Source organism: Magnolia sinica, chromosome 4 (genome assembly GCF_029962835.1).
Source record: "Magnolia sinica isolate HGM2019 chromosome 4, MsV1, whole genome shotgun sequence".
In the NCBI taxonomy this organism is placed as follows: domain Eukaryota; kingdom Viridiplantae; phylum Streptophyta; class Magnoliopsida; order Magnoliales; family Magnoliaceae; genus Magnolia; species Magnolia sinica.
The window spans coordinates 108,613,846-108,887,975 of record NC_080576.1 but is presented as its reverse complement, the minus strand read 5'-3'; the positions used below and the strand labels follow the sequence as shown (position 1 = coordinate 108,887,975).

At 40.7% G+C, this 274,130-nt stretch overlaps 9 protein-coding genes and 2 long non-coding RNA genes across 23 annotated transcripts in view; 4 read left to right on the top strand and 7 right to left on the bottom strand.

Moving 5' to 3' along the window:
- The first annotated feature begins 8,301 nt into the window (after positions 1 to 8,301).
- On the top strand, positions 8,302 to 27,232 carry LOC131243750 (oxysterol-binding protein-related protein 3C-like). Its single transcript, XM_058243300.1, has 10 exons — positions 8,302 to 8,677; positions 9,970 to 10,063; positions 10,904 to 11,020; positions 11,125 to 11,197; positions 11,281 to 11,399; positions 11,647 to 11,768; positions 17,662 to 17,838; positions 18,054 to 18,198; positions 25,377 to 25,555; positions 26,807 to 27,232. Exons 1-10 carry the CDS (start codon positions 8,580 to 8,582, stop codon positions 27,051 to 27,053), a joined length of 1,371 nt encoding a protein of 456 aa, XP_058099283.1. The 5' UTR covers positions 8,302 to 8,579; the 3' UTR covers positions 27,054 to 27,232.
- Positions 27,233 to 42,435: 15,203 nt separating this feature from the next.
- On the top strand, positions 42,436 to 61,811 carry LOC131243749 (uncharacterized). The gene is made up of 4 exons (XM_058243299.1): positions 42,436 to 42,588; positions 44,323 to 45,458; positions 60,102 to 60,218; positions 60,709 to 61,811. Exons 2-4 carry the CDS (start codon positions 44,334 to 44,336, stop codon positions 61,285 to 61,287), a joined length of 1,821 nt encoding a protein of 606 aa, XP_058099282.1. The 5' UTR covers positions 42,436 to 42,588; positions 44,323 to 44,333; the 3' UTR covers positions 61,288 to 61,811.
- A 47,952-nt stretch (positions 61,812 to 109,763) lies between these two features.
- Positions 109,764 to 113,607, top strand: LOC131243748 (expansin-A4). Its single transcript, XM_058243298.1, has 3 exons — positions 109,764 to 109,959; positions 110,729 to 111,047; positions 112,828 to 113,607. The coding sequence occupies exons 1-3, from the start codon at positions 109,812 to 109,814 to the stop codon at positions 113,135 to 113,137; spliced, it is 777 nt and encodes a 258-aa protein (XP_058099281.1). The 5' UTR covers positions 109,764 to 109,811; the 3' UTR covers positions 113,138 to 113,607.
- A 7,658-nt stretch (positions 113,608 to 121,265) lies between these two features.
- LOC131243741 (factor of DNA methylation 5-like) lies at positions 121,266 to 164,308 on the bottom strand. The gene is made up of 9 exons (XM_058243285.1): positions 164,297 to 164,308; positions 151,983 to 152,002; positions 147,639 to 148,549; positions 145,566 to 145,747; positions 144,819 to 144,908; positions 143,392 to 143,661; positions 136,880 to 137,086; positions 135,702 to 135,939; positions 121,266 to 121,602 (listed from the first exon to the last, which is right to left on the bottom strand). Exons 3-8 carry the CDS (start codon positions 148,528 to 148,530, stop codon positions 135,712 to 135,714), a joined length of 1,869 nt encoding a protein of 622 aa, XP_058099268.1. The 5' UTR covers positions 148,531 to 148,549; positions 151,983 to 152,002; positions 164,297 to 164,308; the 3' UTR covers positions 121,266 to 121,602; positions 135,702 to 135,711.
- Positions 158,355 to 232,535, bottom strand: LOC131243743 (factor of DNA methylation 1-like). Of its 5 annotated transcripts, XM_058243289.1 has the most exons (8): positions 232,125 to 232,341; positions 229,615 to 229,922; positions 229,261 to 229,485; positions 223,373 to 223,462; positions 222,989 to 223,273; positions 222,523 to 222,735; positions 220,428 to 220,665; positions 220,125 to 220,385 (listed from the first exon to the last, which is right to left on the bottom strand). In XM_058243289.1, exons 2-8 carry the CDS (start codon positions 229,903 to 229,905, stop codon positions 220,381 to 220,383), a joined length of 1,347 nt encoding a protein of 448 aa, XP_058099272.1. In that variant the 5' UTR covers positions 229,906 to 229,922; positions 232,125 to 232,341; the 3' UTR covers positions 220,125 to 220,380. The 5 variants fall into 5 exon arrangements, with proteins under 5 accessions (XP_058099274.1, XP_058099272.1, XP_058099276.1 ...); XM_058243293.1 differs by lacking the exon at positions 229,261 to 229,485 and having other exon boundaries at positions 232,125 to 232,351; XM_058243290.1 differs by lacking the exon at positions 223,373 to 223,462 and having other exon boundaries at positions 232,125 to 232,345.
- LOC131243745 (factor of DNA methylation 2-like) lies at positions 183,896 to 191,661 on the bottom strand. 4 transcript variants are annotated; one of them, XM_058243297.1, is made up of 9 exons: positions 191,497 to 191,661; positions 188,821 to 188,910; positions 188,619 to 188,723; positions 188,411 to 188,512; positions 188,050 to 188,313; positions 187,701 to 187,790; positions 187,352 to 187,606; positions 186,929 to 187,141; positions 183,896 to 184,339 (listed from the first exon to the last, which is right to left on the bottom strand). In XM_058243297.1, the coding sequence occupies exons 2-9, from the start codon at positions 188,902 to 188,904 to the stop codon at positions 184,112 to 184,114; spliced, it is 1,341 nt and encodes a 446-aa protein (XP_058099280.1). In that variant the 5' UTR covers positions 188,905 to 188,910; positions 191,497 to 191,661; the 3' UTR covers positions 183,896 to 184,111. The 4 variants fall into 4 exon arrangements, with proteins under 4 accessions (XP_058099280.1, XP_058099278.1, XP_058099277.1 ...); XM_058243295.1 differs by having other exon boundaries at positions 191,551 to 191,633; XM_058243294.1 differs by lacking the exon at positions 191,497 to 191,661 and adding an exon at positions 190,742 to 190,887.
- LOC131243742 (factor of DNA methylation 1-like) lies at positions 196,397 to 214,523 on the bottom strand. Of its 3 annotated transcripts, XM_058243287.1 has the most exons (9): positions 214,361 to 214,470; positions 213,814 to 213,945; positions 211,980 to 212,299; positions 211,639 to 211,851; positions 211,425 to 211,493; positions 200,640 to 200,729; positions 200,256 to 200,540; positions 199,870 to 200,082; positions 196,397 to 196,903 (listed from the first exon to the last, which is right to left on the bottom strand). In XM_058243287.1, exons 3-9 carry the CDS (start codon positions 212,280 to 212,282, stop codon positions 196,655 to 196,657), a joined length of 1,422 nt encoding a protein of 473 aa, XP_058099270.1. In that variant the 5' UTR covers positions 212,283 to 212,299; positions 213,814 to 213,945; positions 214,361 to 214,470; the 3' UTR covers positions 196,397 to 196,654. The 3 variants fall into 3 exon arrangements, with proteins under 3 accessions (XP_058099270.1, XP_058099269.1, XP_058099271.1); XM_058243286.1 differs by lacking the exon at positions 213,814 to 213,945 and having other exon boundaries at positions 214,361 to 214,523; XM_058243288.1 differs by lacking the exons at positions 211,425 to 211,493; positions 211,639 to 211,851; positions 213,814 to 213,945 and having other exon boundaries at positions 214,361 to 214,522.
- Positions 209,203 to 225,233, top strand: LOC131243747 (uncharacterized). The gene is made up of 2 exons (XR_009170183.1): positions 209,203 to 209,322; positions 225,068 to 225,233. It is a non-coding gene; the product is annotated as an uncharacterized LOC131243747 (long non-coding RNA).
- Positions 220,775 to 222,061, bottom strand: LOC131243746 (uncharacterized). Its single transcript, XR_009170182.1, has 2 exons — positions 221,581 to 222,061; positions 220,775 to 221,331 (listed from the first exon to the last, which is right to left on the bottom strand). It is a non-coding gene; the product is annotated as an uncharacterized LOC131243746 (long non-coding RNA).
- A 13,364-nt stretch (positions 232,536 to 245,899) lies between the features above and the next one.
- On the bottom strand, positions 245,900 to 264,484 carry LOC131243740 (factor of DNA methylation 5-like). Its single transcript, XM_058243284.1, has 8 exons — positions 264,143 to 264,484; positions 252,260 to 253,164; positions 251,837 to 252,018; positions 251,504 to 251,593; positions 251,120 to 251,404; positions 250,715 to 250,927; positions 247,441 to 247,678; positions 245,900 to 246,196 (listed from the first exon to the last, which is right to left on the bottom strand). Exons 2-7 carry the CDS (start codon positions 253,146 to 253,148, stop codon positions 247,451 to 247,453), a joined length of 1,887 nt encoding a protein of 628 aa, XP_058099267.1. The 5' UTR covers positions 253,149 to 253,164; positions 264,143 to 264,484; the 3' UTR covers positions 245,900 to 246,196; positions 247,441 to 247,450.
- Positions 264,485 to 271,443: 6,959 nt separating this feature from the next.
- Positions 271,444 to 274,130, bottom strand: part of LOC131243739 (uncharacterized) — a 13,459-nt gene continuing 10,772 nt past the window's right edge. For all 4 annotated transcript variants that reach the window (XM_058243283.1, XM_058243280.1, XM_058243282.1 and 1 more), the window contains one exon: positions 271,444 to 272,325. In XM_058243283.1, the coding sequence (XP_058099266.1) occupies positions 272,017 to 272,325 (309 nt within the window). In that variant the 3' untranslated portion in view covers positions 271,444 to 272,016. The remainder of the gene's footprint in view (positions 272,326 to 274,130) is intronic.

Genomic DNA, 274,130 nt, shown 5'->3' with positions numbered 1-274,130 from the left:
AATGACATCAATCCAAAGCTCGAGGGAACACAAAACATGATGCATTGGACCGTGACTCCACTGTTGAGACCTTTTGAGGGGGCCATCATGATGTTTGGTTTCCATCCAACCCGGCCATAAGGCCAGTTCTTTTTTAGGGTGGCTTGGATTTTTATTTTTATTTTAATAGCTCTGCGGTCTGAAGCTCTGCCCAGGTGTATGATTTAGATGCAGTTGCTAAGACATTGTACACCTGACATGTGTGTGGTTAATCTACTCGGTCCATCCATCCCACTACTGCATGTTCACCGGATATTGCAAGATTCAACTCAATCCAAATTTCTTGTAGGTAGGTGGGACGTAGATTCACAACCAAAACAAATGCACTCAGCGTGACACACCCAACCCTTGGATCAGGAACATTCCTGTCCAGATTTAGAAAACACTTGGACAGGAATCAATGTGAGACGAGTGAGGCGAATCAAGTTCATATTCTTATAATTTTATTGTATATAGTTGTACTTTATACAAAAGTTTAGAGATTTTAAATCACTTTAATTGTAGTATATTCGTGGATAGGAATGGATAACTACTCTAGCTACTTGTCCATAATTTTATGATCAACTCAACAAGATTGACTTTGACTAGGAAGGGAGACTATCGTCCACTTGCTTAGCAAGATACAGTCCTACTATCCATTCAAACAATCAATTCAATAGCACGGGATAAGGATCTGGCTTACAGAGTTGTCTCTATCCATTAAGCGAGGAGATTAAGACTCTTCCCTTGCTTGTGAGACTGTTGCCTGTCATGCTTCCCTCTTGCTTTGAACTTACTGCTCTCTCTCTTCGCTTTTGTTTTAGAGAAAAATGGGCTAACTTAGATAGGTAAATTAGGTCGAAACCTGCACCCCCTGATGCACAATAGAGAGTTAGAAACCTGACTGCCGGATTAGAAAAAGGTCGGCACAATCAAGGTTAGTACAAAGGTTGACACGACATAGGTCGATATAACCAAGGTCAGCCTAAAGGTCGGCAAGATCAAAAGTGGATTCTTTGAGAAACAATCCGAAGAGGCTATTATAACTCATGAAGAAGTTAAAGGATACAGAAATTAGACATCACAAAGATGCTCTGCAAAGATGTTTTTCCTAATTTAAATGACAGGTCAATAGCTGTGGATGAATTCATCCAACCTTATGCGTTGTTACTTCTGCAGTTTGACCTTATATGAAGGATGGACGAATCCACTTCAATTCTTGATTGACATCCGACCTTACTTGCATCCGCAATTTGACCTTAAATAGGGAATGGTCCGAAGTTTCTTAAAGGATTGTAGAGTGTAATCCGCGATTACTCGGGATTTGAGATATCCATTGAGTATCTCGAGAGATTCCCAAGCATTACGAATTCTAATTCGTCCACAACACGTGCCCTCTAAACTGGGCGGATCCTTCTACGTTATTATCCTTTCTCAACTATAAATAAGGGGATTCCCAATGATGAAAGGTAGATACACATACTATCTCCACCCTTGAACTACTTCTAATAGATTCAAATTCCTGACTTTGGCATCAAAGAGTCCCTACTCTAGCTAGGGTCTCCTTCATCTTCTTCCTATGTAGGCACTCGAAGTGCTAAAAAGGGTGGACCAAATTTTTGTATCAACAACTTCAAAGATGAAAGATTCATGAACTGAATTCCAAAACATTTTAAGTAAAAAACCACATAACAAAGCCTCAAGTGGAAGACCTGAAATCTAATAAAAAGTTCATATTGCACATGTTGGTCGGCTGATGTTAACTCACGTTAACTCACCCCATGACTCACGATGGACCTGAAATCTAATAAAAAGTTCATATTGCACATATTGGTCGGCTGATGTTAACTCACGTTAACTCACCCCATGACTCACGATGGTTTCAATGTTCGGCTGATGTTAACTCACGTTTACTCACCCCATGACTCACGATGGTTTCAATGTTGGGCGTCTTTATCTCCAAAAATGCATGTGACGTGGTCTACCTGAGTTTTTAAATTGCCTATTTTATTTTCACTTATTTCCTAACATAATCGGACTCGAAAATGGATGAATGGCAAGGTTCTGATGTTCACCCAATTTTATAACTTTCATCATTTAACCCATGCCATGTGAAAGGATATATAAAAGGAGCACTTGCAAGGCCCAAGTTTATTAGGGGCCTGATATCGAATGGCTGGGATCATCTAAATCACATGATAATTAGATCCTGGACATCGACGATCAGCCACACCAGAGAAACGGTTTTGAATCATGGAAATGATGCGCCTAATGCTCCAATCCGGGGAGGTCATGAGGGTGGGATGGTGCACCTGCAGCGTATGTAACTAAATTACAGAATTTTGTAGTTGGGGGCCTTTTTTTATCTTGACTTTAAAAGTGGAATAGATGCGCTTGATCGGAAGCCTGCATGCTAACTCACATGCAGCCCCGTCCCCCCACCAATACATGTCATGTATTGGACATCTGAACCGTGCAAAAGACAGTTCCGAATCCGAAGGTCACCCCAAATCAACAACCGCTATATATATATATTAACACTCACTGCTTTCAGCACTCATCTTATGATTTTAATATTGAAACGGAGCTCGCCCTTTATATATTAAGGGATTATTTTTTGACAAGCTTTTATTTGATTTCATTAAACCATGGACATTTACGTGTCAGAGTAAGGCTATCAAATTGAACTCTTTATGCAATCAAGCTGCTCCTTAAAACGACGTGGGCCGTCTATTTTTTGTTCCCCTCTAAAATATACTGATCTTGTGACAATATATTTTCATACTACATTTAAACCATCAATAGAATGCTTAGGATTGCAGGATTATGGTGTTTTCCAGGCATGTTCCATGACGGTATAGATAGCCCTGTTTATGTGCCGCACATCAGGAATCTGAGTTATAAACTGTAAAGAGAATGGCATGAGAAAAAGGCAGATGACAGGTTGTGGCGCAACTCGGACAGGACAGGTTGAGTTGAGGGTCAGCCCAAATCTTCCCTAGCTTTAAGCTGAGCTGGCCTGAGCTTCAACCCACCTTGGATTCAATCCAAACCCAAACTAAGGTACAGAATACTCAATCCTAAAACAATGAAAGTCAAGCTAAAACAAGAGACAAAAAAAAAAAAAACACATGTGAGCCTTGGGTTAATTCCACTCGTAAATCCCATTTCCATGCATGTATGGCTCCAATCATGGACAGTACATACCATAGAGTCCACGGAATGAACGGTTCCAATCATGACACCGGGCCCCTGATTTTATGCCTATATGATCACGGTTGCGTCTGGGTGGGTTGATTTCCCCATACCTCAACCCAAGTCCAACCCAATATGGGTCAGGTTGAAAATTTTCAGCCCAAACTCAACCCAACCTAACCTTCGGGTGGGCCAGGAAAATACACACCAATCAAACTCTCCCAGCCGTTGAACACGACGAATTCATTAAATGGGCAGGATGTGTGTACCGTGGGACATGCATGTTAATCCGCCGAGATGAACGGTAATGATGACGAAGCGTGGCCCACGGACTACGGGTGTGGAGAAGTATATGGTCTGGACTCCACCAAGGGAATGATTTCCAACTGGGAAGCTGGCGTTGCCACGTGCAGTTTATCTTCAAGCTGGGCATCATCTTCGCTGGCAAGCCAGCCGGCATGTGACTACGCTGCTCTGGAATATAATCTAATCGAAGAAAGGATTCTCCACTTTTAAGGTTTGCTAGCCGTCCACGCACCTTTGCGGGTGGGACGGGAGACCTAAGCGGCCCAATCACGTGGCCCACCGTGGAGATTGGTGTGTACAATAAAAGTTAGGCTGGTCTACTATCTTATGAGCTAAGTAAACTTGCCATCCGTCCATATTTTCAGTACAGATGTGAGGCCACCGCGTGGATAAGGGTGGAAAGGTGGTGTGCCACACACCACCAACCTCTGTGGTGTGTTGACGTGGCAAAGTTCTGTGGTCCCACCAGGATATATGTGTGATATCTGCACCATTTATCTAATTTTTTTTATATCATTTTAAGGTACGATCACAACAATGAAGCATATCCAAATATCCAGTGACCATACCAAAGAAAGCAACGAAGACAAAGGCGCTTACCTTTGAAAGCCTTGTAAGGTCCACCGTAATGTTTATTTGCATGTATCATGTTATACAGACGTGGATGAATATAAAACATAAAAATCAATTTGATCCAAAACTCCAAAGCTCCTAAGAAGTTTTCAAGGGTGGGCGTTTAATCCTCGTCGTGCAGTACACTCAAGGACTGGATATGCCTCGTTGTTAAGCTTATGACCTCATTTTTTGGCTCATGCCTTAAAATTATCTCACAGAATGAATGGACGGTGTGGATATAAAACATACATTATTGTTGAGCCTAAATAACTTTGCCACGTCAACACACCATGGAGGTCAGTGGTGTGTGGCACACCACGCAATCCGCCCGAGGAGGGTGCTAATGCCCGCTCGGCTAAAAACGCATCACAACAAGTGAGAATGCCGCGTACGTGTTCTCTGCAGTATTACACTGTTTCCGGTTCTTACAAGCGGGACCCTGGTTCAATGATCCAGACCGTTGGTCTGCTGCATATTACAGTGGTTGACAGATTGGAAGATTCTTACCACCAAACGTGGAGATTTGCTGCATTCCCCTTTTTATTCGTCTATTTGCAGGCCACTTATAGGTATTCTCACTGGGACCGACCAGAAACCAAAAATCTCTGCGATTGGACAAGTGGACCCTTGCTGCATTTCTCTATTCTCTATTTGTAGACCATAAATTGAAAAGTTACAATTTTCCGAGGCATGGTCCATTGATAGTGGGAAACAACATATCAATGGCCTAGATTACGAAACTACGGGCCCCATTTTTCAGAGATCTGAACACGCGTGCAGACCGTGTAATGACTCGGATTGCGTACCGTATAATTCCACCGTGGAACAGATGGACGCGGATTGCGTCCTACCCCCGCCCGGACGGTAATCCGTCCGAGCAGGGCTCTGTGGGGCCCACCGTGATGTAAGTATATTATCCACACCGTTAATAATTTTTATATGGTCATTTTAAGCTATAATATAAACATAGAGGTATTTTCAGAGCTTGAGTAGACCACAAAGTTGGGATTAAACGTCCACCATTAAAAGCTTCTTGGGAGCTGGAGAAGTGTCAGATCAAGCTGAAATTTGTGTTTTTCACTTCATCCAAAGTCTGCATGATCTTATTAATAAGTTGGGTGGTAAAAAAATATCACGGTGGCCCTTAGAAAGGTTTCAACGGTGGGTTTCGCTATCACTGAATCTTCCTTTGATGTGATCCACTGGAGCTGGATAACTGCTTAAGTGTTTGTATGATATCTTAAAATGATAGTATAAAAACGATTAACGGTGTGGATAAAATATTTACTTCACTGTGGGCTCCACAGAGCCCTGCCCGGACGGATTACCGTCCGGGCGGGGGTAGAACGCAATCCGCGTCCGGAACAGATGCATCCGAGTCCGAACGACTCATTGTCAAAGCGCGTGGCTTACCGTTCTTTACATGCGCGTGTAAGACAAGCAGTGTCAACGGAAACGAGGTTCGTTTTACCCAGTACGCGCGCGCGGGGCTGCCCATCCACACACAAGCACACGTGTCAAGAAGACATCTGAGCTTTTTATCATGACGCGTTTTATATCTTTTGTCTGAAAATCGGATCGCCTTGCTCTTTGGGTGGGCCACAATATGCATAGCAGTGGATGGTTAGAAAAGATGGTTTTAGCTATCTCCTTGATTTAGTAGATTGTGGCCCACCTGAAGAGTGAAACCGCCTCGTTTTTAGCCACAGTATCAAATTGGTTGGTCTAATCGGTCGCACGTATGCTTGTATGACCGGTGGGGAGTGCTATCCACGCGCGCGTGTGTCTGTGCTTCGACAATCCTCAGCGCTGATGTGATGATATACACAAGTTGAGGTTGCCTCGAAAGTCGTTGACACTGGAAGATCACAGCCCTCGGCGTGGCAGTAGAACCGTTAATCTAACGGTCTATGTTAGAGGAAAACAGTTCAATGATCAAAGAGTTTGAATATTCCACTGTTTTGCGAGGCCAAGCCAGGTGGGACCCACCACAATATTTGTGTGAAATCCACCACATTCATCCGTTTTCTCATATTATTTTAAAATAGGGATAAAAATTAAAGCCTATCAAAAACTCAAGTGGGACACGTCAAAGGAAACTGTGATCAGGTGAATGACTGGACACGGATTGCGTCCTACCCCCGCCAGTCTCTAGCCCCGAAGTGGCAGTTCTGTGGGTGGGCCCACCATGATGTATCTGTTTATCTAAGCCGTCCATCCTTTTTTTATGATTATTTAAAGTTATGATCACAAAAATGAGGCAGATCCAACGCTCAAGTGGACCACACCAAATGATAAGATGGGTTGCATTAAATGCATAGAGCATTAAATGCCAGTTGCGTTGAATGCTAAAGTCACACGTGGTTTTGTCTATTCGAGCATCCGAGCTACCTCATTTTTGTGATCATGCCTTAAAATGATCTGAAAGTAGGAATGGATGACTTGGATAAATAGATATATAACGGCGGGCCCACCCATGTAACTGACTATTCGGGGCTAGAGACGGCTGAGGGTAGGACGCAATCTGCATTGAAATGGCTATAGTTTAAACCTCCTTGTTCCAATATTTATATGTCATTTACATCATCTATGGGTCATTCCTATTAGGACGAACTCAATAAAATTATGAGCTTGGGACATGTTTCAACGGCATAAGTTCAATTCCTACTGTCTCCTCTATTTCAGCCCACTCGAATTTTGGACATGCCTCGTTTTAGGTCTTAAGTTCTAAAAAAAAAAAAAATGAACGAACGCGTTGCCCCACATCGCTTCTCGTCTCAGCAACTATCGCCGTCCCCTTGACTGAACTAGGCCGCCATGGTCACTTGGAAAAGTCCATAGACTCTCACCGGGTTGGGTCTTGCGAAGCAACATTCGGTACGTACAAGTGGGGCCTACAGACGCATAATCCGAGGCGTTCACAGTCCCAACGGCCATTTCATTTTCTGTTGTGGAATCTTATCACCGACGATACTGGGCTTGGTGAAACATGTGGCCCACCAGAAGGAAGGCTTCCATCGTCCACAATAAATCCCTCCGCCGAGTCCGTACACCCATGGCTCAAGGTCTGTGATCTGGAATGTTGAATTGGTGGGCCCGGGTTGGCGATTTTGAAAATTCTCCGAATTGGAAGATATTTTTGAGCAGCTTTGAATTACGCGGATTGTTGGAAAGGCGCCTTTGTTTTTGTTTTTTCAGTTGAACGTGGGTCGTCGCTATCATCGGTTCATGGTAAGAGATCCAATCCCTCCGGAGCACGGAAATTTGTGCCTCCACTTCATTGAACACGCACTTGCTACCTGTGTGTGATGATCCTAACTGTGCATCACGCAGTCTCGGAAATTGATTGGCCATTGGCAGATTACTTACTCGATCGGACAATCCCAACCATCCAAGTAATAAACCATTTGTCACGGAAGCCCTAATGAACTGGTTTTATTGCATGGCGGGATCGTTGTTCTGACCAACGGAATGAACGGTTGTGATATGATTCATGTATGGTACGTTTACGGGCCAGATATGAAATAGACATCTCAGGTGGGCCACACCACGTTTTGAAGGCATATTTTTTTTATTGTTTCCATCAGATTTATATGGCTTATCTTTATATATACGGTTAATATTAGGTTTGTCACCTGATGGACGGACTGGATTTCAGACATAAGATATGGTGGGCCCAATAGAACTTGGGTGTGTTTATGCGCTGCTGGACATTTCCGGTCCCCTTCAACCTAGCCTTATTTAACTCTATGTAATTATTCGTTCCACAAACTGGGATCGTGGGTATCCACACCGTACACGAACCTTTCTCGAGGAATGGTCCACGAAAGGGAGTCTCTCCTCATGAACCGTGTGTGATCATGGCCATTCAACGGTGGATGTTCCCATATCTACTGTTGCCTATGGTGTAGCCCACTTGAGCTTTGGATCTCCCGCTCGTTTGGGCTCATGTCCCAAAATGAGCTTACGAAATCGGATGGACAGAGTGGATATAACAAAAAAATAAAGGTGGGCCCACAGTGCTTGCGGTTGCAGGAATCCTCAGGCCACCCGCGTCCTAGATGAATGGCCAGGATCACTGTTCCATGGCCCCACTAGTACGAAACAAGACTCGTGTATGTTCTGTAATCATCCTAGGGTCGAGGTTCATGACAGTCTTCCGCTTATATTGAATTTTGATAAAAGATCGCCGCCCTTCAAACGCCAGAAGCGCCAAAGGCTTTCACCTCCTATCCTCGCTGTTTTTTCTAGATTTCCCCGTTTCTCCTCTTCTCCCTCTCTTGATCGATTTCTCTTACTGATCGATTCGATTCATCGGTCGGTATAGGTTTTTTCCTCTGTCTGAGATCCAATCGTGGAATTGCTGCTAAACGACCCGTCTTCTAAATTCCGTTTTCTTCTTCTGAGAGCTAGAGATAGAGAGAGATTGAATTAGGGTTTTTGAGATGGGTTCAAAAGATCAAAAGCAAGGCGGTGGATTCTTGTCCTCAATCGCATCCAGCATCTCGAATTTCGGCACTGCCATGCACAAATCCGTCAACGGGTATGGAAAAATCTTCTAAGCTCCGATCTCTCTTCTTTCTCTCTTTCTATGCACATGTTGTATGCATGTCTGTGAAAATTCAATGGATATCGAATCCTAGGGTTTTAATTTTTTTCGGAATCGGTTATGGTGGAAGGAAATATTGATTTTGGAGTGGGAATTCTCATTTGGTCCTTGCAGCAATTGGTAAAAGACAGTGGTGAGAAGTTATGTGATTGAGTTTTTTTACTTCTTCAGGGAAGTTCATGGCAAATACTGCGAGGAGAGACTGAAGAGGCGATTCGTGGCACACCTACTGCCATGACACACATGTGTGAGATCTGGGTTACCCACCCATCAGGTGATGGGCATTGCGAACATGCCCTCTCCCAAAATCAGGCCAGTCCACTCATCAGGTGGGCAACTGATTAGTGGTCTATATTCAAGGTACACATGGTGAACCTGATGAGTGTACCAACTTGATTTTTTGCCTGGACATGTTCACAGTAGCTGCCGACTGCTGAGTTGCCCGGATACCACACGTGCTGTGAGTGGCCTCTTCTATATTTCACAAAGAGTGGCTCAGGACTCATGAGAGGGTGATTGCTTTTTCTTTTCTTTTCTTTCTCCTCCTCCTTCTTCTTCTTCTTCTTCTTCTTCTTTTTACAAGTACTAGATGGGGAATTATTACAGGGGATGTTTTCCGTGTCAGATTTTTTTTTTCCAAAAAAGTGGCACGTTAGGATAGTACCCAGACCTTCACGTGGGGCTTACTACTGAACATCCATAGCTCAAAAATCACACCAGTTGGATGATGACCTTAATTATCTGATCGGAGGGTCTTTTCCTAGTGAACCACTATCCTTATTTTGTGACTTACAGTGTCCACCTGTCAGTTGCCTTTGATTTTTTGGCTATGGTCCTCCATGCAAAGGCCCACCTGATTAGAGTTCAGGATTCCATCTTATTGTACCCTATGCGTGACTTTAGTTCAAGCATTAATTTCGTTCAAATCTTTTCATCAAATTTAAATTGATGTTCTTTGCCTACTTTACTTTTTATTATTATTAATTTACTACTACTATTTCTATTATCATGATCATTGTGATTATTATTATCATCATTATTTAAAATTTTGCCCATAAAACTTAATGGTATGGTTTTCTGGAAGGAAATGAACGACATTTAATGATCTACTTTTGGGCTTGTATAGCATTGTTGGGTTTCTTGATAATGTTGTCTTAACCGAATCATTACTGTTTTCTGTACAGTCTACTCTAAACCATTGCGTGGCCTTCTCTTTTCTCCTGTAGGTTGATTGGTTATGAAGGGCTAGAAGTTATAAACCCCGAAGGAGGCACAGAAGATGCAGAGGAAGAAGCTCAAAGAGGAAGATGGAAGCAGGAGGTGCTCACTTCTTTTTCTTTTCATACCAGTCTATTGAACCCATTGATGCAAGCTGGTTCTACTCTCTAGTATATAAACGCAGGACCAATATGGGCCCCACATGATCAGACTTGTGTGTTCCGCATGGCCATATGAGTGGGCTGTATGATATTCAAGTAGTTGCCTTTATTATTATTATTATTATTTATTTTTATAAGAGTAAAAGATCAAAATACCCTCACCTAAAGCTATGCGTGCAAAGTAGCACATAAGTGAGGGCATCTTGGGTAATTCCAATAGCACTAGTTTCTTCTTCTTTCTTCTTTTGTGACCCTATATAGATGTGTGAGGGTATTTTCTTGGTTGTTGAAATTAGAGAAAAAATGATTCTTTTTTTCTTTGGAGAAGTTCTCTTGTGTGCTTGGTGGAAGAGAAACAGAGGGGGTTTACAGGTGATATCTGGTAATCAACTAGAGGGGTCATAGGTTCATCTCATATCAATGAACAATCCTCTACATCTGGTTGCACTACCCATGTTTATCATGCCCTGTCCTAGCTATTTGGATTTATTGTAACAATGTTCTTTAGCCAGGCCAAATAGTTGATACAAGGCTATGATGTTGATGGCATTAGGAATATTATTTGTGTGCGTGTGTGTGTGTGTTTTATTATTATTATAAATTTTAAATATACTTGTTGTGGAACACAAGTTTGATGCACATTTCTTTTTATAATTGCTGCTCATAATCTTCATGACCATGACATTGATCTGTTTGCTCTTTCATTTTTCTCTTTCTGTTTCGATGAATGTCTTTTTGCTTTTTGTTTTTTTGTTTCAAATCTTCTTTGCGTCTCTTGCAGGATCGAGATAGTTATTGGAAGATGATGCAGACATATATAGGTTCAGATGTTACATCAATGGTGACGCTTCCAGTTCTTATATTTGAGCCCATGACAATGATTCAGAGAGTGGCAGAGGTCTGTGCTATTTGTACTTTAAACCTGATGCTTGTCAATTTTGTGCAATGTCTTCAACCTTGCTTATCACATATTGAGCATTATAAATTGCATTATCCTCACAGATACTGGAGTACTCCCACTTGTTAGACCTGGCTGATGAATGTGAGGATCCCTACATGCGGTTGGTCTATGCTAGTAAGTGGTCTTCTCTACTGTGGTGCTTATGAGTTGCATGCATGTATTATCTGGTTTAATGGAATATTGGTTATTGTCTGCAGCATCATGGGCAATATCTGTTTACTATGCCTATCAACGAACCTGGAAGCCCTTCAATCCCATCCTTGGTGAGACTTATGAAATGGTTAATCATGGTGGCATTACATTCCTTGCGGAGCAGGTGACCTGTTTATAAGTTTACTTTGATTTTGATTTCTCATCTTTTGGGTGCTGATATTTCACAAGAATACTGTCAGCTGATTTTTTTAACACATTCATGCATACATCCACCTCCCCTCCCACTGACCCACCTGTTAATTGCTAAACCATGTTAACATTATGTGTTGTGGTTGTTTTTTCATTGTCATTTCCATGGTGTTGTTCTGCGATGCTCAGTTCCTTTCTTTTATCATGCTTCCAAATGTCAGGTGAGTCATCATCCTCCAACAAGTGCGGGGCATGCAGAAAATGATCATTTTACCTATGACGTGACATCCAAGTTAAAGACCAAATTTCTGGGAAACTCTGTTGATGTTTATCCGGTTGGAAGGTAATCTTGATGTGTCCATTTTTACTGTTCATGGCTTAATTATGTGGAATGCAACCTTATTGAAATTCTAGCAGTGCATTTCTTATGCTGATAATCCAAGCAGGACTTAATCTCTATTCAAGAATAGAAACATGCTGTATATCTCCTCAGATTGTTTTTGTCTCAATCAACCCTATTGATCTTCAACTTCTATTTCGATTCTAAATACTTTTGATTTGGTTTGGACATTGGGGCAGTGTTTGTATCGAATGTATTACCGGTATTTTCAGTATTGCAGGCTAGTGATACCAAAACATCAGTAGTACAAAAAAATCCCACGTATGTGCATGCTAATATATAGGGATTTCACAAATATATGTTGCTGATACATTGTCAATATCTGGGTGATATTGCAATATAGTTTTTTTTACTGAAATAGTGAAACCAAGAAAAAAAATGGAAATTAAAAAAATTCATCCAATGTTTTTTTGGGGTTCTCTTTGTAGTTATTTTTTTTAACAACTCCACTTGAGTTGCTTCACATCAAAACACTAATTTGGGGGATAAATTGTGATCGGGGAGGGATTTCAAAGCATAGTTTTGTCTGAAAGTGCATTGTTAATCACACACACACACACACAGAGTAATGTTTTGAGTTCTAAGTGTGTAATCATGTGTCTTTTAAAGCCTTTGAAAAATATCACGTGTCTTTTAAAATATGAAGTTTCATCATGTTCTTGAATATTTCTAATGTTTCCCTCAAACTACGATCAAGGTTTGCTGAAACGGTTACGTCAGCTATTACATAATGGTATCGGCCGACCCCATTATGCGATATGAGGTCGAATCGGTGAGCACTGAAAACCCGCACCGTAACAGCCGTTACCATGTAGCGGTCCGTTATAGACCCGTAAAGGTGCCATTTAAAAAAGAAATACTTACCTCTCTTCTCTGCTCTGCTACAACTTGCAAGTAAGTCTCTCTCCCCCCCCCCCCCCCTATCCATGTGTTTAAAAAGTAGAAATCAATCCAATCGATTGGTCTATAAGTTATGGTCCAATGGCGAATAACTTGCAATCTTTTTGTGAGTGTGGGAAATCCACTCCATCCATTTGGTTTGCCCCATCACAAGGATCACCTTTTGCAAAATTTAGGCATATCCATTTATCAGGTGGACCACACTTGTATTTTTTGTTATTTATCTATGGTATCACCCACCTAATGAGTAGATATGAATTATTTTTGCACCAGGTGGCCCTCTTTTTGGGGCAAATCTATTGGAATTGTTGGATTTCACATGCACTTAACCAGTTGGACGTTAGTTGGAAGTTATTTGTTGGGTGGACCGTAGCTTGCGGTCCAACTAGTTTGACTTGAGAACTCTTTTTAACTTATAAAATGCTCTGGTGGTGCATGAAACTTGATACATGTACAGTCGTACACTTAAAAAAAAATCTGTACATGTGGCACATATTAAATCAAACTAAACCCCCATTAAAATGTGGGGTCAAAGCAACGCCGTTGCTTTGAGGACACTTGTTTATTGAAATGGGACTACTGGGTTTTTTAATTCTTCGCTGTTCAATAAGTTTCTATTAATTTGATGGTCAAATGGTGAAGCATAATTTGGAGCCCATTGTATTAGTGATATGAGTGCCATAAATTGCATCAATTTTGTGCCAAGAATATGTATTAGTGGGATGAGTGCCATAGATTGCAAGGGGGTTGATTTAGAGTCATTCGAGTGGTCCTCTAAATCGGCAGCATTATTCATTCGAATTTAAATTTAAATTTTCTTAAAATTACTTGGGTGAATGATGTTAAATGCTTAGGGCTGTGCATTAGTGGGATGAGTGCCAAAGCTTGCATGAATTTTGGTTCAATTTGGGGGCATTCGAGTGGTTCCCCAAATTGGCGATATTGTTCATTCAAAATTTGATTTTAATTTTTTCTTAAAATTACTTGGGGGGAATGATGTTAAATGCTGGAGATGTGCATCAATGGGATGAGTGCTAGAGCTTGTATGAAATTCGGGCCAATCTGCGGTCAGTTTTAAGCCGGTTAAGTTCACGAAATCAATAGACAACCCAAGACAACATTCTCAAGAGTGGACCATTACACCTTCCTAAACATGGTCAAAACAAAATAAAAGAACTACACATTTAGAATCCTCTAATTATTTGGAAACTTCATTCGATTTTTTTAGGAAAAAGGCCGTTATGGGATGCGTAATAATCATTAAACCCCCGTATTAGCTGATACATGTATCAGTTTTGGTAGGCACTGATATGCCCACCAAAAAGTGATATGGCATACCTTGACTGCGATACATAATACACGCGATATATCTTGATCTTTCCAGTGATCCACATCCAAGGGTTCAATACATAGTGCAACCGATATTTCGAACACTTCGGAATTGAAATCACTCTCAACCAATGTTACCTAAAACAAACATGAAAGCCCCCATGTTTTCCATTCTGAATTGACTGTTCTAGATTATGGGTCATTTGCGATCCAGATTGCTATTTTTAGCGACCTGAAGTTATGGCTCTTTATTCTTACTATTGATTAAGTTAATGCAAATTTGTATTTACAATGCAGAGATGTGTACCTTTTTTTGTAGTTATTAGTTATAATATAACACTAAGCATGCTAGGTTTATAATAATTACACTCACCATTTCAAACTGCAATATGTGTTCATATGTAAAACTATATTGCATGCACATTGTATATATTGTAGTGACACGCCTACCCCTAGCATACTATGTATTGGAGGAATTAGTGTACCATGTACCTGTTCCCGTTGCTCTCCACAACATCTCAATCAAACTCTCTAAATATAGTGTAGACACCCCACCTAATATAGGCATTCCATATTAGTATTCTAGTTGAACTAACGCAAGAAGGTCTTGTCCATGACTTCAAATTATGTGGGAAGCTGGCTGGGAACTTGGGAGTGAACCGAGGTATTCCGTAACGGTAATGGTGGTCGTAATGACCACCACTGTACGGGCTGTAATGGTCATTGCGGGGGGCCGTAACGGTTGTTATAGTCTCTTTTTTATTGAAAAACCCCCCAGAAAAACCTGTATAGGCCGCGTAATGGACCGTTACGGTGTTATAGGGGTCGTAACAACCATTACGGCTCATTTTTTCCGTAACGGTTGTCACGGCCATTATGACCCTGTAATGTGTAGCAGTTGCCACCGTTACCTTCACGTAATAGCCTTTATGGCTCTTACGGCACACCATGGAGTAAACCCCTCACCTTGAACCCAATTTATAGCTAAATCCCTTGGAACCCTCAAAGAACTATCCTAAAACTTATTTGCAAGATCCTCCTAACCAAGTGATGCTCCCACTTCAAATCACACTTTGGACTCAAACTCATGCTCTTGCTTCCTTAATATTTATACTTGCTAACATTTTGAAAGAGAGGCTTCCCCACTTGTGCACCCAAATTTGCTGGCTCTTTGCTTCACTCATGCAACTATATCTTAGAAGAACCAAGAGGTGTGGGACCCAACCTTACCCAAGTATGGACCCACAGCCATTTTATTTTTTAAGCCTCTCAAGGAATTTCTGTGCCTCAATGGATCTCATTTTTTAAATAAGGTGTTTTGGAGCTGTGGAAATTCGATTTCCATGACTCTCGATGGTCCTCGATTTTTGGCTTTTCCGCCTTTTGAACCCAAATAACCCCTGATCTGATCCCTCCCTAAAATACATTTTTGACCCTTGATGACCTCTTATTTGATGCCTTGTGTTTTACGCAATCGATCAGATCATATAGATATCCTTTCATCACAACGTAGGTCGTCAAAAGGATCTTGGTCCCCACTGAAACTATCCATTCCATTCTCACAAATGACCAAGACAGTTATCCCCAATCTCAATAAATAGAAGGCAGTTTTTCTCTAAGAAAGGAGTCTTTATATCAAAGTCCCTCAAGCCTAATTGTTGGAACTTCTTCCACCTCTGGAATCTCGCTACCATCTAGAAATATCTCTGAGAGGAGAAAGAATAGAAAATGAAGGAACAAGGAAGAATGTTATTAGGATTGGAGATTTGAGAATTCTCCAAGTAGTGAGAGTGGTTAAGGGGACCACCTTAACCTCTTGGGTTTTGAGCAACAACTTCAGTAACTGTCTTGATAGGTGGATTCTCATGATCTCCTTTCCAGCCAAAACTCGTATGTCAACTCTCTAGGTCTCCTCAGCCAAACATTGCCTGCTGGTTCTAGGAGTGGCAACTTGCGTCCTTATGTTTTTCGTCTACAATTGGGAACATTTGGAAGGAGCTCAATGCTAGAATGCTTCAACATTTGAAATTTCCAAATCAAATGTGCCCAGAACAACTTCTTTCATGTTCTTTGCAGACTTATCTTCATCAATGACCTTGGGCCTTTAGTTCCTCTTCCTTCTTCTCTCAAGGATATCTAGAATCCATCTGAGCACACTCCATTCCCCTGCCTGTTGTGTGTCAACGCACATCAAGCATATCACTTTCTTTGGAAAATCGTTCAAATTGGCAATTGATGAGGAATTTGCCCAGCTGCAAGTTTCATCTATTTTCATTCAAATTGCAATGAAGATGTTTCCTACACTGCCTACCAACATTGTCACAAATGTTCATTGCACCATTGCTATGGACTGCAATCCTCATTCATCTCACTGAAATTCAGAATGTGAGCTAAATATTGCTTCCTTCAGAGTTTCCTTCAGCTCGACCTTCAGGCTGATTGAGTGATTAATGCAGGGGCATTTTCACACTGGGCTTGAGTGAGGTTGCCTGTGGGGTGCAGGGGCACACTCGGGGTAGGTGACCTATGTGATTTGGGGCCCACGGGGGAGGTCTCGTGTTTGAGACTCCTCACCAGGGGTGATTAATGTGCATTTCACATCGGGCTCGAGTGGGGTAGCCCGTGGGATGCGGGGACACTCGGGGTGGGCGGCCCATGTGATTTGGGACCCATGAAGGAGGTTTAGCCGAGGTCCTAAACCCATGAGATGCGGGGCCTGGCCTGTGAGATAAAGGGATTTATTCGCCATATTCTAACAGTTCGAGCTTTTAGAGCAAGTGGTTAATTGACAATTGCATCAGTGATTGTAGTCAATGACTCCGTGATGTGAATTCTATTTCTGGAACTGGAATTTCCCTAGTCCTTGTCTGAGATGGAATTATGCCAATTTGATGACTAGCATGCCCCTTGCTAGTTTGGATTGTCTTTTTGCTGTTGCTTCCTCGCATTCTTTGTGTGGAGCAGGTTGTGGGTTTGTTTTAGCTCTCTTAGGGGGTGTTTGTTTTTTTATTTACACATGTAATTACAGGTAAATAGGTAATGATTATTTACCCATGTAATTACAACATCAATTTCGAGGTTGACATTGACAGCAAGCTTGTTTGAAAGCTTCCTATTTCACAGCACCGAATACGTACAATTTCCTCATGGTGCCAAACGACCCCTAGTGATGCAATTGATAATCTAATTGTTTTGGGATATCGTTAGTGGGCCATGTGCCCAATAGAGTAATAGTCTAGTGACACACATGTTACACATGCAACTCTTGGAAGGATTTTAGATGTAATCCAAGCTTTCACCGTGGATTTCAAACCCCCTCTTTGAGGGGATTTGAAACCCCAGTTACTTTATGGTGCCAAACAACAAGGGGATTTGAAATCCCCCCAAATCCATGGTGCCAAACAACCCCTAAAATGTAAATAACCTTTTATTGCTCAGATTCCTCTATTGTTCCCATGTTAACCTTTCTTTAAGGATAACCTCAGTCAGTATCGTTATGTGCTGTGTAAGTTTCCTATTTAAAGTGCTCCAATTTCGTTCCCTTGTATGGTTCTTCAATAAAATAGTTCCTGATGCAGTTTATTGTCATTATTATTCTGATATGCAGAACACGGGTGACCCTTAAAAAGGATGGTGTAGTTTTAGATTTGGTGCCCCCTCTTACAAAAGTTAACAACCTTATATTTGGAAGAACCTGGGTTGATTCTACAGGGGAGATGATCATGACAAACTTGACCACTGGGGACAAAGCTGTGCTATATTTTCAACCGTGTGGCTGGTTTGGGTATGGATGCCTTTCTTTCCTTCGTTTTATATATATCCTTTTGTTCATTTGTTGGTCTTTTCACTTGGTCACATCATTTGCCTGCGGGCTCATTATGACTGCGGAATAAAACTTAGATTAAATTGTTGGCTTTGATATTCCGTTGCAAACTTGCTTTGCTGTTCCTCTTTCCACTGCATTGCTTGGTGTTTACGACAAGTTGACATCGATTGCAGGAATGGCCGCTATGAAGTGGATGGATATGTTTATAATGGGGCAGAGGAACCTAAGATATTGATGACTGGTAAATGGAATGAGGTAATGAGTTACCAACCATGTGACATGGAAGGGGAGCCCCTCGCAGGCACAGAACTTAAAGAGGTCAATTTCATAAAACCTTGGTTCCCTCAAATTATTACTTTCATATCCGTTCGCTTTGGACTCTAAACAATTTAAACGATCAATTTTTTTATTATATTTTTTATTTTAATGCTAGCATTTACATAAACAACTGCAACATATGATTTCAATATGGCGATGCTTTATGGAGTTTCTAAGCATAAGCGTCTCACATGCTGATTAATTATTGTAGTCTAATGATTGTGTTCTTTATTTCTCAGTCATGATGGACCTAGGTATTGGGATGTTAAAATGAACATCTCTTCTTTTTTGCCAAGTACAAGTATGCTTTCGTTAGTAATTTTTGCCAAGGGCCTGTTTGATTTTCCATGATACAGGTAAATTCCTAGTAAATAAGTAATTATTACTTTTTCACTTGTTTGAAAATGGGTGAGTAATTCCACCTAGAAAATAGGTCCAAAAATATTGACTTAAATCCGTCGGCCCCACCGTAATGTGTATGATATATCCATGTCGTCCATCTGTTTTATTAAAATATTTTAGGGCATGAACCGAAAAATGAGGCAGATCCAATGCTCAATTGGTCCACATGAAAGGAAACAATGGACTTAATTTGTCCACCGTTGAAAGTTGGTTCTTTTACTGCGCCCATATTGAGGTTTATTCACCATCTAACCTGTTCATAGGGTCACATAGACATGGATAAGTGAAAAACATAAATATAAGCTTGATCTAAAACTTCTAAGGGCCCCAAAAAGTTTTTTTAGGTAGTTATTCAATTCTCACAATTTCGTGTGGTGTGGTCCACTTGAGCTTTGGAGCTGCCTAATTTTTGGGCTCATGCCCTAAATTCAGTTGGCATAATGAATGGGCGGTGTGGATAAGCCACACACATTATGGTGGCCCCCATATTTATTTTACAAATTTCTCGATTTAAGTGTTTAAAAAGTAACCGGTCAAGTCAGCATTGGGAAAGATGCAGTAATTACCTTGGTAAATAATGATTACTTATTTACAAGGTAATTACAGTTGAGTCAGAAAATCAAACAAGCCCTAATAAACGGTGTGGCATGTGCATGGAATTGGTTATAGGTGCCCATACATTGTTGGAGTGGAACTTAGCTTAAAATGGCAGATTAACCACTCGTCATGTTATGCTTTCATTCATACAGCTATATACATGCATGCAATGCTATATAATATATTATGGTACTTTTTTTCTTTTTTTTTGAACGATAACAACAATTTATTAAAAGCTTGCGAGAGGCGAGACCAGAAACAACCAAAGAAGAGAACCAAAACAACTTAGAAAAAAGGACCAGCTGGAGCTTCTTTAACATACATCGCCCAATCCAACACCATACCCTTGACCCTAGCAATAACCATAGCTAGTACATAATAGTACAAGCTATTGTGTGTCTGCATTGTTGCCTTTTCTGCCGAAAATTATTATTGTATAAGCATGTATACATATATTGTTGCCGGACCAATCATGAACTCAAATAATGTGAGAGATCAATCAACAAATTTAAATTAATTAATAAAAAGTACAAATCTTGCTACCATCATCACAAATATCAAGATTCTAAGAGGAAAACATGCATAGTGTAAGCCTAAGTTGCCAAGCATCATCCTACAAGACCATTAAACATGAGAAACTAAGATATAATGGATGTAGAAACATCCAAATAGCATAGGGTTAGGCCCATTGTAAAGGGGAAGGTCTAATACTACTTAGGATTTACTAGATTTGGGTGTGGGTGAAGCTAGGGTTAGGAAAGTTTAGGGGTAAAGGTGAAATTAAGGTTAAAGTGGGGAATCGAATAAAGGAATTAAATGATTTAGTTATTAGGAGGTAGGAATTAGGGTTTTGGATGTAGGAAAATTAAGGATTTTAGGTTAATTGAAGGATTTGAAGATCTAGGGTTTAGGAGTTTAGGGAAATTGAGATATTGGTGATTGTAGGGTTAAGGTTAGGGTTTTGGACAAGGGAAGATGGGGTTTTGGAGGAAGGGTTCAAAGAGGCAAGGGGGAATAAAGGTATGGCCTTAAGGACCAGCCCGTGGGCTCGCACATGTGGCCATATGGTCATACGTGTGGGGTCCAGTTGGCTAGGGTTTGGTCTGTAGCCTTGGGGTTTTGAAGGAAAGGATAATGAAGAAGAAAGGAAGGTGTTGGGATAGGTTTTGGATGAAGAACCAAGGATATTTCAACAAAATATCTTGCACGAAGAAGAAAAACTCAAAGATAGATAATTGGAAGCCTCGCACTCCCGTGATTGAAGATAGGCATCACACTAATCTTCGTTTCAAATCGCATGGAACAAGTCTTCACATCGCATGAAGAAGAAGAAACAAAGGAATTTTTAAAAAAGAGAAATCCACCATTGACTTTTGACCAAAATAACCCTAGTCTAATGAAAAAATAAATAAAAACACTCATAAGGTGTCCAAAGCATAAATCAATAATAAACTAAATCTTAAAACATAAATATGTCCTATGATGACAAGAATTGCCCACGATCAACGGCTCGATTATGTCATTCATGCAATCTAATGGCCTGATCGTCACGTCCTTCAAATCCAACGATCCAAATCGTTCCTTAAAGCAACCCATGTGCACTTTCCCAGTGTGGGATTTTCCAAGGTCTTCAACATGGATACTTGCCTAGCCACAGAGAAACCGGGGCCCGCCTATTCTAATACGTATGCAAAGGTGTACGTGATGTGATGTCCTCATCATATATTATGCCCTTTATCTTCCTACTTGTTTGCTTATGTCCTCGCCTCATGTCGTCGTATTCCATTTGGATGAGGAGTAGACTTAATGAAAGATGGTCTTAGTGCAAGCAAGTTGAGCATGGAATATTGGAAGACCCCCTCTCCCTATTGATGATTCACCAACTACGAAAGTTTAGTGTCTTTCGTGTGGTTTGCTAGGCTGGAAGGCTTAACTATCAACATGTCTGCTTAAGCTAGAGTTTGTCAACAGTTAATCGTGTACTTAATTGAACCTGATGGATGTGCTCTTTGAGAAATTGACACAGATGTATCGAGGTGCTTATTGATCAATGGAGCCATGTGGAAGGGTTTTTCTTTTCTTTTCTTTTTTAACAATCTTTGTTCGTTAATTCGGCCTTTCTTTTAGTTGCACAAAAGAAGCTGAGATGGGGCACATTCATATAGTTTTAAGGCAAGTCTTTTTTACAAGTTTCAGGAAAGCATGGAAGCAGTTAAGAGATTCAAGAAGTGGGAATACTGCAGCTTTGAAACATATTCAGTGAGCAGGAACATCAAGGAAGCATCTATATTTTAAAAAAATAAATCTAAATACTTAAAATATAGACATTAGCTTTTTTTTATTGATTGTGTTTACAGACAGATACCTAAGGCACAATATATTTAGTGGTTTCTATGGTCCCGTTGTAGTGGTAGTAAGTGGTAGGAGTGAAAGGAGCTCCATGCGTGAGAGGAAAATGTTGTAGCAAGTGGTATCTTTGGATAAAGTTTGCTCCAGCAAGCAGCAGCTCGGACTAGGTTTGCAAATGGCCCAGGCAGGATGGTCTGAATCATGTTCATGTCCAACCCATGAGCTAAGGACCTATGTCGAGGCCAAGCCCAGCCTGTGAGCTAAGCAATCAGACTTGGGACAGGCTGGTCCCCCCAGCCAAATACTTGGTCATCAATGTTAAATAGTCCAGGCTTTAGCTAGATGCATGCCAGGTCTAATTAGCATTCGAAGTATTGGTATCGCTACGAGTTTCGTTGGCCAGGGATATGGAAACAATATCGATATCGCTGGTAATATCACTGGTAACCGGAAAAATAGGGAAAATGGTGGAATTTTTCAGTGAAACTTCAAGAGATGTTTAAATACACATGTTTGCATATTTAGGAAAAAAAAATTTCCAAAAAAGAAAAGAAAAAAGCATTCATAATAAGATTCCATTTAATGGGGGTTTAAAAGCTTGTTATTGTAAGAAATTGGTCCAACCATCCCAGCTATCACATCACACATGCATATGACCATCCATCCAAACATCCATCACTATTTCAGAATATCGACAACACAATATTTCGCCGAGAAATCGTCGACAACAAGAAAGGAAATGAAAGATTATGGTCTCGATATTGCCCATGCTGCGATAACGATAATATTGATATTATCGCCGACAAATTGAACATTGCATACAATCCTGTGCTCATTTAAATAAATAAATAAATTTTGAAATGAAATTTTTTAATGAACATATTTTTATTATTATGATTTTGATATATTGGTGATATTAATACATTAGTGATATTATTGAAATTTTGCCGATGCATTAATGATACAAGTGACACCTAGAATTTATATGGTCTAAAAGATTGGCAATACATTGGCGATATTGATACGTTTGCAGTAATAACGATAATATCGATATTATCGCCAACAAATTGAACATTGCATACAACCCTGTGCTCATTAAAAATAAAAAATAATAAAAATAAAAATTGAAATGAAATTTTTTAATGAACTTATTTTTTTATGATATCAATATATTGGTGATATTAATACATTAGCGATATTATTGAAATTTCGCCGATACATTAATGATACAAGTGACACCTGGAATTTATATGGTCTAAAAGATTGGCAATACATTGGCGATATTGATACATTGGCAGTAAAAGCGACGCCATAAATTTACACAATCAAAAATATTGGCGATACTTAGCGATACATCGCCGATACTTGGAATTTCTGATGCTACCAGTGTTATCGGTATTGCCGAACTGGGGATATGGATAATATCGATGATATTTTGATAATATTGGTGATACTTCAAACAATGCCCAACCCAATTAATTATTCATCCTAAAACTCAAGAACATTCTCAACCATGGCACTTGGAGCTCAACCCAGACCCAAGCCAAAGTGAACTTAACTTGGAGCACAAGCCATTCCAGCCTAGTTGCCGCCTCCCTAGCTCGGAAGTCCTTTTATGCAGTTCTGAGTCTTTTAACCCTCGGTGACTATGCTTTTCATTGTAGCTTATATTGGACAGAACACAATCCCATTTTGTGGAGCATCCTCCACTGGTTTTCAGATCTCTCCTTGTCCTTAATGTACTCAGACAACAAATAAGATGTTTGGTAACAGTCTCGACTCTCAAAGGCCCAACTTCTGTGTATGTAGCTTATCTTCAGCTAGAAGGCCACCTTCCTTTAAGATGACAAGTGTCTGTCTTCTTTCCACGGATAGGCGTTGAAAAATATTGGTGTTGATTGTATAGGCTTCCAGGGGATGCAAATGGTGACAAGGGCTGGTAATATTGATTACTAGGTGACACTGAAGAGTGAATATTGCAGAGTAATATGAAGAATTAACTCTTTTTCTCTTCTTCTTCTTCTTCTTCTTTTTTTTTTTTCTCTTTTCCTTTCTATAAACACCATTCCATTGCATGAGTGGCTATGTCTGGCTATCAAGATACTTTTTCTTCAATGGCTTCTTCAGCGTGTGCACGTGTCATTTAAGCCTTACTGCAATTAATTGGGTTCGGTTACGCAAATCCTCTTCTTTTCCACTCTACCCCAGGTGAACCACTGGTCATCAAATCTTTTATTCCTAGGCCAACCAGGTCCTTGTGGGCCTTCCCCTTGCTGTTTATATAACCTTCCGCTTGAACCAACTCACTCCTAACCAGTCACCAGTGCAATTCTCGGTCTTCAATGCACACGCTCCTTTAAAAGGAATTATGCATAAAAAAAATTTCCTGGTGATGTTTTGAGTTCTAAGTGTGTGATCATGTGTGTTTTAACATCTCCTAAAGTTTTGCAGAAAGATTCCACAATTTTCATAAATTTACCCCAACATTTCCCTCATACAGCAATACATTACACAATATGTTGTGATATTTCCCAATGCCTCCCATGATATTTCCATATCCGAAGGGTGTGGAACCATAGTGCGAAACCATAGTTTGAACATTGGTACCACAGAGATGCTCTTTTTGTCCACAATAAATTTTAAAACATTTAAATTCTAAAGCTTCCCTCCATAGTTCTAGCTTTATAGTTACCCCCATCTTGTTGATCAAAATTGTGCCATCTGCAAACAACATACACCACAGTATCGTTGTTGTAAATGCCCAGTTAACTCATCCATAACAAATGCAAAATGACACCGACTCAATGCAGACCCTTGATGTTGAATAACTGTAATTGTAAACTCTCGTCTCTCCACTAGGTCCTCACGGCAGTTATAGTCCCCCCATACATTTCCTTAATCATGTCAATTTATCCTCTTGAGACTCTTTTCTTTCCCAACACCAACCAGATTATCTCTCTATGGACCCATTATATGCTTTCTTTATGTCAATAAATATCACGTGGAGATCCTTAGGCTTGACAATGGGTGGGCATGGGGTTGGTTCTGGCCAGATGTTGAACTCGTTGGGATGGACCAACTGGGCCAGGCCTATTCAAACAATGATTTTGTGTGGCCTAGACCCAAACCCAGCACGTTGCTTGCCCTAGAGATACTTTCTCCTCTCGCTGAACTTCTCCATCAACTGGCATAAATCGAAATTGATTTTCTGATACATTCATTTCAACCTTGGCCTCCGCTCAATCACTCTCTTACAAAGTTTTTCATGGTATGAATTGTAATTTTAATTCCATGATATTGAATGCAGCTATTCATGTTTCTTCTTTTCTTGTAGATAGGTAGGACTTCTCTTACATTCATTTGGCATTTTATGGAATGCAGCTATGTGTGTTTCTTCTTTTCTTGTAGATAGGTAGGACTTCTCTTACATTCATTTGGCATTTTATGGAATGCAGCTATGCATGTTTCTTCTTTTCTTGTAGATAGGTAGGACTTCTCTTACATTCATTTGGCATTTTCTTCATTCTTACAATCTTGTTAAACAACTTAGGACGTGTTTGGGTGCCACTTAAAATGAATTTCAGGGCATTTTTCTCTCAACATGCGCTGCCATGTTTGTTGGAAACATATTGATGGCTGGATATAAACGTAATATTATGGCCCACTCAGGCACTCAATAGACCTGAAATTGTACTAGAATTGGTTTGGTTTTCATGATAGCGAGCCCGATGAATGGTTCAGATTTTTTAAGGCATGGGACACATGAGCACTTATAGTCGAAAGCCACTTTGGTGAATTGTCCTCACTGGCTACTCTTTTCTGTTTTGCAGGTATGGAGAGTTGCCCCTACCCCGCAACATGACAAATTTCAGTACACACACTTTGCACACAAAATAAACAGCTTTGAAACAGCCCCCAAGAAGCTTTTAGCATCGGATTCCCGCCTGCGGCCCGATCGGTATGCACTTGAGAAGGGTGATTTAACCAAAGCCGGTGCTGAAAAGAGCAGGTAACTTATTCTTTGCAGTCTTGTTATAGTGACTAGAAAATGATACATGTTGGGCTCCATTTTCAGATAAGTCATGAGCCATTCCTCACTCTTCCTATCAGATGAGTGTAGCCATCAAAATTTATTGAGGGGACAATTGGATGGTTATGATATATTTTGAAATTTTTGTAACACTCAAGCCAGCTTTCTGAGTTAACTCAACTCAGTTGATTTTGTTATAAGTCTGAAAAATCTCAATTTAGTCATAACTTGGTCAATACTCATTCAAGACTTGTTAACTGTGTTAACTCCACCCAACTTGAATTGACTTGCCAGGACTACAATATCTAGTCTTGGAGTTTAAGAGTCGGAAGAACTCGACTGAGTTAAGTTCTAAAACTATGGTTAGGGTCATCTGACAGGGGAGACTTTCTGTGCGGTCTCCCATCCACCATATGGATGATATGTAACACCAAAACATAAGTACTGTCTGTACAGTTTCTGGATCAAGAAAATACTTAGTCTAGGGCCCTTTTGGTATCGAAGGGCTAGATATTATCATGTTGGGAAAATACCCAAACAGTGGGTATTATTACTTGCCATTTTTGGAGTACTTTTCATGTATTAGACTTGACATTTTGGAGTAGAAGAAGAAGAAGAAGAAGCAGAGTTGAATTCAGAAAACAACTCAAATCATAGTAATACCTGCTGTGATGTGGCTTTGTAATCATTTGATTCATACGTGCTGTCAGGTTATGTCCCTCCATAATAATATCTCTTCCTTCTGATCCAACATAGCATTCACCCACAATAATTTACTTCTATGAGCCGTGAAATGCTAGAATACATCCTGATTCCTGACATATTACCATTAGATTTGGGATCATGTTTGGTGATCCAAACTGTTGATCTTACAAGATACCCAAAGGAAAATGGTTGCCTCCAAAATCTTTAATATGGACAGCCAAAGGCCAAAAAAAAGAAGAAGCAATGTTTAAGAAGGCAGTCCATGTATAAAGGAAAAGAGTCAAATGATCGAAGTGTGAAAATAATTCCAATCTGAGAGTTTCATAATTGAGCAACCCCCATACATGGCCAGGCCCATCGTGTAAATGGTTTGGATCATCAATCATGACCCCAGATCCAACGGTTATAGCCCAGTATCCTATGGCACTATAGCCTACATTGGGATGTATTCCTGGAAGCCTCTACTTCTATACCCATGTTTGTAATTTAGCTTGCATTTAGTTGTAATTGTGCATGATTTTTCAGCCTAGAGGAGAGACAGAGAGCTGAAAGGCGAGACAGAGAGGCACAGGGCCATCAATTCACTCCAAGATGGTTCGACATAACTGATGAAGTTACACCCACGCCTTGGGGTGATTTGGAAGTATACCAATACAATGGTAAATACAGTCAGCACCGGGCTGCGATCGACAGCTCAGACACCGTAGATGAGGTCGATGTTGAATCCATCGAGTTCAACCCATGGCAGTATGGTAATGTGTCTGCGAAATGATGTGTCTTGTTTGTATGCATGTTTCAGTTGTTTCTTCTTCTTCTTTATTGTTGTCATTTCTTTTTCCTTTTTTCCTTTTCTCAAATTCGTGATTGGGTTAGTTTGTATTGGCTTGTTGGAATCTCAGAGAAGTAACAGCAAACTTCTTAGGTGTGATTAATAGGAATTATTTATTTTCAGGGAATGTGTAGATTGCATTTGGTTTCATATAGTAAATTGTCCCTATACAGGAATTAGGATGTCTACTTATTATTTCAGGTTTACAACAGTTTTTCTACTTTTAGGCAGAATGGTGTTAGGATGTCTACTTATTATTTCAGGTTTACAACAGTTTTTCTACTTTTAGGCAGAATGGTGGTGATTCATCTGCCACCGTTGGTAGTGGCAAAGGTTGGATGCAACTGGCCTGGGGTCTAGTATGATATCCATGTAGGTCCCCATTATTTCGACCAAAGACAATTGTTGGGATCCCATGCTCTGAATCGCCTTTCAAGAATTAATGAAGGAAAAAAGAAAGCATATGGCTCCCATTTCCGTCAACCTGAGTTGCAATGTAATTCCATGGAAGTAATGATGTGCATTTTCATTGCTTGACCATCGAAAGCGGTCCCTAGTACAGGTGGGCCATGCAAAGTGAGGAATCACACTAATTCCTTGTTCCCAACCGTCTGATTGATGGACAATTGCCCTTGGGCAATGGTCCATTGCCTCACGACTGTTTGATTGGTGCAATAAACCATTCGTCCAGTAGTTGCATGTACTCATCTAATCGAAGGAGTCATCTCTGGAGGAGGCGCGGCCTGAAAGCCACGCCAAGCAAATGATAACAACCGTCTAATCAGTGGGCCTTCTGTGGTTAATACATCTTTAGACTGATCGAATACATTCGTGTCTCCACGGTGCTGCAAACCGATCAGTGCGTTTTTTGGGCCTTGATGAGTTCACCTTGGGGCTTATGATTCAGACAGTTTGCAATTGACTCGTATACATGGCACTCGCCAGGTATGGGATGGCCAGTGCTGAGTGATGTTTGGTCCGATATCAGGACCTAACTCTAGCTTGTCTTGCAATGGATCCTTTATTTTCTTATCCAAGTTCTTGATAGCCGTCCATGCTGTCGGTCACTGATCGGGCGTCTGACATATCTAATGCTGTTCTCAACTTGTAGCCATCTATATGGTGACGTATTGCATCAACTGTCCCTGAGATGGCAAGGAATCCCGACAGCTATTGTGGGCTGCGCTGTCAACAGGCTCAGCTACGGGTTGGCTTTGGCCAGATTCTGAACTGTTTATGCTGGGCCTGTCAAACTTTTGTTGGCCGGACTCGGACCCGGCCCTGGCCCATTGACACCCCAACTTGTGGAGCACGGGTGGCTAGCAGTGCGTTTGGGCTTACCAGTGCTCGGGTCACATACGTGCTAGATCCAAGGTGCTCGCTCTGACCCACCATTCAATGTAAACCCGCGGTCCACCTGATGTGAATTCGTCTACTCTTTGCGCTTACGGCATCTATCTTGTCGGGAAATTTGGATGAGTGGTCCAGACCCCGTGTGCGATTGAAAAGGCGATTTGTAGCACACGTGGCAAAACATCGATCAAATCGTTGATATATAGACCATTCATTAGGTAGGGCCCAACGCGGACAAGCCATTGACAGCTGTAGATCCAATAACTAGAGGGGCTACCTTAGGAGAAAATGGACGGTAGGGGTAAGTTGGATTTCTGGACTGGGTATCTCTAATCCACTCTGTAGGGACAGGGAGATCTCTGATGGGTTGGATCTTTGTCGTATGGCGCATCTATGGTGAGACCTTGTTCATTAACCAGTCTCGATCATCACGTGTTAAGAGGTGAATGGCTGCTGCTGCTTGCGGGCCTGATAATTAAGCAATCCACACCTTTGATCTGTTGGTCCTAGCCATGGAAAAACACCTTTGGTCAGGTGGCCCTAACCATGGAGAATTGATACCTTGGAAATAGATTATACAATCCTAAGTCCTCGATCTTCTGTTTGTTTTCTCAATGACTATGACCATGGCTGTACCTTTTATCTTGTCCATCGATTTGTTGGCCACCGTTATAGAGCACTGAGACTGCCCCATCTTCCGGGCCATCAGGTAAGCGGTTTGGATTAATGGAACCACGTGCTACGTATATGGGGATGCTACAGCAAAATGATTCATGCGAGGAGAAACTGAAGATTCTACCCCTAATATTTTTGACTTTTCCCTGTTATTTAGGGGGCCATTTATTTCATTTTTCTTCCCAACCATCTATTATCGGCCCTGCGTAGAGAAATTGATTCAATTATTAAAGGTACAATATGGAATATGGATTATAAGTAGATGTCTCAGGACAACCATAAATTTTACGTATTGTTCCGTAGAAGCCCTAATTATAGAAATGCAGTGGTTATTTACTATCTATATATATAGAGTAATGCTCGCACACAACTAGTTGGACCGATTAAATTGGTCCAACTAGTTGTGCATTAAATGATAAGAATATCTTTTTTATCCACATGTAATGTCCACTTATCAAAGTTTATGTGACACCAAGTTTTATATCCATATGATAGAAATACATATCATAGATCTAGCTGGTTTATCAAATTAGGCTTACTAATTTAATTTTATCTATCAAAAATTAGTAAATGATCTTTATTATTAGAGACACATATACAAGCTGAATCTAACTTGTTGGAATAGATTTCTAACAACCCACTTTTTTTGTAAAAGAATAATTAGCTATTAATTACAAAAAGATAATATTTTATATCCTTCACATGCTTATAAGGAACGGTACCTAATTAACTGACCGAATTTGTTACATATGTTGTGTATCTCATGAATGTATCACACACGTCCAACTTCTCTTGTTATACCATTTTCTTTCGAAGCAATCCTCTTCTTTCTGCTTCCTATCATCATTTAATGTACTCTCTTTTATTATCAAGCTCTCTCTTCCTCTACCCTATGTGATTGGAAACCAACGGGCAATGTCTACACAAGCTTAACACCGATGGACTACTAACCCCGCTCATCCATGTTAGGGGCCTTGCACAAAACCTTAGGATCTAGCTTCCCAAAACAAACCAGAATCATGGGATAATAAAGCAGTGAAATAAATCAAAGCACAAACCATACAACACAAGAGATTTTTACGTGGAAAACCCTCAAAGAAGTAAAAACCACGGGACCTCGTCCAGATCAACAATCCACTATGAAGTACAACGTTACAACCTTCTTCACTCATGCACGAATGAATAAACAATAAAAGAATAAAAGAAAAATGGAGAGATCTCACCGATCACGAGGACATAAAAGCGCTGAGATGTTTATTGCATAGTAGATCACTTCCACGAGCATAACCTTCATTCTAAAAGCTTCCTCATTCTCTTTCTCTCTCACACACACCTTTGATAGCCCAAAACTCTTTAGTAAACCCTTACAAAGCTTTAGGAAACCCTCTTGCATTACCTAGAAAAGTCCTAGGCACCCCTATTTATAGTTTAGAAAACTCCCTTTCCCACCTCTTACGAATGGGCATCGGATTTCCACAGTCTGCACAAGATCCGGACTCAAATCTGCGTAAGCTCGACTGGTCGAGCCGAGTCCTTGACCGGTCGAGCGGCCCACTCGACCGGTCGAGCACCTCGAAGAAAATACATCAATTGGTCGCTGGGCTTTGAGTCGAGCCCCACTCGACTGGTCGAACGGCACCCACGACCGATCAAGCAGTACGGTGAAACACTCCGAATTTTCAACTTGCTGCACTGTCTCTCCCCTGAACTGAGGAGGAAAACCTCATCAAATCTCCCTCTTTCCGACTCAGGAGGGATTCACATTCTTCAAGTCAGTCTGGTTTCTACAAACCTCAAACTTGCCCTTGAGCAAAACCTTGGTCATCATGTATGTCCTATTATCGTCCGTGTGGACCTTCTCAAGCTGTAACACCTTCTATTCCAAAGTATCTCTGATCTAGTGATACCAAATCTCTATGTGCTTCGACTTGGAGTGTTGACTTAGATTTTTGCTCAAGTGTATAACACTTTGACTATCACAATAGACCATGTGTTGCTCCTGCTTCAGGCTAAGTTCCTATAAGCCTTTTCATCCAAAGCATCTTTTTACATGCCTCTTTGACTGCAATGTACTCGGCCTCTGTCGTCGACAATGCCACGACCTTCTGTAGATTGATCCACTAAGAAACCGCTCCCCCTGCAAACGTGAACATGAATCCCGATGTAGATTTCCTGGAGTCTATGTCGTCTGTCATATCTGCATCTGTGTAGCCCTCTAATACAGGTTTTCCGTCACCATAGCATAAGCTCAACCTGGATGAGCCTCTGAGATACCGTAGTATCCATTTCATCGCTGCCCAATGTTCTTTGCCAGGATTGATAAGATACCAACTAACAACATCAACCGCATATGCTATGTCTGGGCATGTACACACCATAGCATACATCAAACTTCCTACAGCTGACGCGTAGGGTGTCTTCTGCATCTCTTTCATCTCTGTCTTTATCTTGGGACACTGTTTGTCGCTCAATCTGAAGTGACCATCCAGTGGAGTACTGACCGGCTTCGTTGCATTCATATTGAACCGCTCTATGACTTTCTCAATATACCGCTCTTGTGACAGCCAAAGCTTCCCGCTGCTTCTGTCATGGGTTATTTCCATTCCTAGGATCTGTTTAGCCGGGCCCAAATCTTTCATCGCAAATAATTTGCCCAACTCTTGTTTCAGTCTGTTGATCTTCTTGATGTCTTTTTCCATGATGACCATGTCATCAACGTATAAGAGCAGAACTAAGAAATCACCATCTAAGAACTTGCACATAAACACAGAGTGGTCCGACTTCGTTCTGTCATATCCATGCTTAATTATGAACGAGTTGAACTTCTTGAACTATTGTCGTAGAGCTTATTTCAGCCCATACAAGCTCTTCCTCAGTCTACACACCATGTGCTCTTTGCCTTTGACTTCGAACCCCTCTGGTTGTTATATGTAGATCTCTTCTTCCAGGTCACCATGGAGGAAGATAGTTTTAACATCTAACTGCTCTATCTCCAGATCCATGCTAGCCGCCAACCCAAGCAACACTCGTATGGATGTCATCTTCACCATTGGTGAGAATATCTCCTCGAAGTCTATGCCTTTCCTCTGACTAAACCCTTTCACCACAAGTCTGACCTTGAACCTCGTCTGTGAATTTTTCCGCTCAACCTTCTTTCTGAACACTCACTTGTTACTCAAAGCTTTCTTGCCTTCAGGCAATTTCACTATATCATAGGTGTGGTTCTTATGTAAGGATTTCATTTCCTCTTATATAACTTTTAACCACTTTCCATTATACTCGTCGGTTATGGCTTTAAAATAATCTTCTGGCACTCCCCCATCAGTGATTATAATGTACTCATGCGGCGAGTACCTCTTATACGGTTGTCTATCTCTATATAACCTCCTCACCTATGGCTCAACAGGTGGATCAAGTGGGGGTTGCTCCCCTGATCCAACTTCTGAAGGAACTCTCTCGTCCTCTGCACATTGTTGTACTCCCCCGTCATCAGGCACCACGAGAGAAATAATCAGATCCATGACCTCTAGCTCACCTGAACTAAGCTGGTTCTTCTCTGGCTTACCACTGTCTTCTATACACTGATCTTCAAAGAAAACCACATCTCTACTCCTGACGAACTTCCTTTCGGTTAGATCCCACAATCTGTAACTGAATTTTTCATCACCGTACTCCAAGAACACACACTACCTGATCTTCATATCGAGCTTGGACCTCTCGTCCTTTAGTATGTGAACAGATGCCCTGCATCCAAACACCTTGGGATGACTGTACGATGGATCATCCAGTCCACACCTCCTCAGGCACTTCTCCATTCAACAGGGCTGATGGAGACCTGTTTATCAGATACACTGTTGTGTGTATTGCTTCTCCCCAAAACGTCTTGGGCAATTTCGCATGGGATAACATGCATTTGATTCTCTCTACAATGGTGCGATTCATTCGCTCAGCCACACCATTATGTTGGGGGGTCTTGGGAACCGTCTATTCATGCCGTATACCCAAGGACTTACAATACTCATGAATGTCGCCAATGTATTCACCACTATTGTCAGTGCGGATGTACTTCAATGATCTACTTGTCTCTCTCTCGACCATAGCATGAAACAATTTAAACACACCAAAGACCTCGTCCTTGGATTTCAAAGCATAAACTCAAACTCTCTTAGATGCATCATCTTTAAAAGTAACAAAATACAATGCCCCACCAAAGGTTTTTGTCCTCATAAGACCGCAAACATTAGAATAAGTCAGATATAATGCATACACTTTATTAACATGAGAAGCAGATTTGACAAATGAAACTCTAAACTGTTTTCCTGATAAACAATCAATACAGGTTTTGAGAGGTATACCTGTCACGTCTGGAAGGAGCCGCTTATTTGTTAGTACTTGAAACCCTTTTTCACTCATGTGGCCTAGACGCCTGTGCCACATGTTAATAGATGAATCTTTCGCTGCATTCAACCCACCTTTGCACACACTGACACTTGACTTGTAAAGGGTGCAACACTTCTTTCTTCTGGCTGCGATCAACGAACCCTTGATGAGCTTCTAGCGCCCACTAGCAAACCGGCTTTTATAACCATCATCATGTAACCTTCTCGTTGACATCAAGTTGAGGCGAATGTCTGGAATATGCCCACATCCCTGAGAACAAATGTGCAGCCCACATCGATCTTCGCAGAAATATTACTGACCCCTACGATCTTTGATATGCCAGAATTTCTTATCTTCACGGTCCCATATTCACCTGACTTGTAGCTTATGAAGAAGTCCTTGCGTGGAGTCGCATAAAAAGAGGCTCCAGAGTCAATCACCTAGTTGGTGTCCTGACTCATAGTCGTGAGACATACATCGTGATCTGCTGAAAGAATAACTACAATGTCACCATTTAAAGTGACCGTAGTGGAATCTGATTCATTTTCTTTCTCATTTCCATTTCATTTCTTGTCGTTCTTATTCTTACGACATTCATGCTTATAGTGACCATTCTTGCCACAATTTCAGCATTCAACATCTTTCCTGGCACTTGACTTGCCTCTTGATTTATCTCGGACCTTCTCGCCCTTTCTGTTCTTTCCTCTCCCCCGTTCTCGTGTCACAAGGGCCTCTTGCTGAGTAGACCCCTGAGACTTCCTCATTGTCTCCTCATTGAAGAGACAACTGGTTACATGTTTCATAGATATCTTTCCGTCTGGCACGGAGTTACTTAGAGACACCACTAATGTCTCCCAACTATCAGATAATAAACTAAGCAATGGCAAAGCCTATAATTCATAATCCAGGACCATCTTCATAGCGGAGAGTTGGTTCACTATATTGCTGACCTCATTCATGTGTTCGGCCGCAGAACCACCATATTTGAACTTGAGATTCACTAGTCATTTTATCATGAAGATTTTATTACTGGTGGTCTTCCTCTCATACAGCATTTCCAATTTCAACCATATACTAGTGGCTGAGGTCTCCGTAAACACATAGTGGAATATAGAATCATACAACCATTGTCTAATAAACCCCACTACCTTCCGGTCCATCTTTTTCCAATCATCATCAGACGTATCCTTAGATTTTGCTGATATGCCTAAAATTGGAGAATATAGGTCATTGCAATAAAGCAAGTCCTCCATCTTAATTTTCCATATAGTTCAGTTAGAACCATTGAGGCTGATCATCCTTGATGAGCCATCTTCCATAATTCAGAACCGATCCTACTCCATTCAATGAACTTAGCTTTGATACCACTTTGCTGGGAGCCTTGCACAAAACCTTAGGATCTAGCCTCCCAAAACAAACCAAAATTATGAGATAATAATACAACGAAATAAATCAAAGCACAAACCACACCACACAAGAGATTTTTACGTAAAAAACTCTAAAAGAGGTAAAAACCACGAGACCTCATCTAGATCAACAATCCACTATGAAGTAGAACGTTACAACCTTCTTCACTCTTGCAAGAGTGGATAAATAATAAGAGAATAAAAGAAAAACGGAGAGATCTCACCGATCACGAGGACGTAGAATCACTGAGATGTTGATTGCAGTGTAGATCACCTCCACGAGCATAACCTCCCTTCTACAAGCTTCATCTCTCTCTCTCTCTCTCTCTTTCTCTCTCTCTCTCTTTCTCTCACTCTCTCTCTCACACACACACTTTTAATAGCCCTAAACCCTTTTAGCAAACTCTTATAAAGTTATAGGAAACCCTCTTGCATTACTTAGAAAAGCCCTAAGCACCCCTATTTATAGTTTAGGAAACTCCCTTTCACACCCCTTGCGAAAGGGCCTCAAATCTCCGCAGTCCGCACAAGATCCGGACTTAAATCTGCGTAAGCTCGACTGGTCGATCCGAGTCCTCGACTAGTCGAGCGGCCCACTCGATCAGTCGAGCACCTTCCTCAACTGGTCGAGCACCTTGGAGAAAATACATTACTTGGTCGCTGGACTTTGAGTCGAGCGCCACCCACGACCGGTCGAGTAGCGCGGTGAAACACTCCGAATTTTCAACCTGATACACTGTCTCTCCCCTGAACTGAGGAGGAAAACCCCATCAATCCACAGCTAGGAATGTGCAAGGGCTCAGAGGGGCCATCGTGGTGTATGAGTTTTATCCACACTATCTATTTATTTTTTCATATTATTTTTGGGTACAAGCCCAAAAATTAGGAAAATACGAAGCTTAAGTGGACCACATCACAGTAAGCAGAGATGATAATAACACATGCTAGTGAAACTCTAATGGACCACTATGAGATTTTTCTCAACTTGGTTTTGGGATTCATGCCCCAAAGTATCTGTTAAAATGGATGGACTACATGGATATACAATACATGCATCTAGGTGGTCCCCACCGTTAAGGACTCACCATGTTGGGTGAGGTCTCAAAGACACTTAATCTGCTCTCAAAATAATTCATAAAGTCTCTCTGGTGTTGATCAAGTCCGTAGTGTATCAACGTTGCAAAAATTTTGCAAGCCCCACGAAGATATCATATACAAACCGTCCGTCCATTTTTTTAATATCATTATTTTTTAGATCATTTTGAGCATGGGCCCAAAAATGAAGCAAATCAAACGCTCGAGTAGACAGTGGGGATTAAATGCTTACCATCCAAAACTTCCTGGAGGCCGTGGTAGTTTTGGATCAAGCTGATATAGGTTGAGTAGGGGACAGGCTACTGAAGTGAAATCACGAAGTTCCGTGGGCCCCACCATGATATATGTTTTGTATCCACACCTTCCATCCAATTGGAGAGATCATTTTAGGTCAATATCCAAAGAATGAGTTAAATCCGAAGCTCCAGTGGACCTCAGCACAAAAAACAGTGTGACAGTAACGCCCTCTATTAAAACTTCTAAAGGCCACAAAAGTTTTAGATCAAGCTGATATTTTTTTTCCTCCCTTATTTCATGTCTTTTTTAACTTTTGAACAGGTTGGATTTCAAATAGACATTATGGTGGACCTTAGGATAGTTTCAACTGTGGGAATCACTCTCCCTGCTATTTTCTGTGGTGGGGTTCATTGCAGATTTTTATCTGCCTTATCCTTTGGCTCATGCCCTAAAATGATATTTCAAAATGGATAGACGGTGTGGATACAATACATACATCATAGTGGGGCCCACAGAACTTGCTGAGGTCACTACAGTGACTGGCTACTTAACCTGCCACTGCCAGTATCTAATCCGCGTCCTGATATTTGTGCTTTCCCTTCATCCATTCAGGTCCACGTGACATTATGAACAAGTTGGATGGTAAATAAACATCATGGTGGGCCCTAGGAATGTTTTAATGGTGGGTGTTCAATGTTTACTGTTTTTTTGTGGCGTGTTCCACCTTGAGATTTAGATCTGCCTCATTTTTAGGATCTTGCACTAAAATGATCTTTAAAAACTGAGGGACTGCACAGATATGTGACACATACATCATGGTGCGCCCACGTTCATAGAAACGTACACTTGGCCGTAGGTGTTACTACCTAATCCACTTTCTGTTAATATGGGAAACGTAAGATTTTTCTCGGAACCAACGATAGTTTGAGATACGCCCACCCTTCAAATTTTAAGGGCCCCACCGTGACATTTTTTAGAAATCCACTTGGATCATTAGCTATGTAATCCCATGTTAGGCTAGGACAAAAAAAAATCAGGCTATCAATGATTTAAGTGGGCCATGCCAATTGAAACAATTGAGAGAGACTTCCACCCTTGATTTTTACAGGCCCTGTCATGATGAGAATATAAAATCCACTCCAACCATTAGTTCCCACACCAAAAATTAAGCTTCAAACCTAAAAATTTGGCACATAAGTGATTAAAGTGAATCACACCAAGGGAAAGAGATTGGTGGATGAGCTTTCTTCATACACATTTTTCAATTATGTGGTTCATGTGAGTCAGGGATGGGGCTGATTGTTTTGCACTAGGTCTAACTTGAGGTGGCTCACCTATTGATCGGGTGGATTTTACATAATACTACAGTGGGGCCCACTTAAGTAAGCAACTCTTTTTCATCAATTGAAATAACTTTTATATGGGAATTTTTACTGGCATTAACTGTTCATTAAATGCCCAGCTAGTTGGACGAAAATGAAGCGTCCAACTAGTTGTGTGTGAGCATTTCTCATATATATATATATATATATATATATATATATATATCTTAATTCCTACATTTGGCCGCCTCTTTTCTTCGGCTGGATTGAAATTTAAACTGCTTTTGCTTTCTTTCGAAAAGCTAGTTTGCAAAATCAAGGATTCCTAATCCATTTCAGCGCTTAAAATATTTAAAATTTTGCTCTAATGTGGGACGCTTTGCCTTTGAAATGGTCTTACTTTTGGGTGTCCATGCACCCTTGTAAGATGCATATTCTGAATAGACAGAATGGTGTATAAAAAGAAGTGGGCGGGGAATGTAATATGAAAGTATGGGTGGCAATGGGCCGGGTACTCCACACGACCTGTTGAGCCTAACCTAACCTTGGATTGGGCTTGAATTATTGTTATACATATTCAATCTATTTGAAATAGGGTATGTCGGTGGTATCCACTGGCCACTAAATCCGATCCAGCATATGTCGATTCCATCGAGAATCCACTGTATCTTATCGATAAATTTTGGAAAATTCCTAGTTGCTTGCTCGACAGCTTTTAGAGTGGTACTTGATCCCATCGAAGGTGGCTTTGATCCTATTGACAAACTCTCGACGGTTGTCAATCCCGTCAAAGGTCCTGTTGACAAATGCATGCGATTTTATGAAAATGCATATTTTGTTTCCTAATTCAGTTGTAACTTTATATGAGGCGTTGTAAACGGTGGAATTATGGTTAATCATGTACAATGGGCCTCTAGAGCAAGAGAGAGAGAGAGAGAGAGAGAGAGAGCAAAGCTAGGGTTTTATGGATGTTTTTGGAATTGTTTGGATCGATGAGCCCATCCATCCATGTAATTTTGTTTTTCATAGTGGATTCATTGTTATTTTAAGTCATGGTTTTTTTCTCATAAGGATTTTTTCACATAAAATCATGTGATCTCTATGTGTTTGTGTTGCGTTTGAGAAGATATTGATAAAGTTCGGTATGGACAAGATAAGACTAGTTAGTACACCTCATGATGCTCACTTTTAGGCTTTTTCCTTAACAATATTTTATTACAGATGAAGAAAAGCAAGTAATGTTTTGTGTGCCCTATTCGATTGTTGTCGGTGATCTGATGTGTGTTGTAGTCTTTACAAGAGAGAATATTTCACGTGCAATGGGTGTTCTGAGCGGATACATAATGACTAACCCCGTAAAGCAACACTAGGAAACAACGAAATAGTTACTTCGGTATATACGATGTACAGTAGACTACGTCTTGACATTTGAAAAGTCGGAGGATGAATTAGTAGGCTATGTGGATGTCGATTATGCAGGAAATGTGGACAATAGAATGTTGTCTTTCGGCTACTCGTTTGTATTAGTGGGTGGGGCGATTAGTTGAATGTCAAAGCTTTCTCTTTTCACAAGCGAAGCTGAGTATATGGTGGTGACAGATGCATTAAAAGAATGTATTTAGTTTATGATAAATCAACTGGGGATTCAACAAGAGGCCGTGCTGGTTAATTGCGATAGTGAAAGCGTGATTAAATTGGTGAAAAACTATATTTATCATCCACGTACTAAACATATTGATATTCGTCATGTGTTTGAGAAATGCAGTGTGACTTTAGAGAAGATTTGTACAAGTGTGAACCTGACCGACATATTGACGAAGGTATTTCTTACATAAAAGTTCAAGTTCTATGCAACTTTTCTTGACTTAGTTAAGGCTTAATGAAGATGAAGTCACTCGATCCTATTGAGAAATTCAGAAAAAAATTTAGCTGCTCGCTGGACATTTTTTGAGTGTTACTTGATCCCATCAAAGGTGGCTTCAATCCCATCGACAAACCTTCGATGGTTGTCGATCTTATCGATGGTCTTATCGAAAGACGCGCACAATTTTACAAAAGTGCGTATTTTATTTCATGATTTAGTTGTAGCTCTATATAAGGAGTTGTAAATGTGGGAATTAGGGTTAATCACGTACAATGCACTTATATAGCAAGAGGGAGAGCAAAATTTAACAAGCAAGGCATTGCAGAGGGCAATTTGTTTTCTGTGATGTCCTTGCAACGTATATGTGGCAAAATTCTATGAACCCCACCACAATGTGTGTTAATCCATTTATCCCTTTCATTTTAGAACATGAGCCAAAAAATGGGATCCAAAGGTCAAATGGACCACACGAAACCAAGCAGTAGGAATAATGATGCCACCATTGAACCCATTGTTTTTTGTGGTGTGGTTCACTTGCGCTTTGGATTTACCTTTTTTCTAGGCTTGTGTCTCAAAATAATGTGAGTAAATCATTGGACAATATAAGATATAACACATACATCATTGCAGGGCCCACAGAATTCTCACCTATATGAGATAGAGCTCTCCACAAGAGCGAGGCAGCCAATTTTTTAAACAATCGAGCTTATTTATTATTATGCTTTTACCGTCATTTACTTGTATTTTCATCAAAATAAATATTCATCATTTGAGAACATGTATTTGGTGGCAAATGATGTGCTTTGAAAAATGCATTGGATGTAAATTGAAATCCAATACATATTAAATATTACTAAGAGCTTATTTTTTCAAATTGCAATAAAAATCAAATGATTCCATTTCATACATGCTATGGTTACCATCGATTCACAAGTTATAATCTTCTCTCTTAGTTTCTTTATTAATGCATTACAAAATCAAACTGTTGAACATGATTAAATAGATCCCATCAAATACTCATTATAAACTGCCAAACATGATTGGCGAGTCTAATTCATATGAATTTCATACTATCTACCTGTGCATATCAAGTCTGTGCTCCTAAATAAAACGTTAGAACTTATTTAGATTGAAGTTTACTAAAGTATTGTAATGAAAAAGTGTAGTGATTATGAATTATAATGATGACACTTTTTTATTACTTTAATATTAAATCATCAAGTATATTCAAGATTTATGTAATAATGCAATTAACAAATGCATTGATTAAATCCATTTACAAGTCTCTTCAAAATACCCGCATTTACTAACAATTGATGTGTTTAAATCCACGTTGGTAAATTCATAATAATGTACTTTCACTACATTGATGTGGTAATTTCTAATCCAAGTTGATACTTTGGATTTGTTTGAATTGCAAATTACATCAATAATTTAACGCACAAACAATATTATTACGATTTTATAATATTTGTTTAAACACATAATTTTGCATATAATTAAGGCCAAATGCAAATGCAATAGTCATAAATAAAGGCCCGTTTAGGAGCTTGGATTTGGAATGCATAAGAATCCAAATTATAATTACATTAGAATCAAGGTGATTCTGAATTCTCATTTATGTTTAGTTGAAATGCATTTGAATTCAAGTATTTTGTTTGAAGCTTATATTTGGAGGGCATTGGAATTTTTCAATGCATTTATAAGACTTAGATTTAATTAACTAAATTAGCTTCTATATCTTAAATTAATATATGCATGTGATATTTGATAGAATGATGGTAATAAGTACTTGAAAACATATACTTTGGCTAAAAAAGAGAAAATTCTAAGCCTTGGGTGCGTCACAGATGCAACAGTTACAAACAAACGACTTACCAACATTTTGTTTTATTGTTCATTTTCATGTCCAACATTTTGATGATTTAGATTATTCTATTTAAGTAATTTTAGTGTTGTGACTGATAATTAGATTGTTCTGGATATTATTAGTTGTGCACAATAAATTAGTAACCAAGAGACACCTTTGTTACATGTGTAATTTTCCCATCCTTAAAAATAAGACAAAAAGAGACATTCACTTTGAATTATTATAGAATCCCAACATTTCTAAACACAAAAAATGTAGATTTGAATTAACTCATATTTCATTACCTTCAAATCCAAAGATGGGAAATATGAAAAACAACCATTTGAATTTGAAATACACCCATTTACTGACAAATCTAAGATACAAGATGAGATGTAAACGAATTTATAATTATTACAGTTTTTTACTATACTGTAATGAATGTATTTTATCCATTCTTTAGTCAATTTACTAATATAAAAGTATTTTAAAATTTCACCATTTAAGTTAAATTACTTATTTGTCAAGAAAGTAATTTATAATAATACACTTCTACAATGCATTAATGATGTAATTCACAAGAATGAAACTGACCAATAATTCAAATCCTGATTTGTATTTGGACGGTTAAGCATACTGCTAAAGTGATCGTTTCAACTGCATGGATTTTGGGCAATTTGGAAATTAAGGACCCACTTGGATACCACTAAATAAGTTACTTTTTGTACTTACAAGAGTGATAAATGACTACTTTGAGATGAATAAATTAGTTTAAGATAAATTATAAATAATTTTAAGCCATTAAGTAGAAACCAAGATGAGCTACTCAAGGCGTAAGCAGCTTAAGTAACTTAGCATCCAAACGCCCCTAGATACGAACAATCGATCCTAAAATTGAGTTGCAAAGGGGTTCATTTCGGCAGATCCCCACCGTTCTTGTACCAAACAGAATCCTTTTTTCAAGGGTTTTGATGGAAATGACCATCAGATAATCATTGTCTTTTCTTTTTTTAAAAATTTAAAAATCTTTTCATATTCACGTGTGGTCTGGATTTCCAATCACTGGTCCCACTTGTCAGACATGAAAACCCGTGTACAAAGTACAAAGCTCGCGTATACTATAAAGTCCCGTCCCCATCTTTTCATTTCTTCCGTTTTAGGGTTCCCGAAGAGGCAAGCATTGGATATTTCATATCTCTCGGCCTCAGCTCCCGCCTGCATGAGAGCTTCTTCATCTTCCATTTTCTAGGGCTTCTCTTCCAATCACTGCATTTTTCTAGGGAATTTCTTCGACAAGGTACGTTTCTCTCACCTTCTTGCATGGATTCGTATGAATTAGGGTTTTCTGAAATAGGCGATGGAGAATGACGAAGGATCTTGGTCAAAATTCGAATCTTTTTCTTGTAGGAATTGAATTAGGGTTTTGTTTCCAACGGCTCGACCGAATTGATCTTTCTTGACTAGGAAAATGCACAGTGGGGCCCGCCATTTAGTGATCCTGTCCGTTTCTTGGGTTGGACAAGTTGTCCATTAGATGGTCTTTTGGGGGTCGTTTGGATGCCTGTAAGTTTTTAGGTTGTAAACGACTTTCAGCTGTAAGTCACTTACGGGGAAGTGACTTCTCACCTGCAGCCCATGAAGCTTCTTGAAGTTTTGCTTGTAAGTGACTTACAGATGAATTTCCTCCCACAAACACCACCTGTAAGTCACTTCCCACTTACAGAACTTACAGGCATCCAAACGACCCCTTAGTTCTGCATTTTGATTGGTGGCTTGAAAATGGACTGCCAGACAGCATTGGAATTCGATGGTCCCTCAGATGAACTGTCTTGATTGTGGAAGAGTTGCTGGGGTGGATGAAAGCAGCATTGTCCATTTGGCGGACCCCACAGTGTGTATGATGTGGCCCAAGAGTTGGTCCAGTCTGGTCATCAGGTGGGCGAATTATGTTTAAAAGAGGGCGGTTGCTAAAACATTGGCCGTTGGTGTGGACATGTGTTGGCCCTCTAGGTGATGGCGCTGGCTTGCTTTTGGGACAAAATAACATATGGTATATACCGTATATTATGCGGCTTGAGTAGGATTAGGATGGATACTTCCAGAAGCAGTCATGTAACTACAGGTTGAAATGTGGAGCATTTCTAGTACTGTTTGAGTGTAGTTCTTTTATTGGTCCTAGTAATAACAATATCCTTGTTGCTGCTGGCAGTGGTGTTGTTGATATTGCCAGTAGTTCTTTTATTGGTCCTAGTAATAACAATATCCTTGCCGTTGCTGGCAGCGGTGTTGTTGTTATCGCCATTTTACTTCATTTGTCTGATCAGATTTTATACTGTTTCAATAAATTAGATATTGTTACATCATTACGTTTCCTTTGCAAACCCTTGTTCTGGGGTGGACCAGTTTTATCAAGATCTCTTCCTTTTTGATGGTGGGCCAGTTTTATCAAGATTTTTTTTTGCTCTCTCTCTATCTCACTCTCACTATTCATATGATAGAAGAGAGAAGATACTTGCAGAGTAACCTCTAATTGTAGTTCATGGGATCTTTGCCGTACATCAACTTTGGTGATTGGAATCTGTTGTCCATCAGGCCCCACCTTGAATGGATCATGTGGAAATCTCCTCCCATTCCATGATGTAGTTGGCCCCAGCATGACCTGCAAATGAATGGTTGAAATTAGAATGGCTCATGATTCATTTTCAATCAGCTACTAGTTGGGCCGCTGTAATTGTTTGAATGGGGCACTATTTTGCACCTGGGCAACCCAATATGGAGCCCACAGAATGAGTTTTGTTCAGCAGTGGTGAGTCCCCCTTTTTGTTGTGGGGTTATGTGTGCTACAAATTTGCATGCTAATGATAACTGCTAACTCATTTTCTTTTCTTTTTCTTCTTCTCATCGTAAACAATCAAGCTGGTTTGTGCTAATTAGGATGAACTATTTTTGCAGCTAAGGTTCTTCCTCACTTTTTTCCTGGTTATAAGGAATTTCCTGATATTTATTCTTTTTTGCCCTTGTTTATGATTAGCTTGAAAAGGCATGGCAACATCAGAAGGCGAGGGGACACCTTCTCCTACCACTGCCTCTTGTGAAACAGAGGCTGCAGAGACCAATGCCAATGGTGAACCAGCTCCATCTGAACCTGCAAATGATGCCGATGGTGAACCAGATGCATCCGAACCGATGAATGATGCTGATGCTGAACCAGTGTCATCTGAACTGGTGAATGGTGCTAATGCTGAACCAGCTGCATCTGAACTGGTGAATGGTGCTAATGCTGAACCACCTGCATCTGAAGCGGTGGAGATTGCTAAGGAAGCATCTCTTATTGTTTCTGGTGGTGAGGAAAAAGTGGAGGAGAAGATTGAAGAGGTGCAAAATGAATTGAAAGTACGGAGTACTCCGGTTGGGAGGGAAAACAAGAAAAAGAGGATACAGAAGAACAAAACACCTAGTGATGCTGGGAAGGAAACGGTTTCTGGTGGTGAGGAGAAATTAGAGAATATTTCGAATGAGAAGGCCAACAAGAAGAGGAAGAGAATAAAGAAGGTTGCAAGTACAAAGCCTGGTAATGCTGGTAAGGAAAAGGCTCAAGAGCAGAAGAAGGAAGATAAGAAAGTGGTACAAAATGATGTGAAAGTAGTGACTACCCCGAGCGAGAAGGTTGACAGGAAGAGAAAGAGGGGAAGGGTAAACAAGAATAAAACCCCAGGTGATGCCAGCAAGGAAAAGGTATTGGGTGATGATGAACAGACGAAGAAGGACAAGGTGCAAAATGATGCGAAAATAATTACTACTCCAAATGAGAAGGCCAACAAGAAGCGGAAGAAGAGGAAGAAGAATACAGGGCTGGGAGATTCTGGTGATGCAGCTGCTAAGGATGCTGATAAGCCAGAATCCTCAGCAGCTGGGAAGGATTCTAAGAGGGCCGAGAGTATGGGGTTGATATTCATGTGCAGTTCAAAAACTAAGCAGGATTGCTACCGCTACAAGGTTCTTGGGCTTCCTGCAAGTAAGAAGGATATAGTTGCAAAGGCTTATGAAGGTATGAGGCTCTTTTTGTTTGACATCGATTTGAAGCTGTTATATGGGATCTACAAAGCTGCAGGACCAGGGGGTTATAATATTGAACCCAAGGCTTTCAAGTCGGCTTTCCCCTCTCAGGTTAGGGTTCTTCCCTTAAATCCTCATTCTGTTTCATATTTTGGTTTCTGATGGCTTGATACTTCCCAGGGGATAATAAGCTTATTGTAGTTTCTCTTCTGTTATTCATGATACGCTCAATGTTGATATGTTGGAAATTAGAGGCTGAAGGAATGTCCATTTTCCACTTATGATCATCAACATCATTATTGATGCTGACAAAGTTAATGTGAAAAAAAATTTATACTAGTAACAAAGTGGCCGAGTTTGCCTAATACACAGAACCCAACTTAAAACTTTTTTTTTAATTTTATAAAGAGCATCAGCTACCTCGTTGCCTCAGATTAGAAACATCTGCGGTTCTGAACTAAATCTTATGGGCTGGATGAACTGTGCATTTTTTGAAAGCTTATTCTCAATGCTGCATGACGTAATATTTGCCCTCATTGAGAGGATGATCCTTCAAGGATGATTTAGAAGGAATAAATTTGCTCCTTTCAGCAGCACCTGGGAATTAATTTGTTCCCTTCTTGTTGGCTCATATGGCCATATGGTTGAATAGATGAGTTCTTTCCTATTTCGTTCATTTAATTGGGTAGTTAATTAGGCAGCACTTAGGAATTAATTTGTTCCCTTCTTGTTTCGAACTTTGCAAGAGTCCTAATTTGTTTTGGATTCCTCTATACTGTTGTATAGGCTCTATAAAGAAAGCCATTTGTATGGGGTGATTATGAGTGAATAAAAGAGTTCTTTTTTTTAGTTCCTGAGATTGGAATGCTTCTCTAGAAGTGTGCTATGCTAGGATATAGTGGTGAGGCTCCTCTATTTTGTTCTTATGGTGTGAGACTCCACAGTCTACAAATCTATCACCAAGGCACACAGGGACCCCAACTTCCTGCAAGATCCAAGAACTGAAATTTGAGACTGCAGGTGCATATTTTCTGCTTATCCTAATGTGAATTTCCTATTTAGGTTCAGATATTCTGTCAAGGAGGACAAGTGGCAAGGTTAGAATAGGCCTCTTTTTTTTTTTTTTTTCTGTTTGTTGGTGGGTGGATGTTTATTTGTATTTTGACCTTGCCCTCTACCCTAAGGGTGTGAAGGGCTGGAAATGCCTAGGAGTTGAAGTGCATATCTGTCACTAAAATGGTTGATGACTGATGTTTTACCCAAGGATTAGAAATTTAGAACACTGTGGTACATTCGCTTTCCTAATATCTTTCGTCTGGTTCCAAACAAGTCAGCTTCAATCGCTGAATGCTTGTCTCTATCATCCGGCAAGGTCGAATGGTCTGTTGAGTGCTGAAGAAATCTTCAGGACTGGGAAATCGACGAGTATGCAGACCTTATTCTCTGCATTTATCAGGCAATGCCTAATCAGCATGTCCATGACAAACTCATTTGGAGACTGGATAAATTCAGCAGATTTACAGTCAGATCTTTCTATCCTCATCTTCACAGCAATACGGTAGCTACAAACAGTATTCCAACCCCTTTCATTTGGAAATATTCCACCCCCCCCCCCCCCCCCCCTAAAAAAAAGTTTGCTTTGGCTGGCTGGTAGCAAAGAAAAAGATTCTTATGGTGAATAATCTGAAAAAAAAAAAAAAAAAGAGGAACGCAAATAGTCAATATCTGCTGGTGTTTTGCTGTCTCTGTAGATTCTCTCCTTCTTGCTTGGCATGGGGTCAATCTAGGTAAGAAAAGAAAGCGCTTATGGAGAATGACGATTCTAGCTATCTGGTGGTCCATTTGGGAAGAAAGAAATAGCTAATGTTTTAGGAATATCTCAAATGCAGCGGAATTGGTTTCCTCCAAGGCTAAGGGTCTTATTATTGAATAGACTGTTAATGTTTCTTTTTTGAAGGACTTTGACCTTCGTTTTTTAGGAGATTAGATGGGTCTGCATTCTCAGCAGCCTATCTCTCCTCTTTTGTTCTTGTTCTCCTTTTTAATTCAATCATTACCTTTAAAAAAAAGAGGAGGGCTCTATTAAGAAACATTGGAGGAATGTTGCTTGTGGTGACTGATGAGGATATAAGGCATGGTTCTGAATATCGGCCTCGCCCTCTACCCCAAGGCTGTGAAGGGCCGGAAATACTTAAGAGTTGAAGTGCATATCTGCCACTATAAGTGTTTATGACTGATGTTTTACACAAGGATTAGAAATTTAGAACACGGTGGTACATTGTAACAAAATAAATGAGAAGGGCTCTAATAAGAAACATTGGAGGAATGTCGCTTGTGGTAACTAATGACGATACAAGGCATGGTTCTAAATATCAGTGATGGTGGGTGTAACAGCCTGGCCAAAAACATCGATGATACGGTGTTGCAAATCAATATCGACCTTTTTTGGACTAGAACTATAGCATTTTTTTTCTCGAAATCAGATACTCAAGAATCTTGCCTTTTTTTTTTTTATGTGTTTTGAACATGTATCCAATGGTGCATTAGACTAGTCGACAATGGATGGATGGGGTGGATTGTTAACTCAAACATACATGGTGGGTCCCACTATCCCATGTGGTGGGGCCCACCCCTTGCCTAATCTGAAAAAATGAATGAACAGTGTTGATAAAACATATGCATCATGTTGGACCCCATGCGAGTTTCAATGGTGGACATTATAGGGATCAGAGGTGGGGTCCATTTGAGTTTTAAGTCTGCTCCAATCTAGGGGTATACGACCTTGCACGATCCGAAAAAACAGAGGGCTAGTTGGACGTCAAATTGTCCAGAAAGGTGGGGCCCATTGCACTATTTTAACAGTGCATAATCTCACCATTTTCAATGGTGGGGCCCACTTAAGTTTTGGATCATGTCGATATTTGTTTGTCCCCTTCATCTAGGTTTGAGTGACCCCATTAATAGGTTTGGAAGCAAATAAACGTCATAGTAGGCCACAAATCAAACGATGGACCCCACAACCTGGGGACACGCCGTGTGGACAACGCGGCCCATGCTGTGGTGGGTTTTGCCTTCCACATTCCAGGGGGAAAGTGGGAGAGATGGAGATGTGTGTGAGGCAGTGTATTCACAAGGGGCTTTGGGTTTGGGTTTCGTTGGTGAAGGGGTGCACGCATGGGCCCGGTGTCCAGATCTGGTCATTTCTTCTTCCTTCTCCTCTCCTCTCTTCTTTTCTCTCTTTCTTCTCTCTTTTTCTTTATTTTATTCTTTATTTTTCTTCTTTCTTTCTTTTTTCCTTTCTCTTTTTCAATTTTTTGCTAGAACTCTCTAGCAACTAACCGTAGGTGTAGAGAACTAAGATAGAATTGAGGTTAACTAAACTAACTAGGATTAGTTTAAGTAGAGTACATGCATTTGTTGAAAGAGATGTGTGTGGTAAGATGACTAGATAAGGAGTGAGGTGACATGCATGCATGTTGTATATGAGGTGAGGTGGAATAAGAGATAGTGAGTGAAGGAGGTAGTGGAAGATGATGTAAGGGTGAGGTGAAGGTTAATAGAGAGAAAGTAGAAGGGCATCACCCATGGGTTTGGCTAGGCCCAAGCCCACCTTTGTTGAAAGGGATCTGTGTGTGGTAAAATGGCTACTAGGGAGTGAGGTGACGTATGCATGTTGCCTAGGAGGTGAGGTAGAATAAGAGAGAGTGAGTGGAGGAGGTAGTGGAAGATGATGTAAGGGTGAGGTGGAGGTTAAGAGAGAGAAAGTGGAAGGGCATGGCCCATGGGTTTGGCTAGGCCCAAGCCCATCTTATGGTGGGTGGGGTGAGGCCCAAGGTCTCCTTGTTTGTTGCAGAGATCGTGAGGTTGCATGGAGTGCCGATATTGATTATATCTGAACGAAATTTGAGATTCACAAAGCAATTTTGGAGAAGCTTTCAGAAGGCTATGGGAATTACCTTGAATTTCAGCATTGCCTACTATCCACAGGCTGACTAAGAGGGTCAATCAGAATCTTGAAGATATGCTCCGAGCCTGTATGTTGGATTTCAAGGGAAGTTGGGACAACCCCCTGCCCTTGGTTGAGTTCGCTTATAACAACAGTTACCAGGCGAGCATTGATATGACCCATTATGAGGTGCTGTACAAAAGAACTTGTAGGTCCCAGAACTGTTGGACAAAGATTGGAGAGAGTAGCTTGCTTGGACTTGAGGATGTGCAGAGACAATGAAGAAGATAGACATTAGGGTTGTCGATGGGTCAACGGACCCAATGGGGTACCCAGGCCCGACCCATTTAGACTCGACCCGTTTGTTAAATGGTGCGGGTCTGGGTACAAGAACAGACCTAGTTGCAAAATGGGTATGGATCTTGTTTCCTTTATATTAGGCCCGAACTGACCGGGCTTGACCCAATTTAGTAAATGGGCAGGTCTGGTCTATGTTGCAAGGGACCCGTCTTGACTTGGATCAGTCCAGACCTAGTTTTAAACTGAGTAAAAATGCTTGCATACGTTGACAAGTAACATGGGAAAATGAGAAATCCACCCCATGTCCGGTTGAGAATATGGGACACCACGGAATCTGAATCGAAGTGTCGAAGATGGTGGGATTAGTGAATTAGGATGTACGCGGATTGCATGTGAAAGGCTTTTGCAAGAAGTTCCTGTGTTAGGATGCTAAGTGGGGCCCACCGTGATGTTTGTGAGAAATCTGCCCCATCCATCCATTTTGCCAGCTTAGTTTAGGACATGAGACAAAAAATGAGGCGGATAAAAAACTCAAGTGGGCCACGCGAGAGGAAAACAGTAGATATTGAACGACCACCGTTGAAACATTCGTATGGCCACAGAAGTTTTATATCAGGAAGGTTTCAACAATAGGCATTTCTTTCCACACTTTTTCCTCGTGTGGCCCACTTGAGTTTTCGATCAGCCTCATTTTTTGTCTCTTGTCCTAAATTGAGTTGGTAAATGGATGGATTACTTTTGATATAAAATGAAGGTGACCTAGACCCGTTAGACCCAACCAGAGGTTCATGGTGTGGATATCCCTTAACCAGACTTGTTAGACCTGACCCATTTATAAATGGGTTTGGGTGGATCTCCCTCTACCAGACCCAGATCTGCCCATTTAGTAAAAGGGTATGGGTCTAAAATTTGGACCTAGACCCATTTAGTAAATGGGTGGGTTTGGTTTTGGCTAAACCCGCTCCAACCCTGACCATTTACAGTCTTAATAGACATCATTAGGCAAAGGATGTGCACAACTTAAAGCAGGCAGAAGAGCTATGCAGATCATCGTACGAGACCTAGAGTTCTCAGTGGGCGACCATATTTTCTTGAGGGTCACATCAACGAAAGGTGTTGTGCGATTTCGCAAGGAGAAGCTAGCCCTGAGGTATGTTGGACCCTTTGAGATTTTGGAGAGGATTGACACCATGGTTTATAGACTTGCCCTATCTCCTCAGTTATCCAACACTCATACTGTATTTCATGTATTGATGCCGAGGTAATATGAGCATATTATAGACTAGCAGTCAATCGAGTTTCATGAGGATGCATCATATATTGATCAACCGGTTCATATTCTAGACCGAAAGGAGTGGGTCCTCAGGACCAAGGTGATACCATTAGTGAAAGTTCAATGGGGGCATCATTATAGTGAGGACGAGGCATCCTGGGAATGTCAGGTGGAGATCAGAGAAACATACCCTCACTTGTTTGTTTGATTGTACCCTTGTTCGCCTGTTTGACTATATCTATAGTTTTGAAATTTCGAGGACGAAATTTTTGTAAGGGGGGGTGGAATGAAATACCCTGATTTCCAAAAAATCCCCCAAGCTGTGTTCGTGTGTCTGTACCTTTGCGTACATGTGTCCGCACCCTCGTAGGTGTGTGAGTGATCCCCCCCCTCAAGCGTACGCGTGTTACTGAACCTTTGTACCTGAATGCTCCTATGCACGTGCAAACCCGTGTGAAGGAGCACATATATACCATGTACATGAGAAGCACCAGAAGGGGAGACCTTTGGGCCTCAACCCCACCCTCCTTTAAGTAGGCTTGGACCAAACCCATGGGCCCCATTCCTTTTCCCCTCCACTTACTTTCGCTTACCTCACATCCCATTCACCCCACCTCACTTTCCACTACCTCATCCACTCACTCTCTCTTCGTCTATCTCATCTCACATGCAACATGCATGCATGACACCTCATGCTCTAGCTAGCCACCTTACCACACATCTTATTTTCAACCAATGCATGCATTCCACTTAAACTAATTCTAGTTAATTTAGCTAACTTGAATCACACCTTAGTTTCCTACATCTAAAGGTTAGTTGCTAGAGAGTTTTGGTAAAAGAAAATGAAAAAGAGAAGGACATAAAGAAAGAAAGAAGAAAAGAGAGAAAGGAAATGAGAAAAGAAAAGAGAAAAGGAAGGAGGAGAGGAGAAGAGAAAGGACAAGACATGGATCCATGCTTGTACTTCGCAAAACTGAATCCGAACCCAACAACCCCTTCTAAGTACACTCCCTCACACACCTCTCTCCCGTTTTTTCCCATTGAAATGTCGAAGGCAGGACCCACCGCTGGTGTTGTCTACAACGTGTGTGATGCAAGACAATTAATCACTTGCTTTAAAAGCTTAAACTGATAGAGCATGGCGAATTAATCCCTTTATCTCATAGCCCAGGCCCCACATCCCATGGGTTAGGACCTCGGCTGAACCCCCCTCGTGGGCCCCACATCACACAAGTACTGCCTTACGCGAGCCACCCACCTCACACAGGCCGCCCACCCTGAGTGTCCCTGCATCCTACATGCCATCCCACTCGAGTCCTATGTGAAAATGCCCTTGCATTAATCACCTCCGATGAGGAGTCTCGAACACGAGACCTTTCGCTCTAATGCCAAATTGATGCAGGACAATTAACCACCCACTCTAAAAGCTCGATCTGGTAGAGCATGACGAATTAATCTATTTATCTTATAGCCCAGGCCTCACATCCCATGGGTTAGGACCTCGGCCGACCCCCCCTCGTGGGCCCCACATCACATGGGTACCGCCTCACATGGGCTGCCTACCCCGAGTGTACCCTTGCATCCCATCGACCACCCCGCTCGAGCCTGGTGTGAAAATGCCCATGCATTAGTGTCCCCACTGGCTGATCTGTGGCCCACTGTGATGTTTATTTGCTTGGATGATAGAGAAAAACAAATATTAGCATGATCCCGAACTTGAGTGGGCCCCACCATTGAAAACAACGGGAATTATCCACCGTTGAAATTGTTCAGGGGGCGCCATGTCCTTTTTGGACAGTTTGACATCCACCCAACCCTCCATTTTTCCAGATCATGTGGGATCGTGTACCCCTGGATTGGAGCAGACTTGAAGCTCAAATGAACCCCACCTTTGATCCCTATGATGTCCCCCACTGAAACTCACTTGGGGTCTAGCGTGATGCATATATTTTATCAACATTGTTCATATGTTTTTTTTCTATATTAGGTAGGGGGTGGCACTGTGTGGGACAGTGGGGCCCATCATGTATGTTTGAGAGAAATCCACCCCATCCATCCATTGTTTCAGATCATTTAGGGCTGGGCCTAAAACTGACGCATATCCAAATCTCAAGTGGACCACACATAGGAAACAGACAGTGGACATGCGCCCATTATTGGAACCACCCTACTGCCCACATTGTGGGGCATGCTGTGGGCCCCACTATGATGTTTATATGCCATTTGAACTGTTATCATTTTGATTCAAACTTTTTTGGCTCATTGCAAGGGGGGCACTGTGCTGAGGTTGACGCTATCCATTGGATAACGAGGCCACTCTGATGTGCGCATCTGATCCACTGGACAACGGGACTTATCTAATGCATGTGTGTGATACACATTGTCCGCTGGAGAACGGGACTTATCTAATGCATATTTGTGATACACGTTGTCCACTGGACATTCGATCACCTGATATGAAGTATGTGGTTTAATCCAAGTCATCCGTCTGCTGGTCAATGGGCCCCGGTAAACTGAAAGATTGAGATTTGAATTTGACCATTGAATCATGTGTTGTGTGATGTATTGCTGGCAATTGAAACACGTGATCACGTGATGAGTGGCTGGCCATCAAACTCCATGAAATTGAAATGCAAATCTAGCCACTAAATCAGGTGATCATGTTATGAGTGGCTGACCATTAAACTGTACGAAACAGTTGTAAATCTGGCCACTGAGTTAAGTGATTATGAGATGTATCATTGGTCACTGAACCATATGGAAACTAAGGTGTAGATCTGCCCATTCAATTAGGTGATATTGTGATGTATGTGCAGCCCCTAGAACATGTGGTAGTGGGCCAATTTGTGGCCCATTGATCATGCGATCAAGCGATGCATGTATGGCCACTTGATTAAGTGTGATTGTGATTTATGATTTGACACTTGATTGTGTATATGGTTGGACACAAATCATGCGATCATGTGATGTGTAACGTACCGCTAAATTGTGTCGGAATTGAGATGCAAATCTGGCTGCTAAATCATGTGATCATGTGGTATGTGTACAACCACTAGATCACGTGAATTGTGACATATGTTAGACCATATAACTTGGTGATTTTGTGGCACTTGAATTTATGAAATGTGATGTATGTGAGAACCCCTGGCCACACATTGTCACATAGTTAGGGGGGCATACTTTATCATACTTTATCACACTTTAGTTGTAGTTTTTTTTTTTTCCTAGTTTTTGCAGGTTTTTTCTTCCTTTCTCTGTTTTTTCCGTTGTTCTCTGTTCCTGGCTTCCTTTCTTGTGTTTACTAAAATTTTCACCTTTCAAAAAAATATTTATCACGTAGTTAGGTGGCCACATTTCATCACATTTTCCTGTAGTTAGGCCACATTATCACATAGTTAGGTGGCCACACTTTATCATATTTATCACATAGTTTGTTGGCCGCAAAACCACCAAGTTACATGGTTTAACATATATCACAATTCATATGATATAGCTGTTGACTTGTACATATACCACTCGATCACATGATTTAGCGGATAGATTTGCATCTCAGTTCCAACACAATTTAATGGTCCATTACACATCATATGATCACATGATTTGTGTCCACTCATATACACAATCAATGGTCAATCATACATTAGAATCACACTTAATCAAGTGGCCATACATGCATCGCTTGATTGTGTGATCAATGGACCACAAATATGCCAATTTCCACATGTTCTAGGGACTGCACATACATCACACGATCACCTGATTGAATGGCCAGATCTGCACCGTAGTTTCCACACAGTTCAATGGCCAATGACACATCACAGGATCACTTAACTCGGTGGCCAGATTTACACCTGTTTTGTACAATTTAATGGTCAAACATTCATCACATGATTGCCTGATTTTGTGGCCAGATTGACATTTCAATTTCGTTGAGTTTGATGGCCCACAATGCATCACACGATCATGTGTTTCAATGGACATCAATACGTCACACACCACATGATTCAGTGGTCAGTTCAATTCTCAGTTTTGCAGTTTACTGGGGCCCGCTGACCAGCGGGTGGCTTAGATTAAAACACATACTTCAGGGGTTTCCTGTTGTCCCTTGGACAACGTGGAGTGTACACACATATTAGGTGGATCCTGGCTGTCCAGTGGACAACATTTATCACGCACATGCATCAGATGGGTCCTGCTATCCAGTGGATCAAACATGCATATCAGAGTGGCCCTGCTGTCCAGTGGACATCAGCATGGTGGGCCACAGAAGTTTGAATCAAACTGATATTTGTATTTTCTGTTCACCCGACAGGGGTGAACCCATGGACGGTTCAGATGGCATATAAACATCACAGTGGGGCCCACAGCAGGCCCCACAACGTGGGCAGTTCCACTGTTTCCTGTGTTTGGTCCACTTGAGATTTGGATCTATGTCAGTTTTGGGCCCAGCCCTAAATGATCTGAAACAATGGATGGATGGGGTGGATTTCTCTCAAACATACATGGTGGGTCCCACTGGCCTTGCTACTGCTGGCCTCTTTATGATGCTCAATTGTCCACTTGCTGCCGCCTTCCTCTTCCCCTTCACATCCCTCCTGTTCTCGGCTCTTCCAATGGTCTTCATTATCTGCCTTGGCCATAAGAGCTTGATCTACAATATCCTTGGAGCCCAAAAGTTCGAGAGGGGACTGGGGTAGTATCCGCAACAAGTTGGTTGTGCTGAGGCTCTTGCATACATTGTCTATTGGGTTACCTGTTGTAAGCTGTAATGTTGAGTCTTTTGGCTATAAATTTTTAGTGCATATGACATAAGTTTATATGATATATTAATATTACTAATTTGATTATACATACATGATGTATAATGTATAACACCAAATATAAAAATCATAATAATTAAACAAATTAAAATTTTGAAAAAATGGCCCAAGAATGGCAAAAAATGGCCTGAAAATACACACGTAATTAGATTCAGTAGATAGACAATATATCTATATTTAGAAAACATAGATTCACCTATTCTATCATTCCCCTAAATAAATTTGTTTATAAAATTGCCTGTAAAAGGCTGGAAATTGCCTGAAAACACACTTATAATTGAAACACAGCACATAGATGGTATATCCATGTTCAAGAAACATAGATTTACCTACCTGTCATTCCCCTAATCTAATTTTGGAAAAAAATAAGAAATTTTCAGAAATTGCCCAAAATTGGCTGAAAGTGACCTTAAAATACTCACATAATTGAGATCCAGCACATAGATGGTAGATCTATGTTTACAAAAACATAGATCTACCTAGATCTATCATTCTCCTAAATAAGTTAGCAAAAAAAAAAACTTTTAGGAAATGTACAAAAAAATGGCCCAAAATTACATTTGTAATTAAAAGCTAGCAGCGAAATGATAGATATATGCTCAAAAACATAGATTAACCTAGATCTATCATTCCCTAAACTAATTTTGGAAAATAAAATAAAATTTCCAGAAAATGCTGCCAAAATGGCCCTAAACTATAAAAGAACAAAGGTGGTAAAAAACTTATTTAAGCTAAGCACATGTAGATTTGACAAAAGTACGAAAATTACTGGGAAAAAAAAAAAAAAAACCAGCCAAATAAAATTTGTGCAAATATCTCCAAATCGAACACAAGTCAAGAATGATTTCATCGACTTTGGGTTATCATGTTGATTCAACATGATTTCAACAATATCAAACAAACAATATAGGCAAAAAGCAGCCTTTTGAAACCTTTTTAAAATTTCCCCAAATTGGCCACTGGTTTGATCGTTCGATTTGAGCCCAAATCCCTCTTGTGATCTTTGAAACAAGCATAGATGTGGTCAAAATTTGGCACAGAAGAATCCCTAAGCAAGAAAAATAAAAAGGAAAAGGAAGAGGAGAAAAAAATAATTGAAAAGCATAACTGCTGTATGACATTTATACATGTATTGGCTGTGACTGATACACTGTCCAAGTATACAGGACCTTTAAAAAAAAAAAAAAACATGCTCTGATATGGACCTGTATCCGTATCGTATTGTGCTGATACAGAACTGTATCGTGTATTGTACCATGCCGATACGGCCGTGTTGGCTGATAGGATACTGATATCGTGAACCATGGGATAAGGACATTGATTCTTCTCCCTGATTGATAGTCATTTCTGGTTTAGAGATGTTCGATTTTGTTGTTATGGAGGTCTCATGAGTCCTGACCCAAAGGAGTTAGAGAACTGGTGCACCATTTTTTATGGTTGTTGAGGATTGGTTACTCATTGCTTATTAGTTGTGGTTTGACTGCCCCTATTTGGTGTTCTATGTTTCCTTTTTGGGGTTGGGTTGGATGGCACCGACATCAAATTGGGAGTTTGCTGCTAGTTGGAATGCTCGTTTCTACTTTTTTTCCCTAACGAATAATCAGAAAATATTATTGAAGAAAGGATCTACAATAGCAAGCAGGTAGTGAAACTAAGACAACAGTGACATCATAACAAAGAAAAAGGGGAGCAGCTGCATGCTGCTACAGACAACTAAACAGAGTAACAACTATCCAATCCCTGTGCGCATCTGACTCAGCTAGAGAGTCCGCCGCGGAGTCTTGCTAGAAATTTGACAAAAGGAGATGATCCAACCATTACATGGGTCTCTTGCTTCCTCATTGAGATCTGCCACTCTCCATGGGTATGATTTGGCCCTAGTCCAGGAGATACCGTTGCTTGAGTCACCTAAAAAACAATAGGACATGCTACCACCTCCATGGCAATCTTACAGATTTGGGTGGGTGCTGCTTCAGAAAATTGGAGTCCTTGATACCAACAACCCGAGAATTCCACAATAGTACTGACATTGCAATGACAAATGATGCCTCCGACATTGGACGACCTGTGGTTTCCCCATGAACATCCATTGAATTTTTCCTGTACATACCCTATGGGAGGAGCTCTCGAAGCAACTAGAAGCCCTGGTTTTGTGCCCTCCACAATGAATGACCTCTCTCCAGCAGGCTTTCACCATCTGAGAAGAAATCGCTCCAAATTTTGATGCACCGTGGCCCATGAAGATATTATATAGAAAATAATTTTGAGTCTTTGACAATCAAATGCATGGGCCATACCTTACCTATGAATAGTCTGTTACTTCAGCAAAAGTGACCACAGACCAGCAAACATGGCTGTAAACCCTAGAATTCAATCTAGGGGGCCTCATGTTGTAGTTGACCAGCCTTCAAACACCTCCCTGATCAAATGAAGTTCTTAATCCATCGTCTATTTCATTTTTTAAAAGTTCCCTCCCTTTCCTAATTGCATTTTCTTTTAATAACTTTCTCCATTAGTGCACTCAGCTCTTCACCAAACTTCTACCACCATTCACTCAAGGGGTCCAATTCCTTTTCCAATTCTGTCTATTACCAACCTTTTTGATTTGATTTCTGAATGACCTGCCAATTGATTAGAGGGTATCAAGAACACAAGCTCAAACCTGAGACCTCAATGTTGTTGCAAAGGCTGCCTATTGTTGTGTTACCTTCTCTAGCTTAGTGTTTCTACTTTTTCCAAACTTCTCTGAGCATACATGCACCATTTATTTTTCTGAAAGGTAATGATAATTTTATTAGAAAAGTACCTAGATGGGCACCCAAAACAAACTACCCAATCAAGCAAAAGGAAGATTACAATCCTTTGAAATAACAAACAAAGAGGCCCATTCAGCCACATAAGAATTTGTCCTTAGAATAACATGAGAAATGGAATTGCTTATATTGTTAAAACATTTCCCATTCCTTTTCCCCCCACACGGTCCAAATAACCGCCATCAACGCCAATCTCCACTCAGCCCTTGCTTCCTGAAGTTCATCCCATGCCATGCCATAAGCAAACTCGCGACCTAATTAGGCTGGCCCAAACCCCATGCGTAAAGGAGCAGTGAATAAACAAATGGTCCACCAATTAGGCATTTTCCATACACATTGCCTATATATTGGAAATAAGCATCTATGCAACATACGCAGACCTCGGAGTTTTAAATCATTAGAATTCCACCTGAAGCACCTTTGTTTGGTAACAAGGATCAATGCCAATTTCTTTGTCCATACTCCCAATGTCATTCCTATCCTATCTAGCTTTGGGCCCATTTGGTAATCAGCAAAGTTATCTCTGAGCAGGCTATTCTGGACACATTTTTCCAGCTAAGGCCTGTCTAGATAGGCGTGCATGGATAGGGACCTGAATGTTACTGGTCAAACACTGTGGAAGAGGTGATGGATGGTTTGCACATTGGGCATGTGGACATGTGGGGTGTGTGTAAATTGATAGTGGCATTTGTGGGTTCCTTGAAGATGCACAATTGTACGTTCTGCACGTGGGGTCCTTGAGGGTGCATTGCGCACGTGGGGTGCTTGAAGATTGGTCGTGACATGCTGGATGCTTTAAAGTTGTATGATCTCACTTGTGGCACATGTGCTAGATCAGATGTATGACCAAAAATAGATATTCCTTCATTTACCTTTTAAAACAACTTCTTTTCCAGATTTGCTTATACAAGGTATTGGTCAATTTTTTGTATACCCTATACCCTATCTTCAATTTTGTTGGAATTGGTGCCCAAGGTTGCTTTAGAAACCATGGATATTGCTACTGTCCGGACGTGGCTATCTGGACAGAACTTTTTGGGTAATCTCTTCTATTAGCACATCAATTTTTGTTTCTTTTACAATATCTTTTGATCCAATATCTTTCTTCTCATAGCACTATTTCTCCCCTTTCCCTTTTGTCACTCTCTGAGATATCTTTCACGTCCCTCCACATGCAGTTCACAGAAACATGTAACTAGCTACTCATGTTGAATCTGAACCTTTTCAATAATGGGTGTTCATCCAATCCGACAGGCCTAGCCCTTCAATCAGTGGATGTGAGTGCTGGCCACATTTTAACTGTCCGTTTGCAGTGCTCTGGTCAAATGGTTAGGATTTGCTCAAGTGGGATGGTCTGTGACTTTGGCCTATCCAAAGTGTCCTGTTGGAAGAACAGGTCTGATGCCCTTGTACAGAGGGTGATAGACTGACAGTGTGGGTACTGATTGCCAGTGCCCTCTCTGTCACCTTTAAATTTCGCTATTGTCAGGAAAAAAATGAAGGAAAAAAAGTACATACATTCTTATTAATACCAACTGTTTTATTCTATCTTTGTAGATAGCAGATTTAGCAAAGTTTTCTAATGGGAAAATATGTTGGCAGGTTCGATTCAGCATATTGGAGGATTGCTTGCCTTTGCCCGAGGAGAAGTTCAAAGCTGCAATCAAAGACAACTACTATGGGAAGAACAAGTTCAATTGTAAACTGACTCCTGAGCAGGTCACTTCTTTTTAACCCTATGCTATTCTTCTTCTTCTTCTTCTTCTTTTGTCCACAGAGGAATTGCTGGGGTTTTCAAGCTCAGGATCAGGGGGTGCTTCAAAATATCCGAGCCTGGAAGATCCTAACCAGCGATCAGTGGGCCCTACAAATAGACGGTTTGGAAAAATAAATACCACAACAGTCATTCAACAGTTTTGTTTTTTGAAAGATCCTCATTCAGCAGTATTAGGCCAAAATATTGGAAGGGTTAGGATCCTCCAGTCTGGGAGATCTTTGGGACATACCCCATTTGTGGTGGGTCCATAAGAACTGGATGATGACCCCAGCAACTATGTTGGTTTCTATCAACTCAATTGTCTTGGTCAAGTGATGGGCCCCTGGGCCCCATGTTTATATAATGAGACCCAGCAAATCATACATTTGCTGAGAATCCCTTTCCTCTCCAATTGCATAACATTGCATGTCTTGGTCATATGCTGGTTGATAGGTGAAGGCATTGTGTAAGCTGTTCCGGGCTACGATCAAGACCCCCTCAAAGTCGAAGCGAAGTGGCAGAGTTGCAAAGCCTGAGTCCCCCATCCTTGCAGATCGGGACAGAAAGAGGAGTCGGATTGGTGGCAAAACAAGGCGCCCCTTGTTGGGTGGGGACCGCAGATACCTCAGGCGCCCTGATGTGTACGAAAGAGATGAGTATGCATCATATGCATCATCTCGGCACCCTCCATATGCACCAGCAGCGCTCCCACCACCTTCCTTGCCTCCACTGTCATATGCACCAGCACCGCATCCGCCACCTTCAGTGCATCAACCATCGTATGCATCGATGCTTCCTCCTCCCTTCCCCCCTCCATCATATGCCTATGAACGGCCATTGGATGCAGATTATTACAGGAGGGACCCACTACCAGAGCTTCATGACCGCCGGCCTCTGTACCCGGAGCTGAGGCCACGACCTGAGCCTGAATACCCTGATCCCTATAGCCTGTACCGGGAACCTCCACCCTCCCGCGATCCTCTCTTTCATGCAGGCCTACCACCCGGCTATCATCCTTCGTACCGCTATTGAAACATAAGATTGTGTCCCAGAAACTTGGAGCTCTGTTATTTACCAGACATTTGAATCCAGTTAAAATCATTTCTCATGCTGAGCCTCAGTCCATGCTGTCCATTTATCAGAGGACCACACATGTATGAAAGAAATGGATGATAATCAGGCGGTTGTTATTCAGCATACTTGTGTTGATCCACCAGATGACTGGACCGGCGTCATTTTCGGTATAGGACATCCATTGGGGGGGAACATTCCACCGATATCCTTGATTCTGCACATGCGCGATGTTTGGCACCTTGTTTAGAGCTTTGAAGATGGGTCTCGCTAGCATTCTCCCTACTGAAATCTGATACTGATATCTGAGTTTTTGTAGTAATATGAAACGTTGCATGTTCAGCACACTAGTTGTTGGGGCCGTAGCGTTGTTTTAGCTGTTATTTGACACTTGAATTCTAGTTTTAAACCTGTATCTCTCATCAGGTATGTGAGTTATTACATCCCCAAATATTGGTTGCAAGTTTCTGCATCCTTTGCTGTTATACTGGTTGAGGGGCGCTGCACATTTTGGTATTAATGCAATTCCTTGCATGTGAACTTTCCTTGTATGTGCATGTGGGACCCGCCTAATCGTGTGCCTGCTCCGGCTGAAAAGGCAGGGTGGGATGCTTATCAGTTGCGCGGCCCTAGTGCAAAGGAGGGTGCTAAAGATGGCTGAGAGACTATTGAACAATGTGGCCTGCCCAACAATGGCTTTTCCCAACATTTGGGTGGAATGCATTAGGGGTGGGGCCCCCCTAGCTAGCAGCCTGGATTGGGCTGTGTTTGTATGTGCGCCGTTTATCATACGGCTTCATATTCATGTCCATTGTTAAGGTGCCCAGAGGTTGAATATATCAGTATTCCCACTACATCTAATTAGGTATTTGTACTAGCGGTGGACCGTTTTTGTATGGTGGGCATGTCCTGACCCTGATTCTTAGCTCATGGGATGGACCGGGCCAGTGCTTAGATCTGAGCTTGTGTGGCTGGGACTTTGTGCGGGTAAAATTTACGGTTGTAGGGTAGATCTGACATAGGTTGCCATGCTCTCCTAACTTGCAAAATACACTTATCCTTAATTCAATCGGCTGTGGTCATTTGTTGGACAGTTAAAAAGGAAAAATATCCTGTGGACCTGTTTCAACAGATGAGTGTCTACAAAACAGAGGTTAGGATTGTTCCACCAATCAGATTTTGTGGTTGTGATTGGGACTTGGAAACAGTGGGTTCCATGCCGGTATTACGTTTGAAATGAGAGTAGCATTGGATTTTTTTTTTTTTTGGGGAGTGGGGCTATATCAGTGGTTATTTTATGTTGTGTTGTGGCCCAACTGATGTGGATCTGATCTCTTCAATAGGCACTCTCCATGGTGAGCCAACCTACTGGATGTAGTGGATGGAAGGGCGATGACTGGACTTGGACCTATTATATTGGTCCATGGGCTGGGCTTAGGGTAGGATGCATAGCCCAAATCAAAACTTGGGCTGGCTTTGGCTGCAGTCATTTTAGCCCCACCTTGCTGGGCTGGAGCCAGCTTCGTACGTATGTGTGATAGCGATATGCATTTCCAATCCGTGATTAGGTAACCCCATGCACAAGACCGTTTGTTCGATTCCTCTTACTGTCAATTTCATAGTGCATGTGTGGTCCACTTGATCAACGCATAGATTAGGATCATTCAAGTGTGAAATAAGGAATTATCAGGCGTGGCCCCACCATTTTTTCTTAGGTCAGTCTTAAACCTAATGTTGGGCCATAGATAGCAAAACTCTGTTTTAAACTATATACTTTTGGAAAAAAGAAGAAGTATAATTTAGAGAATTTTACAAATATGAAATTTACATTTGAATAATACTTTTTAAAAAGGTTTTAAAAAAGCTACCTTATTAATGGATACCTTCCACTTCGGGAGCCCTAGGAGCAAATGGGGTCAGCCTGATTTTGCTCAGGGTCTGATATTAGAATACATATATAATGATAGGAGTGGATCTTACATAAACATTAAATTAGCCCCTCAAAATTAGTAGCAGCTTACATTTTTCTCTCAATAATCTCTTCGAAAAGATGCAGGACTTATTTTTGACTAGGCACATTGTCATGTGTATGTAAAATCCACTCACACAGTTAGATGCCTAATCCCAGTTTAGGTAATTTAAGCTTTGACTTATGATTCATGTGGGCGGCACCAAAAAAACTAGTTAGGAGAGGAATGTCCACCCTTGATTTTTATCACAAGTGGGCCACACAAAAGCAAACAGTTGGGAGAGGAATGTCCACACTTGATTTTTTACATCCATCTTGATGATTATATGAAAATCCGCTAAGTCCATCAAAAGGCGAAAGTTACCTTGTACATTGTTTACAATCATGTGGTCCACTTGAATTAGGGGTGCACACTGAGTCGAGTTGGCCTCAACTCGTCTCGGCTCAGTAGTAAGCACACCCGACTCATGTTTGGCTCGGCTCGGTGACCGAGCCATCATCTCTGGCTCAACTCAACTCGTTCAGTAGATTGGACCAGTTTGAGCCGAGTTCAAGCCAAGTTCGAGCTTGAGCTTTTGAGTAAGTTCGAGCTTGAGCTTTCGAGCCGAATTCGAGTTTGAGTGTTTATTGCTTGCTTGTCTTCAAGTGCAGATGTTCGTAAGTAATATCCCGTGAATATAGGTCGATCTCACAGGGAGATGAATTACAAGAAGGGAAAAATCAAATGCAAAACAAACTAAGTAATAAAAATTAAATTAATGATTTGATTTTAGGAGTTTTGAATTGATGTAATTCAACTGAATTAAAACAACAACCAAACTTCAAAGTTCCACACATAGGTTAATGTTCCAAAATCATGATGACTTGGATAACACAACTAGTATCCGAACACTATGGTCGGCCTAATCAGAAAATAAAACAATTTAAACATTTTAAATAAATGATATAAAAGATTAGAAAATCATGAATTTGCACCATTGATATATATTCTTAAGCGCCAGTGATTTTAAGAATTTATATCTATAAGATAATGAATATCAAAGAAATGTAGCAGGTTGAGAACCTCTCCATATAGGAAATCTAATTGATTCAGGGTAAGCCTATTCATCAATGTGGATCTTATATGATGGAAACATATAGATCTCACATTAGGATCAAGAACTAAACCTAAACAATAGATAACATGCATACACCATTCTTCTCATCATTAAAATAATCAATTATCATAACTATGAAAATATTAAACCAATGTGTTTTCTTTCTAGCTTGGGCTAGATGGAACTTAGAAAAACATAACTAGAATAGAGAAAGAAAGCAACAAGAAAGAATAAATATCTAAAACCTTATAAAAAAACAAATTAAAACTATAAAACTCTCTAAAAATCCTAGATCTTACTTTGAAATGGCTTAAATAATGCTTAGGAATGCCCAGAGAAACCCTATTTATAAGTGGGGAACTCCAACTTTTGCATCAAATTAGAAAACTTTAGAAACCGCCTCAAATTTACGCAATTTGCTAAAATAGACTTCACTCTATATAGTTTTTTAAAATAAACTTCGGAATTTTAGAACACACTTTTTTAAGACAATTTCAGGATTCTCCACTTCAAATCTTTGATTCTCTTCATTCCTCACTTGGTTTTCTTAAATCTTTGGTATATGAATTCTTCAATTTTAGTATTATAAGATCCATCCATTGCCTTAGTGATTCTTGAGCATCAAATTCATGCTTTTAGCACCCTTTTCAATCAAAGCTCTTAAATTTACCTTGCAACACAAGCATGAGTAAAATAGAACATTAAGCTGGTTCATGTTCATAAAACCAAGATATAAATGAGGGAAATTACGCATTATTTGAGTCTCAACACACCCCCCAACCAACATTTTGTTAGTTTCGAGCAAAATAAGCGAAGAAAAATAAAAATAAGAATAAAAACTAATTCTAAAAATAAAATTAAAGCAAAACAATTTTAACTACACACTTTCATAGGTAATCTCGATTGCATTTAGCAAATGCAACAAGCCTTTAAACCCTTAGGTTTCCCCTAATGAACGAGTTATAGTCTCGTGAGAGTTTCTACAAATGTTACCCACAAACATTGAAAACATGAAAAATAGTTAAACACTCAGAAATTTATACAATTATGCCTCCATTCATCATATGAATTCCAAAACAAAACAATACTTACCCTAAGTCTGAAGTTAGTTAGAATCTTAATTTCCTAATCCATTACATCATTGAGTTCAAAGACCTAATTAAAATTTAAAATATTTATGATCCAATATACTTAGGTGCTCGGTGACACTAGTCTAACTTTGAAAAATATGCATGTTCCCTCATTCCTTGCCTTTTTTTTAGACGATTTAAGGATTCGTCACTTCAAATCTTTGATTCTCCTCATTCCTCACTTAGTTTTCTTGAATCTTTGGCATGTGAATCCTTTAATCTTGGTCTCCTAAGATCCATCCCTTGCCTTCGTGATTCTTGAGCATCAAATCCATGCTTTTAACACCATTTTCAATCCAAGCTCTTAAATTCACCTTGCAACATAAATATGAGTAAAATAGAACATTAAATTGATTCATGTTTATAAAACCTACTGGCAGGCAGGGCAGGCGACAAATGGACTGTCGAGTGGCGACAGGAAGAGGGCGAGTAGCATGCTGCAGACGGCCAAGCAGGGCAGGAGGAGGGCGAGCAGAACAAACGGCTAAGCAGGGACCAAAGGAGACCGGACAACGCAGGGCGATGGACGGGCAGGCAAAGCAGGAGGAGGGTGAGCAGAGCAGGGACCACATGAGACCGGATAACGCAAGACGATGGACGGGCAGGTAGGGCAACAACGAAGGGTCGGTTGCTGGTCGAGTAGAGAGAGAGGCTAGGGAGTAATGATTAGGGTCGCTGGTCAAGCAGAGGCCAGAGAGAGAGGTTAGGCCGCTAGGGTTGTTGGTCGAGCACGACGAGCAGAGAGAGAGAGAGGCTAGGGTCACTGGTCAGGCAGGACGAGCAGAGAGAGAGGCAGAGAGCTAGGGTTGTTGGTCGGGTGAGACAAGCAGATAAAGAGAGAGGCTGAGAGCTAGGGTCGCTGCTCGGGCGGGCAATTTTTTTTTTCAAACAAAAGGGAAAGGATAAAATGATTTAGGGACTGAGTAGATCTGAGTTCGAGCTATATATCGAATTGACTCGAGTTGAGTTTGGCCAGCTTGAACTCATTTTTGAGTTTTAAAAAGTAGCATGACTCGGATCGAATTCAGCTTCGAACCAAGCTAAATCAAGCCTTTTTGAGCCGAGTCGAGAGAGTTGACCGAGCTAGCTTGGTTCGTGTACACCCGTAACTTGAATTATGGATGGGGCTGATTTTCGAGCCATTGTTCTAACATGAGACGACTCACCTGATGGGTAGGGTGGATTTCACATAAGCATCACGGTTAGGCTCACCCAAGCAGCTCAGCCATTTGTTCTAGCACCCACCCAACCTGTTAAAGAGTGGTAACATAAGGTTGTTGAATGATAAGTATATTCATTGATGAGGTAGCTTACTGAAAACCTTATTTAAAAAGTGGGGCTACTGTGATGTTTGTGTGACAACCATATCATCCATTAGTAGTTCTGCCGGATCATGTTAGAAAATGGACGAAAAGCCAAGACAGATCCAAAACTCAAGTTGGGCCCGAGGAAAAACAGTGAGTGAGGATTGAACGATCATCATTGAAACATCTGTGGGCCACAAAATTTTTTGGGTCAGGCTAATATTTCTATGTTTTCTATTCATCGCAGTTAAAATGAGCTTATAAACTGCATGGATAAACATTACAGTGGACCTAATGAGCTTTCAACTGTATGCATTTCTTACCCACTTTTTTCCTTGTCATGCAGCCAACTCTTGTTTTGCATCTGCCTCATTTTTTCGAGCCCATGACACAACATCATCCGAAGAAACGGATGGAGGTATGGATATGTCACGAACATCAGAGTGGGCCCCACCGAGATTCCACGTCTATGTTATACACCTTGTACACGTGAGACCATATGGTAATTTATGGTCCAACCGTCGAGGGTACCAATGTGTCCATTTTCTGCGAAAATAGAATACTGATATGATATCTAATCGTGTGGTTAAACAGTCCCATCACCTCCAAACATAATCTAGATTGTCGAAGTGGAGTTTGCATCATCAAAAGCTTCATTTTATACTGGGGAAGCGGATTGGCCGGGGTACCACACACCACAGACCTGGCTAGTGTGGTACGTGTCGTGTGAATACGAGCACTGACGCTCATCGAGCTCTGAGTTGTACGAACGGTCTAAAGGAGATTAAAGTAAGGTGGGCCCGGTAATAATGTCGTTATTATATCCACACCGTTCATCAATTTTCAGAGATCATTTTAGAGCATAAGCCCCAAAATTATTTATACCTAAAGCTCAAGTAGAGCACACTACAAATAGAAGTGGGGACAATGATTTTCATCATTAAAGCATTCTCAGGGCTCACCGTAACATTTATTTACCATACAATCTATTCATAGGTTCGTACAGACCTGGATGAAGAGGAAAAATAAATAAATAAATATCATATTGATCCAAAACTCCTGTGACACCAATGGGGTGTCAATGGTAAACGTTAAATCCCCCACTGCTTGTTACAGTGTGGTCCACTTGATCTTTGGATCTGTCCTATTTTTCGGCTCAAGCCTCACTACGAGCTCACCAAATGGACAGACGGTTTGGATATAACACATACCTCATGATGGGACCCACATAACTCAGTCACGTCAACACACCAGCCAATCCGCTTCCTTTATGCTGCTAAGGGGGAAAAAAAGAGGCACAACTTAAAAATAAACAAGCTTCCGACTGACTTAAAGTATATTTAGGGTCCTCAACAAATTGAAAGGCTCAAAGGCATCGCTGGTGCATCTAATGCTGATAGTGACTAAGCAAAATAAAGGGCAGAGAAATTTAAAAATCATTTGGATGCATGAATTCAATAAAGTTAGAAATTTAAATTATAATTACGGTGGAATTCATGTGAATTAAAACTCTTAACGCTATTTGGCACTATGTAAATAAATTTAAGAAGAATAAAAAATACTGGATACACTTTTCTACGTGCATGAGATAGATTTTATGAATTCTCACGTGTAGCCCTCAATGACATTTATGTTAAATCTTTCCTATCATTATTGTCACTCCATTTTAACCATAAACCTAGAAGATAAGCCTACTTCGTAATTCGTATTTACTATGCGATAGGAAACAATGTACATGGCATCTCTTTCTCGACTATTGTTTTTTTTTTTTTAATGGCCCACTTGAATCACAAACTGGAATAGCATGAGACACTTGGTGATTGGGATGAATTTTAAACATTATGGTGGGCTCCACTAATTTTTGAAGTGATCAAATTAGAATAATTTTTATTTTCATACACCCTACAAAAATTTCACATGTGATCCACCTTGATTACTAGATGCATCACCCCATTTTAACCTTAGGGCCCAAAATCAACCTAGTATGTGATTCAGCTTGGCCACATGAAGGGAAACAACAACACTCACCCTCCAAGTTGTTTCCTCTCATGTGTCCCACCTAAATTAGAGATGGGCTCGACTTCTTATTTTTTGAGTTTGGAGGCTTAAATTGTAGCTTTGCATATGACAGTTGGAGCAGATTTCATATCATAATTACAGTGGGCCTTGAAAATCAAGGATGTGCGTCCTCTCTCAGATAATTTCCCCTCAAATGACTCACTAAATCATGGACCAAGCTGATTTTTTAGCCCTATGAATAAAATGAGGTAATACACCTGATTATCAAGGTAGATTTCACTTAATTATCATGGTTCGACATTTCAATTCTTGAAGTCAAATTCACTTGATTTTCATGTTGACATCATCAATGACAATGGGGCTTCCAATCAAGCCTCAACTTAAAGATTTTCAAATGCAATTTTTTTTTTTACTTTTACAATGGATTGATACATATTATCATTATTTTCCCTATTATTGTTGGTTTAAAATTTAGTAACATGTTACACGTGTGAGATTTGTGGGTGTGTTAGAACCAATTGGGTCTTATTCAAACTGAAACCAATGACTCCTGACATAGAAATAAAGTGGTGATTGGGCGAAGCGTGATTAGTCGTCTATTCAGCCAACTGTCGAGTGCATTATCAGATGATTTTTAGAAGTTTGGGATGTTCCTCCAATCAATTCTTTTTTTTTACCTTAGAAACTAATAACTTATGAAGGTGTGACAATTATATGGGTAAGTGAAAACAAGTCGAAGATGGATGCGGAGAAAGCAATTAATCACCAATATGTCGGGATCACTGACCTAGTTGAAGTAGTGGGGTGCTTCATAGATCAGCACACTGATCAGTAATGACTGAGTAATGCCAAAATAACAACATACTGTCGAACCAATGTATGATTGTAGGTGAATGATTCATAAAACTACAGTCTTCCTTTAGATCCGACATACGGGTGCAGATGAAAGGGAATTATAACTATTACCTATCACTAAATCGGTCCGATGTGATCGTTGGGACAAAGGAAACTACTCTCAAGTTAAAGTCTCCACAGCTGCTGAGTGGTGGAGAGAGCTAAACTAAAGGTCTTGGAGGACTGGATAAACAACGATACGTTGGAGCTGATTTGTTTGAGTTTGTTTGATTGACAATGGATGTTTCTCTTCCTGTATTCTTCTATTATTTATAGAACTCCTAATATAGTCATGAGAGTAACCATTGCCTACATGGAAATCCTCTATGCTGCCAATTGTAAAGTAACAATTACCTCCTTTTGATCATGCTTACCCTTTATTGAATGTGTTCTTATCCCATTAAAAACTTCCCACACATTCTCGTACTGACATAACTTTTGCGGTTACAAATCCTTATCTCCAAGTCACATACTCGGCATGTCTCTTCAGAGATTTCTTTAGCAATGAGCTGTATTCTGTATATTCATTCAATCACACGAAGATATCACGTATGTCACATGAACATATCTACATCATTCATCTGGAACTGCTAGATCTTGTCTAGACAATAGCCAAACAACTCCTAAGAGAAAGGTGTGGAAAACACACATTAGTACAAGTAAAGATAGATAAGCCCTAGGTCATTTCGGCAATGGGAGACTTATCATAAGATTTTCATTACTAGGGCCCATGTAAGTTTTAGATATACTCTATCTTGGGCTGATGATCCGGAGAAACAGATGAACAAAGTGAATTTCATATTGTCATCGTGGTGGGCCACACATAGCCTTTGTTTGTTGCGGGGGGCTCTTGCCGACCTGAATCGGGTCTAGCCCAGCCGAGTCGACTCGGACGAGTCACACCCAACCAGTCCAATTCGTCAATCCTTAGTTTGGGCAAGCAGGTCCCACGTTTAAGTGATCCATGCCGTTGGTTCGATGGTCCCCACCATGAAGGATGGACCATGCCCAAAAGGGCACGATGTGGGGTTGCAATGATTCCCATCAATGGGAAATTAGCATGTTCGCATGAGAAGTAACTAGCCCAGGTGGGCCATTGCTTCTAGTTTCAGTTACAAGGCTCGCAGGTGATGTTGGGCCTTTTGGGCCATCCCATTGAAAAGTAGTCTCCACTACTTCTGTTGCGGTCGTTGCACTGCTTTTCGCATCTCCCTCTCCCATCGAGCTGTGAGTCAAGCGGAGCCAATGGACTGGTGATCTGGACCGTTGATCTGATTGGGCCCTATGTGGATTGGGGATCACACAATATTCTTCTGATCGAACAATACTAACTCTTTTATAGTGAGCTGTAAATAGATGGTTAAGCAATAGAGATCAAACATTAAAAAACAATATTGGATGGACATGATCAACTATCTGGATCATCAAGCCCGGTGGCCCACTTGTTTGTCTCTACTCGAGGTTCGAGGATGCTGTCATTACACTCCGCCCCAGTATCATATGAAATGATATCTACTCTAGCGCACGCATCTAGTTTCACACGCGTGTCGAGTCCTACCCATGTACACGCAGGTACACGTAGCAATATAGAAGATATATGCTAGATCTAAACTTTCCTTACGTTTTTAAACATTTCCTAGATCTTTCGTTTCAAAAAACAGTTCATTTTAGTTCTCATATGGGCCACAATCTACTATGTAAACTGATGGTTAAAAGGTTTGGACAATCCTTTCGTTCTGTAATCTGTGGTCTATTTGAGGTTTTTACATGGAATAATTTTATAATATAAGATCTATATAGGTAACCAACCTTAAAGAAAGTTCTGATCAATCACACGTGTCCTTCATTGGCATGAATACTGCGTGAGGAGGGGCACGACTCCACACGCGCGTGTAGTTAGTAAACTCACGTAAAATAAAGGGGCAGTCGGGCAGATGACGCTGAGAATTGAAATTGCTTGCATGAGACACAAAAGCGCGTAGCGATTGTGTGGGGCTAAAAAGAGAAAAAGAGAATCGGATCAGTAGTCCGCAGGCTTACCCAAAAAGTAGTCCACGATGCTTCCATGTGCTGGCCCCTACCGTGAGTGGGCCATGGTGCGAGATTTCGTAATAACTTTTAAAAGTTGGCGTATAGGGTAAGTTGGCGTAAGACCCATCTATGCCGTCCAATGGTGCCATGCTCATCAATCTGAGCCTGAAAATCAACGGGCAGGGATAAATTCAAGATGGTTGTGATCAATGGCTTGCTTGAATTCGTTCGGTTCATGGAGATTCTCAATTGATCAATTAGTGCAGTTTCGACGGCCAGCATTCCCTGTTTGGATAATAATGTGTGGTTCATGGGGGCGGATTAGGTGCGTCACTGGCCTCACCCAAGACGGTGCGGCCCTTACCGTGGGCCCACCTTGATGCATGGATTCCATATCTACGCCGTCCATCTGTTTTTACGGATCATTTTAGAAAATGATCCCAAAAATGAAGTAGATCCAAATCTCAGTTGGACCATACCGTTGGAAACACTGGTGATTGAGCGCCCTACCATTAAAAACTTCCGAGGGCCTACGGTAAGATTTTCGTAATGTTTATTTTCCATCCAACCTGTTGATAAGGTCAAATAAACCTGAATTAAAGGAAAAATCAAATATCAGCTTCATCTAAAACTTTAGTGCCCATTAATGGGCAATCACCACATTTTCCTATGGTATGGCCCACCTGACAATGGAATCTGCTTCAGTTTTGGGATAATTCCCTAAAATGATCTGGAAAAACAGATGGACGGCGTGGATATAGAATAAATAAATCAAGATGCCGCACCATCTTGGGTGAGGCCGGGGCTGCACCCAATCTGCTCCAGTGGTTTATACACATACACATTCTAAATTTCTTTTGGATAGTGTACACCCTCAATCTTTTGAAGTATGCAGTTACAATATTCGTTGAATGAGAACCGTTGGATACACCTGTTTCAACAATGCATTATCTATTTCCCAATGTGACTTTTGGGGATGGGACCTTCCTGATAGTGGCAAACCAGATGAAGGATCCAGTCTCGTGCACGTGCGATGTGGACCCTGTCTTGGCGTATGGACGAGAAAAACTGAAGTATTCTGGCGTAGTGCGATGGATGATACCAACGCACTAAAAAATTAATTAGAAATTGCATGCGTGGAGTACAAGCAATTCTGATTGAACTTGAAATTTATGCTTGTTTGATTGCCTGACTATCTCATTGGTGGACATCTATTGTCAATTCGAGGATGAAAAAAATCCAATGGTCCTATTTTAATAAGAAACTGTTTATATATCAGGGGTTAGGATTCTTCAACCAATATGATTTTCGGATTGTGACTTAGACACAGTGTGCTCCACAAATTAGACGGTTTAATTTGAGTTAATGGTTTACACATATACAATTTCTTACTGCCTGTTTATGGAGCGTTATACTCTGCCAGAGTAAAAGTTTTATACTAAGTAATTGATAACCTAACCCCCGTGCGGGTACGGTAGTTCTTCTTCTCCTCTTTTCCGGGCGCGGCTTCAGTGCATCCCCTATTCACCACTGTTGGTGCGTCCCTGACACCTTGATGAATTTGGCTTACATCCATGCCGTCCATCCGTTTTTAAAGGTCGTTTTAGTTATTGATACAAAAAACGAAGTGTATCCAAATATTTGTTGGACCACACCACAGGAAACAGTGGTGATTGAATACTCACCATTGAAAACTTCTTGGGGGCCACAAAAGTTTGGATCAAGCCAATATTTGTGTGGTTAGTTCATCCAGGTCTTTGTGACCTTGATCAAGCTGATATTTGTGTGTTCCCTTCAAATAGGTCTCCGTGACCTTATCAACAGGTTTCCGGTGGCCCCCGAGAACTTTTCAATGGTAAGTATTCAATCACCACTGTTTTCCGTGGTGTAGTCCACCTAAGATTTGGATCTACTTCATTTTCGGGATAATGCCCTGAACGTGTTGTAAAAACGAATGGACGTCGTGGATGTAAGGAACATACATAACGGTGGGCCCCACACTCAGGGATCCACGGACCTCTGTCGATCTGGTGATCCACCGAAGCCGCGCCCCTCTTTTTATTCTTCTCTCTCTCTCTCTCTCTCTCTCTCTGAGAATTTGGATACTCTGGCAGAGTGCGATGGATGATACGCTGGCACTTAGAATCACTCGCGAAATATACACGTATATAAAATTAATTCAAATTAAAAAGTCCAAATTATATGTACCACTTTAGTTGCATCATTATGACCATAAAAGCATGCTGATTTCATTATATGACTATCAGATTAGTGGACATTTTATGGACCGTTAATAATGAAAAGTATCTAATGGTCTTATTTCCATGAGCAAGTGTCCACGAATCAAAGGCTAGGATTTTTCAATCCATCTGCTAATTTTATTTTATTTTTTTTAAATGTAACTTAACGACGGCAATTCCACTTTCCATAACTTATTCCCTTTAATTTCAGCTAATATATGCGGCGGGCACCATTTCTAAGTGCCTGCGTATCAAGCGTCAGACACAGCCAGAGTAAGAAATAACTCCCCCTTTTCAGTGCATTTAAGACGTCACGTACAGATGGCTAACATCCATGCATGCAACCTCCGACCACGTGTTGCTCTTCTGTCACATTAATCAGATGGGGCCCACCGGCACTGATCCTCTTCAACTGCAATGGAATAAGCTTATTCTACAACGCGGTTTGTGGAGCCCACCGTCAGCAATCCGTCCATTCGGTAGCCCTTTCAAGATTTCCCAGCGTCCTAAAAATTACACTTATTCCAACAGACAGATGGATCACAGCACAGTGACAGTTGGGATGGCTGCCCAACATTAAAACCTTCTAGATTGAGCGTGGGAGAAACGTGCTTTATACATGAAATCTAATCCGTTGATAAATATGTACTCCTCGATGATTAAAAAATCAGAAAGGTCCAAATCTCATCTGGACCGCAGCACCTGATTTTCTTGGTTCAAAGGAGTGCACCAGGGTGCTAACATTATGGACGGATTGGATCATGAAGAGATCACAGTGGGCCTCGCACACTGCGTTTTAAAATAACTTTAATTCGGTGGATCTGGGGAACCGGTGCTGTGGGCCCCACCATGATGTATGTTCTTTACATCCATGCTGTCCATCCGTTTTTCGAGCTCATTTTAGGTCATGAACGAAGCAGATCCAGACCTCAGGTGGACTAAACCACAGGAAAAAGTGAGGATTGAGAGCCTACCATTAAAAGCTCCCTTGGGCCCACCGTAACGTTTATTTGCCATCCCATCCGAGCTGTTGTCAAGGTCCCACTGACCTGGATGAAGGTAAAACACAAATAAGTGCTTGATCCAGAACTTTTGTACCTCCCATAGGCTTATAAATTGTGGGCATTCAATCACCACTTTTTTTCCTACGGTGTGGTCCACGAGATTTGGATCCGCTTGATTTTTTTGGCTAATACTCTAAAATGAGCTGGAAAAACAAATGAACGGCGTGGATATAAAATAAATACTTGGGTGTTACCGAAAATGATACAGTCGCATACTTGGGTAACAAATTGCAGTTATTACCTACATATGGTACATCTCGCGATTTGGACGTTGTATTTTAGTTACGTGCATGCCACGTGTACATATTTTCAGTGCATGTGTATGAACCGTCACGGTCCGTCGGCGCATTTCATTGATTAGATGGCAAAATGTACTCCACGAGGTTTGCGAATTCCACACGCGTGTAGCTCTCATGCCTTTTACTACCCAGCAGATGTGGTGAAAATCTGACCGTACATCAGGTGGGCCCACTATAACCCACAAATCAGGCTGTCTAATATTTAGACGGGCCAATATATACACAAAATACTTAATGGCTACTAAGAAACCTTTGTTTTAACCCTATTTATGCAGTTCATCGTGGCATGCCTGACAGCCGTTTTGCCTGCTGATTTTAGGGCTTGGGCCCAAAAATCAAGCAGGTCCAGTTCTCAAATGGGCCACACCACGAGAAGCAGTGGTGATTAAATACCCACCGTTAAAAAATTCCTACCGCCTACCGTAATGTTTATTTGCCATCCAACTTGTTGAGATGAAGGGAAAGCACAAATATCAGCTTTGATCCAAAACTTTCGTGGCCCAAAGAAGTTTTTCAGGGTCTTTCCAGTGGTGTGGTCCACCTGAGATTTACTCTACATGATCTGTTTCATTTTTGGTCCCATAGCCGAACATGAGCTGGCAAAAGGGATGAACGGCTTGGATATACAACACATACATCAAGGTGGGCCCCACGGTCACAGCCAGACCTGATCGAATCCGCTCCATCTTGTAGTGTCATTTACATGGTGGGGACCACCAGATGAACGGCTTGGATGTTCAATGCACAAGAAAGATTGTCGAGTGCTCGCATGGGTAGCGGTTGGGTTGGGATATCCACGCATGTTGGATTGGCAAATCTTACATAAAGTCCTGAGACATTGCGTCTCACGTTTGCATCAGTATCTCGTGGAAAACAGATCTCGACCGTCAATCCAGTGTGACCCACTGTTCATGTCCCAGAATACACTGATAGGTGACCATCAAAGTGCTCAACTCGGACCGAGTCGATTCTACGTATCCTTAGGTGCCGAGACGCTGGCGTGAATCCCAACAAGCATGCCAAAGAACGAATTTTCAGAATCCATTCCGGAATGCGCTGGGATCCCCGCCAGCTCAGACGTGCGCTGGGATCCCGACAACGGGAGACGTGCACACCGACTCCGTTACTGCAAATTGCAACAATACGACAAGAACTTTGATACTCTGGCAGAGTGTGATGGATGATGATACGCAGGCACTTACAAACTGCATACGTGCCATTCAAGTAATTCAATTTAAACTGTGCTTATCGGTTCCAGTTTAGATATATTATAAACCAAAAAATTACTCTTATTTAAATTTTGATTATCAAATTAGTGGACATTAACTGAACGGTTGAAAATGAAAAGTTTCCAGTGGCTCATTTCCACAAACAAGTGTCCATGAATCAACAGTCGGATTTGTTCAACCAATCTGATTTTTGTATTTTAACCGTAGCGGGTTCCACAATTTAGTCGGCTTAACTTGAGTAAGCATATGCCACGTGTACCTTTTCAAGTGCCTGAGTATTAAGCGCCACACACAGCCAGAGCATTAATGACTCCGCAAACGATCTCCTGGAAAAGGAAATCAAACGGCGCATGTTAGTATGCTGATGGGATGGCTCGATGTGGTGATGGGTGCACGTTAGCCTGTCTCATGTGCAAGCTGCTTGCCACATGGGGTGTGCGTATTGTTCCAGTTGTTCCTCTCTCCCCATGTACGTTGCTCCAGGTTCCATGACATGGATTCAGGTCCTTATCTTACCCAAACAAAGTAGTTGAGGAGGGTATTCTTTAATTACCAAGAAGTACTCAGTTCAGCCGCGCGTAGCGTGCTATGTGGCGCACTTGTGAGGGATCCGAACCATTCGTTACGTGGGGCCCACTTTGGACGAGCTTTCAATTAATAATTTGGGTGATCCGTTCATTTTTTGGGCCACTTGTGTTCTCGAAAATGAACGGTCAGGAAATGATGACCGACTGTACATGTGTGGCCAGTCTGTTGCATGGGCCTTGATGAGTTTTCAGAATGGCGTATTCACAGAGGGCCCCATCTGATGAGTTGGCCTGATTCTTCACATGTGTGCCAGGTTGGCGCATGTTCCGGGAATGCTTCCAGTCTCCCTGTGGCGCGAATCGCGTTGGTATTTCTAGAATCCCCGACCGGATGACACATGAGACGTGACAGAGACAAAAGTTAGGTACTCTCGCAGAGGGTGATAGATGATACTCGTACTTTATAAATTACTTGCAAATTGCATTCACGCAATACAAATAGTGCAAGCTAAACTGTCCAAACTATGGATCAGGGAATTATATTTTTTCTAAAATGCTCGTTTTGTTGCTATTTCATTCCGACATGTAATCACACATACAACGAGTGGCCTAATTTTGGTTATACGCGTACAAGAATGTATATATCGAGGATGCCAGAATCCGTATTTTACTTGAATCAATTCAAGTACATTGTTACCCAAGGCACCAAAATAGCCAGGTTAGAACCGGATGATTGAAGATTGGCCTGTCTACTGATCAATTACCTATTGACAAGAAAATTATGCAGTTTAAGAAGACGGGAGTTGGTCCTTCATATGGACTGTTTTTACCCTGAAGATAAGTACTTTAATGTCAAAAGTAATGGCTTGGTTGCTTTGGGTAATAAAAATGAATGCTAAGAAATAAAATAAGAAATTAAAGACCAAGTGTTAATTTTACTAATATGAATGTAGATATTGTCTGCACCTAGTCCGATGCAGTCCATGTTGCCCAATAAGACATTGCCACGTGTTGACATTGTCACATGAATGATGGGGGGTAAATTGTACTCACGCTTTAAGAAATTTCTTATACATATTCTTTCACAACACATAGCTTATTAAAAGCAAAACAGTTCAAAGTCATATATATGTTTGTGATGGAGAAAAGAGAAGGACACGTGACAATTAGATAAGTAGCACATTGTAGACACCCCACCTAGGCTAGCAATGTGATAAGGCATGAATGATTCTTAGGAACTAAACATAAACCCCACACCCTACCTAAAATCGCAGCCATTTCCCCAAACCCTAGCCAAACCTGATCCATTTCATTACCTTACACCCTAACTTAACTCAAGTCATCACCTAAGTCAAAGCTTACGCAAACCTTCACCCACAATCAATCCATTTTTTAAGCCATTTTTGAGTCACAATCAAACTAGTTTCGAGCCATTTTTGAGCTAAATATCCAAGATAGGCTTTGGGCCGCTCTCAAGGCCCGAAAAAAGGCTCATCGGCCACCCCCTCTCAAAAAAGTGCACGAGCCAGATGGCTAAGTTTCGGACCAGAACAGTCAGAGGCGGTAATCCGATTACCGTCGACGGTAATTCAATTACCGCACTCTCTCAACAAATGCATCTAGAGTTATAACTGTTGCTCCCTTCGAAAGTCAACTATGCTAACCTATTTGACCCAGGAATTCTTCCTATTTACCATTTTACTAAGCCCTTTAAACATATAAGGAAGTGTCACGTGACATCTCTATTTTCTCCACCAATCCTAAGCTGTCATATCATCACTTATCCTTAATAAACTCTCAAATTACATAAAAGTCATCTTAAGGGGCTATAAATACCCCACTCCACTCCTCATTTCAAACAACTCATTACCAAGAGGAGCCATCAAGAAACTAAGAGTGAAGTGAGTAAGAGTGAGAGGGTGTGCCTGAGTTCCCAAGCTCCCATCTTTTTAGCCACCTCTAGCCTCCTCCAACTATCTCTTAGCCTTCCAGTCCTACTTAGGCTAATCATTCACAACCATGGTGTACCTAAATATCCAAGCCATTTAAAGGGCAAGCCAAATATCATGTAAGCATCATTAGCATTTATATTTCATCAATCACATCATTACTTTCCTTCTCAACCCCCCTGCTTCTCTAGATTGTCATTGAATATATGCTCTGTGAGTTGTTAAAACTCTGGATCTTGTTACATCAGAAACTCATGGTAGTCTAATATTCCTATATGTCATTCTAACATCATCATAAATCTCGTCTGTAGACATTCTCTGGACGTATGCTCTGCGGCTTGTCGAAATTTTGGACCCTGCCACATCAAAAATCTGAGTTTGTCTGATCTTATTTCAATGCCTTGCATCCTATCATTTCATCTCCTGAGATCAGCTTACCACAAGGAGTAGAGACCATACAACTGTACGAGCAAAGTGGGTGCCTAACACCTTCCCTCTCTATAACTAAGGTTCTTTACTCAGAATCTCATGTCACAAATCAGGAGTCAACCTTAAAGCGAGAGAGTTTCTGGATTCTCTAGCTTTTATATATTCTGCAAGTTCTATCCGACTGCGGGATTTTGAGTTAATTAGCTAATGGCGACTCCAAGTCTTCTGCATCATCAATCCAAATTAGCCTAATCACCCCCAATATCACAAACAGAAATCAGCGTGGGCGTCGATTTTCAGCGTTGACAAATATGTGATCTCAATGTACGTAGGAAGCTACTTAAAGCCTCGCTGCTGCCAGTGCTAGATATCTCCCAAATCAGTATGCTTAAGTGGTAAATTGAGTGAAGATAATCTTGTTTCAATAGTAAGGTCTTGGTATTGATTCCCAAGTGGGGTGTGGCTAAGAATGGGGTGTGTACAATTGTGTTAACTAGAAAAAAAAAAAAGAAAAGGAAGCAAGGTCGTCTTACTTGGCGGATCACTCCAGTCACGTCATGAAGACTATACACTTCGGTTGTTTTGTTCACACAAGCAATCATGGGTAATTATTTTTTTCTTCTTAATTTGTTTTTCTTTGCTAATTATATTATTCATATTCTTTAATCAATAAAATCAACGAACAACCTTAATTTTAGATCTTATTTATCCATCATCGCATTATTAAGAAACTTAAAACGCTATCACCACTAAAAGACAAGTCCTTAACTCATGGCAAAAATATCTCATTTTGAATGATTAGCCTTCCCCCTTTAGAATTTCTTGATTGATGTAACATCGATGGTTGAACAATTCGATTCTAACTCGACTAGTTTGGTTATTGGGGTTTCAAGCATTCAATCGAATCGAGTTGAATATGACTCTGGTATGTTCAAAACTATTCTAATTGCACACATTTGATTGAATTCAGGACATTAATTAGACATGTGGCCACACGTTTAGATTAAACAACAATGGATACAATCAATAGATATGAAAAGAAAGTAGAAAATATTACTAACGATGGTTTGAGCAAGTGAGTGAGATGACCATGGATTGGATAACTTTTAAACCTAGATGGTTGTGAGACAATCATAAAAACCTGAAGATCATGGTTTGGATAGTAGGATGTAACTAGAGAGTCACTAAGTGAATACTTGAGAATTTAGAAGATTCCACGACAAGATCATGGATATTTAACTAAACTAAATCTAACTTGCAACAATTATGCATTAAAAAAATGAAGAACTAGACTAAACTAAGGTAATTGTCTTGGACACCCTGATCCATAGCTCAAGTGGTAGACTGGGTGAAAGATACCTCGTTTCAACACTGAGGTCTTGGTACTGATTCCCCAGTGGGGGTGGCTAACAGGGAAATGTGAACTGATAGTGGGTGTACTAACAAGCTAACCCCCCCCGAAAAAAAGAAAAAAGAGGGTAATTGTCATGAACTTACTATAGCATGGTGTTGGACATAATTGAAGATGCCAAAATAGGCTAAGGAATGAAAGATTGATGAGCAATATTGAGCTGAAAAAAGTTGTTGTATTTAGACCAATAAGGACATGGAGCTCTCCTTCCCATGTTGCCTTTATAGACTTGGGTTAGTTGATGGCCTTACATATAGTCCATTGGCCTTCAGGATTGCTGTTATGATTGGTTAGCGGCCTTAGCTCGATGTGCTTCTACTCTAAATTGGACCGGCTAGATAATCAGTACATTGCCATATATGATCATATTTCTATTTTAAGATGGTTTTTTCCTCTTTTACTTTGCTTAGTGATTCATGAGTATATATGGTCAATTAAAGCCGAACATGTGTCTCACTACCTTAACCTAACTGTTTAACACGTGTAGCATATACTTATTTCATACATGTCACTGAGTGGATAACCAACTCTAAGGTTTCGGCCGTGCATGAGTATTCTAGCTTTCCTGGCGTGACATGAGTATTCTGGAGAGATCTTTTGGATTCATGTGATCTACTTTTGAGCTCGGTGCCTTTCTTTGCCTTGTACGAGTAGGCCAATGCATGGTACCATCTTGCTTGTTGGATCTTAAAGAGTCGGTATAAGCACATTTAAGAATTTTATTATAGAGTTGGTGTAACGTCTCGGATTTTTGCCAACTTGGAGTTAGACGTCATTGGGCGTTACCTTTGCTTTAATGATTTGAGTGCATATACGTGCTTGCATTTGCACATGTTTAAGACCAAAATGAGTGATGTGGGGTCCACAAAAATCGCAAGAAAGAGTGGAAGTTTGAACTTTAAAGAGTGGGGACCGACCCCGACGGCACGTAGGCCAAAAAAATGTATTTTGGGACAGTCCTGGGAGGTGCCACCACAGAATTGGCGGTGCTACCGCGGAAAATGGACAGCAGGGGGCAGTTCCACCATGCCCCCCTATTCAACAACTTTCTGCACTTTCAGATTTTGATAGTTTCGATGCACTGCCTTTAAAAATTCATTTTTTTTATTTACAACTCCGATTGAGGTGATTCAAAAGCTAGATTCAAGCTTAATGAGTCTAGTTTTATATAAAAATAAATAATATTTAAAAGAGGTTAAATTTATGGTGTTTTGGAAACTGTATCAAAAATTTTAGTTTCGGACAGCTGGTACTTCTGAAATTTTTAGAATTTTTCTAGAACTCAAAATTTAATGAAATTTAGTGGAGATAAATTAGACTTGATGATGAACTATTAAAAAATAATAAAAATAATCTAGTAACTAAAAGTGTCAAAAATATTATATGAAATAGAACTATTGAAACTGAAAATTTTCTACAACTACACGTTGTTAATGGGCTGCGCGTATCCTTTTCATCTTAGAATTTTTGTACTTGGTGCCTTCTTAGAAATTGCTTCTAATTATACTAGGAATCATCTTATATAATTAAATTTAAATTTTCTAATTTAGTATATTTTACTAAATCAGGTAGTTTCAAGTATAGTTGAATTAAGGTTCTTGATTAGGGCGATTATGACCGAATCATCGTTCTCTCTAGTTGTGAATAGTCTACACTATGAATTTAGCCAATCCAAACCCTAGTCATCGTGTATAAGATATCCTACTACCCAATTCATCCCGAAAATGTCCCGATTATCCGAATAAGCTTTAGACCGCTTATTAGTGGGCCACTAGATTCGAAACTATAGAATAATGACTGTCTTACCAGGCTTGACATCCATCACGGATGTTAATTCAGGATAGTGTCTCAAATCGCTCAACTTGGACTCGCAAGGTAAGTGCATGAGATGTGTGAATTTTCCTGAAATCAGTCCAAAACTTAAGTTAGTTGCATTTCTCTGCTCGTTTGTGAATTTATGACTTTTGGACCTTTAAATTGTGACCAAATTTGGGAGAACAACCTAAAGTAATGTCCTATACAGATTCGTATAGTCGCGGGCCTGATCGATAGTCGGTGACCGTTGAATGACTTCTGATCATACTCATCAATCAACGCGTCCAAATGGCGGGCCGATTGTGTCTATGTATAGATCATCACTAGGGCCAACTATCCTACGGTGGGCATCGACCTCTACGCCCCGTAATGGCTCCCAAAGAGTAGAAACACAATCCCTTAGGGCTAGTATAGTAAAAACCCAACCCTTAAGGCCATTTGCACCAAATTCGGTGCTATAAATAGGTCATTTGGGGGCCTCATTTGCTCCCATACGAATTTGCAAAGCCAAGGAGAGAAAGAGGAGGAGAAGAAGAGATGAATGAGAGAGATGGTGGGGCTCGGTGCCGGATCATACCATCCAATCCCTATGCTCACTGGATTCGTGCAAGACTTCATCTCTATTCCCGATCTCATGTCTTTCACAGATGAAATCCTAAGATTTTGGATTGGATTATCCACTCACTTTCTAGGTAAGAAATTTTGCTACATGTCTTTCCATCTCTTTCTTTCATTTTAAGCCATTAGGGTTAGAAACCCCATTTTATTTTCGTTAATTCTCGCAAACCCTAAAATTTGGATTGAGTCTGTTAGGGCTTTAAGTCATAATTATCAATTGGAGCGGTCCATACTCTTAAGAGAGCCGTAATTGAGCCCTATTCCATTACGGTTTCCGCTATGCGCCGATTACGAGTCCGATTTGTCGAACCGAGTTGATGGATCAACCAAATGAATTTAGTTAAGCCATAATTCATTATTTAATATTTAATTAGGACTAAATCTGCATCATTAACGTAGTCTTATACTTTAATTTAGGTTTGAAGCGTTTTTTTCCAAATTCCAGATGATATGGCTGCATCCTAGTCTAGGATTTTAACTCAAAGGTGAAGATCTACCCCTAAGCTTTTACTTGGCATTTTACAATAATCAAATATATTTATTTACTATTTTATGGATAACATGCTTAATGAAATGCTTGAATAACATGAAACTCTTATTATTATAAAATTATTAGATGTTAAGTGCTTAGAAATATTAGGATTATTGAATTGTATCATGGTGGTGGACCAAGCTTTTCAAATTATCCAAATATGCGGATAACCCACTTTAGGGAAGCTATCCCAGGCTTATAAGACTGACCGGAGTTGAATACAGACTTTCGCATCAGTCATCCATAGTCGTTCGCATCAGTCTAATACAAGCTCGATCATTTTTGTACTTGGTGATTGTATAACATTCAACAAAATATAGGATACCCCGTTTCTCAATGGATGTGTCCATTCATAACCGTTAGTGCGATACGATCCCACTAAGACTCGTGAGCTGGGCATGGTGGTATGAGCCACCGTGTCCGAGCTGTTGGCCTATGCTGGGGTGACGAGCCTCACCATAGTGACACCAGTGAGCATTGATGGAGGTGATAGATTGTTGTTCGAATGGCCTCAGTCAGATTACCTGGCCGATGGTTGCGTGCCAGAGTACCGTTCAACCGACTCGAGCGTGGATGGAATTGGTGACACACCCTTTCCTTTTGGTGATTTGGTTTTATGTGATAAGCCTGCACCTCTGTAATGCCTCAGCCACTGTTCATCCAGGCTGTGGTCCGTGCGTGGGTTGGGGTGAGCCGTTTGATTCGGACACCCTTTAAAAATAGCGATCCAGTCGGTCGGGGTACCACGTTGGCCGGTGGTACTGAGCGATCATACTCGGTTTGGGTGACGACCCATACCGGGTAAATCCTCATGCATTTAGGTATCACACTGTACCTTTAGAATTATTGATTTATGAGATAAACAGGTGACACCTAAATTTGGATCGAAGGACACTGGTAAGGAGTCGCTACGTGCGACAATGAGCCACGTGATTCGAATAAGGACTCGTGATATAACGTCGGTATCCTAGTTTCGCCAATATACTAGATGAATTGAACTTAATAATTACTTGGCAAATATGATCATTCATCGCATCGCATTAATTTAAAATGTGGTGAAACAGGCTTTGAAGTCACGTGTTGAAGAAATGTTATCATTTACGAACCAGGTGATCGGAGTTGCGTGTTGAGAGAGTGTTGAATGGTGAGAGTATGCATCATGTCCTATTTTCATATACACATTTAACAAGAGTATTTATGAAATGTTTGATTTCTTTTTTTATCATTACTTGCATTGACTGGATTGATAACACGAGTAACTGCTTAGTATTTGTGCGTTAAATATAACATGCTTAAATTTATTACATGTACTAATATGTATTTGTTGTGAACCCGTTAAACCTTAAAATATCCCAAGTAACAATCTTGAGGATATTTCTTCATTGTGTTGGCGTTTGACGTCTCCTATTTGACATATGCAGATAATTCGAGAATAAGACCAGTCGTTGGTGTGCTCGGGGCGAGTAGATCCCTAGCTTTTTCCTGCTTGGTAGTTGTTCTTCTATTCCTATCGCAATTATTGTGATTTGTATATGTAACGTCTCGTCCAATCAGAACAGTGTCCTGGGGCATCCACGTAGGATTTGCCGCAAGATCGTTTGATTAAACTACTCATGGTGAGGTACCACGAATAAAATTAATCCAAGATTAGCCCAATTGAGTGGACCAGATGGGGTATGACAGGACCAAGTGCGGGCCACCAAGCCAGATGGCCTTTTACACTTAGCAACAGCCCGTGCAGGCTATACCGCGACGCGGGAAGGGCGGATGTAACACCCTGAAAATTGGGGGTCGTGCATACACTCGACTCCCGAGTTCCCGAGTATCACTTATAACCGATTTTCATTAATATGCGTTTAATCAGGTTTAAATGCTTAGTCTGGAATTTCCTGGAACATGAAGCACAACCACACAAGTCTATTGAAATGAAAGAGATCTAGTATATATACAGGTCCAAAAATATAAACGGGTCGCACAAGGCGTTGCCCAATAAAACTACAAAAAGAATAATACGTCCAAAAAGAATAAAGCTGAGCCCACTACTTAGCGATCCAAATCTTGTCTATCAAGCCAATGGAGAGCCACCCATCAGCTGGAAGTAAGGCAGCTCATCCTCCTCGTCAAGGCTCGCGCCGTCAGGCTCTTCGAACTTATCGCTACTTGCAGCTATTGAAGAGTCTGGTTGGTATTTTAAAACACCATCCCAGAGTGGGAGTGAGTGATCAACTTAGTAGGTGCTATTAGTCTTAAGTTGTAACAGACATCAATTATATTATGAACTTAATGAAATGTAATCATTCATAACACATAACTAATCTTGTTACTACGTATGCATGATAGATGATATGATGCATCCCTCGCCACAACACTCCTTCAAGCGACTTCGTCTAACGATCGCGTATGACCAACACTCCCTCCGAGCGACCTCAACTGCCGAGTCGCCAACCTAGCTAGTGCGATGCAATGATAATGTTAGCCAAGTTCTTAGTTAATTTCATTCATCCAGCGGGTTGATGAAACTGATACACCTCACGTATCAATGCCCTGAACTGGTTGCGAGGTCAAGGCCCCTTAATGCGCGAGGCCAAGGCACCGCGATCCTTGATCTCGTTGGGTTCTCCATCCCTGACTTCAAGCACATGGGGAGTGCTGAGAACTGGGATTGCTCGCGGTCACTATAGGGAGACACGTCACCCCAGCGTAGGCCGACAGCTTGGACATAGTGTCCCATTCCACCATGCTCGACTCACGAGGCGGTGGATCGGTTTCAATCTGGTTATCGATGGGCTACAACAGTTGTAGAGTGTTCCAGGTTCCATACATATATAAGCAAACATGGATAACAATCAAGGTTGGACAGTAAATAGGCTAAACAACATGAGTCCAGGCAAACATGTGACAGACGACATCAGATACAAGCGACTCATGTAGTCTAACTACTGTCGCCCACACGCACTCGCCCAAATCCATGGGTTTAGTCTTAGGAAAGTCCTACCAACGGGACCGCCTTCACTCTCCTCATTTTCCTGACCAACCCAAGGGTTGGGGGTAAGTCGATAACATGCCACAATCAGGGTTATCGCATACAAGTAGAAGCATGCGTGCATATCTTCCAACATAAAATATAAAATTTCTCTACCAAGCAAAGCTAATCATGATGTGAACTAAGGGTGCAAGTGTGTTGTGTGAATTAGTGAGGAAGCTAAGCACTTCCTACACACATGGAACCAAATTGCACAATAATTAATACAACATACATGCTATAGGGCAACATCATATGAGAAATCAAATAAGACATAAACATGAGATCATTAATTTGTACCAAATCATGTGAGAAGCAAGAACAACATCATATGAGAAAATCAACAAGACATATAATTCCATACAATTCCAAACAAACCAATAATTCCTAAGTTTTCTCTAGATTCTCCAAATACATCATCCAAGCATACAAAATCATTAGATTCATATTAAAATTGGTGCTAAGCCACCTAAGGATAATAGTCTGCACCTATGGTTCGTTGAGATCTTAGAAATGACCTAGAAATGCCAAACTCGGAGTCGATTAGCCGGATTCCTGAGGAAGCGCATTTACATGTTAGAATCTCATGCAAAATCTCTCTCAACATGAGGGGTTCTAAAAAAATGAGAGATTTACTTACCCAATTAGCGGAGAGGGATTCTCCCGATTGTGGATGATGAATTTTCTTGAGGGAGAGGTATGGTTTTGCAAGATGGAACTCCCTTGGGCTCTACTTTGATCTATGACCCACCTTCACTCTCCTTCACTCTCCCTTTCACTCTTCTTCCTTTCTTCTTTCTCCATTTTTTCTCTTCTCTCTTTCCTTCCCTAGGGCAAATTCGTACGGGGAGAGGGGGTGCCCGAATGAGGCCTTTTTATAGTGCCAGATTTGGTGTAAATGGCCCCAATGGCTAGGCTTTTACTTACTAGCCCTATGGGAGGGTCTTTCTAACCTCTAGGGCCTACTATGGGGCGTACATGTCGATATACACCGTAGGATAGTTATCCCTAATGATGATCTACGTATGAACATGATCGGCCCACCATTTGGATGCGCCGATCGACAGATATGATTAGAAATTTGTTTAAAGATCACCGATGGTCAATCGGGGCCGCGACTATACGGATATGAGCAGGAAAATATTCTTACTCTATGTGTGAAGTTTGGTCGCAAACCGACAATCCGAAACTTTCAACTTCACATAAGAGTGGACGACCCAATTCACTTAAGTTTCAGATTCTTCCTTTAGGGTATTTGCACTTCTCATACATTCGTCCTTTGACTCAAGTTGAGCAGTTCTAGACAACACCCAGGTCCGACTCCCGCGATGGATGTCAAGCCCAGTAAAGACACATTATTTTATAGTTTTGGGACTAGTGACCCACCAACGAGCGGTCTAGAGCTTGTTCAAAAAATCGGGACATTTTTTAAATAAATTAGGTATTGAAATTTCTCATGGGTGATGATTAGGGTTTGGATTAACTATGTTCATAGTGAAGCCTATTTATAGCTAGTGAAAGTGGAGATTTGGTCATGTTTACTATAAACCATCGGTTTTAGGCTAAAAGAGTAATGTGGTTGATTTGGTCTATTATTCAAGATCCGGGCCTTAACTGAATCTGCCCCGGTTAGATCTTTAATTTAGTCATGTTTGTTTTGATTAGTTAGCGAAAGATCGGTTAGATTTGGGCCCTATGTGAGTAAATCATAAAGCTAAACTTGATATTCAAATGATCGGGCGGATTCAGTGGTTTCCTGCGGTTGATTAATCAGACTTGTATGGTTCTTTACTGGTACTACCCCTGTATAGACTAGTATTGAGTGCTAATGGTCATTTAAGTGATATTATAAGTTAATTTATAAAAGAAATTTCAAGGATTTTGGGGAATCCAAAACAGTGAAAATCCAGAATGTTACGGTGAAAAAATCTAAAAATTTAGGGAGCTAAAGATCTCACTGGGCTTGTGGTCCATCACAGACCACGGATCCAGTGGACACTTAGAAATAAACTATCTGTGCCGTTCCAGTGGCACTTGCCAAACACAATCCACCAAGGCCCGAATTGGAATCTGGCACTTGAAATAAAACTGAAATGTAAGACATTTCAGCCATCGGATTTCTTTAAAATTTACGATGAAGGTCTAATGTATTTTCCTACGCCCGTCCACAAAATCTGGGACCCGATCGGGGCACGATGACCATTGATCGCAAATCGGACCCATACGACTAAACCATATATTCGATCGTTCTCAAATTTTGCATGGCCTTTCATCGGGCTATAGAGCACATACCCTATGAGTTTCAGGGCCAGAGGGCCACCAGAACTGCTCCAGTCAATGGAATGGACCCACAGGGTCATTTAAAGATCGAAACCGTATGATCAAACTCCATATTCGTTCATCCATTTGCTCCCAAACTTTGCATGACCCCTCATCGGGTTATGAGGCACCTGCCCACCAAATTTGGTGGCCAAGGGGGTGCTAGGGTGGCCCCAACACCAATAGGGAGTCCTAGGGGGCTATTTTGGGGAATTGTTAGAACTTAAGGCCAAAGGGCCCAAGTCTAGGAGATAAACTCTAGCTCTCTCATAACTCTCTCATTTACCACAACTACCAAGGAGTAAAGGGAGAGCAAGAGAGTGAAGAGAGGAGAAAGTGAGTGTGAGGGAGAGTTTGATGGACCTTAGATTGAGGTGGGGCCCAAGGAAAATCAAACCTTGCAACTCCCTATCCCTTTTCCAAAGGGAAACCCAACACCACAACCACAAGGATCGTTCCGTTGATCGCCTAGGTAAGATCCCTCATCCCTTTTCTTGAAACCCTTGTGTGGAGAAGGGATTTGCATGAGATTCTAACATACGAATGTATGCTTTAGAGATTCCGGCCGTTCGACCCCAAAATTCACGCTCCTAGGTCATTTTTCCAAGCCTACAACGATCCGAAGGTGCAGACTATTATCCTTAGGTGGCCCAACACCAATTATAGTAGGAGTTTAATGATTTTGTTTGTTTAGGATGTTGTATTAAAGAATCTAGAGGAAACCTAGGAATGATATATTATTGGAATTGTATAGATTTGCATGTTTAGTTCTCATTTGATGTTGATCTTACCTCTCACATGATTTGGTATATGAATGATTACATGCTCATGTTTGTTTGTTTCCTCTCATATGTGTTGCTTCCTAGTGCGTATGATTTATTACTCTTGTATATATGATCCCGTGTGGTGTAGGAAGTGTTTAACTTCCTCCCTAATCCACACCACTCACATGCACCTTGTTCATGATGTTGTATCTTGCTTGCTAGGAGTATTTGAACTATATGTTGAGATGCATGTGAACATGATACTGTTATGCTAGTTGATCACCTTGATGGTTGCCATGTTATGAATCGTTCTCAAACTTTTGGGTTGGTCAGGAAACACGAGGAGAGACGGTAGTTCCGTTGGTCGGGCTATCATGAGGCTAAACACATGGATTTGGGCGGGTGCGCATGAGCGGCAGTAGTTCGACTACATGGGCCTCTTACGCTTGATGTTGTTCGTCACGTGCTCGCCTGACTCGTGCGGTTCAGCCTACTTACGGACCAACCTTGTTCGTTAACCCTATATGCTCATATATATATGGAACCTGAAACACCCTACAACCATTGTAGCCCATCGATAATCAAATTGAAAACTAGTCTACTGCCTCGTGAGCCGGACATGGTGGAATGAGACGCTGTGTCCGAGCTGTCGGCCTACGCTGTGTCCGAACTGTCGGCCGAGCATGGTGAAATGTGCTTGAAGTCAGGGATGGGGAACTCGACGGGATCAAGGACCGCGGGGCTTGGCCTCACACATTGGGGGTCTCAGCCTCGCAACTAGTTCAGAGCATTTAATATCTAGGGTGTAGCAGAATCCCCAACCTAGTGGATGAATGGACTTAACTAAGAATTCGGCTAACACTACCGCATTGCATCACACTAGTTAGGGTGGTGACTCGGCAGTCGAGGTCGCTCTGAGGGAGTGTCGTTCATATGCGATCGTTAGATGGAGTCACTCGAGGGAGTGTTGTGGTGAGGGCATGCATCATATCATCCATCATACACATGCATTAATAAGAGTAGTTAGTTGTTTATGAATGAATGCTTTTCATTAAATTCATGTTATAACTGATGCTTGTTACAACTTAAGACTAATAGCACCCACTGAGTTGATCACTCACTCCCACTCTGGGACGGTGTTTTAAAACACCAACCAGACTCCACTGTAGCTGCAGGTGACGAGGAGTACGAGGAGCCTGTCGACGCGAGCTTAGACGAGGAGGACAAGCTATCCTACTTTCAGTTGACGGGTGGCACTCCATCAGCTTGACAGGTGAAATTTAGAATGATATGTCTAGGGCTACTCCTCTGTAGTCCTAGACATATCATTCTTTTGTGATTTTGTTGGGCAATGCCTAGTGTGACCCATTTATATTCTTTTGGACTTATATATATACTTGATCTCCTTATTTCAGTAGACATGTGTGTTGGTGCCTCATGTTCCAGAAAATTTCAGGCTGTGCATTTAAAACTTGATTTAAGCACATATTAATAAAAACTGGTCATAAGTGACCCCGGGAACTCGGGAGTCGAGTGTATGCACAACCTCTGAATGCCATGGCATTACAGTATAATTCTCATATTGTAACGACCCGCCTAATTGGTGCAGTATCCTGGGGCGTCCACGTAGAATCTTCCGCAGGACCGAACGTTTAAAACATTTATGGCAGGGGTACCATAAGCTAATTAACCTAGGATTAGCCCATTTGAATAAACCAAATAGGCCATGGCGAAACCAAGTGCGGGCCGCCAAGCTGGATGACCATTCACACTGAGCAACAGCCCGTACGGGCTGTACTGTGACGCCGAAAGGTCAGAAAAATCTAAAAACTTAGGGGACCATAGAGCTCACTGGGCTTGTGGACCATCGCGGACCGCGGACCCAGCGGACACTCAGAAGTGGGATCTGGCACTGACTAAACGCACCCCACCCATGCCAGGACCAAATCTGGCGCATGCAAATGAAACCGAGATTCTAAGCAGTCCGACCATCGGATCTCTTCCATATTTACGGTGGAGGTCTAATGGATTTTCCTACACCCGTCCACCAACTCTGGGACCCGATCGTGGGTCGGTGACCGTCGATCACAAATCGGACCCGTACGATCAAACCCCAGGTCCGATCGTCCCCAAATTTTGCATGGCCCTTCATCGGGCCATGAAGCATCCATCCTAGAAATTTCATAGCCTGAGGACCACCAGAATTACTCAAATCACCAGAATGGACCCCACAGGGCCGTTTAAAGATCAAAACCGTTGACTCAAATCCCACAATCATCCATCTGTTTGTTTTCAAATTTTACACGGGCCCTAATCGGGCCATAGGGCACCTACCCACCGAATTTGGTGGCCAAAGGAGTGTTAGGGCCATTCCGACTCTAAAAGGGAGACCTTGTAGACTATTTTGGAAATTTGAGGGAACTTAAGGCCAAGAGACCCAAGTCTAGGGAATAAACCCTATCTCTCATAACTCTCTCTCCCATTTGCTACAACCACCAAGAGAGAAGGAGAGTAAAGGAGAGTAAAGAGGAGAAAGAGAGAAGAAAGAGATCCAAGGTGGACCTTTGAACAAGTGGGTTCCCAAGAGAGCCAACCCTTCCAACTCCCTACCTCTCTTGCAAGGAGAAAACTCCTTTCCTTAGCTTCAACAACCATCCGTGAGTTGCCTAGGTGAGGTTTTCACCCATCCTTCTTAAAATTCATGTAGTAATGTGGGTTTAGTTTGGAATTCTAACATGCAATAGCTTGATTTAGGGATTTCGACCGATCGACCCGGAAGCCCTCTTTCCTAGGGCATTTTTCGAATCTTCAACGAGCCATAGGTGCGGACTATTACTCCTAGGTGGCTTAGCACCAATTTCAATATGAGTTTATTGATTATGATTGCTTGGTTGATGCATTTAGAGAGTATAAAGAAAACCTAGGAATTGATGTCTACTTTAATGGTATGGAATTGTATGTTTTATTCGACTTCCTCACATGATGCTATGCTTGCTTCTTACATGACTTGTTGAAATTTGATGATCGCTTGTTGAGGACTTGTTGGATTGCTCATATGATGATGCCCTATAGTATGCGTGCCTTATTAATTCCTATGTAATTGTTTCTGTGAGTTGTAGGAAGTGAGCAACTTCCTCACCAACACACACAACACACATGCACCATTGCTCATAAATTGTGATGGCTTGCTTATTAGACGAATTTGAATTATATGATTGAGGTGTGAGAACATGATTATGATTTTTGCTAGTTGATAGCTCTGTCCGTTGACATGTTGTGAACTACCATCCCAAACCCTAGGGTTGGTCAAGAAAACAAGGAGAGTTAAGGCGGTCTCGTCGGTAGGACCGCCTTGAGGCTAATCCCATGGATTTGAGTGAGTGCGTGTGGGCGACTGTAGTTAGACTACGTGGGTTGCATGCACCCGATGTCGTTCTGCCATGCACTTGCCTGGACTCGTGCGGTCTAGCCTACTGTCTGGCCAACCACGATTGTTAACCCTGTTTGCTCACATTTGTATGGAACCTGGGACACCCTACAACCATTGTAGCCCAACAATAACCCACTCGGAATTGGTCCACAGCCTCAAGAGCCGGGCATGGTGAAATGGGACACTAGTCCGAGCTGTCAGCCGACGCTGGGGTACCGCGCCTCCCCGTAATGACAGCGAGCGATCCCTTTCTCTTGGCACTCCTCATGTGCTTGAAGTCGGGGATGAGGAACCCGACGGGATCACGGACCGCGGGGCCTCGGCCTCACGCATTGGGGGGTCTTGGCCTCGCACCCAGATTAGGGCATTAATAGGTGGGGTGTACCAGATTTTCCAATCTGCTGGATAAACAAACCTAACTAATAACTCGGCTAACACGACCGCATCGCATCGCATTAGTTAGGCTGGCGACTCGGCAGTCGAGGTCGCACTAAGGGAGTGTTAGCATTGGCGATCGTTAGATGGTGTCATACGAGGGAGCGTTGTGGTGAGGGCATGCATTATGTCATGCTGCATACATGCGCATTAATAAGATTACTTAGGCATATGTGATTGTCTGCTTTTCATTAAAATCATATTAAAATTGTTGCCTGTGATAACTTGAGATTAATAGCACCCACTGAGTTGATCACTCACTCCCACTCTGGGATGATGTTTTAAAACACCAACCAGACCCTTTTATAGATGCAGGTGACTCGGGATTAGAGGAGCCTAGCGAGGCGTGCCTGGACGAGGAGGACAAGCTGTCATACTTCCAGCTGATGGAGGGCTCGCCGGCTGCTTGAGGGGCGGGATCGGATGGTTGGGCAATGGGCTCAGCCTCATTCTTTTGGACATAATATTCTTTTGTTGTTTTGGTTGGGCAACGCCTTGTGCGACCCATTTATATTTTGGACTTGTACATATATATGTCAAACCTCTTCCATTTCAGCAGACTTGCGTGTTCATGTTTCATGTTCAGAGAATTTTAGGCCGCGCAACTTAAACAGATTAAATGCATATTAATGAAAATCTGTAATAGTGACTCTCGAAAACTCGGGAGTTGAGCGGCTGCGCGACCCCCGATTTCCAGGGTGTTACACATATGAATGGTCACCACTTTTGATATTATAACTTTTGGGCATTAGCCCTATATTTTTAGATTTTCGTTACCTCTCCCTTGCTTTGGATCCGCTAAATTGAATTGCGTAACTCTAATTATCTGTGTGAAATAAATGTGAATCTAAATGAGGTCACATGTGCATTTTCATTTGGTTAACATCCAAGAACTTAGGATCGGAATCTATGTACCTGGGTACCGATTTTTGGGGTGTTACAGTTGATGAACAAATATTGGACGATTATGGATGAAAAATCAAATAATACCATCTCAATAAATGGTTGTTGACAAATCGAAGACCGACAAGGAAAGTGATTTCTACAGTTTAATCAACATGCTGCGTATGCAATTCTGAGTGCGTATCATGTTATAAATTTAATATTCTCAAATTACGTATTTATAATTTTTCTAAAATAATAAAAGAAACCGAAAATAATGAGGACAAATTGAAGCACATGTGGTCACGCTGTCCTTAAAGCATCGCCCATTTTCAAAGTAATTGAAACTGTTGATAGGTTGCAGGCAAATAACTTATATGATATAACGGGCATGTATGTGGTTCTGTGTTCGGCAAGCACAAAAAAATCACTAATGGAAGTTTGTATACATAGTTTGCCGAAATATTAAAAATGTAAGAAAATTCTCAAATAAAAAAGAAGGTCAAAAAAGAAGTAGCTAGCTTAGACCACTACACTTGTCTGACTTGCTGATTAAGGTTTGTATTAAACCATGCTAACTTAATTTTGCATGTAGGAAAACCAACTGCATGCTAGCCATTTATTACTGTTGGGCTGGTCACATGCAACAATTTTTATATGGTGTAGTTTAATACTGTATGAGCTACCATCTCTTAAACGGCTAGTTTCAACCCATATATAAGGCATATAGGGCTCTTTCATACCTTTAACCCACAGCCACTGTCGCACCACAATTTACACCGGTTCACGTAAGGTTGCGAGAGAGCGGCTCATCTGTGACACGTGTGAAGTGAGCCACTAGCACCTTTACAGCCACACTACCTTACATGCCCATGCCCTTACACCAAGACTATGCATGCGTGATGCACCAGAACATGTAAGTCCGGGTGCTCCACTAATTCACAAAGTAAATAGTATGGTACTACACCCTACTTATAAACTCAAGATTTTCTTTTCTCTGTTCACACGCAAGACTATTTCTAAAACACCAACAAAATCTAAAATTTTAACAAACCTTTTATATATACTGATATAAAATATTTTTTAATCAAACATTTTACACAACATATCAAGCGTTGTACGCAGCCAGAGCATCAAATTAGTGTCCATTCACAAATCTTATGACGATGCGTGCTAGGACAGACTGAAGAGGCTTTTTGAGAGCCCGTGTGTTGAGATCTGAATCGTTCATCACCTGGGCCTACCGTGGACGTGCCTTCGTTGAAAGGTCGGGCAGGTCCACTCCTAGGTGAGCCACATGTTTGGGAGAAATAAGGACTATTTTTTTATTTTTATTTTTCCTTTTAGGTTGTGGGCCAGGGCATGTTCATGTCGGGCCCCAGATGATGAATGGCCTGGATCTCATATGCCCCTTAGTAATTCTCGAAGGGATTGCATGTGAACTTCGGAAGTGGATTGCGTACTGAGTAACTCAGTACGCTAATCGTACTGAGTAAACTCTGTGGGCCCCACCGTCATTCATACATTGTATCAAATCCTTCCATCCGTTTTATCATATAATTTTGGAGCTTTAAACCAAAAATTAATCATATCCAAAGCTTAAGTTGAACGCACCACCTGAAACAGCGTGAATTGAAGTCTACCGTTGAGAGGTTCTTGGAGCCCACAGAAGTTTCAGATCAAGATGATATTTGTTTTTTCCCTTCATCCATGTCTGTGTGATCTTATGAACAGTTTGGATGACAAAAAAACATCACAGGGGAGCTTAGAAAAGTTTCAACGGTGGAAATCAATGCTTCCACCGTTTCCTTTGGTATGGTGTACTTGAGATTTTGATATACTTCAATTTTGGGTTCAACCCTTAAAATGATCTGCAAAAACGGATGGACGGTGTGGATAAACCACATGAATTCACAATGAGCCCAACAGAGTTTACTCAGTACGATAAGAGCGTACTGAGTAACTCAGTACGCAATCCGATTTCGTGAACTTCACTCCCAATATCAGTTTTATTAGGCCACCTAAATGTAATCGAGCTGATGGACCGGATCATTCGTGAACTGTGCATGTGGAGCCAACACTTAGCAATCCGGACCGTTGATCTGATGGTGATCATAAAGATTCTGACCCTTAGAGCATAGCCATTGCCATGGCATGGGCTTCATTGCATGTACCCATTTTTGTAACCTTTAGATGAATGGGTCAAGGCCCATTACTGTAATTGTCGCATTGTTTATAAAAAAAAACGTCCATTGACGATCAAGAGCAGGTTGTTGATCCATTAGGACATCTGATAATTAGGGGTGGACGGTTGTGATGGTCTATACACCCAATGTATGTGTATATATATTTTATTCCTGATCATTCATTTTGAATTTCAAGCCCGCAGGTCAAAAGCCACTAGCCGGATGGACTTCAATTCCGCCAATCACGGATCTAATCCGGTGGCAAACAGTATAAAAAGGAATATTTTGGTTGAAATGACGATTTTGCCACTGCTTGTTTGCCGTTGCAGCATGCATCCTCGTGGAAAAGTCAATGGGCATATTAGTCACCGTCTCGAGGTGAAATTTAAGCAAACAACGAATTCAAGGCCACCAAAGAAGACCACCCTATGGTGATGTCCCTACATTCTTCTTTAAACAGTGGTGGCTCATCCACCGTCCGTTCTGGATACAATAAGCTCTACCTAAACCGTTCAACTCTTTGGGTCCACTTTCAATGGCTTATAAACAAAAATCCACAGGGATTCAAGACAGACAACCATCTCACACGTACCTATCAAATGGACGGTTAAATAGCAAAATTGTAGAAAGTCCAATCCTGCGTTGAAATTAAAATGCGAAATTTGACTGATCAGGGCAATTTTCTTGGTCCATGCTCCATTCACGGTGAGCCCACATGTGAATCGGTATGAATGAGACACACGTGTGCCACATGCGTGATGGATGGGTCAACCATGCAGAAATTGAAGTTTTTGTACGGTTAATGGTCACAGACATGATCACGTTCTTTATTGAATTTTTCTAATATGGTACGGATCGTGGAATCCAAGTACCGGCCATTACGGATACAGCCAATATACCTTTACAAGATCTATAAACAAAGCCAGTGAGATTTAGGTACATACACGGTATTATATGATATATTTCATTGGGATAAACTTTGATACTCCGGTGGTGTGATGGGTGATACTCAGGCACCTAGAAATTACTTCAAATTGTATCACGGGCCAAATATTAAGATTATTTTATTATCAAACTATTGGATCAGTGGATAGTGATTACAGGGTTTTAAAAAAATAAAAAAATCAATGGTCATATTTCAATAAACAAGTGTCCACAAATCAGACGTTAGGATGCTGGAAGAAATATGATTTCAGGATTGTGACTTGGGATATTGGGAAGCCGATTGCCTACTGACGCTGCCAGCAGCGAGGTGGCTAGTGGATGGTGCTATGTGGGCCCATCATGATATATATATATATATATATATATATATAAGTGCACGCCGTCCGTATATTTTTCCATATCATTTTAGTTTTAGAGTAGAAAAATGAGACAGATCCAAATCTCGAGTGGACCACACCATAAGAAGACATTGATGATTGAACACTCACCATTAAAAACTTCCTAGGGCCCACTGTATCTACCTTATTTTTTGGCTCATGCCCTAAATTGATATGAAAGAATCGATGGACGGTGTAGATAAAACACATACATCTTGGTGGGGCCCACGGAGTACCCTCCAGTAGCTAATTCTGCTGACAGCCGCGTCCGGGATAGTGGATTCCACGATTTAGTCGGTTCGATGTGTGCTGATAAATGCCACGTGTACAATTTCTGGATGCTGAGTATCAAAGCTCATCTGCTGCGAGTATTAAATGATTCCCATATTCCTCAGGATTTAAGAAAATGCCTGGGGCCGTAAAATGGACGGTTAACAGTGAAAAGATTGGTGGTCCACGTCCAAATGGTGAAATCAGACGGTTGAGATCATCCAATCACTGTCATTTTCATGTAAATGAGTTTTCTGAAAAAGTTTTTTTTTTTTTTAAATCATTTTCCTTGGAATGAGGTACAAACCTACGCTGCCTAATTAAAACCCTATAATCCAGAGGCTTAATGATTGAAGCCTGAAGAATCTTATATCCAAAACCAGTTTAAAATTTTAAATAGCTCAACCTAGTTTAAAATAAAGGTACAACTTCACAAGACTATGTCATATCATACTCGTGCGTACACGTACTGCTTACGTGGAATTCGTATTCATCAATCCATACCGTCCAAATCGTGCGCCTCGTCGTGGATGAGTTATAATCCAAGATTCAAAATTTTGGACAATCCCAACCGTCTGTTTGAACCATCAAAGTCTTTTTCTTTCTAAACACCGTTTGGAAAGCCAACAAACAGGAAGTCTAGGATCACCCACTTTGTGATTTTTCTACTTAGGTCCAATCAACATTGGTGGGCCACACAATGTCTAGGTAGCGCCGTACATGGTATAAAAAAAATGGACCGAGACCCTAGAAATGACAACTTTAGGGTGCAAAACCCTAAAATGGTGGGCCCAAATGCCATGACCTTAGTGATCAAAGAATCCTAAAATCCATGAGGGCAGAACAGCGAACTCTCTATTAAGATCTAAGATCTAAGAGATGGAATCCTAAGAAGCCTATAACACAAAGTCAAAAGTCTCTCTAGTGTTTTCATGTGTGAGTGTATTTTAGGCAGAGCGGATTAGGTGCAGCCCCGTCCACACCCAACACGGTACGTTCCGTAGCGTGGGGCCCACCTTGATGTATTTATACTATATCAACGCTGTCCATCCGTTTTTGAATATCGGTTTAGAGCATGAGACCAACAATGAATAAGATCCAATTCTCAGGTGGACCATACCATGGGAAACAGTGGTTATTGACCATTAATGGGCTACCAAAGTTTTGGATCAAGCTGATATATATTTTTTTCTATTCTTCTATGTTTATATGACCTTATCAACAGGTTGGATAGAAAATAAACATTACGGAAATATTATGATGGGCCTTAGGAAATTTTAATGGTAGGACGTTCAATCATCACTCTGTCCTGTAGTATGGTCCACTTGAGAATTAGATCTTCTTCATTTATGGGCATATACTCTAAAATGATCTGGAAAAACGTATGGGCGGAGTAGATATAGAATACATGCATCATGGTGGGCCCCACGGTAATGGCCGTACTGTCTTGAATGAGGCCGGGGCCGGACGTAATCCGCTCCCTGTTTTAGGGAAAGGAATCACATTCCCAGACAAACATGGATAAGTGCAAAAGAGATATAGGATGAGATAACATAGTGGCGGGATCACGTGACACGTGCGATGTGGTTTGGTGGCCTATCACACATGTCGCTTGAAGGACGGTTGAAATAGGGTGACGTGGAGATCCGGCTGATCCGTTCCATCGGTGTCTGGGACACTTTTTAGTTCACCTACATCTATCTAGAAGAATACCAACCATAGATCATGCAAAGGGTGGGCGTGAGATAATATGCATGCGTTTGCCACCGTTTATTAAAATAGGACGCCGATTGCGTGGTGACCCCGCCGCCAAGTAGCTACGTGGTGTCAGGACTCTATACGGCCCACCGTGATGTATGTGTTTTATTAAATCCGTACATCTATTTTGCCAGGTCATTTTAGGGTATGAGCCCAAAATAGAAGAATAACCAAAGCTCAAGTGTTACACAACAAAGGAAACAGTGGGATAATGACGTCCACCGTTGAAGCCTTCGTAGGGCCCACGGCGATGGTTTTTTTGTCATCCAACCTGTTTATAACGTCACACAGACCTGGATGAGGGGACAACACAAATATAAGCTTGATCCAAAACTTCTGAGACCCCAGAAGTTTTCAACGGTAAGCATTTCAATTTCCAGTCGTTCCTATTGTGTGGTCCACTTGAATTTGGATATGATTCAATTTTGGTTGATCCTCTAAAATGAGGTGGAAAAACGGATGGACGGCGTGGATAAGACATATACATCCTAGTGGCCCCCACAGAATGTTAGGATCACCACGCAATCCGTGTCCATTAAAATAGCGGTGACTCATCTAGACTGGCTATATTGTCGGTACGGTTTTGTATAGAGAGTTTCGAAAAATAATACACCTTTTGCTGATTGGATGAATTGGGTGGTAAAAAGTCATCGATCATCCAATAATACCAATGGATGATAAATAAATTAATCCTATCCGCATGATAAAAGAGAAGTACAATGATGACCCTCCACTTGATGGATAAAATCGTCTGATCAGACGGTCTTTTGCACCGTGTTCCATCTCTGTCATGGCCCACGGTTTGGACGGTCTAGATTGACGAGAACGGATGCCATTTGTGTGATTGTTCAATTGCCATGAATTAAGAAGTGGTCGATAATGCACGGAGTGGTTGAAATGACTCCAACTCATGTGAGAACTGAGAACGGAATGTGAAACAGAGGAAGACAGACAATCTCTTTAATTCCGAGGCCGTGCGAGGTAAACTCTTCTGAGAAAAGGAAGAACAAATCAAAGGAAGATAAGATATGCCCGTCCTAACACATCCAAGCCGTGAAAATGGTGGGTCACACCATGAGGATCCCAGGGCCAAAAAGGGCCCACTCCATTCATTATGTTAGTTACACCTGTGTAGTGCGTAAGACCATCGGCCGTCCATTGATTTCGACGGTATGGTCCACGAATGAGATCTGAACGGGCCATCTTGGTTTTTCACCCTCGTAATCTCTTTTAAGAGTGTGGTCCACCTTTTACACGGCTAAGATTTTGTACGCAAATGGTACATTAGAGGGAAAGTAAGCGTTGGCTATGAATGTTCAGTAGTCACATGAAGCGTTGGACATCGATGCATTTTTCCACCGTTGGTTGCGGAGAAGGGAAAGTAATGGGGCCCACCTTTTATTATCTTTCGATCTCAACCATAATATGACCTAATTTTGACCTTGCATGGCCGATTCACGTCAGATAATTACCTGGATTGGTATTAAATTATTGTTAGAGAGGAGGTTATCTGATTCAGTGTGCACTATGCTACATATTACGAGGTTGCATAAAAGTAATCGGTGATCAAAACCGTTCATCTGGTGGGACCTTGTGCTGATGGGCCACCTTAAAAATATGATTTGAATCGGACAATCATAGTAGTCTATGATTAGAACCTTTCCCGTTGAATGTGGACCGTTGGAAATATTCCTTACTAGTTACTCGGATTTCATCAATCCGGCGGATGAGATCAACGCATACGCCGCACTTTCACTTTCAAATCTGCTGAGTCTCACAAGAGACACAAATTGCCTGCAACAAAAAGCCACGTGCAGCTCAAAGTGATGTGCATGTGACATCAGGTCCGTCCATCTTTCTCGCCAGCTCATGTCAGGACCGGAGCCCAAAAGATATACAGATCCAAAACTCAAGTGGGCCACATCGTAGTATACGGTAAGGAAAGGGACGTCAGCCATTGAAATCTTTCTGGGGCTCACCAAAGTCTTTGATCAGGCTGGCATTTGTGTTTCCTTTCATCCTTTTGGGGCCCACATTATGAACGGGCTGGGTGGCATATAAAAAGCACATGTTCTAGTCCAATTGATGGACGGAGCAGATGTTACACCGACATGAAGGTGGGCCCCACAGAGCATTTTGTATGGAATTGGCGTTCCCACGAGAAGAAATTGGAACCAATAGAAAATGTGCAAAAAAAAAAAAAACCAGAGAAAAATAGAAAAAACAGAAAAGGGTGGGCCCCACAACTCGGACGGTCAGGATCGGTGATCGCATGCCACGTGCATGATGGATGAGCTGGACGTTGGATGGTAGCCCGAGAGTAAAAAAAGGCGGACGGGAGGCATTAGTGAGGGGCACATGGCGATGGACCGATGCTGGTTTGGATTGGAAGCGTGGCAACCAATCAATTATTCAGTTCACATGGGTTGAGCCGCTCGCTTGGCTCTTTGCGGAGGGAGACACGTGGCGGGCCTTGCCTCCCATGTGACCGGCTAGTTGCGGTCACATTATCGCATTCACATTCATCCACCACCGTCCCTCTCCAGATAAGGCTAAGAACGGTGTGGCCCATGTTGGATCTAACATTTCATGACATCTATGCTGATTGAATTATCCTGTCCATCCAATAGTAACCTTTGGCTGAAGGCGAAACTGATTAACGGTCAGAACTCAGTGAACGATCTGAGCAGTGTGGTTGGTGGGGCTGGGGTCATCCACAGCGTGGCCCTTGGATTGGACGGTTTGGATTTCTTCATGTGTATGTCACACATGCGTGGATGGGTTGCGGTTGTTTAGTATACGGTGTTTGCCGCAATAGGTGTTGCTGTTCGCTTCTCCAGCATGCGTTGGATCCCACGTGAGATGATTGGATGATCTGAACCGTCCATTTACTTGGCGTCACTTTGGATTGGCTATGGCCAAAAAATAACATGGAAAGTATATTTCGATGTGGGGAATATAATGTGGATCGCTGACCGTCCTTGTTTCGTCTGCTTGCATTAGCTGACACATAGATGAGATTTGAATCCTGGTCAGCCCATAGTGGCACCCTGGAGATGGATGGTTGTGATCACTTGACTCTCGAGGTCAGATAGATCTCGACGAAGAGACAATGATGGCCGATTATATCGTCAGGATGCCTCATCTAACCGTTGATTGTGGGCCATCATTACTGTTTCAATCCTCTGTTTAAACGTCGAGGATTTGAACGGATAGGATTGTCCGATGTTAGTGATGTTGGCCAGTTATCCATCCACTGAACAGCTCATCAGATGGACGTTTGAATCATCCCTCCATGTCAGGCCCATCATAGACGGTCCAAGTTGGCGGCTCTACGGCTTACAAACTAGAAAGGTGGTCACAACCTCAAATAGACGGGCAAAAACAAAAAGTTCAATGGTCCACGTTCTAGAAGCAAAAGTCATTAATCAGACGGATGAGATCATCCACGTGCATTGCCCCCACTTGATTTGCTCCAATTCCCTAAAATTCCCAAACTGCGGCCATCATCCAAAGCAAAAGATGATCGGATGACTTTGGTCGTGGATCGTGCCATTTAAACCGTCTACTCAATGTCCATGACTTACATGGTACGGATCATCCGATCAGCATGGAGCCCAAGATTCTGATGGTGCAAATCAGCATTCAGGATGCCACGTGTACGGTTCGTATGGTTACATATCAGATAATAGCGACAAACCCACATGTAGCCTAGCCCAAAAAGGAAAGGGGATGGCGCATTGTATAAGGGTTGGTGGCTTCGCTAGGCTCGAGATGGGGCCCACTTATTGTTAAAGCCCGCCGGGATACGTGGACCGATGAATACGGATAGTTGGGCCCACCGAACGTGGATGGTTAGGTTTGTTAGGGTTCGGTCGTTGGGTGAATACGTTGAGGGTAAAATAGTAAATTCCCTCTCCCCCAGCAGCCTAGCCTGTCTTCGGCGTGAAAGGGAGAAATCGAAAAAAGAGTCGTCCAATCACGACCGCCGGTAACGGCACAACTTGCGATAGAAGCAAAGCGTTTTCTTCCGAAGCTTTTTGTCTCCTCTGTTGAAGTTACGTGTAATACCCTCGACTTTATGACAATGACTAGAATATCCTCGCCTTAAAGTTTAAATTACATAAAAAGATAAAGCCTTCGGTGCTCTGATAGAGATACTCGGGCACTAATAATCTGTACGTGTGTAATATTAGTAACTCAAATTAAACCCTCCACGCAATGAATCCTACATTAGATGGATCAAAAACCAAAATATACGATAATTTGATAAATTCATGACTCGATTGTTCGGCATTTGATGGACAGTTGAGATGATTGGCAAACAAGTGTGGCCAACGATGATTGGTTAAGATTGCTCAGACAATCTGATTGTGGGACGATGGCCTGTCAATCTACAGTGGGTCCCATAATTTAAACAGTTCGAGTTTAAGTTAATTTATGCCACGTGTGCAGTACCTGAGTGCCTGTGTATCAACCATTGCCAGAGTATAAAAAATTATTCTGAACTGCCGTTCCAAAGGAAGAGATACGATCCAGTGCTTCCAGCCGCACTGTATCAATTATCCGTACAGCCCATTTGGTCCAGCTCATTCATTCTTCGTGGCCCACTAAGTAAAAAAACAGCGATTCGACTCTTGGGATATTATTAGTAGCCTACAAAAATGGACTGCCAGGATACTTTATTGAAAAATAGGTTCGACCGATGGACTACAATATGCATATTTTAGGCACGGTTGCTCATGAATTGTGGGCTGAACCTAGTGGACCGTTCTGATTGATTGATCGGACTGTCCACGCGTGCCGAAAATGAACTCTCAAAAATTCACTTTTTAGCACGCGCCCTTCAAATGTGCCGATGTGGTCTATGGTACAAAATCCAAGTCGCTCATCAGACGGGCCCCACTGTGTATATTCCTTATCACAAACATCAGGGTAGTCAAATCATCAGGTGGGCCAAATCAATACAAAATAAATAAACAGCACAAAGAATCTGACGGGGGATTCAAATACGATGCTCGTGTGTGCCCTATCAGATAACCGAAACTATCTGATTTTTGTAAAGAAGGCATCTAACCGGTGGGATTCCCTGATGAACGGATTAGATCTTGCATAAGTATGCGATCTTGTTGGGTTTGCTGCAGTATTCATAATGCGTAAGGAGGTTTTGGGTCATTGATCAAGTGGGGCTACATGAGCACCCTCTAGCCAAAAATAAGGCCTTCACGACGTTAAAAGAAGAAGAGGAAAAAAAATCATCTAACGTCTACATCAACGGACCCGTATGGCTCACCTAAGGTCTATATTCAACGTACATCTGCTATGTAAGTATAAAAGAAAAATAAGAAAAACGCTTGCCTCCCAAGACGCCTGCCTGGATTACTTTTTTTAAATTATTTTTTCACAGGAATCTATGCCAAGACCTCCGTGTTGAAACAAGTATCTTTCACTCGGTCCACCACTTGAGCTATCACTAACGTGGGAACAACTACTTACCGTTAGTGGAGCTCACACCGTTCATCAGGCACGCCACCCCCAAAAATCAGGCTTGTTCAACACTCTGGTGGGCCATCCTGTAAAATTGGTCAACACTCAAGTGGGCCATCCCGTAAAATTTACCTAAAATTGCACGCAGCTGAGCTGGGTGGATCCCTCACTGTGGGGTCCACTGGGATGTATGTGGCTCACATCCATGCCGCCCATCCATTTTGACAGATGATTTTAGGGTTTTATACAAAAAATGAAATAGATTCGAATCTCAGTGGAGCACACTTCAGGAAGCAGTGGCGATTGACCATTAAAAACTTCTTATGGGCCACAAAAATTTTGGATCAAATTGATATTTTGTGCGGTCCATCCATCTAGGTCTTTGTGATCTTATCAACAGATTAGATGGCAAATAAACATTCCGGTGGCAGTGCCCAAAAAAAATTTAATGCTTAGTATTTAATCACTGCTATTTCCTACAGCATGGTCCACTGAAAATTTAGATCTTCGTTTTTTGGATCATGCCTTGAATTGAGCATTCAAAATAGATGGACATTGTGGATGTAAGTCACGTACGAGGGATCAAGCCTTGAATTGAGCATTCAAAACAGATGAACAGTGTTGATGTAAGTCACATACCTCACCGGGTCCTTACTCTTGCTCGGGTGGTAGACTCTCATATTTTCAGCATCCGGTCAAGGGTTCGAGTACCCATGGGTGGTGAAATTCCACTAGCGGGAGTGTGTGGGGTGTGTGTGCGTGGGTTAAAATAATAATAAAAAAAAATGTCACATACGTTATGGTGGGTCCCACCGTAGTATGGGATCCACCCACTTAGGATGGTGCGACCCCAGAACTTCTAAAATCACACGGTATGGTCGTTACTCATGCCTCATTGCTAGACTCACGAGAGCTTCGACACAGGTCTGTGGTGTGGGTGCGTGGGATGTGAGTGGTGTGCGAGAAAAAATAAAAATAAAAAAAAGGTTTTCAAATACTGTTATTTTTGAGTAATTAAAGGCCATACCCGATGGTAATGGTGGGCGTCCCATCCCAACAATTTTAGTAAACTCTGGGCCACCTAAGAGTTAGATTATTACGGTTAGGGGTCTTTTGGTGGTACAGGAAGCAAATTAGGTGTCACCCGATGAATGTTACCATGAGAGCTGAGGGTTGGGTTGGGTTGGGTTGGGTTGGGTTGGGTTGGTGCTCAACCATAACCCAACTCAAGGTTTTTAAACCTAAATCCTAACTCCACTCAACCTAACCTTGGGTTGGGAATTCTCAACCTAAGCCCAACTCGAGCACACTTTGTCGGGTTGGACAAGTGGATACATGTTAATATTTTCGTTATTACATTAATTTATTATATTTTAATATGTCTTAATTTTTGTTTATTTAATTTTATATATATATATAGTTATCTATCGTAAATAACTTCATTTTCTCTAAACAAATAAGCTAAAATATGGAACAACTACTTCTTTAAAAGTTGTACTGTGTAGTTAATAGGGGTGTACATTGAGCTGAACCGAGTCGAGCTGGCCTCAGCTCAACTCGGCTTGGCCACTAGCTGACCTCAGCTCAAACTCAACTCGGCTCGGTACTCGAGCCTTACTGGCCAGCTCGGCTCGGTTTGGTCAGCAACTCGGGCCAGTTCGAGCCAAGATCGAGCTGAGTTCACTTGTGCAGCATTTTCATAAACACCTAAACTGCACCTTCAAAATTTCACTGTATGTAAAACAACAGCATAGGTTTTTCAGGTATTTTATCAAACACCTTCTAAGTAACATAAAAATAATAATAATAAAAAGGATATTTGTTTTATATACATACCTTCTTTGCCAACAGCCACATTTCATCGAGTCATTTCATCAAACACTTGGTGAGCAACATCAATATCAAAGTAACCGAGTCACCGAACTGGTTCGATCTGAGTCGAGTCTAGCTGGGACCAGCTCAAAATCATTTTCAAGTTAAAAAATCAACTTGACTCGGCTTGAACTCAACTTCGAATCGAGCTTTTTCGAGTTACGTCGAGCGAGCTAACTGAGCTAGCTCGGTTCGTGTACACCTCTAGTAGCAAGCAATCTATTTGTTAAAGAGAAATCCATCATATTTTGTTAGCTTAAGTCATCGAAAATGATGTGGACCAATGAGACTTGACAACATGGGAATTTCTTGTGCCCTCGGCAAGGACAATCTGTACTAAATTATAATTTATAAGTAACTTATATAGCTCAAACCCAATACAGCCTACCCGAGTCCAACCAAATGTTAGGGCGGTCAAGGGTTGAACCCACCCAACTTTCTACCCTACTTATACTCACAATAGGACCCACCTTGATGACGTGTTGTATATCTATACTGTCTATCCGTTTTTCAAGCTTGAAAATTAAGCAAATCCAAATATCAGTTAGACAAAACCACGACAAGCAGTGGTGATTGAATGGCTACCAATAAAAACTACTTACTCTCCACTGTACGCGCGGAACCTTAATGTTTATTTGTCATCCAATCCTTTGATAAGAAGATCAACTTGACACAAAACGTGTGGCCTACAAAAAGTTTTTAATAGCCATTTACCACCTTTTCCAGTGGTGTGGTCCACATGAAATTTGGATATGATTAAGTTTTGGGATAACTACTCACAATGAGCTGAAGAAGATAATGGACGGCATGGATAAACAACTCATTCACTAAGATGGGCCTCAACAGTAAGGGTAACACCCATTAAGGTGTTACTCGGGTAACACGGAATCTGCTCCCGGTGCGGCGAGCGGATTAGGTGAGACGCATATCCAGCCTGGTGGGTGAGAACCCCGATATTGGGCCTCAAACTGCCCAACCATTTTCAAAGCCCATTTTTCAGCATGATCAAAAAATGAAACATGCCAAAATCCTAGGCCGACCACACCACAAGAAACAGTCATGATTGAATCCCCACCATTAAAAACTTCATGGAGCACACCCAAATGTTTATTTGCCATCCAACCTGTTGATACGGTCACAAAAACCTATACAAAATGACCACACAAATATCATCTTGATCCAGAGCTTCTGTGGCCCATAAGAAGTTTCAATACTCAATTACCACTATTTCTTTTACCACGGCACATCTGAGATTTGGATCTGCATCGTTTGGATCATGCCTTAAAATGAGTTTTCAATACAGATTGATGGCGTGGATGATGTCACATACATCAAGGTGGGCCTCACAGTCAGGGGTCCCACGCACCTCGATGGATCCGAGGATCCACCTAAGCCGCGCCCGACATAAGGCAGGGTACCGGATGGACGGCGTGGATCTTATGAAAGTTCCGTCCACGTGGCTCTGAGTCAGCGAAAGTAACCTAGCGCAATGCACGCCAGAGTGGCTTTAATGAAAATACGAAAGGGTGTTGTTGAATACTCTGGCAGCGTATCACACTTGATACTTGGCCGCTTACAAATTATATACGTGACGTACATTAACACAAGTCAAAGTGACCATTAAGTCATCTTCCCAAGATCGGAGTGGTTAAACAAACCTAACCTCCAATAATGTTCACTTATTTGTTGAAAATGGACCATAGTATATATATTTTTTAAAATTTTAACGGTCCAGTTTTCGTTCATGAAAACTCGTACAAGTTAGTTTGAATTACTTGCATTCCTCATAATTCAATTCCTTAAAAAGTTATTGCGTATCATCAGCACGCTCCGCCAGAGCAACGAAGTTTATTATTATTATGATTATATTATTATTATTATTTATTTAAAAAACAAAACAAAAGGCAGTAAAAGAGAGAAACTCCAGGGGCATTTAAGATAGAGACTACAAGGTCATGCGAGAGCGGCAGTAGAAGACCGGCTTTCCGTTTTTTCTTCCTTTTTCTATTTTCCAGCACTTTCCATTTCTACCCCTCACCTCATTAATTACACGGGCATTATTTCGTCTCCCGCCCGTCCCTCCCTCACATATCCATAAGTACCCCGTCTTCCTCCTTCCTTCCCACCCCACCCTCCCTCTCTCTCTCTCTCTCTCTCTCTCTCTCTCTCTCCCCTATCGAAATGGCCGCTCTAGGCGCCCTCATCACCGTCATTTCTCTTTTGTTTTCGACGCTCGTTGACGCCAGAATCCCGGGCGTTTACACCGGCGGGGCGTGGCAGAACGCCCACGCGACTTTCTATGGCGGGAACGACGCTTCTGGAACCATGGGTGCGTAGTTTAACATCTCCAGCTGTTTGTCAGATCGTTTTTCTACCGAGTCTTGGATTTGCCGGCATGTGGGTCAGATTCCCCGTCTTTGCTTTTTGCAGTTGATTGGTCAGAAATGTGTACTTTTTGAGCCGAAAGGCTCTTTGATTCGGCTGCATTTTCTTTTGAAAAAAGAGAGAATGCCAATCTACTCTGCCTACTTTCCGGTCACTGGAATGTAGATCCCTCGATCTGCATTCCCATGTTTTTTAGTCCTGAAACTCAAATATGCTTTTGTATTTTCTAACAATGCATGAGAAAATCAACATCTTGTTCGGCATTTTTCAACCATTCATACAAAACCCAAATCAGGCTCTGCATTTTTCAGCCATTTATTCAATAACCATCTCACTCTCTGCCTTTTTCAACCATTCATGTAGAACCCATCGCACCCTAAGCATTTTTCACATACATTTGCGGAAAGCCCTGTTCTTCTGCTTTTTCAAACCATTAGTACATAACCCATCTCAATCTCTGCATTTCCCCACCAAGCATGCCAAATCCAGCTGAATCTCTGCATCTTTCAACCGTTATGCAAAACCCATCACATTCTCTGCATTTTCTAGCTTTCTTACAGAACCCGTTTCAATCTCTGCAATTTGCAACCATTCATACGAAACCCATCTCAATCTCTTCAACTGTTCATACAAAACCCACTTCCAGTGGGATACTCTCCATTTCTGAAAGAGCCCAACTCTCATTTATCATCTCTTTCTTTCAATCTATGCAGGTGGAGCTTGTGGCTATGGAAATCTCTACAGCCAGGGCTACGGTGTAGAGACAGCAGCTCTGAGCACTGCTCTCTTCAACGAAGGCCTCAGCTGCGGGGCGTGTTTCGAGATAAAATGCGCCGACGACCCGAAATGGTGCCATTCCGGCAGCCCGTCGATCTTCATCACCGCGACGAACTTCTGCCCTCCCAACTACGCCCTTCCCAGCGACAATGGCGGGTGGTGCAACCCTCCTCGCCCCCATTTCGACCTCGCCATGCCCATGTTCCTAAAGATCGCCGAGTACAGGGCCGGAATTGTGCCGGTGTCATTCCGCAGGTAAGGTTTTCCGGCGTGTGTTGGGGCCTGGTAGTGTTGTTGACTGTAGTCATAGCTTCTCTCAGGACTCGGGAGTAGCCCGTCGCTTCACTAATCTTCCCGCACGTGCCAATGTGGCTCATACGTGCGGCATCCCTTCCGTTCATTAGGTGGGGCTCACCCGATTTAGGTGAGTCACAGACTCACAGTTGCTAACCAGCTGCTCCTGTTATGACTTGTGATCCATGGATGTCCCAGTCCCACTTATCAACGGCCCAGATTCCCACGCGCCAGATTTCACGCGTTTCAGACCGTTGATATGATGGCTCTATCATGCAGGAGTATGAGCTGGAAATTACATAATGGATGATTGACTGCTTTGTCCGACTCTGCTGATTATTTCCTCCGTGACCTTCTATTTGTAGACACCATCGATTCATGGTCAGACTCATCTCCTCTGAGATCTTTTGTCTAGGGATCCCCTATCGATTGTAGGCTCCTTTGTCTCAACGGCCTGGATCCCCCAACGATGGGCCCCACATGTATGAACTGGTGCCTGTATCGAAACACTGTACACGTTCTCAAAATCAGGGCCCTCTAATATCTAGTCCGAGCCCCGTAATGAGATTCGACGAAGGGTAGCAGAAGCTGTGGTTCAGATGTGCCAGTCTTTGTTTCTTACCCTCGCTTGATGCGATGGGTTCTAGAGGTGGGCCCCACCAGGCACCAAGTACGCCTGCCTTTCAATAGGCTTGAAGTGTAAACCATTACCGTCCCTTCCTCGTGACCGGTCCACCTCACCTACGGCCAGGAGTTTTTGCTGTGGCCCACCGCCTGCTTCTTAACAGCTTGGATCACGGGAAATTGGTGCACCCGCAGTGTACCGTATTTCCCATTAAAATAACCAGCAGTAGTGCGCAGGAGCCTGTAATGTGATTTGACAAAAGTACCCTCCAACATACAATCGTTATCCATACACGGTCGTGATCTTGGGGGTTGGTTTTAACGCACTGGTGTATGGGCGGTTCCGATCTCCAAGCAGTGAGATTTTACAAGCTGGCCCATCCGCGGTGGGCCTTGTTGTATGAACGGCCGGATCACGATGGGCTAGCCGCTGTTGTTGAGTCAAAAGTCAAAGAAGAGATCTTGGTTCACTGATGTACGGTTGTTCACGATCCCCAAGCAGTGAGATTTTAAAAGTGGGCAAACCTACGGACGGTGGGCCTTACTAGATGAACGGCCCGGATCTCAATGGGCGTGACAGCTGGTAACTCAGTCGAGATACGTGCTATCATGTTTTTACTGAGAGTCAAAAGTCAAAGAACTCGTTTTTCCCGATTCGAGAAATCGGGCAGATGTCTATCACTTTTCAGAAAATCGGAGATATCTTTTTTATCTTTGTCCGATGCGGATGTTTGGTCTTTTGAGACTACATTTACCATTGTACCCTCCTTCAATTTCCAAAACGCGTATTAGTACACTGCCATAGATAATGATTTCTAAATGACGACATTGCCCTCTACTCTATAGATTTTCCCATCGCTCCCTGAACTGGGCTTGTCTGGGCCATCATCAAGACAAGGATCGAGAGCCCAGGGTGCCATCATAACCTTATAACCACACTAATCAGATGATCTTAACCATACAAATCCCGAACCATTTGCTGGAACCTAATCGGACGGTTGTGATCTACTGATTTGTTTGATTTTGGTGCTAAGTGCAGTTTTCTCGTAAACCTAAACATGTACACCATGCGCAGGTTAGCAATCAGACATGCTCATTCTCTGTTTTTCTTCTCCAGGATTCCATGCAGGAAACGAGGTGGGATCCGATTCACCATTAACGGCTTCCGTTACTTCAATCTGGTCCTGGTCACTAACGTTGCCGGCGCCGGAGACATTATCCGTGTCAGCGTCAAGGGGTCGAAGACCGGATGGATGAGCATGAGCCGCAACTGGGGCCAGAACTGGCAATCCAACGCCGTCCTGGTGGGCCAGGCTCTCTCGTTCAGGGTCACCGGCAGCGATCGCCGCACATCTACCTCGTGGAACGCGGTCCCAGCCAACTGGCAGTTCGGGCAGACCTTCTCCGGCAAGAATTTCAGGGTCTGAAAACACGGAAAGGAAGAAAATCCGGCCCAGGCGAGTCGGGATTCCCGCCACCCTTTTTTGGCGCCAGGATTCGGTTGGGGTTGGTTTTGAATTTTCGTCGCTAGTTACTTTGAAAGAAAAGGAGGGAGCGTTTGAATGAGGAATTTTGGTAGGGGTATAAAGGGAAAAGAAAAAAGTGTGTTTGGTAATTTGGTAGGGGTATAAAGGGAAAAAAGGGGTGTGTTTGGTAATTTGGTAGGGATAAAAAGGGGAAAAAGGTGTGTGTGTGTGTGATATGAGTGGTATGATGAAACCTTTTGACTAAGTTAAAAGTGCAAGGGGAGTGTGTAGTAAGTTCAAAAGCAGTTGAAGTGGTTGCAAAAAATGTATGTAGCCCGCAGCTGCGTATCATATATTTAATATATAAGGTGTATTTTCATGCTGTTGGGTTGTATGATTGAAATATATATGGGATACTTTTAATTGGGTTATTATGGTTTTTGTCTCATTTTTTAGCACACATGAAGTTTGGGCTGTTGAATGTTGGTCGTCCATTTCGTTGGCCAGTATTGTAGACATGGTTGCAACTTGGGTTTGGGATGATTTTTGAGCATATGGGTGTAACTTGGGTCAGGCCCAACCTGGACCCAAGTTGCCCAACTTGAACTTTAGGTGGGGTTATAAATGCAGTGGACCCTTGAATTTATAAGAAAAAATGAAGGAAAAACTTTAAAGAAAGCTTTTAAATTCATTTAATGGCTGATCCATTCGATCGCCACAAGAGTAATTTATAGCCCAACATGTTAATTCAAAATTAAAAATAAAAAGTAAAACTACTTACATGTAGTCGTTTGAAATATGAAAAATCTGTAATTGGAGCACCAAAATGGTCTCTTTAATTGCGAAATAGTTCCTTTTATTATTCTTTGAATTGTGAAATGATTCATTTTATCACTCTGGAGTTGCTCGGTGCACCCGTCTGACATCAGTCCATTCTCTTAAAAAGAACTCATCCTTGAGTAACTCATAGGAGCACGTGATACTCATATAGGTTAGCGACATTGAACGTTGAAGATATTGTTATATCTTAGGGAGATTAATTACATAAGTGTTGTTGTTGATCTTCTTGAATTATTTTATATGGCCTGTATTTCTTGGGCCTCAACTTATTATAAGTTCCCATAGAAAAGCTATCTTTTTGAGGTACACCATCACCCTATCTCCAATGCTTGTTGCGCTTTGTACTTGGCATTCGTCTCCTTCGATTTGAAATATTCCTAATAATTAGGAAGGACTTATCCTCCACTTTAAAAGGTTTAGGTTGGCTCTCCTCACTCATGGGTGTAAGGGCAAAAATATAAACATTGTCTTTACTTCTATGAGCGGTATCTCTATCATGTTGTCGTGGCCTTTCCAGTAGCACATGACAAGCATTCATGTCAATTACATGACACACAACTTTGTCCTTATAATATTTCTCAATGAATTCAGTATTGCTCAATTACCTTCGCTTGATAGTCTTTATTAATCCAACCAATCTTGTACGAAGTAGGGTGCTTTGTCTTTAATTGCAAGTTCACCATTGCATTAGAAACAATATTTTCACTGGAACCAACATTTATAATCACATAATAAACTTTTTGATTAGCCATGCATCTGGTCTTGAATATGTTGTGGCGCTGTGATTGTCCTTTAACTTGATTGTACATCAATCGCCTCACAACATAAGCAATACCAACACTTTCATCCGCTCTTGTACATCCTTCATTAGTTTAGCCAATAATAAATAACAAAATATAAGGGCCTGGTTGTGAGCGTGGATTTGAAACTCCCTATATTCAGAACCCCTTGGATTTGAAATGCTCATATTGTGTTTGGCACCCTGGATTAAGAATCAACTTTAATCCAAAAGTAACTATGCATGGTATATTTACATGAGTTTGAATTTAATTACTAAATCAACTTTAATATCTCTAATTAGTGAACGTATATAATGTTTGACACAATGGTTGTAATAAGCCGGCTGAAATATATACTTTGCCCGAAAATGATGAAATTCCAAGTCTCGGATGGGCCACAAGCACAAGAACATGTTTGAGTGACTAACCAACGATTTTTAACGGTTGATTTATATGGACAATGTTTGGATAGCGTTCATCATCATATTAAAGTAATTATAGTGATGCAATTGATAATATAATTATTTTGGGATATCATTAGTGGGTCATGTGCCCAATAAATTAATAATCCAATGACACACATGTTACACATGTAACTCTTGGAAGGATTTTAAATGTAATCCAAGCTTTCGCACTAGAATTCAAACCCACTCTTTGAGGGGATTTGAAATTGCCAATTACTTTAGGGGGTGTTTGGAATATGGGATTAGATGAGTTTAAGTGGGATGGAATTACCAAAATGTAATGATTATACTGGGTTGTCAAGCATGGGATTAGATGGGTTTAAGTGGGATGGAATTACTAAAATGTAATGATTACATTGTGTAGGGATTGTCGTCTAATCCCATAGTCTGGGAGGCCATCCCACTTCATGTTTGGGAAATGGATTGGCTACTCATCTTGCCACTACCAGTCGGTGTTTTGTGGGCCCCACCATGATGTATGTGTTTCATCCATGTCGTCCACCCATTCTGCCATGCCATTTTATGGGATCAACCCAAAAATGAGTTTGATCCAAATCTCAAGTGGACCACACAGTTGGCCCTAGGAGGTTTTTAATGGTGTAATTCAATCACTACCGTTTTCCCATGGTGTGGTCCACTGAGACTTATATCTTCCTCATTTTTGGGATCAAGCCCAAAAATTATATTTCAAAATGAATGGACGGCATGGATAAAACACATATATTATGGTGGGGTCCACATAGCACCGCTCACTAGCTACACAAAACCCAAAGTAAGATTACAGAAATTCTTTCCCCGTCGCTGATTCCAAGAAGGGGCTTCACAACCCATACCTTATGTGAGTCCTAAACAGACGTTGCAATGATCCATGGGATCTTAAAACCCACTCCCACCGAATTCCATTTAAACCCATGCGCCAAACGCCCAATCACGGAAATTGAAATCCCCTCGAATCCCCCCAAATCTATGGTGTTAAACGACCCCTAAGTGTCATTCACTCAGTGGGTAGATGTGGCTGATTTTTGCACATGGTAATCCCAACTATCAGGCCAACCTATTGGATGGGTTGAATGTCGCAAACACATGAAACGTTGGAAGTTATTTGCAGGGTGGATAACAAAAAACTCAAACTACAACGAACTTATTGTTTAGAATAATAGGCATCAATCCATGGAGGTCGGTAAAAAAAAAAAAATGGACGGATGAAATTGTTGATCAACTGTGTAAATGATCTTGGCTCTCTATTTAAGATCAAATGGTTAATATTTATCAGATTAATGTTAATTTTCATTGTAGAGTAACCAACGTACATTGGACCTAACGAACAGTCCAAAACAATGAATTAGACCAAGTGTCCCAATGCAACTAGGTCTTACTCTTTTCAGATAATCTATAAAAAGGAAATACTTTAATACACTGGTGGAGTGTGATAGATGATATGCAGGCAGTTAGAAACTACTGAGACATTGCATACGTTGCATACAAGTAATTCAATATAAACAGTAAATTATAATGTCATTTTGGATGCACCATGAACCAAAACTATAATTAGGTAGATATCTAACTATTTAAGGTTAGGATTGTTCAACAAACATGATTTTTAGACACTTACACCAAGTTCCACAATGTGGGGACGCAGCTTCAGTGGATTCTTGACTGTGGGCCCACCATGATGCATTTGCCTTGCACCCATGCCGTCCATTCGTTTTGACAGCTCATTTTCGGGCATGATCCAAAAATTGAAGCAGACCCAAATCTCAAGTGGACCAGATCACAGGTTGGATGGCAAATAAACATTCCAGTGGCTCCCACGAAGTTTTAATGGTGGGTATTTAATCACCACTGTTTTCTCTGGTATGGTGCACCTGAGATTTGAATCTGCTTCATTTGTTGGATGATGACCAAAAATGAGCTTTCAAAACAGATGGACGGCGTCGATGGAAGGCACATGCATCTTGGTGGGTCCCAACGTCAGGGATGGAAGGCTATCAATTGGCCGGGCTGGCTAGCTGTGGTTTCTAGCTTGGCCCGCTTTAAGCTGGACATGGGCTTAAAATTCAAGCATTTTTTACTAATTGGGCCGTGCTTGGAAGTGTCTTACAGGCCAACACGACCCATCAAGGGCTATATTTATATTTGCATGTCCAAATATACCATTGAAATAAAGAACTTCAATCAAACAAGTTCCAAGAATCAATGGTGAGGATTATTCAACTGATCTAATTTTCAGATTGTAACTTAACTAGAGCGGTTTCCAAATTTTCGGCAATTTAATTTGAATTATGTATGCTATTTGTACATTTTTTTTTACTGCCTGCATATCAAGCACATACACTTCCAGAGTATTATTTAACTCCCTGAATTCAAGTGAAAACTGTTGCTTCACAACACTTTTATTTTAGTGGTGGGCCATACGTCACATTTGTAGTGGATTTAATTGATGAAAATGGTGGGCCACACTATAAATCTCAGTTACATATGCAAAAAAAAAAAAAAAAAAACTTTTAATATGCAACGAACAACTTGGATATTGCAGAAACGTTGGTGAAAATGGGGGATCAGCTGTGCTTGGGCCCACCACGTGCCTATGTTTTTAGCTCATTACGTTTGAGTCAAGCAAACCACATGGAAGTTGGAACAACTAGGATGGGGACGCCCACCATTTAAGGCTTCAACATGCTTGTGTGGGGCCCACAGTATTTGTTCATGCCATCCAATCCATTCAAAAGATAAGACCCACCAGCTTGTCACACGATTTTAGGTATGGTATTAAATGGTGTGGCCCAACTTAGTTTTGGATGCAGAGGAGAACATGAGAGGGCAAACATCCACGCATTGGAAGCCATTCCCTACCACATGATTTCAGTAGACCTAGTGTATTATTTTTAATAGAGATTTTGACACATAACAGCTTCCCTCTTAGACAAAAAGACAAACAACACCCTCATGCATTTTTCCAAGTAACACCTTTCATTTTTCCGAACATGATTAAAAAAGCCGTTGATTTTTTGGACGCATAAGGTCCATGAATGTTAATCAAATTAGAGCTGTACTCGAGTTAGCTTGGTCAGCTAGCTCAACTCGCCTCAGTTCGAAATTAGATTCGGATCAAACCTCAAATCAAACTGACTTGGATCAAATCAACTCAGTAACTTGGTTATTTTGATATTGATGTTGCTCGCTTGATGAAATGACTTGACGAAGTGTGACTGTCCTCATATCTTGATTTTGATGTTGCTCGCCCAGTGTTTGATGAAAAGTGTTGTTACTGTTTTACATTTTATGAGAAATTGAAAATGCATTCTACATGTTTGAGAAAAAATATTGCGTAGATTTGATTTCCCGTGTTTAAGAAAATGTGATATAGATTCATACAAGGCTCGAACAGCTGACCGAACTGAGCCAGACAGGCTCAAGGACTGAGCCGAGCCTAGTTCGAGCTGGGGATAGCTGTTGGCCGAGTTCGACTCGTGTAAAACTCTAAATCAAATGATGATTTTTTTTATTTTTTTATTTTTTAATGAGAAATGGAACAAATGAGGCCGTAATTTGACAATGAGACAAAAGGAAGGGTGTTTAAATGTCAAAACCCTTTGCTCTTAACCCAAAGGCTGCTATATATGGTGGGTGCAATGCGTCTTCTCACCAGCTTATGTATCCAACATTCCTAGTATGCTGTTCATACCTCTATCCCATCCTTGTTGTAAGGAGAATGTGTGTGCATGTCACATCCGTCCACGTCAGCTGTCCATTTCAGTTTCATCCACACCACATGCAGGGAGCATCTGTTCACTTGGTCCCCTACCAACATTGTCTTTTTTGGTCATCCTAACCAGCAGCTTCCTCCCCGACTGATCAGGTCCAGCAGTCTCACGGTTAGGTGGTTGCGCAAGCCCGGATGAGTGATTTTAGACCGTGCTTTTATTCTGTCATCTAACTACCGTCCTACCTGATGAATGGGGTGGATCTCATGATTTTAGACCGTTCTCTCATCTCTGTGTGGCCTAACTAACTGCTGAAGAACTGCATGCACCTGATGGACGGTGTGGATCTGATGCACGTCCCACGTGGTGCTTAAATGGTGCAAACCAGGGCCTTGGCATAGGGTGGTGATTCAATGAGGACCATTCTTGTCAGAGATCTAGGCGGATGGCACACGAGTTAGGTATCTGGACCATTCATCAGGGACCGTACGCTTTGAACATGGCAATGTACCAAAAATCAGCATAACAAGCTCATCGAGTGGGTCACACGTACGTTGAATTTGGACTCTTGGACTTTGCCTAACATGCCAATGTACCGAAAATCCGCTCAGATCTCTTATGGACCCTCATTGAATCAGGACCATTCGCCATAAAATACAGTGCCCAAAAATGATCTAAGTATGATTCAAGTCGTAGATTCTTTCAGTGAGTATCAACAAACCAACGGTTTGGATTATCAAACCCTGGGCTCTATATGACGTGTTATCCCCGACTTGTCTGGTTTGACTCGACTGACTCAATCCGAGTCAGATTCCCAACCGCTCACTATTGGATGGTGGAGACTCTTGGTGCACACTACGCGTACAATCTTTTTACCTTTATATTGTAATTTCATCAATCTCATTCAAATTCCAGCGATGTGCGGTGAAGAATGTGCGTCAGTTTCCCGCCGAAAGACAAAGGAACAAAAGAAAAGGAACCACATCCAACCGTCCATCATGGATCTGCTTTTTATGACAAAGGAGCAAAAGAAAAGAAAAACATCGAACCGTCCATCATGGATCTGCTTTTTTGCTTTTCGTTCCCTCAGCTTTTATTAAATTTCTTAAATGCAAACAGTGCAGAGGGTAATGATATACCACGTGTGGTCCTTCGGGGCATTGATGGTACCTTACAATCGACGCGGATTGTCTGCGACCTTAGGAAGTTCTTGCAGTCGGAAGCTAGGTGGGGCACTCTCTGTTGTTTGTGAGAATTCCACCCGGTCTATCCTTTTTGCCAGCTCATACTGGGGCATGGGCCCAAGAATTAAGCAGATCTGAAACTCAAGTGGGCCACATAACGGGAAACAATGGGGATTGAATGCCCACCGTTGAAACATTCCTCCGGCCACAAGTAACGTATTGGCTACTTCCCCCTGCCACCAGTGGTCGGTGATCTGTGGGCCCCACCATGATGTATGTGTTTCATCCATTCTGTTCATCCATTTTTGCGGATCATTTTAGGGCATGATCCGAAAGGGATATGAATCTCAGGTGGCCCACACCACAGGAAAACAATAGTGATCGGATATCCACCATTAAAATCCCCCCAAGGCCCACTGTACTGTTTATTTGACATCCAATCTGTTGATTAGGTCACACAGGCCAAGATGAAGGGAGAAAACAAAAATCATTTTGATCCAAAACTTTTATGGTCCCCAAAATGTTTTTAATGGTCGACGCTCATTCAAAACTGTTTTCTGTAACGTGGTCCACTTGAGATTGGGATTTATCTCATTTTTGGTCTCATATCTTAAAATGATCTGTAAAAATAGATGGACCGCATGGATGAAACACATACATCATTGTTGGGCCCACATAGCACCGACCACCAGCCATTGGCTAGTGTCAGGGGAGTAGCCAATCCGTTTCCCAATTTTTGGATCTATTTCTGCGCTTTCAGTTCATCCCATTGGGAATGACCATATGAACAGTTTGGATGGCATATAAACATCACGGTAGACCCCAATAAGGTTTGAATGGCAGGCATTACATCCCCACCTTTTCCTATCATGTGGCTCTCTTTAACTTTGGATCTACCCCATTTTTTAGCTCATATGCTATCATTAGCTGGAAAAATGGATGGACAGGATGGATTTCTCAAAAACATCTCAGTGGGCCCCACATAGCTTCCAACACTTCCTCAGTGGGCGTCAAAGGCAATCCTGCTTCCCTTACAATCCTGAATTTTGTGGGTACCCTCCAACTATGAGGCCACTCTTATAAACGGTTTGGATCTTCGAAAAACAACCCGCATCCAATGGCTAGACTCGTGCATGACCATAATTAGACGGCTCAAGTCCACCCTTCACGAGGCCCACTTAAACCAAAAAAATCATACAGGGCCGCCGAGTGGGACAGCTTAAACAAAACAAGATCAACATACAAAGTCCACTTTGTGGGGCCCATTTAAACAAAAGTCATCATGACCCTGGCCCAGGAACATGAGAACATACAGAAAATATTAGATCTTAAAAAGCATGGATATGAAACACTGACCTGACATTCAATACCCCTTCAAAATGTCAACATCCCTCATAAATTCCTGATTTGATCTTGGGTCCTTCCAATTTTAATCCTGGCCGTTGATTGCTTGTCCTGTACCACAAGGAAACATAATAATATGAAGAGAAGAGAAGCTTTCACAATCACACTACTGTGATGGTTGATACAAAGGCAGACAAGTAACTCAAATCAAACCGACCAAATTGTGGGTCCTACTGAAGATGGATGATAAACCAGACACTGAGATAATTGATTTTATGACTGGCCAACTGGTGCGCATTTAGTGGACAGTTGAGATGAAAAGGAGCCAATGGTCTTAATTCAAGAAATAAACATCCTCACTTGGGGGTTTAAGATTTGTTCAACAAAGTCTCATTTGGAGAATAAGACCTGCATAGAATAGTTTTCCACCTGCATAGAATAGTATATGCACAAGTTTTTGTCTATCAACCATCACATCTACAGAGCATCAAATAACTCTACTCATGACTCGATGCGCATAGCAAGCACCAAGAGTCAATATGCACATTATCTTCATCTAATTAAAAGATAGTGAGAGGGATCTAGCAAGCACATCAAAAAAAGCCAAATTTTCAAATGCCCATTTTGAAATGGGTTTCAAGATTCCCACCTACCATTACTAGATGGTGATAGATATGTGTGCATTGAATCTCGGTGCACACTGTATACAAAAAATTTCCATAAAAAAGGAAAGAAAATGATATTTGTCGCAAGGTAGAAAAGATGTTAAAATGATGGGATAGATTGGACCATCCTTTTGGGGATAGCACGGAAGCAAACCTGAATTCAATTAAATATGCAAAAGACAGACGCAATCAATGCATGCACAAGTACACACGAATTTTATGTAGAAAACCCTCACGGAAAAAAACCATAGCACAAAGCGACAACAAATCCATTATGAAATACGATTTACAAGAGATGGATGGACTTATACTGAACCCTTTCGAATCTCTCCAAAACCCCAACATTCCCCTCTAGAACCCTTAATGATGCCTTTGAATTCCTTAATCCCAATTACACCCAATATATATGGCGTTAAAATCAAAATAGTAAACAAATCACGCACTAACGCATAACCGCGCACGCCGTCGATCTATTGCATAAATGACTATCCAAAACTGTCCAGAGACCAATCTGTATAAATCGGAGTTCACTCTATTGATTGACCAGGGCGGTTGATCGATCGAATCCCTGTTGCATATACAGATTGAAGACATCTCACAACACATCCAAAGTTGGAGGAACAGACACCCATGAATGTGTTAGACAGGCTCACTTACCTTGTATAGTTAGTTTCCATATGTAGAGGATTCCGATTTCCGATTTCATTATTTTCCTTGTATAGATGATTGTAATCTCTATATATTCAACCCCTTTGGGTTGTCTCAAATACAGAAAAGCTTCATCTCCTCTCGGTTGTCATGGTATCAGAGCCACACTGATCCGAAACTACCTCTGCATCGTCCGGTCACCACCCCTGCTGCGTTCGGCCCCCATCCCTGCTGTGTCCGACCGTCCCTGCGTTGTCCAACAGCCCCTACGTCGTCCGGCCGCCCCTACTGCGTCGTCCGACGACCCCTCTGCCCTCTGAATCGTCTGGTCCCTTTGCTCGATCCCTCTGCATCTGTGCATCTGGTTCTGTTCATCTGCGTCGACCGGTGTCTCTGCTCGACCCATCTGTGCATCTGCATCGTCCCGATCTAGATCTGAACCTGTTGTTGTTGGTCCCGATCCAGATCCAATCCGCTCTAGGGCCCCTTTGATCATCTCGCTCCAGATCCAACTCCGATCCGCTCTAGTGCCCCTCTGAGCATCTCGCTCCAGATCCAGAACCAGATTCAGATCCAGATACAGAACCTGTTGCTGTTGTTGTTGTTGTGCGGTACATCTAAAACTTTCTTCTATTGCAACTCCTTGGGTGCTTTATAATACTTCAACTCAATGGACAAGATCTCATCACGTCAAGAGGCCCCACGTTGTAATTTTGATGGCACCAACTATTCTCTATGGGCCATCCATTTTCAGAACTTCCTTAAGGGTCGTGGTTTGTGGGGACTAATTGATGGATCTATTACTATCACCACTTCCACCAATCCCGACAAATTAGCTAATTGGGAAATGAACAATGGACGGATTATTACCTGGATTCTTGATTCAGTCGATCGTTCCATTGCTGTTGGCCTCACACCTCATCGCACTGCTAAGGCAATGTGGGAGCATCTCCAGACAATTTAGCAGCAGAATAATGCGGCCCGGTTATACCGCCTGGAACAGGATCTCTTTAACCTTACTCAGGGTGATGACAATATTCAATCATTTTACTCCAAAATTGTCACTATTTGGACGGAGATGGCTATGATGGATCCAACATTTCCTCATGACTTTAAAATATTCCAAACTATGCGCGAGAGTGCGCAAGTAAGACAATTTCTTATGAAGCTGCGTCCAGAATTTGAACATTGTCGGGCTGCTCTCTTGAACTGTAGCCCTCCTCCTTCTTTGAATTCGGTTATTAATGATTTATTGGCTGAGGAACAACGACTGAAAGTTCTTCCTCTTCCTTCCTCAACTCCGGGATCATCTGATATGGTGTTTGCTGTGTCCACTACTACACGTGGTTCCACTCCTCTGACTTATCGCGGCTGCAACAAGGTGGGACATGTTGTTGCTCAATGCAAAGAATGGTGCGCTTATTGTCGACGGACTGGTCATGGTATTCAGGACTACCGTACACGTGCCTATGCATCTTCTTTTGGCCGTGGTCGTGCTCTTTCTACTACTGCTACCACTATTTCTTCCAAGCTGTCTGTTAGTGATTCTGCATCTACTGTTTCTGCTGAAGGTCTTTCATCACCTTTGACTCCTGCGATGCTCTAGCAAATCGTTTACACTTTCTGCGGCCGGGATGTCAGGTATATCCACATCTTCTACATGGTTCTTCGATTCAGGTGCTTCAAATCATATAACTGGTGTTGTATCCCATCTTCGTGATATTCGTCCATACACCGGAAATCAGGCTATTTCTACTGCGGATGGCACTAGATTACCTATTCAGTCCGTTGGATCATTGACTTTCTCTCCATCTGCTCATCGTCAGTTCACCCTTCATGATGTGTTTCATGTTCCTAACCTCCTCCAATTTAATTTCAATTGGTTAACTCACAGCCAATAACTGCTTAGTCATATTTCTTCCCAACTGTGGTTTTGTGCAGGATCTGGCAACGGGGAAGGTACTTGGGATGGGTAGGCGGCATGGTCGTCTATACATGCTGGACTTTGATCCATCTGTCACTCCGGCTCGTTGTTTCTTTTCTCCATCTTCATTAGATATTTGTTCGGCAAATAAATTATGGAAACTGTGACATTTTCGCCTGGGTCATCCACATTCCGATCGGTTAATTCAGTTATTTTCTTCTGGCATGTTAGGGAATGTTTCTCTAAATAAAAATGATTTGGATGATTCTTGTTCATCTTGTTGTCTTTCAAAAAGTAAGTGTATTCCTTTTCCTTTAAGTATTACAAACTCATCTTGTATGTTTGAACTAGTGCATACAGATGTCTGGGGTCCTTCACCTATTATGTCTCTCTCTGGGTTACGTTACTATGCTATATTCATTGATGATTTCACACGTTACACCTGGATTTACTTTCTGCACTCAAAGTCACAGGTTTTTGAAAAATTCCAGATATTTTACTCTATGGTGAAGACTCAATTTCGGGTTCCAATACAAACTCTGCGCTCTGACTCAGGGGAGGAATATCTCTCAACCGATTTTCGTACATTTCTTCAAAGTCATGGGATTATTGATCAGACCACCTGTTCTGATACTCCACAACAGAACGGGGTGGCTGAACGAAAAAATCGTCATATTGTTGAAACTGCCAACACCCTGATGACAGTTATGAGTGTTCCTTGTTCTTTCTAGGCAGAAGCAATGTTACATTCAATCTACATGATTAACCGGATGCCAACCAATGTTCTGAACAGTAAATCTCCATACTTTGTTCTCAACAGCTTATCTCCTACATATTCCACATTTCGTGTTTTTGGTTGTCTGTTATGTTCACTTGGCTTCACGTGAGCGTAATAAACTATCTCCAAAATTGATCAAATGTATGTACTTGGGATTTGGAGAAACACAGAAGGGTTTTCAATGTTATGATCCGGTCGCACGTCATGTTTTAGTTTCACGACATGTTGTTTTTCTTGAACATATTGCCTTTCATTCAGATCTTCCTCCTGCGCACGCCCCAAAATCTCCTAGTCTAACCACCTTTCCTGATATTCATTTTGCCTCGAGTACTCTCCCTCATCTATTGCAGGTTTACTCACGTCGACCACGTATAGATCCGCCACCTATTACTCAACTCAGACCCACTGTACCTGTTGCAGATCCTGAACTTACCTCGATACGTCGTTCCGATCGTGTACATGGAGCGCCTGATCGCTTGATATGCTCTATGTCTGCCATGAATGCTACTCGGGATACTGTTTCTATTCCTACTTCATACTCTCAGGCAGCCACTCATGATTGTTGGAAGAAAGCTATGGCAGAAGAACTTGCGGCATTGGATGATAATTATACATGGGACATTATTACTCGACCTGCTGACCAACAGCTAATTGGTAGTAAATGGATTTATTCTGTCAAACTCAAGTCTGATGGATCATTAGATAGATACAAGGCTCGACTTGTCGCTCAAGGATACAAACAGGAATACGGAATTGATTACGATGAGACATTCGCTCCCTTGGCCAAGATGAAAACTGTTCGTACTCTTATGGCAATATCGTCCGTCCACTCTTGGCCACTTTCTCAGATGGATGTGAAAAATGTTTTTCTTCATGGAGACCTCAAAGAAACAGTATATTTGAAACCTCCTCCTGGTTCCTTAATCCCTGACAATAAGGTATATCGTTTAAAGAAAGCTCTGTATGGCCTCAAACAGGCACCTCGGGCATGGTTCCAACACTTTCACAATGTTATTACAGGTGCCGGCTTTACTCAAAGTGGTCATGACCCATCCTTATTTTTGCGCACAACTGCTCGCGGAATTGTCATTGTCCTCGTCTATGTCGATGACCTACTTCTGACTGGTAGTGATGCGACTGGCATCTCGGTTTTAAAGAAAGTTCTGCAATCCTCCTTCAAGATGAAGGATCTCGGCCATCTCGCATACTTTCTTAGGCTTAAAATTTCACGTTCTAAACGTGGGATCCTAGTCAGCCAGCATAAATATACTAAGGATCTTCTTGCCCTGACATCATTGACGGATCAGAAGACAGTTCAGACTCCCTTAGAACTTAACGTTCAATATGGCCGTGATGATGGTGATCTACTCACACAGCCCGACTTATACCGCCGTTTGGTTGGGAGTCTGGTTTACTTAACTATGACTCTCCCTGATATTGCCTACGCTGTCCAAGTTGTTATTCAGTTTGTTTCTACTCCTCGGACTCTTCATATGACTACGGTGTTGCGCATCCTACGGTACTTACGTGGAACCCTAGATCGATCTCTATTCTTCTCCTCCACGGCTACTCTGAATCTTCGTGCTTATTCGGATGCTGATTGGGCTGGTTACGCTCTCACATGACGATCTACCACTGGCTACTGTGTTTTTCTTGGCACTTCTCTCATCTCTTGGGAGTGTAAGAAGCAGGCCACTGTTTCCAAATCAAGCACAGAAGCCGAGTATCGGGCGATGTCCACTGCGTGTAGTGAGCTTGTCTGGTTACGTGGACTTCTTTCTGACTTGGGTGTTCCTCTGCAGAATCCTACTCCGCTCCATGTTGATAATTTAAGTGCCATTCAGATTGCCTCTAACCCGGTTTTTCATGAACGGACAAAGCATATTGAAGTTGACTGTCACTTTATTCGTGAGAAATTTCAGTTTGGGCTCATTTCTCTTCCACATGTTGCTTCCCATGATCAGATTGCAGACATTCTCACTAAGTCCCTCACTTTTGCACGTCACTCATTTTTAGTTGGCGAACCATTACTTGTTGATGACCAGCGTTAGTTTGAGGGGGGATGTTAGACAGGCTCACTTACCTTGTATAGTTAGTTTTCATGCGTAGACGATTCCGATTTCCGATTTCATTATTTTCCTTGTATAGATGATTGTAATCTCTATATATTCAACCCCTTTGGGTTGTCTCAAATACAGAAAAGCTTCAGCTCCTCTCGGTTGTCAGAATGGGGTGCACATTGTCTCCATGGTCGATCACATTTAGTGCTGAGGACAGACTATTGATGGGCCGTGGTCGAGTAATAAAAGTGATCAACCAGTAAAAAGTAAGGCCATGATTCAGTGAAGCCACCTGTTGATTTGATGGTCCATGCACCAAAATCCCTCAACTGGTGAATGTTAACCCTTCAACTGATGGCCGATAAGAGTTGATTAAGAAGGAAAATACAACCCATGTCATGGACTGAACTTCTCCAGGAAGAAGTGATTCCATGGACTTGGAGCCTATGTACCTAGTATATAGAGATTTCTGGAGAATTGTAGAAGCATTAATGATGTAGGACAATTTTATGGAGGGCCAAGATCGAAAGAAATCAAGCTGTATGGGCTAATCAAGATGCAAAAACGGCCCAGATGCACGCTATCACTCTCAATGGCCATAACTTCACACTTGGGAATTGGGTTTGTGTGTATAAAACTGTGTTAGAAAACCATTGACGAGCTCTCTGTTCTTTCCAATAACCAATGTTCATTACACCCCCGGCTTCACAAAATTCAATCGTTTTAGGGGTTGAATTTGAGTCTGAAGTCAAAATTTACGATTTAGTAAGTTGTGTTTATGTTATCTTTGGGGTTTTAAGAGCCTAGTTCAAGTTAAATGTCTTTGTTTAAGAGTTGATAAATCACAACTATTTCAGAAAGTTTTTAATTTAAATCAAATGAGGAGTCTAGGCTTATTTAAGCATATCAACAACATTGTACAGGACAATTCTTTCATTATTATCAATAAAATTCTTATTTTTGGATATTTTCTACTTATGGAAGGCTAAATGTGGTTCAAGGATTATCTCAGAGGTAGAAGACAGTGATTTTTTCCACAAACCCGCTATGTTAAGAGATCTCTAGACATTTCTAGAGTTCTCTAGTTGTTTATTGTAGAGAAGGTTGTGTAGACTAATCTAGAGAGATTTTTGAGTGTTTTTGACCATTGGATGAATGCCACAAGGCTTCATCCTGGCCATTGATGTAGTTCCTAGGTCTATATAAAGAGGGCACCTCCATTTAGGACTCATAAGAAGTTTTATGCCCTTTTGAGTGCTCTAATGCAATACAAGTCTCCTTCATTTATAGAGTGCTCTCTCCTCTTCCAAGTAACTTAGCCACTCTTGGTGGTAGGCTGACTTGTCCAAACAGGGTTTACGAGTGCCACACAGCCTAATGCTTAGGGAGGCATTCAGGCTAGGATAAAGATTCAATTTCAACTAGTAGGAACTTCAAACATGTGAGATTTTTCAGCATAGGGCATCTTCTCATCATATCTACGGTTAGGATGAATTAACCATGGGCCCAATCATACGACTCAAATGCATGCGAAACGCAATGTCCTCATTTACCAAAATTTCATAAGCTCATTGCAACAACATAGTGCTAGCATAAAGCATATCTTACAAGGTATATGATACAATGCTCAAGCTGAAAGACTGTGCAGTATCCTGTTCAAGTGGGGCTGATGGTTTGATGATGATTCGAACCTTTGATATGATGGGCCTCGACATGGATGTCCCATGCCCCCGAAAATCTACTAGATTGACCGATACTGGTAATATTTAGCCTTCTTGTTTAGTTGAATGTTTAATATTGCTGTTTTTCTCTAAACCGTCTATTTGCTTAGTAGCTGTTGAAGGTTCACAACGCTCCGGGGAGAACTTTTGGTGCATCAGTCATCTTTAGTAGGGTCCTAAATATCAAGTGATTGGAAACCTGGGACCCACTTGCCCGCACCAATGCAAACAGAACAACACAACCTTTCAGCTTGAGCATTGTATAACAACTCCTGCACAAATGGGGCCTGTGCTGGTGATCTAGACCGTTGATATTGCGGGCCACACTGTGGATGCAAAAAATCTGACTGATCAGAGATGACTAATGTTTAGATCAGTGGCATCCAAATAGACAGTTGAGAGCACTACAGAATTCTCCATAAAAGGCCAAAGATTTGATGGCCAGGATGTTCCAAGCATCCTTTTGATCAAAATGTCTGCACCAAATAGATTTTTAAACCCTGCTAAGGCTACTCATGAACCAATGTGCTAGTAACCATTCTCTTGTTTCATGTTTTGACGTGAGAAACCAGTCCATTCATCAGGTATAAAGTGAACAAATCATGGAACCCAAATATAAAATAATATTTAATTAAATGATTGTAATCTCTGATTTTGAAAATTGTTTAGTTGTATTCAGACCGTTGATGATTTGTCATGTTGGCTGTCCATTGGACATCAACTAATCGAGCTGTGGAGGAGGAGGTGAAGAAAACTGTGGACTCATCGGGAAGGGAAAAAGCCCCGGGCCCAGATGGTTTTTTGATGGCCTTTTTACCAGTTTTTTGGAAGTTGTCAAGGTAAGATGTAATGAGGTTCATGTCTGAATTCTTTGCAAGGGGGCATTGTGAGCTGATCTTAGTGCGTCTTTCATAGCAATTATCCCAAAGATAACAGGTGTGGAAAGGCCAAGGGATTTTGGCTTTGAAGCTTCATGCGGTGCTAGGAAGTGTTATCTCTGAAAATCAAAATGTGTTAGACAGACTCACATACCTTGTATAGTTCGTTTCCATAGGTAGAGGATTCTACTTTTATTATTTTCCTTATATGAATGACTGTAATCTCTATATATTCAACCCCTTTGGGTTGTCTCAAATATAGAAAAGCTTTCCGCTCCTCCCCGTTTACATGTTATCAGAGCTTCACTGATCCAAAACCAGTACCACCTATCAGATCCGACCATCCCTGCGTCCGGCCACCATCCCTACTCGTCCAACCGCTCCTGCGTCGTCTGACCATCACTGCATCTTCCGACCACCATACAGTGTCGCCCCTGCTCGTCCAACCACTCATTTGCTCGTCCAGCGCTCCTGCGTTGTCCGGCCCCTGTTCCAGATCTCGCTTTTCCAGAGCTCCTGCGTCGTCCAGATCTCTTGTTCCAGAGCTCCTGCGTCGTCCAGATCTCCCTTTTCCAGAGCTCCTGCGTCGTCCGGCCCCTGTTCCAGAGCCCCTGTTGCTGTTGCTACAGATCTATCTTTTCCAGATCCAGATCCAGCGCCCCTGTTCCTGTTGCTCCAGATCTTGATTTTCCAGATCCAGAGCCCCTGTTGCTGTTGTTATTTTTTCAGATCCAGAAACTGTATTCCATTAGGTATCTCCTGTTGTACGGTACATCGAAAACCTTCTTCTGTTGCAACTCTTTGTGTGCTTTACATTATTTCAAAACGATGGACAAGAGCTCATCACGTACAAAGGCCCCGCATTGTAGTTTTGATGGTACCAACTATTCTCTATGAGCCATCCATTTTTAGAACTTCCTCAAGGGTCGTGGTTTGTGGGGACTAATTGATGGATCTGTTACTATCCTCACTTCCACAGATGCCGACAAATTAGCTGATTGGGAAATGAACAATGGACGGATTATTACCTGGATTCTCGATTCGGTCGATCGGTCCATTGCTGTTGGCCTCACACCTCATCGCACTATTAAGGCAATGTGGGAGCATCTCCAGACAATTTATCAATAGAGTAATGTGGCCCGGTTATATCGCCTGGAACAGGATTTCGTTAACCTTACTCAGGGTGACGACAATATTCAACCATTTTACTCCAAAATTGTCACCATTTGGACAGAGATGGCTATGATGGATCCAACATTTCCTCATGACTTTAAGATATTCCAAACTATGCGCGAGAGTGCGCAAGTTCGACAATTTCTTATGTAGTTGCGTCCGGAATTTGAGCATTGTCGGGCTGCTCTTTTGAACCGTAGCCCTACTCCTTCACTGAATTCGGTTATTAATGATTATTGGCTGAAGAACAACGACTGAAAGTTCTCTCTCTTCCTTCCTCAACTCCGAGATCATCTGATATGGTGCTTGCTGTGTCCACCACTACACCAACACATGATTTCACTCCATTGACATGTCGCGGCTGCAACAAGGTGGGTCATGTTGTCGCTCAATGCAAAGAATGGTGCGCTTATTGTCGACGGACTGGTCATGGTATTCAGGACTTCCGAACACGTGCCCATGCATCTTCTTTCGACCGTAGAAGTGGTGGTCATGGTCGTGGCCGTGGTCGTGCTCTTTCTACTACTGCTGCCACTTTTTCTTCTGAGTTGTCTGTTAGTGATTCTGCATCTACCGTTTCAGTTAAAGGTCTTTCATCACCTTTGACTCTTGCGATGCTCCAACAAATCGTTCAGCCTTTTCTGCGGCTGGTATGTCAGGTATATCCCCATCTTCTACATGGTTCTTCGATTCGGGTGCTTCAAATCATATGACTGGTGCTGTATTCCATCTTCGTGACATTCGTCCCTACACCGAAAATCAGGCTATTTCTACTGCGGATGACACTAGACTACCTATTCAGTCCGTTGGATCATTGACTCTCTCTTTCTGCTCATCGCCAGTTCATCCTTTATGATGTGTTTCATGTCCCTAACTTCTCCTCCAATTTAATTTCAGTTGATCAACTCACATCCAATAACTGCTTAGTCATATTTCTTCACAACTGTTGTTTTATGCAGGATCTGGCAACGGGAAAGGTACTTGGGATGGGTAGGCGGCATGGTCGTCTGTACGTGTTGGACTTTGATCCATCTGTCACTCCAGCTCGTTGTTTCTTTTCTTCATCTTCATCAGATATTTGTTCGGCAAATAAATTGTGGAAATTGTGGCACTTTCGCCTGGGTCATCCACATTCCGATCGGTTAATTCGGTTATTTTCTTCTGGCATGTTAAGGAACATTTCTCTTAATAAAAAAGATTTGGATTATTCTTGTTCATTTTGTTGTCTTTCAAAAAGTAAGTGTATTCATTTTCCTCTAAGTAATACAAAATCATCTTCTATGTTTGAACCAGTGCATACAGATGTCTGGGGTCCTTCATCAATTATGTCTCTCTCTGGATTACGATACTATGTTATATTCATTGATGATTTCACCCGTTACACCTATATTTACTTTCTGCACTCCAAGTCACAGGTTTTTGAAAAATTCAAAATATTTCACTCTATGGTGGAGACTCACTTTCGGGTTTCCGTTCAAAATCTCCGCTCTGACCCAGAAGGGGGGGGGGGGCGTACATTTCTTCAGGGTCATGGGATTATTCATCAGACCACCTGTTCTGATACTCTACAACAGAATGGGGTGGCTGAACGCAAAAATCGTCATATTGTTGAAACTGCCATCACCCTGATGACTGCTATGAGTGTTCCTCGTCCTTTCTAGGTGGAAGCAATGTTATATTCAGTCTACTTGATTAACCGGATGCCAACCAACATTCTGAATAGTAAATCTCCATACTTTGTTCTCAATGGCTTACCTCCTGCATATTCCACATTTCATGTTTTTGGTTGTATCTGTTATGTTCACCTGGCTTCACGTGAGCGTAACAAACTATCTCCAAAATATCATGTTGTGGAGGGGATGTCTTCTTTAATCTCTCATCTCCAAGTTGTGGATGACACGCTATTGTTTCGTGAAGTAGATGTTGATATGGTGGATGGGTTGAGGATTATTATCCAATGCTTGAAACAATATCATGTTTAAAAGTCAACATTGCTAAGAGTAAAATTCTTAGATTGCATACATTGTCGGAAGAGATGAAGAATATGGCTAGGAACTTTGGATGTGTGGTTGGATTGCTTCCGTCATCATTTGTGGGTCTTCCATTATGTATTGGAAAACCGACAAAGCATCTAAGGGATAAAGTGGTAGCGAGATTCAAGAGAAAGCTTCCTCGATGGAAAAGTCGATACCTGTCACTTCGTTGGCATATCACCCTTATTAAGGCAGTATTATTAAATCTACCTCTTTATTTTATATCACTCTTCAAGTTCCCGGCATCGGTGCTATCAAGGCTTAAGCGGCTAAGGTGGGATTTCTTCTGGCAACGACTGGAGGATAAGAAAAAGTTCCACTTGGTGGGATGGGTTGAGATGTGCAAGGCCTACGAGGATGGAGGCACATGCATAAAAGATCTAAAGTCTATGAGTTTGGCCCTCCTTAAAAAGTGGCCACAGAGATTTGGGAAGGAGGATGGTGTGCTTTGGAAGGAAGTTATAAGTAAAAAGGTATGGATGTACGATAGGGAGATAGTGGACTAGGGAGCCCTCAGGTTACAAAACTTTGGCTTTGTGGAAAGAGGTTACTTCCTCAAAGCCAATATATATGGAGGGGATTGGCTTTTCTTTAGGGGATGGGGAGATGGTTCGGTTTTGGGAGGATGATTGGATGGGGGATTCTCCTTTAAAAGCTAACTTCCCAAGAATTCACCAGTTGGCTCCGGACCCTTCTATTTTGGTGGTTGATTGCTTCTCTTGTAATGGAGAAGAGGTGGTATGTGAGCCCCCATGTAGAAGATTCCTACATGACAATGCGGTAGAAGAATTAGTGATGCTGCTGAATTGCATTCACCTATGATATCCGTCAAGGATTGCTCCGGATAGGATGGTGTGGAGGGTCTGCAAATAGGGATGTTTCTCGCTTTCGACTTTATACAAATTCATTCATGATGGTCAAAGGTATGAAGGGATGGGCAGGGGCCTGATAGGTGGTGGCATCACACCCTTCTCAAAGGAACCGTACATGACATTCTTATGTTATACAGCTCCGTCCTAGAATCTGGACCTCCCCCTTCCTTTGACAAATGGGTCCTCAAACCAACCTATCCTCACAGCTTCAAAACGTGACGCCCCTCAGGTTCTGGTCTAAGAAAGGGTCAACGCAAGAATCTTACTTCGAAGCAATCTCTACCAAGTATGTGTGTCATAATGGCGTTCCCCCAAAGATCGCCCACCTTTCGATGGTTAGTTGGAAGAAGGAAAGTCCTAACCATTGATAATCACCAAAAACGGTCAAATGGTGCTTCCCAATATATATGCCTCATGTGTATGAAGAATGAGGAGACGATCGATCATTTATTCATGCACTATCCTTTTTTGGTGAAGATTTGGATTGACATCCTTAGCCGCTTTAATATTTTTTGAGTCTTCCAGGCTTTGGTGGGCCGTGGGGGACCTCTTGTTAGCTTAGCATGGGGTGGGGTTAGGGAGAGGTAGAAGTATGATGTGGAGAATCACCCTACTTACTGTTTGGGAACAAAGAAATGCGAGATGCTTCGAGGATGAAAGCAAGGTGGTGGACGGGATTTCCCAAAGAGCTAGGTTGCTTGTTATTGAATGGGCCTCTTGTGTTGATAAGCTTATGGGTTCTAATTTTGTTTTTCTTGGGTTGTAATTGGGGCACCAACTTGGCACCTTTTCTTTTTGTTTTTTGCTTTTGTTTAACACAAATTTCCGTTATCTTCCTTTTTAAAAAAAAATATTTTTTATTAACCATTTAAAGTGAGCGCACTATATGAATGGATTAATTTGAGTTATGATAATGCCACATACTTTCTGAATGCTGGTGTATTGTCCATATCTCTCTGCCAGAGTATCAATGTTCTCTCTTCTCAGTAGACTTTCCATCCAGCTGAGGGTAGGGGTTAATATTAGGTTTCATTCCTTCCATTGGATGGAATGCATGTTAGAGATCTGGACCATTCATCAAGTAGTGTACGCTGTGAGCATGTCCCTGGACCAAAATATAATATTGGCCCACTGATCATACAGATCACATTTGCAGAGGGGAAATGGGTGTTTAAGAAAAAGGTCAATGGTCCAAATCCAAAGTACGTGCACGGTTTGTCGATGGTCCATATCCAAAGTATGTGCACAGTTCATTTTGATGAGTGTGCAACACTAATTTTTTATATACGGCATGTTGAGCATGCACTAATTGATGAATGGTCTAGATCACTGACATGGGTGGCCCCCAACGATGGAAAGTGGCTCCCCATTCTATCAAAAACCCTCAAGGGTAGGGGAAAAAATTCAACAGCCGATGGCCGACACTATCTAAGAAAAAAGCAAGATTTTAACACCAACCTTGTCTGTGTCATTTCTTCCGCTTGACAGAACTCAATTTCTTCAGGATAAATTGCATGACCTCTTTCATTTCTGCTTTCTTTTCCGCTTTGAAATTCCATATCTCCTGCACTACATATCTCCCACTCGGGTTGTATTCATTCATCTCCAACAAAGCTGTTGTTACAGCCTCGTACACTCCATCACCCAACTCATCCTTTAGCTGTTTTAGCTTTTCATCCTCATCGTCTATTTCTTCCTGCACCACCCATGGTGAACAAAGGATCACAAGTTGATTTGTTGAAAAGGTATGGTACTCCTACATGGGTGCATATGTCACCACAAGTGCCAGTGTGGCGGACACATGGAAGATCCATGTTGTCCATCAGTGAGTCCAAACATTGAAGTTCCTGGCCCCAAGAATCAGGCTGGTCCACTCGTCACATCGGCCAGTGTTAGGAGCAAATGGACAGCTAGCAAAAACAGGAGAAGTTTTTCTCCATCTTTCCATTCGCTTAAGAAATGTGCAGTCCATTAGTGGACTGCATTGATCTTGGAAAAGGGCATCTATATGGTGACCTGCCTGATGGACGTATAGGAATTTATGTACAGGATAGGAACATGTGAGGCGTCCTTCGGTGATTCGGGCCATCAAACTGATAGGCACTGAATCTCTAAATAACCTAACGGCCCTTGATCCAAATTGGGTCAGTTTCATTTTGTTCATAGGTGGTTTCCACTTAGATTTTTCAGGGAGATTTCCTTTTCTTGAATTTGGAAATGCCTTTGATTAGCAGCCTACAAGTCAAGTGGACAGAGAAATACAACCTGTCCATTATGTGTTCCCACTAGGCAGATGCCCGGACCCAAAATTCCAGCTGATCCACTTATGAGGTACACCACAACATTCAGAGAAAATGGACAACCAAGAAAAAATTGGTCAAGCTAACCCTTTTGCCGTAAACTGCCGCCCCTCAATGACTGGGACAACCTGATTTTTGGGCCCAGGGCATCTCCTCTCTGGGACCCACAATACAGGCAGGATGGATCTCCTTCCCATGTACTATGTTAGAACATGCAGTGGCAAGTAGAGTGATTGCTTTGGATCTCCTTCCCATGTGCTACGTTAGAACAAGCAGTAGCAAGTAGAGTAACTGCTTTGGACACTCGTGCACTTAGCAAACCTCTGAAATACATACCCGAGATTCCCCTCTGACTATTCTATAAGGATGCCATGCTGGGTCGGAAATCTGGTCTTGCCAAAAGGAGCACAACTCGGCTGATTTCTCTTCTGCTTCCTTAGCTGAAAATCTTTGCATGCATGCCACTCGAAATGGTTTCAGATTGATTTCTCCCATTCTCTTGATTCCAACTAAAGAACGGCCACCGCACATCTCATTCAGTTCCTATAGGGCAAAGTTAGTACTATGTTAATGAATTTTGAGTTTGAAATAGACATGGAAACATGCTAAAACAGTACTGACACTTGCAACATTGGGAAATTACTATGCAGGTGGGGCTAGATTATACCACAAGCATTTTCCACAATTTCTTAAAGTGATGATGACTTATCCATAATGAGCTTGGCGTACTTTGTAAGCACATCCAAATTGTCCAAATTGTGGGCTCTGGTGGTTTGAGCTGTTGTTGATGTCTTTAATCTGTAAACAATAGGGTTTGCCGATGCCATCGAAAAAATCCGAAAAATCCATGTTTTGTCACTGGAACGTTTTGGCGTTTTCCTCGATAACATCGAAGGTCTTCAATGTCATCGATAGATCGTCGATGCCATCAAAGTCCCAATGAAGGTGCCATCGAGCGTGTGCGCAGAATTGCATAATTGCGGGATTTGTTTCCTATTCCAATTGTGATACTATATATATATATATATATATATATATATATATATATATATATCAAGAGTAATCGGGATTTGGAAAGGAAGAGGGGTGATCTAGGCTTTCTAAACTCCTTCCTATGGGTTTCAAGGGCATAGCTTGGGCTTGTGGAGTAGATTTGAGGCTTGTTTGAATCGGTAATCTATATTGCTTATTTTTGCTTTCATACTGGCATTACTTGTCGCTTTGTGCCGTGGTTTTTTCCCGAAAGGATTTTTTCACGTAAAATTCAGATTGTTTGTGTTTGGACTTGATTGTGCGATTGTTAGTACTTTACTTGATTCATCTATGTGTGCTTCTACAGTTCCCCAACAAGTAGTATCATAGATAATGTTGGGAAGCAAATCAAATATGAAAGTAACACATCAATGACATCTAATCCGAAGTTCGATGTAGAAAAATATTCCGGTAAAAACAAATTTGAATTATGGAAAGTTAAGATGACCAGTATCCTAGTTCAACAAGGATTGGACGATGCCTTCATTGAAAAAAACCAGAATCTATGACTGAAGATGAATGAAACAATATGGATAACAAAGCGAGAACCTCTATCAAATGGTGCTTAACAGATGAGGTCCTCTATAATGTCGTGAGAGAGAAAACTGTAACAAGTACATGGGTGAAATTAGAGAATACCTATACAAAGAAATCTCTTAAGAATCGTTTGTACTTAAAGCTTCAGTTGTTTAATTTGAAGATGACAGAGGAGGCTGATGTTGAGGCCCACATTAATAACTTCAACAGATTGATTTGCAAACTATTTTATGTGAAATAAATGATGAAAGATGAGGATCAGGCATGCATTTTGCTAAATTTTCTCCTGACTTTGTATGAGTCGTTCAAGGACTCGTTGTCCACTGGTAGAACTACCATTAGTGTCAAGACCGTTATCTCAACCCTTCAGTCAAAGGCGATGAGAAAGAAAAATGGTGACGTGAGTACTTCTACAGATACACTGATTATGAGGGGGAGAAATTCTGAGCAGGACAGTGGATCTTCACGATCAAGGTCCAAATCCAAGTACAATGGCAAAGGATGGTTGAAGTGCTGGAATTGTGATACTACCGGGCACATGAAGAAGGATTTCCAGAATCCTAAGTCGAGAAAAGAGAATTCAGATGGTTCTCCCAAGGAAGCCAACACTGCAGAATCCAGTGAGGAAGTAAACGATAGTGACATGCTCACCGCATCAAAATACAGGTACTTCGACAAAGAATGAATTTTGGATGCGAGAGCTTTGTACCACATTATCCCTCATCAGAGTTGGTTCACCAGTTACAGTGAGTGAGATGGTGGCCAAGTATTTATGGGTAAGGACAATGCATGTAAAGTGGTAGGCGTTGGATCGGTGTGCATCAAGATGTTTGATGGCATGGAGTGTATCTTGACCGAGGTGAGACACGTTCCTGATTTAAGGAAGAGTCATATATCTCTGGGAGCACTCGAGATCTTGGGTGCAAATTCATTGGGTTTGATCATGTCCTTAGAGTTTCAAAGGGGCACTCACAGTCATGAAGGCAAAGAGGAACGAAAATCTTTACAGGTTGATTAGAAATATTTCATCAGGTGGACCTGCAACGTTTGTAGTGGATTTCATGTATGCACGTATGTGACATGCACACTTGGGCCACATGAGAGAACGAGGCATGAAGGTACTTTCTAACCGTTGTTTAATTCCAATTTTTAAAAGTATTGATTTTAGTATATGCGAGCATTGTATATATGGTAAACAATCAATGTTATCTTTTAAGTCTAATAAACATGTTTATAAGGGTGTTTTTTTTTATTATGTACATTCTGATGTATGGGGGCCGACGCTTGTGGTTTCTGATGGAGGGTCGTCATGGTTTGTCACCTTCATCGACGACTATTCCAAGAAAGTGTGAGTTTATTTCATGAAAAATAAATTCAATGTTTTCACCAATTTCAAACAGTGTAAGACGATGGTGGAAAAACAGTCAGGGCGAAAGGTGAAAGTGTTGAAGACAGATAATGGTGGGGAATTTACTTCTGGGGAGTTCAATCGGTATTGCAAAGATAAAGGAATCGTGAGGCACAACACGGTACGTCACACCAGAGCAAAATGATGTGGCTGAGCAGATGAATCAGACTCTCTTGGACGGAGTCCGATGCATGATCAGTAATGCTAGGTTGAGTAAGGAATTATGGACTGAGGCCATTAACACGGCTTGTTACTTGGTGAATCAGTCCTCTTCTACAGCTATTGAATGTAAAATTCCAGAGGAAGCGTAGAATGGTCAGTAGGTATACTACTCGGGACTGCATATATTTGGTTGCGATGCTTACTCTCATGTACCGTCAATTGAGAGAGATAAGCTGAACCAAATGGCTAAAAAGTATATCTTTGTCGGCTATGGTAGTGGTGTGAAGGGATACAGGTTGTATGACTGGGTCACATGGAAAATCATCCTTAGTCGTGACGTTAAATTCGATGAATGATCCTTGTTCTGTAAGGATGAACATAAGGACACGAAAAAGTTGGTTATGGACGTTCAGTTAAATAGAGATGAGACATATGCTGATACAGAGACGCAGACAGAGGTGTAAGAGCAGGTAGAGCAACTACGTGTGAGAAGAAATCTGCCAAGGGATCACAGGTTACAAGCGAGATACATGGATAACTCAAATATCACATTTGCCCTCATTACGAATGAGGGGGATCCGTCTACTCTTCAAGAGACTCTTGATGAACCAAATGGCGAAAAGTGGAAAGCAGTGATGGATGATGAGATGAACTCATTATACAAGAACGATACGTCGGACTTAGTGGAGCTTCTTGTTGGCCGTAAAACGATCGAGTGCGAGCGGATCTTCAAGAAGAAATATGATAGGTATAAGGAAAGGTTGGTAGCGAAGGGATATGCTCAGAGAGAATGTATTGACTTTATTGAGATATTCGCACCTATGGTGAAGTGTCTATCAGATTCATGTTGGCATTAGTTGCCCAATATGATCTCGAGCTAAAACAAATGGATGTGAAGAATGCCTTCCTGCATGGGGAATTGAAAAATCAGATTTACATGAAGCAACCATGAGGTTTCGAAATACAAAGGGCAGAAAACAATGTTTAGAGGTTAAATAGGCCATTATATGTCCTAAAACAGTCACCTAGGCAGTGGTATAAAAAATTTGATTCCTTCATGGTGAGTTAAAGGTTTACCAAGAGTGAGTATGCTCATTGTGTCTATTACAAGAAACCGAGTGATGAAAAATTCATTATCCTGATTTTGAACGTCGACGACATGTTTATCGCCAGTCATAGCATGTTTGAGATCGACTTATTGAAGACTTAGCTATCATGGACATTCGAGATGAAGGGCTGCAAAGAAGGTTCTCAACATTGACATACACAGACAGGAAATGAAACAGGCTATGATTATCTCAAGCAGAATACATTGAGAAGGTATTGATGAAGTATGAGATAAACAAGGCAAAGCCGGTCAGCGCTCCACACGCGGCTCATTTTAAGCTTTCTTCTAAACAGTGTCCTAAAACAAATAAAGAAAAGAGGTTATGTCTCGTATACCTTATTAGAGCGCAATTGGTAGCTTGATATATGCCATGGTATGTGCAAGACCAGATATTTCACATGCAGTCGATGTTGTTAGCAGATACATGTATAACCCCGACAAGCAACATTGGGAGGCAGTGAAATGACTACTTATATTCGAGGTACGCAAGACTACGTCTTCTCATTTGAGAAATTAGGGGACCAGCAAATAGGCTGTGGATTCCAATTACGCGGGCAGTGTGGACAATAGAAGATCGACTTCTGATTACTCGTTTGTGCTAGCGGGTGGAGCGATTAGTTAGATATCGAAGCTTCAGTTTGTGGTGGCTCTTTCCATGACCGAAACTGAGTATATGGCGGTGACAAAAGCATTCAAGGAAGGTATTTGGTTAAGGGGGATAATAAACTAGTTGGGGCTTCAGCAAAAGGTCGTGCCAGTCAATTGTGACAGTGAGAGTGCGATCAATTTGGCTAAAATTATGTTTATCACTAACGAACTAAACATATTTATGTGCATCATCATTTTATCCGACAGGTACTTGAGGAAGGAGGCGTGACGAATACGTGACTCTAGAGGAGATTCACATGAGCGTTAATTTGACTGACATGCTTACGAAGGTGGTTCCCACAGAGAAGTTCAAGTTTTATGCAACTTCTCTGGGCTTGGCGAAGGCGTAAATGGAAGACTGGGCGTGTACGAGAAGCGATAGTAGAGCTATGATGCAAGGTGGAATCAGAGATGATGATAAGAAGCTATGAAGAATGAAGACTGAAGACATATTGGAGATTGTTGTTGATGTCTTGAATCTATAAACAACAAGGTTTGTCTATGCCATCAACAAACCGCTCAATGCCATCAAGCAAATATCGATGCCATCAACAAATGCTCAATGCCATCTGAAAAATATGAAAAATCCATGTTTTGCCTCTGGAAAGTTTAGGTGTTTTACTCGATGACATCAAAGGTGTTTGATGCTATCAAAGTCCCATTGAAGGTGCCATCGAGCGCGCGCGTAGAATTGCATAAGTGCGAGATTTGTTTCCTATTCTAATTGTGATACTATATGATTCTATATATATCGGGTGTAATTGGGATTTGGAAAGAAAGAGAGGTGTTCTAGGCTTTCTAAATTCGTTCCTAAGGATTTCAAGGGCATAGCTTGGCCTTATGGAGTAGATAAGATGATTGTTCGAATATGTAATCTCTATCTCTTGTAATTTTTACTTTCATAGTGCATTACTTATCGCTTTGTGCCGTGATTTTTTCCACGAAAGGATTTTTCCACGTAAAATTCGGATTATTTGTGTTTGGACTTGGTTGTGCGATTGGTAGTACTTTCAACTTTGCTTGATTCATCTCTGTGTGCTTCCGCGGTTCCCCAACATGAGCATGGCCTAGAAACAACACTTACTAGATGAACCTAACCATCAAAACATTGTGCATCAAACGGACAATTGAAAGAAATTGGTCCGCAATCCAAGTTCAATGTCATAGATCATATATACTTAAGGTTGTCGAGTTTATGTCATTCAGGCTATAGTGCCCATCCATTATGGGGCCTACAATGTGCACAATCTCAACCACTATTAGCAAAACGTAGAATGGCAAACAAACAGTACGGGATATGTTCGTGTTTAATTTGGTCTAGATAATTTTTTATTTTTTATTTTTTTTAAAAAAAAACAGAAACCCGAAAAAATCGGAGAATGAAAAGTACAAGTTTATTATGGTTTGGACTCGACCTGAAAAAAAAAAAAAGAAGAAGAAGAAGAAGAAAATGGAGTGAAGAATTGGCAATAAAACTTTAATTAAAACAAATTAGAATGTCTATAGTAAAAAAAAAAAAAAAATGTATATGGATAGTTGAATGGTGTTCTTTGCCTCTCTTAAATCCTTCTTTTCAAGTAATCCTCATATAAATTAATCCATCTCTATTAAAAAAAATCACCTTCCACTCAATTCCATCAATGGGTGTTTACCACCAACCTCTATTTTTCAGATTGCCCCCAAAAGTTGTTTTTGAATAAAACGTGTTTTTATTGAAAAAAGAATGTCTAATTTTGTTTACCCAAAAATAAAAATGAGTGTTTTTGCTATGTTTTGAAACATATGGAGTTTCAAACGTTTGATCAATCATACGAGTGTGTGGTTTTTTTTATATTTAAGATATAGAGTTTTGCTAGCCAGGTCTGAACTATGCATCATTGTCATCTAAAAAGGGGGGAAAACATAATAGTATAGCCCCAGTAGGCATGATCTGAAGGGAAGGGAATTTCATACCTTAATTAATACTTTACGAGCATCCTGCAGCTCATCGTTGCTCGAGCGCTCTCTAACAATAAGAGTTTGATTCATATCTTCCATTGCTTCCATTTCTCCTTCCTTCTCTTTCAGTTTTTCAGTCATTTCTTCCAACGAACTGTCACTTCCCATGTGCTTTAGCACCTGCACCTTCCCTTTCAGTTGCTGAATGTCTAATTCCAATTGGTGTTTGGCATCAAGCTCTTTTTCTAATCTAAGGATTCGGTTGAGAAGAGCCTCCTTTTCTGTCTGTCAATTTATATTCTTGGTCAGATGATAAAATCAAATATGGTCAAAAAATTGAAATACAGAAACATTTGGGGGTATGATACTCAGACAAACCAAAATCTAGACAATCAAATCATAAGGTGGGCCACACCATAATGAACAATGTACACCACCCAAAACTACCTAAGTTCATGTGCAGACCATTTGATGATTTGATTGGCCAGATTTTGGTTGTCTGATCATCATTGCGGGGTTCATATGTTGGATGGGTTGGATGCCATGCATATGCCATGTAGGCTCCACAATTCTCTGACTTTACTACTGTTTAAAGAAAAAAATAATCAAGGCGTTTCAGTAATTTCTCACTCAAAAAGCATCTAATGGGAATTTCAATTAGTTGGGGCATTATTTGGTAAAATGAAAATTCAAGAAGAATTTTGAGGTAAAAATCTGAATTCTGATCTACTGAAGTTTTGAACAATATTGCCTATGTACAATTTGCTTGGTTTTTTGGTTTGCAGGCAGTGGGGCCCATGCTTTAGTGATCCAAGCATTGTATGATTGGCCCCGCTGTTGATGCCATGTGCACCAAACTCCCCAGTTTGGAACATCCTTGTGCTTTAATCAGTGATCGATAAATAGACAGTGAAAAATGAAAAAATAAAATAAAATCGCCACACTCAAACTGGACAAAGGGCGAAGTTCGGCAGCTAGGATCTCACAATCTAGGGTATTAGAATATTCACCTTAACCCAATCCTTGCCATGCTCAACAACCGCACTTGTACTCAAGTGATCTATGGCAGCTCGCATGTATCCAACACGTTTATTTTACATGTGCAATTGGAATGATTGATCTGGTGGGCCAAATGTCCAGAGGCCATAGCTCTAAACCCTCTCTTATCTGCAAATCCTATCCCTCTGATCAATGCAATTTCCACTCAAATGAAAGTAGACATTGCTCAGCTCTTGATGTTTTATAAACTGTCCACTATTAGATTATTGGTGCAATGGCTTAGACAGTCCTGGTGATTTTCTGAACTAGGCCCTCTCATATGGTGGCCTACTAGATCAACAATTTCAACCTCCCTAAAGTGCTAGACGTGCAATGGAGATTCTGAAAGTGACCAAGCCTCTCATTTCCAAAGGTGCTCGTGGGCCACATGTGCAGTAACACACCTTTTGATCTTCGAGCAGCTTCAAGACCTTTTCATCCGCCTTTGCCTTCTCCAAATTCGCCATTTGAAGTGAACTATTTTTCATCTCATTCTAAAAGTAAGGTAAAGAAAAGAAAAAGAAAAAAAAGAAAAGAAGGTATCAGAGGTAATAATAAACAGTTACTACTTATTCCTACTTTTTTGTAAGGTGTCTGTGAGAACTACTTGGAAAATATCTTTCCATAATATCAAAGATGGAAATTTAATCAATAAGAGAATGAACATATAGGATACATGCACACTGCCAATCTCCAAAAACCAAACACAGGTGCATTGACCATTCATCAAATGGGCCCCATAGATGGAATGTAAACCACCAATTATCCTTTTTTAACACCATCCACCATTTTCGTACACATGCCACATACCTAAATGGGTAAAACTGGCCAATTTTGGGGCTACGGAACAATGCATCGAGGGGCCCACCTGATTTTTTCATCTCATTCTAAAAGAAGAGAAAGGGAAGGGGGGGGGGGAAATAATTTCTACTCTCTTTTTTTTTTTTTTTTTTACAAGGTATCTTTGAAAACCATTTGATAATCTCTTTTTTTTCATAATATCAAACATAGAATTTTAGGGTGCATTTGAGTCTGGAAAATTGCAAATCCCATTTGAGCACTTGCAAGCAGCATTACTCATCTATAAAAGTAAATCCAGTGTAATTTTCATGTAAATCAGTCCAATCTTCGGCATTTTAAGTAAACAATACCTTTTTCCTCTCATCATCAAGTTCCCTCTTCTCATTGTCATTTTGGGCTTCACGCATTTCCAATTCTTTCCGTCGCCTCTCAAGTTCTTTTCCCTGAGATTCCAACTCGGACTTAAGCCTTTTATTCTCCTCAAAGATCCGAGAAGAACGATCTCGTGCAATGCGCTGCATCTCTCTCATTTCTGATAAAAGCAAGTGTAACATGAACACATGACACATCTTCAACAGTGGGATAGATCAGGATATAAATGGTGTCCTGATGTGCCATACTAGACATGGGACGCATTCCTTGATCTGGACTATTGACCAGATGGTGCTTCCCCATGGATGGAGGATGACCCAAAAACTCTATTAGGTTGGAAAATCCTAGCCATCCAATCTCAGGCCTTTTTTACTCCAAACTCTTTCTACATTTTTCCCTCAACCATCTGCATTACCCAACCATGGGCCCCACTTGCATGGATGGCAAATCAGGACACTTCAAACCCCGAGGCATCATGACCCTATAATTCCATGCCTGAAAACATATTTTGGTTATAATGAAATGTACTTTTGGATCGAACATAGTAAAGTAGCTAGAATAACGCAATGCATGTGCTTGTACATATGATCATATTGAACAAACAGTTAAGAATTATTGTCAAAGGCGGTCACCTAGTTGCTTGGAGCATGACTTTTGAGTGTTCAAGTGTGTCTATTAAATGGTTCACATAAGAGCAGTTACAAGCTGAACTCAAGAAGAGAGCGCATCAAGGTGTATACTGGGTGGGTCCTTACTCATGGCTCAGTGGTAGACCCTGTGAGTTTCAACACTGAGGTCATGGGTTTGAGTACCCATGTGGTGTGGGTGGGTGTGAGGGTTTGCTTGTTAAAAAAAAAAAGGTGTATAGTGGGTGGGATGCGTGGTAAAAAGGTGAAGTCTGAATCCATCCACTAGGAAGAGTTTGTTGGAATTGTGGGCCACAAATGTCATTGCCCAACCTAGCAAATGGATTGGACGGCTTGGATCGAACATAAGGGCGTAAGGTGGGGCCTACAGAGGTCTGGTATACACACACATCCCGTGCAACCAAGGAGTACCACATACAACTCTTTCCTAGAGTTTCAACAAAGCAATGATTTCTCCCTCATAGTAGAGGTGTGGTGGCGAGAGTCTGACGATGGGTATGACTCGCCACCGACCAACGCGTGTATAAGAAGAGGCCCGGTCCCCAACTCGTTCTTTCGTGGAAAAAAAAAGGATATAGTCCTATTGCTATAAGAGGGGAAGAGAAGGAAGACTCCGACAACTCAGTTCGTCTTCTCCGGCAAGCTTCAAGTGGGTACGTAAAAGGTAGAAACATGCATGCACTCGACCTAATAGAGACGATATAGTAGGAATTCTTGAGAGAGATGGTGAAACCAAGTATGGATCCATGGGAGTGACAAAGAGGGTGATATGGTATTACGCTCACATACAGTTATACCAGTTAGTGAAGACTGGTTGGTGTATAGTGTGGATTACGCTAAGTGCCTCATCAATGTGAAGTCCAATTCAGTTTTATATTTCATGGTATGAAGGTCATTACACAATAGAATGCAACACAAGCAATTGCGACTTCATCCATTGAAAGAGAGGGAGACCTCTGTCCAAACAGGTCACGTGTTTAAATAGCAGTTTTGGAGTGAGACTTTCCCAGAGATCAAAACTAGTATGACTTACCCCAATTCATTTCATTTAGGTCAACTGAAACTAAAACTGAGCCATAACAAATGATATTTTGAACCACGAAACAAGCCCTTGATTTAGGTGTGTTTGGTTGCACCAAACATCAAGAAATTTTAATGATATTTTGTGATTAATCCATCTAATTTGGTGCAAAATATTATTAAACTTCATGATATTTGGCACAACCAAACTCACCCTTACCAAGAATGCACAAAAAATAAAGGGAAAATAAGGAGAATTGGAAGAGTAAATCAACTTAACTAAATTCATAGCAAATGTAGAATAAATACTGTTAGCATCTAAGCATGAACAATTTCCACAATAAGAAAAGAAATAAAAATAAAAATCCACAGAGAAGTAAATACCTTCAGTATAAGCCAGTAGTAGCTTGTTTTTCTCCTCTACCACCTTACTAAGAGATAAACTAGTCTCGTTATACCTGCACTCCATTTCCTTTAGATACTTATTCTTTATATCGATTTCGGTAGCCAGATTTGTCAAATGCTTTTCGTTCTTCCGCATTTCTTCTTTCGAAAGATCAGAAACTGTTTTCAGAGCTCCATTTGCTCGGAGATGCTCCCCTATTGGACCCATGGAGTTGTAATCATCAGCCTGCGCGACCCATCCATAGACATTTGATCCACAGTGCTTCTGTTTGTTCCAATCTCTTTTACCAAAATGATTTACTTCAAATGATTTCTCGAACGCCATCGCATCCTTGAATCCACTCCAATCCTTCTGAAATTCCACTATGGCATTGCCAGAACGGCATTGGTCATCCCAGAAAGCATGAATTTCCACTGGATTATATTTAGAAAACAGCATCTTCAGCGTCGAAGCGCACGTGCCAACATGTTCTTCAGCCTCCAACTCGATCGGAAGGTTATAAATGATGCCCATCCAAGGCCAGACAAAAGGATCATCTTGGTCAGGTCTAGTTGGACATTCCTTCTCGACTGTACGTTTTGATGGCCCAGCGGCATCTGGTACGTCTGTTTTCAAGAATCTCATCAATGCACGGTGGTTTGCCTTTACTTTTCCCTTCCTGTTCGATAAGCCTACTCCAGTGGCATGTTGAAGTAGGTCCTTGTAAATGAAATCTTGTTTCTTCTTCCCTTTACAGAAAGGGCAGCGGAAAATGGAATCCGATAATTTCACTTTATGCTTCCTAGTCTTCAATTGCAGATAGGATTTGGCTTCGTAGTCACGTATTTCGGACTCGCTTATATCTCCATCTTCTTCTGAACTGGTTTCCATTAACGTGTGAAGATGTGAACTAAAATCAAACCCCCCCAAAAAAAAAAAAAACCAACAACTGTGTTAGTAAGTGACCTCATTTGAATTATTTATTTATTATTATTATTATTTTTTTAAGGTATGTTTAGATGCTCCCATTTCCTAAGGAAGATGGGATACAAACATGTAAAAGAGATTAACAGTATATGGTACTATGTGCATACTACTTTTTTGCTATATTCATATCACAAGTGGAATAAGAACATGAACTTCTTCCCACTCAAATCAACGGCTGGCTAATGGCTACTTGGCAGACTCGTGTTTCACAAGCATTTGGATGGTGCAACATAAAATACGATTTGGAGGCAAATAAGCACAACTGTAACCCAAATCACAAGTGCTAAAATTTCAAGTTCAACCTATTGGGATTTGGGCAGGAAACCACCCATCCTTCTTGGTTTTGAGTGGACGTCCAAACGACCCCAAATGCAAGGATTGAATGATAAATGATTTCCCTTGGCATTCAATTCAAATTGTTAGATCTGAAAAGGCCCAAAATGATCTTCCTCCAAACATGCAAAATACTGAATATTGAAGTATACAAGTATTAGAGGCAGGTAACATCCACGGAAATTATGGGTCCTAAAAATTCACACATGCGAGCATTTCAAATCATTCGAGTGAATGTGATTAGTAATTCTTTCTAGCATTTGTTTGCATGTGCATAGAAATTATAACAATGGAAGCATCCGGAAAACAAGTAACTACTACCTACACATAGATGACACATTGCTACTAGAAATCCATACAAAAGAAAATCACTAGTATTTCCTATTTTAAGTTGATATTCAGTTTCAAAAACATACAACAGAATTTCATTAATCTGTGATGGAGGTTCACTGTGAGTGAATCTCATCACCATCACCTTGAGATTGGATGGTGATGAGTTGTGGAGCTATCCTCATGTAATCTTCTATTGAGCGATAGACGGTTGTCATCATTCAACTTGCTGATCTCTCTTCAGTACCTTGGGTGTTCGAAGTTCATGTTATTTAGACAACTATAATTATTACAAGTATCTAATGGTAAGTGTGGAATGGTATGTATGCTCCATCACGATGGGCCCAGTATTTAGACAATCTGGATTGGCTTGCAAGTATCCATGGTTCAGTGATCAAAACTGTCGATATGATTGGACCAATTTGAATGGCCATTGCACCTAAAACCTCCAAAATTGTAAAGTTACATCAGTCCAATTTGGACTTTCTCTGGTTGAATGTGGGTCTCTTTCTGCTCTTTCTTTCTTAAATCTGTATTTCTCGGCCACGGATTGAACAGTTGGGATTTTCCCATCTGGGAGATTCTTTATGCAAGGGCAATCCACAGTGGGACTTACAGAATCGACAATTTGGATCAATGAACCATGGACCCCATTTGTACAAACTGAAAACAGTACTAATCTACAATCTCTTGGTTACAGAATTGTAAAGTAATGCCACAAGGCTTTTAGAGTATCTATAACTTTCACTTTATACAAGTGGGCCACTGGTTTTATGGATCAAAACCTTTGATTAGATGGGACCACCATTGATGGCCAATGCACCAAAAGCCTTCCAAAGTGGAAGATCTTAGTAGTCGAATCTTTGCCCTTTCTTAACGTTGAGATTTGCTTTTTTTTCTTTTTTTTTTTTTTTGTCTTGACTGTCTGTTTGACCGTCACGATTCGAAGGGTCATGATGTGCACGGTCCATCCACAATTGCACAAATCATATCAGTGGTTTGGATCAATGAAGCAGTGTTGTGTGTTTGACATCCACTGCATCAGTCAGTTGCGCTTTCTTTGGATCCTTACTCTTGCTCCGGTGGTAGACACTCAGGAGTTTCAACACCCAGTCAAGGGTTCGAGTATCCATAGGTGGTGAAATCCCACGACGGTGTGAGTGTGTGGGGGTGTGTGTGTGCGTGTGTAAAAAAAAAAAGTTGTGCTTTCTCATCTTCGGACACAGATTGTGTACTGAGTAAACTCTGTGGGGTCCACCATGATGTGTGTCTTATCCACACTGTCCATCCGTTTTACCAGCTCATTTAAGGCATGAGCCCAAAATTGAAGTATATGATATCCAAAGCTCAAGTTGACCACATCACAGGAGACAGTAGGGATAATGACTCCCACCATTGAAACCTTCTTTGGGCCCACAGGGATGTTTACTTGTCATCCAACCTGTTCATATGGTTACACAGACATGCATGAAAGGAAACCACAAATATCAGCTTGATCCAAAACTTTTGTGGCCCACATCAAGATTTCATCAGTAGGTATTTAATTCCCACTGTTTCTTGTGGTGTGGTCCACTTGAGCTTTGGATATGCTTCAATTTTGGGTTCATGAGCTAAAACGAGCTAGAAAACTCATACATCATGGTGGGCCCCACTGAGTTTACCTCCTCATTCTCACATACATAACAAAAAAATCACACTTAAAACCTCTAAATTCACTTGGGATAGCCCACCTGAGTTTTGGGTTAGGGTCATTTTAGGGATGTCTCCTCATTCTGGTGGGGCACACCTGATGAATTAATTGGATGGCATGCAAACAATGCAGGTGGCCACAGGAAGGTTTCTTCAGTGGGCATCCCCATCCCCACTCTTTCCCCTGTTGCGGCCCACCTGATTTTTGGTCTCAGGTCCTAACATGAGGTGTCAAAATTGATGGACGGAGTAGATTTCACACACGTATCATGTTGGGCCCACAGAGCTCGGGAGTTGCATGCACTTCCTAACATAGGTTGTAGAGGATTCTGTTCCCGTCCCACCATGGACGGATCATTACTCCAAAAATCTCCCAGAACGGAAGATCTCAGTGACCAATTTCATGAAATTTCCAGTAGAATGTGGACAATAGCTGTATTTCTCTTGTTAATCGTCCATCTTCAGTCCACAAATCGAAAGGTTATGATTGTCCTACAGAGGAGCTTTCTGGGGCATAGTCCATCCATAGCGGGGAGCAACAGACTAATGGTCTGGATTACCAGAACGTGGGCCCCACTTGTCGTATTTGAAAAACTATCCTGTGCAAAGAGCGCTGCCGCTGCGTTTATCATATAACTCCTCTCATACAAATGCAAGCTAGAAATTCCACATAGCAATAACGAAGGGAGTTCATGTCTACACCCACCCTGTTTAATGTCCACACACCCATCTATTCCCAAATTCAAAAAGTGGGAGTGTTAGTGTTAAAAATAAGTACAAAAGTGGGTGTTTCCAAACCGAAAAAGGGTATTGTAAAATGAACCAGACTGATAAATACACCTCTCCTTTCTACTTTTAGAACAAAATACTTTCTACATATCGTAAAATAACTGTACAACGTTTGTACCGTTTTCACCCTGAAAGTAGAAGCGGTAGGTGCATTCACTCAACAGGGTGGATGCCAATATCAATCCGGCAAAGGAGAATGAAGGGTTGTTTTCTACCTGCGACCAACAGCAGCTAACGATATACACAGACGTTGTGTGTATGTCTTTGCTTCGGTGAGATCGTTTAACCTCCCGCGCGTTATTTATAATCGAGTACGTTTACCTCTGTCGCGACATATTAATCCAGCGTTTGTCGCCACAGACTGGGCCCACATGCTAAGATGGTACCGTGATTTGAAGCTTCTTTTTTTCTATTTAGTATCAGATATAAGAATATAATCCATAATCAGGTTTCATTGATGGTCCTATCCTTTAAATTTTTTTATCTAAATGAGACCCATTGAAAATTTCCTTTTAATTCTTTAAATTCGTCAACAGATAGTAACATTTATAATGATCCTTTAAGAACAAATTTGCAACTATAGCCTCTATATCATAGAATAAATAATATAGACGGTTGCGATCACCTAATATCTAAGTCTGTAGGCCCCACTGGCAGCGACTCACGCTGGAGCTGAAACGCGACAGAGGGAAACGAACTCTTTGTACTTTACTCGAGCGGCGGTTGGTGAAAAGGGAAAGGTTCGGGAAAGGGTGACACTTGGACACGGCTCGGAAGTAACCTCTCCTCGATCTAAAACTCGATTACGGTCGGTGCTACGTGTCTAACCATGAAGTATGTGTTCTATCTCAGCCGTCCATCCATATTTTCAGGTCATTTTAAAGCATGTGCCCAAGAAATGAGGCACATCCAATTCTTAGGTGGACCACACCACAGGAAACAGTGGTGATTGAATGCTCACCGTGCTATGTATAACTCGAATTAAACTTAAGTTTGTCTGGCCCACTATTTTATAAGACAGAATTCCCAAATTATGTGGGTTGAACAATCCTATCCCTTGATTTGTATACACCTGTTTTTGAAATTGGCTGTTGGAAATTATTCATTTTTAACGGTCCAATAAAATATCTACCAATCCGATAGGATATTATTCTTCTTTTTTTTACCGTCCGATAAATGTCTACTAATACGGTAGTCAGATAATCAGATATGCGTGATTTTGGGAGCACGATACATGTAAAATTGGGACGGTAATTTCGAGAGTTAAATTTAAATACTTACATACGATGCATGCGACTTCTGCGTATCATCTATCACTGCGTGCCAGAGTAATAAAGATTTTCGCCTGAGATTAATGCTGTGATTTTGAGTGAAAAAGTGCTATTTGATGAACGGTACCGAGAGTAAGCTCTATGGGCTCACATTGATGTATGTATCTTATCGACGCGGTCCATCCGTTTTTCCAGCTTATTGTAGGGCATAAGACAAAAATAGAAGTACATATAAAGCTCAAACGGACCACCCTAAGAAGGTTTCGACAGTCTTAGTCATTACCCCCACTGTTACTCGTGGTGTGGTACACTTGAGCCTTAGATATGCTTAGATTTTTGGAAAATGCCCTAAAATGAGCAGATAAGACGGATGGACGGAATGGATAAGGAACCTATATCACTGTGGGCCCCAATTTACTGTGTTACTCTATGAGAAATCCGCGCCGCTGTACGCACGCTTCGTCCATGGCACTGGCAGATTTCCTCCGCAATGAATGCTGTCATTTCGCGTGAAAAAGGGCGTACGGACGAGGACGGGGACGAGATTCGAGAACGAGCATACGCATGCCTTCAACGCTCGATGCGGACAGAGAAGATTCCTGAAACCCTAAAATGTAGGGCCCACTGTAATACGTGTCTTATATCCACACCGTATATCTGTTTTTCGAGGTCAATTTAGGACATGATTCAAAATATTAGGCACATCCGATTCTCAACTGGATCACACCAGAACACCACAAAACAATGGGAAAACGAGGTCCACCGTTGAAACCTTCCAGGGGCCCACCGTGATTTTATTTTCCATCTAACCTGTCCATTCGGGAAGCGGATTGGCTGGTGTACCACACACCACCAATATGGCTTGTGTGTTGACGTCACCAAGTTATGTGGGTCCCATCATAAGGTATGTGTTATATCCCAACGGTCCTTTCATTTGGAGAGCTCGTCCTAACGCTTGAACCCAAAAACAAGACAAATCCAACGATCAAGTGGACCACACTACAAAAAGCTGTGGTGGATTGAACGTCTACCATTGAAACCCTTTTGAGGGTCACAGAAGTTTTGGAACGACATGATATTTGTTTTTACTCTACATGCAGGTCTGTGTGATCTTATGAACAGATTGGGTGGAAAATAAACGCTACGGTGGGCCTTAAGAATGTTTTAAGGGTTGGAATCATTGTCCCACTACTATTTCTGGTGTGATCCACTTAAGTTTTGGACACCAATCATTTTTTGTATCATTGTGTAAAATGATCGCACAAAATGGCTGAATGGTATGGATATAATAAATACATCATTTTTTAGCCTATGTAACTTTGATCTCCTTTGAACCGTACGCACAACTCGGAGCTCGAGAAGCTGCAACGCTCGTCTTCGTACCACACGTACCCACACCAGCCATATCGCTGGTGTGCGGTACACCATCCTATTGCTAGTGATCGGTGCTCTGTGAGACACCAAAATGTATGTGTTTCATCCATGCTGTCCATCTATTTTCCTAGATCATTTTATGGTATGAGCCCAAAAATGAAGTATATCCCAATCTCAAGTGGACCACATCCCAAAAACGCGTCCCACTCACACGGGTCTTCCACAGATGCGAAACCCGATATTTGGTCTTCCCCTTCATCCAGTCAAAATGAAGGGTCTCAACGGCCTGGATTCCATATTAAGAACACATGGGTCTCACCTGACATGAATATATGGCACATGCATGCACGCATACATATAAATGTGCCACAACATATTTTACCATGTTCAGGTTTTTTAAAACAGAGGACCCTGACCAGTAACCCGTGATGACATGCCATGAATTGCAATATCCAACCACTGGTAGAACCACTGACTGAATGGTCCAGATCATGGTTAGTTTTGCAACATTTCTATGTAGACAAACCATCCGGGCGAATCAACTATACAGAAAATGCACCATCATAATTCCTATTTTAAATGTTTTGGCCTGTTTAGCAAATACTTGAGAAGGAGTTCGTCTCATTTTAGTTAATGGTAATCAACTATTTTAAATCTGAACTACACATTGATAAAGAATGCAGGATCTTTCAATGAACTAAATACACTTGTGATATCAGTCTACTGATAATGTCCTAAACTTCATACAGTTTAAAAACCCAAATATTCGACTCGACTCAATCATTGATATACCCGGCTCAAAATTTAATAATTATATAATTGTCAAATAATTATAAAAAATAAAATTGTTAATTTTAAAACAAGGGCCTGTTCGGAAGCAACTTTTAAAAATAGAACATTGATGCATATTTCAATGAAAAGCAAGTTATGGATACATGGTTCCAAGCCTTTGATTTTATTTTGAAAGGTTTTTTGGTTGGCACTGATTATTATTCCATTTTCAAAGCAATTTATCAAAAGCCTAGCATTATCCATTCAAGAAGTTTTTATTTATTCATTTTTAAAAAAAACAAAGATGAGACCTATGTGATGGATTATAATCGATGTGAACCGTACATTTTCAGTACAAGTTGACATCCCACTTGAATCCAAATAATCCCACAATGGATCAGGTAATTTAGATTTAACAATATGGACCATCCCATCGCCTTCTGTCCTACCTAAAGTACCAAGTACAGTCTAGAGAATCTAAGTAGCCATCATCCACATAAATGTGAGTTAGGAATAACGTTTGAGATTTCAACATGTACATATGCATGGATAATGAATATGTTTTTAAGAACCGAAAGTTCAGTTGTTGGAACAACATGGTGGGATGTGAAAGAGCAAAAGGGGAACATTGTAGCAAACCTCAAAGTATGCACGAGGGTAAGATTTTTGAAAGTCATCCAACAACACTTAGCAAGAGTTACAAAAGAAAAAAAAATTTTAAAAAATGAGGAAATGACAGTGATGTTGTGTAACTAGGGGTGTACATCGGGTCGAATCGAGTCGAGCTGGCCTCAGCTCGAACTCAGCTCGGCTCGGTCCTCGAGCCTGACTGGCCAGCTCGGCTCGGTTCAGTCAACAGCTCAGGCCAATTTGAGCCAAGTTTGTCATTACAGTATTTCCACAAACACCTGGACTGCACCTTCAAAATCCCTCTATATGTAAAACAGAAGCAATGATTTTACAGGTATTTTATCAAACACCTTGTAAGCAATATAAAAACCAAGAAAAAAGGGGTATTTGTTTCATGTACATACCTTCCTTGCCACCAACCACACTTCGTTGAGTCATTTTATCAAACACTTGGTGAGCAACATCAATGGCAAAGTAACCGAGTCATAGAACTGGTTTGATCCAAGTTTGATTTGAGAGCTGGATTCGATCCGAGTCGAGTCAAGCTAGGGCCTACTCGAACTCATTTTCGAGCTCAAAAAATCAGCTCGACTTGCCTCGAACTTAGCTTCGAATCGAGCTTTTTCCAGTCGAGTCGAGCGAGCTAACCAAGCGAGCTTGGTTCGTGTACACCCCTATGTGTAACATCCACTCCATCCAACAGTTGTCACATCTTACTATCGGGAGAATGGTAGAATCACACATAGATGAATCTTGGATAGTAATCCAAAAGCACCAAGCAAACACAAGAGAACACATCAAGGAAAACTCTTTCGAGAAAAAACTATGGCACAAAGTGACAAAAATTCACTATGAATGCATAAATTACAAGGAGAGAAAGCTTACTCAATTCGAACAACCTCAAATCTCATCCTTACCACACTCCGTTGAAACCCTAGAACTATTTAGGAACCCCTTGAGATACCTTAGAATACCTCAAAATCCCGTTTACACCCATATTTATAGCCTATGGGAGAATCTCAAACAAATTTTGCAGATCTGCAAAATTCTGCGCAAAATGTTCAATGTCATTAAAACTTATTCTTCAATAGCATCGAAGTTGAGTCGATGACATCGAACTAACACCCAAACTGTCCAAAGACAATCCAATTTTCCATAAAATCTCAATTGCATCAATCCATGTTTGATGTCATCAAAGGTTCAATCAAACATCCATCGATGGCATTGGAAAATGCCAAGATAGGTCAATGACCAATTGGATAAAATCCGAAAAATCTCAATGGGATCGAGCACTATTCGATGCCATCGAAGGTGACATTAAACAGACTATCGATGGTATCAACAAACCCTGTATCTAACTAGATTTAAGACATCAAATACAACACTTACATTAGGATATGAGCTCAAAAACTAGGCCGATCCAAGTGCGCCTCACCAAATAAAACTTTAGGGATGAAAATACCCACTGTCAAAAAACTTTTGGGTCCCACTATGATGTTTATTTCCTACAAGGCATCTCCCACAAGGATGAAGGGTAAACCCAAATATCAACCTGAGACTGGGCCACACCATGACGTTTATTTGTTATAAGGTGGCTGCTATAGGGATGAAGAGTAAACCCAAATATCAACCTGAGACAAAACTTCCATAGGACTGGTGGGCATTCAATCTTTCTCTTGTTGTGACCCACCTGATCTGCCTCATTTTTGGGTTCACCTCCTAAAATGAACTACAGAAACTCATGGATGCAGTGGATTAAAACAGAAATTGCAGTGGGCCCTAAGGCACTTTGGGTGCATGTCGCCTTTCAAGTCATCATCTATGCATCAAAAACAACAAAATATTGGGAAAAAACTGATGTCAGATACCAATGAATGCATATAGAAAACAAACCCCAACATCTTGCGAAAGCTCAATGAATGTGGCCAATATATACCATCATTCGACAGGCCTTCGCTAACTATCTCCACAATTGTCTCGCTATCCAGAAATAAGCTTGGTATGAATAGCAGATGAAATCTATGCTGCATCATATACAAGTCCTCCCTTTTTTCTTTTTTTCTTTTTTCAAAAGAAAGGTGGAAGCATGCCACCTGAGATACATTAAGAAAGCAGGGAGTTACAGCCATTCGGGTGGGCCCCAACAAGAAGGATCTGGGCCTCACCTATCATATGCTCTACACCAATTACAGAGATATACGACTGGCCAGAAAAAAAGAAAAAGAAAAAAAAGAATAGAAAAACCGCGAGGGGACCAAAGAAGCGGCAAACCCGAGAAGAAGAGAGCAGCGACTCCCAGCAGCAATCCAGAGCTTGAAGCAGCGTGGGGGGAGAACAGCAACTTCCAGCACCAACCCAGGGGCCAAAACAGGGCAGGGACAGCTGCCGGAGGGGCTGGAGCAGAGGCAGCTGTGGCAGATACATCAGACCCCCCCCTCCTCTTTCCTTCCGATATACAAGTCCTCCCTTAACTCACCATTTACCAAAGATAATCTAAACGCTAAATGCAGTTTAAATGCATGCTAATATGAATGCTAGCAGTAATTCAAATCCATTAGCTTTCATTCCCAAAATATATTGTGAGTGCATGCATCTCAACTTAGAAGTTCATACCAATTAGACAACCCATCAAAGTCCAAAATTTACGAAGATCTTCACCAATAACATCATCATTATAGCCTTTGTCTCAGAATTTACTAAGACTACCTAAATGCAACATGGGACTATGGACTACTTGCCTTCATTTTGGCAGCTCTTGCGTTCATGCTTTGGTATACATTTAATTGCCTCTTTCAAGGTCGCCTTCCTTCCCTCTTTGAAATTCCATAGCTCTTGTACTACATATCGTCCACTAGGATTGTATTCATTCATCTCCATCAAAGCTTTTGCTACAGACTTGAAAACTTTAACGCCCCAAGCATTCTTTAGTTCCTTTAGCTTTAGATCATCCTCATCGATTATGTCCTACACCAGAATACATCATTTTCCACATAAAAACTGGAACGATGGAGAAAATTAAGAAAAAATAAAATGGAGAGAGAGGTTAACAAGATCAGAATAAATGGTTGGTAAACAAAAAGTTTGCTAGGTTTCCTACATTACAATGCTTTCTACTTATCCAATATTTGGTAAACAACATACTCATCAACCAAAAAGTAATATATATATATATATATATTTGGTAAACAACATACTTATCAACGAAAAAGTAGAAAAGTGTGTTTGGTTTCCTACATTACATATATTTGGTAAACAACATACTTATCAACCAAAAAATAAAAAAGTTTGCTTGGTTTCCAACATTACATTGGTAATGTGGACGTCCATCATGGACAACCCAACTTTCTGGCGTCAGGCCCACTTTAGATGAAGGCCATTTATCACAAGGGGCCAACCTTTTGTTGTGAAAAGCCCATTACATGAGGCCCACCTTGATGCTGGACATCAACATCCAGGGACCACCATCAATGCTAATTGTACATCATATGGAGCACAAATTCAATGGCCACCATCCATCATGCGGAGCCCACATTTGATGTGGTCTGTCCATCTTGCAGGTCTAACCTTCAATGTGGGTTGTCCATCTTGCAAAGCCCACCCCAGGATCTGGGCCATTCACCGTTAGGGGCTCACATTGATGTGGGTCATCTATCATGTCAAGACCCCTTCAATGTCCACTGCCATCATGTGGAGCCAACTTTGATGTGGACCATCCATCATGTGGGCCACCCTTCAAAGTGCATCATCCATCATATTGGACTCACTTTTGATGTAGATCATTCATCATTAGGACCCCCCTTGACACGGGTCAGGGCAGACCTTCAATGTGGACTGTCCATCATGCAAAGAGACATTTGACATAGATCATCCATCACATGGGGAGATGAGAAAGAGAAAGAGAAAGATGTGTGTGTGTGTGTGTGTGTGTGTGTGTGTGTGTGAGAGAGAGAGAGAGAGAGAGAGAGAGAGTAGAACTTAAAAGTTAAAAAGCAAGAATTTGACTTATGGCTGTAAGTTTAAACTAATAAGCTATATCTAAAAAAAAAAAAATACCAAACCAACTTTTACTATATAAAAAAAAAGTAATCCCTCTTGAGTGGTGTAACTGTCAGTCCAAAAAACTATTACAGTTTTGGGTGTGCATTTAACTCATCTAGGACCAAAGGGGCTTATCTAAGCCAAAAACAGTTTTTCGCCACAAAATAATAATAATAGTAAGGAAAATAGGAAACTATATAAAATTCCGCAATCTATCTTTTATATGCCTGAAAATGTATTCAATGGTGTATCAGACCAATCCTTGATAAGAACTTTCAACAGAACCTGTTGAAAGTCAACCAAAAAACCCCTAATCAAACACAAACATGCATTATTTGATGAATTAGGGCTATCGAAATACAACAAAAAGAAGGAAAAAGAACAAACAGGGATATCTTCCACCTAGTTTTTCCCAAAATGATTCATTCCACTTCAATTAATTGAATCTAGCTCAAAACTTGTGCTATGGTTCTAAAACGGGCCTAGATCTAGTATATAATACATTTTCCTAATGGTCGAAACGAAGAACTGAGTGAGAAAACGAGAGAGTTTTTTAAAAAATAAAAATAAATGGGGCACTATGGCCATTGCAGCACCATATCAAGCGCCAATATCGCCTGTATTGGCCGATACAAAGACTTAGAAGGTTACGATGCGGCCATATTGTAACCAATTTTTTCAAAATCACGATCTATTCATGAATATTCCAATTTGGAAGAACATGATTCACATAGCAGACACCAATTAATTGAATAAGTCTTAGATGATGATGAGACCCATTTGGAACATCAGTAAAATGCGTGCATACATGAAAGAGGCATCCATGCCATGAGATACAGTCCAACAGATAAATCAGAAGCAATGCCATTGTGTAGATGCAATGTAGTATGTAGACAACTACACACGACTATAACAACATTGTAGTATTTGCAATGCTAGATAAAAGAAATACACACACCTGCTGCTTATCTCCAATTGTGACCACCTTGTAAGGATGCCATGCAGGATTCTTTATGTAATCTTCCCATAGGGAAGATAACTCCATTGTTCTAATTTCAGCTATATCTTCTGGAAACTTCTGTGCACAAGCCGCCTTGAATGGTTTTACATCAAGTTCCCCCATTCTTTTGATCCCAATTGATGCATGGCTAATGAACATCTCTTCAAAAACCTACAAGGCAAGGAAAGGTTCCCCATGATTTTTTCTTTTCTTCTCTCCTCTTTTTTTTTTTTTTTGTTTTTTTAGTAAATTTGAACAAGCTGTCCTCTGTTTGAGACACATAACAAATTACATAATTACTTGCTTGTCGCTTCTAAAACTAAATTTATGCACAACTTCAAAGGTAAAAAAACATACACAAATTAGTTCTTTTCGTGCATCCTGCAGCTCACTGTTGCTACTATGTTCTTTGACCATGAGAGCTTGATTGAGAGTTTCCAGGTGCTCCATTTCTCCTTCTTTCTCTTTCAGGACTTTCATCATTTCTAGCATCTTCTTCTTAGCCAAATCATCACCTTTCTTACGCTTCATTATTTGTAGCTCCCCTTTTAGTAGCTCAATTTCCAACTCCAATGCCTGTTTCTGGTCCAATTTCTTTTCCAACTGAATTGTTTTATTCAGAGCAGCTTCATTTTCCCTCTGTGAATATTCCCAATCAAATTAGAAATCACATGAATTCTAGAATTGGTCTAGAAATCTGTCTTAGGACAAAATTATTCAAAGATCCAAACAATGCACCTTTTGCACTTTAACCAGCCTCAAGAAATTCTCATCAGCCTTTTTCAGCTCCCAAATTGCACATTGAAGAGAACTTCTCTTCATATCATTCTGTAATTACAAAAAGAAAAAACAAAAACAAAATAATTGGCACTATGCATTTTTATAACTTGCAAAATTGTCACCTTCTTCCATATGCTTCCTTACTTGTAGCTCCACTTTTAGTTGCTCACTTTCCAAATCCAATGTCTGTTTCTGGTACAATTTCTTTTCCAGCTGAAGTATTTTATTCAGAGAAGCTTCCTTTTTCCTCTGTGCATATTTCCAATTGAATAATTAATCCCATTAATTCTAAAATTGGTGCAGAAATCTGTCTTAGGACAAAATCTATCCAAGATCCAAGCAACCCACCTTTTGCTTTTTAACCAGCCTCAAGACATTCTCAGTGCTCTCCATATTGGACTGTAATTATTTTAAAAAATAAAACAGAGATAAAAAAACCAAAATTATTGAGATTTAGCTTGGGGTTATCCTTGGGCAATCAACTATCAAAGGATAGATAGTTATCATCATCATTTAACTTGCTGATGTCTCTACTATATCTTAAGTGTTGATTGTCCAAGGTTGGAAGTTCATGTTATTTAGAGAAATATAACTATCAGGAGAAGTAATTAATGAAAAACGTGAAATGGTATGTATGCTCCATCAATATGGGGCCAGTATTTGTACAATCTGGATTGTCATGCAAGGATCCATGGTTCAGTGATCTAAACAGTCCATATGATTGAACCAACTTGGATGGCAAATGCACCTAAAACCTCCAAAATTGGAAATTTATCTGTCCAATTTGGACTTTCTTGGTTTAATAGGGGTCATTTTCTGGTCTTTCTTAAATCTGTATTTGTTAGCCACAGATTTTAGAGTTGAGATTTTCACATCTGCGAGATTCTTTATGCATAAACAATCCACAGTGGGACTTACTAAATCATGCATAAACAATCCACAGTGGGACTTACTAAATCAAAGGTTTGGATCAATGAACCATGAATCCCACTTGTAGAAACTGAAAACAGAACTGCTGTACAATCTTGGTTACAGCATTACAAAGGAGTATGTCAAGGCTCTTAGAATATCTATAGCTATCATTTTATATAAGTGGACCACTGGTTTATAGATCAAAACCATCAATTAGATGGGACCACCTTGGATGGCCTATGCAACAAAAGCCTCCCAGAGTGGAAATCTTAGTAGTTTAAACTTTGGCCTTTTACTCTTGAAACATAACCTTCGGCCTTTCTTTATGTTGAGAGCTGCTGAATCTTATTTCTCAACCTTCTATTCAAAGGGCCATGGTCCATCCACAACAGCAGACATCACACCAGTGGTTTAGATCAAAGAAACTGTTGTGTGACATCCACTGCATCTGTCAATTGTGTCATGTCATCTTCACATCAAATGATATATAAAGTCTTCATTTAAGATGTATCATTGGGATAAACCCAACTCAATAAAGCCTAAATCAAGCATTTGGTTGTGGCCCCACTAATTCAAATTCCCTTTTTTTTTTTTTTGTACAGTTAGACATACATGCATGATCAACCCACATGTACAGCTAACCATATACATGATTCAAAGATAGGAATAATGTATGTATTACAGAGCAGAACATACATGATACATGATTTTATTTTATTTTTTACACACACCCACGCACACGCCGTAGTGGGATTTCACCACCTATGGGTTTCGAACCCAATACCTCGTGTTGAAACTCCTTGAGTCTACCACTCAGGCAAGGACTGGTAAATCATACTTAGGTGGGCCACACAATGAAAACATTGCAAATCATACTTAAAACCTCTAAATTCACTTTGTGTAGCACACATGAGTTTTGGGTTAGGGTAATTTTAGGAATGTCGACACATTCTAGGATAGAAAGAATGCGGGTGGGCCCAGAAAGGCAAGGTGGCCATCCCCATCCCCAATGTTCCCCACGTTGTGGCCCACCTGATTTTTATTTTTATTTTTTGGATCGCAACAGATGGATGAAATAGATTTCACACACATCACGTTTGGACCACAGAGTTCGTAGAGAATTCTGTTCATGTTCGACAATGGATGCACCATTCCCCAAAAAAATACAACAAACCAGAAGATCTAAGTGACAATTTCGTGAAATTTTCAGTTGAATGTGGACAATCGCTGTATTTCTATTCTTAGCCGTCCATCTTCAGTCCACAAATCGAAAGGTTATGATTGTCTTACAGAGGAGATTTTTGGGGCATTGTCCATCCACAGTATGGTGCAACAGATTAATGGTCTGGATTACCGGTTCGGAATGTGAGCTCCATTTGTCAGATTTGAAAACGTATCCCATGCAAAGACCGCTGCCGCTCCGTATGTTAGAAATTTCACCAAAGCAATAAGAAAGGGAATTGATATCTACACCCACCCTGTTTAATGTCCACACACCCATCTACTCCCAAAATGGAAAAAAGGTGGAAGTGTTGCCGTCAAATATTTACGGAAATGTGTACATCCAATCCAAAAACGGGAAGTTTAAAATGTCCCAGACTTATAAATACAACTAGACAGCGTTTGCACAGTTCAGACACAGAAAATAAAAAGTGGGTGTATTCACTAAACAGGGCGGGTGTAAATATCAATCAGGCAAAAGAAAATAGAGGGTTATTTTCTACCTGCAACGAACAACGGCAGCAGCAGCTAAGGGATATACACAGAGGTTTGTGTGTATGTGCTTTGCTTCGGTGCGGTCGTTTAGCCTCCCGCACGTTATTTATAATCGAGTTCGTTTGCCTCTGTCGCGATACGTTAATCCGGTGTGTGTCGCAACGGACGGGCCCGGATGTTGAGATGCTTTTTATTTTTTTATTTTTTTATTTTTATTTTTTCACACGCCTTCACACCTCCCGCACTAGGGGTGTACACGAACCAAGCTAGCTCGGTTAGCTCAACTCAACTCGGTTCGAGCTAAGTCGAGCTGTTTTTTGAGCTCTAAAATGAGATCGAGTTGAGTTCGAGCAAGCCACAACTCAACTCGACTTAGATCGAATCCAACTCGAATTGAACTCGTATCGAATTAGTTCGGTGACTCGATTACTTTGCCATTGACATTGCTCACCAAGTGTTTGATAAAATAACTCAACAAAGTGTTGCTGGTGGCAAAGAAAGTACATAGATAAAATAAACATTCCTGTTTTATTAACTTTTTTTGGATTTTATGTTGCCGATAAAGTGTTTGATAAAATACTTGTTTGTGTTTAACATATAAAGAGATTTTGAAGGTGTAATCCGAAGTTTGTGGAAATGCCTCAATAGTAAACCCAATTTGATCTTGGCCCAAGCTCGACCCTCACTGCTAATCGAACCCAGCCAAGCTGGCTAGTCAGGGTCAAGGATCAAGCCGTGCCAAGCTCAAGCTAAGGTCAGCCAGTAGCTGAGCCGAGTCGAGTTGAGGCCAGCTCGACACGTATCAACTCACTGTACACACTCACACCGTAGTGGTTTTCACCGGCCTATGTATACTAGAACCCTTCACCAGGCGCTGAAACTCTGGAGAGTCTACCACCGGAGCAAGAGTAAGGATCGATGCTACCATGATTTGAATGGTCTTTTTCTATTTAGTAATATAAGTAAGGTATATAATCCCATAATCGTGATTCATTGGTGGTCTTATCCCTTGATTTTTAGATATGGATGAGAGCTATTGAAAATATCCTTTTCATTCTATTAAATTCTTCTATGTAGAGTGATGCTTATAATTACTTTTATTCAAATTAATTTACTTCTGTAGCTCCAATATCGTAGAGTGGACGGTTACGATCACTTAAAATCTATGCATGTGGGCCCCAGTAGGCAGCCACACACGCCGGAATCTGAATCGCGACGGAGGCAAGACGAACTCTTCGTATTCTTCTCGAGCAGTGGTCGGTGCAAAGGGGGAGTTCGGAAAAGCGTGACGCTTGATACGCAGTTACCCAAAACTTGTATACATGACATACATAACTAGGAAATGGTACTATGAGGTCGACCTTACGGGAGCTTCCCATTAGTTCGGGAAAATCCACACCGTGCATTTCATGGGACCCCTCTATATCATGGGATATCCCAAAATTCATATATATACGGGGATTAATTGGGCCACACCTTCTGAAAAAATATAAAATCGTGACTAAAACATCTAAAAGCAATTCTTGGGGCCCACCTGAGTTTTTTATTAAGACTGAAACTTGGTGTTCCTCCTCATCCAAGTGGGAAACATAAAATGGATCGTCTGGATTTATAAACCACCCTGTTTTTTTTGAGGCAGGGTTGTTATTCATTTTTAACCGTCCAATAAATGTATACCAATTCCACGGTCGAATAATGAGATAAGCGCAATTTTTGGCGCACGATGCATGTAAACCTGGAACTGTAATTCGGAGAGTTTAATTAATTAATTTGAATACTTGAATTTTATTTACGCAATTTCTAAGTATCTTATAAGCACATACGTATCATCAATGACACGTGGCAGATTCCTGCAGGGCTTCCGTCGTGTGGTCCACTTGAGCTCTGGATCTGTCTCATGTTCGGGCGGAAACGGATTGGCTACTCCCCTGCCACCAGCCGATGGCTGGTAGTCGGTGCTCTGTGGGCCCATCATGATGTATGTTTTCATCCATGCCGTCCATCTATTTTTTTTAGATCATTTTATGATATGAGACAAAAAATGAGATATATCCAAATCTTAAGTGGACCACATTACAGGAAACAGTGTTGAATGAACCTTGGCTATTAAAAACTTTTTGGCGGCAATAAAAGTTTTGAATCAAGCTGATCTTTGTTTTTTCCTTCCATCTGGGTCTTTATGACCTAATCAACAGATTGGATGTCAAATAAACATTACAGTGGGCCTTAGGAAGATTTAAATGGTGGATATCCAATCTCTATTGTTTTCACGTGGTGTGGTCCACCTGACATTTATATCCCCCTTATTTTTGGTATAAATCCCTCAAATGATCCGTAAAAATGGATGAACGAAATGTATGAAATACATACATCATGGTGGGGCCCCACAGAGCACCGACCAACCGGCCACGGGGCTGGTGGCAGGGGGAGTAGCGCTGTTTGGGCTAGCAAGCGAAAATGAGCTGGCGAAATGATCAAGGGTGGCAGGAATCGCGAAATCATTCCATCGTATCTTCTATGCTGACACGTATTAATCGAGTACGTTTACCTCTGTCGCGACATATTATCCAGCGTGTGTCGCCACAGACTGGGCCCACATGCTGAGATCGTACCGTGATTTGAAGCTTCTTTTTCCTGTATAGTATCAGATATAAGAATATAATCCATAATCAGGTTTCATTGATCTTCCTATCCTTTGATTTTTTTAACTAAATGAGAGCCATTGAAAATTCCCTTTAATTCTTTAAACTCGTCAACAGATAGTCATATTTACGATGATCCACTCAGAACAAATTTGACTCTATGGCCTCTCTATCATAGAATACATAAGATAGACGGTTTCGATCACCTAATATCTAAGTTTGTAGGTCCCACTGACAGCGACTTACGCTGGAGCTGAAACGCGACAGAAGCAAAACGAACTCTTCGTACTTTTCTCGAGCGGCGGCAAGTTCCGGAAAGTGTGACGCTTGGACACCGTTCGGAAGTAACCTCTCCACTGCCGAAATCTCGATACTGGTCCGTGCTACGGGCCTCACCATGATGCATGTATTCTATCTCAGCCGTCCATCCATTTTTTTCAGCTCATTTTAGGGCATGAGCCAAAATAGAGGCAGATCCAAATCTTAGGTGGACCACACCACAGGAAAGAGTGGTGATTGAACGCTCACCATGCCATGCATAACTCGAATTAAACTTAAAGCTTGTTGGCCCAGTATTCTGTAAGACAGAATTCCCAAATGATGTTGGATGAACAATCCTATCCCTTGCTTCGTAGACAATTATTTTTTAAAATAGGCTGTTGGGTATTATTCATTTTTAACCGTCCAATAAAATACCTACTAATCCGATTAGATATTTTTCATTTTTTCTACCGTCCAATAAATGTCTACTATTACGATAGTTGGATAATCAGATATGCATGTTTTGGGTGCACGATACATATAAACTTGAGACGGTAATTTAGAGAGTTAAATTTGAATATTTACATGCGGTGCATGCGACTTCAGAATATCATCTATTACAGTGGCAGAGCAATAAAGATTTTGGCCTGTGATTAATGCTGTGATTTCGAATGAAAAAAGTGCAATTTGATGAACGGTACTGAGAGTAAAGCTCTCTTGACTCACCGTGATGTATGTGCCTTGTCCACTCTGTCCATCCGTTTTTACAGCTTATTTTAAGGCATAAGAACAAAATCAAATCATAACCAAAGCTCGACCGGACCACACCACAGGAAATCGTGGGAATTGAATACCTACGGTGGAAAACTTATGGGGGACACGGAAGTATTATATCAAGCTGATATTTGTGTTTTCACTTCAGGCAGATCTGTGTGACCTTATGAACGTGTTGGATGACAAACAAACATCACTGTGGGTCCTGAGAAGGTTTCGACAATCCGCATCATTATCCTTAGTGTTTCCCGTTGTGTGGTGCACTTGAGATTTATGTATGCTTCAATTTTGGGTTAACTCCCTAAAATGAGGAGTTAAAACGGATGGACGGCATGGATAACAAACATATATCACTATGGGCCCCACTTTAGAGTTACTCTATGCGAAATCCGGCTCAGCCGTACGTATGCCGTCGTCTATTGCACTCGCTGATTTTTCTTCGGGCAATGAATGCTGTCATTTCGGGAACGGAATGGCTACTCCCCGTGCGGCCCAGATGTATGTGTCTCAGTCATGCTGTCCATATCATTTTACTGTATGAGACTAAAAATTAGATATATTATCTCAAGTGGAACACATTACAGGAAACAGTATTGAATTAGCGTCTACACTTAAAAACTTTTTGAGGGCATAAAAATTTTGGATCAATCCGATCTTTGTTTTACCTGTTCTTCTGGGCCTGTATGACCTAATAAACAGATTGGATGTAAAATAAATAGTATATTGGGCTATAGGAGGATTTTAATGGTAGATCTTCAATCACTGTTATTTTCCTGTGGTGTGGTCCATCTGAGATTCATACCCTTCATTTTTAGTATAAATCTATAAAATGAAATTTAAAGATGGAGGAACAGAATGGATGGATGAAACGCATACATCATGGTTGGGCCCACAGAGCACCGACTACCGGCCACCAGGCTCGTGGCAGGGGAGTAGCTAATCCGTTTCCTGTCATTTCGCGTGAAAAAGGGTTGTTTGATGGACACGCAGAGTACGGACGAGGACGAGTACGAGCATACCCATGCCTTCATCCTTCGACGAGGACAGAAAAGATTCCTTCAACACTAACCTATGGGGCCCACCGTAATGCATGTTTTATATCCACACCGTATATCTATTTTTCCAGGTCAATATAGTACATGATTCCAAAGTTGAGGCACATCCAATTCTCAACTGGATCACACCACAACACCACAAAACAAAGGGAAAATGATGCCTACCATTGAAACCTTCCTCGGGCCCACCGTGATTCTATTTTCCATCTAACATGTTCACGAGGCGACTCTAATCAGGATGAAAGGGATAATACAGATATCGGTTTCATAAAAAATTACTCTAGACACAAGAAGTTTTTAACGGTGGAAATTTAATCTTCACAGTTTCCTTGGTGTGGTCCACTTGAGTTCTGGATCTTTCTCATGTTTGGGATCGAGAGTGAAATAGCGGATGAATGGATTGGATATAACACATACATCACGGTGGGTCCCGGGGTGTGTATGAACACCATGCTCCGGGAGAGTATAGTTCTTTTAACCCTGACAACCCGAGCAGCGGTCAATATGCACAGAAGCACACTACAAGCACGTGTGTGCGTCGTACGTGTGTGATACGAATGGTCTCTACGGCCTGGATTCCATATAAAGAACACTTGGGCTTCCCACTTAAATCAGTCAGTGATCATCCACTCGTATTGTACCAGCTATGGCCCACCTTAATATAATATTTTTGCCACTCTCAATCTTCAATCACTAGAAAACAAGGCACATCGCACATGCATTCACGCACACGTGTAAATGTGTCACCAATCAACCTTTAACTTCCCCTTAAGTGCAACAGTATATTTTAGGACGTGTTTGGCCGACCTACTGTACGGAGCTCGATGGTATTAGGTGGGATGGGTGTTTACTACGTCGCGGAACGCCTCATAGACTGCACCGGCCATCCAAGTGGGACGCGGATTGCGTACTGACAGCGTCAGTAGCAAGGTGGCTACTGACAGTGCACTGTGGGTCCCATAATGATACGTGTCCTATCCATGCTATTCATCTATTTTTTAAGACTATTTTATTCCAGAAGACCATAAATGAGGGGGATCAAAATCTCATATGGACCACACCACGGGAAAGAGTCTATTTTATTCCATAAGACCATAAATGAGGCGGATCAAAATCTCATATGGACCACACCACGGGAAAGAGTGGTGATTGAAAACTTACCATTAAAAACTCCTAAAAGGCCACAAAAGTTATAAATTAAACTTATATTTGTTTTCTCTTCTACCATGTGTGAGTGACCTAATCAACAGGTTGGATGACAAATAAACATTACAGTGAGCCCTAGAAAGTCTTTAATGGTGAACATTCAATCTCCACTATTTTCTTGTGGTGTAGGCAGCTGGAGACATGATATCTCCCATTTTTCTTATAATGCTCTATAATGATCTATAAAAATATATAAACGGCTTGGATAAAACAAAAATATACCATGTGGGGCCTACAGAGTATTGTCAGTAGCCACGTTACTACTGACACTATCAGTACGTAATCCGCGTCCATCCAAGTGATGCCTACTTCGGGCGGGGATTGGATACTGACAAGGTTAGTAGCCAAATCGCTATTGAAGTGACGTCACCAATATATGTGGACCCTACCATAATGCATGCGTTGTATCCACACCGCCCAACCATTTTTAGAGATCGTTTTATGGTATCACAAAGCGAATGAGATAGATCTAAAGTTCAAGTGGATCCCATCATAGAAAATAGTGGGGATAGTGACATCCACCGTTCAAAACATCTTAAGGGCCACATTAGTTTCCGACGAAGCTAATAATTTTGTTTCCATTTCATCTATCTCTATGTTAACTTATGAATAGGGTGGATCTCAAAAATACATCAATGTGGGCCCTATAAATGTTTCAACGGTGGGTGCGACGGCTCCCATGGTTTTATGTGGTGGGTCGACTTGAAATTTAGATCTATCTCTTTGTAATGCCTAAGACGATCTCTACAAATGGTTGGACGGTATGGATACAACACATGCATCATAGTGGGGTCCACAAGAGCTTGGTGATGTCACTTCAGTAGTGATTTGGCTACTGACATTGTCAGTATCCAATCCACGTCCATCTACTTCAGACTTCTCCCATCCCTTGGCCATCCAAGTGGGGCGCTTATTGGATACTGGCAAGGTCAGTAGTTAAAACGCTACTAAAGTGACGTCACCAAGTTATGTGGAACCCACTATGAAGCATGTGTTGTATCCATACCGTCCAACCATTTTTAGAGATCGTTTTACAGCATTACAATGAGAATGAGATGGATCTAAAGTTCAAGTGGATCCCACCATAGAAAATAGTGAGGACAGTGACATCCATCGTTCAAAACTTCTTAGGGGCCACGGTAGTTTTCGATGAAGCCGATATTTTTGTTTTCACTTCGTCTATCTCTATGTTAACTTATGAACAGGATGGATCTCAAAAATACATCACTGTGGGCCCTATAAATGTTTCAACAGTGGGTGTGACGGCTCCCATGGTTTTCTGTGGTGGGTCCACTTGAAATTTAGATCTATCTCATTCTCTTTATAATGCCATAAGACGATCTCTACAAATGGTTGGGCGGTATGGATATAACACATGCATCATGGTGGGTCCACAGAGCTTGGTGACGTCACTTCAGTAGCATTTTGGCTACTGACCCAATCCGCACCCAGCCATGTGATCCCTCCTTCAACCTTCTCCCGTCCCTCAACATGGCGTGGGATATGGGATGGGACCACAGGCGGCCAACCATGATGTAGAACTTCAATCCATACCGTCCGTATGTAAGGTGCATTTAGTATAGAGAATTGGACCAAAACAAAGGTAAATCCAAGGCAGCAGTGAACCACACCATAAGAAGTAGCCGTGCTAAGGAAGCCCACTATTGAAAAATGTATGATGTATTGCAATATACTTTATATTTCCAAACATTCCTAGGAGTTTACACCAGGAGGATAGCCAAATCCCATCACCCATCCAAACAAAAAACCCAGATCATCCCAGGCTCTTCCAATCCCCTGAAAGCCCAGCCATTGACAATCCTCTCAATACCTTAAATCTAATTCCAAGTCACAGTCGTCTCGTTATCTTAAATCTGATTATTCCAAGTCAAAGTACACAACTTTACAATATCCAGCCATTCGTAGAACCATCAAATGAATGGTCCAGATCATAGGTAGGCAAACTAGCAAAACTTTGGGGCCAAATCAACCATAACAAAATGCACCATCATATTTCCTATTTTAAATGTTCAGGCTTGTTTGGCAAATACTCGAAAAGGAGTTCAATGGACAAGTTAAGGAGGTCAGCAAGATTATCAATAACCACCTCAAAACTAAGCTTGAGAAGGCTAAGGGCCTGTTTGGCCGAGCAGATTGGATGGGATTGGATGGTATTAGAGTGGATTGCATGGATTTCAAGGTAATGATAGCTACGTCAGTAGATTGGTGCAAGAACTATGGGATTGCTATATCAGGTCTGTTTGGCACGCTCGGCCAACCCCGGGATTAAACCTTCCAATCCCTTTCAATCCCTCGAACCAAAAACGTCCCAGGCAATTTTGAAGGGATTAGGGTGGATTGGATGGGATTTAAAGGTAATGATGGTGATGTCAATGAATTGTCTTAAGATCCATGGTATTGATATATCTCGGGATCAGGATCCCGTGTCTGTTTGGCACTCCTGGCCAATCCCTTGATCTATCTTCCAATCCTTTCCAATCCCTTGATCTATCTTCCAATCCCTTCCAATCCCATCCAATCTGCCCAGCTAAACAGGCCCTAAAGGAGCCAAGGCCGAGGAGCTGCCACATGTTCTCTAGGCATACAGAACTACAGCTCGAACTTCAATAGGAGAAACCCCCTTCTCTTTGGCCTTTGGTGCAGAAGTTATGGTGCCAGTTGAAATAGGGCTCCCTACTGTGCGGATAAATTCTTTTGAGGAAAGTCAGAATGCCGATGGCATTAGATCTAGACCTGCTTTAGCACAGCTAAAAACTGCAGCCCATCAGCAACAGGTCGCCCGATATTAACTTCCATGTCAAGCTAAGAAGATTTCAAGTAAGGGACTTGGTCTTGTGCAAAACCTTCTAGAATACAAAGGAGTTCATCCTGGGAATACTGGGGCCGAGCTAGGAAGGATCATACAAGATGAGAGGCACACTGCGACCACAAGCATATCGAATTGAGGACATGAACGGACAGCCCTTGCCTCACCCCTAGAACACTGAGCATATGAAAATCTACTACTCTTGAAGGCTAAGGAAGTCCCCCGACTAGAACCACATCGACTAACTAACCTATTCGACTAGAGCGACCTCTTGTCTCGAAGGGAAGAAGGTTCTCGGATAAGACGTTGTTTTGTATCTACTCTTTTTACAATAAAGGAACTTCCAGGGTTAGGGGAAGGGAATTTGTTTTTATGATTCTCCAAATTACATAATCAACCATGGGAATTTCTCTTAGTACAAGGGAAGAAATTCCCCTAACTGCACAAGCCACTACTAAGTGGTCTTTCTCAACTATGAATTTCACCATGGAAAAACCTCCTCATGTCATGGGAGAGAAATTTCAGATTCCGACGATCTGATCTATGTGATTAACCACGAGGACATCCCTCAATCCAAGGGAAGAAAGTCTTCTACACTACTTGAGGTCGGGTACTATACATGACCTACTGCATGTTCAACTTATAAATTCTACATTGCTCGGCCTATGTGAACCACTTTGTCCAACCTACGAAATCTACTTGAGAATCTCATACATAATAACGTTGGTAAAAAAATTTACCTTTTTATAGGAAAGTCACTATGAAAAAAAAAAACATAAAAAGAAAAAACAGAAGATCTTCTATAGGTGTGATAGGGAATGGCGAGGCTCAGCCGACTTGAGAGGGGGGTTGCTCGGCTTTAGCGTCGGTTGAGGTAGGGTCCGCGGGGGCTTCAACACCCAGGCCGTCCAGGTTCAACTTGGGATACTGTCCCATGGCGTCCTCCATGCAACGTTCGTAACCATAGCTGTAGATGACTTCCACCTCATCAACCTTCTCCTTCGAGGCTTTATATTCCTCTACTGCCATGACCTTAATCGCTAGGATAGTCGCCTTAGCCTCAGACCACTGAGCAGCCAAAGTCGCCTTGACTTTAGCTAACTTAGCTATCGAGCTGACCTTCTGTTCGACCATCTCCGCCCTCAACCTCGCGGCCTCGGTTGCCGCTTTGGTTCGCTCCTTCTCAGCTAAAGAAAGACGTGATCTCACCCCCTCCAGCTCTACAAGCGCCGAGCTCTCCTCCTGTTAGGCCTCATTTAGTTGAATCTTCAGAGCAGCTTGCTCCTCCCAAGCCTTCTTCAAAGCCCGTAGATGAGTCTCGACCTTAATAGTCTTGCCCTAGAGAGCTGCCTTAGCTTGTTCACACTCATCCGCTACTTGCCTCATTCTACGATGAGTAGATATAAGAGCAGGGACGAGTTGAAATGAAGAAATCATGTTAGAAATCAAATGTAAATGAACAAGTATAGCCATGAGAAGGGGATATACCTTATAGCAGTACGCTACAACATCCCTTAGGAGAACCTCTAGATGGATGTTCATCATGTCAACGATTTGATCCTCTGGAGCGTGCCTGGCTGCCCGGCCAGGCAGGCTATTCATGTGGTGCCCAGGAGGCAGGGAGCTCGACCCCTCAACCTCGAATGCTTGTGGGCCTGAGGTATCACCCTCCTTGGCCTGAGCCTTGGTTGTTGGAGGTTGAGGCTCCTCAACTTGACAAGCTTCCTGGGCTAGAGGAGTCTCCTCCATATCTACTACATCCATAGCCACCTGCTATGGAGGGATAACCGGGGCAAGGTCCTAAGCCCCTTCACCTAGAGTTGGGCACCGGACCGAGTTGGATCGGATTCGGTCCAACTCGACTTGGTTCGAAATTTGCAGGGTGTGACCCAAACTCGATCCGATTCGGTACCGGATCCGGGTCATCGGACTCGAACAGATCCGAACTCTGCTGACTTAGAACCGATCCGAGTCCGACTCGGTCAAGAAACCCGGGTCGGATCAGATTGGACAAGGTTCGAATCGTTCATTTTTTCAATGGTATGAGAATCATTATTCTCATTGTTTCCTATGGTGCGATGTACTTAAAATTTAGTATCAACCCCTAAAATGATATGGAAAAACTGATGGACGGTGTAGATAAATCAAAAAATTCAAGACGGCCCCCACACAAGCTCACACCAGCTTATAACTTCCTGAAGAAGCTTCAAGTACAATGCTATGAATAAGGTGTACTAACAAGCTAACAAAAGAAAAAGAAAAAAAAAACGTACAGTGCTATTGCTGCTTAGCTGACACTGGCTATAGCAGCTCTAGGTACGTGTCGTGCAAAGACGAGCACTGACGCTCCTCTAGCTCCGAGTTGTATGAACAGGTGGGCCGCAGATTAGGCTACTGAAGTGACGTCACCAAGTTCTGTGGGCCCCACTATGATGTATGTGTTGTATCCACACCGTCCATCCATTTTGAGATATCATTTTAGAATATGAACCAAGAATGAAGCAGATAAAAATTTGTAGTGGACCCCACCACAGAAAACAGTGGGGAGAGTGATTCCCACCGTTGAAACCATCCTACGACCCACCATAATGTTTATTTGAAATCCAACCTGTTCAAAAGTTAAAAAGGACATGAAAGAAGGGAAAACACAAATATCAGGTTGATCTAAAACTCTTGTGGCTTTTAGAAGTTTTTAATGGTGGGCGTCACTGCCCCACTGTTTTCTTTGCTGGGGTCCACTGGAGCTTTGGATTTAACTCATTCCTTGGATCTTGCCCTAAAATGATCTCTCCAAATGGATGGACGGCATGGATACAAAACAAACATCATGGTGGGGCCCACGAAACTTAGTGACGTCACTTCAGTAGCGACTCTCGCTACTAACCTGCCAGTGGCTAATCCGCGCCCAGTTCAAGTCGTCGATTAGACCTAAATAGACTGTCCAATTTTCAAATACTACTCATCAGATTCCCATAAATACCACTCCGATCAAAATGGATGGTCCAGATCGTTGATTAAACTAACAATAAAACCCTAATGCCGATTCCAAGAGATTTGAATAACGAATAGAAAGCTGGAGGAAAGTGCAGAGATTTCTGAGTATTTTTTAAATCAAAAAAGGAAAAAAAGAAATGGATATGAGAAATTATGATAATAACCTCGGTGATAACCCTGTAGGAGATGTATGCTTGGACGCAATTACCCAATTTGATAGGGTCAGTTACGAAAACAGATAAATATGGCTTTGTTGAAGAAGATCTAGGGCTTTGTAATGACCCTGAAAGGCTTCTCTGCTGGAAAACCAAAAAAAAAAAAAAACAAAATAAAAAACAGAGAGATTTCCATTTCAGTCCCTCGATTCTAGCATGCAGATACGAATGTAGGAGGAGAATATGGATGGCAGTATCGTAATTACCGTGGTAGTAATGCCAGGGCATGGATATCTGTCAAAACAGATCTGGCGCTCATCCGTCGTTCGGGTTGGGTTAGGGTAAGAAAAGAGGGGAAAGGGAGGTAGGTAAGAAAAACAAACGATTAGGAAAGTTAGGGTAAAAAAATAAAAAAATATATTTTATACTACCCGCCCGCCGTTTGGTCCGGGTCCATTCGGTTCGGGTATTCGGGTCGGGTCGATCCGGACAGAGGTCTATTCGGACCTGGCCCAAAAAAGAACGGATCTGGAAACCTCCACCCGATCAGGCCCGATCTTGGCCGTCGGTTCTGTTCGAACGGGCCGGATCGAGTCGGATCCGCTGGATCGAGTCACAAATGCACAGCTCTACCTTCACCCGATGAGATCAGGAGCGGCGGCCTTGCCGAAGACTCTCCTGCTGCATAACCTGACCTCACCTCCCCTGCTATGGAGGTCCCCGTCCACGTGCTCGGAAGGACCATCGTCCTCCTCATGGTTAATTTCTTTCTGAGCATTTCAGCGAGAGGGGGAGGATGAATTCTCTTTCTAAAGTGGGGTAGTTCAATCATTCTTGCATAGCAACAAAAGTTGATCAGAAACGAAAAGAAAAAGCAAAAATTTACACTAATCTGTGAATTACCTCCTGAGATGGTTGGGGAGAGATCGAACCGATGAAGAAGTTCCGGAGTGATAAGCTACTTACAAGACCTTTCAGAAGCGTCCACCAACCTCGCACAGTCAATTCGGCAGCACTCCGAATCTGATGTCATTGCAAGCTTCTTGTGCATATCTGCAAAAGATTACTCCTATCGTTAGTAGACGAACAACATGATGAATATAAAATGTGAGTTCTACGGTTCAGATATATCCAACCTTTTTTAAAAAAAAATTTTATTTATGCTTTTAAATGTATTCAATGTTGTATCAGACCCATCCTTAACCAGAACTTCTGTCAACTTGACCTGCTGAAAGTCAACCCAACAAGCCCTAATCAAACACAAATCATGCATGATTTGATGATTAGGGCCCATCGGAATACAACAAAAAGAAGAAAAAAACGAAAGAAGAGTTGATAGCTTCCTCCTACCTTTTCCCAAAATGATTCATTCCACTTCAATTAATTGAATCTCCCTCAAATATTGTGCTTTGGTCCCAAAGCAGACCTAGATCTGGTATATGATAAGTTTTCCTCATGGTTGAAATGAAGAACTGAGAGAAAAATAACCAGAGAAAAGTTGAAAATTTTCAAATGGAGCCTTTTGGCCCTAGCGGCCCCAAATCAAGCACCCATATGGCCTTTATCGGCTGATAAGTTTACAATGCAGCCGTATCGTAACTGATTTTTTCAAAATCACGATCTTTTCATGAATATTCCAATTTGGAAGAACAGGATTCATGTAGCTGACCCCAATTAGTTGGGACAAGGCTTAGATGATGAGGAGACGATGAGGATTCCCAGTTAGAACATTAGTAAAATGTGTGCATGAATAAAAGAGGCATCCATGCCATGTGGCGCAGTACACCAGATAAATACGAACGAACATGCAATGCCAATGTGTAGATGCAATGTAGTATGTAGACAACTAAAGACAGCTATATCAGCATGATAGGAGTTGCAATGCTAGATTTATGGAATATACACACTACCTGCTTATCTTCGACTGTGACCACCTTGTAAGGATGCCATGCAGGATTTTTTTATGTAGTCTTCCCATTGGGAACATAACTCCATCGTTTTAATTTGCGCTTCTTCTCCTGAAAACTTCAGTGCACAAGCCGCCTGGAATGGTTTTCTATCGATCCCTCCCATTCTTTTGATTCCAATCATTGCACGGCCACTCAACATCTCTTTCAAACCCTATAAGGCAAGGCAAGGTTCCCTGTGATTTTTTATTTTTATTTTTTTTGAGCAAGTCGTCCTCTGTTAGAGACACATAACAGAGTTACTGATTACATTATTACTTGCTCGTAATTTCTAAAACTCAATTCATGCACTACTTCAAAGGAAGAAAAACATACATAAATTAGTTCTTTTCGTGCATCTCATTGTTGCTTTGATGTTCTTTGACCAGGAGAGCCGGATTGAGAGCTTCCAGGTGTTCCATTCCGTCTTCTACCTCTTCCACGACTTTCATCAATTCTAGCATCTTCTTCCTAGCCAAATCGTTGCCTTCTTCCATATGCTTCGTTACTGGTAGCTCCCTTTTCAGTTGCTCAATTTCCAATTCCAATGCCTGTTTCTGGTACAATTTCTTTTCCAACTGAAGTATTTTATTCAGAGCAGCTCGTTTTTCCCTCTGCACATATTCCCGATCGAATGCAAAATCACGTGAATTCTAAAATTGGTGTAGAAATCTGTCTTAAGACAAAATTCATCCAAGATCCGAGCAACCGACCTTTTGCTCTGTAACCAGCCTCAAGACATCCTCATCAGCGTTTTTCTGCTCCCAGGTTGCCCGTTGAAGAGAACTGTTCCTCATATCGTTCTATAATTATTAAATTTTAAATTTAAAAAAAAAAAAATCCCTGGTACTATAGATCTATATAAATCGCATCACTCTAACCCAAATCACGAGTGCCAAAACTTCAAGTTTGACCGATTGGGACATCCAAACAACCCCAAATGTTCGGATTGAATGATGAATGATTTCCTATGGTATTTGACTCAAATTATGAGATTGGACACGGCCTCCAAGAATCTTCCCCCAAACAGGCAAAATACCGAATATCCAAGTATCCAAGTATTAATCATGAGTAACGTCCAAGGAAATTGGACCCTACAAATTCATACATGCAAGCATTCCAAATCATTCGTATGACTGATTAGTATTTGTTTCTAGCATTTGTTTGCATGTGCATGGAAATTAGAACAAGGGAAGCATCCGGAAAACAAGTAGCTACTAACTACACATTGACACTAGAAATCCATACAAAAGAGAATCACAAGTGTTTCCTATCTAAGTTGATATTCGGTTTCAAAAACATACCACCCAAATTCATTAAGCTGTGATGGAAGTCTGCTGTGAGTGAATCTCATCACCGTCACCTCAAGATTGGACGGTGATGAGCCGTGGAGCTATCCTTGTGTAATTCTCTATCGAATGATAGACGGTTATCATCTTCAACTTCCTGATCTCTCTTCAGAATCTTAGGTGTGGATTATACAAGGTCGAAAGCAATGTTTGAAATATCAGTATCACGTAACGTATCGCACCCTTAGGATACAAATATGTATCAGTTATCGCACGGGATATATCATTTGTATTAGAAAATTTATCACACTTTTTTGAGAAACATGGAGAAACATTGGGAAAATGGTTAAATTTTTTAATGAAACTTCATGGATTGTTAAAAAAGACTTTAATACACGTTTAAATCATAACAACTCAAAAAAGAAGTGCACATAATAGGCTTCCTTTATATAGGGTCCTAAGTAGTGCATTGTCTAACTAAACGAATGCAACTATATTTAAATTAAATGCATAACATTTAGAGTGTATATGATTATTATTTCATCAAACACTCCTAAATACTTTGAAATTAGTCTCGATTGACACCTGGTTTAATGGAAATTTTGGAAAAAAATGTTTTAATTGACAAAGACTTAACAAATCAATAAATTAGCCCTCATATATGCTTGATTTCATGTTTGGAATGCAACATTGCAAGCAATTTGGTAGAAGGGAAAATTTTGATTTTTTTTTTTTTCCAATTTTCCCCAAATTGGACCACCTACACTCAAATTTTCAAATTAGAGTGTATGTGATAATCATTTCATCGAATACTCCTACATACTTTGACATTAGTCTCAATTGATACTTCCGCATACTTTGACATTAGTCTCAATTAACAACTGGCTGAAGAAAATTTTCAAAAAAATAAATGGAGAACATGAAGAACCAATGGATATTGAAATCAAAACTCCATTTTTCATGCAAAAGATGGAGAACAATGGATTTATAACCATTTGATATTGATTTAACGTAATTTCAACAACGAAAAAGGGATGGAAAATTAAAAATGCTCCCTAGATCGAACATGTGAGATATATTGTCACTACCCGTGTGTTTTGTATTACACAGGTGGGATGGAAGATATATAGTGGGATATATTGGCTAATATTGTCGACATTTAAAATATAAGTTGAAAGTTGATGTCTTTTAGACAACTAGGAGAAGTATATAATGATAAATGTGGGCAGGTATGTATGCTCCATCACAATCGGCATAGCATTTGGACAATCTGGATTGGCTTGCAAGCATCAATGGTTCAGTGATCTAAACAGTCAATATGATTGAACCGTTTTGGATAGCCAGTGTGCCTAAAAACTCCCAAATTGGAAAGTTAAATCTGTCCAAACTACGAACCAGACTTTATTGAGTTGAATGCGGGTCACATCTGCTCTTTCTTGCTTTACTCTTGTATTTGTTGGCCACAGATTGAAGGGATGGGATTTTCTCATTTGGGAGATTCTTAATGCAATGAAATCCACAGTGGGACTTACAGAATCAACGATTTGGATCAATGAATCATGGCCCCACTTGTAACACTGAAAACAGTACTACTGTTCAATCTCTTGGTTACAGCATTGTAAAGTAATACTGCAAGCCTTTTAGAATATCTATAACTTTCATTTTATACAAGTGGGCCACTGGTTTTATGGATTAAAACCAGTGGATGGCCTATGCACCAACAGCCTCCCAAAGTGGAAATCTTAGTAGTCGAATCTTTGGCCCTTTTACTTTTGAAACATGACCTTCGAGCTTTCATTCCTATTTCTCGACCGTCTATTTGAAGGATCATGATGTGCATGGTCCATGCACAACGGCACATCATATCAGTGGTTTGGATCAATGAAACTGTTGTGTGCGACATGACATCCACTGCATCCTTCAGTTGTGTTGTGTCATCTTCACATCATAACAAAACTTAGGGTGTTTTTGGATGCCTGTAAAATCCTTAAGTTGTAATCGGCTTACAGGTGTAAAACGTTTATAGCCTATCCTATTTGGCTTTAAGCTGTAATATATTTATAGGTAAACAATTGTTTGTGTTGTAATCAAATTACAGGTGTAAAGTGTTTACAGCCCGTTATGTCTGGCTTTAAGCTGTAATCTATCTACAGGTAAATGATTTATTTGTATTTGGATAACTATGTAAATTGTTTACAGCCTATAATTGGGTATTTATATAAGACAAAGCTTGGAGTGGTAAATAATTTTAAAATCATCAAATGACATATAAAGTGTTCATTTAAAATCATCAAATAATCTATTTACAGGTGATGTGTAGTATGCTCCACACCCACAGTGGCCCCCCACATATGCTAGCCACATGTACTTGGCCATACATGTACAGTTAGACATACATGCATGATCAATCAACCCACGTGTGCCGCAGGCCATTCATAATATAAAGAGAGGTACATGATAGAAAGATATCAACAAATATGAATCACAAAGTGGGGCATACATGATACATGATTACATTTCCAACGGGACCATAGATGGAAGTTCCCACATGTATAGTGGGCGAGATTGTGATTGTTAATTCTTTGAACATAGATGAACGATACACATAGAGAGGATTACAGTGGGCCCCATATGTACAGTAGGCATCGTGGACAATGGGCCATAAATGCACAATGTTCTATATCATTAAACCATGGGTATGGACGTTGGAAGAAGGGGAGGGAAGGGGAGGGTGGGAATGCTGAAGTCACAATTCTCCCTGCGTCAAAAATTTTCAAAACGTAGATCCTCTGCCTGTAATCTGAAACATGCCATTTTCCCTTTTTCTAGATTACAACTCCAAAATCGGATTACATGCTATAATCCTATTACAGGCAAATGCACCCATCCAAATGGCCCATGTAATTTGATTACTAAAGGGTTTTACAGGCATCCAAACGACCCCTTGACTCTATTTAAAACTCAGGTGGGCCACACAACGAGAACAATGTAAGTCACACTTAAAACCTCTAAATTCACTAGGTGTAGCCCACCTGAGTTTTGGGTCGGTGTGATTTTAGGGATGTCTCCTCATTTTGGAGAGGTTCTCCCAATGAATTGGTTGAATGGCATACCAACAATGCAGGTGGCCAAAGCAAGGGTTGGTGGGAATCCCCATCCCCACTTTGTGTCCCACATGAGTTTTTTTTTAAAATTTTTTATCAGCTTAATTTTTTTTGTCTCAGTTCCTAACATGAGGTGTCGCAAGAGTAGATTTCACACACACATCATGTTGGGCCCACAAAGCTCCGGCATTGCAAGCACTTCCTAATTGTTGGGAATCCTTTCCCATGTGGAGGTGAGACCCACACAAAAGCCCAAAAGTGCCTTGCGCTTGTGAGGGCCAAGTGAAGGGCATTTTGGTCCTTTTGTCTTGGCCCCATTTGTGTTTAAGATATAAAGAAAAAAAAAAAAAACGATTTTGAGATGGTCATAAATAGAAAAATTCCAGCAATATTTTAGAGGTTTCTCCGGTAGAAAAGAGGGATTTTTGCAAGGAGAGCAAGGAACTCTCTACAAGGCTATGGTTCAAATCTCTTGTTGATTTCGAGGGACTTTTTTGGTCTCTGGGATGGTGAGGGTTCCAACCACAGACTCATTGTGGAACCTTTTTATATATATTGTTGCTTGCTTCAAAAAATGATTGAAAAACCACAACCCATTGTGGACCCTTGGTTTTTTTTATGATGACAGGGTGCCCAACCCTTTTAAGGTCAGACTATTCCCTGCAGATGCATGCAATCACCCGCCAACGACGTGCATCAGGTAATCCACGGGGAGGGGAATCCCATTGTGGCAACTATAAGCTCTGAAAAAACATATGTTATAAAGGAAAAAAATGGAAGCATAGTAGGAATTTCCAAGTTAGGCATGCATATAACACAGGTTTTCAGTTAATTTACTAAATAGTTTGTTTGGGTGTGCCACGAAATCGTGATTTTGGCGCTTCTGAAACATACTTAATTTGGTGTTTCGGCAATGTAGAAATCAGTATCCGCATTAAGGGTGCTGTTTTCCTGCCTTTTCCACCTCAATCACCATTACGAGACTTGGATGGACTAGTTCTTATCTAAATCACGATTTGGCTGAAGCAGGTCCAATCTGCTTTTGGAATCACCAACACCCAAATGTACACTTAAAATCATGTGGATGGTTTGGCTGCAGTGTATATAAGACCCTAAAATTGTATAGATCGTTGACTGCAATGTGCAAATGACCAGTTCGGGAGTTGCCTAGCTTGCTCTCGGCTTTATATCCATCCAGGAAAATAAATGTGGCCAATATATGCCATCATTCAACAGGCCTTCATTAGCTATCTCCATCATCTTTTTGTTTGCCAAATGTATGCTTGGTGTGAATGGCTGATGAAATCTGTACTGCATCAGATATAAGTCCTCCCTTAACTCACCATTTACCAAAGATAATCCACATGGTAAATGCAATTGAAATGCATGCAAATAGCAGTAATTCAGATCCACTGGCTTTGATCGTCACAATATCATGTGAGTGCATGCATCTCAGCTTAGAAGTTCATACCAATTAGACTTCCCATCAACTCTAGGTAGTTTGACAATCTTCGCCACTGTCATCATCATCATAGACTTGTCCCAGAATTTGCTAACAGAACACTCAAATGCAACATTGGACTACCAACCTTCATTTTGTCATCTCTTGCGTTTACGAGTTTTCCATTGCTTTAGTATATATTGGACGCCCTCTTTCAGCGTTGCCTTCCTTCCCTCTTTGAAATTCCATAGCTCTGGTATGGCACATCGCCCACTAGGGTTGTATTCATTCATCTCCATCAAAGCTGTAGCTACACACTCGAAAACCTCGTCACCCCACTCATTCTTTAGTTCCTTTAACTTTTCATCATCCTCATCTATTATTTCCTGCACCAGATAAAATCATTTTCCACATAAACCTCAGCATGATTTAAAATAGATAAGATGAATAAAAGGTGCGCACAGATATTCTTTAGAGTCAAGTTAGAGAGAGAGAGAGAGGGGATAGCATTATCAAAATAAAAGGTTGGGATATAATCGAAATCAGAACAAAAGTCCCTACAACAAGGAAAATAGGCTTTTAGACCATTAGAGCTCGTTTGGATTATAAATCGTTTTGCTTAAGCTACTTAGGCCTCAAGTAACTTATCTTGATTTCTACTAATCCAACATATAAGTATGTCTAATAAAAACAACATACTTATCAACCAAAAAGTAGAAAAGTTTGTTCGGTTTCCTGCGTTACAGACATAATGCGGATTGCCCATCATGCATAGCCCAACTTAAAAGTGGGCCTACATCATGTGGGGCCCACCTCCAATGTAGGACATTCATCATTAAGGACCAACCTTTGATGTGAACCGCTCATTATGTGGGGCCCAACTTGATGTGGGACATCCATCTCATGGGGCCCACAATCAATGTTGATTGTCCACCATGTGGGGTCCACATTCAATGGAAACCACTCATCATATGGAGCCTACGTTTGATATGGACCATCCATCGTGTGGACCACACCTTTTGAAGTGGGCTGTTCATCATGCAGTGCCCACCTTTGATGTGCCATTCATCATTAGTGGCTGACCTTTGATATGGACCATCCATCATGTGGGGCCAACCTTGATGTTGGTCATCAATCTTCTGGGGCCCACTTTCAACGTCCACCACTCATCATGTGGGCATCCCTTCTAAGTGGGCAGTCCATCATACGGGTGTCACTTTGGATGTGGGCCATTCATCATTAGGGGCCAACCTTTGATGTCTACCATCCATTATGTGGGCCCACCTTGATGCAGGTCATCCATTATGGGGGCCCCACATGATGGATGACCTGCCAAACTAACTTTTTTAATAAAAAAAAAAAATATATTTTCTACCATAAGTCTTAAAAAAAACAAAAAAAAAAAAAAAAAACCAACAACAACAACTTATGAGGGTGTATTCAAACAAGCACTTAGTATGACAAAAGGGCTCCCAAGTTCTTAACATAGAATATCTCATCCATTTTCCTTGTTTACCTAAAAAAGAGAAAAAAGAAAAAAGATCAAAATTAAAAACCCACCATCCCTACGCGTCCACACAATGGAATGCAAATCAAAATTTCATTGGAATCAAGGTGATTTTGAATCTTTGGGCTTGTTTGGTTGAAATGCACTAGAATCCAAATCTTCCATTAGGGAGTTTGTATTTGGAATGCACAGGAATTCTTCATTATATTCATAGGACCTGGATTTGATTGATTAAATCAGCTTTCATATCCCAAATTTGTGTGTGTGTGTGTGTGTGTGAGATATTTGATAGAGTGATTGTAATAAGACCATTGAAATATATACTTTGGCCAAACTGTGGAAATTTGGAGCCATGGGGTGGGTCACAAACATAAGGATCATAAACAAGTGACTCGCCGGCACGTTTTTAACCGTCCATTTAGATGTCCAACATTTGGATGGTTCAAATCATTCTATTGATGTGATTTTAGTGATGCAACCAATAATTGGATCGTTTTGGGGTATCATCAACGTGTCACATGTACCATGGATTAGTAGTCAAGCAACACCTTTATTACACACATGACTCTATTGCCTTTAAAAAAGAGCCAAAAAAAGGCTGGAGTCACATAATTTTGCTAAGATTTCAAAACACAACAAAAGGGAGCATTGAGATTCATCCGATTCCATTTACCTCCAAATCCAGGGCTGCCAAATGCAAAAAGTTGCTGCTTGGATTTGAAATACACCCATTTACCTCCAAATCTAAGGTGCCAAACGACCCATTAGTATCCTTTCCAAAAAAAGAATTTTTTTTATGGACATCTTTCTCGAGGTTTTGAACACTAGTATTGATGAGTATATTTGTTTGTCCCAAAAATGATATAATATGGGGTGTGCACTGGATTTATGTAGGACTACAAGGCCTCTTATAATACAGAAGATTTTGGCCCAAAAAATAAAAAATTGCAGGGAAAATAGGAAACATGTAAAACACCGGAATCTCTCTTTTTTATGCTTTAATATGTATTCAATGGTGTATCAGACCAATCCTTGATAAGAACATCATGTCAACTTGACCTAAAGTTGAAAATTTCCAAATGGGGCCTTGTGGCTGTAGCGGCCCCATATCAAGCACCAATATGGCCTTTATCGGCTGATATAGAGATTGTTGATAAGGTAACAATGGGGTCATATCTTAACCAAAAATTTCAAATTCATGATCTTTTCATGAATATTCAAATTGGAGGAAAAAGATTCATGTAGCTAACCCCAATTAGTTGGGACAAAGTTTAGATGATGATGATTCCTATTTGGAACATTAGTAAAATGTGTGCATGCACAAAAGAGGATTCAATGCCATGTGGAGCAGTACAACAGATAAATCTGAACAAACACATGATGCCCATGCATAAATGCAATGTAGTATGTAGACAAATAAAGACATCATGGTAGGAGTTGCAACGCTCAATATATGAAATACACACACCTCCTGTTTATCTCCAACTGAGACCACCTTGTAAGGATGCCATGCAGGATTTTTTATATTGTCTTCCCATAGGGAACATAACTCCATCGTTTTAATTTGTGCTTCTTCTCCTGAAAACTTCAGTGAACAAGCCGCCTGGAATGGTTTTGCATCAAGCTCGCCCATTCTTTTGATGCCAATAATTGCATGACCACTCAACATCTCTTTTAAACCCTATAAGGCAAGGCAAGGTTCCCCATGAGTTTTTTCTTTTGTTTGTTTCTTTTTCTATTTCCTTTTCATTTCTTCTCTTTTTTCTTTTTCTTTTTTTGTTTGTAAAATTGAACAAGCTGTCCTCTGTTAGAGACAACAGATTACGTTATTAATTGCTCATAGTTTCTAAAATTAAATTTGTCCACAGCTTCGAAGGGGGGAAAAACATACAGTAATTAGTTCTTTTCGTGCATCCTGCAGCTCATCATTGCTCTTACGTTCTTTGACCACGAGAACCTGATTGAGACTTTCCAGGTCTTTCACAATTTCTATCATCTTCTTCTTTGCCAAATCATCACCTAAATCCATACGCTTCATTACTTGTAGGTTCCCTTTTAGTTGCTTAATTTCCAACTCCAATGCCTCTTTGTGGTCCAATTTCTTTTCTAAATGAAGTATTTTATTCAGAGCAGCTACTTTTTCCCTCTGTGCATATTCACAATCAAATGAGAAAACATGTGAATTTTAGAATTGGCATAGAAATCTTAGGAGAAAATTTTCCAATATCCAAGCAACCCACCTTTTGCTCTTCAACCAGCCTCAAGACATTCTCATAAGCCTTTTTCTGCTCCAAAGTTGCCAATTGAAGAGAACTGTTTTTCATATCATTCTGTAATTATAGAAAAGAAAAAGAAAAAAAAAAAAAGAGAGCAAAATCATTGTGCATCTTTATAAACAATGGCTACTAGATTCTTGTTTTTTTCAATCAAGCTAAAAACGAGTTTGGTCCATTTCAAGGTGGCACCAAAACAGTCCCTTAAGTGAGAAGTTATATGCAGCATATGTACATAATATCACGCTCCATGCAAATCTCAAATACCATTTCAACTTCAACACAAAAGTATGGGGGGGGGGGGGGGTGGACATACAGTAATTAGTTCTTTTCGGGCATCTTGCAGCTCATCATTGCTCTTATGTTCTTCGACAACAATGACCTGATTGAGACATTCCAAGTCTTCAACTTCTCCCTTAACATCCAGGTCTTTCGTCATTTCTAGCATCTTCTTCTTAGCTAAATCATTGTCTTCTTGTAGATTCCCTTTCAGTTGCTCAATTTCCAACTCCAATACTTTTTTCTGGTAGAATTTCTTTTCCATCTCAAGTATTTTTTTCAGGACAGCATCTTTTTCCAACTGAGTATATTTCAAATCAAATTAGAAATCACATGAATTCTAGAATTGGTTTAGAAATCTGTCTTAGGACAATTTATCAAAGATCCAAACAATCCACCTTTTGCTCTTTAACCAGCCTAAAGAAATCCTCATCACCTTTTTGCTTCTCCCAGATCGCCCACCAGAACGCCCATTGAAGAGAACTGTTCTTCATATCATTCTGTATTTACAAAAAAAAAAAAAAGAAAAAAAAAAAGACAAATTCGTTAGCACTGTGCATCTTTGTAACTTGCAAAATTGTCACCTTCGTCCACATGCTTCATTACTTCTAGCTGCACTTTTAGTTGCACAATTTCCAACTCCATTGCCTGTTTCTGGTTCAATTTCTTTTCCAACTGAATTATTTTATTCAGAGAAGCTTCTTTTTCCCGCTGTGCATATTACCAATCAAATGAGAAACACATGAATTCTAAAATTGGTCTAGAAATCTGTCTTAGGACAAAATTATCTAAGATCTAAGCTACCCACCTTTTGCTCCTTAAGCAGCATCAAATCATTCTCAGCAGAGTTTTCAAGCTCCCTCTGTGGCCATTGAAGAGAACTGTTCTTCATATTATACTGTAATTATTAGAGAGAGAGAGAGAGAGAGAGAGAGAGAGAGAGAGAGAGAGAGAGAGAGAGAGAGAGAGAGAGAGAGAGAGAGAGAGAGAGAGAGAGAGAGAGAGAGAGAGAGAGAGAGAGAGAAACCAAAATTAGTGGCACTGTACATCTTTATAACAAGCACTACTTTGAGCCAAATCAGAAGTGCCAAAACTTCAAGTTTGACATATTGGGATTTAGGAAGAAAACCACACATCCTACATCCTTTCAATTGGACATTCAAACAACCCCAAACGTTTGAATTGAATGATGAATGATTTACTATGGTATCCAAACATGCAAAATACTGAATATCAAAGTATCCAGGTATTAGTAGTAGGTAACAGGTAACATCCAAGGAAATTACAGATCCTGCAAATTCATACATGCGAAAATTCCAAATCATTTGCATGACTGTGAGAATAGCAGTATCCAGAAAACAATTAACTACTAACTACACATTGATAACACATTCCTATTTTACTTGATATTCAGTTTCAAAAACATACAACACAACTCCATTAAGCTGTGATGGAGGTTCTCTGTGAGTGACTCTCACCACAGTCACTACATGATTACACGGTGGTGAGCTGTTGGGTAATCCTTGGGAAATCTTCTATAGAAGGATAGATGGTTATCATCATCATTTAAATCGCTGATATCTCTACCATATCTTGGGGTGTCAATTGTCCAAGGTCAGAAGTTCATGTTAATTAGACAAATATAACTATCAGGAGAAGTATCTAATGAAAAATGTGAAATGGTATGTATGCTACATCCAAATGGGGCCAGTATTTGTACAATCTGGATGTAATGTTATATCAGTCCAATTCAGACTTTCTTTGTTTTGATGTGGACCACTTTCCAGTCTTTCTTTCTTAAATCTGTATTTGTTGGCCACAGATAGAAGGGTAGGGATTTTCACATCTGTGAGATTCTTTATGCATGAATAATCCAAAGTGGGAATTACAAAATCAAAGATTGGGATCAATGAAAAATGAACCCCACTTGTACAAACTGAAAACAGTACTGCTGTACAATCTCTTGGTTACAGCATTGCAAAGTAGTATGACAATGCTACTAGAATATCTATAACTTTCATTTTATACAGGTGGGCCACTGGTTTATGGATCAAAACCATCAATTAGATAGGACCACCTTAGATGGCCTATGAACCAAAAGCCTCCCATAGTGGAAATCTTAGCAGTTTTAACTTTGGCCTCTTACTTTTGAAACATAACCTTCCACCTTTCTTTATGTTGAGAGGTGCTGGATCTTATTTCTCGACAATCTATTTGAAGGGTCATGATGTGCATGTTCCATCCACAACAGCACACATCATACCAGTGGTTTAGATCAAAGAAACTGTTGTGTGACATCCACCACATCTGTAAATTGTCCCATGTCATCTTCACATCAAATGATATATGAAGTCTTCATTTAAGATGTATCATTGGGAACACCCAACTCAATAAATCAAGCATTTAGTTGTGCCCCACTAATTCAAATTTCCTTTTTTTTTTGAAAAACTTTTAAATATAATCAATTCACGTGTACATGGAGTGTAGTGATAATGAATGGTATGTTCCAAACATACAGTGGCCCCAACATATGCTGGCCACATGCACATGTCCATACATGTACAGTTAGACATAAATGGATGATAAACCCACTTATACAGAAGGCCATATACAATATCAATTGAGGTACATGATACAAAGATAGGAATAAAGAGAGATTACAAAGCAGACCATACATGATACATGAATACAAGTACATCAGAACCATAAATGGATGACACCAAATGTACCTTGAGCTAGATCACAACTGTTAAATCTTCGAACATAGATGGAAAATAGGCAAAGAGGATTATAATGGGAACCACGTGTACAGTGGACGCCATGGACAATAGGCCATAAATGCACAATGGTCTAAATCACTAAACCATTGATCCAGCCATAGGAAGGAGATGGTTGGAATGCCGAATTCAGAATTCTCTATGAATAAAAAAAAATCAATATATAGCAACATAGCCTGTAATATGTTTACCAATGTAATCTGATTAACTGTCGTCTACTTAATACAAAGGATTCTACAACTTCCGCTCCATTTAGTAATTAAGTGGGCCACAGAAAGAGAACAATGTAAATCATAATTAAAACATCTGAATTCACTTTGTGTAGACCACCTGAGTTTTGGGTTAGGGAAATTTTAGGGATATCATCTCAATCTTGAGGGCTAACACAATGAATTGGTTTGATGGCATAAAAACAATGCAGGTGGACCCACAAAGCTCGGGGCCGTAGGGGTGCACACGGGTCGGTTCGGTCCGGTTCTGGGGTGAAACCGGAACCGAAACGTTACTAACGGTTCTAGGATTTTCGGAAACGGAACCGGACAGTTAGCACCCTAGAACCGAACCGGAACCGGACCGTGAAAACCGGATCGGTTCCACGGTTCCGCGCGCGCGCGCGAGAGAGAGAGAGAGAGAGAGACTCTTGAAGTTGAAATCAGACGACAGCTCGAGGGCGAGAGAAAGATGGCTTTTGTGAGAGAGACACTTACAGTGAAAATCAGAAGCTGGATGATGGGTCGAGGGAGAGAGAGAGAGAGACTTGCAGTGGAAATCAGACGGTGAATGATAGCTCGAGGGCTACGGCCAGCCGCTGGTAGAATCCAGCGGTGCTGCTGTTGCGTCGCAGACGGTGAGAAAGAGATTGGGCAGGGGCTAGGCAGCCGCACGCACGTGCCCACTGAGACTTGAGAGACGGCGAGAGAGACGGAGAAGGCGGGAGAAACAGATTAGGGTTTTTTTTTTGTTTTGTTTTAATCTCTAGTTCGGATCAACGGTTCGGCTTCACGGTTGGGATCAACGGTTCAGGCCACAGTTAGGATCAACCGTTTCGATCCACGGTTCAGATCAACGGTTCAGATCCATGGTTTGGTTCAGTTCTACGTACCTGTAAACCTGAACCAAAACGTATCCATAAGTTCTTGAAATTTTGAAACCGGAACCGGTGCTGCATATAACCAGACCAATCGGATTGGTTTCAGTCTGGTTCCACAGTTCTACCGGTTTAATGTGCACTCCTAATTAACACCGTGCATTTCATGGATCCCTCGGATATTCCAAAATTCATATATATCTGGGACTTAATTAGGCCACGCCTTCTGAAACAATATAAAATCGCGTCTAAAACATCTAAAAGCAATTCTTGGGGCCCACCTGAGTTTTTTATACGGCTGAAAGTTGGTGTGGGAAACACACAATGCATCGTCTGGATTTCTAAACCACCCTTGTTTTTTGAGTCAGGGGTATTATTCATTTTTAACCGTCCAATAAATGTATACCATTAGCTTGGTCGAATAATGAGATAAGCGTAATTTATGGTGCACGATGCATGTAAACCTGGGACTGTAATGGGGAGAGTTTAATTTGAATACTCGAATGTTATTTATGCAATTTCTAAGGGCATGTTTGGACGGGCCCATCCCATGGGATTAGATTGTATCAGGGTAGATAGCAGGTAATGATGGCTGCGTCAGTGGATTGCGGGCAATCCCATGGGATTGTATCCAGGGAATCTACCACCGGGAATGTTTGGCCCACCTGAATAATCCCAGATTACGCCCGGCCAATCCCTTCCAATCCGTCCACTCAAACATGTCCCAGGCAGAATAAATGGGTTTAGGAGGGATTAGGTGGATTTCAAGATAATGATGGTGATGTCAGTGGGATTCCTCCCATCCAGGCGGGAGCTCAACGTGCCTGTTTGGCACGCCCGGCCAATCCCGAGATTGATCCTTCCAATCCCTTCCAATACAATCTAATCTTATCCAGTCCGCCCGGCCAAACAGGCCCTAAGTATCTTATAAGCACATACGTATCATCAATGACACGTGGCAGATTCCTGCAGGGTTTCCTTGGTGTGGTCCGTTTCAGCTCTCGATCTGTCTCATGTTAGGGCTCGCAAGCGAAAATGAGCCGGCGAAATGATCAACGGTATTAAAGATCTTAGGGTGGCAGGAATCGCCAAATCATTCTATCGTACCTTCTACACTTGACACATTTTTCTATTAATCCAAACCGTCAGAATAGTGGAACGCACTTTACATGAGGTATTGATCCAAACCGTCAATCTCAATGTTGATTAGTTTTGATCGTGTCAGCCCAATCGAAATCCACCAAGCAGTTTGGATCTGCTTGATTTTTAAATCATGTTCTATTGTGGTCCTTCAAAACGGATGGATGGAGTGGATTGTCACGGACATCTCTATAGACCCCACACAGCCCCATGCACGGGTGGATTGCGTTGGCTTGCCCATCTCTGGCAAGTAATGGGCAGATCTGTGTGGGGGCTCACCGTGGTGCATATGTCTGTCGACTTCATCCATCCTTTCTCTCTCGTATCATTTTAAGGTATTAGCCCAAAAACAAGGCGAACCCAACTCTCAAGTAGAGCACAATAGAGATAACTCTTGCATTTAATATTATTTGGTGTGGTCCGTTTGAGCTTTGGATCTGCCTAAATTTTGGGCTCATACCTTAAAACGACGTAAGAGAATGGATGGACGGTGTAGATAAACAGATACATCATGGTGCCCACCACAGAGATCTGCCCATTCCTTGGTAGAGACGGGCAGGGACCGTCGCAGATTCACAATCCGCTTCCCCCTGTGACCTGGGTCACAGGCAATCCGCTCCCATAAAAATGAGTTAATCTCTACACGGATAGAGTGCATGTGTCTGGTCTACGCGTAGAGTTGGGTGCGCGCGCAAGTGCAGGAGCTTCTGAGAATGAAAAATCAAAACACCAGTTATTGGGCGTGTAAAATCATCACCACTCATAATATAGAATATGTTAAATCTGAACCATACGTTGATAAGGATGCAGGATCTTCCAATGAACTAAACACCCGTGTGATATCGCTTCTAATTTCCTAAATCGCATGGTTTAAAATCCCTAAAATTCAGCCCAATTCGATATTTAATAATTATATAATTATAAAAATATATTTGAAATGGTTACTTTTAATATAAGGGCATGTTTGGTAGCCACTCTTGGAAAATAAAAATTCGATGGATATTTATATGAAAAGCAAATTATGAAAATTTAATTCCAAATTTTTTATTTTATTTTGAAAGGATTTTTTAGTTGGCGAAGTTTATTTTTCCATTTTCAGAGCCATTGATCTAAAGCATAACATCATCCATTAAAAAAAAGTTCTTATTTATTTATATATCTTTTTTACGAAATAGAAAACCAATGATGAGACCTATATTAAGGATTATTTCACATCACTAATCAGACCTATTATGATCAATATGGACCGTCCATTTTCAGTCCATGTTCACGTCCCTCTTGAATCCAAATAATCCCACAATGAATTAGGAAAATTGGATTCAATTACATGGACCATCCATCGCCTTCTGTCCCACCTAACATCATTAATATGTAAAAAGTTCCAAATACGGTACAAGAATCTCGGCAGCCACTGGATTATGTGAGTTGGAATAACGGTTGAGATTTGAAAGCGTATGCATGGATAATGAAGATGTTTTAAGGAACAATATATAGTAAGAGCTGAAAGAACAAAAGGGGAACATCGTAGCAAACCCCTAAGTATGCCCAAGAACACTCAGCACGTGTAATAAAAAAGTAACATGGGACTTACCGTGAGGGTAAAAGTTATGCCTTGGAAGTTGTATGAAGTGTTGAATTACGTGGACCCGTTTAGATTTTGGGTCACACTGCATTTGGTGGGTACCCTCTGGGTTATGGGATATCCTAAAAATCACCCATATCGGGAATTTAAGTGGGCAACACCATCAGAAACAGTGTGAAATCATCCTTAAAACATCTAAAGGCACTTGTGGGAGCACACCCGAGTTTTGGACTGGATGAAACTTGGTGTGCCACCTAATCAAAGTAAGTTTTGGATATGGCTGAAACTTGGTATATCCTTACGGCACTTTGGGTACATGTCACCTTTCAAGTCATCTATGCATCAAAACCAACAAAATGTCATACTCAGCTCCACTGTGATGTGTATAGTTAGGGCTGTACATAAGCAGAGTTAGCTCGGTTAGCTCGACTCGACTTGAAAAAGCTCGATTCAACTCGGTTCGAAACTGAGTTTGAGTCAAATCGAGCTGATTTTTTGAGCTTGAAAAAATTTTGAACCAAATTCGAGCTTGACTTCAATCGAACCCAACTCGAATCGGACTCGGATCGAACCAATTGGGTGACTCAGTTACTTTGATATTGATGTTGCTCACCAACTGTTTGATGAAATGACCCAACCAAGTGTTGGCTGGTGGCAAGAAAGGTACATATGTGAAACAAATACCCATTCTTTCTTGATTTTCATGTTGCCCACGAGGTGTTTTATGAAATACCTGTAAAAATCACTGTTGCTGCTTTACAAACAATGAGAATTTGAGATGCAGACCATGTGTTTGTGAAAATGCCAGCGAACTCGGCTCGATCTTAGCTCATCGGCTCGAACTAGCCCGAGCTACTGACCGAATTGAGCCAAGCTGGTCAGTCAGGCTCGAGGACTGAGCCGTGCCGAGTTCAAGCTGGGGTCAGCAAGTGGCCAAGTGACTCGTGTACACCTCTATGTATAGTACATCCACAACCACAGTTGATGGGTCCCCTCTAGGTTAGGGGATATCCTAAAAATCACCCATATCCGGAACTTAAGCAGGCCACACCAGCTGAAAGTGTGAAATCATCCTAAAAATCACCCACATCCGGAACTTAAGTAGGCCACACCATCTGAAACAATGTGAAATCATCCAAAAAATCACCCATATCCAGAACTTAAGTGGGCCACACCATCTGAAATTGTGAAATCATCCTAAAAATCACCCATACCCGGAACTTAAGTGGGCCACACCGTCTGAAACAACGTGAATCATGCTTAAAACATCTAAAGTCACTTGTTGGGGCCCAACTGAGTTTTGGATATGGCTGAAGCCTGGTGTGATCTCTCATCCAAGTGGGGACACACAAAATGGATGGGCTGGATTTCTAAACCACATCTCAGTGGGCCCTATAAATGATCTTGAAGATTTCAATGAGTGGATATCCACTTTCAACTGTTGTCAATGGTGTAGCCCACCTAAGTCACGGATTGACCTGATTTTTAGACATGTGGGCCCATCATGGAAGGGTGCATCTGATTGATGGAGGGGATGTCCATCCCACATAACGGTGGGGACCACAGAGCTCGACCTCATGGGAATCAACCTCATAGTACCTTTTCCCAGACATATCCATAAGAAAAATAATAATAATAATAATAAATTTGCCAGCTGCCGAAGAATGCAGGTAGAAAACAAACTACAATATCTTACGAAAGCTCAGTGAATGTGGCCATTATCTTACTAGCGATCTCGGTCATCGTCTCGACTGCCGATACAAGCTTGGTGTGAATGGCATATGAAATCTGCACTGCATCAGATATAAGTACTCCCTTGACTCACCATTAATAAAAGATGATCTACATGCTGAAAGCAGTTGAAATGCATACAAATAGCTGTAATTCAGATCCATTGGCTTTGATTCCCACTGTATCTTGCGATTGCATGCATCTCAACTTAGAAGTTCATGCCAATTAGACAATCCATCAAAGTCCACAATTTACAAAGATCTTCACCATTATCATCATCATAGCGTTGTCCCAGAATTTAATAGGACAATATTTAAACGCAACATTAGACCAGTCCTTCCTTTTGGCATTTCCTGCGTTTAAGAGTTTTCCATTGGTTAAGTATATATTGGACCCCCTCTTTCAGCATCGCCTTCCTTCCCTGTTTGAAATTCCATAGCTCTGGTATGGCATATCGCCCAATGGGGTTGTATTCATTCATCTCCTTCAAAGCTGTAGCTACAGACTTGAAAACTTCGTTGCCCCACTCATTCTTTAGTTCCATTAACTTTTCATCATCCTCATCTATTATTTCCTGCACCAAATAACATCATTTTCCACATAAACCTTGTCACAATAAAGATAAAAAGAAAAAGTGTGGACAAATATTTGAGAGAGAGAGAGAGAGTGTGTAGAACTGTACACGAGTCAAGCCGAGCCGAGTATTGCCCAGCTTGTGCTCGGCTCATCCGAGTTCGAGCAGATATCGAGCAGAGTTTTCAAGTCGAGTTCGAGTTCGAGTCTTTGAGCCTGTTTTGAGTATGAGTTTTCAAGCCGAGTATCGAGTTACGAGTTCGAGCTTTGAGCAACTGTACTAATCTTACAGTGCTCAATCTCTCCTACAATGGACTTTCCGGTGTTGGGTTCCCGGCAAGCATTTCAAATTGCCAGCAACTTGAGATGCTCGATGTCTCCCATAACGTGCTCGAAGATAAGATTTCGTCATTGTTGGGGGATTTCCAAAGTCTACAGAAGCTGTTCTTGGCGAAGAACCAATTTTCACGGGAGATACCATTAGAATTGGGGTGGTTGTGCGACACTATCCGGGAGCTCGACCTTTCTGAGAATAGCATCTCCGGTGGAATCCCGTCATCATTTGCTTCATGTTCATCTTTGGAAATCCTCAATCTCGGCCACAATCAACTGTCAGGTGATTTCATCGACAGCGTGATCAGCACTCTTTCATCTTTGAAACGCCTCTCGATCTCTTTTAACAATCTCACAGGCTCGGTGCCTCCGTCACTGAGGAACTGCTCGCAATTGGAAGTGATTGATCTCAGCTCGAATGGATTCAATGGCACTACTGCAGCTGGGTTCTGTTCGTCGTTTGATTATAGTTGCCGAATCCTATCCTGGCGAATTCACCCGTAGCTTAGGGTTTTTTGTTTTGGGATATATATACCCCTGGTCGAGTACCGAGTCGATTTCGAGTACTATTCGAGTCGAGCCGAGTCGAGTAAGGTCAAGCTCGTGCTCGGCTCGAACTCAATTCGAGCACCAAAAATCAGCTCGTGCTCGGCTCGAACTCATTTCGAGCCAAGTCGAGTCGAGCGAGTTACCGAGCTAACTCTGCTCGTGTACAGCTGTGTGTGTGTGTGTGTGTGTGTGTGACGTTAACGATATCAAAATAAAAGATTGGGATATAATAGAAATCAGAACGAAACAATCCCTACAACGAGGACAAAAGACTTCTAAATGCTTAGGGCTCGTTAGTTCATAGGTTGTTTTGCTTAAGTTACATATTCCTAAGTAACCTATCTTAGTTTCTACTTATCCAATAGATAAGTATGTTTAGTAAACAATCCACTGCTCGACCAAAAAATAGAAAAGTTTGTTTGGTTTCCTATGTTGCATTAGTAATGTGGACCATCTATCATGCATGACTCAACCTCAAAGTGGGCCTCCATCATGCAGGGCCTGACTTGGATGTAGGTCATTCATCATAAGGGGCTGACCTTTGATGTGAACCGCGCATTGCATGGGCCCACCTTCATGTGGGACATCCATCACATGGTACCCACCATGAATGTTAACTGTCCATCATGTGGGGTCCACCTTCAATGGCAGCCGCTTGTCATGTGGAGCTCACTTTTGATGCGGACCATCCATCCTGCGTGCCCCACCTTTGAAGTGGGTTGTCCATCATGCAGGGCGCTGACTTGGCTATGGGCCATTCATCATTAGGGGCTAACCTTTGATATGGACCATCCAATAAGTGGGGCCCACCTTGATGTGGGCCATCAATCATGTGAGGTCCACAGCCGATCATGACCTTTGATGTGGACTGTACATCATCCCTCCCCCCCCCTCGAAGTGGGTTGTCCATCATACAGGGGTCTTGCTTTGGTTATGACCCATTCATCATTAGCAGCTGACCTTTGATGTGGCACATCCATTTAGTGGACCCACCTTGACGTGGATCATCCATGTTGTGGGGCCCGCCCTTGATGTGGACCATCCATCAAGTGGGCCCTACCTTCAATGTGGACCGTTCATCATGTAGGGCCATCTTTGATATAGACCACCCATCACGTGAAAAGATGAGAGAGAGAGAGTATAAAAGTTAAGAATAATTTTTTTACTGATGGCTATAAGTTTCAGCTAATATGCTACTTTTACAAAGCTGGTTACCAAACTAGCATGATTTTTGGGCCAGATGTTCTAAAGAAGAGCCTGCTTGCTTCCCCCCCCCCCCCCAAAAAAATAAAAATAAAAATTGTTGGGAAAATAGGAAACATGTAAAACAATGGAATCTCTTCTTTATGCTTTTAAATGTATTCAATGCTGTATCAGACCCATCCTTAACCAGAACTTCTGTCAACATGACCTGCTGAAAGTCAACCCAACAAGCCCTAATCAAACACAAATCATGCATGATTTGATGATTAGGGCCCATCGGAATACAACAAAAAGAAGAAGAAAAAAACGAAAGAAGAGGTGATAGCTTCCTCCTACCTTTTCCCAAAATGATTCATTCCACTTCAATTAATTGAATCTCCCTCAAATATTGTGCTTTGGTCCCAAAGCAGACCTAGATCTGGTATATGTTAAGTTTCCTTCATGGTTGAAATGAAGAACTGAGAGAAAAATAACCAGAGAAAAGTTGAAAATTTTCAAATGGAGCCTTTTGGCCCTAGCAGCCCCATATCAAGCACCCATATGGCCTTTATCAGCTGATAAGGTTACAATGCGGCCGTATCGTAACCGATTTTTTCAAAATCATGATCTTTTCATGAATATTCCAATTTGGAGGAACAGGATTCATGTAGCTGACCCCAATTAGTTCAGACAAGGCTTAGATGATGAGGATTCCCAGTTAGAACATTAGTAAAACGTGTGCATGCATAAAAGAGGCATCCATGCCATGTGACGCAGTACACCAGATAAATCCGAACGAACATGCAATGCCAATGCATAGATGCAATGTAGCATGTAGACAACTAAAGACAGCTATATCAGCATGATAAGAGTTGCAATGCTAGATATATGGAATATACACACCTCCTGCTTATCTCCGACTGTGATCACCTTGTAAGGATGCCATGCAGGATTTTTTATGCAGTCTTCCCATTGGGAACATAACTCCATCGTTTTAATTTGCACTTCTTCTCCTGAAAACTTCAGTGCACAAGCCGCCTGGAATGGTTTTCTATCGAGCCCTCCCATTCTTTTGATTCCAATCATTGCACGGCCACTCAACATCTCTTTCAAACCCTATAAGGCAAGGCAAGGTTCCCCATGAATTTTTTTTTTCCTTTTTTATTTTTTTGTAAATTTGAGCAAGTTGTCCTCTGTTAGAGACATAACAGAGTTACAGATTACATTATTACTTGCTCGTAATTTCTAAAACTCAATTTAGGCACAGATTCAGAGGAAGAAAAACATACATAAATTAGTTCTTTTCGCGCATCCTGCAGCTCATTGTTGCTCTGATGTTCTTTGACCAGGAGTGCCGGATTGAGAGTTTCCAGGTGTTCCATTTTGCCTTCTTTCTCTTCCACGACTTTCATCAATTCTAGCATCTTCTTCCTAGCCAAATCGTCGCCTTCTTCCATATGCTTCGTTACTTGTAGCTCCCCTTTCAGTTGCTCAATTTCCAATTCCAATGCCTGTTTCTGGTACAATTTCTTTTCCAACTGAAGTATTTTATTCAGAGCAGCTCCTTTTTCCCTCTGCACATATTCCCAATCGAATGCAAAATCACGTGAATTCTAAAATTGGTGTAGAAATCTGTCTTAAGACAAAATTCATCCAAGATCCGAGCAACCGACCTTTTGCTCTGTAACCAGCCTCAAGACATCCTCATCAGCATTTTTCTGCTCCCAGGTTGCCCATTGAAGAGCACTGTTCCTCATATCGTTCTGTAAAAAAAAAAAAACCAAAATCACTGGTACTGTTTATCTCTATAAATCGCGTCACTCTGACCCAAATCACGAGTGCCAAAACTTCAAGTTTGACCTATTGGGACATCCAGACAACCCCAAATGTTCGGATTGAATGATGAATGATTTCCTATGGTATTTGACTCAAATTATGAGATTGGACACGGCCTCCAAGAATCTTCCCCCGAACAGGCAAAATACCGAATATCCAAGTATCCAAGTATTAATCATGAGTAACGTCCAAGGAAATTGGATCCTACAAATTCATACATGCAAGCATTCCAAATCATTCGTATGACTGTGATTAGTAATTGTTTCTAGCATTTGTTTGCATGTGCATGGAACTTAGAACAAGGGAAGCATCCGGAAAACAAGTAGCTACTAACTACACATTGATCCCACATTGACACTAGAAATCCATACAAAAGAGAATCACAAGTGTTTCCTATATAAGTTGATATTCGGTTTCAAAAACATACCACCCAAATTCATTAAGCTGTGATGGAGGTCTGCTGTGAGTGAATCTCATCACTGTCACCTCAAGATTGGACGGTGATGAGCTGTGGAGCATCCTTGTGTAATTCTCTATCAAACGATAGACGGTTATCATCTTCAACTTCCTGATCTCTCTTCAGAATCTTGGGTGTCGATTATACAAGGTCGAAAGCGGTGTTTGAAATATCAGTATCTTGTAACGTATCGCGCCCTTGGGATACAAATATGTATCAGTTATCGCACGGGATGTATCATTTGTATCAGGTAATTTATCGCACTTTTTTGGGAAACATGGGGAAATGGTTAAAATTTTTAATGAAACTTCAAGGATTGTTAAAAAAGACTAATACACACTTTTAAATCATAACAACTCAAAAAAAAAAAAAAAAATGCACAGAATAGGCTTCTTTGTATAGGGTCCTAAGTAGTGCATTGTCTGACTGAACTAATGCAACTATATTCAAATTAAATGCATAACATTTAGAGTGTATGTGATTACTATTTCATCAAACACTCCTAAATACTTTGAAATTAGTCTCAATTGACACCTGGTTTAATGGAAATTCCAAAAATAAAAATAAAAAATGTTCTAATTGACAAAGACTTAACAAATCAGTAGATCAGCCCTCATGCATGCTTGATTTCATGTTTGGAGTGCAACATTGCAAGCAATTTGGTAGAAGGGAAAATTTTGATTTTTTTTCCAATTTTTCCCAAATTGGACCACCAACACTCAAATTTCGAAATTAGAGTGTATGTGATGATCATTTCATCAAATACTCCTATGTGCTTTGACATTAGTCTCAATTGACAGCTGGTTGAAGAAAATTTTCGAGAAAAAAAATGGCGAACATGAAGAACCAATGGATATTGAAATCCAAACTCCATTTTTCATGCAAAACATGAAGAACCAATGGATTTATAACCATTTGATATTGATTTAACGTAATTTCAACAAAGAAAAAGGGATGGAAAATTAAAAATGCTCACCGGATCGAACATGTGAGATATATCGTCACTACTTGTGTGTTTCATATCACACAGGTGGGATACAAGATATATCGTGGGATATATTGGCTGATATCGTCGATATTTAACATATAGGTCGAAAGTTGATGTTTTTTAGACAACTATAATTATTAGGAGAAGTATCTAATGATAAATGTGGGCAGGTATGTATGCTCCATCACAATCAGCTTAGCATTTGGACAATTTGGATTGGCTTGCAAGCACCCATGGTTCAGTGATCTAAACAGTCCATATGATTGGACAGTTTTGGATAGCCAGTGTGCCTAAAAACTCCCAAATTGGAAAGTTAAATCTGTCCAAACCAGACTTTATTGAGTTGAATGCAGGTCACTTCTGCTCTTTCTTTCTTAACTCTTGTATTTGTTAGCCACAGATTGAAGGGTTGGGATTTTCTCATCTGGGAGATTCTTAATGCAATGAAATCCACAGTGGGACTTACATAATCAACGATTTGGATCAATGAACCATGGGCCCCACTTGTAACACTGAAAACAGTACGACTGTACAATCTCTTGGTTACAGCATTGTAAAGTAATACTCCAAGGCTTTTAGAATATCTATAACTTTCATTTTATACAAGTGGGCCACTGGTTTTATGGATAAAAACCAGTGGATGGCCTATGCACCAACAGCCTCCCAAAGTGGAAATCTTAGTAGTTGAATCTTTGGCCTTTTACTTTTGAAACATGACCTTTGGCCTTTCATTATGTTGACAGTTGTTGTATGCTATTTCTCAACCGTCTATTTGAAGGGTCATGATGTGCATGGTCCATGCACAACGGCACATCATATCAGTGGTTTGGATCAATGAAACTGTTGTGTGTGACATCCACTGCATCCGTCAGTTGTGTTGTGTCATCTTCACATCATAACAAAACTTAGGGGGTTTTTGGATGCCTGTAAAATCCTTAAGCTGTAATCGGCTTACAGGTGTAAAACGTTTGTAGCCTATCCTGTTTGGCTTTAAGTTGTAATCTATTTACAGGTAAACAATTGTTTGTGTTGTAATCAAATTACAGGTGTAAAGTGTTTACAGTCCATTATGTTTGGCTTTAAGCTGTAATCTATTTACAGGTAAATGATTTATTTGTATTCGGATAACCTGTAAATTATTTACGGCCTGTAATTGGGTATTCATACACGACAAAGCTTGGAGTGATAAATAATTTAAAAATCATCAAATGACATATAAAGTGTTCATTTAAAATGGATCATTGGGATAAGCCCAACTTAATAAAGCCTATAGTTGATCCTTATGCCAAACCAATCATTTGGTTGTGGCCCCACTAATTCAAATTCCCTTTTTTTATGAGAAACTATTGAATATAAACAATTAACTATCAATTTAAATGTAGATGTATTGTACTGGTGAAGTGTAGTATGCTCCACATGTACAGTGGCCCCCACATATGCTAGCCACATGTACTAGGCCATACATGTACAGTTAGACATACATGCATGATCAATCAACCCACATGTACAGCAGGCCATTCATAATATAAAGAGAGGTACATGATAGAAAGGTATGAAAAAATATGGATTACAAAGCGGGGCATACGTGATACATGATTACATGTCCAACGGGACCATAGATGGAAGACCCCACATGTATAGTGGGCGAGATTGTGATTGTTAATTCTTTGAACATAGATGAACGATACACATAGAGAGGATTACAGCGGGCGCCATATGTACAGTAGGCGTCGTGGACAATGGGCCATAGATGCGCAATGTTCTATATCACTAAACCATGGGACTGGACGTTGGAAAAAGGGGAGGGTGGGAATGTTGAAGTCACAATTCTCCCTGCATAGAAAATTTTCAGAAAATAGATCTGTTACCTGTAATCTGAAACATGCCATTTTCCCTTCTTTTAGATTACAACTCCAAAATCAGATTACATGCTATAATCCTATTACAGGCAAATGCACCCATCCAAATGGCCCATGTAATTTGGTTACTACTTAAGGATTTTACAGGCATCCAAACGACCCCTTGGCTCTATTTAAAACTCAGGTGGGCCACACAACAAGAACAACGTAAATCACACTTAAAACCTCTAAATTCACTAGGTGTAGCCCACCTGAGTTTTGGGTCAGTGTGATTTTAGGGATGTCTCCTCATTCTAGTGAGGCTCACCCGATGAATTGGTTGAATGGCATACCAACAATGCAGGTGGCCAATGGAAGGTTTGGTGGGCATCCCCATCCCCACTGTTCCCCATGTTGTGGCCCACCTGAGTTTTATATATATATATATATATATATATATATATATATATTATCAGCTTGATTTTTTGTCTCAGTTCCTAACATGAGGTGTCGCAAGAGTAGATTTCACAAACATATCACGTTGGGCCCACAGAGCTCGAGCATTGCAAGCACTCCTAATTGTTGGGAATCCCACCCCATGCGGAGGTGAGACCCAAGCGTAAGCCCAAAAGTGACTTGTGCTTGTGAGGCCCAAGTGAAGGGCATTTTGGTCCTTTTGTCTTAGCCCCCTTTTTGTTTAAGATAAAGCAAAAAAAACAAAAAAAAAAAAAAAAAAAAAACAAAACGATTTTGAGATGGTCATAAATAGAAAGATTCTAGCAATATTTTAGAGGTTTCTCTTGGAGAAAAGAGGGATTTTTACAAGGAAGGAGAGCAAGGTACTCTCTACAAGGCTTTGGTTCAAATCTCTTGTTGATTTTGAGAGGCTTTTTTGGTCTCCGGGATGGTGAGGGTTCCAACCACAGACTCCGGTTTTGTCCGTTACCTTCTTTAAGGACTAGTTAGTGGTTTCTCTTTTACAATTCCTATTTTGATAAGAAGCATCTTTCTTCTTTGATACTTGTAATCCACCTGGAGGGTATTGTATTCGGTTGTCAAAGACAGGTTGTTCTCTTGAAAGTTGTCAAGTGGTGTTTTTTGGGTATCCAAGAGAGGGTGTTCTTTTGACGATTGTACTCTCATTATCCTCATAGTGGATTTGTTGTTGTACTAGGTCCCATGATTTTTACGTTCACATTGGAGGGATTTCCACGTTAAAAAATCCTGGTGTCTCTCTTGCATTATACATGTTTGATTATATGCTTGCCTGCGTTGGAATTGATCATCTTTCATTAAATCTCTCCATATTATTAATCTCACTTATTTACACATAGTTGGGAAGATGTTGTTTCCCTACAAGTGCTATCAGAGCGAGGCTGGAAGCTTGGTTGTTTTGGGGAGTTTGTTGTTCGTCGTGTGTGTATTCAAATGGAGGCAAGCACCACAAATAAAATGATCAACTTTAATAGCTCCAATTAGACAATTTGGAAAGCCAAGATGGAGGACATCTTATATTGCAAGGATTTATCCGCACCGGTTGAAGGTAATGGAGCCAAACTAAAAGACATGTCAGATGAGGAATGAAAGTAGTTAAACAGGAAAACCAACCATTGGACATATTCGGCAATGGTTGGACAATAGTTTTTTTCACCATGTGGCGAATGAATCTTCTACTAAGGACCTATGGAAAAAAATTAGAAGCATTGTATGAAAGAAAAACAGTCAAGAAGGGGTGATGGGGACATCATGCCCACGCCCCCCACCCTACGCACGTATTCGAGGAGGAGGCGGGCCCCAATTTCGATTTGGATCGATGACGACATCTTTGGAAGGCCTTACAATTAGGGGCTGCGCTATGGAGCATTAGAGTGGACCCGATCATCATATAGATTCTACCATCGGATCTCATGATCGTAGCCCACTACCTTTGATGATCTAAGATTTTGAGTTTTGACTATTCGCATCATGGACAGTTTTGATTGCTTAGATTAGTTATTATTTTATTTACTTCAGCTTTAAGTATTAGCATACGCACATGGCACAAGGGTAAAATTGTCTTTTGGGGTTTAGGGTTTTCTTATAAATAAGCAACCCCATGTAGGTATTCTTAATGAAGTTTATGAATAAAAATTCTGTGTTTTTCTTCTTCTCTATCTCTTTGGGTTGAAGAATCGAATTGGGTGCAAAACTCTCCCTTCCTCGAAGGGCTAACTACCGTGGTGCGAAGCCACAACCATCCTAAATTATCCACACTTCATTACGCCCCACATCCATCATCCTTTACAACCCTCCCACCTTCAGATTCACCCTCTCCAAATTCTATCCTATAACAGTGCAAAAATCATGAATGGCTTTGATTGCTTAGATTAGTTATTATTTTATTTATTTCAGGTTTAAGTATTAGTGTGCGCATATGGCGCAAGGGTAAAATTGTCTTTTGGAGTTTAGGGTTTTCTTATAAATAAGCAACCCCATGTAGGTATTCTCAATGAAGTTTATGAATAAAAATTCTACGTTTTTCTTCTCTATCTCTTTGAGTTGAAGAATCGAATTGGGTGTGAAACTCCCTTCTTCTAAGGGCTAGCTACCGTAGTGCGAAGCCACAACCATCCCAAATCATGCCCACTTCATTACACCCCACATCCATTATCCTCTACAACCCTCCCACCTTCAAATTCACCCTCTTTCGTATCCAAGTTCTATCCTATAATAGTGCACAAACAGATTTTCAAATTCTGGCCTATCTGAGAGGCTGAAACTTCGGCGGAGCACCACGCACAAATCGTGCATCGGATCGACACGAAATTTGGCATGGAAGCATTCCTACCCTGGCTGATCCTAGCCTAAGAGTCGGTTTCCAACTTTGTGGGTCCCACACACGTGCGGACGAGTGGTCACGCACGTGCGCCCAGGGGCCAGCTGCTGTCCACGCACGTGGCTCATTTCAGGTTCTATTTTTCCTCTATTTTCCTCCTCTTTAGACTTAAATCTAGATCCTTAACCTTAAAGAATCCCAAATCCCAATTATTCCCAAATTTGAGCCTTAAATTTTCCCCCGAATTGAAACATGGTTAATCTCTTGAATTGGGGAACAATCCTTTGCAAGAATGGATGAATCTTACACTCCTTTGGGCTTGTTTGGTTTATAATTTTATTTGATCCAGCCCTAAACTTGTGAGGCTTGGACCCCCACAGATTCCCCTTTTTGAATGTTTGATAGTATGTAGGATGTGGAATTTTGTGATTATTTAACATTAGTATAATCTAAAGCTTGATTTCTTGCATGTCATATTTAATTTCATGTCCTGCATCAAGGGGGTTTTATTGCGAAGCATTAGAATGAAATGTTGAGCAATGTGAATCAGTCAGCCACTATGAAGATGGTATTGGATGATGAGCTACAAGCATCGTTATTGCTTAGCTCTTTATCTAACAATTAGGAAACTTTGGTGGTGTCTCTTAGCAACTCAACATCGGATGGCATGGTTACAATGAGTCAAGTTATAAGTAGCTTACTCAATGAAGAAACAAAAAGAAAGTCAATTGGCCCCACTCATTCGCAAGCACTTGTTATCGAAATAAGGGGAAGAAGCAAAAGTAGAAAGCCTCATTACCGTAAAAAGTCACAAGGTAAATCCAAGTACAGAAATGATATCAACTACAATAATTGTGGCAAGTTGGGCCACTACCAGCATGAATGTCGAAAACTCAAGAAAGAGAAAAGGAGAGAAAAAGGAAAGGAAAGGCAAGAAGAAAAAAATACTACCGCCATTGTGTCTGATGGCAAAGTTGTGATATTCACATCGGGTGAAGTTGGGTGTCCCCTTGGCGGGTGTCAAGATAATGAATGGGTAGTTGATACAGGTGTTTTGTTTCATGCTACTTTCAAAATAGATCTCTTTGCAACATACAAATAAGGTGATTATGGTGTTGTCAAGATGGGCAAAATGATAATGCTTCAAAAATAATGGGAGTAAGAGATGTGTGCATCAAAACATACGTGGGTTGCATGTTGACTTTGAATGATGTGAGACATATTCATGACCTTCAACTCAATTTAATTTCTGGACATGAGCTAGATATACATGGTTATGTGAGCTACTTCGGCAAAGGTAGTTGGAAGCTTGTCAAAGGGTCCCTTCTTATAGCAAGAGAAAAGGCATGTTGTACACTCAACAAGACTCAAGCAAAGGTGTGCATGAATGGTATAAGTATTGTTGAAAATACCTCTTCACCAAACTTATGGCACAAACGGCTTGAAAAGGCATTTAGATTCTAGCAAAGAAGCAGCTTCTTCCGAGCATTAAAGGTACATCTTTTAATCCCTGTACGGAAGCAACTTAGAGTTTCTTTTCGGAAATCTTCAAAAAGAAAGTCATGCATTCTAGATTTGGTTCATTATGACGTGTGTGGTCCCATAAAGTATAATTCTCTTGGTGGTGCATCATTTTTTGTCACATTTATTGATGACGCTTCTAGAAAGGTTTGGACCTATGCTATGAAAACCAAAGACCTAGTGTATGAAATTTTTCAGCATTTCCATGCTAAGGTTGAAAGAGAAACAAGCAAGAAGTTGAAATGCATCCGGACAAACAATAGTGGGGAATATACATCAAAGCTGTTTAAGTGGTGTTGCATGAAAAATGACATCAAGCATCATAAGACAGTTCCCGTGATCCTCAGTAGAACGGTGTAGCCGAGAGGATGAACAGAACCATTGTTAAAAGAATCAGGTGCATTCTCTCTTCAGCCAAACTGCCCAAATCATTTTGGGGTGAGCCTATACATACGGCCTGCTACCTAATTAACAGGCCCCCTTCAGTTTCTTTGGAGGGAGATACTCCAAAAAGAGTGTGGATTGAGAAAGAGGTTTTATACTCTCATTTGAAGGTGTTTGGGTTCAAAGCCTTTGTTCATGTGCCTAAAGAACGGAGTTGGGAAAGGTGTTGTTTCCCATTATCTCTCTATATTGTTAATCTCACTAATTTACACAGTTGGGAAAGTTGTTGTTTCCCTACTAACATGGGTTGTAGAGGATTTTATTCTTGTCCCACCATGGATGCACCATTCCCCCAAAAAACCTCAGATCGGAAGATCTCAGTGACCAATTTCGCGAAATTTTCAGTTGAATGTGGACAATCATCGTATTTCCCTTCTTACTCGTCCATCTTCAGTACACAAATCGAGAGGTTATGATTGTCTTATAGAGGAGCTTTTGGGGGCATAGTCCATCCATAGTGGGGAGCAACAGAGTAATGGTCTGGATTACCCAAATGTGGGCTCAACTTTGTCAGATTTGAAAACGTATCCTATGCAAAGAGCGATGTCGCTCTGTATGCTAGAAATTTCACCAAAGCAATAACAAAGGGTATTGATATCTACGCCCACCCTGTTTAATGTCCACACACCCATATATTCTGAAAATCGAAAAAAGGTGGCAGTGTTGCTGTTAAATATTTACAAAAATGGGTATATCCAAACCCAAAACAGGAGATGTAAAATGTACCAGACTTATAAATACAATTATATAACGTTTGTACCATTGTCACCGCAAAATTAGAAATGGTGGCTGTATTCACCCAATAGAGTGGGTGCCAATATCAATCCGACAAAAGAAACTGGAGGGTTATTTTCTACTTGCAATCAACCGCAACAACAATAGCTAAGGGATATACACAGATTGTATGTGTATGTGCTTTGCTTCAGATTCTACTAGCAACCAACAACAACAGCTCAAGGATTCTACCCACATGTTATATATAATCGAGTTCGTTCACCTCTATCGCGACATATTGGATCCAGCTAGGGTTGTCAACGGGCCATGTTAGGGCCGGGCCTAGCTCTATCCAAGCCCAGCCCGCATTTATGAACCTAAGCCCAAACCCGGCCTGGGCCCATGACATGCCCAAAAAGTCCAGCCCGATCCCAACCTGGGACATTTATACAAAGCCCGGCCCGAGCCTGAGCACATAATAACTCTATAGAAAATGGTATTATGAGGGCCTCACATGGGATCCATATACTGCTAAACAGAATGATTAGAGAAAGGCCCACTTGTTAGATCTTCAGGCAATTGCAAGCCCAAACTCAGCAGGAAACTCTAAACCAGATTATACCTGGGTTGGGCCAAATTGGGCCACCTAACCTAGTGCAACGTGATTTCCCACAATTGATACTAGAGCTATAGATGGGTCAAGCCTGGGCTGTCAAGCCCATCTTACATAATAAATCCTCAGCCAAAACTTGACCCAGGCCCGAGAACTTACACAGTAAACTATACAGTGGGCCTATGTTTTAGCTATCAAGATCATTGGTTTATTGGGCCACACTACAAAAGTTAACTCTACTAATACCAAAAAATAAAATAAAATTAAAAATGTTAGACTAAATAATTCCAGCGAGCTATACAACAACAAAAAAAGACGGGCTGCACCTAACATACAGGCCTCTTTACCGCACAAACACTATATAAATAAAATAAAATAAAATAAAAAAATCTCTACAAGATACTAGCTAGCACGGTCACTGGCTGAAACACTGGACACATCGTCCATCGGCAACTAGCCCAAGTGATGTACTGCTTCTATAAGTTTCTAAACCTGTAAAAGTGAATGGTTGATGGTCACCACATTAAGTAAAAGCCCTACCAGAAGGGGAAAAAAAGAAAGAAAAAAAAGAAAAGACTGATTGGATGATTTTAACCATTAAATCTCATCCATGCAATCCAGGCCACTGATTATTTTCCCTATGACTGCCCATTCTATGATTAATGATTGAATGATTGTGCATCAATGATCAGCGTTTTTCAGCAAATGATCCATCCACAATGGTGTCCACAAGTTGGACAGTTAGGCATGGCATGCACTATGTGATGTTTGTGGAAGATGCGTTGCCACAACCTATTGAGCTACAGAAAACACATTCCTTCCATTGTTTTGCTTCAAACAAAGCTAAAAGAACAGGTACATCCAGACACTGGTGTAGCGCTGGCATCAACAAGGCACAGGTGCAAGATCCATGCCGTTCATCATGCGACCAGCAGTGAATAATCTTTTGGACCAAACATTTGGCTGATCCACTAACCTGGTGGGCCATGCTTCTAAGATAAAAGGGAGAGTTAGGAAAAAGATGACCAATGATCCTGATGTAACAGATGAGTGGGCCAGCCTGATATGTATGCTACGACACATTCACATTGGGACTTACCTAATTAATCTCCACGTAAGGGGCCTATCCATATGAACAGTTGTAAATCGCATTCCTCAAAAAACAAAAATCCAGCAATTTTCAACTACCAAACTTGAAGAAATAATTGCAAGAGCTAAGAAAAGTTGCTAACTACTGAGAGAGAGGAAAACAACACATCATGTCCCAAGAACTCAAAATGTCTGTATGAGAATCCACAATCCTGCAATACGTACAAATGAAATGTGTGAACATGGTCCTTCCTAACACGTGCATAGTGTGAACATGGCTTAGGAAACATTCTAAAATGATCACCATTCTGAAATGAGACCAAACTGAAAATGTGTAAACAAGCAAATGAAACATACCAACGTGACAAAAGAGTCCCAAGTGTCCAAGGGATGATTTTCTTCACGAATAATTTTTTGACAAGTTCCAATGTGCCTCTTAAGGTGACTTGTTCCATTCTTACTTCTGCATGTAAACAATCGTTTACATTGTTTACAACGTGCCTTTTCTGAACCATCTAGTAGCTTAAGTTTTGTAAAATTACTCCAAACTGAAGATGAGAATCCACAATCCTGCAATACGTACAAATGAAAAGTGTGAACATGGCCCTTCCTAACACGTGCATAGTGTGAACATGGCTTATGAAACATTCTAAAATGAGACCAAACTGAAAATGTGTAAATAAACAAATGAAACATACCAACGTGCTAAAAGAGTCCCAAGTGTCCAAGGAATGATTTTCTTCACGAATAATTTTTGAACAAGTTCCAATGTGCCTCTTAAGGTGACTAGTTCCACTCGAACTTCCGCATGTAAACAATCGTTTACATTGTTTACAACGTGCCTTTTCTGAACCATCTGGTAGCTTAAGTTTTGTAAAATTACTCCAAACAGAAGATTTTAGCTTTCTCTTAACTGTTGTTGGCGGTGAATCATTTTCAACATCTATGGGAGTATTCTCATTCGCATTCTCATTCTGGTCGATTTCACTTATCTCCAACATGTTTAATCAAATAGTTCCTGTAATAAATGCAACTTATGATAAATACAAACACTAAAAATACAGAAATAGATTAATCACACTCATGAAACACGTTGAAATGATGAAAGCAAAACACAACTATTCAACTAAAAGATGCCAAATATTCTATAATTATGGTTTTCCGAACTGGGGTATGCTCGGTGCATGTGTCATCCAGTATGACCGTATGAGTCCATTGTGTTAATGGTTGAGATCACCAAGTCATGGCCCACTTGTACAAATCGTGCAATAACAATAATGGCTGGAGCATTGTATATCATACCCCATGTTTTGGGTTCTTCGTCCAAGCAAACAAAATAATAAGTGCAACCATATTGCTTGTCCATTCTAATTTTGTCTAACCATATGCCGCCAATAGTAATATCATGTTAATATTGACTAAAGAACACACACACATGAGTCTATGAAATAGCTACTAATGTGCTAGCAAAACAATCCATCACCCTCTAAAATCATGTATTTTGCCCCTAGCTGAATTTTGGAATTGCGTAATTTTTTTGTGGGTCCATCATTCCTGGTCAGACAGATCTTCCGAATGGATTGGATGGAATATACAAAACATAGTGGGCCACCCCACATGCAATCTAGAAGGTTTTTAATGGGGATTTCATAATCCCAACCGTTCCCCTGGTGAGGCCCACTTGAGTTTTAGATTTGCCTGACTTTTTTGTTCCAAGAAAAAAATATATATATGGACCACAAACGATGGCCTGATTGGATGTCAACAAAATATAACAGTGGGCCCACATGTTAAAGCAGAAATGTTTGTAGTAGGTTGGTCCTCGTATTTCCTTATAAAATGTTGACAAGATTGTCGACATTCATACATCAGTCTCCTATTGTCGTTTGCATTGAGTCGTGCGTCATCAGTGCTTTTAGCTTTCTGCCCATTGCGTGTGTGAAAGAAGAGATGGAAAAGGGGGGATAATTGGAAGATTAGATTTAATTCATGAGAACGGTCACCTAAGGCATGGAACCGAAACTTGTTGTACCATTGGATATTTTCCTCCAACATGCTACTTGTGCAAGACATCAGTACAGTGAGAACAGTACACCCCACCAGGAAGATCACCTGGGACAAAAATCAGCCAGGTGTGCACATTAAGAGGGCCGCACTGTTGGGATCAATAAACAACTGATGGTTTCACTCGACATACAGTTGTGGCCTACCTCACGAGCTGATCTGCCTGATTTTCAAAAATGGTCAGCTTCTTGGTGGGGCCCACGTTTTTGTGACCTTAATTCCTTAGAAGAGTGGGTGTTGGTAGGAAAGATGGTATGGTATCACAAGCTGCGGCATGGTGGCAGGTAGGTGATCTGGTCTCTTAATTTAGTATTTCTACCACTTCATTGACGGTCCACATTACATTATAGGAAGATCTGTTACAAATTACTCGATCTAATCTAAAAACAGACTTCTTCATTTTTCTTTTTTTTAAAAAAAGTTGCACCATCCAACTCTAGTTCGTTCAGGGGTTGAATCTTCACCTACCTGACGTATGTGTCGAAATTGAACCGTCGCTGCATAGGCACATCCCAACTGGACCAGTCCTGTGTCCTCATTACTCAAATCATGGTTCGACTCATTTTGAAGAGTCTGGGGTTGACCTGTTCCTGACCAAAACTGAGTCCCAATCTGGCTGAGTCCAATACTAACCATTTTGGAATAAAGAAAGTGGTTGTCTGTGGTGTAAGAAAGAACCATTCTTGTTGGTGATTATGGTGTATTTGTTTCTAATCCAAAATAAACAGAAACTAGGGCTTGAGTCATGACCCGGCGATAGATAACCCATTAGACCAAAATGCCAATTGAGCATGCACATCTAAATCTACAAGTATGTGGAGCCCCTTTACAGGCATACGATTTGGTATTGTGGATAATCTAAATCATATAACCCTTTACATGCAATCTTTCCAACCAAAATTCACATATACCCAACATAGAAATATTTCTTTCTCCCCATGGTTTGGTATTGTGGATAATCTGAAATTCACCCGATAAGAGAGAGAGAGAGAGGGAGAGAGAGAGAGAGAGGAACCTGCTTACGGCTGTAAGGGCTGTTAATGGCCGACAGTCCCTCGCTGTAAACGATCGTTAATGGAGAGAGAGAGAGAGAGAGAGAGAGAGAGAGTTGGAGGTGAAAGAAACAGAGGGAGGGAAAGAAATGTCAGGTGGCTACCGTGGGTGTGAGAGAGGAACAGAATGAAAGAATGGGGCAAAAATCAGAATCAGAGAAGGTCTAACGGGCCAGGTCGGGCCATGTGTGCTAACAGTGAGCCCGCCCTGATTTACAATCGGGCTCCTTATTTAAGCCCGATCTGGCCCTCAGCCCTCAGGCCTGATCCACCAGCCCAAGCCCAGCCCGATGCAGGGCCAAGCCCAGATGTCGAGCCGACCCAGCCCATTGCCACCGTATTTCGTTTATTCGCAATTCAAGCAAACATGAGGCAAAACACATGATCAAGTGCTTCTATTTGGTTTACTTGTACGATTAGGAAGTATGATCGTATGATCATATAAGAGCCGTACCCGACTTAATTTTGACTAAACGTTGGTGGCACTAGGCTGAAACAACTAAGTAAGATCGAATTGGGATATTCATTTATCATTCTAACTACCAGTTATAACAACGATTATGCGATTTTGAAAAAGGTAGGTGTTAGATGGATTCTTTTGCCTTGCATCTTAAAGACTTTTTCTTTCACTACGAATTATACTTGATATATTTTCTCAAAAAAATAAAGATAAATTAATTAATTAAAAATGACTAAAATAATGTCAATTTTATTAACTGGTGACGTTCCTCATTTCAAATGAGAGTATCAAATAAACTAGAAAAATAAACAAAAGACGAAACTAGTCTATAAAAACAAATGATCGAGATGGATGGTCAATGAGATACGACCAAAAGATTAATATTCTAAGTCATGACTTAGTTGATTGGAATCCAACAACATAGGGTTTTAAACATTTAATCTAATATTACAGTATTTTAATTGTGGTACTGAACAATAACAATCCATTATAAGATTAACTAAGTAAATTGTGCTAAGATAAATATAATAAATATAGATTGTGTTTGGTGTGGGAGTCAAGAGCTCTTCATCACATGCTCATTTTATATGTTGTCGAAACGGCAAAATCGTTGCTGAATTTCCTTGTTGCCATAGGATCCTTTACATCTACGACTTGTATTTCGAATAGGAAAATCTTTGTAAATCTAAAACTATTGGTTTTTATATCTCCATTTTTTCGTAAATGCTCCCCTTTAAGGCACTACTACATCTAGATTCTAGATCCCTAAAGTTGAAATCGATTAGATCATTTGTTACATCTAAATGACTCGATCAAAACCATCCATACTCTTTCACAATCTTGCTCCCTTCTGATCATGGAATTAGTGGGATTGAATTCACCAAATCTTGATCTCTCAATATATTGATTTCGATCAATGTATGCATATGGACCAATTTATTGGTGTTAATTCTCTCTTGATTTGGGTTTGTGTTACAACTAGTCTGCTTAAATACTGGTCCAATCTTCGAATATTCAAAATCTTCGTGATCACAACGATAGCTCCAAATGTCTTTGGGAAGATCCCTCATTTAAAAAGGATTGTGAGAGGCAACTTTGCCAAGTATATCATAGTCAAATCCATGATAAGATTCTTTCTCTCGGTAGGTGTTTAATAGATGTGATGGGTACGTTGTCCTAATATTGTGTCACGGAATTACAATCACGTGTTATTCGTCATTTTGATATTCTAAAGATATGCATACAATTCTGTGCCATTACATTAATAACAAAAGATGCATCGTTAAAGCAAGTGTGAGAAAAGATATCTTCAGTTGTAAGTACAATTTTGCCAATATTGAACCCATAGTGTCGACATGTGGCGACTTCTTATTAGTCCACATCAATAAACAAGAATATATATGGGTGTAAAAGATCTAAACCATCTTCTTTTCTTTTTTTCTATTTAGTGACACAAATAAGGCATCTAATGCTATAATCATGTTTCATTGGTGGTCATATCCTTTAGTTTTTAGATATGAACAAGAGACATTGAAAAGTTCCTTTTTAATTCTCTGAAATTCGTCTACATAGAGTGATGGTTATTTTTTAGGCAATTTAATCAAACATGAAGCCACATGTGTGATCAAATGCGTATATTTGGCTTACGTGTGCGATCAAGAAGCATGGGAGTGCCAAGTAATACTCGATTCAATGTTTGAATGAACACTAATGCCCGGAGCTGAAATGACTGAGTAAGACTGAATCCGGATATCCTTTACGTGGACCATGTGCAAGAGTAGTACTATAAAGACCTCACGGCTGAAGAATCGTAACTGAGTCTAGCAAAGTTATAAGAGGTCAAACAGCCCCTCACGTTTTCCCTTCATCAATGTCCGTGTGACCTTATGAACAGGTTAGAAGACGAATAAACGTCAGTGTGGGCCCTGGTAAGGTTTCAACGGTGGACAACATTATCCCCACTGTTCCTGTGGTGTGGTCCACTTGAGCTTTGGATATGCTTCAATTTTGGGTTCCTCCCCTAAAATGACCTGGTAAAACAGATGGATGGCGTCGATAAGACACATACACCATGATGAGCCCGTATAGTCAGTAATCAATCCGCATACGGAGAAGATTAGAAAAACCTTGCAAATTCAGCATGTAGCTGTCCACCAGTCAAGAGGGTTAGGATTTTCAATCAATGTAACGCTGGGTTCAATCTTGTCCACGTTGAGGAATTTGAGGCCCCGGATTTGGACCGTTAGTATTCATGCAGATGCTTACACGCGTACAAATGTGTTCTGTGGCATGTGTATGACATACCGTGCCCCAGCCGAGTAGGGTGTAGTTCTTCTATCGGAGAGCGGCAGCAACCAGAGGAAGCAAGACCAGGTGTGATATTCTCATTTCGCTGCTTCTAAGGACCCTTTTGGCAATCCAAGGGCAGCTGTCTATCCGCACAGCAGCAAGATATGGTGCATATCGTGAAGAGAGCTTTGATACTCTGGCAGAGTAATACGCAGGCACTTAAAAATTACTCGGATATACTTGTGTCATAGGCTTTCATCTACGAGCCTCCTAACTGTCTAAACCGACAGGCTCACCAAGACCACATCAACTATCTAAAGCCGAGACGGCTACTGCAGACAGGAAATTCGGCTGATCACATGCAGAAAGGAAATTGCAAGTGGCATAAGCTTTTCTTTCTTTCTTCTCTTTCTGTTTTTTTATTTTTTATTATTTTTTTAATGCCCACACACACCACATGGGTACTCAAAACATGACCTGAATGTTGAAACCCACAGAGTCTACCACTGATCCATGAGTATAATCAGAAGTGGAGCCCACATGATGTGTACGCATATCATCGCATTACCTGCAGAAACCCCGGGACCCAAAAATCAGCTGCCCTAAAACTCAGATGAGCCATATTATGGGGAAGAAGTTGATACAGGACGCCCACCATCTCACAAGGGCCTTCCACAGATGCGAAACCTGATTTTTGGTGTGCCCTTCCTTCTAGACAAAACGAAGGCTCTCAGCCGTCAGGATTCCATATAAACAACGCTTGGGTTCTCCCCGGTAAATAAATCAGTGGGCCTCTACTCATATTGTTCCTGTTGTGGCCCACCTGAGTTCTGGGTTGGGGGGGTTTTTGCAATCTAAAGGTTCTACAATCAATCATAGATATACGTAGTAATAATTTATAATGTAGATGAGAATCACGCTCATCTGTGCATGCCCATGATATGTTAAAATGCACCATATATGCAATATGTGTCCCCATCAATCTCCAAGAACAAGAAAAAAAATGGCACATGTGAGTACACGTACACACGTGTAAAGTAAACCTGCGGCCGTATATTTTGTCCATCTGTTTTGAAAGACCACAGTAGGATATGATTCATATCTAAAATCCAAAACTCAGGTGTGCCATACAACAAAACGGTGGGAACAATAACGTCCACTGTTGAAACTTTCCTGGAGCTTCGGACGATGTTTATATGCCATCAAAACCGTTCATTGAATTATTACCTCTGAGATAAACTGTGGGAACAAGATATCATCCTGTTACAAAACTTCTGTCACCGCCAACCATTCAATCCCACTGTTTCATGTGGTATGGCTGGCATGAGTTTTATATATGCCTGATTTTTAAAATCCTGTCATATTGTGATCTTTCAAAACAGATGGACAGAATAGATTTGTCACAGACATCTCTATGGACCCCACAGCCCCAGGCAGGCCTTAGCGTGGAGGCCCACCCTGATGTATCTGCTTATCCACGCCTACCATCCCTACTATCAGATCATTTAAATGCAAGAGTCATCTCTGGTGTAGTCCACCTGAGTGTTGGATCTGCCTCATTTTTGGGATAATACCTTGAAACGATCCAAGAGAAGGGATGGGCAGTGTAGATAAACAGATACATCATGGTGGGCCCCCACAGAGATCTGCCCATTCCTGGGACTGGACACAATCCGCTTCCCTCTGTGCCCCGGGTCAGAGGCAATCTGCTCCCATAAAAATGAGTTCGACCCTACACGGAAAGAGTGCAGGTGTCTGCGCTACATGTAGAATTGTGTCAAGTGCAGGGGCATCTCAGAATGAAAAATCAAAACACCAGTTAATAGGCGTGTAAAATCAACACCACTCGGAATATCGAATATGTTAAATCTGGACCATACATTGACAAGGACGCAGGATCTTCCAATGAACTAAATACCCATGTGATAGGAACAATTTCGTGGGATATGAAAGTGCAGAAGAGGAACCTCATAGCAAACCTAAATATGCAAGAGGGTACGATTTTAGACAGTCAGTCTTGAATTTTCCTATAACAATAAGTAATGTGAAGCCCACTATGATGTTTTGTCATTTGTGTAACATCCACTCCATCCATCAGTTGTCCCAGCTTATGTTAAGGATATGAGACAAAAAATAGGCAGATCCAAGTGCCTCACACCACAGAAAACAGTGGGGATGGATATGCAATCAAAAACTTCAGAAACTCATCGATGCAATCGGTTCCAACAGAAATTTAAGGGCTCCACTGCCCTTATATATATATACGTGTGTGTGTGTGTGTGTGTGTGTGTGTGTGGATGGTATGCGAGGTCAACCTTCCCATGAGGTCAAGCTGTGTGGGGCCCTACCGTTCATTTGGTGGGTCCCCTCTGTGTAATGGGATATCCTAAAAATCACACATATGGAACTCAACTGGGCCACACCATCTGAAACAGTGTAAAATCATGCTCAAAACATTAAAAGCATTTGTTGGGGCCCACTTGAGTTTTGGATACGGCTGAAACTTGGTGTGACCCCTCATCCAAGTGGTATACACAAAATGGATGGGTGGAATTTCTAAACCACATCTCAACGGGCCCTATAAACGATCATGAAGATTTCAATGAGTGGATATCCACTTTCAACTGTTGTGGATCGTGTAGCCCACCTAAGTCATGGATTGACCTGGTTTTTAGGCCTTGGCCCATCATGGAAGGATGCATCTGATTAATGCGAGTGGATGTCCATCACACATCACGGTGGGGGCCATAGAGCTAGAACTCATGGGAATCGACCTCATAGTACCTTTTCCCATGTATATCAAAAAAAAAAAAAAAAGGCAATGTCAGATGCCGATGAATGCAAGTAGAAAACAAAATACAACAATATCTTACGAAAGCTCAGTGAATGTGGCCAATATCTTACTAGCTACCTCAGTCATCGTCTCGTTTGCAGATGTAAGCTTGGTGTGAATGGCATATGAAATCTGCACTGCATCAGATATAAGTCCTCCCTTGACTCACCATTAACAAAAGATAATTTACAAGCTAAATGCAATTGAAATACATGCAAATAGCCATAATCTAGATGCATTGGCTTTGATTCCCACAATATCATGAGAGAGCATGCATCTCAAGTTCAAAGTTCGTACTGATTAGACAACCCATTCCACAATTTACAAAGATCTACGCCACTATCATCATCATAACCTTGTCCCAGAATTTACTAAGACTATTTAAATGCAACATTGGACTACTAACCTTTATTTTGGCATCTCTTAAATGCAACATTGGACTACTAACCTTTATTTTGGCATCTCTTACGTTTAAGAGTTTTCCATTGGCTTAGTATATATTGGACCCCCTCTTTCAACATCGCCTTCCTTCCCTCTTTGAAATTCCATAGCTCTGGTATGGCATATCGCCCAATAGGGTTGTATTCATTCATCTCCATTAAAGTTGTAGCTACAGACTTGAAAACCTCGTCGCCCCACTCATTCTTTAGTTCCTTTAACATTTCATCATCCTCATCTATTATTTCCTACACCAGATAAACATCATTTTCCACATAAACCTTGGCATGATAAAGGGAATTAAAAAAAAAAACCAAGAGGAAAAGGGCAGCCAAATATTCTTGAGAGAGAGAGAGAGAGAGAGAGAGAGAGGTTGACAATATCAGAATAAAAGGTTGGGATATAATTGAAATCAGAACAAAACAATCCCTACAACAAGGACTTCTAGACGCTTAGGGCCCGTTTGGTTCGTAAGTTGTTTTGCTTAAGCTACTTATGCCTCAAGTAACCTATCTCGGTTTCTACTTATCCAATAGATAAGTGTGTTTGGTAAACAACATACTTCTCAACCAAAAAGTAAAAAAGTTTGTTTGGTTTCCTATGTTACATTAGTAATGTGGATCATCCACCATGCAGGACTCGACTTCAAAGTGGACCTCCATCATGTAGGGCCTGACTTGGATGTAGGTCATTCATCATAAGGGGCTGACCTTTGGTGTGAACCAACCATTACGTGGGACCCACCATCAATGTTAATTGTCCATCATGTGGGGCCCACCTTCAATGACAGCTACTCATCATGTGGAGCTCATGTTTGATGTGGACCGTCCATTGTGTGCGCCCCACCTTCGAAGTGGGTTGTCCATCATGCAGGGCGCGCCTTGGCTATGGGCCATTCATCATTAGGGGCTAACCTTTGATATGGACCATCCAATAAGTGGGGCCTACCTTGATGCAGGCCATCCATCATGTGAGGTCCTTCTCAAAGTGGGCTGTCCTTCATGTGGATTGTGGACCGCTCTCAAATTCTCAAAGTGGGCTGTCCTTCTTACAGTGGTCTCTCTTTGGATATGAGCCATTCATCATCAGGGGCCGACCCTTGATGTGGCCCATCCATTTTGTGGGCCCACCTTGACGTGGATCATTCATGTTGTGGGCCCCACCCTCTATGTGCACCATCCATCGAGTGGGCCCCACCTTCAATGTGGACCATTCACCATGCAGGGCCATCTTTGATATAGACTGTCCATCATGTGAAAAGATGAGAGTGAGAGAGAGAGTAAAAATGTTAAAAAGTTTAAGAAAGATTTTTTTATTTTTATTTTTACTTATGGCTATAAAGCTGGTTACCAAACTAGCATGATTTTTGGGCCAGGTCATCTTAAGATGAGCCAGCCTACTTATCTAGATGTGACCGTGTAGAAGTGCGTGGTCAACAGAACTCAGTATGGGAAGTGCATTGGCCTCATGTAGGACTAAGGGCCATGTATCAGCCAGAAATTTACCCAAACATTTTTGAAAAATTGTGGAGAAAATCGGAAACATGTAAAACAACAGAGAAAAGTTGAAAATTATCAAACGGAGCCTAGATCTAGTATATACTAAGTTTCCCTCATGGTTGAAATGAAGAACTGAAAAAAAAAAAAAAAAAGAAAAAGAAGAAGAAGAAGAAGAAGAAGAAGAAGAAGAAGAAGAGAGAGAGAAAAGTTGAAATTTATAAAATGGAGCCTTTTGGCCCTAGCAGCCCCATATCGAGCACCCATATGGCCCTTAACAGCTGATAAGGTTACAATGCGGCCATATCGTAACTGATTTTTCAAAAGTCAGGATCTTTTCATGAATATTCCGATTTGGAGGAACGTGATTCATGTAGCTGACCCCAATTAGTTGGGATAAGGCTTAGATGATGATGATTCCCAGTTGGAACATTAGTAAAATGCGTGCATGCATAAAAGAGGCATCCATGCCATGTGACACAGAACACCAGATAAATCCGAATGAAAATGCAATGCCCATGTGTAGATGCAATGTAGTATGTAGACAACTAAAGACAGCTATATCAGAATGATAGGAGTTGCAATGCTAAATATATGGAATACACACACCTCCTGCTTATCTCCGACTGTGACCATCTTGTAAGGATGCCATGCAGGATTTTTTATATAGTATTCCCATAGGGAACATAACTCCATCGTTTTGATTTGCGCTTCTTCTCCTGAAAACTTCAGTGCACAAGCCGCCTGGAATGGTTTTCTATCGAGCTCTCCCATTCTTTTGATTCCAATCATTGCACGGCCACTCAACATCTCTTTCAAACCCTATAAGGCAAGGCAAGGTTCCCCATGAATTACTTTTCTTTCTTCTTTCTTCTTTCTTCTTCTTTTTTTTTTTTTTTTTCCTTTTTCCTTTTTTCTTCTTCTTCTACTTCTTTTTTTTTATTTTTTATTTTTTGTAAATTTGAGCAAGTTGTCCTCTGTTAGAGACACATAACAGAGTTACAGATTACATTATTACTTGCTCGTAATTTCTAAAACTCAATTTATGCACAGCTTCAAAGGAAGAAAAACATACATAAATTAGTTCTTTTCGCGCATCCTGCAGCTCATTGTTGCTCTGATGTTCTTTGACTAGGAGAGACGGATTGAGAGTATCCAGGTGTTCCATTTCGCCTTCTTTCTCTTCCACAACTTTTATCATTTCTAGCATCTTCTTCCTAGCCAAATCATCGCCTTCTTCCATATGCTTCGTTACTTGTAGCTCCCCTTTCAGTTGCTCAATTTCCAGCTCCAATGCCTGTTTCTGGTACAATTTCTTTTCCAACAGAAGTATTTTATTCAGAGCTGCTCCTTTTTCCCTCTGCACATATTCCCAATTGAATGCGAAATCACATGAATTCTATAATTGGTGTAGAAATCTGTCTTAAGACAAAATTCATCCAAGATCCAAGCAACCCACCTTTTGCTCTTTAACCAGCCTCAAGACATCCTCATCAGCACTTTTCTGCTCCCATGTTTCCCATTGAAGAGAACTGTTCTTCATATCGTTCTGTAATTATTAAAAACAGACAGAAAAAGGAAAAACCAAAATCACTGGCACTGCACATCTATATAACTAGCATCACTCTGACCCAAATCACGAGTGCCAAAACTTCAAGTTCGACCTATTGCAACATCCAGACAACCCCAAATGTTCAGATTGAATGATGGATGATTTCCTATGGTATTTGACTCAAATTAGGAGATTGGACACGGCCCCCAAGAATCTTCCCCCAAAGAGGCAAAATGCCGAATATCCAACTACCCAAGTAATAATCATGGGTAATGGGTAACGTCCAAGGAAATTGGATCTTACAAATTCATACATGAAGAAATTTCTCCAATAATTGGGCTTAAAGCAAGAAAAGTATGTGGTTCATTGTGATAGCAAAGTGCCATTGATTTGAGCAAGAACGCCATATATCAGTCTCGAACCAAACATATAGACGTCTGTTACCACTATATATGTGACGTGTTGGAGAACCAGTCTATGCAGTTTCTAAAAATCCACATTGATGGGAATCCATCGGATATGTTGACAAAGGCCATTCCAACGGAGAAGCATGAGCTCTGTAAAAGCCCGACTGGTATGTGTGCCAGGTAAGTATCTATCTTCGGTTGGTTCCCTCCTCATGTGTCAAGAGGGGGAGATTGTTGGGAATCCTTCCCCGTCTGGAGGTGAGAGTTGTGTGTGGACCCAAAAGTGCCTTGCACCTGTGAGGCCCAAGTGAAGGGCATTTTGGTCCTTTTGTCTTGGCCCCCTTTTTTTGTTTAAGATAAAGGAAAAAAAAAAAAAAAAGGCATTTGAGACGGTCATACATAGAAAAATTCTAACAATATTTTGGGAGTTTCTCTTAGGGAAAAGAGGATTTTTTATTTTATTTTATTTTATTTTTAAAGGAAGGAGAGCAAGGTACTCTGTACAAGGATCTAGTTGGTCTCCGAAATAGTGAGGGTTCCATGCACAAACTCCGGTTTCGTCGGTTATCTTCTCCAAGGGTTGGTCAGTGGTTTCTTTTCTAAAATCCATTTTTTTATATATAAGAAACGTCTTTCTTTTTTATGCTTGCAATCCATCTGTAGATTGTTGTATTTGATTATCCAAAAGAGGTAGTTCTCTTTAAGGTTATTGAGTAGTGTATTTTGTGTATCCAAGAGGGTGTTCTCTTGACGATTGAACCCTCATTATCTTCATAGTGAATTTGTTGTTGGACTAGATCCCATTGTTTTTCCTTCACATTGGAGGGTTTTCCACTTTAAAAAATCTTGGTGTCTCGCTTGCACTCTACATGTTTGATGATACGTTTGCATATATTGGAATTGATCATCTTTCATTAAATATCTTCATATTGTTAATCCGATTGATTTACACATAGTTGGGAAAGGTGTTGTTTCCCTACACTACCATGGATTGTAGAGGATTCTATTCCCATCCCACCATGGATGCACCATTCCCAAGAAAAAAAAAAAAACCATATCAGAAGATCTCAGTGACCAATTTCATGAAAATTTCAGTTCGTTGTATTTCCCTTCTTACCCGTTCATCTTCAGTCCACAAATCGAGATGTTATGATTGTCTTACTGAGTTTTTGTGGGCATAGTCCATCCATGGTAGGGAGCAACAGATTAATGGTTTGGATTACCTGAATGTGGGCTCAACTTGTCAGATTTAAAAATGTATCCTATGCAAAGAGCATTGCCTCTCCGTATGCTAGAAATTTCACCGAAGCGATAACATCAGGCCTCTTTACAGCGCGCGCGCGCGCGCCCGCGCGCACACACACACACACACACACACACAAAAAAAAAACTCTGCAAGATACTAGCTAGCACAGTCGATGGCTGAAACACTGAACACATCATCCATCGGCAGCTGGCCCAGGTGATGTACTGCTTCCATAAGTTTCTAAACCTGCAATTGTGAATGGTTGTTGATGCTTCTTGTGTGGTTGCTTCACCACACAAGTAAAAACCCTTCCCAAAAAAAAGGCTCTGATTGGATGATTTTAACCATCAGATTTCATCCATGAAATCCAGGTCACTGATTATTTTCCTTATGACTGCCCATTCTATGGCTAATGATTGAATGGTTGGGCATTGGGGATCAATGTGTTTTTCAGCAAATGATCCTTCCACAATGGTGTCCATGAGTTGGACAGTCCGGATTGGCATGCACTATGCGATGTCAGTGGAAGATGCGTTGCCACAACTTTCACCTACAGAAAACACATTCCTTCCATTGTTTTGCTTCAAACAAAGCTAAAAGAATGGGTACATCTAGATACCAGTTGGGCGTTGGCATCAATAGGGCATGTGATGTAGGATGTGTGATCTAGGCTAGATATAATGTAAGGAAATTAAAGACAAATTGAAGAGCAAATGTAGGGACATGGGAATCTAGGTTATGGATTTGAAATAAATTAGGGCTTTGGTAGGATTTGGGGATTTATGATTTTATATGGAATTGAGGATTAGGATTTTAATCTAGGGTTTATGGGATAGGAAGATGGATTGAAGAAAGGGAAGAAAACAAAGAGAACGGACTGACCGTACAGTTGTACGACCCTGTCCATATGTGTAGGGGCTGATGGTGATGGGTTGGGTATGGTGGAGCAAGGATTAAGAAAGGATGGGTTTGGGGTAGTAGGTTTAGGTTTAGAAGGAAAGAGTAAAGGGGTTTAGGGTTTTGAGAAGAAAAGAAGGATTTGAGAAGAAGATGAGAAGGACAACAAAAAATACATTTTCAAATAGTAACAAAGAGGATGGATTAGGCTTCACGGCTTAGCTTCACACCAACAATCTCCATTCACAAGAGATTTTCTACCTTGAAACAAGAGAGTTTTTTTTTTTTTTTCAAAACATTCAATAATGGCTAGAGATGGATGTTCAAGCCTTTTACAGTCTCAAGAGACTTTTTACAAAAAGGAGCTCTCAGATGAAAATCCTCACATAAGGACGCTCAATGAAATAACATTTGTCCCTAACCCCCTAATCTCTACAAAATATCAAAATAAATTCAACATGAATAATCAACTAAATAAAAGAAATAAATTTAAAATATCGTAAAGTCTACGACCAATGTGATATAAGATCACAATGATCTAACCGTCCAATCGAAGCATTCTCAAGATAGAACCGTTTGATCAACATGTCCTCGCAATCGAGACAGTGGATGGGGGAGTGTATCGGCACAACTTATTTTTCGGTTCTTCTAAATGGGTCCCCTAAAGGTTTCTTCAAAAGTTCAAGAGGGCTGCACCAAGGTGATCCTTTGTCTCCTTTCATGTTTCTCATAGTTGGGGAGGCCCTATCCAGAATGCTTCAAAAAAGAGAAGAAGAAGGTATCTTAAGTGGAATTAGAGTGAGAGGAATGTCCACCAAAATCTCCCAAAACCAATATGCGGATGACACTCTAATTTTCAGCGAGGCAGTTCCAGCAATGGTGGATAATTTGCACACCTCCATCCACTGCTTTGAGGTTGTGTCGGGTCTAAAAGTAAACTTGGTAAAATCAAAGATGTTTGGCATTAATATGGAGGAAAACAAGATATCGGAATATGCAGATCACTTTGGCTGCTCGGCGGCTTCTTTCCCATCCTCATTTGTTGGCCTTCCCTTATGTATTGGGGCGCCCCCAAAATCTTCATGGGACAAGGTGATTAACAGGTTCGAAATTTGTCTAGCAAAATGGAAATGCCCCCATCTCTCGAGAGGAGGCCGCCTAACTCTCATAAAGGTGGCTTTATCTTATTTGCCTTTACACCACATGTCTTTATACAGATGCCTGGGTTGTGTTTTGAATACTATAGACAAGCTGAGATGAGACTTCTTTTGGAACGGCAAGGTAGAGAGGAAAAAATTCCATCTAGTCCAGTGGCAGCAGGTGTGTAGAAGCTTTCAAGAAGGTGGTGCAGGTATAAAAGATCTCAAGCTTATGAATTGTGCTCTTCTTGGGAAGTGGATCTGGAGATTAGGGACAGAAGGTGAGAGTCTTTGGATTAAGGTGATCAAAAGTAAATACGGCAGATCGGAGGGCGGCTGGTGGACAAAGACTTCTTCCACCTACAGGGCCTTGGCCCTTTGGAGGGGTATATTAGCTATGAAAAATCAGGTTCTAAAGGGAGTCGGTTTTGTCCCAGGAAAGGGAGACAACATTCGCTTTTGGGAAGACACCTGGTTGGGAGATACTCCTCTGAAAGAAGCATTTCCAAATATTTTCCTGCTCACCCCAATCAAAGATATAACGATTGACAAGTGCTTCTCTCCTTTTGGTGAATACATAGTCTGGAATGTGGCTTGTAGAAGACATCTTCAAGACTAGGAGGTTTCCGAGTATGTCGATCTTCTTCACAGCCTAGATAGTTTCAAGCTTGACCATCAGTCCGTTGATTATCTTATTGGGAAATTGGATAAGACCGGAGTATTCACGGTAAAGTCGCTCTATCAGACGATGACCAGTTCTTCTGCTACTGAGATTCAACCGCTCTCCCTCATTTGGAAATATGCAGTTCCTCCAAAAGTTTTGGTGTTTAGCTGGCTTGTGGGTCAGAAAAAATACTCACGGTCGACAATTTGAAGAAAAGGGGAATGCCTATCGTCAATGTCTGTTTACGAAGTATAAGGAAGAAGAATCGATTAATCATCTCCTCGTTCATTGCCCGTTCATCTCTAGAATATGGTCAAAGTTCCTTCAGCATTTTGGTATAAATTGGTGCAGCCCGGGCTCGGCCGATCTTCTTCTCTTTACTTGGCACGGAGTCAGTTTGGGCAAGCTTAAGAATCGGCTTTGGAGAATGTCTATTTTAGCTGTCTGGTGGGCTGTTTGGAAAGAGAGAAACAACAGATGCTTCGATAACATCTCAAATCCAGTAGAGGTTATAGTCTCAAATGCTAAGCGTATGCTGTTAGAATGGGCGGTTAACGATGTTCGTGTAAAGGAGTTTGATTTTCTCTTTCTCGGAGCCCTGTAATGTTCGCCTCCTCAGCGGACTGTGTTCCTTTTGTTTGGTTTCTTTCTCTTTTAATGAAATTTAAGTGACCTTTCAAAATAAATAAATAAATAATTCCAATGGTCCAAACTCCTCGATAAGCAATCCACATGCATCTTCCTAGCGTAGGGTCTTCGAATATGCATGATCAATAACGTGGAGTCTTCAATGTGGCCCACTTGGGCCCATCTAGAGGTCACCAAGCCAAAGTGAAATTGGAGTTAATCTCCTCCTCTGGTAAACTCTGTAAAGTGCTAGGATGTCCTCATCAGCACAGGTGCAGGATCCATGCCATTCATCATCCGGTCAGCGGTGAATAATCTTTTGGACCAAACATCTGGCCTATACACTAATCAGGTGGGCCATGCTTTTAAGATAAAAGGGGCAGTTGGGAAACAGATAACCAATGATGCTGATGCAATAGATGAGTGGACCAGCCTGATATGTATGCTAGGACACATTCACATTGGGACTTACCTAATGAATCTCCACATAAGGGGCTTATCCATATGAACGGTTGTAAATAGCATTCCTCATAAAAACAAAAATCCAGTGATTTTCAAGTACCAAACTTGAAAAAATAATTGCAACTAAGAAAAGTTGCTAACTACTGAGAGAGGAAAACAACACATCATATCCCAAGAAATCAAAATGTCTGAATGAGAATCCACAATCCTGCAATACATACAAATGAAATGTGTGAACATGGTCCTTCCTAACATGTGCATAGTGTGAACATGGCTTATGAAACATTCTAAAATTATCACCATTCTAAAATGAGATCAAACTGAAAGTGTGTAAACAAGCAAATGAAACATACCAACGTGCCAAAAGAGTCCCAAGTGTCGAAGGAATGATTTTCTTCATGAATAATTTTTGGACAAGTTCCAATGTGCCTCTTAAGGTGACTTGTTCCATTAGAACTTCTGCATGTAAACAATTGTTTACATTGTTTACAACGTGCCTTTTCTGAACCATCTGGTAGCTTAAGTTTTGTGAAATTACTCCAAACAGAAGATTTTAGTCTGTATGAGAATCCACAATCCTGCAATACGTACAAATGAAATGTGTGAACATGGTCCTTCCTAACACGTGCATAGTGTGAACGTGGCTTATGAAACAATTCTAAAATAAGACCAAACTGGAAATGTGTAAACAAGTAAATGAAACATACCAACGTGCCAAAAGAGTCCCAAGTGTCCGAGGACTGATTTTCTTCGCGAATACTTTTTGGACAACTTCTAATGTGTCTCTTAAGGTGACTTGTTCCACGCGAACTTCCACATGTAAACAATCGCTCACATTGTTTACAACGTGCCTTTTCTGAACCATCTGATAGCTTAAGTTTTGTGAAATTACTCCAAACAGAAGATCTTAGCTTTCTCTTAACTGTTGTTGGCGGTGAATCAATTTCAACATCTATGGGAGGATTCTCATTCTTGTCGTTTTCAATAATCTCCAACATGTTTAATCAAATAGTTCCTGTAATAAATGCAACTTATGATAAATACAAACTAACGCTGAAAATACATAAATAGATCGATCATACTTATTAAACACGTTGAAAGGATGAAAGCAAAACACATTTATTCAACTAAAAGATGCCAAATATTCTATAATTATGGTTCTGTGAACTGGGGGATGCTTGGTGCGTGTGTCATCCACTATGAGGCCATTGTGTTAATGGTTGAGATAACCAAGCCAAGGCCCACTTGTACAAATCACGCAATAATAACATTGGCTAGACCATCATATAGCATACCCCATGTTTCAGGTTCTTTGTCCAAGCAAACAAAAATAAGAAGTACAACCATATTGCTTGTTCTTTACTAGATATACACTTCCATAGATAAGATAGTATAAGCCGCCAACAATCGGATCATACAAAATGTTCAAAACTATCCAACCTAATTTTGCTTTACCATATGCCCCCAGTAGTAATGTCATGTTCCAATTGACTGAAGAATACATACACGAGTCTATGAAATGGCTACTAATGTGCTAGCAAAACAATCCATCACCCTCTAAAATCATGTATTTTGCCCCTATCTGAATTTTGGAATTGTGTAATTTTTTGTGGGTCCATCATCACTGGTCAGACGGATCTTCCAAATGGATTGGATGGAATATACAAAACATAGTGGGCCGCCCCCCATGCAATCTAGAAGGTTTTTAATGGGGACTTCATAATCCCAACCGTTTACCTGGTAAGGCCACCCTGAGTTTTAGATTTGCTTGATTATCTTGCTCCAAGAAGAAAAATATGGGCCACAAACGCTGGCCTGATTGGATGTCAATAAAATATAACAGTGGGCCCACATGTTAACTTGTACATTAAGCTTAACGCAGAAACGTTTGTAGTAGGTTGGTCCTCGTATTTCCTTATAAAATGTTGACAAGATTGTCAACATTCATACATCGGTCTCCTATTGTTGTTTGCATTGACTCATGCATAGTCGGTGCTTTTATCTTTCTACCCATTGTGTGTGTGAAAAAAGAGATGGAAAAGGGGGGAGAATTGGAAGATTGGATTTAATTCATGAGAACGGTCACCTAAGGCATGGTACCAGAACTTGTTGTACTGTTGGATATTTTCCTCCAACATGTTACTTGTACAAGACAGCAGTACAGTGAGAACGGTAGGCCCCACCAGGAAGATCACCTGGGACAAAAATCAGCCCAGTGTGCTCATTAAGTGGGCCACACTGTTGGAATCAATAAACAACTGATGGTTTCACTTGACATACAGTTGTGGCCCACCTCATGATCTGATCAACCTGATTTTCGAAAATGGTCAGCTTCTTGGCAGGGGCCCAGGGCCCATGTTTTCGTGGCACTAATTTCCTAGAAGATTGGGTGTTGGTAGGAAAAATGATATGGCATCACAAGCCGTGGCATGGTGGCATGTAGGTGATCTGGTCTCTTAATTTATTATTTCTAAGACTTCATTGACGGTCCACATTACATTATAGGAAGATCCATGACAAATTACTCATTATAATCTTAAAGAAAAAAAGAAGAGGACTTCTTCTCTTTTGTTTTCTTTTTTCTTTAAGTTACACCATCCAACTCTAGTTCATTCAGGCGATGAATCTTCACCTACCTGACGTATGTGTCGAAATCGAACAATCGCTGCATGGGCGTGTCCCAACTGGACCAGTCTTGTGTCCTCATTACTCGAATCACGGTTGGACTCATTTGGAATAGTCTGGGGTTGACCTGTTCCTGACCAAAACTGAGTCCGAATCTGGCGATTCCAATACTAACCATTTTGGAATAAAGAAAGCAGTTATCTAGATTGTAAGAAAGCACTATTGTTGTTGGTGATTATGGTGTATTAGTTTCTAATCCAAAATAAACAGAAACTAGGGCTTGAGTCATGACCCGGCGACAGATAACCTAAGTTCAAAATTGATGTCTCGGGTTCGAGCCGGAGTTACCCATTAGACTAAAATGTCAATTGAGCATGCACATCTAAATCTACGAGTATGTGGAACCCCTTCAAATGCACACGATTTGGTATTGTTGATAATCTAAATCATACAAACCTGTAAGCAATCCTTACAACCAAAAACCACGTACACCCAAAATAGAAGTATTTCTTTGTTCCCATGGTTTGGTATTGTGGATAATCTGAAATTCACCCGATACGAGATGCAATATGAGAGAGAGAAAGAGACGAACCTGCTTACGGCTGCAAGGGCTGTTAATCGCCGACGGTCCCCCGCAAACGATCGTTAGTAGAGAGAGAGAGAGAGAGAGAGAGAGAGAGAGAGAGGGCGGGGGGGGTGTGAAATAAACGGAGGGAGGGAAAGAACGGTCAGGTGGCTACCGTAAGAGGTATCAGAGAGAGGGATAGAATGAAAGATTGGGGGCGACAATTAGAATTAGAAATGCTCTAACGGGCCGGGCCATGTTCACGACCTTTCACTGTGCTCTAAGCCCGAGCTGGGCCGGATTTACAACCAGGCTCGTTATTTAAGCCCCAGCCTGGGCCTGATACGCCAGCCCAAACCCGGCCCGATGCGGGCCAGCCTGGTCCATTGACAGCGCTAGATCCAGCATGTCGGCACCGGCCGGGACCCCCATGGTCGAAGCTACTGTGATTTGTGCATGCAAGGGTCGTGCTTGACTCGGTGTTTAATTGAGCGCGTTGAAATGATTTGATACGACGGAATCCGGATATCCAACAGTTGTTTCGTTTATTTGTTGTAATAGTGATCAGGCAATTCAGGAAAGGTGACGGACTCTTTTTCCCTTGTGTCCTATCAACGTTATCTTCCACAGCAGCTTGTAGTGGATGTTTTTCTTAAAAGATTAAAAATAAATAAATTAATTAAAAATGACTAAAATAATGTCAGTTTTTTTTTTTTTTTTTAATATATAAATGTGGCTCATTATAATTAACATAATATCAAACTATATATATATATATATATAAAAGAAATAAATACATGTGTAAGAACAAATAATCCAGATGAATGGTTAGAGATTAATCTTCTAAATAAGGGCTTAGTTAATCGAAATCTAGCAACGTAGGGTTGTGGGCATTTTATTTAATCATAAGGTATTGTAGTAATGGTGTTGAACAGTAGCAATATATACTAAGATAAACTAGGCTAAGCTATGCTATGACAAACATAAAGAATATAAATTGAGTTTCGTGTGGAGGCCACGAGTTTTTCATCATTGGGTCTCCTTACTAGTATATGATCCTTCGTATTTATGACTTGCATTTTGAATATGACAATCTCTATAAATATGAAATTCATTGTTTTTATATCTCAACTTTTTCATAAATGCTCATCTGAAGGACATTACTATATCTATATTTAAACTCCCTAAATCTGAAATCATTAGAGTCATTGTTGCATTTGAATGACCCGATTACATGTTGAGCAACACGCCAACAACGTAGTGAGCCTATATCCAATCTCAGGCCTCACCCACAAACGATAAATAGGAACAAATATAAACTAGAAATGGATCAAAGTATTCAAAACAAACCACAAGACAAGATATACGTGGAAAAACCCCAAATTAGGGTAAAAAACCACGGATGCAAACTTCCATTATGAAGAACGAAGATTACAAAGCAATATACTAACCTCTCCCTTGGAAGCACATAGAAAACCCATTGCCCACACCTTAGAATAATTTTCTCTTGCTTTTTTTCTCTATGAAAAAACCCTACGAACTCCTGTTTATAGTTTAGGAAACTCTCATTTTCCGCATCCCAGTTGCGAAAGAACTTGTGGCACGAAATCCGCGGAAAATTGCGGAACGAATCTGCGTAACCTCAACTAGTCGTGCAGCCTGCACGACCGGTCAAGAGGACCCCACGACTGGTCGTGAATGGGCCACGATCGGTCGAACACCTTGAGATCAAAAAAACAGTGTTCGCTGGACTTTAAGTCGAGCCGGTCCACAACCAGTCAAGCATGCCTCACGACCGGTCGAGGACGATCCCAGATGTGGCTCCACATCTTAACATTACAACCATTTATACTCTTCCATGATCTCGCTATATTCTAATCGTGGAACTAATGGGTCTGGATACCCTGGATCCTAATCTCATAATATTCCGATTTCGGATCAATGCATGGATATGGGCTTGATTTGTTAGTGTCAATCATATATTTTATTTGAGTCCGTGTTATAACTAATCAATTTTGATATTGGTCTGATCTTCGAATATTTGGAATCTTTGTGATCATTACTAGAGCTTCAAATGTCTCTGGAAAGTTCTCCCATTATAAAGAGTTATGAGAAATAACTTTATTGGGTATAACATAGTTAGATACATGAAAAGATTATTTTCCTTAGCGGATCTTTATAAATGTGCTAGGTACGTTGTCTCAATATCATGCCACAGTATTACGACAACATGTCATGCATCGTTTCGATCTTCTAAAGGCGTGCATATGATTCTATGCCACCACATTAATAATAGAAGATGTATCGCCAAAGGAATTGCAGGAGAAGATATATTCAGTTACACGTACGATTTTGTTAGTACTGAACACATAGTATTGACAAGTGATGACATCTTATTAGTCCATGTCGATAAGTCAAAGCAGGCATAAATAATTTGAACCGTCTTTTTTCTATTTAGTATCATAAATAAGGTCTATAACCCATAATCATGCTTTATTCATGGTCTTATCCTTCGATTTTTAGATATAAATAAGTGTTATTAAAATTTTCCTTATAATTCTCCTAAACTAGTATGCATAGAGTGATGGTTATGATTTGTACAATTCCAATAAACATGAGGCTAAGTGTATTCGAAGGCATGTATTTGATTTACATGTGTGATTTAGAAATGCTAGCGTGTTAGAGTAGTACTCAACTTAGTGTTTGATTGAATGTTGATGCATCATGCTCAAACAACCAAGTAAGACTAAATCGGAATATCCATCGATCATTCTAACCATTGGTTGTAACAACAATCAAAGTTTGATTTGCCAAAGGTGCAAGGGTTAGTCCTTCCCCATCAGGTCGTCATATCTTCGGATCCATTGAAGTGCATGGAACCCCTAAGTATGGGGCCCGCAATGATGTGTGTGATTACATCCATACCATCCAATTGTTTTGAAAACTCATTTTAGAACATCATCCAAAAAATGAAGCAGATCCAAATCTAAGGTGGACTATAACATAGGAAACAATAGTAAATGACTATTAAAAACTTTTTGTGGGCTACCAAACAATTGGATTAAGGTGATATTTGTGTGGTGTCTTCATATACATCTTTGTGACCTTATCAGCAGGTTGAATGGTAAATAAACATTATCGTGAACTGCATGAAGCTTTTAATGGTGGACACTCAATCGCGGTCATTTCCTATGGTGTGGTCGACCTAATATTTGGGTGTGCTCATTTTTGTAATCATGCCCTCAAGCGAGCTTTCAAAATGATTGGACATGCAGATTTAAGGCAAATGCATAACCATCTACACTCAAGGTCCCCAGTTGTGTCAAAAAATTGAGAGGTGTCAAATGTATTAGACATATGGGTTTTATCTATGCCCTCCATCCTCCTTTTTTTTTTTTAAAAAAAAAGAGAGTTTATTTTAGGATATAAACCAAAAAATAATGCATATTAAAGACTCAAGTGGATCACACGGTGAGAATTGTACTCCCACCATTAGCAGAAATTCTGGATCAATATGATATTTATGTTTTCCTTTCATTGAGGGTTATATGACCTTATGAATAGGTTAGATGGCAAATAAAGATAATGGCGGCCAATAAGAAGGTTTCAACTCATCATTGCTTACTGCGTTGCAGTCATTTGATCATTGTATTAGTTCAGACTCATATCCTAAGATGATTTTTTATTTTATTTTAAATGGACTGAGTGGACTCAGGGGACGCAATCCGCTTCCACCTTTGTCGATAATGGATTAGGTGAGACCCAGCATCACCTAAGAAGGTGCGGCCCTTAGCGTGGGGCCTACCTCGATGTATCTATTATATATCCATGCCGTCCATCCTTTTTTACATATCATTTTAGTGCATGAGCCAAAAAAATACAGTAAATCCAATTATCAGCTGGACCATACCATGGGAAAAATTGGTGATTGACCATTAATAGGCTACAAAAGTTTTGGATGTAGCAGATATTTGTTTCAGCCCTTTATTCAGGCCCACGTGATCTTATCAACGGATTAGATGGAAAATAAACACTAATGAAATATTAATGATCGCCCTAAGAAGTTTTTAATGTTAGAGCATTCAATTACCACTGTTGCCTGGATCATGGTCCAGCTGAGATTTGGATCTTCAGTTTTGGGTTCATGCACTAAAATGATACGTAAAAGGGATGGACGGCGTGGATACAGAATATATATGTTAAGGTGGGCCCCAAGGTAAGGGCCGCACTGTCTTCGGTGAGGCCGGGGTCTCACCTCACCCTGAAACTAATAACAGTAGGTGTATTCAATCAACAGGGTGGGTGCCAATATCAATCCGGCAAAAGAAAATCTAGGGGTTAGCTTCCACCAGCAATCAACAGCAGCTCAGGGATATACATAGAAGCTGTGTGTATGTGCTTTGGTTCGGAGCCGGATTAGCTACTGAAAGGTTGAGTAGCGAGACTCGCTACAGAAGTGACGTCACCAAATTCTGTGGCCCCGCCATGATGTCTATTTTGTATCCATACCTTCCATGCATTTGGAGAAATCATTTTAGGGCCTGTTTGGCCCATGGTATTGGGAAGGATGAGGTGAGATGGGATTCAAAAAACATAATTATTACTTATGTAGGGATTGTACCCTATTACCATGGGATAAGCTTAATTCATCCTATGTTTGTAATATGGTGATATATTGAATGAATATACCCACCATCATTTGAAATTATTGAGAATAACACATGTTATGTCCAAATTGTTTATCTATTTTGTAACCTCATTTTATGGCATGCGCCTAAAAATGAAGCAGATCCAAAACTTATGTGGCCCAGAGAAGTTTTCAATGACAGGTATTCAATCCCCGCTGCTTTCTATGGTGGGGTCCAATTGAGCTTTATATCTACCTGATTTTTTGGCCCATGCTCTAAAATGATCTTGAAAAATGGGTGGACGGTGTGGATATAGCCCACACATCATGGTGGGACCTACACAGCTTGCTAACATTGAGTAGAATTGGCATGGGAGCGATGCAATTCAAAGCTACAGTGGACCCAGCACAGAGAAAAGTGGTGACAGTAACGCCCACCATTAAAAACTCCTGGAGGCCACAAAAGCTTTAGATCAAGCTGATATTTGTGTTTTCCCTTATTTCATGTCTTTTTTAACTTTTGAACCAGTTTGAGTGGGCCTTAGGTTACTTTCAACGGTGCGAATCACTCTCCCCACTATTTTCTGTGGTGGGTTCTACCATAGCTTTTTATTTGCCTCATTATTTGGCTCATGCCTAAAATGATATCTCAAAATGGATGGACAGTGCGATACAACACATATATCATATATCACACCACATACATCATAGTGGGGCCCACAAAACTTGGTGACGTCACTTCAGTAGCCCATTCGCTACTCAACCTGTCCGTGTCTAATCCGCCTCCCTTTGGTTCGGTGAGATTGGTTCGCCTTCAGCGCGTTATCTATAATAGAGTCCGTTTACCTCTGTCGCAACATAATAGATTCAGTGTGTGTCGCCACCGGTAAGGGCCCACATGGTAAGATGTTACTGTGATTTGAACCGTCTTTTTTCTATTTAGTATCATAAATAAGGTATATAATCCCATACTCACACTTCCTTGGTGGTCCTATCCTATGATTTTTAGATCTGAATGAGAGCCATTGAAATTTCCTTTGAATTCTCTTAAATTCGTCTATATAGAGTGATGGTTATAATCATCCTTTTTCAGAATTTTTCTATAGCTCCCATATCGTAGAGTGGACAGTTCCGATCAAAATGCATGTGGCTCCAGTAGGCAGCGACACATGCTGGATTCGTAGTCGCGACGGAGGAAAAGCGAACTCTCCCGATTCTTATCGAGCGGCAGTTGGTGTAAAAGGGTAGTTCCGAAAGGAAGCTGACTGCGAACTGAGTAAACTCTGTGGGGTCCACCGTGATATACGTATTTTATCCACTCCGTCCATCCATTTTACCAGATAATCTTAGGCCTTGATTTAAAAAATGAAGCATATCTTAAGATAAAATGGACCACACCACAGGAAACAGTGTCAATTGAATGTCTACCATTGAAGAATTCCTGGTTAGCAGATAAGTATTTGATTAAGCTGATAATTGTGTTTTACCTACGTGTGATCTTATGAACAGGTTGGATGACAAATAAACATTACTGTAGGCCCTAGCAAGATTTAACGGTGGAAATCATTATTCCCACTGTTTCCTGTGGTGTGGTCCACTTCAGGTTATGACATCCTTCAATTTCGGTCTCAACACCTTTAATAAGCTGGAAAACAGATGGACGGCATGGATAAACCACATACATTCACGGTGATCACAAACGGACTTTACTTAGTACGATAAAAGCATACTATGCAACTCAGTACGCAATCCGGTTTCGGTCGGAAAGGTGTGTTTAGGGTGGACGGTTCAGATCGCCGAAAATCTAATCACGTGGGCCTCAGCAGGCAGCGACATACGCTGGAATCTTAGTCGCGACGGAGGCAAAACGAACTCTTCGCATTCTTCACGAGCCGCGGTTGGTGTCCAGGCCTAGTCCTACGTAATTAGGCCCAAACATGTCCTGATCAAAGAGATTTAATATGAATAGATAATATGAATAGAAAGAACTTGTCGTTTAACATGTGAACCGTAAATCCGTCGACTTTTAATACAGATATCGTTACGGGACACACGGCATATGAATTTCGGTCTATCCATTTCGCAAGAAAACGAGTGTTTTTAGCTCAAAAATGAAATTTTAAAATATTATTATTATTTTAAGTAATTTCAATTTTTATAGTATTTATTTATTTTTAGAGTTTTAGATTTTCATCTTTTCTTAAAAATTACTTATAATCATGATTTTTCTAGCAAAAAATTATTGAAATTTTTTACCGTTAGAAATTAGGTTTTAGGAGAATTTTACTAGAATTAGGACTTTTATTAGGGTTAGAATTTTACAATATTGGTTTATTTTTCTTTATTAATGGTGTAATTAAAAAATTAGACATTATTAGACAATTATTCAATAAAATTATTAGAGTTTTCTCTCTTTTTATTAATTGTGGATTCAAGAAACTACGGATTCAAAGTTTTAATCAATTGAGGAATATGGTGATCTTCCTCTCCACTTTCCCATGCCTTCCCTGCTTCAGATGAATGGCCCATAACTAAGGTGGGCCCTGCATGATGGATGACCCGCATCAAAGGTGGAGCCAAATAATAAACAATCTACAATAAAAGTTGGCTCCACATGATGGATAGTGGATGTGAGGAGAATCAAATAAAGTTTCCGAATAATTACTTTTGATGTCGGAAATTAAATATACTTTTTTACTTTTTGGATGATAAGTATGTTATTTGTTAAATATACTAACCAACTCATTAATTAAAAATTAAGATGAGCTACTTATGACATAAATAATTTATATAAAGTAATTTACAATCTAAACACCCCCTGACAACGCTTTTCGTGGTAGTAGGGCGACAGCGCATTACGAGCATGTGCACCTCATACCTTTCTCCTATCTCATGGTGGGGTGGAGAGAGCTTTGATACTCTAGTAAATTATGATGGGTGATACGTAGCAACTCAAAAATTACTTGGAAATTGCATACGTGGCATATTGATAATTCAAATCATGAGTCTAATGCAGGGACATTTTCACACTGGGCTCGAGTGAGGTCGCCTGTTGGATGCAGGGGCACACTCGGGGTGGGTGACCCATGCGATTTGGGGTCCACGAGGGAGGTCTCGTGTTCGAGACTCCTTACCAGGGGTGAGTAATGCGCATTTCACACCGGGCTCGAGTGGAGTAGCCCGTGGGATGTGGGGACACACTCGAGGTGGGCGGCCCATGTGATTTGGGGCCCACGAAGGGAGTTCGGCCGAGGTCCTAACCCATGAGATGTGGGGCCTGGGCTATGAGATAAATGGATTAATTCACCATACTCTAACAGTTCGAGCTTTTAGAGCAAGTGGTTAATTGTCCTGCATCAAATTGGTATCAGAGCAGGAGGTCTCGTGTTCGAGACTCCTCACCGGGGGTGATTAATGCAGGGGCATTTTCACACTGGGCTCGAGTGGGGTCGCCTGTTGGATGCAGGGGCACACTCGGGGTGGGTGACCCATGCGATTTGGGGTCCACGAGGGAGGTCTCGTGTTCGAGACTCCTTACCAGGGGTGAGTAATGCGCATTTCACACCGGGCTCGAGTACAGTAGCCCGTGGGATGTGGGGACACACTCGAGGTGGGCGGCCCATGTGATTTGGGGCCCACGAAGGGAGTTCGGCCGAGGTCCTAACCCATGAGATGTGGGGCCTGGGCTATCAGATAAAGGGATTAATTCACCATACTCTAACAGTTCGAGCTTTTAGAGCAAGTGGTTAATTGTCCTGCATCAGAGTCCCACTTTAAACGCATTGCTGCAAAATTAATGCTTGTCTAACCATTTGAATTGGTGGGCCATTGTTGTCTGAAAAGTATAGAACGGTCTTATTTCGCGGGCAAGAGGATTGGGATTTGAATGAAGGTTCGTTTGGGTGCTTTGTAAATGGAGGCAAATGAAATGCATCTGAAATTCAAATACTCCGTTTGGATGGTAGTAAATAAAGTGCATATAAAATTCAAATATTCTATTTAGATGGGAATAGATGAGAGGAATTTTAATGTATTGGAAATTTTTAATATATTCATAGAAACATACGTGATATTTCAAATCAACTTTAATATTCCAAATAAGTGCACATACAGGGCATTTAACAAAATGATTGTAAATTGTAATAGGCCCTTTGAAATATATATTGTAACTGCAAGTGAGGAAATTTCGAATCTTGAGTGGGCCACAAATGTAAGGATCACAAATAAACAACTTGCCAACTTTTTTATAACCATCCATTTAGATAGCCGACATTTGGATAGTTTGGATCATTCTATTTGCATGATCTTAATGATATAGTTGATAATTGAATTGTTTTGGAGTATCATCAATGTGCTACATATACAGTGGATATGTGCTTGGCAGCACCTTTATTTACTTGTGCTATTCTCAAAGGAGCTCAAAAAGAAATTTCACCCCCATTTACTTACAAAGCCTTTGGGAGAGGATTTCATTTTCAGGTCATTTACTCTCATTTCATTTATTTGTCATGCATTTGCTTCCAACCAAACACACCTCAAATATCATTTACCTCCATTTACTCCCATCCAAAGCAACATAGCTTCCCCAATTCAGTCAGTTTAGAATGAGATAGATAACGCATGCAACGTGTGCCATCCTTGCACCCACGTATCATGTGTTGCATTCTGCCACAGTATCACATTAACATCCCAACGGTGGAAACTTTTTATTATTTTTTATCCGGATCCCTTCACAAAATTCAGGCTATTCAACATTTAAACTCATGAGGTAGGTTCTTATTTCAGAAAGAAAAATCAGATGCACCAAAACCCAGATGAGTCATATCATGAGGAACAAGTTGACAAGGGGCGCCCACCCTTGATTTCACAGGGGCCTTCCACAGATGCAAAGCCTCCTGATTTTTGGCCCACCCCATCATCCAGACAAAACCAAGGGTCTCTCTCTCTCTCCCAATCGGGATTGCACGTAGATGTTTGAAAGCCCATAAAATTTTTTCCCCTATAAAACACTCCCATCTATCTCTCTCTCTCACCAAAAACGCCAAACTTAATGTCCCAAACAGAAAAACCCTAACCCTAGCCATGGAAATCCTAAATCCATCCAAACCCTAGAAGATCAGCATTGAAGGGGAACATGATGAGTGCTATGTCAAATGCATCCCCATCAAGAAACGTTGTGCCATGTTAGTCCAGAAGCTACTCCATCGCAAGGGACTCAAATCATCCAACCCTACTTCGGTGGCCTCCACCACCTCCTCTGACCCCTCGAATCCAAGCCCAGCCTCCTCATCAAGGCCTCCCAGCTCAAGCACGAGCTCCTCAAGATCATTGGAAGCTTTTGTCCATAGCCCATCCACATTTTCGTCCACCAGATTAACAGTCGTGATGCAGATCGAGCTTGGGCTGGGCCCCGTAAAAATATGCCAGGCCGAGCTCAGGCTAGACCATTTTGGGCTAAAACGGTGCTAGGCCAGGTTTGGACTTTGCGCTGCACAAAATGGGACAAGCTAGGATGATAGAGCTTCCCCCAGCCCTAACCTAGCCCATTGACACCGCTACCCAAAATGCACCATCCCAAATCCTTTTTTTTTTTTTTTTTAATGTTGGGTATTTTAAATGTTTAGGCCCTGTTTGGCAGACTCATAAAAATGAGTTCATCTCATTTAAATCAACAGTAATAAAATAATGTGTTCATTGGTGTCGGGTCAGCTCAAAGACTTGATCCAACTCAATATTTAATAATTATATATTACCATGTGATTATAAAAAATATATATGAACTGGTTAATTTTCACATAAGGGCCTGTTTGGTAGCCACCCTTGGAAAAAAAAAACACTGATGCATATTTCTATGAAATAGAAAACCAAAGATAAGACCTATATGATGGATTATTGAGATCACTAAATGGACTTACCATGATCAATATGGACCAACCATTTTCAGTCCATGATTGAATTCTTAGGATCAAGTATTGTAGGAAATTCATGAATCCAAATGATCCCACTATGATTCAGGTAATTTGGATTCAACTTGGACCGTCCATCGCTTTCTGTGTTCCAACTAGCATGATCTAGGTCATTAATGCATAAAAGGTAGCACACACAGTCTTGAATTTCCAAGAACAAGTACATGCAACAAAGAGTAATGCGGGACCCACCGTGATGTTTTGTGTAACATCCATCAGTTGGCAGATTCAAATCTCTAGTGGCCACAACACAGAAAACAGTGGGGATGGAAATGCCCACCATTGAAACCTTTCTGGGGCCCACGATGACATTTACATGCCATCCAGTCCGTTCGCAAAAGGAAGAACAGAACACAAATATCGGCCTGAGACAACTTCTGTAGGCCCCAAGAAGGTTTAGATGGTGGGCGCTCAATCCTTCTTTTGGTGTGACCCACTTGATCTGCCTCATTTTTGGGCTCACCTCTTAACATGAGCTAAATAAACGGATGGATGCAGTAGATTCACACTGAAATTCTGGTGGGCCCCACAACACTTCGGGTGCATGTTACCTTGCAAGTCATCATCTATGCATCAAAACCAACGAATTACCGGGATGGGATATATATATATATATATATCCAAGAAAAAAAAAAAAACAATAGCAATGTCAGATGCCGACAAAGGCATATAGAAAACAAACCCCAACAATACCTTATGAAAGCTCAATTAAAACAATAGAGAACCATGACATGCTACATTAAGATCCCCCCAAAGCAGCTCCTTATATTGGAATTATAACTGAAAGTCCACCTTCATGCAAGCATGAGCGAATTTTCTTGTAACATTCTAGCTCCGCTGACTCGAAACCATCAACTCTTTATCTGAAATAGTAATTCCCCAAAAACATTCATGTATATCATGACTACCACACATGAAATTTCGTTACAAACCAAATTTCTAGAACCACTAGTAAACCAAAACTTCCAAACATCTAACAACTAAAGTCTTAGATTCGACGTATACATCTATCTCATTGTAAAAGTCAGTTTCCTATATTATTCTACATCAATGGAAGTGAGTTTCCCATATCATTCTACATCCATGGAGATAAAGCTATTAAAAACTCTGCTAACTCTATTACACACGAAATTTTGGTTAAAACTGAATTTCACCATTCCCCAATTAAACAGAACTTCAAAACAATAGACAACAAATATCTCCCATTCACTATTTACAGATTGTCTACAATCAATATCTTAACTTATGATACCTTAAGCTTGATTGGTAAGCAGCCATCAAAGAGAACTCCAGAGGCACATCTCCACTTTTTCCATACAGCTTGAATTCTATGAGTAACATCCTTCTCAATGTCTTTGCTCTCATGAATTATCAACCCAAGTTATCGAAAACGATCGTTTTTTTTTCTTTTACTTCTTGGTCTGCTATCTCAACTACTTCCCCATTTCCACTCTTATTGCTACTAAGAATGCATTCCATATACTCAATTTTAATCCAACTAATATTAGAACCCTTAGATTCTAAAGCATCCCTCCATAGTTCTAGCTTTGTGTTTACCCCCTCCTCGTCTCATCAATCGAAAGTGGCATGTGCAAACAACATATACCATGGACCTCTTCTTGCCTGGCACAAATATTTCTTGGATGGGCTTGATATATGTTACAGATTTTATTGCAGAAATTTGATCACCTACCTCTAATCACTTGAGGCTGCATTTGCTTGTCCTGACTTTTGAGCAGGAAGGATGCTTTATGAGCCAAATTAATCCGTTGCATTTCAGTCCAACCTGAAAAAATAATAATAATGGACATTGATTTGGGTGGAAAAGGCTGAGAAATAGGATCCTGCATAATGCACCTCCTAAAACATGTGCTGCCCAAGCTCACAATGGAAGCAATAACCATCAGTTTTACTGAAATATCGCATCCGCTTGCAATTTGAGTATGTTGGCCTAAGAGAATAAGCTGCTCCAGGACTTTGAATCCAACCACCCATGGTTCAGACACAGACCCCCCACTCCCCCACCAACACCAACAACTCAACCTTGACATGGGCAAGAGCCAGCATATGTATTGCAATGCTTAGTTGAGACTTGCTGAATGAGTCTATCTGAGTCGCCGAGTCTAAAAACCGCGCAACCAACTAGTCACAGTAGTAGTAGCAAATATTGCTACTTAGCAGCCTCTTCCAAACCAATTCTTCGATAAGGCATGTCTGTGAGCTTTTCGATATCTGGCTTGGGAAGGCCTTGAGTCAACCTCACTTGGACCAATCTGCCTCTGACATCAATTGTTGGAAAATTTTCCATTCTCCAATGGAACTCATAAGAAGCCTCCCATGCATCAATACCACATGTTCAACTGAAAACCGCATCCAAAAGAGACATTTAGCAAAATATAAAATCACCCATTGAGTATGTGCATAGACCACAAGTATACCTAACAAAGTCTTATTGAAAGCATAAAGCCAAGCATATGTATCACAATGCTCAGGTGAGATTTGCTGAAATGATCTTGTTGATTAAAATCCAAAGGCTCAACCATATAAAACTTTTATTATCAAAACTATTTAGAACGAGCATGGAGCACCGATCCAATCTTCTTCTTTTTTAACAAAAGAGAGCTTCCAGACATCTATTCTAAGTTTCTCTGTCTGCTAACATAATTCTGGACGAGCATGGAGCACCTATCCAATCTTCTTCTTTTTTAACAAAAGAGAGCTTCTAGACATCTATTCTAAGTTTCTATGTCTGCTAACATAATTCTACCCATCAACTCGATGCCAATAATCAATAGTTGCAGCAAACCGCTCCTCTCACATGAAAGACCACAAACGTTGAAGACTTGATTGAGGGCATGACTCAACAGAAGGCAGAAAAGCCAACCAAGGACTCAGAGTCACCTGACCAGGCCAAGGGCTTGGTTACTGATGGTGGTGGTGGTGGTAGGTCTAATGGGTCTAGCAAAAGATGGTGGACAATTTTCTAGGTTAGAGGATTCTAAACCAAGACTGAAAAATGATGATGATAGTGTTGGTTCCATGGATCTGATGGGTCTCCCCATGGAAGGTGGATGCCCAAAAATATTCTAGAATGGAGATCCAAACTCAATCAAGAATATATATATATATATATATATATATATCTTGATCTGCCTGGTTAAGTCACCAAGTCTCAAGCTATCCTGGTTTGAAACCTGTGCCAAAGGCAATAAGAAAAACAGAGCAGGAAACCTCTTATTTTACAATCAGCAACAGTGGCAGATGCATGCAACAGATTAGAAAACAGGAAGCAAGAAGCCTAGGTACTTGCAGGTGGAAACAGGTTTTTGATTAACTAGATAGTGCTTGAATAGAAATGTGGAAATACTAATACCAACCTGATCTTCATCATCTTCTTCATATTTCGACGACTGTCCTACCACCTACTTTCTAGTCAAGTTCCATAGCCATGTACACTTGTTTCCTTGTTCTTGCATCTTAACATCATCGCCATCTTTCTCTTTTATCTACACCACCCAGCATTTGTGTTCCATATTAGCCAAAATTAGGAAGTGAACATGATCGATAGAATTTCATGCTGAGGTGGGATCAAAGTTGAAGAATTAAATTTAGAAAATAATGTAAAAACAAGGAGAAATCAGTCTCATCTACATATTTTGCGAAATTTATCCCCCAATCTTTATGAAATTTTTATATTGTTGCTTGCTTCAAAAAATGATTGAAAAACCACAACCCATTGTGGAACCCTTTTTTAAAAAATTTTTAATGACACCAGGGTGCCCCGCCCCTTTAAGGCCAGACTATTCCCTGTGGATGAATGCAATCACCCGCCAACGACGTGCATCAGGTAATCCACGGGGAGGGGAATCCCATTGTGGCACGTATAAGCTCTGAAAAAACATATTTTCTAAAGGAAAAAATGGAAGCATTATAGGAATCGCCATATCAATTTCCGAGTAAGTTAGGCATGCATATAACACAGGTTTTCAGTTAATTTACTAAATAGTTTGTTTGGGTGTACCACGAAATCGTGATTTTGGGGCTTCTGAAACATACTTAATTGGTGTTTCGGCAGTGCAGAAATCAGAATCCGCATTAAGGGTGCTTTTTGCCCACTTTTTCCACCTCAATCACCATTACGAGACTTGGACGGACTAGTTCTTATCTAAATCACGATTTAGCAGAAGCACGTCCAATCTGCTTTTGGAATCACCAACACCCAAATGTACCCTTAAAATCGTGTAGATGGTTTGGCTGCAGTGCATATAAGACCCTAAAATTGTTTAGATGGTTGACTGCAGTGTGCAAATGACCAGTTCGGGAGTTGCTTAGCTTGCTTTCAGCTTTATATCCATCCAGGAAAATAAATGTGGCCAATATATGCCATCATTCAACAGGCCTACGCTAGCTATCTCCATCATCTTCTTGTTTGCCAGATGTATGGTTGGTGTGAATGGCAGATGAAATCTGTACTGCATCAGATATAAGTCCTCCCTTAACTCACCATTTACCAAAGATAATCCACATGGTAAATGCAATTGAAATGCATGCAAATAGCAGTAATTCAGATCCACTGGCTTTGATCGTCACAATATCACGTGACTGCATGCATCTCAGCTTAGCAGTTCATACCAATTAGACTTCCCATCAACTCTAGGTAGTTTGACCATCTTCGCCACTGTCATCATCATCATAGACTTGTCCCAGAATTTACTAAGACAACACTTAAATGCAACATTGGACTACCAACCTTCATCTTGTCATCTCTTGCGTTTATGAGTTTTCCATTGCTTTAGTATATATTGGACCACCTCTTTCAGTGTCGCCTTCCTTCCCTCTTTGAAATTCCATAGCTCCGGTATGGCATATCGCCCACTAGGGTTGTATTCATTCATCTCCATCAAAGCTGTAGCTACACACTTGAAAACCTCATCACCCCACTCATTCTTTAGTTCCTTTAACTTTTCATCATCCTCATCTATTATTTCCTGCACCAGATAAAATCATTTTCCACATAAACCTCGGCATGAAAAAAAAAAGAAAGTGCGCACAGATATTCTTGAGAGTCAAGTTAGAGAGAGAGAGAGAGAGAGAGAGAGAGAGAGAGAGAGAGGGGTTAGCATTATCAAAATAAAAGGTTGGGATATAATCGAAATCAGAACACAAGTCCCTACAACAAGGAAAATAGGCTTCTAGACCCGTGGAACTCGTTTGGATCGTAAATCGTTTTGCTTAAGCTACTTAGGCCTTAAGTAACTTATCTTGGTTTCTACTTATCCAACAGATAAGTATGTCCGGTAAAAAGAACATACTTATCAACCAAAAAAGTAGAAAAGTTTGTTCGGTTTCCTGTGTTACATACGTAATGTGGATTGCCCATCATGCACAGCCCAACTTTGAAGTGGCCCTCCATCATGTGGGGCCCACCTCCGATGTAGGCCATTCATCATAAAGGGCCAACCTTTGATGTGAACCGCTCATTACGTGGGGCCCACCTCGATGTGGGACATCCATCTCATGGGGACCACCATCAATGTTGATTGTCCACCATGTGGGGTCCACATTCAATGGACACAGCTCATCATGTGAAGCCTACATTTGATATGGACCATCCATCGTGTGGACCCCACCTTTGAAGTGGACTGTCCATCATGAAGTGCCCGCCTTTGATGTGGCCATTCATCATTAGTGGTTGACCTTTGATATGGACCATCCATTATGTGGGGCCAACCTTGATGTTGGTCATCCATCATTTGGGGCCCACTTTCAATGTCCGCCGCCCATCATGTGGGCCCCCCTTCTAAGTGGGTCGTCCATCATACGGGTGTCACTTTGGATGTGGGCCATTCATCATTAGGGGCCAACCTTTGATGTCAACCATCCATCATGTGGGCCCACCTTGACGCAGGTCATCCATCATGTGGGGCCCACCTTGACGCTTGTCATCCATCATGTGGGGCCCGCCCTTCATGTCGACCATCCATCGTGTAGGCCCCACATTTGATGTGGACCATCCATCAGGCTTTGATATAGACCGTCTATCATGTGGAGAGATGAGAGCGAGAGAGAGTGAAAAAGTTAAAAGTTAAAAAGGCAATAATTTTTTACTTATGGCTATAAGTAAGTTTAAGCTAATAAGCTACTTTCACAAAGGTGGCTGACAAACTAACTTTTTTTTTTTTTTCAAGTAACTTATTTTCTACCACAAGTTTTTTTTCGCCCTTAGTATGACAAAAGAGCTCCCAAGTTCTTAACATAGAATATCTCATCCATTTTCCTCGTTTACCTAAAAAAAAACGAAAAAACAAAAAAAATATCAAAATTAAAATCCCACCGTCCCTACGCGTCTGCACAATGGAATCCAAATCAAAATTTTATTGGAATCAAGGTGATTTTGAATCCTCGGTTGTGTTCGGTTGAAATGCACTAGAATCCAAATCTTCCGTTAGGGAGTTTGTATTTGGAATGCATAGGAATTCTTCATTATATTCATAGGACCTGGATTTGATTGATTAAATCAGCTTTCATATCCCAAATTTGTGTGTGTGCGTGTGTGTGATATTTGATAGAGTGATTGTAATAAGCCCATTCAAATATATACTTTGGCCAAAAATGTGGAAATTTGGAGCCTTGGGGTGGGTCGCAAACAAGGATCATAAACAAGTGACTCACCGGCGCTTTTTAACCGTCCATTTAGATGTCCAACATTTGGATGGTTCAAATCATTCTATTAATGTGATTTTAGTGATGTAGCCGATAATTGGATTGTTTTGGGGTATCATCAACGAGTCACGTTTACCGTGGATTAGTAGTCTAGCAACACCTTTATTACACACGCGACTCTCTTGCCTTTAAAAAAGAGCCAAAAAAGGCATTTCACTTGGATTACATTGGAATCTCAGCATTTTGCTGAGATTTCAAAACACAACAAAAGGGAGCATTTGAGATACCTCCGATTCCATTTACCTCCAAATCTAGGACTGCCAAAAGCAAAAAGTTGCTACTTGGATAAATCTAAGGTGCCAAACGACCCATTAGTATCTATTCCAAAAAATAAAAAAATAAAATTTTACAGAGATCTTTTTCGAGGTTTTGAACACAAGTATTGATGGGTATATTTGTTTCTCCCAAAAACGATATAATATGGGGTGTGCACTGGATTCATGTAGGACTACAAGGCCTCGTATGAGCCAAAAAAGATTTTGGCCCAAAAAAAAAAAAAAATGTAGGGAAAATAGGAAACATGTAAAACACCAGAATCTCTCTTCTTTATGCTTTAATATGTATTCAATGGTGTATTAGACCAATCCTTGATAAGAACATCATGTCAACTTGACCTATTGAAAGTCAACCAAACAAGCCCTAATTGAACACAAATAAAGCATGACTCGATGAATTAGGGCCCATCAACATACATCAAAAAGAGGATGGAAGAAAAAAAATGAAAGAAAAGGTTTTCCTCCCAGTTTTTCCCAAAATGATTTATTCCACTTCAATTAATTGAATCTCGCTCAAATCTTGTGCTTTGGTCCAAAAACAAGCCTAGATCTAGTATATAATGAGTTTCCCTCATGGTTGAAATGAAGAATTGAGTGAAAAAACTAGAGAAAAGCTGAAATTTTCCAAATGGGGCCTTATGGCTGTAGTGGCCCTATATCAAGCACCGATATGGCCTTTATCGGCTGATACAGAGATAGCTGATAAGGTTTCAATGAGGCCATATCTTAACCAAAAATTTCAAAATCATTAAATTTTCGTGAATATTCAAATTGGAGGAACAAGATTCATGTAGCTAACCCCAATTAGTTGGGACAAGGCTTAGATGATGATGATTCCTATTTGGAACATTAGTAAAATGTGCGCATGCACAAAAGAGGATTCAATGCCATGTGAAGCAGTACAACAAATAAATCTTAACAAACACATGATGCCCATGCATAAATGCAATGTTGTATGTAAACAACTAAAGACAGCTATGGCAGCATGATAGGAGTTGCAATGCTCGATATATGAAATACACACACCTCCTGCTTATCTCCAACTGAGACCACCTTGTAAGGATGCCATGCAGGATTTTTTATATAGTCTTCCCATAGGGAACATAACTCCATCGTTTTAATTTGTGCTTCTTCTCCTGAAAACTTCAGTGAACAAGCCGCCTGGAATGGTTTTTCATCAAGCTCGCCCATTCTTTTGATGCCAATCAATGCACGGCCACTCAACATCTCTTTCAAACCCTATAAGGCAAGGCAAGGTTCCCCATGAGTTTTTTCTTTTTCCTTTTCTTTTCTTCTCTTTTCTTTTTCTTTTTTTTTTGTTTGTAAAATTGAACAAGCTGTCCTCTGTTAGAGACAACAGATTACGTTATTACTTGCTCGTAGTTTCTAAAATTAAATTTGTGCACAGCTTCAAAGGGGGGGAAAACATACAGTAATTAGTTCTTTTCGTGCGTCCTGCAGCTCATCATTGCTCTTACGTTCTTTGACCACAAGAGCCTGATTGAGACTTTCCAGGTCTTCCATTTCTCCTTCTTTCTCTTCCAGGTCTTTCATCATTTCTAGCATCTTCTTCTTAGCCACATCGTCGCCTTCTTCCATATGCTTCATTACTTGTAGCTTCCCTTTCAGTTGCTCAATTTCCAACTCCAATGCCTGTTTCTGGTCCAATTTCTTTTCCAACTGAAGTATTTTATTCAGAGCAGCTTCTTTTTCCCTCTGTGCATATTCCCAATCAAATGAGAAATAACGTGAATTCTAGAATTGGCATAGAAATCTGTCTTAGGACAAAATTTATCCAAGATCCAAGCAACCCACCTTTTGCTCTTCTACCAGCCTCAAGACATTCTCATCAGCCTTTTTCTGCTCCAAAGTTGCCAATTGAAGAGAACTGTTTTTCATATCATTCTGCAATTATAAAAAAGAAAAAGAAAAAAGAAAAGAAAAACAGCAAAATCATTGTGCATCTTTATAAACAATCACCACTAGATTCTTGCTTTTTTCTATCAAGCAAAAAATAAGTTCTGCCCATTTCAAGGTGGCACCGAAACAGGCCCTTAAGTGAGAAGTAATATGCTGCAAGCGTACATGCTATCTCACTCCATGAAAATCTCAAATACAGTCTCAACTTCAACACAAAAGTATCGTTACCCTTTTCTTCTCTTCAACGAGTTTCCTCCTCTCACTGTCACTATGGGCAGCACGCTTATCTAATTCTTTACACCGCCATTCAAGCTCTCTCCTTTGATTTTCTAACTCAGATTTCAGACTTTCATTCTCAATAATAATCCTACGAGAGTGATCACGGGCAATGCACTGCATCTTCCTCATTTCTGGAAGCAAAACGACAGAATAAACACATGCAGAAGCACGTAGTAATAATTATAACTCATATTGGAAACTATTTTGGATATTTCATCACCACTAAAACGACAAGAACTCCTGGAATTAAAGTCATTTGTTCAGTTGTGTTAATTAAAAACCATTGAATAAATGTTATTAGAACCCAAAACGAGATATTGCCAAGATCAAGGAATCTAGTAAAACAGATACAAATTCCATAGGATTACATACCTTCATTGTAAGCTTGATGTAATTTGTCTTTCTCTTCTACCATCTTGCTCAAGGATAAACTGGTCTCATTATACTTGCACTCTAGCTCTTTGAGATGTTTATTCTTCACATCTATTTCATTAGCAAGATTTTTCACAAGTTTCTCATTCTTCTGGGACTCTTCTTTCTCTAGGGCAGAGACTGTTTTCAGATCACCATTCTTTTTTAGATGGTCCGCTATCAAACCCTCGGCATTGTAATCATCAGCACGTGCAATCCACCCAAATACAGTGGATCCATGATTCTTCTTTTCAAGCCAATCTTTTTTACCGCAACGATCTGCTTCAAAGGAATTTTCGAATGCCATAGCATCCTTGAATCCACTCCAATCTTTTCTGAAATCTACAATGGCTGTTCCTGTGTGGCCTCTATAGTTCCACAGTGCATGAACCTTTAAGGGGTGATACTTAGAATACTGATCCTTCAGCTTTGATGCGCCTTCCCCAACATATTTGCCATCCTTCAACTCAGTTGGGAGGTTCACAATTATGCCCATCCAAGGATGGACAAACTGATCATCGTGCTCGATCTTAGTAGGAGGTTCCGCCTTGACAGTTGGTTGCGGTAGTCCTCCATTAGCTAGATCTGTGGTCAAAAACCTCGCCAATGCTAAGTGGTTTCCCTTTTCTTTGCCCCTTCGATTAGAGGCACCTACACCTGTGGCGTGTTGAAGGAGATCTTTATACCGATAATCTTGTTTTCTCTTGCCCATACAGAAAGGGCATCTAAAAATGACATCAGAATATCTAACTTTATGCTTTCCATTCTTCAGTTGGTTGTATATTTTCATTTCAAAGTCAGCTATTTCAGACTCGCTTATTTCAGAATCTTCTTCCGAAGTGCAATCCATCACACTTGCAAGTAAACTGCAATGACATCAAATGATAACAGAAAAATGTATCAGCACAAATAAAGGTAAATAAATTATTATTTGAGCAAAACAATTTATTGAAAAAGCTTCACAAAGTGGTAAATAAATTATTTTTTGAGCAAAACAAATTATTGAAAAAGCTTCTCCATCCCTCCCTCCCTAAATAAATTATTTTTTGAGCAAACTAAATTCGAATGTTACTGCTGGCCATTTTTATTTGAGGAATGCCAACGTGCACTTGCTATGTGAAAGTTCTAGGCAGATCCTCCTCACAATACATGTGGCTAATAGCTTTGATTATCCAGACGTTTTTTTTTTTTTTGGAAAGATGATGAATTTTATTAGGGCCAAAGGCGGCCAGAACAAACGGAAAACAGAACAAAACAAAAGAGAGAGAAAAAAAAAAACCAACAAACCTATAGAGAACAAAAAATGAAAACAAAGAACAAAACAAAAACAGAAAAAGGCCAAGGGCCAAAACAGCTAGCCACAAAACCAAAACCACAGCTAGAGAATCCAATCCCTAAGTTACAAGTGAACCCAATTGAGAATTCCCCCAGAGCAGACCCCAGAAGCAACGACTATTTCTCTCCCTCCAAATGGACCACAGGAAGGCCAACAGTGCTGCTTTCCATCTTGAATTGGCCAAACTACCACCCCACCTTCAGCATGCAACCCCCGAAATAACCCTTTAATCAAACCCAGCGTAACCAATTCACGCTAGAACATCTCAAGACACCAGACCAGATGATCCTAGAAAAAGAGCAGTGGATGAACAGGTGATCAACAGATTCTTCAGTTTTAAGGCAAAGCAGACAAACATTCAGCAACACCATCAACCTCTTTTGAAGATTGTCGATAGTCAAAACCCTATTTCTTCCACCTAGCCAAATGAAGGCTGAAACTTTGGGATGAGCTTTATAAGACTACACAGGAACTGTATGGCTGCAACCACTTCTGCCATCCGATTGGATCAGCGAAGCAAAAAGGGAGAGCTCCAAGAATTCTCCAAAACTACTATGACACCATTTGAGGGAATCCTCCACACCCGAAGAAGGGGAAATACCCTACAGGTGAACCAATAAAGAGAGCCAAGTCATCAAATTTGGTATCAGAAAGATCCTTGCAGCCAGGGGGGACGCATTCCCCATCAGAGGCAGAGAAGGAAAAGCACTCCTCAATAGAACTACCAGGAAAAGGGCATAAGCGAGCTTGACCTGAGAAAGAAATCTGAAGGGGGGAATCACCACACTAAACATCCTCCCAATATCTAAAACCCGAGACCCAGACCCGATAGCAACATTGGACCCCTCTAGCATGACATAATGCAATTTAGAAATGCCTTTCCAAATAAAGGAGGAACGATAAAGAGATGAAGTTTTTGTACACCAACCCATAGGAGGCAGCCCATACTTGGCTACAACGACCTCCTTCCACAAACTAGCACTCTCAACAACAAAACATCACACCAACTCATCAAGCAACATATCATTAAAAGCATCCAATTGCCTAATACCCGCTCCTCCATCAGCAATGGGGTGACAGACTTCATGCCAATTCAAAAGATGGAAATTATTAAAGGAAGCTCCCCTTTGCCATAGAAAATTTCTTCTCAACTTATCTATACGCTTAAACTCACCTGCCAAACACTTGAACAGGGACAAAGTAAAGTGGAAGATTGGAGAGGGAGGATTTAATAAGAGTGATTCTCTCACCCAAGAAAGCAACTTGCTCTTCCGAGAGGATAATTTCCTCTCCATTCTTTCAATAACTTTATCCCACGAGAAGGTCATAGGTTTTCCATGGCAAAGGTTGGGACCCAAATAGGCAGAGGGGAAAGAACCAATGTGACAACAACAAAAATCAGCCAAACAAGTTAATTTATCATGAGGGACAGATATGCCCAAAATTTCACTCTTAGGTAAATTAATGTTAAGGCCGGAAACTATTTCAAACTAAGAGATAGCTAGCCGCAACATAGCCACCATCTCGTATCATCAGCAAACTACAGATGAGAGATTGCAATAGAAAATTTCTCAATATGGAAGCCCCTAAAAAGGCTATCTTCTTGACCTCTATATAGCATCTTACTGAAAGCTTCAAAAACAATCACAAAAAGAAAGGGGGATAAAGGGTCCCCCTGTAGAAGGCCTCGAGAAGATTTGGAAAAATTAAACGAAAGAGTCATTAATAAGGATAGAGAATTTGGCTGAAGAGACATGGTGATGAGGACATCCAACTGTTCAAAGTGTAGCGGCGGAGGAGGATAGTGACACAACCTTCTTTGTGGCTAGACGAGTGTTGCATGGAGCCCGCAGGGTCTAGATCACATCCCTAGCTATCGTAGAAGTCCTCATGTGCATAGTTTGTGCATCTTTGAAGGCTCCACACTGGGAAGATGCATGTGGGTTGTGTATTATGGAGTTCCAAACCGTTAGATCGAGTGCACGCGTCAATCGGACTGTTGGATCGCGCATATCAAGCTATTTACCCACTTTCGATTGTGGCCCACCTTGATCATGGATACTTTAGGACTTAGTTGTCTTAGTTTTTATTTCCTACTTTATTAGGATTTAGTTTATTTTGTTTTATGCATTAAAGGATGTTTTTATTTCCTTTTAAGAAATCTTTCTTGAGAGCGTCTTTTTGTAAAAACAAATTTTTAAGACTATAGGGGGGGAGGGGGCTCTCTCCATGCTATTGCTTCTTAGTAACTTCAAAGTTTCTCTTCTTTATTCATGTGATTTGAAGGATTCTCCATGTGGCTTGGAGATTAGGATTTGGTGAGAAGCTATTCCTATTCGACGGAGGTACGAAGCTTCCACTTATCTTCCGTATTCTTCATTTTTCTAAATCAAATACGTATTTCTTTCAAGTTTTCATCTTTTTTTCTTCCCATTTTTCCCAAAATCCACCAAAATCCCTTCCTTACTTCCTCTTTACATCCTCCTACATAAACTTCAAAGTTTCTCTTCTTCATTCATGTGATCTAAAGGATTCTCCATGTGATTTGGAGATTAGGATTGGTGAGAAGCCTTTCCTGTTCGACAGAGGTATGACGCTTCCACTTATCTTCCGTATTCTTCATTTTTCTCCATCAAATAGGTATTTCTTTCAAGTTTTCATCTTTTTGGTTTCCCCATTTTTTCCCAGAACCCACCAAAATCCCTTCCTTTCTTCCTCTTTATATCCTCCTGTATAAACTTCAAAGTTTCTCTTCTTTATTCATGTGATTTGAAGGATTCTCCATGTGATTCGAAGATTAGGATTGGTGAGAAGCCATTCCTATTTGACAGAGGTATGAAGCTTCCACTTATCTTCCATATGCTTCATTTTTCTCCATCAAATATGTATTTCTTTCAAGTTTTCATCTTTTTTTCTTCCCATTTTTCCCAAAACCCACCAAAATCCATTCCCTTCTTCCTCTTCACATCCCCTCCTGTATAAACTTCAGAGTTTCTCTTCTTTATTCATGTGATTTGAAGGATTCTCCATGTGATTTGGAGATTAGGATTGGTGAGAAGGCATTCGTATTCGATGGATTACGAAGCTTCCACTTATCTTCCATATTCTTCATTTTTCTCCATCAAATAGGTATTTCTTTCAAGTTTTCATTTTTTTTTCCTTCCCATTTTTCCCAAAACCCACCAAAATCCCTTCCTTTTTTCCTCTGTACATCCTCCTGTATAAACCCAACCCTTGAAACCCCAAACCCTAGCCAAAATAACCCACGTGTGACCATACGGCCACATGCATGAACCCCTATAGCTGGCTGTACGGCCCACCCTCCGTCCCTTTGATTCCTTCTTGCTTCCACATCAAAATTCCCTTAAATCCCATACCGTAATCCTAACCTAAACCCTAAAACCCCAAATACCCAAGTTTCCCCAAATCACCTAAACCCTAGATTCCCAATTTCCCTAATTGGCCCTAAATTCCAAACTTCCAACCATCCAAATCCCCAATTCCCTTCTATTAAGACCCAAAGCCTAAAATCCATTTTTACCAATTAAGCAACCTAAGCCTTAATTTCACTTTTTCCTAAACCGCATGAACCCTAAGTTGGCCTAAACCCTAATTGAGCAAACCCTAGGTAGTATTAGCTTTCCCTTTTTGAAATTAAATTAATTCCTATGCTACTTGGATGTTCCTACATCCATAAGATGTCATCTTTTAGTATTTAATGGTCATGCATTGCATAGTTTGATATATGTGGCCTGAACTTCTCATAGTTACATGCTTGATTCTTGCTATATTTGATGATTTAGTGTAGTTTGTGAATTTTGATTATTTAGATTGAGTTGCTGATTGATCTCGCTTATTTATTTAGTCACATGCATGCGTCTTGCATCACACGGGTGTTTATCTAGGCGCGCCTTTTAGAACCAATTCACATGGTTGCAAGCCCTTTTAAGGTCTAATTTACAAACCACGTCTTCCTTACCTGAGCTCAGGAAAGAATCCAAGCATTCGTGAGCTATCAGAACACTATAATGATTTTTTATTTTTGTTTGAAACAAAAGCACACTGAAAAGCATAAATCACCTTAGGGAGAACCAATCTCAGCCTTTGACTCGAATCTTAGCAATAATCTTATAGGGACTGCCCAACATGCTGATAGGTCTAAAGTTGCCAAGACTACCAGAACCTTCAACCTTAGGAATAGGAGCTAAGAAACAGCAGCCTAATTCAAAGGCCAGCTTACCAGAACAAAAAAAAAAAAAAAAAAAAAAAAAAAAAAACCTTTATGAAAGCTAGAACGTCATCCTAAGGGCTTGTATGGTACACAGAATTATGTGGGATTAAATTGCATTTAGCGGGATATAAATTTCATCCGGCGTTTGGAATTGATGGGAATGATTGGACCAATCCAAGTATTTGAACTTCCAGTCCCAGTAAGAGATGCGACAGAATTTCTAGTGGATTTCAAAATCCACTACATCTGTGAGCCCCACATTGATGCATGTGCTTTATCCATGCTATCCATCCATATGCGCCCTTTACACGTGATGCTCGAATTGCATATGAATATAATAGGTGATCAGCATCAGTTGTGAAATCCGATCAATTGATTACAATTCCAGCATCCACCAAACGCTAGTTTCACGTAAAACTGTGTCTTCCCAAAGGAAGATTTCAATCCCAAACATGGGATTGGAGGGTATACCATGGTATTTACAGACATGATCATTGTGTAATAATGGTGTAAATTTCATATAATGCAATTCAATACCACCTAATCCCACATTCCAAACCGGCCTTAATAAGATCCCAAATGGATTGAAAGAAAGCCAGCAGGAAGAGACCAGGGGCATTGTCCCTACCCAACTCCCAAACCGCACTCTTAACCTCCTCCAAATCACAAGGAGATTCCAAAGCCACTGCCCCATCAATAGAGATGGTTTGGAACTGGAGATTGTCAAGAGAGGGTCTCTTATGTACCTCATCCGACAACAACAATTTATAAAAAATAAAAACAGAGTTACAAATGGAGTTCTTATCCATGATTTTCTTACATCAATCACCAAAGAATAGATGCAATTAGCCCTAGCCCTAGCCCTTGCACTGGCAATCCAGTGGAAATACTTGGTACTTTTATCGCTGACCAACAACTAGACTACCCACAAATGTTGGCGCCACTTGACCTCATCTTCTTTCTATCAAATTGGTAGTCAGAATATATCTTATCTCTAATAAGTGATAACTCTATCTGAAGACCACCTTCCTTGATGTCCAATGATTAGGTCTCACTAAGCAAGGAATCAAGCTCGAGCTCTTTGCACACAAAAACTTCCTTTTTTCCAAAAATTGAGTTTAGCTTTGAGCCAACCTATTAGCTCAGTTAAAAGAAGAAGAAGAAGCTTCGAGCAATTGCAACTTTTTATAAAAAGCAAACCCCACTCGCCCCTCTATAGCAAATGAGGGCCGCCATTCAGAGATCAGCGCTCAAAAACCTTCAACCTCAAGCCAAGTAAGCTCGAACCTAATGGGTTTTGGGGCCCAATTTATTTCATCCACCTCCAAGAGAATAGGGCAATGATCAGACACAGGGAGAGGAAGACCTTACTGACACACAAAAGGAAAATTTTGGACCCACCAAATCCAGAAGAGACATGGCAGGCACGGCCTGACCATAAGACCATGTATAGCTAACACCCCCCATGGGAAATTCATGGAGCTCATGCTTGCAAACCCAATCATCAAATCCTCTCATGCTCTTCGACATCCTAATCCCATTCGGCTTTTTATGAACAAACCAAACTACGATGAAATCGCCCCCCACACACCAAGGGAGCTTCCATTTATCGTCCATAGAAGACAACTCCAACCAAAATGCATGCCAAAGGTCCGTGCGATTCAGACCACATGCTCAACATGACCCATTTAAAGATTGGACGAGATTTCTCGCATGACCATGTTGACATAATAAGACCCAAGCAAGAATCTTCCTTACACCACGGGGAGGGACTCCAAAGGACTATGATACCACCTGCACCAACTGATGTTAGATATTCCCATTCCACTCCCAAGCAACCCCAAAAAGACTCGACAATGCTCTGATAAACTAATTGGAGCTTCGACTCTTGAACAAAAAGGATAGAAGCCTTCGACCTCTTACAAATGCCTTTAATATGGACATGCTTAAGGGGGGCATCCAAGCCCACAAACATTCCAACTAAGAATCTTCATGGGGAACCGCTTTCCTCTCTTGTCCTCCTCTCACAATGAGGAATAGCTTCAACCAACTCACCTGGAAAAACACTAAGATTGACCCACTCCCTACCCCTCACCGGAGCCTTTACAGAGCGCCTAAACGCCTATAATGTAGCTAGCCAAATACCCCTTTCTTTCATTAATTGGAACAGAGCCACAGTCTTCTTCCTTGTCCCCAAAGACGACTCCAAGAAGTCTACCCACATGGCAGAGAGCATCCCTCACCCATCTTTTTCCTCTAACCAAGGCCACCAAACCATCCTTGTCCCCCACATCTAGATTGTTGTTCTAGCATGTCACCACGTGGATAGGCCATATCCTGAAAGGCAAGCGGATTGAATAGTTGTAACCATCCCATTAGAGTCCTACAAAGGGAACAATTAAAGTAGCAATTCACATTCAACTAGTAAACAAACTCACAAGTGGATGGTCAAAGTTGTCCAACCACTATGCTTTTGGCCTACAGCGCATCCACAAGGTCACCCACCAAAACAACACTACTCATCACCAGAAATGTTACCACTTGTGCCATGAAGATATCTGCATGGAACGTTTATGCAGCACCGTGCATATTATCATTCCACATTTTACTTTTACCATACACTATGACATTGATCACATGGATAAGATCATCTTATCAATTTACATTTTGACCATGGGCAATCTATGGATATGACCCACTAGATGGACTTTCTAGATCCAACAACCACTGCCATTCATAATGGATAGGCAAAAGGTGCCTTACAATTGAGGCAAGAAGAGCTTTATCTAGTTAAAGAAATGCTCTAGCACTCTCAAAGCACTATAAGTTAATAGTAATAGTGCTTCTAGTTGCATCAGTTCGCTTGGACGGTTCAATGGATCGATCTCAATGGTCCATTAAGTCCATGATACATTTCATTGGCTACCATACAAAATCCTTATTGATCGGATAATCAAATCCATCTTTGATTGGGCCCTATTTTCAACAGCGGTCCATTTTTGAAGCCATGGATGGGATGGTTACAATTGCCTACAAAAGTAATTCTTTAGAATCATAAGAAATCCATGATGAGTTCTAATGAATAGATGGATCAAATTGTTGATCGGACCTAGTTTTGTGGAAGTGATCTCAACTATTCATGTTAAATACAATTGATCAAATGGTTCATATTTTTTAGACAAGTATGATGGTTTGCATGGTAGCCCATGAAACGCGCGCTGAACCTAATGAACAGTCTAGATCAATCGATTGGACCAGCTAAGTGTCCCAATGCAACTGGCAGCATTATAACTTACAGTGCTATGAGAGCACCGGAGCATCTCTCATCTACTTATAATGTTCCATAACACACATTAGGACTGTTACAGTTATAATGGCAGTTACCTAGTCATCATAAAGGTATTGTATAATCACACTAAATATTGTGATTATTTACTACATAGAAGCTAAAGTCTGATAAAGAAATATTGAAAGAACTCAAAAAGAGAGCTCCAAGTTCCTTTGACAGGTCACAAGATTGATAACTCTCCAATATAAAGGACTATTATATGCACAAAACAGCCTACTAGTTGAAACTAGCTATCACAAAGATCAATGTACATAACATGAAGAAGCAAGAGGTGCTTGGAGAGGATAAAGTAACATATGCCTTAAAGTCAAATAATTCCATAAGAATAGTCGTGTTAAAATTCACAACTCCGCTTAGGGGCTGTTTCATGTGGTGAGGGATTTAGAGCCAAGACCTAGGAAATTCATGGGCATCAAATATCCATTTGTTTGTGTTTTGTAGGGAATTTGCTAAATTCACACCTCTATAAATCCAAATCCAATGCAACCCATGAATTTGACAAGTTCATGAATTTACCAAATTCACATTCTCATTTCCATTATCCCAAACAGGGCATTAGGGCCATACTTACAACAATCTAAAAAACACTAAAACCTAAGTCTAAAACACTCAACTCAAAATACTAGCATACGATGGCTTCCTAAAACCTATTGCACCTAAAAAATAGACCTGGATTCACATAAAAGTTTCCTACAACTAAAACTTTCATACAACCAACCAAATCCAAAATAAAATTAAAAATACAAAATAAAAAATTTATAACAATCTTTGACCAATAAAACGCACTAATTAAGGACTCGTGGGTTGTGGCTAAAGTACCATGCTTTCATTCATAAAGCTTGTTCATAGATGAGGACGTTGAGATGGATGAGTGCAAAGACAATGAAGGATAGAATTACAAATAAATGAATATAAAGGATTTTACCAGCAGCAGCAACAAGCAATAAGATGAGCAAGGTATTCCGTATCAATAACAACAGGCATCAGCCGTAACGGCTGATATAGGGGCATAATGACTGTTACAACCCTTGTAACGGTTGGAAAAATAAAAAAAATAAAAATTCTACCCGCAAAATTCTGAAAAAATACTTAGAAAATTCATAGTGATGTAAATATTCCAAATATGTTTATATATATATATATATATATATATATATATATATATATAAAACCATGTTTATGGTAGCGTAACGGTCCACTCTTTGGTGAGAGTGTTGTATTGGGTTGTCTAGTGAATTTATGAACGTGGTTATGTCTCTAATGTTTACGCATCACAATCAAGCATTAGAATTAGAAATCGGCAAAAAGGCATATATATTACTTTTTCGATTTTTTTGAAAAAATGGCCCTCGGAGCTTCTATTCGCCCAAATAGCTGCAATCTACTGTTTTAATCCTAAAAACTATAGTACAAGTGGTCAAAATCTCTTGTAGAAAGATCTAGGAAAGTTTTTGAAATGAGAAAAGTGAAAATAAAATAAAATGTGGAGAATAATGGATTTATATAGAAAAAAGTAGTTATTTTTCAACTATTACAAGGGTAACAGTTGTTATATCCCATAACAGCTGTTACGCCCGTTGTAATGGCTGATACAGCCCCAAAAAATAATTATCCTGTTTCACCCCCGCATCGCGTAACGGTCACAGCTGTTATCTACATGTATCGGCCTTTATGGCTGTATTGTAACCAATACAGGACACCTTGGAAATGAGGGAATGTAGACTTAGATGGTTTGGTCGTGTGCAATAGAGACCAAGAACTGCTTCAGTTAGGAGAAGAGAGTTGGTGCAAGTTGAAGGCTCTAAAAGGGTAAGGGGAAGTCCCAAAAGGGCATGGGTGGTGGTGGTTAGAAAAGACCCGATGACCTATGGTCTAACTGAGTTATGGCCCTCGCTAAAGTGGAATGGCAGAAAAGAATTTATGTAGCAGACCCCACTTAAGTGGAATAAGACTTGGATGATGATGATGAGCGAAGGTACCGTGCTAAACAAGCATTATCTTGTAAACAAAATTTGATTACACTAAACACCTAATGCATGATTTGTTTCTAACACCAAGATTCATCGATCTAACTCTTGCAAAACCTGCTAATGATGTCATCAACAAAACCCTAATTTTCATCCTAGCCATATGTCATATTAGTAATTTTGGCCATTACTTCTTAAAAACTCGCCTGAATTGTGTAATCTTGGACCCATTGGAAAGATAGCCTGACAGGCTATCTAACAGTACCAGTTTTTTTAATGTCATTGGCCTCTGAGCCCATGAAATAAGTGAGGAAAATGTTCTTGCTACAAAGTCATTCCAACTAGGGGCTACTTCAATGGCAGCCCTTTCCTTTGCTCTCTCCTCTTTTTCTATATATATATATATATATATATATCATAATCTAATAACTACCTCCCTCTTCAATTACAGGTAGCGATTAAATAAGTCCTTTTGGTGATCCATGGACCACTCAAAGAGAAAAATTATAATGATACTAGCACTGGCAACACTGGACCATCTGATTTCGGGCCAAGACACATGTAATGTGTGGGCCATCTGCTAAACGATGTGGATCTCGCATGAACTTCCTTGCTACGTCACCACACAGTTCCCTAATAGTTACAACTCAGGAAGGACATGATAATGCAATCCTGCAAAACAGTGTTAGAAAATGACAGGAGAAAAAAATGTGAAGAGCTTGAAACCGCGTTATAACGGCCGCTATGACACTTAAACAGCTGTTTCTAAGTGGAAGAAAGGTCAAATACACTTCAAGGCTGTTACACTGATAATGACCGTTACTCCAGACGTCATGACGTTTTTCTAAAGCCCTACTGAATCGAAGCTCTCACCGAGCGAGACATGCATGAATGCAGGCGCGAAAACCCTAAACGAGCGAAAATAAACGAAGGCAAGTGTAGATCGCAGGATCTCCCAAACCTGTGGTCTTGCACTTCAGATGATCTGATTCTCCGTAGCTGGGACGGAGATTCTGCGAGTACGATCTCAGGATCCTTCTCGAAGGCGATCAAACGTTGAAATTCCGTGGAAATGCGAGAAATCAATGAAATGAAGAGCGAAAATAAGAAGAAATCGAAGAGAAGTAGAGCTTTTATGGCCAGAGAAGTCCTTTGAAGAGAGGTAGGAGAGAAATGAAGGGAAATGCAGGGGAAATGCAGGGCAGAGAGAGAGAGAGAAAGGGCAGAAGCTAGGGTTTGGTGGGGTTTTGGGCATACGTTGGAAGAAGATAAAAAAAAGGGAGATGATGGAGAGATGCTATGGAAGAACCGAAATAACGGGAACATGCAGAGACTTATCTAGCAGTGCACTTGCCAGGCTGATGTATGAATCTGGACTGTCCATTTATCTTTCATTCCCGTCGATGGCCTGTTTTTGGAAGGTCACGTTTGTCAAATAATCCTGGCCATCAATTTTTTTCCACTTTTGGACACTCAATAGTGACCGTTAATCATGTTTCTCTTTCGCCGTTGCTTTGAATGCCATTGTTAGTATGGATGGAATTGTCTGATTTAGGTGTGTTCCGACTTATTCTCCATCCATGACATTTCCCACTAACTGGACAGTCCTGATTAATAAATCAAACTGCCAAGTGCATCTTGGAAAGATTGCTCTACCACATTCTCGGTTCTCCGCAGCATGTGATGTTGGATAAGAGGTCATCGGGACACTGGGCGGCCCTTTCCTTTGCTCTCTCTTCTATACAGAAAAGCAATACTCCGGCAGCATACGATGAACGATGCACGGGCAGGGAAATGGGAAATGGATTTCCTGTGATCCTGGGCACATAAATATTCCTATGTATTAAGTTGCGTAGGCTCACACAGATGTATATGATAAGTTCATCCCATCAATCTGTTTTACAAGATCATAATTTAAAGATGGCCTAAAATATTATAAAGATCTAAAGCTCACATGGGCAATGCCACAATGGTGGGGATTGAATCCCTAAAGTGATAGAAGTTGTGCATTTTGATGATATTTGTGTCTGCAATTTATATAAGTGGTGATAAGCGCATGAACAATTTAAATGACATATAAGCATGGTTAACTCTAAAAGAATTTTCAATAACAAACATTTCCAATCCCACCGTCTCATTTTGTTTGGCTTACTTGAATTTTGGATATATTTGATTTTTAGATTCATATTTTATTGTAATATTGGGATAAAGTGAATTTGTCATTGACATCTTGGTGGGCCTCACATAGTCCCAAATACCCAAGGTCACATATACTCCACTTCTACATTTCAAAGTCACATAAGTTGTATAAAAATTACATGTGTATCATATAATTCAAATTAAACTATCTAAATTATATGTGCATTAAGAACTAAAATTTAGTGGCAAAGTCTATTTTACTATTATTTAGATAATTGTTAGACAATTAAAATTGAAATATTTTTCAGTAGTCCCCAATCCCCTTCAAAAAATAAATCAAGCGTTACGATCTTTCAAACAACCAGATTCTAGGACCACGTCTCAACGTATTCCATAAATTAGCCAGTTTAAATCCAGCGAATGTACTTAGGTAACATGTACAATTTGTAAGTGCCTGTGTATCAAGTATAGTACACTGCTTGAGTACGGAGTAACTCTATCTTTTATCTCTTTGTCCACTCAGGTCCGTCAGATGGCTGTTAAATGAATGTTGTTATGCTGTTCCACTGGAGTATTATAGAACTGTAATCTACCTATAAGAAAAATATATTAATATGACCTTCTTCTCAGATCGGTTACCACCAGATGACTGGATTTGAACGATTTATATTGAAAATATTTTATAAACTATCCGATATTATATAAAAAAATGGCCCTTTATGAAATTAACGGGCACCATTGCTTTTCTTATTTAATACAAGCATGGTGACTATCTATCATTGTGATCTTTGTATCATGACAGGTAAAAAGTTGGATGTACTTAATGAGTGGTCCATATCTTGCAAAAATTTCTGCACAGGCGTAATGACTGCATGTGGTGCAGCGCCCCGCCAGTATCTCTCTGAGGCTGAAGGGGCGGTGCACAGGATGCATCTCGATAGATGCGTTGTTATTTACAAAGGTACCCTTGAAAAGGGCAAATGGTAAGCGCCTCAGCAAAAGCTTAGTCAAAGACAGCTGTCCTGCATATCAAAGGATTATGTGAACACATTACATTGCATGTTTGGGTGTGCTTTGTACAGGACATGCTTAAGGGCCTGTTTGGCCGGGCAGGCTGGATTAGATTAGACTGTATTAGAAGGGATTGGAAGGAGTAATCCCGGGATTGGCCGGGCGTGCCAAACAAGCGCGATGAAATTCTGCCTGGATTGGAGTAATCCCATGGGATTGTCAGCAATCCACTGACATCACCATCATTACCTTGAAATCCACCCAATCCCTCCTAATCCCACCTAATCCCATGATTTTTGCCTAGTACATGTTTGGATGAACAAATTGGAAGGGATTGGCTGGGCGTAATCCCAGGTTTAACCAGGCGGGCCAAACATACTTGGTGGTAGATTCTCTGGATTTAGCAATCCCATGGGATTGCCTACAATCTACAGACACAGCCATCATTGAATGCAATCCACCCTATTACAATCTAATCCCGTGGGATGGGCCTGTCCAAACATGCCCTAAATGGACGCGGATTAGATACTGACAGGTTGTGTACCGAGACTCGCTACTGAAGTGACGTCACCAACTTATGTGGGCCCCAGTATTATTTATGTTTTGTATCCACACCATCCATCCATTTGAAGAGATCATATTAGGGCATCATCCAAAGAATGAGTAGATCCAAAGCTCGAATGGACTTCACCACAGAAAAAGTGGGGAGAGTGACACTCACCATTCAATAGTTCTAATGGCCACAAAAGTTTTAGATCAAGTTGATATTTATGTTTTCCCTTATTTCATGTCTGCGTTAAGATATGAGCAGGTTGGATCTCAAATAAACATCATGGTAGACCTTCGGAAGGTTTCAACGGTGGGCGTCATTCTCTCCACTATTTTCTGTGGTGGGGTCCACTCCAGGCTTGGATCTGTCTCATTATTCGTATCATGCCCTAAAATATTCTCTCAAAATGTATGGATGGTGTGGATACAAAACAAACATCATGGTGAGGCCACATAAGTTGGTGACGTAATAACCACAGTAGTAGCGAGTCTCGGTGCTCAACCTGTCAGTATCTAATCTGCATCCGGCTTAAATCCGTATGATAGCATATATGAGCTGAATTTAAATAGAAGATTGTGCAGACATATAAATTACATGGATAATTAATATATGTTATACATAAATACAAATTGGAAGGTTGAATAAGGCACATTTATTACATTTAAAAGATATTTATTACTTTCATAGCATATTTTTTGGGTAAAAATGTAAGAGAGTTTGGGTTTTTATTAATAAATAAAGTCTGCACCAATAATAATAAAAATGAATTGCTCATTGTTTTTTATTTCAATACAAAGCAATAAAGAAAGAATAGACAAGCTACTAATCCATTACTAGCAATGTCTGTTGCCACCAAACAACCCCTAGAGAGGGTTATTTGATATTATGATGGCATATGTTGCTTGATTTATATGCATTTTGAAATTATACTTGTTGCATTAATTGAAGATAAACTGATCAAAATGATCAAACCTATTATGAATAAATCATGAATGGTAATTGGTAGATTGCTAGCAACTTTTGTTGCCGTCATTCTGAAATGGGGAAGCCCAAGCATGCATACAAGTTGTATCTTATATGAAGCCATTGTCACAATATGAGTTTGCTCTTTGTGATCATAAGCTCTTGCTAGGGGTTGACACCTCGCATGTAGGCAGGAAGGTGACATGTGTTACTTGACTTAATTCAAAGTGTATGGGTACATCACTTGTGCAAAAGATTAATCACATAATGTATATCAAGTAAATGAAAATGAAGATGCTCGACTCATCAAGTAGCCACACTTGAAATAAACGATCCACGGATGATCTAACCTACATACAAGCACGCTCATTTTTCATTGGCCACTTACCAAAACTTATGGGCCATTATCCAAGGAGACTAGCTTTACAAATATTATATTTGGTTACTCTTTAATTACCATTGATTTGCCAAGCTTGTGGGGGTAGATAATGTTGTATTTTAAAATAAATTTATTTTAAATTTAAAAACGTTTCCTCTATGTTTCTTTTATAAGTCCTTTTTTTTTTTTGTATTTATTTTGCCTGACATCCGAAATGATCAAAGAAAAACTCAAGTATGTAAAAAGAAGAGTTTTGCATGGAGCTTGAGTTCCTTCTAAGGGAGCATGTGAATTTGGTCAAATGAGGGACTATGTCATTGACCATACGACATGCCGCGTTATGTCGCACCAGGTCAGGTCAGGTCTAAGTCCAAGTCTATGTAATGATTGAGAGTACACTCACACTAATGGTATTGTTTTATACTACATGAGTATACTCGCACATGTCAATCGTAGTTTATATATAAACGTACTACTTCTAAATTAATTTATTCAAACAAATGATTTATCTTTGGTTCTTTAAAATAAGTCTATGGTGTAGTGTTTTGCAACTGAGTTCGATACCCTGTATACAACGAGTGTGGTGTTGGGACTAAGTAATAGTTGTTGTATCTTCGAGGCCAATTGTCAAAGATTCCTATCGCACTTAGGACACGGTTCAGTGAGGACCAGTTAGGTTTCAAACCGAGTAACACAATCACGTCTCGACTAAAACAAATAAATGATCTTTTCTTCCTTTATTTATTTATTTATTTATTTTTGAATATTATCTACTATCTTCAACACATTATTTTCCAATAGAGAACGGTGATCAAAATGGCTCCTTAAATACATATTGTGAAATTGTTAACTCCATAAAAGGAACCGCTTGCAATGATAACTAGATCGTTGATTTATGTTGTCTATTTCTTTCATATGGGCTTGATTGAATGCTAAAGCTCATATAAAAATTAGATGTAACATAGCGACAGCTTGATGGCTCAGCAGTCCACCCAACTAAAAGCATAGTTCACATTATGAGCATGGATGTGGGAAGAGTTGATTGAAATGTAAGGTGGGCCAAGATGGTGTGTTAAATCCTCTGCTTTACAATGACGTAGTACCAAGACTACTGCCATAAAACCATTGACCACAAAATAAAACATTGCATTTTTTTTTTACATTCAAATAAAATCTCTATAATATTTGAGAGCTCTCCTTATTTTACATTGATAAATAATATTATATTGTGAGCCTCACTTGAAAAACAATAAGAAGAATAAAAATATGCCTGCCGGTAGATTATAGGAAGCTCGAGAACAATCAAAATGAGCATACTAGTAGGATGGTAAGATGTCAGCCACACAGGATGAAAAATAAAACCACAACACCTAACATTGTTAGCAAAGGGAGCACTAGAATATGAGAGCAGGCACATGTTAGGTGAGTTGAGGATGATAAGTGGCACGTTTGGCACATTTAGGGGGCGTTTGGATAGTAAGTTGCTTAGATAAATTACTTATTCTAGTTTTTACTTATTAAGAAGATAAGTGTGTCTGGCAAACAACATACTGGCTTCTCCTCTCTTTTGCCTCTCTTGATGCCTTTCTCCAACAACTTATGAAATATATATAAAACAACTAAAGTGATTAAGAACTTTTAAGTAAAAAAGCTACTTATAAGTAATCATAAACCAAACTTACTTATCTGAAATAAGTCACTTATCTATATGAAAAAGTAACTTATTTGGTAGTATCAGAATAAGCCCTTAAATTGAAAATAGTTGGTGGCACATATTGGTCACTTTAGAGAGTGATGAGTTGTTTTCCCTTCTTTTTCATCGAGATCTTGAAAATCAAGTTTTTTAAGCAAGGGCCTAGAGAGAGAGAGAGAGAGTATTTTCTAAGACACGGAGAAAAATGGAATGGTATTTCTAATAAATTTACAAAAATAGACAACGGAATTACATTTCCTCAATTTATATATCCAAGAATCCAAACGAGCCAAAACTTGTAAAAGACCCGGATGTAATGTTGAAACATGGTTCTTGGATTCCTCTGGCTTTATCCAAACGTTGCTCCTGCATTTAACTCTAGCTATCTCATGAGACAAACAAAAAGCAATATATGACTTTTGATTCAAATTCTCTCAATGGAAATATATATATATATATATATATATATATATATATATATATATATATATATATATATATATATATATATATATATATATATATATATATATTACATAAAAATTTCTCAATAATTTTGATTTATCAAATAATACCTTGACAATAAAAATTTAGAACTTTTTATGTGATCGAATAATCTAAATGCCTTATTAATTTATTCTAAAAAAAGTGGAAAATTCATTAATTGGGAGGCCATTTGGTATGTATATGACATCCAATCTGTCTAACAAATGCAACCCGCCATGATAATTACATGAACAAAAGAAATCTACGTAATCCAATCAAAAGTATTCCTCACATCATTAAAAAACAAGGCGCACCACCTAAAATTGAAGTCATAGTGGGTTATCCATCACACTCTGCGGAAGTATCAAAGCTTTTTTCATCATAAAATCATTCGTTACAATAGGAGAACACAAATCACCACCCACCTCGGTGGTGAAAGGACATAACAAGATTTTATTGATGGGTCTCCAAGCGTAAGAGATGGTTAGGGCCTCTTTTAAGCATTTTTATTCTCACATATCTAATAATATACAATCCTACCAATCAAATCCAGCTATGTCATTTCACCATCCAGGTGGGGGTGAACTACTCACCACCCAATGATATGATATGATTAGATATCTTTTAGTTATTTGTAGCAGTTTTTACAATTTAAGAAAATTATTATATTTTGAGTCAAATTAGAAATCAAGAGATTATTTTGCTCATATAGGCCATGAGATACACTGTAAGCAAAGCTTTTATTACAAATATTACTTTTATCTCTTGTTGTTAGAGATCTTTGTGAGTTTAAAGATTATTTTTTAGAAAAGATGATGATCTCTTGTTTTTATCTACTCACCCGTTACGTTAATTCATGAAAAGGCCCATCATATCAATCGTTGGATAATTGAGAAGATCTTAATCCAATGGCTAAAGTCCCCAACATATCAACTGCACTAGGTTTTGGGCGTTCCCCCATGCATTGTTATTATTTTATGAATGAAAAACAGCTTGCTTGATCACCAAGGGGAAAAATGTAGATGAGAGTACCATCCTGTCTATCAGGTGAACCGTCTCATGTAAGCTTTATCCCGAACATCATGACATTGATCCAAAACTTAGATGGGCCCACCATTGGAGATAGTCTAAAATCTGCCTAAAGCCTCTAAATTCACATGGACGTGGGTCCACTTGATTTTCATAATAGATGATTTTTGGAGAGTACCCTCATCTTGGTGACAAGATTCATCCAGATAGATTGGATGTCATATTTAAACTAAGGTGGGCCTCATACACAACCAATGATGAGCGTCCAATTCCAGTTCTTCTACCCAACCAAATTTGTGGTGTTGAAATGATGAACTACCTACTTGATGGACGGCGTGGATCTCATGAACGTTCTTCCCAAGTGGTAGCAACCAAACTTCCCACGTGCTAAAATCTAATCCACACAAAGTTTGTCATACACCAATCTTCTACCGTCCGTAGAAGGCACAACATGCATTTCAGGTTTCCATTTCACCATCTTCGGAAAATAGAAAGATGGTCTTCTTTGGCCGCTCATGGTCCCACCAACGAACGGTTCGGATCTAATCCACACGTGCCGCATCTCACAAACTTTGAAAATCTTTTTTACGGCGGCAGCAGGTACCGGAACTCGGATTCATAAGGCTGAATTTGGACCATTCTCGCGATCGGCAACTTAGTGTCTCCATACAAACACTCCATCATCGATCTTTTGAGCGGTCCAGATCTCGGCAATTGGCTGTAGATCCACTCCAGCAGCGTTTCAACGTCATCGACGAAGTCACGCATGTGCCAGTGCAAGAGCTTTGGAACCAATATCTTCTTCTTGCGTGAAACTGCCACCGAAGCTTCTAGATACTCCACTTTGGCTTTCTCCAGCTCGCTCACCACATCCTCCGCAGTATAGACCCTTAACTGCAAGCATCACACGTGCACACACATCTTATATGTTTTAAGAGCTGTAGGTACACGTTTCTGCGTGGAACGTGCACGTGTCAGGCATCTCAGCCGTGGATAGGGGGCACCCAACCTTGCAAATGATTCATGGTTACAAGATTCGTTGACGTGGATTGGCTCGTTTGGTCGTGAGTCCAGTCGAGACTCGCTCGAGTCAGGTGTGATTGGCAAGAACCTAAACTCATTTCAAAAAACCGTCCAGTTTTTTCATGCAGCGTGGCCTACCTAATAAGTGGACCATCCTGATTTTTACGCCAAGCCACATGCATGGATAGTCGCACGTTATGCAAGGATCAGATGTCATCTGCGGCCAGACTGGCACGTGCGTTGATGTGAAGGTGCGTGTGGCACTAGGAAGTCTCATATTATAGTAGGAATTGATCATCAGAGAAATCAGTGCATTGCTGAGCCCACACACACTTCTACACGCGTCCAACCTGCCGCATGTATGTGACATCAGAGCCGCACATTTGGTGTGGGATGCCCTGGTCCAAACATCAAGGTTGTGAACCCATCACGCGGGACGCACGTGTACAAAAAAAACGGATAGCTTAAAGAAACTTTTAAGCCTGCTGATTTTGGGGCCAGGTCATCTGCATGGTGGGGCCCACTCGATGAACTTATCAGATGTATAGAGATGCAAAAAAGGGAGTTATTGGATACTCTGGCAGAGTATGATACTTGATACGCAGGCGCTTAAAAATGAAACACGCGGCATACATTAAATTAAACAGACTATATTGTGGGGACCACTGTCGCTAAGTCACAGTCCAAAAATCAGGTTAGTTGAAAAATCTTAACCACTGATTTGAGGAAACTTTTGTTGAAAGGACCAGTAGGCTTTGATACCACTGAATAATTTTCATTATAAACCGTCCAATAAATCTCCGCAGATCCGATAGTCAAAATAACCAAATAACCTTTTTTTTTTTTGTTTATGATACATCTAAACTAGGACCCGTAATTGAGACAGCTTAATTTGAATTATGTATGCCACGTATGCAATTTCTAAGTGCCTGAGTATCATTCATAACGCTCTTCTGGAGTATCAAAGTTTTTAAAAATGGCTCCAAAACAAGAGTCCGGGACTCGACCTGAGTTGCTGGCCCTGAGTGGAGTCGTGGCTGCCTGAGTCGAGGGATGACTCGTTGTATCAAACCGGATTGCGTTAGACCTAGGGGTGACAATGGGCCAGATCAGCCCTGCCGACACTTACAAGACCTGCCGCCCACCCAAGCCCGGTATGGCTGCCATAGCAGGCCCAAGAACAAGCCCAAAAATTTGGTAGGGTCCCTTCAAGCCCATACAAAAAAATGATAATACTAGAGCTGAAAATCGGGCGGGTTCAACCTGACCGACCCGTGACCAACCTGACATTGGGTTGGGTTCGAGCAGGATGTATCAGGTTTGGTCTTGGGCTTGGGCTATATAAACACCAACTCGACATTAGGTTGGGCTTGGGCAAGATGTATCGAGTTTGGTCTCAAGCTTGGGCTATATAAACACCAACCCAATAAAACTTGGGTTAAGCTCAGGTTGAGGTCCCAGGTTGCCCGACCCGACCTGACCCAACCCAACCCAACCCAACCCAACCCAACCCCAATCAATATATAAGTTATAATTATAATTGAGTGTAGATCATCTGTGTTGAAACATAAGAAGTTCCAATGCCATCGGGTCTCATTGGTCCATGTCATTTCTGATGACTAAGCTAACAAGATATGTCGGATTTCTCTTCCAAATAGATTGTGTGTTACACAACA

Excerpts from the sequence above, each read along its gene's own strand:
- LOC131243750 (XM_058243300.1), top strand. The coding sequence starts at position 8,580 with ATGGGTTCAAAAGATCAAAAGCAAGGCGGTGGATTCTTGTCCTCAATC. Across the intron at positions 8,678-9,969 it reads ATGCACAAATCCGTCAACGG|GTTGATTGGTTATGAAGGGC; the intron begins GTATGGAAAAAT and ends TTTCTCCTGTAG. Across the intron at positions 11,400-11,646 it reads TTACATTCCTTGCGGAGCAG|GTGAGTCATCATCCTCCAAC; the intron begins GTGACCTGTTTA and ends TCCAAATGTCAG.
- LOC131243749 (XM_058243299.1), top strand. The coding sequence starts at position 44,334 with ATGGCAACATCAGAAGGCGAGGGGACACCTTCTCCTACCACTGCCTCT. Across the intron at positions 45,459-60,101 it reads AGTCGGCTTTCCCCTCTCAG|GTTCGATTCAGCATATTGGA; the intron begins GTTAGGGTTCTT and ends ATATGTTGGCAG. Across the intron at positions 60,219-60,708 it reads GTAAACTGACTCCTGAGCAG|GTGAAGGCATTGTGTAAGCT; the intron begins GTCACTTCTTTT and ends GCTGGTTGATAG.
- LOC131243748 (XM_058243298.1), top strand. The coding sequence starts at position 109,812 with ATGGCCGCTCTAGGCGCCCTCATCACCGTCATTTCTCTTTTGTTTTCG. Across the intron at positions 109,960-110,728 it reads CGACGCTTCTGGAACCATGG|GTGGAGCTTGTGGCTATGGA; the intron begins GTGCGTAGTTTA and ends CAATCTATGCAG. Across the intron at positions 111,048-112,827 it reads GTGCCGGTGTCATTCCGCAG|GATTCCATGCAGGAAACGAG; the intron begins GTAAGGTTTTCC and ends TTTCTTCTCCAG.
- LOC131243741 (XM_058243285.1), bottom strand. The coding sequence starts at position 148,530 with ATGGAAACCAGTTCAGAAGAAGATGGAGATATAAGCGAGTCCGAAATA. Across the intron at positions 137,087-143,391 it reads CTCGTAAAGTATTAATTAAG|GAACTGAATGAGATGTGCGG; the intron begins GTATGAAATTCC and ends TTTGCCCTATAG. Across the intron at positions 135,940-136,879 it reads TAGTCAGAGGGGAATCTCGG|GAAGAAATAGACGATGAGGA; the intron begins GTATGTATTTCA and ends TGGGTGGTGCAG.
- LOC131243745 (XM_058243297.1), bottom strand. The coding sequence starts at position 188,904 with ATGAAGAACAGTTCTCTTCAATGGCCACAGAGGGAGCTTGAAAACTCT. Across the intron at positions 188,513-188,618 it reads AACTAAAAGTGCAGCTAGAA|AATGATATGAAGAACAGTTC; the intron begins GTAATGAAGCAT and ends TTGTAAATACAG. Across the intron at positions 187,791-188,049 it reads CCCGAAAAGAACTAATTACT|AATGATATGAAAAACAGTTC; the intron begins GTATGTCCACCC and ends CTATAATTACAG.
- LOC131243742 (XM_058243286.1), bottom strand. The coding sequence starts at position 212,282 with ATGTTGGAGATAAGTGAAATCGACCAGAATGAGAATGCGAATGAGAAT. Across the intron at positions 211,852-211,979 it reads GGGACTCTTTTAGCACGTTG|GATTGTGGATTCTCATCTTC; the intron begins GTATGTTTCATT and ends TACGTATTGCAG. Across the intron at positions 200,730-211,424 it reads TGTTTTCCTCTCTCTCAGTA|AACGATATGAGGAACAGTGC; the intron begins GTTAGCAACTTT and ends TTTTTTTTACAG.
- LOC131243743 (XM_058243289.1), bottom strand. The coding sequence starts at position 229,905 with ATGTTGGAGATTATTGAAAACGACAAGAATGAGAATCCTCCCATAGAT. Across the intron at positions 223,463-229,260 it reads GGGACTCTTTTGGCACGTTG|AACGATATGAAGAACAGTTC; the intron begins GTATGTTTCATT and ends TAATAATTACAG. Across the intron at positions 220,666-222,522 it reads CAGTCGGAGATAAGCAGGAG|GAAATAATAGATGAGGATGA; the intron begins GTGTGTGTATTC and ends TATCTGGTGTAG.
- LOC131243740 (XM_058243284.1), bottom strand. The coding sequence starts at position 253,148 with ATGGATTGCACTTCGGAAGAAGATTCTGAAATAAGCGAGTCTGAAATA. Across the intron at positions 252,019-252,259 it reads ACATCAAGCTTACAATGAAG|AAATGAGGAAGATGCAGTGC; the intron begins GTATGTAATCCT and ends TTTTGCTTCCAG. Across the intron at positions 247,679-250,714 it reads CAGTTGGAGATAAGCAGGAG|GAAATAATAGATGAGGATGA; the intron begins GTGTGTGTATTT and ends TATCTGGTGCAG.